General features: G+C 38.7%; 15 protein-coding genes and 3 long non-coding RNA genes across 37 annotated transcripts; all 18 read right to left on the minus strand.

Annotated features, from left to right (window-relative positions):
• Positions 1–20,033: 20,033 nt before the first annotated feature.
• LOC311296657 (uncharacterized protein) lies at positions 20,034–136,993 on the minus strand. Of its 3 annotated transcripts, XM_084418541.1 has the most exons (5): positions 28,091–28,244; positions 27,513–27,583; positions 22,915–23,113; positions 20,637–21,688; positions 20,034–20,145 (listed from the first exon to the last, which is right to left on the minus strand). In XM_084418541.1, the coding sequence occupies exons 3-4, from the start codon at positions 22,997–22,999 to the stop codon at positions 20,667–20,669; spliced, it is 1,107 nt and encodes a 368-aa protein (XP_084274667.1). In that variant the 5' UTR covers positions 23,000–23,113; positions 27,513–27,583; positions 28,091–28,244; the 3' UTR covers positions 20,034–20,145; positions 20,637–20,666. The 3 variants fall into 3 exon arrangements, with proteins under 3 accessions (XP_084274667.1, XP_084274668.1, XP_084274669.1); XM_084418542.1 differs by lacking the exons at positions 20,034–20,145; positions 20,637–21,688; positions 22,915–23,113; positions 27,513–27,583; positions 28,091–28,244 and adding exons at positions 128,805–130,132; positions 130,584–130,824; positions 136,668–136,993; XM_084418543.1 differs by lacking the exons at positions 20,034–20,145; positions 20,637–21,688; positions 22,915–23,113; positions 27,513–27,583; positions 28,091–28,244 and adding exons at positions 128,811–130,180; positions 130,584–130,658.
• LOC311296661 (uncharacterized protein) lies at positions 28,861–43,129 on the minus strand. Of its 2 annotated transcripts, XM_084418547.1 has the most exons (4): positions 42,975–43,129; positions 42,093–42,163; positions 31,710–31,958; positions 28,861–31,162 (listed from the first exon to the last, which is right to left on the minus strand). In XM_084418547.1, the coding sequence occupies exons 3-4, from the start codon at positions 31,792–31,794 to the stop codon at positions 30,144–30,146; spliced, it is 1,104 nt and encodes a 367-aa protein (XP_084274673.1). In that variant the 5' UTR covers positions 31,795–31,958; positions 42,093–42,163; positions 42,975–43,129; the 3' UTR covers positions 28,861–30,143. The 2 variants fall into 2 exon arrangements, with proteins under 2 accessions (XP_084274673.1, XP_084274672.1); XM_084418546.1 differs by lacking the exon at positions 42,093–42,163 and having other exon boundaries at positions 42,975–43,116.
• Positions 45,004–55,361, minus strand: LOC311296677. The gene is made up of 3 exons (XR_014628661.1): positions 55,201–55,361; positions 46,930–47,128; positions 45,004–46,846 (listed from the first exon to the last, which is right to left on the minus strand). It is a non-coding gene; the product is annotated as an uncharacterized lncRNA (long non-coding RNA).
• On the minus strand, positions 75,595–81,729 carry LOC311296676. The gene is made up of 4 exons (XR_014628660.1): positions 81,572–81,729; positions 81,237–81,391; positions 80,931–81,129; positions 75,595–77,081 (listed from the first exon to the last, which is right to left on the minus strand). It is a non-coding gene; the product is annotated as an uncharacterized lncRNA (long non-coding RNA).
• Positions 86,541–98,039, minus strand: LOC311296686. Its single transcript, XR_014628671.1, has 3 exons — positions 97,570–98,039; positions 96,914–97,112; positions 86,541–92,686 (listed from the first exon to the last, which is right to left on the minus strand). It is a non-coding gene; the product is annotated as an uncharacterized lncRNA (long non-coding RNA).
• Positions 104,661–109,537, minus strand: LOC311296660 (uncharacterized protein). Its single transcript, XM_084418545.1, has 5 exons — positions 109,211–109,537; positions 109,008–109,125; positions 108,680–108,801; positions 106,367–106,560; positions 104,661–106,123 (listed from the first exon to the last, which is right to left on the minus strand). Exons 4-5 carry the CDS (start codon positions 106,449–106,451, stop codon positions 105,105–105,107), a joined length of 1,104 nt encoding a protein of 367 aa, XP_084274671.1. The 5' UTR covers positions 106,452–106,560; positions 108,680–108,801; positions 109,008–109,125; positions 109,211–109,537; the 3' UTR covers positions 104,661–105,104.
• Positions 111,331–117,755, minus strand: LOC311296654 (uncharacterized protein). Its single transcript, XM_084418534.1, has 3 exons — positions 117,466–117,755; positions 116,839–117,011; positions 111,331–114,106 (listed from the first exon to the last, which is right to left on the minus strand). The coding sequence occupies exons 2-3, from the start codon at positions 116,921–116,923 to the stop codon at positions 113,037–113,039; spliced, it is 1,155 nt and encodes a 384-aa protein (XP_084274660.1). The 5' UTR covers positions 116,924–117,011; positions 117,466–117,755; the 3' UTR covers positions 111,331–113,036.
• Positions 121,125–126,835, minus strand: LOC311297660 (uncharacterized protein). Of its 2 annotated transcripts, XM_084420047.1 has the most exons (4): positions 126,433–126,835; positions 125,824–125,996; positions 125,077–125,169; positions 121,125–124,057 (listed from the first exon to the last, which is right to left on the minus strand). In XM_084420047.1, exons 2-4 carry the CDS (start codon positions 125,906–125,908, stop codon positions 123,072–123,074), a joined length of 1,164 nt encoding a protein of 387 aa, XP_084276173.1. In that variant the 5' UTR covers positions 125,909–125,996; positions 126,433–126,835; the 3' UTR covers positions 121,125–123,071. The 2 variants fall into 2 exon arrangements, with proteins under 2 accessions (XP_084276173.1, XP_084276174.1); XM_084420048.1 differs by lacking the exon at positions 125,077–125,169.
• Positions 136,994–139,956: 2,963 nt separating the features above from the next.
• LOC311297177 (uncharacterized protein) lies at positions 139,957–150,923 on the minus strand. Of its 5 annotated transcripts, none has more exons than XR_014628772.1 (4): positions 150,498–150,923; positions 148,828–149,073; positions 144,562–145,989; positions 141,463–141,571 (listed from the first exon to the last, which is right to left on the minus strand). XR_014628772.1 is itself a non-coding variant. In XM_084419361.1 (4 exons), the coding sequence occupies exons 2-3, from the start codon at positions 148,910–148,912 to the stop codon at positions 144,917–144,919; spliced, it is 1,158 nt and encodes a 385-aa protein (XP_084275487.1). In that variant the 5' UTR covers positions 148,913–149,073; positions 150,498–150,923; the 3' UTR covers positions 144,122–144,778; positions 144,904–144,916. The 5 variants fall into 5 exon arrangements, 4 of the variants coding, with proteins under 4 accessions (XP_084275489.1, XP_084275488.1, XP_084275487.1 ...); XM_084419361.1 differs by lacking the exon at positions 141,463–141,571 and having other exon boundaries at positions 144,122–144,778; positions 144,904–145,989; XM_084419363.1 differs by lacking the exons at positions 148,828–149,073; positions 150,498–150,923 and adding an exon at positions 139,957–141,219 and having other exon boundaries at positions 141,373–141,571; positions 142,396–144,912.
• A 1,587-nt stretch (positions 150,924–152,510) lies between these two features.
• LOC311296636 (uncharacterized protein) lies at positions 152,511–164,809 on the minus strand. The gene is made up of 3 exons (XM_084418501.1): positions 164,559–164,809; positions 161,725–161,953; positions 152,511–157,879 (listed from the first exon to the last, which is right to left on the minus strand). The coding sequence occupies exons 2-3, from the start codon at positions 161,807–161,809 to the stop codon at positions 156,702–156,704; spliced, it is 1,263 nt and encodes a 420-aa protein (XP_084274627.1). The 5' UTR covers positions 161,810–161,953; positions 164,559–164,809; the 3' UTR covers positions 152,511–156,701.
• A 12,262-nt stretch (positions 164,810–177,071) lies between these two features.
• On the minus strand, positions 177,072–186,404 carry LOC311296699 (uncharacterized protein). 2 transcript variants are annotated; one of them, XM_084418564.1, is made up of 3 exons: positions 186,226–186,404; positions 180,399–180,647; positions 177,072–179,655 (listed from the first exon to the last, which is right to left on the minus strand). In XM_084418564.1, the coding sequence occupies exons 2-3, from the start codon at positions 180,481–180,483 to the stop codon at positions 178,487–178,489; spliced, it is 1,254 nt and encodes a 417-aa protein (XP_084274690.1). In that variant the 5' UTR covers positions 180,484–180,647; positions 186,226–186,404; the 3' UTR covers positions 177,072–178,486. The 2 variants fall into 2 exon arrangements, with proteins under 2 accessions (XP_084274690.1, XP_084274689.1); XM_084418563.1 differs by lacking the exon at positions 186,226–186,404 and adding an exon at positions 183,849–184,083.
• A 10,320-nt stretch (positions 186,405–196,724) lies between these two features.
• LOC311297641 (uncharacterized protein) lies at positions 196,725–199,292 on the minus strand. The gene is made up of 2 exons (XM_084420028.1): positions 199,071–199,292; positions 196,725–198,483 (listed from the first exon to the last, which is right to left on the minus strand). Exons 1-2 carry the CDS (start codon positions 199,153–199,155, stop codon positions 197,297–197,299), a joined length of 1,272 nt encoding a protein of 423 aa, XP_084276154.1. The 5' UTR covers positions 199,156–199,292; the 3' UTR covers positions 196,725–197,296.
• Positions 199,293–210,022: 10,730 nt separating this feature from the next.
• LOC311296706 (uncharacterized protein) lies at positions 210,023–216,208 on the minus strand. The gene is made up of 3 exons (XM_084418580.1): positions 216,048–216,208; positions 215,464–215,712; positions 210,023–211,620 (listed from the first exon to the last, which is right to left on the minus strand). The coding sequence occupies exons 2-3, from the start codon at positions 215,546–215,548 to the stop codon at positions 210,686–210,688; spliced, it is 1,020 nt and encodes a 339-aa protein (XP_084274706.1). The 5' UTR covers positions 215,549–215,712; positions 216,048–216,208; the 3' UTR covers positions 210,023–210,685.
• Positions 216,209–221,993: 5,785 nt separating this feature from the next.
• Positions 221,994–226,285, minus strand: LOC311296701 (uncharacterized protein). Of its 4 annotated transcripts, none has more exons than XM_084418567.1 (5): positions 225,997–226,253; positions 225,659–225,717; positions 223,751–223,926; positions 223,389–223,627; positions 221,994–223,132 (listed from the first exon to the last, which is right to left on the minus strand). In XM_084418567.1, exons 4-5 carry the CDS (start codon positions 223,471–223,473, stop codon positions 222,039–222,041), a joined length of 1,179 nt encoding a protein of 392 aa, XP_084274693.1. In that variant the 5' UTR covers positions 223,474–223,627; positions 223,751–223,926; positions 225,659–225,717; positions 225,997–226,253; the 3' UTR covers positions 221,994–222,038. The 4 variants fall into 4 exon arrangements, with proteins under 4 accessions (XP_084274693.1, XP_084274692.1, XP_084274691.1 ...); XM_084418566.1 differs by having other exon boundaries at positions 223,751–223,949; positions 225,997–226,242; XM_084418565.1 differs by lacking the exon at positions 223,751–223,926 and having other exon boundaries at positions 225,997–226,242.
• A 5,706-nt stretch (positions 226,286–231,991) lies between these two features.
• On the minus strand, positions 231,992–239,313 carry LOC311296705 (uncharacterized protein). 3 transcript variants are annotated; one of them, XM_084418577.1, is made up of 4 exons: positions 239,053–239,313; positions 237,050–238,353; positions 233,326–233,574; positions 231,992–233,068 (listed from the first exon to the last, which is right to left on the minus strand). In XM_084418577.1, the coding sequence occupies exons 3-4, from the start codon at positions 233,408–233,410 to the stop codon at positions 232,050–232,052; spliced, it is 1,104 nt and encodes a 367-aa protein (XP_084274703.1). In that variant the 5' UTR covers positions 233,411–233,574; positions 237,050–238,353; positions 239,053–239,313; the 3' UTR covers positions 231,992–232,049. The 3 variants fall into 3 exon arrangements, with proteins under 3 accessions (XP_084274703.1, XP_084274704.1, XP_084274705.1); XM_084418578.1 differs by having other exon boundaries at positions 237,050–237,147; positions 239,053–239,309; XM_084418579.1 differs by lacking the exon at positions 237,050–238,353 and having other exon boundaries at positions 239,053–239,309.
• Positions 239,314–248,383: 9,070 nt separating this feature from the next.
• Positions 248,384–256,076, minus strand: LOC311297136 (uncharacterized protein). Of its 5 annotated transcripts, XM_084419282.1 has the most exons (7): positions 255,519–256,076; positions 254,314–254,562; positions 253,027–254,058; positions 251,655–252,631; positions 250,024–250,117; positions 248,885–249,042; positions 248,384–248,787 (listed from the first exon to the last, which is right to left on the minus strand). In XM_084419282.1, the coding sequence occupies exons 2-3, from the start codon at positions 254,396–254,398 to the stop codon at positions 253,040–253,042; spliced, it is 1,104 nt and encodes a 367-aa protein (XP_084275408.1). In that variant the 5' UTR covers positions 254,399–254,562; positions 255,519–256,076; the 3' UTR covers positions 248,384–248,787; positions 248,885–249,042; positions 250,024–250,117; positions 251,655–252,631; positions 253,027–253,039. The 5 variants fall into 5 exon arrangements, with proteins under 5 accessions (XP_084275408.1, XP_084275405.1, XP_084275409.1 ...); XM_084419279.1 differs by having other exon boundaries at positions 251,655–254,058; XM_084419283.1 differs by having other exon boundaries at positions 251,655–254,053; positions 255,519–255,783.
• Positions 256,077–266,343: 10,267 nt separating this feature from the next.
• LOC311297178 (uncharacterized protein) lies at positions 266,344–273,608 on the minus strand. The gene is made up of 11 exons (XM_084419364.1): positions 273,299–273,608; positions 272,852–272,936; positions 271,962–272,102; positions 271,724–271,872; positions 271,411–271,547; positions 271,188–271,281; positions 270,951–271,050; positions 270,494–270,741; positions 270,197–270,383; positions 269,398–269,525; positions 266,344–269,309 (listed from the first exon to the last, which is right to left on the minus strand). The coding sequence occupies exons 2-11, from the start codon at positions 272,931–272,933 to the stop codon at positions 268,992–268,994; spliced, it is 1,584 nt and encodes a 527-aa protein (XP_084275490.1). The 5' UTR covers positions 272,934–272,936; positions 273,299–273,608; the 3' UTR covers positions 266,344–268,991.
• A 1,017-nt stretch (positions 273,609–274,625) lies between these two features.
• LOC311297134 (sterile alpha motif domain-containing protein 3-like) lies at positions 274,626–284,968 on the minus strand. 2 transcript variants are annotated; one of them, XM_084419276.1, is made up of 8 exons: positions 284,880–284,968; positions 284,171–284,212; positions 283,970–284,002; positions 283,818–283,857; positions 279,957–280,936; positions 278,559–278,726; positions 278,305–278,400; positions 274,626–275,535 (listed from the first exon to the last, which is right to left on the minus strand). In XM_084419276.1, exons 5-8 carry the CDS (start codon positions 280,917–280,919, stop codon positions 275,212–275,214), a joined length of 1,551 nt encoding a protein of 516 aa, XP_084275402.1. In that variant the 5' UTR covers positions 280,920–280,936; positions 283,818–283,857; positions 283,970–284,002; positions 284,171–284,212; positions 284,880–284,968; the 3' UTR covers positions 274,626–275,211. The 2 variants fall into 2 exon arrangements, with proteins under 2 accessions (XP_084275402.1, XP_084275403.1); XM_084419277.1 differs by having other exon boundaries at positions 283,789–283,857.
• Between the last annotated feature and the right edge of the window lie 3,390 nt (positions 284,969–288,358).

Raw genomic sequence — 288,358 nt, forward strand, 5'->3', positions numbered from 1 at the left:
AGAGTATGAATATGACATCTTCAAGCTACTCCCCTTCACCTTTACCAGTGAATATGTTCATATTCGTTTTGTTCATATTACATTTTTATTGTTAGTTTAAATTACATTAATTTGACAGACAGCATTCGCTGATGTTGACCAAGCTAGCGCCAACGTAACACAGAGCTGCCAACTCTCACGCATTCACCGTGAGACACACGCAATTGACACTTTTCACACGCTCTCACATCACACATCAATTTTCTCACGCACAGAAAAATCGCGAAGCAAAGAGAACACGGATACCGACAGACTAGACAGAGCCGGTTAGTTATGATATAAAAAAAATCTCAGCTCTCAGATTCTGTCAATTTTATTATTGAATTCAAACAATAAATACCGTTTTGGCGCTTGTAATTGTTACACGACAGATCCCTAGCGCACGTGAACCGATCAACTCTACTAACGTTAACTGTTAGCTAATAGTAAAAAAAACACGAACTCTGTTGAAAGATACAGTAGGCTACAACTTACCAAAATGTATTCCTCATACATAATATCGACCAATCAGTGTTTTTATCAGCGTGAAGAGGTCAATAACACAGCTGGAGAACAATTATGTCAGATTTACCTCAGGAAAGCCATTTAATAAACATAATATAGGTCACGTAGTTGGCAAGAAAAAAGAGCTATAGAGATTGTGCTATGTGAACTATTACAATAATATATTTATGTGCGTTATATATACGTTTATCGAACAGCCTTCGATACGTTTCTATGTTATAACTTCCCGAAAAAACTACACAAACATATAAAACAAACTTCTAACGAAATACTAACAGCATCTTACTTACCAATCCAAAAGAAATGTTGCAAGTTCGGAGTCGAACCTCATTTCTTTCATGTCCATTAGTTGTCTCCAGCGATGGAAAGCAGTGCCAATGTTTACTCTGGTTCTGTTCCTTTTTTTTTTATCAGATTTTATTTGAATGTAGTAGTGGGGCTGTAGGCTACTTTCCACACGATTAACATCAGGTTCAAGTACGCCCACAAGCCGTGCGAGTTATTCGTGTGTTGCATGTTTGACTGACTGGTGGTTATGTTGCCCGCATACCGCCTCCCATGGCCGAAACTGGTATTACGACACCTGTCGGGCCGTGGCTAGTAATGCTAATGCTAATTAAGGTTGATATCTCTGCAGCACTATAACTTGACATTTTTTTAATGACATCATCGCCCTTATTTCTTCTCATTCTTTTGATGCGTGTAGGTCATTTTTTGGATATTTTTACCTCAATTTTTACATATGGCACCTTTAAAGACTCCATTTGTCCATTATTTATTTCTACAGAAACACGGAAATGTATAAAAGGCTCCATTACCTTGCATCTTACGTTATGGCCCCGTAGAAGCTGATTTTGTAAAAATAGGCTAACGATTGCATCATAACCACGCGACTCTCTGTCGCACAGTAGAGAAATTACCGTATGGACAGGAGGAGAAGCTCGCGGGCAATCGGGGGGACGTGGAGGCAAAATGACAGAATAATTAATCAGAATACTTAGCAAAAGTTTCTCCTGCTCCTAGCTCATGGACACCTCCTACTCACACTCTCCGTCTCTGCAAGTTTCGGAAGGGAATGATTCAGATTTCTCTTGGCACAGCTACAAGAAGACAGACGGGTTGCTCACGTCACATCTACGTCGTCAAGCTCAGTTTGAGTCTGTGCAGTACGCTCAGCCATCAGGAAGTGAGTGCTTCTAATTGACTTCACTTTTTGGGGTCGCTGTGTCCAGTTTATATACTGTCTATGGAATTTCAGAGAGAATCGGAATGGGCCATTCCACCGAATTGCTGACATTTGCTTGTTGTAACTCTTCAAAATTAAACTTTATTTTTATCTTTTTTCAACACTGAATCTAATACTACATATATTTAACTATTCAAAATGTGTATTAATCAATCTCAGGGAACAGGGAACTGTTACCGAAACTCATGTGCCATTGTTTCTTTTCCCCACAATAAAGTGTTTATTTTAAATAAATTGTTGGTTATACGTTCAAATAATTGATATTTGTGACCAAAAATCACTACATATTAAGGCAAGGTGTATTTTAATTAAAACACAGCCATTTTTTCATTTTAAAGAAGACCGAAGCCTCACGTTTATAATTTCTTTTATAATTTAATTTATTAAACAGTTGTATAAAAGATGGACCAAACAAAACCTATAAAAAGTAGTAACAGGAATGAACACTTGGTAACAGGAATGAACATTGTGTAACAGGAATGAGTGTCCATGTGTGTGTGTGTGTGTGTGTGTGTGTGTGTGTGTGTGTGTGTGTGTGTGTGTGTGTGTGTGTGTGCATAAGATCTCTGTGTTGAAGTGATGTGCTACGTGCTAGTAGTAGGGGAGCCGGGACACAAACTAACGCGGGGTTAAATGTAACACAGACCTTTTACATAGTTAGTCAGGGTCAAGCGGGTTATGTTTCCGCTCTTTTTCTCTTGCTGCCAGAAGACGTCTCCCGCGGATTTGTGGAAAGTTTTGATAAGATTTCATGAAGATACTGGACAAAGAGTGTTTTGACAACATCAAAGTAATTTTTTTCATCATACGTTTTTTCAGTTTCTGAGTTGGGTGTGTACGTCACCAAATCTAACTTTATATGACCTTAATCGCTGTCTTGTTGGCTAAAACATAGTGCTATTTTGAAACATATCAGCAACTCCTAGCAACTGTTAGCTAGGCTTAAAACTTTTTTTAAACAGCGGGGTTAGTTGTAGCACAGTGTTACAACTAAACCGCCAAGTTTACAACGATAATGAAATGAAAACAGGGAGCCACACAACTTTTCAGGTTTGAGTATTTATTTATTTATATATTTATTTTGCCACATTTAACTTTGTTGGACTTTAACAAACAATGTTGGACTTTAAATGTCAAAGTATGATTTTTTCTCACATTTGTTTAACATTTATTAAAAAGCTTTTTTTATGCAGTAAAGCCTTTAAAGTGTTTTTGAGCTCGTTTTTATTATTATTACTGTTATTATTAATAATAATAATTTTGCATGCAGCCACACACAAATATAATTCAATAGCAATCACAATATTTGATTATTTTAATTATTTATTTATGTATTGCAAAACTGTGCAGCCCTTTCATATATATCTATCCATGATATTGATCCATAATAGAAGGATGATTGGATGAGGGATGGATGGATGGATATCTATCCATACAGATTTACAAACAATACCAAACTATACAGATAAAATAGTACTGAATTATGTGTGTTACACACACGTGTTACAACTAACCCCTCTGTCTGTTACAGTTAACCCCACATATGGGTTAAGTTTTAACATTTGCACTTAAAAAATGGTAGGTCCTAGAAAAAACCTTAAGGGCCCTATCTTGCACCCAGCGCAATTGACTTTGTACACGGATGCATGTATCATTCCTATTTTGCACCCGCGCAAAGCGGACTTTTCCCTCCACAGAAGCACATCGGTTAACTAAGAAATACACTTGCGCTCCCCGGGGCGGTTCAGCGCAAAGAGGAGGCGTGTTCCGGCGCAAACGTTCCCTCATGCTATTTTACAGGTTTAGAAAACAATTGCGCCACTAACCGAAAAAAAACAGTTTAAAGTCAGTGGCGCATTGCGCATGTTATTAATATGCTATTTTAAGGGCGCATGCTTGGCCTTAATCAATGTAGCGTGTGCACAACGCGTATACACTTTGATTCTCTCATCTACACACAGACGCATCAGTTATCATTTTTGCAAATCATACATTATTACGAAAGATAGATAGATAGATAGATAGATAGATAGATAGATAGATAGATAGATAGATAGATAGATAGATAGACAGTTTATTATAAAAGCATACATCTAGCTTACACATTTATCCAAATGATCATACGCCTGTTTAACCGAAGTTAATTTGGGTGTGTTTCTCCATCCCCAACGTCCCTAACGGGAACGTCGGTCTCCTCGGCTGTGAACCGCTCCTCGCGTGCGCCTGGCAAATCCGCCGTTATAATAGGAATTCGCTTTAGAACAAGCGCGTCTGCTCTTAAAGGGAATGTGAGATGTCGCTCTGATTGGTTTATTTCACGTTACGCCCAAACCACACCTATGAATAATGAAGCTACTTCAGACCAACCCCTTTTAGATTTGCGTCGGGCGCAAGAGTCATTTATCCCGCCGGGAAAATAGCAACAGCGCCAAGACCCGCCCACAAAGTTACTTGCGCTTTGCGCTTTGACACTTGCGTTTCAGATCGTTAAAATAGGGCCCTATGTGTGCATCTGTAGTAGAGATGTGAATGTTGCTTTTGTAAAAAAACAACAACAACAAAAAACACTTAATTATTCTTTACTTAATCCATTTGAGTTGAGATTACATAAATGAGTTTAGTTGTGTTAAAATAGCAATATAGAAAACTAGGAACAGGATTTCCCCTTTCCATCATGCTTTGCACAGGACTGGATAGGGGGTGTAAAAAAAATTGTTGACTTGTTTATGTTCTTTTATGTTTATATTTAAAAGAGTTTCTGATATGTTAGTGTTTTTGGAGGTTACCATTGTGGTGAAGTGTAGACCATGTGCTTCGGCTGAGGACCTGCTAACAACAATTAAAGTGGTTTTAACAATAATAAACACAACTACTTTGGCCATGCAATGGATGTAACAAAACCGTCTTCTAGCAAATGCCAAATATTAAGAGTCTTTACGGAGTAAAGATTTTGTAAAAAGTTATCTTATTAGATAACATCTGTAAAGGCTGTGAAAATGGTTGAACGCAAGCACAAAATAAACGAATCAATTAAACAATTGGATTATTTGTTTTAATTTTTCTTTGATATTAATTTAGGATAATTGAACTTAATAGTTTTGGACAAAATTAAGAATGTTAACCTGATTCAACTAAATGGCATTGAATTAATCTTATGTAATAAACTTAAGTTTACTGAAATAAACAATGTTAATTAAATGCAACATAACCCAGTTATGTAGAACCTGTTGACATAAAAAGTTAAGTAAATCCAACATATATTTTGATTTTTCCAACAAATTTTTGATTAAACATTACAAGGTCAAAACATATGTACGGGAATAGATCCATAATATGCATTTAGATGAAATTTCTTTTTGTGCAGACTTTAAGTTAACTTTTACCAAAGATTAAAATGTTAAAGTTCAGTCCCTGAAGAGTTTATTAAATTGTCTCTATAGTGAAATTAAAACACAATGTACCGATTGTATATAACCCTACCCGTCGACTTTTAAACAGTAGTCTAAATTCTGAATAAACATATTACGTCTGTAAGATTCTTTGAGGTGTGGAAATTGGATCACGGTTAAACAAAAACAAATAAACATATAGCCAGAAACACTGAGATAATGTCGAGTAAGGCAAGGCAAGGCAAGGCAAGTTTATTTATATAGCACATTTCATACACAATGGCAATTCAAAGTGCTTTACATAGAAGAAATTAAAATAATAAAAGAAATAATTAAAACAGTTTAGAAAAATAAAATACAGTACAGTACAAACAGTCGGACGAACAGTGGCACAGTGCTCATTCAGTAAATGCATAGCTAAACAGATGTGTTTTGAGTCTGGATTTGAAAGTGACTACAGTAGGAGCACATCTGATCTCCTCTGGAAGCTGGTTCCAGCTGCGGCTGGCATAATAGCTAAAAGCAGATTCGCCATGCTTAGAGTGAACCCTTGGTATTTCTAGCTGATATGATCCTAATGATCTGAGTGATCTGTTGGGTTTATATTCAGTGAGCATATCTGCAATATATTGAGGTCCTAGGCCATTGAATGATTTATATACCAGTAATAATACTTTAAAATCAATCCTAAATTTAACTGGGAGCCAGTGTAAAGACCTGAGGACTGGTGTGATATGTTCATATTTTCTGGTTCTGCTCAGAATCCTGGCGGCAGCGTTCTGTATGAGCTGCAACTGTCTTATGGTCTTTTTGGGAAGGCCAGTGAGGAGTCCATTACAATAATCCACCCTGCTGGTGATGAAAGCATGAACAAGTTTCTCTAAGTCTTGTCTGGAAACAAAGCATCTAATTCTTGCAATATTTTTCAGATGATAGTATGCTGATTTAGTTATTGCTTTGACATGACTACTGAAACTAAGGTCTGACTCTAGTGTCACACCAAGATTCCTGACTTGATGTTTAGTTGTTTGACCCCTAGAGTGAAGGTATGCGTTCACCTTAAGAACTTCATCTTTGTTTCCAAACGCAATGACTTCAGTTTTGTCTTTGTTTAATTGAAGAAAGTTTTGACACATCCAACTGTTTACTTCATCAATGCATTGGCACAGGGAGTCAATGGGGCTGTAATCGTTAGGTGATAGGGCTAAGTAGATCTGTGTGTCGTCTGCATAGCTGTGGTAAGCAATTTGGTTCTTTCTCATTATTTGGCTCATTGGGAGCATATACAGGTTGAACAGGAGTGGTGCAAGAATTGAGCCTTGAGGGACTCCGCATGTCATGGATGTCCACTCAGACTTATGGTCTCCTATACTCACATAATAACCTCTCCCATCTTAGTATGACCTGAACCATTTTAGGACTATCCCAGAAAGCCCCACCCAGTTTTCCAGCCTGTCAAGAAGTATGTTATGATCGACAGTGTCAAATGCAGCACTGAGGTCGAGTAGCACCAGCACTGATAATTTGCCTGGATCAGTATTTAGGCGAAGATCGTTTATTATCTTTATGAGCGCTGTCTCTGTGCTGTGGTGCGGTCGGAAACCAGATTGAAAATGGTCAAAGGATCCATTCAAGCTCAAGAATTTGTTCAGCTGATTGAAGACAACTTTTTCAATGATCTTGCCTATGAAAGGAAGATTTGAGATCGGTCTATAGTTGCTTAATATGGTCTTATCCAGATTGCTCTTTTTCAGGAGGGGCTTGACAACTGCAGTTTTCAGGGAGTTTGGAAAACTACCAGAGAGAAGTGAGGCATTTACCACTTCTAGAAGATTTGCTTCTAGACTGTTTAACACACTTTTGAAAAAAGATGTGGGAAGTGTGTCAAGAGCGCAGGTTGATGTTTTAAGGTGCTGTACGGTTTCTTCCAAAATTTTGCCATCAATTTCTTTGAAGTCAGACATAGTAACTACTTTCTCAGGTGGTTTGATCTGTCTGACCCCAGTGCAACTCAAGGATGTGCTGATCACCTTTCTGATATTATTGATTTTCTCAGAGAAGAAAGAAGCAAACTCACTGCACTTGTTGTCTGAGAGCATTTCACTGGGAATCTGGCTTGGGGGGTTTGTCAGTCTCTCTACAGTAGCAAAAAGAGTGCGTGTGTTGTTTAAATTGCTGTTTATAATATTTGAGAAGAAAGTCTGTCTAGCTTTGCCTAGTTCCATATTGAAAGCATGAAGGCTGTCTTTGTAGATGTTATAATGGACTACAAGTTTTGTCTTCCGCCACATGCGCTCTGCTTTTCTGCATTGTCTTTTCATATTTTGCACTGCTGTTGAGTTTCTCCAAGGTGCCTTTTGTCTGCCACTCTTCTTCCTGACTTTCACAGGAGCAATTTCATCAATTACACTTTTAACTTTTGAGTTAAAAGAATCAAGGAGAAAATCAACAGAATCTGCAGATATGCTTGGTGTTAAGGATATAGCCTTCATAAATAGTACACTATGTGTTCTCATTTAAGCATCTCTTCTTGACAGACACAGATCTCGCTTCAGTGGCAGGAGAGATCAATATATCAAAGAAAATACAGAAATGATCAGACAGTGCTACATCCTTAATGACAATCGATGAAATGTTTAGACCCTTACTGATAAGTAAATCTAGAGTGTGTCCACGATTGTGTGTGGGTCCATGTACATGCTGATTCAGATCAAAAGTTTTTAAAACAGTTTTGATTTCTTTTGCCATATTGTTTTCTGCATTATCTATGTGAATGTTAAAATCTCCAGCAATGGCAAAACAGTCAAACTCTGAGGTAATTGTTGATAACAGTTCTGTAAAGTCCTCAGCGAAGGCTGGAGAGTATTTTGGAGGCCTGTAAATAATGATAAGTAAAATGCGTGGAGCACCTTTTAACACAATACCCAGATATTCGAAAGAAGGGTAATTCCCAACTGATATTTGCTTGCATTGATAAATATCTTTAAAAAGAGCAGCTAGACCCCCACCTCTCTTAACAGCTCTGCAGACACTCATAAAAGTAAAGTTAGGAGGGGCTGCTTCATTGAGGATTGTTGCACTGCAGCTGTCTTCTAGCCAGGTTTCATTTAGAAGCATAACATCTAGGTTGTTTGTGGTTATTAAGTCGTTAACTAGAAGTGATTTATTTTTAAGTGAACGAATGTTTAAAAGTGCTAACTTAACAGTCGTACTTTTTGTCCCCACATCAATCTCACTTTCACGTGTAATAGGCACCAGATTAGATGGGTTTGCTGTACGGCTATTGAAGGCCTTAGACATTCTATCTTGTATTAGAACAGCAATAGAGAAAGATACAGGCACACTGGGTTCCCGCTTGTTTTGTAAACATTTGAGAAAGTTACTGTTATCAGAGCGGGCACCCGACACATATCACTGAGAGCTGGTATCAGTTGTTTTTGGTTCACCTCGAGCAGATGGAGGAGGGTGTGGGCCCTGGCGCTGTGGCAGAGGCCGAAGAGCTCTCACAGGAGGAGGGGGAGGGCGAGCTGGGCCCGCGGGCTTTGGTGGTAATGGTGCCTGTCTTTTTTTGGTTGGTATCTGGGGGCTTGCAGCAAAAGAGTGGGATAGTTTGGTTCCAGCATACACCAGTTCTTCCATTTTCTGTGAGAAGCACAGAAGTGGCGATGATGATGCTGGGGAGAGGGAAAAGGTGTCTGGTGAAAGGGGCTGTTGCTCTGGTGTTAAAGGAGGCTGTGATATGCTGTCCTGGCTTCCCTGGCTGTTTTCCAGGAAGTCGTCCTTGGGTGCTGAATCTTGGAGCATTTCTAATATGTGTGTCTGTGGTGAGCTCTGTGGGCAGGGCTCAGCTGAGATTGAGTCCGTGAGCAGAGGTTGTTGTGGCGGGGTGGTGTTATCATTGTCCTTGTGTGATATGTCAACCGCATGTCCATTTTGCTGCTGAAGTGAAGTCCTGTGGTCAGTCACACTGTGTCCAGGTGTGTGTGTGCCATTCAGATTGAGTGGATTGGCACACATTGCAGAAGGATGATTGAGGGAGAAGTAGAAATTGTCCTTTAACACTCTTGAACCAAGTTTGTTTGGGTGATGGCCATCCCGATGAAAAAGTTGTCTCTGACTCCAGAAAAGATTGAAATTGTCAATGAAGTTTACTCCTTTTATATTGCAGGTTTTTTGCAGCCATATATTTAACCCAAGCAACCGTGAAAACCTGTTTGTTCCTCTTGCTGGGAGTGGTCCACTGATGAATGTTTGAACTTTCAGTCTTTTAAGTGTTTCAAAAAGTTCATTGAAATCCTTCTTAAGGAGTTCTGACTGCTCTTTATGAATGTCATTCTTCCCCACATGAATGATGAGTCGATTTGCAGTCTTATGTTTCATTAGAATGTTCTGAAGTTCCCTGTTTACATCAGAAGTTGTTGCTTGTGGAAGGCAGCACGTAGTTGTATCCCTGCTGCTAATGTTTTTGATTATGGAGTCCCCCACTATCAGAGTCCTGGGCCCGGCTGCGCTCTGAGCTGAGTGCCGCTGTCTGCTCGACCTTGAGCGCCAGTTAGCATCAGTGTTAGCTACTGGCCCATTCAGTCTGTTTTCGATCACATTCATCACATTTGGGGATTCCTCATTTACATTCATTAGTACTTCAAATCTGTTCTCAAGATGTATAGGCGGTGGTAGCAGACCAGTGTTTGCAGTCCTTGTCGGAGCTGTATCTGGGGTAGAGGATGCTACTGCGGCAATATGTGAGGCTCGTGACAATCTGATGTCTCGAGTGCCTTTGGGTCTCGCTCCCTGTGTGTGCCATCGATTTGTAAGTCGATCGGCTTGTTTCTCTACCTGTCGAGGAGCACTAGTTTCATGGGACTCACCGGTATGCTGTGGGTGACGAAGCTCTGTTGGAGAGGCGGTATTAACATTAAGTGACATGGCATCTGACGCACAGAAGCCAATGGCACATGTCACTATGCGCATTGGCACATCCGGTGGCACATCCGGTCTTCATTGGCATGTGCCAGTGGATAGTGGCATGTGTCACTGACATTATTGGCATGTGCCACTGACATCGCGACACACTGACACTGACATGACACCTCACTGACACCGAGTTGCGGAACATGTCACCGTGTTGCGACACCTCCAGTAGTGACTGACAGATTAATCGAACCTATAGCCTACTGACGTAATTGTGCCACAAAATCCTAAATAAATAGCCTAACTTTTTGATATTTAATATCAATTAAACGAATTAAAGTGCTTTAATATTTTAATAAAAACGTGTTATTTGTGTCACGTCTGAATTTGATTGGTATGTGTCACTGAATGTTTTGTAATACCAGTGCTACTTTATGTTGTTTATCTCGCAAAGTCACAAACTGCCCATTCTAGGAAAGACACGAAATAAATCTATCATGGGTCACTAAGAATAACGCATTAACAGTCGCGTCCGTTAAACCTTTATTTTTGCGTGATGCTGCACAGACGCACGCCAGTGTCAGTATAAGTGAGTGTAACACTGGCCAGCGCAAGATGCTCATCTGTGGCTTAAATATTTCAAGTCCTTCCAAAAAGTGTAAAAAAAAATGATTTATTAAAAATCATGTTTGTTGGGCTATGTATCAAACTAAGTGCAAAAAAAAGTGCTCAGTGCAACAAACGTTCGGTCGCGCAGGACCTTCCTCAGTAGCCTACCTTTAATATTTAAAAAATAATTTTATGGAATTATTCAATAAATAAAATACATTTTTGTTCTACAAATTAACGATGTGCATATGGTACACAATCTACATTATACTCCGGCAGACAGCTGCAGGTGTCACTACTGGAGGTGCCACAACATAAAGAGACATGTCAGTTTTAGTGACACAGGCCAACTGGCATGTGCCAGTGGATATTGGCATGTGTCACTAAAACGTGAGATGTGCCAATGGATTGCGTCATATGCCACTTGCATAACAATTTGCTTTATGCTGTCAAAAAATATGATTTATAACATCGCTAAGTTAATGTGTAGCCTATACAACATACATAATTCGATACAATTATTTTGAAATATTAAAGCCACAGATGAGAATCTTGCGCTGGCCAGTGTTACACTCACTTACTGACACCTACTGGCGTGCGTCTGTGCAGCATCACGCAAAAATAAAGGTTTACAGTAACGGACGCGACTGTTAATATGTTATTCGTAGTGACCCATGATAGATTTATTTCGTGTCTTTCATAGAATGGGCAGTTTGTGACTTTCCGAGATAAACAACATAAAGTAGCACTGGTATTACAAAACATTCAGTGACACATACCAATCAAATACAGACGTGACACAAATAACACGTTTATTAAAATATTAATGCACTTTAATTCGTTTAATTGATATTTTAAATATCACAAAATTAGGCTATTGCTATAGGTGTTCGATTAATCTGTCAGTCTGGAGGTGTCGCAACATGGTGACATGTTCCGCGACTCGGTGTCAGTGAGGTGTCATGTCAGTGTCAGTGTGTCGCGATGTCAGTGGCACATGCCAATAATGTCAGTGACACATGCCACTATCCACTGGCACATGCCAATGAAGACCGGATGTGCCACCGGATGTGCCAATGCGCATAGTGACATGTGCCATTGGCTTCTGTGCGTCAGATGCCATGTCACTTAATGTTAAAACTGCTACTGCTCTGTTGTGTGCTCCGTCTGGTTTGGTGGTCCCGTAAGTAACTTTGTTTCAAGAACTGCAATCCTTTGTAAAAGTCTGTGGCAGTTGGTGCAGCAAGTAGATTCTTGAACCTGAAGAGGCATTTTCTCTCTTATCCTTATGAATGTAGGCAGTTGTGTTTTCCTTTCCCGGAATGTAAGCTGGTCGGGTAAAAGAATTCTGCGTTTTTGTAGTAATCCAAACTTTGTTGTCTGAGCACTGTGCTGTTTGCTGAAGATAAAATTAGGTGATAAAAGGAAATAAAATATAAAAATATAGGAGATAAAATGTAAAAGCGATAGAGCAGAGCGCGGAGCAGTAAGCAAGAGCGTCCGAACAGTAGCTGAGCAGGAAGTGTCTTTTTCACTTTGTTTTGAGTAACAAAAACAGGTGCAAAAACTCGATACATTACAATATCATTCTACAAATATTGGTTTTGCTGTAACACGATGGTCTTTTCCATACATGTGTAAAGATAAGAATGCTGATGTTAAGAATGAAACCGTGGTAAACAGTTTCAAAACACTCTGTTTTAGAAAATGAGAACAAAATCAAAGAAACATAACTCAATTTCCATACTACTACTATCTACCACTAATGGCTGTTTTTTTGTTCTGGCCTGGCTTCATAGTCAAAACTTTGTGGTTTATATGTGTACTCACAGTGATGTGACGATACCAGAGCCACTATCATAATAGCAAACTAATGTGACAGTGACATTCTGTAGATTATCTCTTCACTAGCATTTGGTAACAATTGAGCTGTGAGCTGATGCTAATCAATATTTATAATTGTGAAAAATTAAGATATGTTAAACAATTTTGGTATTCTGCTGATGAAGGACAAAAACTGTTTTTCTTAAAGAAACTTAAAGATATTATTCATTGCGTTATACATTTTATTTATAATCATTTAATTGAAAATATAGATACGTTTATTTTTTATAGAACCCTTGTGTGTGTGTGTGTGCGTGCGTGTGTGTGTGTGTGTGTGTGTGTGTGTGGTTCAGGTATTTTTGACCTGAGCAAAATGTGTCCCATGAGCAAAACACCTTATTAATTATATTTATTTATATTTTTGAAAATGTAAAAAACGGAGAACGTTTTCTGTGAGGTCTGTAGTGTTTAGGTGTACCGGTAGAATATACAGTTACAGTACAAAATAATTATGTCTATGGAACCCCCGTGGCAGTGACTGTCACACCATTTTAGCTAAAAACACACAGCTCTGTCACTCTAAGAAACACTCAAGAGAATTGATATTATGGTACATGTAGTCTTTAAATAAATGCACAAAAACATAAAAATCATTAAGCGGTTATTTATGTGTATTCATAAAGTCAAAGGGTAATCTAATAATTTGGTCTAACTTTAAATGTTAGAAAAAGAAATCTGATCTTCAAAAGGTGTCAGAATTGAGGTGTCATTTTTGGGGTGCATCTTTCTTTCAAGCTTTCTTCAGTAAAGACAGGATGGGGGTCAGTTGCCTCAGAAAGAAAGGACGATTAGCCTATCATAATAATTAATGGATAAGAGTACATCTTAACTTCCTGGCCATTTAATTTTTTACCCCCGACTGTTTCCTGAAGACACAGGTATAAACATCTAATTATATTGATCTTACAGCCTGGTCAGTGTAGAGGTGTCAAAATGGTCACATTTTGGGTCTCCCTGCCAGACAAGAATGTTTCAGATAGGATATTTTATGATAGGAGTCTGTGGTGTCTTTGATTGTAAAACACCAGGTGACCGGTCTATCTTTTAATTGCTTGATGTTTCCTGAATCAAACTGCAAATGCTAATACATAGCAACTACACAGAGAGGAAGGGGAGGGCCTGTGCCCCTGCCATGATGGAAACAATCTTCATTTTCAATTTACCAAACGGAGCGCAAACATCTCTTCTGCTCAGAAAATCTTCTTTTTTTTCTTTTTTTTACCAGAGACAAAAAGACCTCCTAATTTCACCAATGGTAAGTTCACTTCAACATATGTTTAAAACTAACTTTAAAATACTTGATCATTTAACATCTTATTTCAAATAATATGAACTATTCACTATTTTATGTTTTATTTATCTATGCAAGTCAGTATATTGTGGTGTTCGCATGATGACCCTACATCACTGATGTATTAGATTAAAATACTTATACTTGATAATTTAACATGTTATTTAGTTTATTTTGTTTTATTTATCTGTGTAAAACAGTATTTCATGGTGTATTAGATTAAAATACTGATATTTAATAATTTAACATCTTATTTAAAATAATATGAACTATTATTCACTATTTTATATTTTATTTAGCTGTGTAAGTATATTGTGGCGTCCACAAGATGCCCCTATATCGATGATGTATTAGATTAAAACACTTATACTTAATATTTGTATTCTTATTTCATATATATTTTATGTTTTTATTTTATTTAACAATAGCCTAGTGGATTTATTTCTGAAACTCATCGAGGAAAAAGACATGCTCAAACAGAGTCTCATTTCAACATGGTGTTTAGAAGATTAAAACTAACTTTAGAAATAGTTGTACTTAAATAAATTTCATCTTATTTCATATATTTTATATGGTTTATTTATCTACAATGATTTTTTATTTCTTAAAAATAACATTCATTTTCACAAAGACCTTGTAGACTTGTGTAATCTGAAAAACATTTTACTCTGACATATGTTCCACGATCGCCTGTCAGTTTGAGCTGTGGAGTTCACTTCACACGGTTTAAAACTTACTTTAAAATGCTTTTCTTGCTATTAATGCTATTCTTATCTCATATATCTGTTATTTTACATGTTTTTATTTATTACCAACAATGAGTTTTATTTCTTAAACTCATTACCCCGTTTTTATTCTCTCCCACAGACATTATGGACGCTGCAAACAGATCTACCTGAGCCTCCCCGAAACTCTCTCCAGATCAGCTGAACCGCCTGGGGGTGGAGTCGCCATTCTCCCGGGAGCACAGCTCGTGATAGCTTGTTGGCCAGGGACATACAGTGAGGAAAATAAGAACACCCTGCTATTTTGCAAGTTTCTCCCACTTAGAAATCATGGAGGGGTCTGAAATTGTCATCGTTGGTGCATGTCCACTGTGAGAGACATAATCTAAAAAAAAAATCCAGAAATCACAATGTATGATTTTTTAACTATTTATTTGTATGATACAGCTGCAAATAAGTATTTGAACACCTGAGAAAATCAATGTTAATATTTGGTACAGTAGCCTTTGTTTGCAATTACAGAGGTCAAACGTTTCCTGTAGTTTTCCCTGTAGGTCTGGAGACTGGCTAGGCCACGCAAGAACCTTGATATGCTTCTTACAGAGCCACTCCTTGGTTATCCTGGCTGTGTGCTTCGGGTCATTGTCATGTTGGAAGACCCAGCCTCGACCCATCTTCAATGCTCTAACTGAGGGAAGGAGGTTGTTCCCCAAAATCTTGCAATACATGGCCCCGGTCATCCTCTCCTTAATACAGTGCAGTCGCCCTGTCCCATGTGCAGAAAAACACCCCCAAAGCATGATGCTACCACCCCCATGCTTCACAGTATGGATGGTGTTCTTGGGATGGTACTCATCATTCTTCTTCCTCCAAACAAGTTTAGTGGAATGATGACCAAAAAGTTCTATTTTGGTCTCATCTGACCACATGACTTTCTCCCATGACTCCTCTGGATCATCCAAATGGTCATTGGCAAACTTAAGACGGGCCTTGACATGTGCTGGTTTAAGCAGGGGAACCTTCCGTGCCATGTATGATTTCAAACCATGACGTCTTAGTGTATTACCAACAGTAACCTTGGAAACGGTGGTCCCAGCTCTTTTCAGGTCATTGATCAGCTCCTCCCGTGTAGTTCTGGGCTGATTTCTCACCTTTCTTAGGATCATTGAGACCCCACGAGGTGAGATCTTGCATGGAGCCCCAGTCCGAGGGAGATTGACAGTCATGTTTAGCTTCTTCCATTTTCTAATGATTGCTCCAACAGTGGACCTTTTTTCACCAAGCTGCTTGGCAATTTCCCCGTAGCCCTTTCCAGCCTTGTGGAGGTGTACAATTTTGTCTCTAGTGTCTTTGGACAGCTCTTTGGTCTTGGCCATGTTAGTAGTTGGATTCTTACTGATTGTATGGGGTGGACAGGTGTCTTTATGCAGCTAACGACCTCAAACAGGTGCATCTAATTTAGGATAATAAATGGAGTGGAGGTGGATATTTTAAAGGCAGACTAACAGGTCTTTGAGGGTCAGAATTCTAGCTGATAGACAGGTGTTCAAATACTTATTTGTAGCTGTATCATACAAATAAATAGTTAAAAAATCATATATTGTGATTTCTGGATTTTTTTTATTTTTTATTATGTCTCTCACAGTGAACATGCACCTACGATGACAATTTCAGACCCCTCCATGATTTCCAAGTGGGAGAACTTGCAAAATAGCAGGGTGTTCAAATACTTATTTTCCTCACTGTATATGGTGCGAAGCGACCTTAGATTCTTCTGACTCCAGAGGAGGAGATGGTGGGCGAGTTGTGACGGAACGGTCGCAGTGTTGTCCGTGCGCACCAGCATGCCCCTGCCCTGTAGTGGCCTTTTTCAGCGGCTCAGAGCGAGACGTACTGCTAGCAACTCGAGGCAGTTGATGTGCCAATGCCGTTGGGGGCCCATCCACACCCCTGACACTGTATGCCCATTGTACGTGGCACCCCAGCCGGTGGCAGAGGCATCTGTGAATACCACAGAATGCCTGGACACCTGTTCCAAGGGCACTCCTGCCCGCAGGAACGAGGGGTCCGACCACGGGCTGAAGGTCTGGTGGCACGCCGGTGTGGAACCTCTGAAAGAATTTCAGTGGGACTGCCCTCCTGCCTTTGAACGTATTCAGGCAGTTCAGCACCGACCGAGCGCGTTCCTCTGCGAGGCACGCTGTCTGTGCGACCGAATCCAACTCTTGACCTGACGACCCAAATGGCTGAGGTGCCTGAGCATGAGGTCCCTGTGTTCACATAATTGATCTTGAGATAGTTGAGGATGCGAACACCCTGTTCTCTCATAGGAACAAGGGCCCCCTCCGTGACTTTCGTGAAGACACGGGGAGACAGGGACAGCCAGAAGGGCAGGACCTTGTACTGACATGTACTGTAGTGGAGTGGATGGCTCGAAACTTGGGGGGACGCCGGGCGAACTGAATGGCGTAGCCGAGCCTAATGGTCCGAATGAGCCAGCGAGACGGACTTGGGAGCACTAACCAGGCTCACAGAGATGTACAAGCGGGACCAGAGGGATCGTAGGCGTACCAGCAGTGGGGCAGCGAGGTAGAACACAGGGACGTGGCTCTGGAGGCTCTCTCTGGGAGGTGGCCCATAGCGGGGTGTGCTGTGCAACACTTACCTGGTTCCACGAGGCAGGAGGCGCATGAGTAGGCTTGGTTGCATTCTCGAACTGCACGCTGGCGATAGAAGAGCGGATGAGAGTGGTAAGGATTCTCTCCACCCACTGCTCTCAGGGCCCTCTTCAGACCGAGGGATAGAGGAACTGCTCTTTTTTTTTGTTTTTTTTTGGGTACCACTCTGACCTCAGTGGTGGAACAGAATTTTGACTCAAAAGATTCGTTTCCCGACCCTCCACCGGGAGAGAGCAGCTCCAGCCATCTCTGGGTAACACGTCTCAGGGGTGATTGTTTCACCGACGACTTAACAGTGGCTGAGACGGCAGACACGGCAGAGCAGGCTGTGCTGGAGTATTTTTTTATTTTTTATTGCAGGGGATGACACCCTTGGCGACGAGTGGACTGAGGGGTGGCCCATGAGGCACTCTGGTGGTACGTCAGGGGAAGCGCTTATGTCTGCTGCTGACTGCGGATAACTGCTAGTCCTCAACAGTGTCACCGAAAGGCCACCTTTTGAGATGGGAGCATCGAGAAAGCGTACTTTGACGACTTCTCGCAACTCTGCAAGGACAGCCAGAGGCGCTTCTGCACTGTGACTTGATCATGGTCAGTCGATAAGCACAGCTCAACCCCGGCTCATAACTACCCTCATGCAATAAGAGTGCCTTGGCCTCGCATGCAGGGCAGAGGTGCCAGAAGCACAGCCACCCCACCATCGAGGGCAGTGAGAGAGGTGAAAACTTTTATGCAGAATTTGGCAGCTCCATACTTCTAAGTTTTCAATGCACATCCGAGAAAGACCTGGGAAAGCACGACTGTCAGCTCTGAATCTGATTCAGCATAAGCACACACACTATTACAGTGGGAACTCAGCATCATCCTCATTTCCAGAACGAAACAGCCCCTCTCTCTGATGCAGCAACCGACATCTGCCCTCAGCCGGAGCCCTGAATGAAATGCTAGGTTCCTCTATTTTTTTTTTTTTTTTTTTTGAAGGCCCAGCAATCCCATCCAGAAGCTGCACAGCTTGTGATGTGCTAGAGGGGGAGGGGGCCTAGGGGTTTGGTTCCCCGAAGGAGAAGCCCTCAGCTCTCAGATCACCCAAGCTATTCTACTGAAGTAGACCTCTCCTGGTGGTCACCAGGGAGGGCGCTACAACTGTGAATAGACAACAAGACCACGCACCTAGAGCACCGAGCAAGCGCTGGGTTGCCGTGACAAACCGCACTGCAGCCCGACAGCACACGGCACACTAAGGAGTGAGAGACCCGTCTGGGTTTTGCCCGGCGGAAGCTCTCGCTGATCTCCACGGTCTCCCAGAGTGTTGAGCAGACCTGCAGCTGTGCTTTTACACACAAGCAGCGGCTGGACAACAACAGAGGGGACTCAAGCTTTCCGGAGAAAGAAGAGTCGACCAGAGTGCCGACGTGATCATGTTCCCATGCAAAAACATGAACCACCCACGAACACAGTCTCACATGTTACCCAGACATGCGAGATAGTGATCGTGGCCGTCAGTGAGGACAGGAAACGAACGCAACCAGAAACACACGGGTGGAATGTCATCTTTAGAAAGACGCAACTCACACCCCCATGTAAGCTCTTTCAGGGGAATGCTCTCCTTGGTACTGCAGCACACAGGGGAACGGTCGCAGCGGACACAGACAGGAAATGTGCAGACTGTCGTGCGCTGTCTCTCTGCACGGTGGTCTTACCAGCCGTAAGAACGGCTATTCAGCGCTCTTGGTGCACTGTTACCAGCTGTGAAAACAGCCTTTTTATTTTGCTCAGTAACACAAAAACAAAAACAAAAGAGAGAGAGAGACCCCGCTGCCACACTGTATCGCCCGCACCAGACACGAGAGATCATCTTGAAGAGCGTGCTCATTGTTTGATCACTCAGTAGATTAAACAGCATTGAAACGCTCGGCTCCGAAGCAAAAAGCTGAAGTGCAATCGCACCAGCTGCTCGTTATATACCCGCGCTGCGTGGCAGAGCAGCTGTTGCAAATGATTGCATGCCAATGTGCATTGGCTCGTTTAGTTGGCTCAAAGTAGATTGGCCTCTCTAGCAGGATTCCTATTCGTCAATCACGACGTACATCGAGAGTGACCGACTGTATATATTTGCTTGTATATATTGCTTGATTTTGTGATACATGCTTGTATTGATCCTACATCATATAATTATAAAAAAAAACTCATTCATTTTTCGCTCCAGCAGTGAAAAACTCTTTCCACAAACACATATTAGACTTCTCATCTGCATAAACCTTCAGGTGTTTTTCAGAATTGATGTTGAAGTAAAGTTTTTCCCATACTGATCAAAGATGAATGGTTTTGTTCATTAGATCGGTTTATTCTTCATAATTGCATGTACTATCAAAACACAATGTGGGAACGACAATAAGTAAATGATGAATATATCTAATTCAAGAAATATAATAATTATTTACACTGCAAGATTTATTATTTGAAGTTTCAAACACTCTTTTAGTTCCCTGATCAAACTACAAACAAGTCTTTCTAGTTCTATAAGAATTTCACCAAATTCACAAAGTTAAAATAGATGATATTGTGCTTTTGGGAGCAACTCCATATTTTGTTAAATTCACAACATTTACTTGACAGGATTATACATGAAAACGAAATGTTGCTCATTGTGACGACTTAAAACTTTTTCTAATTTTTTTAAGTTATGAGTTTTTAAGTATATATATATATATATATATATATATATATATATACACACACACACACATGTATATATTAAATTAAATTTGGATTTTATACATTACTTTATTATTCAAACAAAATCCTGTCACCCAGCCATCTTCTCCCTTCCTCTGTCATCCTTTTGATTGTTTGAAATCTTTATTTCGAACTATTAAAAAGAAAGAAGCACAAATGAAATATACAAACAACTAAGAAAAACAAAACAATTATACAACAAAATAAACAAAAACAATATTTCAACAATGCTCAACCCATCCTCATCCTTTTCACCAAAAATGTGTTTTAGGTGGACAGATCAATACAGTACAAAGAACATAAAAAAAATGTAGGATGTTGGAAAATAGCAATGTGTCTTCTGTTAACCAAATGCCTTTTAATCTTCGCTATTGCTTCCATGCAAATTAACAAGCGCGCCGTTATTTGTTGCATAGTGACGTGTGTGTTCAAGTAAGCCAAATATGAGAAGATTCTGCGCAATACGCTGTATTTAATATATCATGATGACTCACGAGTTGAGTATTTGTGCTAAATCTGTGCAGATTTGGCTTACACGAACTTCCCCAGCAAAGTGAGTAAACATAATAACCCAACAAATTGGCTAGTGATCTGACAGCGTTACCCGCCACAGGTTATTTTTACCTGCATTTGGTGAGTTGGCGGATGTTAATTTCAAACCCTGGACTTATGATATTTCTTCATGTGACTGAGAAAACTACATGAATGTCTAAAACTCTTCTCACACTGAGTGCAGTCGTACGGCTTCTCTCCAGTATGAAGTCGCTCATGTACTTTCAGTGTTCCCAACTGAGTGAAACTCTTGTCACAATATGAGCACTTGTAAGGTTTTTCTCCAGTATGAATTCTTTGGTGCCGTTTCAGATATTCAGCTCTAGTAAAGCTCATCCCACAGTCACAACACACATGATCTCTCACGTCATTATGTGTTTTCTGGTGCAGTTTAAAACTGTTCAGTCTTGAAAAACTCTTTCCACAGAGAGAACACACATAAGGCCTCTCACCTGAATGAACTTTCAGGTGTTGGTTTAGATGTGATGATGCATGAAAATCTTTACCACACTGATCACAGTTAAATGGTTTTTCTCTGGAATGAATACGCAGATGAACACCGAGAGCTGATGCTTGAGAAAAACTCTTCTCACACTGAGTGCAGTCGTACGGCTTCTCTCCAGTATGAACTCGCTCATGTACTTTCAGTGTTCCCAACTGAGTGAAACTCTTGTCACAAGATGAGCACTTGTAAGGTTTTTCTCCAGTATGAATTCTTTTGTGCTGTATCAGATAGTCAGCTCTAGTAAAGCTCTTCCCACAGTCACAACACACATGATCTCTCACTCCATTATGTGTTTTCTGGTGATGTTTAAAACTGTTCAGTCGTGAAAATATCTTTCCACAGAAAGAACACACATAAGGCTTCTCATCTGAATGAACTTTCTGGTGTTGTTCTAGACCTGATGTCTGAGAAAAACTTTTTCCACATTTTAAGCATGAATACGGTTTCTCTCCAGTGTGAATTCTCATGTGTCTGTTAAGGTTTACTTTTTGACCGAAACTCTTTCCACACTGAGAGCAGGAGTGCAGCTTTTTGGCTCTTGTTTCTTGAATTTTAAAGTTGTGATGTTCCTCCTTAAATTCCTCCAGTTCTTGTCTTTGCTCTTTCACTTCCATTCGATCTAAAATAAACATAAAATTAGAATCAGTTAAAGTGAACCCTGATTTAACCCCTTAAACCCAAAGTGTACCGCTGCCGTGGTTATGAAATTTCCTAATAAAATTACTAAGCAACCACTGAATGGAACACAACAAAATAGTTATCGTTTTAAAGCTTAGAATCTTTTCAACTTTTTAATGCATCCAATAATCAATTTGATCAACTCTTAAAAGGAGAACTCCGGTCAATTTTAACGTTGAGCTAATTTTTTTGTACATTTGGAGTGCTGTCAGTACAGAGAACAACGACAAAAATCGGTGTTGCCTACACCGAGTTATCCTCGTTTTAAAATTTGCACCCTGTTGACTTCAATGGGGCAAGTTTTAAACATGCTTTTAGCCTCTTAACATCCTTGATGTGTCATTACAAGTGCACAGGTCATGTGAGTGATTCCTTCTGAGTGAACGCGGGTGAATCTGACTGCAGTAGATGTGAAAGAAATATATAAAAAATTATGTTTATTCAGCCAGCACACATACCTGTATTTACATCCTGTTTTCGGTCGAAGTTCAAAGTAGTCGATTGCCGAGTTCACGCCCATAGGTTTAGTTACCTATGATCACGCGCGTGAACTCGACAATCGACTACTGTGGACTTCGACCGAAAACAGGATGTAAATACAGGTATGTGCGCTGGCTGAATAAACATCATTTTTATTAATATCTTTCACATCTACTGCAGTCAGATTCACCCGCGTTCACTCAGAAGGAATCACTCACATGACCTGTGCACTTGTAATGACACATCAAGGATGTTAAGAGGCTAAAAGCAGGTTTAAAACTTGCCCCATTGAAGTCAACAGGGTGCAAATTTTAAAAAGAGGATAACTCGGTGTAGGCAACACCGATTTTTGTCGTTGTTCTCTGTACTGACAGCACTCCAAATGTACAAAAAAATGAGCTCAATGTTAAAATTGACTGGAGTTCTCCTTTAATAGCAGAAAGCAACAGAGATCAAGTATCAGACCTTTGATGTGCCAAAGTTTAGTTCTGTCATTCTTTTGTTAATATGATCAAAATGAGTTTGACAACTGGTATAGCCTACAAGATTATGATTAAAAGTACATAAAAGATGACGATTAAAATTATATAAGCATTTCTATAGAATTTTTCATTCATATAGGCTACTGATTATTATTTCACAGCTACCAAAGCAAACAACAATGAAGGCTCAAGAATGGACACCAACCTATTTGTTCCTCAGTATCTTCATGTTTTATTCTGGATGGTTCTGGATCACTCATGTCTTCAATCTCCTCTTTAATAAACTCCATCTTTAACAGTCACACAGATTTCAGCTGCTACTCCTGGAGTTTGTCCTTCTCTTGTAGGATGATGGGAATATTCCCAGTATTTACTGGTGAATTGTTGTGGGATGGACACCAGATCTGCCAAATTCAAAGAGAAGTTACTGAATTACTTTATTTACATTTAAATTAATTGAACATGTCCTTTTCTGATATAAATATAGAGGATTTGGATGCAGCTGCATTTAAAAAAAAAAAAAGGTTTGTTTAATATTTGTCCAAAGTCTGACAGAAATAACAAGACCACCATGTTTAACTGAGCTGCTGAAAAGCATCTTTGTCTCCATCCCCTTTAGATTAACAGTGTTGTGTATTATGTTAAACTTAACATGTAAATAAAATGTTAAAATTATCTATATGATAATTTACAAACTATAAATAACAGTGATTGACCAATCAGAACTCAATATTGTATTGTACTGTGCACAGTAACACCAGAGCTCTGATTCAAACAATCTTTTGTAATCTTTTGTTCGGTCGGGGATCGAACCGGCAACCCTTCGGTTACAAGCCCGAAGCCCTAGGCCACGGCTGCCCCTTTACTGACTTAATTGGCCTAAAATTACAATTTTTTTTTTTTTTTTTTTTACAGAATTGAATACAGTTATTTAATAGTGTGTGAATGCAGTGTTAGACACTGAGTTCTATCTATTGTTTAAGTGCACTTCACTGTTGGAGTGTCACTGATATACTTGCATCATAAATATTGTGCATATTTTCAATATTTAAATGACTTCAGAAAAGATGTCAATAAAACAACAATAAATCTAATAATTGCACTTAGTGTTAGGTACGTTCTACCTAATATGGCCTAATAGTCCTAGGAAAGCAACTATCTGTCATTTTACATTGCAGTCATTTAAATGTAAGTACAGTATTTATTATAGCTGTGTGTCATAATACAGTAGTGAAATATGGTAGCCTACTGTTGTGTATTGGGGAAAAGGTAGAGGAATTACTATGATCAAAATACATTTTCGACCCTTCTTTAGCAAGCTAAACATTTTATGACCATATATTTTGTCAAGTATTTTACATTACATGTTATAAATGTAAATATATTTCACACTTAACATCATATATTTTTGTTATATTTCAGAATATATTTCAAAATGATAAATATAAGTGGCCAACGTCAATGTATTTGGAATATATGCCACATATATTTTTGACACTTTAAAATATATTTACATATATTTCTTTTGTGTATGGGAAGTGCACTATAGCAGCTTGAGTGCTTATGTCGAACAGTCTTTGTTAGCTTTGGCTTGAATGGATGGTTTATGCAGATTTAAACAGTGGAGTATGAACAGAACTCAGTTTTTATTTTGTTTGTTTTTTATTAAAATAAATGAACACACATGCGTTTAGCTAACATATTTGCATGTGTTCATTATCACCTCTGTGGCTACATTCACTTAAAATAATTCACTTTGACAACGATCCCTTACAGAATCAACGCACTTTAGCTGTGTTCGTTATTATTTCTAATGTGTCAGGGGAATGCACACTCTAAAAAATGCTATGTTGGCTTTAATTCACTTTTTTATGTCAACAGGTTCTACATAACTAGGTTACGTTGGATTTATGTAACGTTATTTATTTCAATTAACTTAAGTTACTTACATAAGGTTAATCCAATGCCGTTTAGTTGAATAAGGTTAACAGTCTTAATTTTGTCCAAAACAATTAAGTTAATTAAGTTCAATTAGTACATGTAGGTGCCAGACATGATGCACAATTTTAGATTTTTGATATTTAATAAAATAAACTGTCAAATCATGTGTAGGCCTACATATTACCATTTTTTCAGTATCACATGAGCTCATATTTATTTAAATATCAACTATCTAAAGAGTGTGCATCATGACACCTACATGAACACTTTAAGGTTGGTTGTATGACTGTAAATCATTCTCTTCAAGTATAACCTTATTTATTTTTTCGGTTCATTTATGAGACGAGCTCCAGTTCGCGTGCCGGCGCCTCCGTGTCGTGATTATATTGTCTGCTATATTTACTTCTTATTTATTAAATCCAGGCAATTGGTTGATGAAACATTTGTTAAAATTAAGATACAATTAATAAAAAATGAAATTCACTTTAAAGAAAGGCTTTGTGCTTTCTGTTTGAGGTCTCTGTGAAAGTTTTAAAGGAACACGCCGACTTTTTGGGACTTTAGCTTATTCACCTTATCCCCCAGAGTTAGATAAGTCCATACCATTTTCATCTCCGTGCGTGCCGTAACTCTGTCTGACGCACCCACCGCTAGCCTAGCTTAGCACAAAGACTGGAGGTAAACGGCTCCAGCTAGCCTAGAGCCCTGCACGGGGCAAAACATCCAGCCCTAACCGAGACCTGGCCCGTGGTGTTCAAGCCCTAATCCGGCCCCAGCCCGAAAACGTCTGCAATTTTTCAGCCTGAACCCGACCCGAGACCAACATCAATATCACTTTGAGCTCTCTCTGACACGCTCTCTCTGATGCGCGCTGTCTCTGCTAGACGCGCACACACACACACACGCTACTAGGTAAAATTTTATTATAGGTCTCAAACATAACTACCACCACCGACAATTATGCCACCTAAAAGTTAAAGATTTTTTGTGCCACGCATGTTTATTTCCCTCATATTTAATAGAAAATGCATGTGTAGACAGATATTTTTCTAATGGACTCCTTTATTAAGGGAGTATATGGATATATAAACAGACGTTTCAATATTTATTGGTATTAAATGTATTTTCTGAGAATTTCTATTTCAAGTTTTGACTGCAAATATATTAACGCTGGAATTGCCCAATTTTAAAGTTTTTATTTTGTGGTGTAGGTCTACGTATTTTATAATGTTAACTTCAAATAATACTAATAGTAATTTAAAGATGTGGTAGCATTGGATCTGGACGAGAAGGATAACATGGGAGTTGGAAGGGGTGTGTCGTGATTCTGCCTTCTCACACAGCGACAGGTTCGTGGACAGGTTCGACACAGGTTTGTGGTATTTTTTTACATGGATACTGGATTAAAGATGGAGCCACGACAGTGAGGAACAAGTGAGGACCAGGCCTGGACTTTCATGTTATGCCGGGTCCCGTCTCCTCCTTCCCATAACAACATACTTTGTTGCTGCCGAAACCCGGGCAGTCGTTGAGCCAGTGACTCTGTGACTGTGACACAGTGACTCCAGTCGTCCATGAGGGGCTGCCACCTTTACTTTCGTTTATTGTTTGTTTTATTATTAAAGTGTTTGAATGTTCGCCGGTTCCTGCCTCCTTCTTCATCCCGGGTTTCGGCAGCAACGAAGTATGTTGTTATGGGAAGGTCCTTGGCCCTATATAACAGTCCCTCCAGAAAAACGCGATTATGCGATCGCATGATTCCATGCATAATCAGCCAAAGTCCGCATATTTATGCGGGGGGCGCATTTTTTTAAATACGCCGCACTTTTGCCGCATAAATTGCAGATTTCCGCGTGCAAAATATGCGGGCTTGCATGATTTCATAATCCCCGCATTTTCGTTTCAAAAAGTCAGCAGAAAGTTGACAAATGTTGGGTTTACTTCACACAAGCGCAGCCATTTCCCCTGTTGCCATGGGAACGTTATGAAGTGACGTAATTACGCGACATCATTGAAAAGCTGCAAACCCCGCGATAGGCCTATTTCACAAAAATCCGGTAGTATCTTACACCGCAGGCCGTGCTTTGCATGTTTTCATGGAACAACTGGGGAGAAGTTAAATCACGTCAGACACAGAAGGCAAAAAGACGTGTCTGTGGTGTGAAGGAGTAAGTTAAGCAGATGTTGAAAATGGAGTGTTGATGCTGGTTCGGGAGTGATGCCCTGACAAAACATGTTTATATTGCACTTGATTGTTATCTGATTTGCACGTCATGCACTTTTATTTATTATTATCAAATGTTGGCAAATTAAAATTGTTTGTAGAAGTTGTTTTCTGTAACTTTCTTAAAAATGAGTGAACATGGAGCAGTTTTTCCGTGAGCGGGACTGGAAAACCCGGAGTGGATCATGAGCGGAGTGATAAAAGAACGCTTAGAGTTGAGAGAGGAAAATGCTTTTGCTCCACTCCAGGCTTTGATCGCATCCCCCTAAGCAGGGTGAATAGCCTACACCTCGTCTTTCCCATTCAAACTAAAATGAAGACATTTATTACACTATTAATGTAATTGGTGTTGGGCAATCACTTTTTTTTTCTCTTTTTCATCAAACTGCAGTTTTTGCAAGTTCCCGCAATTTTCGCAAGTTCCCGCAATTTTCGCAAGTTCCCGCAATTTTTGCAAGTTCCCGCAATTTCATCGCATAAAATTGCATAAATATCCCGCATATTCCATCGCATTTTTTAAGAAATCTTGCCGCATAATCAAGGATTTTTGCTCGCAACAATCACTAAAAAACTCCGCGTTTTTCTGGAGGGACTGTATATAAGCATAAATAACATAAAGCTCATTAAAACATACTTACGTTCAACAATGGGGCAGGAACGTCTAAGTGGTCTTGCTGTCATCAGCATCAATGGTGAAGTGGCTCAGAAGCTGTCATGATGACCGAATTAGTGATTTTGCAGCGAGGAAATGCAGACATGTGCCTCTATAGAGCCTCCCAAAACTGGTGGAAATGCTTGATCCATACAGAATAGCATTATGGCTCTCTCAAAATGTATGTCTTTGCTTTATTTTGATAGTATTTAGTATTTGGAAGATTTTGCACTTAACTTGAATGTGTGTTTTAGCTGTTCTACATAGCCTGTACTTACAAAGTAAGTAAAATTGTGACTTTTCGTACTCTAAATCTTTGTTTTATTTAAGAAGATTGACAATTCTTGTTTGTACTTATTGTACTACAACAGCGTTCCTAGTAGCCTAAAAAACTGTTCGTCTGGAGCCCTAAACAGAGTCTGTGAAAACACTCTACCAACATATTATTACTCTCTAATAATAATAAACCAGGACACACAATGCATTTCATTACATTGGCCCTTAAACACACAAACTCGTGGAGCTGGTTAATGTTAAACTCTGTAATTTTGTAACTTCCCTCACCTGCAGACTGGAAATATACGGCATCCGAAAAAAATATTCCACATTTGTCCTTCATTCACGATCATTAACAGCGTCACTTTCAGCCTCAACTGTTGAAAGTTTCAGCTCGCCTCTTCTCGTCTCTCGCGCGCTTCTGTCTTCTGCGCATCATCAGTGCGCAGACTCAGAGTGTCATGTTTCTTAAAGGGGCCGTATATTCTGAAAGTCCCCGTGAACCGGAAGTTGCAACCGACTTTATTTCAGTGTTGTAACCACTGATCTATATAGAATGTCATTATATAGATCAGTGGTTGTAACGTATTTCCGAGAGAAACGGAATGGACCATTTCACCGAATTGGTGACATTTGCTTGTTGTAACTCTTCAAAATTAAACTATTTTTTAATATTTTTTCAACATTGAATCTAATACTACATATATTTAACCAGGGGCGGTTCTAAGGTCAGTGGATATTCGGGTCTTTAGCCCAAACTAAAATTGGGTATTTTTATTTAAAGGAATTAATTAATTATAAAAGCAATTTAAGGGAATAAAGAAAAATAAAATCTTATTGTATTAGTGAAATAATTTTAACAATTTGCAAATAATATTTGATTTCTAATTATGAATGCATTCTCTCTAAATGAATCAAGGAAATTATTGGATATTTTCAATTCAAAAAGGAAAATTTGATAAATAAAACTTGCGTCATCGGATACTGTCGGTAGTTGAACATTTCTATTGTAAAACAGTTGAATATTAAATGTTTGTCTACTTACATTTTACCAGGCATTCGTTCACTTCTTTAATCATTTTGACATTGATGAGTTAGACCGCTGAACTTTTAGTCATCCTAACAAGGGATTGAGTGAAAACCCGGGGACACGAGTAAAATGTGCATTTTATCTAAAATATTGGATAAAAAATAAAATTTCTTAAAAAAAAGAAAGAAACATTTCAAAGCATAGATTGGATATAAAGTCACACAACAATGCAAAAAAAAAAAAAAAAAAAAGATTTCTGAAGGATTTTAATCATTATATTTCATGGTAAAGTTTAGAGATAGAGAGTGGGGAAATGCAGAAAATGCTATTTTTTAATGTTCTATGTAGTTTTTATTAATGTTTTTAATTATAAATTTGTAGTTAGCTTAATGTGCAGGACATTTTGCTTAATAATCAAATATATTTTAGAGTAAATTTCCATTCATTTTTATACAAATAATGTCCTGGGGACAGAAATGCCCCTTTCGGTGGAATGCTAGAGGGCGTGGCTTGTTTTTTCCAACTGGAACCTGATTGGATCTAGAAAAGTAGGCGTTTCATGCTCTAATAAAGTAAATGGTCAATTTTGATTTCATGTGTACTTTAAGTAAGTCACATTTCGTCACTGATACGGAGCAAATACACTAAATACATAACTTCTACTAGCCAAAAAAAGAAAAAGAAAAGAGCCAAACTTACTACGTCACAGCTTATATATAAAATAAAATTTGGATTTTATACATTCATTTCTTATTCAAATAAAATCCTGTCACCCAGCCATATTCTCCCTTGCTCTGTCATCCTTGATTGAAATCTTTTTTTCGAACTATTAAAAAGAAAGAAACACAAATGAAATATCAAACGAGTAAGAAATAGACAAAAAAATTATACAACAAAATAAACAAAACAATATTTCAACATAATACTCAACCCATCCTCATCCTTTTCACCAAAAATGTGTTTTAGGTGGACAGATCAATACAGTACAAAGAACATAAAAAAAAAAATGTAGGATGTTGGAAAATAGCAATGTGTCTTCTGTTAACCAAATGCTTTTTAATCTTCGCTATTGCTTCAATGCAAATGAACAAACGCACCGTTATTTGTTGTGTAGTGACGTGTGTGTTCAAGTAAGCCAAATATGAGCAGATTCTGCGCAATACACTGTATTTAATATATCATGATGACTCACGAGTTGAGCGCTAAATCTGTGCAGATTTGGCTTACACGAACTTCCCCAGCAAAGTGAGTAAACATAATAACCCGCCACAGGTTATTTTTACCTGCATTTGGTGAGTTGGCGGATGTTAATTAAACCCTTGACTTATGATATTTCTTCATGTGACTGAGAAAACTACATGAATGTCTAAAACTCTCTCCACACTGAGTGCAGTCGTACGGCTTCTCTCCAGTATGAAGTCGCTCATGTACTTTCAGTGTTCCCAACTGAGTGAAACTCTTGTCACAATATGAGCACTTGTAAGGTTTTTCTCCAGTATGAATTCTTTGGTGCCGTTTCAGTTGGCCAACTGTAGTAAAGCTCTTTCCACAGTCACAACACACATGATCTCTCACGTCATTATGTGTTTTCTGGTGCAGTTTAAAACTATTCAGTCTTGAAAAACTCTTTCCACAGAGAGAACACACATAAGGCCTCTCATCTGAATGAACTTTCAGGTGTTGTTTTAGATCTGATGATGCAATAAAATCTTTACCACACTGATCACAGTTAAATGGTTTTTCTCCGGAATGAAAACGCAGATGAACACTGAGAGTTGATGCTTGAGAAAACCTCTTCTCACACTGAGTGCAGTGGTACGGCTTCTCTCCAGTATGAAATCGCTCATGTTCTTTCAGGTTTCCAGAATGAGTGAAACTCTTGTCACAATATGAGCACTTGTAAGGTTTTTCTCCAGTATGAATTCTTTGGTGCAGTTTCAGATTGTGAGATGTAGTAAAGCTCTTCCCACACTCAAAGCACACATGATCTTTCACTTCATTATGTGTTTTCTGGTGCAGTTTAAAACCGTTCAGTCTTGAAAATCTCTTTCCACAGAAACACACATAAGGCCTCTCATCTGAATGAACTTTCAGGTGTTGTTTTAGACCTGATGCTTGAGAAAAATTCTTTCCACACTGAGTGCATGTATACGGTTTCTCTCCAGTGTGAATTCTCATGTGTATCTTAAGGTCTCCTTTTTGACCGAAACTCTTTTCACACTGAGAGCAAGAGTGCCGCTTTTTGGCTTTTGTTTCTTGAATTTTAAAGTTGTGATGTTCCTCCTTAAATTCCTCCAGTTCTTGTCTTTGCTCTTTCACCTCCATTCGATCTAAAATAAACATAAAATTAGAATCAGTTAAAGTGAACCCTGATTTAACCCCTTAAACCCGAAGTGTACCGCCGAAGGTAATTCATAAAGTAATTCATAATTACTAAAATAATTCGCCGGCAGTGAGAATGTCCAAATGTAATGTAATGTATATTTTCAAAAAAAAATTATTAAGTGTACTATCAAACGATACTAACCTTTTGACTCTCCTTGCTATAGTTTTGGAGTTATGAGTCTTTAGTTTTGTGTATGTCACTCAGAAAAAACAACTCTAAAACGCCCTCAGGGCTTACGGGTTAATAGCAGAAAGCAACAGATATCAAGCATCAGACCTTTGATGTGCCAAAGTTTAGTTCTGTCATTCTCTTGTTAATATGATCAAAATGAGTTTGACAACTGTTATAGCCTACAAGATTATGATTAAAAGTACATAAAAGATGACGTTTAAAATTATATAAGCATTTCTATAGAATTTTTCATTCATACTGATTATTATTTCACAGCTACCAAAGCAAACAACAATGAAGAATCAAGAATGGACACCAACCTATTTGTTCCTCAGTATCTTCATGTTTTATTCTGGATGGTTCTGGATCCCTCATGTCTTCAATCTCCTCTTTAATAAACTCCATCTTTAACAGTCACACAGATTTCAGCTGCTACTCCTGGAGTTTGTCCTTCTCTTGTAGGATGATGTGAATATTCCTAGTATTTATTGGTTAATTGTTGTGTGAGGGGCTTCACTGCAGGTGTGAACTGTGACCACTGTGTGATACTGACGCTCACAGGACCTGATCTGGAAAAATCAAAGTTACTGAATTTATTCTGGATTACTTAAACAGCAAACACATATGGTGCTTCAAATATATTTAGTTCAAATATAGAGCATTTTAAGTTGCATATTGGTAGTGTATAAAACAGCTCTAGGTTGCTTATTTGTATGTAACCCAGAATACTATAAGGATGAAATAGGGCACAGGTTATATTTTTATCTAAACTAATCAGAAATCTAACATAAGGCAACAGAAATCCACTTAATATGGAATATGCAGACCTAATAGAGGAGGGTTGAAGTATAAGTAATATAAATAATAATATTCGGTAGCAAAGTTGTTTTGAAACAATTCCAATGTCTGGTAACGTTCTAAAGTGTACAATGACAATAAAAAAACAATTTAAACAACTTTACCGTTTAAATAATATAGTTTTTACAAAACAAAAATTATTATAAAATGATCAACCTCAGATTTGAGCCTAATTAATGATTATGTAAGTAGTTATTTGAACAAACAGAAAGAAAATGCAAATTCCCTTTCTGACAGAAGGTGGCGCTTGTGGAAAAGCAGAAATACAGCGGTTACTCCTGAACACAAACAGCACTGCGCAAACACTACTTTATTAGGCATCATACTGAGGAAAGATAAAAGAAGATGCCATTGAAACTTTTATGAAGACAGTCATTTCCCTTCAGATATACAGTGGGGAGAACAAGTATTTGATACACTGCCGATTTTGCAGGTTTTCCTACTTACAAAGCATGTAGCGGTCTTTCATTTTTATCATAGGAACACTTCAACTGTGAGAGACGGAATCAAAAATCCAGAAAATTTAAATCATTAATTTGCATTTTATTGCATGACATAAGTATTTGATCACCTATCAACCAGTAAGAATTCCGGCTCTCACAGACCTGTTAGTTTTTCTTTAAGAAGCCTTCCTGTTCTCCACTCATTACCTGTGTTAACTGCACCTGTTTGAACTCGTTACCTGTATAAAAGACACCTGTCCACACACTCAATCAAACAAACAAACAGACTCCAACCTCTCTAGGGCTGGGTATCGTTCAAAAAATTTCGATACCAATACCGATACCGATACCTTGATTTCGATACCGGTTCCTGATCGATACTTTTTTCGATACCAATTTTATGAAATCCATTTTAACAAGATTACATAACACATTACCTCAGAAAAACTTTGGTTTTATTTTTTCAGTTTGACTCATGCTCCTTAATCAGTGCACAAAGGAACAAAAAAAGCACAAAGGAACAAAATATTCCTTATACATATACATAAGGTACAAAATATTTTTTTTATAAAGAGCTCATGCTCACCAAAGCTGAATTTATTTCATCAAAAATACAGTAAAACTTGTAATATTGTGGAATAGTATTACAATTTAAAATCTTATTTGAATATATTTCAAAATGTAATTTATTCCTGTGTTGTCAAAGCTGAAATATGAAAACAGTTTTTGGAAGGTCATTTTTGATCACTTTAATGCATGCTTACTGAAAAAAAATTCTGACCAACACGTTTTTGAACGGCAGTGTACATTCAGTAGGTCATTGTTGCAATATAAACACAGTCAGAGTGATCAACAAGGCATCTCATTTACCAGTCGAAGACGCAGCAACTTTCTGCTCTTATGTTTACTCCGTGCACTGTCAAGGGCTTAATCATATCTGTCGCGGTACCGTCTTTGCAGCCATTATTTTACCACAAATACTGCATCGCCCGCTGTTGGCATCGAGCCTGGAGAAATGTAGCCACACTTTTGATCGACTTTTCCACATCTTTAGGGTATTGTGAGTGTGTGTGCTTGCGTGTCATTGAGTATGTGCGCGAGTTTGTGTGTGTGTGCTCGCGTCCATATAGGCTCGCGTCTCATGAGAATGTGCGTGGACAGTTTGTGTGTGCGCGCGCGCGCGTCTCATGTGCGCAGAGAGTTCCGCGCGTCTCGTGTGTGTAGAGTTTGCGTGTATGTGCGTGAGCGAATTTAGGCGTGTCGTTGTGCATTTCATATGTATTTGTTTGAGCACTGACATTGACGAGTTAACCCCTTAGGTATCGAAATCTGGTACCGAAAAACAAGTCATTTTTCGATACTCGATAGTATCGAGGCAATTCGGTCGGTACCTAAAAAGTATCGAACTCGGTACCCAGCCCTAAACCTCTCCACAATGGCCAAGACCAGAAAGCTATGTAAGGACATCAGGGATAAAATTGTAGACCTGCACAAGGCTGGGATGGGCTACAGGACAATAGGCAAGCAGCTTGGTGAGAAGGCAACAACTGTTGGCGCAATTATTAGAAAATGGAAGAAGTTCAAGATGACGGTCAATCTCCCTCGGTCTGGGGCACCATGCAAGATCTCACCTCGTGGGGCATCAATGATGAGGTGATGTCATCACCTCATGAGGAAGGTGAGGGATCAGCCCAGAACTACACGGCAGGACCTGGTCAATGACCTGAAGAGAGCTGGGACCACAGTCTCAAAGAAAACCAATAGTAACATACTACGCCGTCATGGATTAAAATCATGCAGCGCACGCAAGGTCCCCCTGCTCAAGCCAGCGCATGTCCAGGCCCATCTGAAGTTTGGCAATGACCATCTGGATGATCCAGAGGAGGAATGGGAGAAGGTCATGTGGTCTGATTAGACACAGGGGTGCAAACACATGTATGGTCAAAAAAGAGAGAGGTAATCGAAGCCCTCGTCCCACGGCAAATATCCAGATACTACATTGCCACCATCCCCAACCCACCCCTATAGGCACATAGAGTCAAATGAAATTTAGAAAAACTATCTTGCACTTCTTCTTCTTGCTTTACTGCTACTTCCTGAAAACAATTTCACCTGATGATTTGAATAGCTCTTTTTGTAAAGAATGAATAATTCTAGGATGATTGGGGTAATTGTGTAGGGTAGGCCTAGTGCATCTGCATAGAAACTAATAAACAAAATACAAATATAAATACAATAAAACACAAATACACGAGAAATAAAGCAGTGCTTTATGTTTTTCAGGTAAATTAACTGTATTAAGTATTAATACAGTTTATCTTTTGACAAAACGTGATTTTTCTCTTTCTCTTTTGTTGTTTGATTAACTTTGGTGACACAAACAGCTGCAGGTATATTGGGTGCTGTCCCTTTAAGACGAATGCACGTATCTAATACAGGTAATGACACGCATCCGTTTTATTTTGACTGCGTTTACGGGGAAACTAGTTGAGACGGACACTGGCTTATTTTTTCGTGCACATGTCTGTTCAAACACAAATAGATAAGAAAGAAAAGGGAATTCGGTGTTCACGAACTTCACGTGCTGTCTGCGACTGCGTGGCTCTGTGCGCCGACAGACCATCTACATTTGGATGTTAAACATAATATATATAGCCTGATACAGCAAAGACAACGTCGGCAGTATTGACGGCAAAATAGGCTACAGAATATTTCGTTCTGTAGCTAGGCCTATTGACAGGGGCAATATTTGAAAATCAATAATTAGGCCTATTTTTTAAATTACAATTATATATGCATTTGTCAAAACCGAGAGACTTTCAAGCATCAAAATGTAATTTATTAATATGTATTTGCGCCTTCTATTTTGTCTGAAAACTTCCAACACTCTTGCGTGTCGCGTGAAAAATAGGCGTCGGTTGCGGTTCTATTTCTAGCACGCGGTTTCTGCGCGGCCCGAGAAGTGTGTGTGTCACGCAGGCTTTGTGCTCTAACACAAGCTCTAACCAGTTAACATGAGAGCCGACATAAAAACGGACACTCCACGCCACGCAGAGAGAAATGTGATGCAGCGGCAGATCCAGAGTGAGACAGAAACACTAGTGGTTCACGCTTGCGCACATACTGCTGGTTTGGCGCACAGTGTTCTGATTCGCTTATTTACTATTTACTTGTTGGTGGACGCAATCCAGAATTACTGTTGGTTAAATTATAATCAGACCCTCTCAACCCCCCCCCTCCCCCTCCCCCTCCCTAAAAAAAAAACTCTTCGGATCTGCACGATTCACACAAGTCACCCAAACTGACGTGAGAAAGAAAGTATTGATTTTTTAGCCGCGAGTATCGATACATACGTCCCATTCAAATCCCCCGTGTTTACCCCCCGTTCCCGTTGCAGGAAGAACGATTTGGTCAGCCAGCCGCTAGTGTTGCTGTAGAGCAAGTTACCCTTACTAACTTTACACAGACGCAGACGTCTACCTCTTCCTGTTTACCAAGTCAGAGCGAGGATATTCAGAGAATAGCGGCGAATATAAATCCGGCACCCGCCTGCTTAAAAGCAGATGTGTGGGAGCACTTTGGTTTTAAAAAAAATAAGGAAAGCAACGACTTGGATAAAAGCGTTGCGGTTTGTAAGCTATGTGGCACTAACATTAAATATTCCGGCAAAACCACAAATTTACGAGCACACCTAAAACGTCACCACCTGGACAAGTTTATGCTTACGGAGGACCCAAAGCAGCAGCGGCCGCATGACCCAAAACAAACTACGCTTGACATCGATGGCGGTTGTTCCCACAAGTTTCCATCTGCTTCACCAAGGTCGCAGAAAATTACAGAGTCCATTGCCTACTTTATTTGTCAGGATTCGAGACTGTATTCAGTGGTGGAAAACCCCGGCTTTAGGCGCATGGTGAACGCGATGGAGCCCCACTATCCTATTCCAACCCGCGAACACCTCACCAAGGTTTGCATTCCTGGGCTGTACGCTCAGACAAGGGCACACGTTAAAGCCTCCCTGGCCAGCGCGGAGAGAGTTGCCCTGATGTGCGACGGCTGGACCTCGCGCACAACTGAAGCATATGTCACCATCACGGCCCACTTTATCAACGAGGAATGGGAGCTCGTTACGTATGTTTTACAAACCAGGGACATGCCCGAGAGCCACACCGGACACAACCTGGCAGAACATCTGAGAAAGGCCGTCGCTGAGTGGGGAATCACAGAAAAGGATCCAGTAATCGTCACTGACAATGCGTCAAATATGACAGACTGCCGAAAGATACAGAACAGAGAAGTAAATGGATCGCTACAACTCACAGAAACAACTAGACTTGCACTTATAATTTGCATGTCAGTATGCTGAATTTAGGGGTAAAATCATACCCTATATTAGTGTTGTCAAAAGTACCGGTACTTCGGTACCAAGTAAGTACTGACATTTTTTAAATGTGACGATACCAGCCTTTCTGTAGTACCGGTAGTACCGAGTACCAGGTATATCCAGTACCCACTAATAGGCAGCTGCTTTCAGTCGCTTCCGTGTTTATCTGTAAGCGCGGGGCTCCAGACTAATTTTTTTACTAGGAGCACTGTAGCCGATATACAGTGGGGAGAACAAATATTTGATACACTGCTGATTTTGCAGGTTTTCCCACTTACAAAGCATGTAGAGGTCTGTAATTTTTATCATAGGTACACTTCAATCAAACAGACTCCAACCTCTCCACAATGGCCAAGACCAGAGAGCTGTGTAAGGACATCAGGGATAAAATTGTAGACCTGCAGAAGGCTGGGATGGGCTACAGGACAATAGGCAAGCAGCTTGGTGAGAAGGCATCAACTTTTGGCGCAATTATTAGAAAATGGAAGAAGTTCCAGCTTCTTCCATTGGAAGTTCAAGCCCCAGCATGACAACGACCCAAAAGACACAGCCAGGGCAACTAAAGAGTGGCTCCGTAAGAAGCATCTCAAGGTCCTGGAGTGGCCTAGCCAGTCTCCAGACCTGAACCCAATAGAAAATCTTTGGAGAGAGCTGAAAGTCCGTATTGCCCAGCGACAGCCCTGAAACCTGAAGGATCTGGAGAAGGTCTGTATGGAGGAGTGGGACAAAATCCCTGCTGTAGTGTGTGCAAACCTGGTCAAGAACTACAGGAAACGTATGATCTCTGTAATTGCAAACAAAGTTTTCTGTACCAAATATTAAGTTCTGCTTTTCTGATATATCAAATACTTATGTCATGCAATAAAATGCTAATTAATTACTTAAAAATTATACAATGTGGTTTTCTGGATTTTTGTTTTAGATTCCGTCACTCACAGTTGAAGAGTACCTACGATAAAAATTACAGACTTTGCTTAAAACGGACGTAAGAAACATCATCACCGCATGTGATTACTAGTTAACCCTTTGACGGAAAAATATTATGGGTGTGAACCTACACTGGTGTCACGGTTCGGTTCGATTGCGATTATCATGCCATCGATTCAGTTCAATTCGATATCACAATGCATTGATGATGCATCAATTTTCAATTTTACTTTACCCCCTGCATATTTTATTTGTGCGTGACATGATTTACACACAGCGTGTGTCTTCTCCAGGTCGTGCTTACCAGGTTGTTCATAAAAGCGGCCGAAATGTGCCAGATGTCAGCTTTTAAAGTAGTTGGAGCTAGAGACCTGCACCCACGGGACCCAACGCAACAGAGTGCGGCGCAGGACTAGTTTTGATGGCTGAGTACGGGCACAGGTGGTAATGCACTCGTGGGTGTGCGGGTTGATGAAGAATAAAACTTCCAAATAAAAATAGAAAATATCTATGACTAAAACAAAAACTAATAAATTGTTATTCATCTGTTGCATAAAAGCAACAAGAACAACTATAACAAAATAGAAACGATTCAGAGTTTCTATTTATAAGATGTTTGCAGCATTGAACAATGTAGCCAATCACAGACATATGTGTTGATTTCTTGAACGCAATGGCCAATCTGATGCATTTAAGACAGAATCCCCTTCACTGCTCAAAACTGACTTTTTGTTCAGTGCTGAATTCTGGATGCTGGCAAATCCTCTGATTATAACAAACAAAGTGTCGATATTATGAAAGATTCATTGTGCAGTCAGCTTCATTGATAATAACTGAGATTTGTGAGATCGCGATGAACTGAGATGTGCTTTTTAGGAATTAAGGGAGCGCACTTTGCGCGCATTCAGTCATGCCAAACCATGCACGCAGTAGCCTGCTTGCTTTTATGTTAAATGCACGTTTGTGAATGTTAAATTGTTAATACTTAATAACAAATAATTTATCGGGAGCATTTATGCTGATGTGTAGGTGGTGGCGACACGAAGGCTAACTTGAAAGTATTTCATGGAGGTAGGCTACAGAAAAAAATCGATTTATACTTTTTTGCAGGCGGGAGTGGGACAAAACATGAATGTTGCGGGCGGGAGCGGGACAGAATCCCGCGGGAGCGGGACTGAAAAGCGCGCTGATACTTTAGATGCGCATTTAAAACACTGACAGCGAAACGGTATGAATACAGAACACTAAAGTACATAACATTATAAAGTAATTCATTTGTTGATTAATTACTCTCCCTCTGCCATTGTATGCTACCGTGACAAAGCATGTATGCGACAAATTAAGTCAGAAAAGCGTCAGTACATTATAATTGGTTATGGTCAATAACTGAACCGATACCGAATCGTCCTCGTATGCATCGCGATGCATCGTAGAAACGATTAATTTCGACACCCCTAAAAACTATATCAAGTCCAACCTTTAGTTTAAACTGATAATAGTTTGTTTAACTCGCTGTGGCAAGCAGGATGAGGCAGAGGGCCGTGAGAACGGTGGCGTGATTACTAACTAGCGTCACCCGCGCTGCACCGGCCTCGTATCTCACAGAGGAGCTTCGGAAGCATAAAAGGAGGAGCAATGACAGTCAAGGACGAGAGAACAGGCCTGGACTTTTATGTTATGTTTTGTTTATGTGTGTGCGGCAGTCGCCCGTGAGGGGCTTTATTGTTTGTTTTATTCATAGACTGTAAAAAAAGATGGACGACGCCCCTTCGCTCTCTTCCATTGATGAGAACTGAAGCCGCCAGAGTCCCGATATGGCGCTGACATATTGGAACTTGAGTCTGCGCAGTAGCGATCTCGGGACCAGACCTGCGCAGTAGTGAGCAGGAAGTAAAGCCGCGAAATCAACGCTCCGCCCTCACTCTCGCAGAATGCACTCAGGGAGAGTGGATTCTGCACACTTTTTTAAAAATTGATTGCAGTACGACAAGAGGCTTGTTAAAATAAAGTAAATACAATCTCCTCAATCCTCCGAAGATCCCGAAAAAATGTCCGTTGGTGCTTCAGTGACTACTTCGCTCAGAGAACCTGTCAATCACAGCTGTCAATCATGACGTTACACCACCGCATCACGTAACTAACTAAAAACCAACTTATTTTTGAAACAGACACTTGAACTTACATCAGCGTGATAAAAACGACAGCAAAAAAAGATATTTGAAGTGTAATTTAATTGTTTAGTTGGTCTCACGTCCCGTTGAATAACACGGGGAGGCGGGGCTTATGACCTATACTAGGACCAGTCACCGGGGGGCGATCGAGACGTTTTGGCTTCACTTTTCAGGGCTTGTGCGGCACGCTTGGTTTTATTATTAAAGTGTTTGAATGTTCGCCAGTTCCTGCCTCCTTCTTCCTCCTGGGTTTCGGCACCAACAAAGTATGTTGTTATGGGAAGAAGGAGGCGGGAACCGGCATAACATAAAAGTCCAGGCCTGGTCCTTGTTCCTCACTGTCGTGGCTCCTTCTTTTATGCTTCCGCTGCCACTCAGTCCGGCTGAGGGGGGTGTGTTTCGGCGTGAAAGTGGCATCAATGCATACCTTCTATTCGACCTCTGCTTATTCATTATTTTATGGTGATGTCCAAGATCTTCTGTAATATAACACATTAAACACATTTTATTGGTGTCAACAGCAGGGCTCCAGACTGCAAACAAATAATTGCATTTTACGACCATTTTTCCTGCTGGTGCGACCAAAATTTGATATAGTTCATGCTGGCGTAACTAAAACGTTGCCCAGCATTACATGTAAAACGGGAGAAAAAAAAAGCGGAACGAAACTACTCAATCAAGCTACTCAATCACGTGACACCGTTACTACACAGCGCTGGGAGATCCAGTGAAGAAATCCATTGAATTTGCCACATAATTAATAACATCGCAGAGAGATCCAGTGAGAAGCATTCAGATTTGGCACAGAGTTCTCTGTTATAAACCATAGATATCAGATCAAACCGTGCTGACGTGGAAACCAGGATGAACTAACAAGTTATAGAAAGCTTTAAGTTCACAAATCAGCAACATTCACCATGGATTTAATTTAGTAACACTAACTGTAACTATGGTATTGTGATAGACAATAGTCAGACGCTTACGAGTACTACACACCTTTTTTTGCACTTCAAAACTATAATATCATATTTAAATGTTTTTTGTTTTGTTTTGTTCATCCTTCAAAGACAGTCCCCATTTACAAAACTAAAAGTTTCAAGATTTAGGAAAACTCACGCTTATTTAAAAATAAAAAAAGATTAAATTACCATTGCAACCAGTAGGTGGTTGCTGAGGACCACTTTAATAGCTATTTTCACTCCCTAATATCTATTTTTTCCCTCGTTTGTGTTATGTTTATATACAATGTAGAGACCTGTGTGCCCCGTCCAACTGATCCTGCTCTTTGGTCGTCACAGGTTTTAGACGCGGATTGTGTTGAAATAGTACAACGAGGCCCATTTAAAGTCCCATAAGATTTTAATTTTCCAAGGGTACTAGATGGCAGGGCGTTTCATAGTAACAATTCAAAACGCTCTCAAATGGAGAGAAAATCATGAGAAGCCGGCTTGTTTACTCGCAACAGAACAATGCTGTGTTCTGTTTTGCGTGTAAGCTTTTCAGTTTGAAAGCTATAAAAAACACGTCAACCTGACTGTGAAATCATGGAGAAATGTGAGGTGGGAGAGCAGGCTTAAGAGTGTCACAGCTGCCAGAAGCCAAATTAAAGAAATCAGAAATGCGCTCATCGAGGCTAGGGAAATAGACGAGGTGGCCTCTTTTAGATTTCTGATCTGTTCTGTTGTCTGGTGTGAAATTCTTCTTACGACCACTAACCAAGTAAACAAGCTTCTGCAGACTAGTTCAATGCAGCTTGACATTGCTGTCAGGCTCATTGACAATGCCAAAATCTCCCTCTCCAGATACAGGCACTCTGGGTTTGCTGAGGAAGTGTCAACTGTCACGGACCTTTGTGAGGCCATGAACATAGCTAGCCTATATAAAGCATAAACAACATAAAGCTCATTAAAACATACTTACGTTCAACAATGGGGCAGGAACGTCTAAGTGGTCTTGCTGTCATCAGCATCAATGGTGAAGTGGCTCAGAAGCTGTCATGATGACCGAATTAGTGATTTTGCAGCGAGGAAATGCAGACGTGTGCCTCTATAGAGCCTCCCAAAACTGGTGGAAATGCTTGATCCATACAGAATAGCATTATGGCTCTCTCAAAATGTATGTCTTTCTTTATTTTGATAGTATTTGATTTTGTATAAGATTAAGATTTTGCACTTAACTTGAATGTGTGTTTTAGCTGTTCTACATAGCCTGTACTTACAAAGCAAGTAAAGTTGTGACTTTTCATCCTCTAAATCTTTGTTTTATTTAAGAAGATTGACTATTCTTGTTTGTACTTATTGATGATTATTTAATGTAATTTGTTCAAAGTGACATTGAATTTGGAAAAAAAAAAATGTCTGGTTTAGTTTGATACAATTCGGTTTACTGAAGCAAAGTTTTCACTTTCAAATGTGTAGTGTGTGTTGGCTATTCTATATAATATGTTTACAAAGTCAGCAAACCTGTTAAGATTTAACTTTCTCTTTTATTGTTCTTAAGTATTGGGTACTGTGATGCTGCTTTTGTGTTATTGGTATTGAGTTACGTTTGGTAATAAAAAGTTAAACTGGCAAAAACAAACGTGTTTTTTTTTTTCTTTGGGTCTACAACAGCGTTCCTAGTAAAAACTGTTAGTCTGGAGCCGTAAACAGAGTCTGAGAAAACACTCTACCAACATATTATTACACTCTAATAATAATAATAAACCAGGACACACAAAGCATTTCATTACATTGGCACATAAACACACAAACTCGAGGAGCTGGTTAATGTTAAACTCTGTAATCTTGTAACATCTCTCACCTGCAGACTGGAAATATACGGCATCTGAAGAAAATATTCCACATTTGTCCTTCATTCACGATCATTAACAGCATCACTTTCAGCCTCAACTGTTGAAAGTTTCAGCTCACCTCTCCTCGTCTCTCGCGCGCTTGTCTTCTGCGCATCCTCAGTGCGCAGACTCAGAGTGTCATGTTTCTTAAAGGGGCCGCATATTCTGAAAGCCCCCGTGAACCGGAAGTAGCAAACGACTTTATTTCAGTGTTTTGACGTATTTCCGAAAGAAACGGAATGGGTCATTCCCAGGGGGGCAGCGTTTCATATTATGTTGAAGCTTCCCCGGGCGCCGCCATTGGCTATCAGACCATCACCTGCTGTTAGCATCCTATTGACTCCCATTCATTTTGGCATCACTTTGACAGCGAATAACTTTACATCTGAGGCGTTTAAAGACTCCATTTGTCCATTATTTATTTCTAAAGAAACACGAAAATTTATAAAAGGCTCCATTACCTTGTATCTTACGTTATGGCCCCGTAGAAGCAGTTTTTGTAAAAATAGGCTAACGATTGCATCATAACCACGCGACTCTCTGTCGCACAGTAGAGAGATTACCGTATGGACAGGAGGAGAAGCTCGCGCGCAATCGGGGGGACGTGGAGGCAAAATGGCAAAGTAATTAATCAGAGTACTTAGCAAAAGTTTCACCTGCTCCAGTTCATGGACACCTCCTACTCACACTCTCCGTCTCTGCAAGTTTCAGAAGGGAATGATTCAGATTTCGCTTGGCACAGCTACTAGAAGACAGACGGGTTGCTCACGTCACATCTACGTCGTCAAGCTCAGTTTGAGTCTGCGCAGTACGCTCGACCATCGGGAAGTTAGTGCTTCTAATTGACTTCACTTGTCTCCGTTGAATCCAATGGGGTCGCTGTGTCCAGTTTATATACTGTCTATGGTCATTCCACCGAATGGGTGACATTTGCTTGTTGTAACTCTTCAAAATTAAACATTATTTTTTATCTTTTTTCAACATTGAATCTAATACTACATATAATATATTTAACCAGGGGCGGTTCTAAGGTCAGTGGATATTCAGGGCTTTAGCCCAAATTTTTATTTAAAGGAATTAATTCATTATAAAAGCGATTTAAGGGAATAAAGAAAAAGAAAACCTTATTGTATTAGTGAAATAATTGTAACTATTTGCAAATAATATTTTATTTTTAATTATGTATGCATTCTCTCTAAATGAATCAAGGAAATTATTGCATATTTTCAATTTAAAAAGGAAAATTTGATAAATAAATAAAAAAAGTTGAGTAACTTGCGTCACCGGATACTGTCGGTAGTTGAACATTTCTATTGTAAAACAGTTGAATATTAAATGTTTGTCTACTTACATTTTACCAGGCATTCGTTCACTTCTTTAATCATTTTGACATTGATGAGTTAGACCGCTGAACTTTTAGTCATCCTAACAAGGGATTGAGTGAAAACCCGGGGACACGAGTAAAATGTGCATTTTATCTAAAATATTGGATAAAATATTATATTCTCATGAAAAAAAAAAAAAACATTTCAAAGCATAGATTGGATATAAAGTCACACAACAATGCAAAAAAAAAAAAAAAAAAAAAAACGATTTCTGAAGGATTTTTATCATTATATTTCATGGTAAAGTTTAGAGATAGAGAGTGGGGAAATGCAGAAAATGCAATTTTTTTGTGTTCTATGTAGTTTTTATTTATAATTTTGTAGTTAGCTTAATGTGCAGGACATTTTGCTTAATAATAAAATGTATTTTAGAGTTAATTTTCATGCATTTTTATACATATAATGTCCTGGGGACAGAAATGTCCCTTTAGGTGGAATGCTAGAGGGCGTGGCTTGTTTTTTCCAACTGGAACCTGATTGGATCTAGAAAAGTAGGCATTTCATTCAGGCAGCAGACTGTCAGTTGGAGGGGCAAGGTTAAGGACGTTTAGCTGAAGCCCAATCTGTCAAACTGACATCAGAGAAGGGCCGTCATTGCAGAGGGGAGGAGAATTTTAAGATTTTGGCCAAAAATTTATTCTGTATGGATTGACTTGCATGGTTGAATTGTTCACCACAAAACTTACAATTTGCGCTAATAAAGTAAATGGTCAATTTTGATTTCATGTGTACTTTAAGTAAGTCACTTTTCGTCACTGATTCTAAGCAAATACACTAAATACATAACTTCTACTAGCCAAAACAAGAAAAAGAAAAGAAGAGCCAAACTAACTACATCACAGCTTATATATAAAATAAAATCTGGATTTTATACATTCATTTCTTATTCAAAGAAAATCCTGTCACCCAGCCATATTCTCCCTTGCTCTGTCATCCTTGATTGAAATCTTTTTTTCGAACTATTAAAAAGAAAGAAACACAAATGAAATATCAAACGAGTAAGAAATAGACAAAAAAATTATACAACAAAATAAACAAAACAATATTTCAACATAATACTCAACCCATCCTCATCCTTTTCACCAAAAATGTGTTTTAGGTGGACAGATCAATACAGTACAAAGAACATAAAAAAAAATGTAGGATGTGTCTTCTGTTAACCAAACGCTTTTTAATCTTCGCTATTGCTTCAATGCAAATTAACAAGCGCACCGTTATTTGTTGAGTAGTGACGTGTGTGTTCAAGTAAGCCAAATATGAGCAGATTCTGCGCAATACGCTGTATTTAATATATCATGATGACTCACGAGTTGAGTATTTGCGCTAAATCTGTGCAGATTTGGCTTACACGAACTTCCCCAGCAAAGTGAGTAAACATAAAAACCCGCCAAATTGGCTAGTGATTTGTCAGCGTTACCCGCCACAGGTTATTTTTACCTGCATTTGGTGAGTTGGCGGATGTTAATTAAACCCTTGACTTATGATATTTCTTCATGTGACTGAGAAAACTACATGAATGTCTAAAACTCTGGTTTAATAAAATGTGTTTGGTTAAAAATATTGAACATTTATTATTACTATACTGTAAAATTTGTTGAACAGTTAATAAAATGTACTAATATTCTATCAAAGTATAGCCCATTAGGTAATGTACAAATGCTCTTTTTGTGAAAATATAAGATTTTTGATGAAATTGCTCACAGTTTAAAGGTTTGCGCTCAGAAATGTTTTTATTTGCTCAGCACAGTAAAAAATTAGAGGGAACATTGGCGGGTGTTAATTTCAAACCCTGGATTAATGATATTTATTCATGTGACTGCGAAAACTACATGAATGTTTAAAACTCTTCTCACAATGAGTGCAGTGGTACGGCTTCTCTCCAGTATGAAATCGCTCATGTACTTTCAGGTTTCCAGAATGAATGAATCTCTTGTCACAATATGAGCACTTGTAAGGTTTTTCTCCAGTATGAGTTCTTTGGTGCAGTTTCAGATATTCAGCTCTAGTAAAGCTCTTCCCACAGTCACAACACACATGATCTCTCACTCCATTATGTGTTTTCTGGTGCAGTTTCAGATATTCAGCTCTAGTAAAACTCTTTCCACAGAGAGAACACACATAAGGCCTCTCATCTGAATGAACTTTCAGGTGTTGTTTTAGATCTGATGATGAAATAAAATCTTTACCACACTGATCACAGTTAAATGGTTTTTCTCCGGAATGAATACGCAGATGAACACTGAGAGTTGATGCTTGAGAAAAACTTTTTCCACACTGAGTGCATGGATACGGTTTCTCTCCAGAGTGGATTCTCATGTGTCTGTTACGGTTTTCTTTGCGACTGAAACTCTTTCCACACTGAGTGCAGGAGTGCAGCTTTTTGGCTTTTGTTCCTTCGGTTCTGAAGTCACAGTGCTTCTTTACTTCATTTAGTTTGTGTCTCACTTCCATCTGCTCTGAAATAAGCATTATGTAATCAGAATCAGTTCAAGGAGGATAAATGTGAAAATTTAATGAAGAATCAAGAATGGACACCAACCTATTTGTTCCTCAGTATCTTCATGTTTTATTCTGGATGGTTCTGGATCACTCATGTCTTCAATCTCCTCTTTAATAAACTCCATCTTTAACAGTCACACAGATTTCAGCTGCTACTCCTGGAGTTTGTCCTTCTCTTGTAGGATGATGGGAATATTCCCAGTATTTACTGGTGAATTGTTGTGGGATGGACACCAGATCTGCCAAATTCAAAGAGAGGTTACTGAATTACTTTACTTATATTTAAATGAATTGAACATGTCTTTTTTTCTGATAGAAATATATGGATGCAGTTTGATTTAAAAAAAGGTTTGTTTAATGCTTGTCCAAAGTCTGAGAGAAATAACAAGACCATCATGTTTAACTGAGCTGCTGAAAAGCCTCTTTGTCTCCAATAGTTCCCTGTTTTCACCTCATTCACAGGGCTTGATTTGAGGAGGGAGGCAGAAAACATTGTTGGAAAAAATAAAATAAAAAGCATCCCCTCTGTAAAACCACCATCCCCTTTAGATTAATAGTGTTGTGTATTATGTTAAACTTAACATGTAAATAAAATGTTAAAATTATCTATATGATAATTAACAAACTATAAATGACAGTGATTGACCAATCAGAACTCAATATTGTAACGCGCCGCGCACAGTTACGCCAGAGCTCTGATTCAAGCAATCTTTCGTCATTTTTCGCACTTGTTCAAAATGGTCAGACTAAAAAACTATGAGTTCTGTTCATACTCCACTGTTTAAATCACCAATCAACCATCCATTAAAGCCAAAGCTAACAAAGACTGTACCGCTAATTGTTCGACATAAGCACTCAAGCTGCTATACACTCACTTAAAGGATTATTAGGAACACCATATTAATACTGTGTTTGACCCCCTTTCTCCTTCAGAACTGCCTTAATTCTACGTGGCATTGATTCAACAAGGTGCTGAAAGCATTCTTTAGAAATGTTGGCCCATATTGATAGGATAGCATCTTGCAGTTGATGGAGATTTGTGGGATGCACATCCAGGGCACGAAGCTCCCGTTCCACCACATCCCAAAGATGCTCTATTGGGTTGAGATCTGGTGACTGTGGGGGCCATTTTAGTACAGTGAACTCATTGTCATGTTCAAGAAACCAATTTGAAATGATTCGAGCTTTGTGACATGGTGCATTATCCTGCTGGAAGTAGCCATCAGAGGATGGGTACATGGTGGTCATAAAGGGATAGACATGGTCAGAAACAATGCTCAGGTAGGCCGTGGCATTTAAACGATGCCCAATTGGCACTAAGGGGCCTAAAGTGTCCCAAGAAAACATCCCCCACACCATTACACCACCACCACCAGCCTGCACAGTGGTAACAAGGCATGATGGATCCATGTTCTCATTCTGTTTACGCCAAATTCTGACTCTACCATCAGAACGTCTCAACAAAAATCGAGACTCATCAGACCAGGCAACATTTTTCCAGTCTGTAACTGTCCAATTTTGGTGAGCTCGTGCAAATTGTAGCCTCTTTTTCCTATTTGTAGTGGAGATGAGTGGTACCCGGTGGGGTCTTCTGCTGTTGTAGCCCATCCGCCTCAAGGTTGTGCGTGTTGTGGCTTCACAAATGCTTTGCTGCATACCTCGGTTGTAACTAGTGATCGACCGATGTATCGGTTTACCGATATTTTTACCGATATTTAAGCATTTTCCCATAATCGGGTATCGGTTTTGTAATATCGGATTCGCCGATAAACGGCGCCATCTTGTGGCCGTTTTGAGAATTCCGCCATTGCAGCCCGCGTCTGAGGAGATCAGTCAACAACAACTCTGTGCACAGGTAAAACATATGTTCTGCTTGCTTTGCTTTAATTTTTCAACTTTATTTAACATAACAGACATGCAGAAATGAGATTTGAGACATGAATGCCTGATATAGCCTAGTTTATTTATGCAGCTTGGTTCTAAAAAATTGAGACGAACTCATGGAGTCACGTAGCGTAATCCGTCATGTCCTGCCCCAATAAAGACGTAACTTTACATGAATTAAATAAAACAGACATGAATGAGTGCATGTTGAAAATAAAAGCACTGAATTTAATTCTCTATCAGTTGTATTTGCTCACCATTAGTCTCGAGAAAAAAGTTCGTTCATATTGCTGAGCACTCACTGGGTTGATGATCAGGATGCTCACGGCCACTGAATGAAACTTTTGACAAGATTATCTTGTTTAAACATCCTAGATTATATTATTTACTACATAGCAATTATTTCGCTAATAACGTTACACATCTAAATATACCGCTTTGTGGAAATTAATTATTTATTATCTCCACGCGCGATCGCGGTTGAGTTCTGTGTAAAATAAATGCATAGATAAACAGCACTTTGTCAGTTGGCATTTCATGATATAGATTCAATCTAGATCATGAAATGTCAACTGACAAAGTGCTGTTTATATAGTCTCGAAAAAAAAAAGTTTGTTCATATTGCTGCGCACTCACTGGATTGATGACCAGGAATGCTCAAGCACGGCTACTGCATGAAACTTTTGACAATATTATCTCGTTTAAACAACCTAAATTATATTATCATTTACTGCATAACCATTATTTCGCTAATACAAATCTAAATAAATACCGCTCTGTGGAAATTAATTATTTATTATCTCCACGCGCGATCGCGGTTGAGTAAGTTATATAGTTCTGTGTAAACGCATAGATAAACAGCACTTTGTCAGAAAGGATTTCATGATCTAGACCGACAAAAACATTATTAATAATTAATAACATACTAGTTGGAAAATGCAAATATGCTGTTTTGTTTGTTACTTTCCTGATAATGTTATATTCCAGCTAATATTATTCAGTGAATTAATATTACCCAGTGAATTATTCCTCACTCTTTAAACCTATTAAATGGCACATATAAACCTTCTAAAACTGTTTAAAATGAATTACATTTCAATACAAAATACAATACAAAAAATACCTCCAACATGTGGAACCACTTAAAGATACATCACTCAACTATCTTTGAATATATGTTAGAATAATTTTTGTGCTTTATTTTTTACCTCATCAAAGCTTTTATTTTTAAACAAAGACACTTAGTAACAATGCACTTTATTTTTTGGACTCAGACCCCTCTATTTATTTGTGTATAAATATAAAGTTTTTTATGTATGCAAGGAGGGAGTGATTGTTATAAATAAAATTGTTTGTTCAGTTCATTTGTGTTGTAATAATTGTGTCAAAAACAGAAGTATAACAGTAAATAAATATCGGTTCTGCATATCGGTAATCGGCACATAAACATGCAAATAATCGGTATCGGTATCGGTTATAAAAAATCAATATCGGTCGATCACTAGTTGTAACGAGTGGTTATTTCAGACAAAGTTGCTCTTCTATCAGCTTGAATCAGTCGGCCCATTCTCCTCTGACCTCTAGCATCAACAAGGCATTTTCGCCCACAGGACTGCCACATACTGGATGTTTTTCCCTTTTCACACCATTCTTTGTAAACCCTAGAAATGGTTGTGCGTGAAAATCCCAGTAACTGAGCAGATTGTGAAATACTCAGACCGGCCCGTCTGGCACCAACAACCATGCCACGCTCAAAATTGCTTAAATCACCTTTCTTTCCCATTCTGACATTCAGTTTGGAGTTCAGGAGATTGTCTTGACCAGGACCACACCCCTAAATGCATTGAAGCAACTGCCATGTGATTGGTTGATTAGATAATTGCATTAATGAGAAATTGAACAGGTGTTCCTAATAATCCTTTAGGTGAATGTAGTTCGAAAGTGGCAGTTTTGATGGAGTTTCTGGCTGTTTCTATCTAGAATATTATAATTTTTATTCAGAATACAAAGAATGAGTGCTTGTGACTGTGAGGGGTGAGAGAAAGAGAGAGTGCATTTCATTCAGAAATGATAACCCTGTTCTTTTTACCAAGCGGCAACCTTCCTCTCTCTCTCTCTCTCTCTCTCTCTCTCTCTCTCTCTCTCTCTCTCTCTCTCTCTCTCTCTCTCTCTCGAAACCAACACGGAAGTGACATTCACTGCAATTCATCAACTGGCCGCTAGAGACAGGCTGCAAAAGCGAGTCAATCCCATATACCCCCCATGTAGGGATGTCACAATACCAAAATTCCAGTTCTCGGTACCAATTTCGGTACCACAGCAAAATCTATTGGAACTATTTTTCCAAGTTAAACCGAACTTTTATTTTGACGGGTTGCCGTGAAGACCTTTGAGTTTCTGTGTGTGTATGATATGACGATAGTTTTTTCTCATATTAAAACAGTAAAATGCTCATGAAGTGACTCTCAGAGTGGCTCTGGAGATGAATTTCATCATGTCATCACATCGTGAGGCAGCAGAGACTGAAAACAGCTCAAGCGTCACTCGTGCTACAGTGTGTGTGTGTGTGTGTGTGAGGTAAATGAAACAGCGCATCTGCGCCATTCATTCACACAGAGACAAGCAGAACATGCAGGGTTAATATTTAAATACTATAGTCTTTTTGCAGTTTAATACACACAGACACTATATATATATATATCTACGTGGTATATCGGCTACAGACAGTGCTCCAAGTAAAAAAGTTAGATGCTTAAATAAAAACACAGAAGCGACTTAAAGCAACTGCCTATTACTGGGTACCGAATGTACCCGGTACAACAGAAATGCTGGAATCGTCACATTTTCAGTACTGACTTGGTACCAAAGTACCGGTACTTTGGCAACACTACCCCCATGTTAATTTGACCAACTTTACAGCAGAAAAAAAAAAGTGTTTACAGCCTGGTGCAAAAAGTGGATTTGGTTTATATACAATTGAAATCGAAATTATTCAACCCCCATTGCAAATCATGTTTATTGGCAAAATTTAAGACTTTCAGCTGTTTGCAATGAACATATTAAACAAAAGTAATTGGAATAGCTCAACAAAACAATGTTTCAAGTGGTTTCCCCAAATTTAACTGAAAATGCAAATTTTAAAGACTTCTGCAGTTTAAAAATCCCAAAATTCTTATTCAATCCCCTGAATAGGATCCCTCACAACAGCACAAATCTGCAAAAAAGATGTTGTCTCAAGCACACCTGATGCAACTAATCAAGGGCTTCATTAGTTGCACCAGGTTTGCTTGAGCTAGAACACATGCAATATCTGATCTGGCTTGTTTTGTTGAGTAGGGCTGTCGCGATAACCGCAATATTGCAGTACCACGCTACTGACAAGCCAACCGCAGAGGAATTCAAGTAACCGCAGCAACCGCGATATTCGCGTGTTTTCTTTTATCATAAGGTTATTCCCTTCTTGTTTTGAACTTTGTGCATGTGTATTGAATGTTAAATAAGTTAATAATGATAATAAGACGCGGCGATCATGGTTTTATCATGGTGATTTGTACAGAGGCAATGAGAGAGATCGACTGAGCGCGTGCGATTACCTGCGTCTGTCTTTGAGGTCAAGTCATATTCGTGAAAAGGTTGCCGTGTCCAAGGAAAGTTAAATATTTGTCCTGTCATCCTTTTAACGTTTAAAATAAAGGGTATTTACCATGAATGGTATCAGTGACAGGCCGACAGCGCTGGTCAGCATCCACAGCGCGAGGAACTCGCGGTCGCGGGAAACAAAACTCAGTGAGTCACGTATTGAATCAATGCCATTTGTCTCTATTAAGTGAAGCTTCAGCGTTACCCATGCGACGCATTGCTGGTCAGCTGAGCCTTGAAAAGTGTAGATCAAAGTTAAAAATAATGAACCTTGTTTCATTACTATCTTTTAATGAATCAATCAGCGTTTTTGAACGTGTTGTTGAATGAATGGTTTATGACTCACTCAAAGACAGTTCGTTGCCGTAACAACTGCGCGCTGAGTGACAGGCTTTCAATGCGGAGAGACGCTGTTTTGTTTCGGTTTATTGGTTACTGAAAATTTACTCGTTTTTGTGCATGCTGACCACATCGTGACACTTATTTATATAGCAACAAATAAATATAAATAATTCAAAATAAATTAATAAATGTCGTAAAACCGCATATCGCGCTATTGAGCCACTCAAAATTACCATAAGGGAAAATCCTTCACCGCGACAGCCCTATTGTTGAGTGTCACGTTTGACTGCAAGTTAGAAATATGGCTAAGTCAAAAGAATGGTCCAAAAAGATAAGAGAAGCACTAACTAACGTCACCTGCGCGCTGCACCGGTCTCGTATCTCAGGGAGGAGCTTCGGAAGCATAAAAGGAGGAGCGACGACAGTGAAGGACGAGAGAACAGGCCTGGACTTTTATGTTATGTTTTGTTTATGTGTGTGCGGCAGTCGTCCGTGAGGGGCTGCCACCTTTACTTTCGTTTATTGTTTGTTTTATTGTTAAAGTCTTTGAATGTTCGCCGGTTCCTGCCTACTTCTTCCTCCTGGGTTTCGGCACCAACGAAGTATGTTGTTATGAGAAGAAGGAGACGGGAACCGGCACAACATAAAAGTCCAGGCCTGGTTCTCTCTCGTCCTTCACTGTCGTCGCCAGTAGCGGTTTTTGGCATGGGCGAACCAGGCAGGCATTTTTTCATGTCACATGGGGGGCGGGCGGGCGGCACAAGCAGTTAAATTAAAAAAATCCTCTGCGCCGCAAAGTGTTTTTCTATTATCTATCATTTCACTGTGTGAGGAATTGGTAAATTGGCACCCCTGCTTGCTGAGAAGGTGCCGTGCACAGAAGCTGTGTCAATAGGGGAAAGGGGAGGGGGACAGTTCAGCAATGGATCTCTCACAAATGGAACGGACAAGGGGGAACAACGGGGGATCCACTGTATAGAGCAAGGGTCTCCAACACGTCGCTCGCGAGCTACCAGTAGCTCGTGGCCTGATTGGAGGTAGCTCTCCAAGGGGCCGTTCACATATTGCGGCTTTTGCCTGCTCGAGTTCGTTATTTCAAATGTAGGCGCGCGGGAAGCGCGCTCATAATTGAAGCGACGCGCTCATTTTTTCCAGGGGCAGCGAGATGAAAAATCTAAACTTTTCAGTATGGGGGTCCACCCAAACACTACGGGAGTTTTTCTCTTCTCCGTAAATAAATCTTGTAGGAGAGCTAAAGCAATTTTTGGTGGTGGAAATCCATTAGCTACTACAACTTTTGTCATTGTGGAGAGCGCAGTGCATGGTTGCATTAGGATTGTGAACCTACACTGGTCTCACGGTTCGGTTCGATTACGATTATCATGTCATCGATTCAGTTCAATTCGATATCACGATGCACTGCATCCTCAATTTTCAATTTTACTTCAAAAGTGATGTGCGCACGTGTGTGTGCGTGTGCTCGCCTGTTCGAGAAGTCGCAGTGAGAGAAACAGTGACATTCCAGTTAAAAGGGAGTAAAGCTTATTTATGCCATTTAGAAAAGGAAAATCTGTCAAATAAATTTTGTTTTAAAGAAATGTTCATTTAAAAGCAGCGCTCATGGGGCGGTACTTCCGCCTACGTCCAGCATGACTTTTCCAACGTGATTACATAATGCCTGGCGCATCGCAGACCAGCACAAGACGAACAATTGTGGTTAAAAAGTATATAAATTTCTATTTTTTTTATTTGAAAATGACAGATCGTTTCACCAGATAAGACCCAATTCCTCAGAAGGGATCGTGCAGAGCCCTTTGAAACTGCATTGATTTGGACGTTGTGTGGAGAAAAATCCTGAAATGTTTTCCTCAAAAAAACTTAATTTATTTTCCACTGAAGAAAGAAATACATGAACATCTTAGATGGCATTGGGGTGAGTAAATTATCAGGAAATTTTCATTTTGAGGTGAACTAATCCTTTAAAGTTAATTTTATCTACAACACAAATTAAGCTCAGTGCTTTATTGTCAGCTCAACAGTATTACCACTTTCTGTAAAACTTAGTGGCTCTGGTGCTGCTGCCCTAAAATGTTAGTCTGGAGCCCTGTGAACTTAAAATGAAACTGCACATTGTAATTTATGGTCGTTATGTCTATTTATTACCAAGGCATGTGTAAGTAATACAGTCAAAATAGGGGAAAATGTAAATTTTCAGCCTGTGCTCGTAAAAAATATCAGTTATGGGCTACAACAGCGTTACTAGTAAAAACAGTTAGTCTGGAGCCCTAAACAGAGTCTGTGAAAACACTCTAGCCTACCAACATATTATTACACTCTAATAATAATAAACCAGGACACACAAAGCATTTCATTACACTGGCACATAAACACACAAACTCGAGGAGCTGGTTAATGCTAGACTAAACTAAACTGTAACATCTCTCACCTACAGACTGGAAATATATGGCATCCGAAGAAAATATTCCACATTTGACCTTCATTCGCGATCATTAACAGCGTCACTTTCAGCCTCAACTGGTGAAAGTTTCAGCTCGTCTCTTCTCATCTCTCTCGCTTCTGTGCATCCTCAGTGCGCAGACTCAGAGTGTCATGTTTCTTAAAGGGGCCGCATATTCTGAAAGTCCCCGTGAACCGGAAGTTGCAACCGACTTTATTTCAGTGTTGTGACGTATTTCCGAGAGAAACGGAATGGGCCATTACACCGAATGGGTGACATTTGCTTGTATCCCTTCAAAATTAAACTTTATATTTTTTATATTTTTTCAACATTGAATCTAATACTACATATATTTAACTATTCAAAATGTGTATTGGTCAATCTCAGGGAACTTTATTTAAATTTTTACAAGGTTTATAAGCAGAAGATGGACGCATGTTTTCTCTGTCCTGTTACTGAAACTCATGTTCCATTTAAAAAGCATGTTTAAAAGCATGTCCATTAAAGGATAATTCCGGTATTTAGCACTTTGAGTCTATTTTCTATTTTGTTTTGGATGAACTAGAGTGGTGGACACAGTAGGTCCTGACATGTGATGTCTAACTCCAGTAGAGTTCAGAATGCCTTTAAATGCCAATACCAATGCATCTTTTTCGTTATCTACATGTATATTAACCCCTTAACGCCTGAATTTATAAAGCTGTATATAAAAAAAAAAATTCTGTGTGTTTTTGACTTTAGGTAGATGGTAAATAATGTTGAGATTATCAATTTCACTTTTGCACAACAAATAAATAGAAATTTTGGTATGTTGCAAATTTGCGACAACAGGCATTTAGGGTAATTTTGGTATGTTGCAAATTTGCGACAGTGGGCATTTAGGGTATTTTTTTACAAAATGGAAAAATTAATAAAACACATTTTCCCATCTCAGGAATGTAGATTTTATTCATGGCACAAAGTTGTTAGAACTTATAAACTTTATACTTATAAACTTTGACAAATTAATGAATCTTGACAACAGCAAGAAACAAAACACTCTCCTACTCCCTAACATTGACAGTAGTTTTTATACATTCCATGTTACACTCTGTTTAACTCTTTCCTTGTTTCTCCAGTGCATACATTATATATTCTTATAGTGTTATATCCTAACATGCTATTTTTTGTGGAAAAAAAAAAAAAAATTTTTTTTGGCTGAAACCATCTAAATACAGCATTATTATAATATGTAGCCATTAGCCCAATCCAGCCGTTATGGCCCAATGTCGCAAATTTGCTACAAACAGAAATCTACAAAGTACGTAAAAAATATTCGTCACATGAAGTCTATATGAATAATGTTCGGTTCTTTAAAAATCTCCCCACCGAACGGGGCGTCAGGAGAGGACACGTTGTTGTAACTCGTTGTGGTTTTTTTTTATTTACTCATTAATTTTTCACATACAGTTGATTAGTCCACAAATAGCAGGTTATAAACCTGTAGAAATAGAAAAGCTATGGTGTAAACAACAATATTTATAGCCACATACATAATATACCATAAATTCTGAATAATATACAAATATAAATTTCAATATAGTCAGTATTTAATATTATAAATATTATAATATACTTAGTGTTTAAACTTAATGACTAAACAAAGCACATGCATCTAAACACAGAAATGCAACAATTTCACACACACCAAATGTACATCAATGTCAATGTTACACATTAAACCAATAGCCCTAAACCACAAAAGTGTTCTCAGTATGTTGGCTTAAAGTGAAAGACAGTGAGTGTAGTTTTAAGTAGCAACGCTGAGCATAGCAATCCATTACCAATGTAAAGTGATTAACTACATTACCCATCCACCACCGCAAACAGGAAGTAACTCGTGTGACAGTGAAACGCTCCAATTTCAAACAGTTGCTGGAATATAGCCACGGATACTATCGAGCCGACAACGTTAAACATTAGACCGCAAACAAGGTTTTATCCGCGTGACCAACGTAACAGTTATCAAGCATACAAACAGCGCACATATACAGCGGCAGCACAGCGGTAGCGCAAACAGATAAACAAACTTAAACCGCAGCTCAATGGATAGAAACAGCAGCTTACCGGTGGCGCATCTCTCCTGACGAGACAACATGCCAAAACTAGTACTCGCTCCCGCTTATAGCTCGTGCTCATACATTACTGGATTCTAACACACTGCTTTGGGATTTTACTGGTCCACGTTTCAACTCTTGACTGGCCCGTGCTTCAATCAGGTAAGTGAACCTCCCACCTATTAACCTACGTTACATTGCTGCTGAACACCCGTGACGTAGTGAACGCAACACCTCCCACTTGACCGACTGATCATGTGATTCAAGGCGGTCACAGACAAAACATTTCATTACACCACATAAGATATAATGGGTTTTTTTTTTGTTTTTTTTTTTATCATCATGAAGAATAGAACTCCATTGTCACTGTTCAGGCACCTCCCCTGACAGATGTGTGGTATTCTGCCAGGTTTGGTCATATGGGGTATGTACTTTTCATTCTTCGTGAATGGTGGTGCAAGTGGTGGCAAAGGCAGCATAGATACGTACCAACCAGCGAGGGAGAAAGAGAGAGAGAGACAAAGAAAAAGAGAGAAAAAGAGAGGTATCCTGAGGTAATGCCTTCAGAACCAGGGGTTTGGGCGTTTAGACGTGGTAGAACTGGTGGCCGAAGAGACGAGGTCTAGGAGTCACTGGTCTTCCACAGGGATGAGGACTACCAGTCTTCTCACGTCTCTCCGTAGGATGACTGACGTCAGCTGCTGAGGGTTCCTCTTAAGTTGCCCAACTATTAGGGAGGCAGGGGGGCCTGCACACGTCTTAACGTCTGCGTCTCTCACAAGTCCTTTCTTGTCAGGGTACACGGCCTGGATCCGTCCAAGCCGGAATTGCCCTCGCAGTGCGTTTTGATCAGCAATCCAAACAATGTCACCAATTGCTACATTCCTTTGGGTCTGATGCCACTTTGGCCGAATGAATAGGTTAGGTCCGGCTAGTTCACTCCACTTCTTCCAGAACATATCCACACCAATCTGGATGGCTCTTAGACGGCGCCAGGGATGAGTGCATAAATCAATTCCTCCTGTATCTCCTCCTTGCCTGGTCCTCCCGAGGAGCAGAATATTGGGGGTCAAATACTCTATAGAGTCTTCTTGTTCTTGTGCCCTGGCATCAATTGGCCTTTCATTGGTGAGGTTAGCTGCCTGGTAGAAGAGGGTTTGGAGTTCACCCCAGGTGAGTGAGCTTGTTGTCCCTCCGAGGCTAGTGAGAGCCCTTTTTATGAGCTTAACTGCAGCTTCCGCAGCCCCGTTGCGATGAGGTGCGTCAGCCGGATGAAAGTTCCATGCCCAGACTGTCCCATTCCTGGCGGCTTTGTCCTCTATGGATGCTTCCCGTAAGGTAGCTAAGTACCTATGCAAGTCTTGTAGGGCAGGTTTAGCTCCAATGAAATTGGTTCCCCTATCTGACCACAATTTTCTGGGATGGCCTCTCAATGCTACAAAGCGAAAGTAAGTTTGGAGAAAACTTTCAGATGATTGGTCGTCAGCGAGGTCCACATGAACTGCCCTTGATGCCATGCAACAGAATACTATGCCCCAGACTTTTTTTCCTGTTCTTTTCTTCACAGCATCCTTGATTTCGAAGGGGCCAAAAAGGTCAAGTGTGGTATACTCAAATGGGTTAGCACGCTGTGAGCGTTCTGGCGGCAGATCACTCATCATCTGCTGGCACATCTTTTCTTTCAGTTTGCGACATGTAATACAGTCGTTCGCAACTTTCTTTACTATCCTCCGACCTTGCACAATCCATGCTTTCCTTCTGGTGCGCAGAAGCGTGGCAGCAACACCTTCATGGTTCTCGTCATGAGCTTCTCTTGACAGTAGCGTTGCGAGCCATGAACGAAATGGAATTAAAGGAACAGCTGTTCCATCTTCTTTCCAGGACTGGATTCGTCCTCCACAGAGAAGGATTCCTGTGCTCTCGTCCATGTGGACCACCAAGCGATTCAGTGTTGAGTCCAGGAACTGACTGCAATCTTGGGCTGCGAGGACCAGGTCTCGGAAGGCTTGTGCTCTCTCTTCAGTAGACAGGATAGAGCGGTTTGCCTCCCACTTTGATGTGTCTGGTGCCTGGCGTTTTCTCAGCCAGGTTTCTGCAGCCCGTCGAGTCCAGGCTATGGAACCACACAACTTGGACAGAGAACTGAAGCGTTGAGGTTCCACAAGGCGCACCAGTCCAATTGCCCAGGGCCTTCTCTGTCTGTCTGCTGCTAATGTTGCATCCGGGACAGCTGGTGATGTCGGCCTACCATTGACTCCTTCATGCTTGAGGTCCGCCTTGATGTCAGGCCCGTTAAGGCCAGTTCTTTCTTTTGACTGGGCCCTGGTGACCACTGCTGAGAAGGCTTTCCGCTGAAGTTTTCCCACATCTTCAGCAGCAGAGGGTGCAATCTCACTGGCCATCTTCATAGGCCAGTCGGTCTTGGGCAATTTCAGGAACTTAGGGCCTTGCTGCCACTCTGACCCTTCGTTAAGTTCCTCAGGAGTTGCACCTCTGGTAAGTATGTCAGCAATGTTTCTTCTGCCTTCAATCCACCTCCAATCTTCCACTTGTCCGGCTTTCTGAATCTCACCGATTCGATTAGCGAAAAAGGTCTGGAAGCCGTAGCTGTCCTTTTGGATGGCTGCCAGGATTGTTTGGCTGTCCACAAAGTGAATCCATTGTTTGACTTTAATGTGGCAGTGCTTCTCAAAATACTTTTTTAGGCGGGTAGCGAAGACCGCGCCACAGAGTTCCGCCTTGATCACATCTCCCTTTTGGTCGAGAGGGGTGAGTTTAGCCTTGGATTCCACCAACTTCATTACAACTTTGTCTCGGGTTTCCCACCGCAGGTAAAGTACGGCTCCAAAGGAGGATTCACTTCCATCTGAGAACGTGATCCCTGTTGGTGGGCCTATGGCTCCAGGCGGCGTGAGACTTCTCTCAAACCTTACCTGGCCAAGTCTCACAATTTCTTCAAAGAGCGTTATTGCGGCTTCTCGAAGTTTTAATGAGAGAGGGGCATCCCATGTGTCTTTAGATGGGTTGTCCTTGCCAGCTTCCTGGAATGATTCTCGTACCAACATCACTCCCTTTTGTTTGGCTGGTGAGGCAAGACCAACCGGGTCGTATAATGCGGCAATCTGGCTAAGAAGTATGCGTCGGGTAAGGGGATTTGGTGTTCCTTCCCTGACATCCTCCATGCTCAGATTAAATCCTGTCCTCATTTTCCCTCTTTTCTTAGAGAAGTTGATAGAAGTCAGCAACCGAAGCTTGTCTGTCTCAGGTTCGTAGCCGACCCCAAGTGCTTTGTTCTCCCCATCATGCATTTGGTTGGGCAGTACCAGGGTCCTGGGTACAGTTGTTTCAGCAGGGGCTCCACTCCTCCCACTTTGGTGTGACAGAACCCACGGTTTGAGGAAGAAACCTCCTGCTTTCAAAATCTCCTCCACCCCTTTGGTGATCCTCTCCAGCGTCTTGAGGTCATCGTGTGAGGTCAGGATGTCATCCACATAGCTGTCCTCAGTCAGAGCTCGCCGTTCTTCAATCATATCAGCAAACTGAGGAAGGTTGGCCGTCTCCTTCATTGCAACTTGGGCGATACATCCTGCGGGTTTATCACCGATATTAACTCTGACGACTGCAAACACCTCAATGTCGTCCTCAGGGTTGTCTCTCCAGAGAAAGCGGTGGAGATGAACTTCATCATCTTTCAGCCACACTGAGTTATACATCTTTTTTACGTCACCCAGTGCGGCATGAAGTCCACTCCTGAACCTCAGAAGGACGCCTCTGATGGGATTGAGTACATCGGGACCCTTGTGAAGGAGATCATTTAGACTTATGCCTCGGAACTCTTGGCTACTATTCCACACAATTCTCACAGGGGTTGAGGAGGAGTGAGGGTTCGGTGCAACTAGATGGCTGATGTACCATTTAGGTCCTTCCCAGTTGTTAATTTCCTCCCTTGTGAGTTTTGCAGCAGCCCCTCTAGAAACCATTTCATGTATTTGTTCTTTGTATGCAGCCTTCCACACAGGTTCCTTCTCCAGACGTTTCTCAGTGTTTCTGAAGGTTGCCTCCACTGCCTGCCGATTGTCTGGCAGTGTTGTGAGGTCGAGGTTTGTCTTCCAGGGATAAGCTGCATCCCAGTGGGGAGAGTTACTGTGTTTGTCCGCCAGCACGTATGTTAGGCATTCTTTTATCTTTTCCAGGTCCCGCTCTTCCTTGAGGGTCATTTCTTTTCCTCCAGGGGGGCACCTACCACACTTGCAGCCGCCACATTGAGGACTGCACGCAGCTCCGATGCTGTCCCACCTGAACCACTCGAAGACCTCTTTGTTGGTGGTTGCGGTGCTCCGGACAAGCACATTCACTTCCTCTTCTTGAGGTATGATGGTCTCTTTATACGCCGTCGAGGCTGATCTCATGGTCCTTGCAAGGTGAGTTTCAGAGCGGTACACGGCCAGGTCGACTGTCTCAAAGAGATCGGGATGGGTTCCCCCAACAGTCTTTCCCAGCGGGCCGTCCCAGAGAACGAGGTCTCCCACAATCTTGATTGGCTGGGGTACAAGACGACCTTCCCGGTGACTGATAAGGAGGTCAATTTTTGTGGGACGGACCAGTTCGTCTCTGGGTACATTGGGGAAGAACTTCTGCAGTTGCTCGGCAGTGACTGATTGAGTCACCTCCGCGATGTTTTCCAGGCCATAGCAGAGAATTCTATGCTCTGCCACTTTTCCCTTGGATGTCTTTACCTTCAGCCGCAGGGAATATCTTTTGGTCAGGACAGTCTTCTTCATCCCCCCGACTCCATGGACTATAAGTCTGATGTTCTCACCGCACAGTCCAAGGCGATCGGCTGTTTCATTGGTGATATAATTGGTATCAGATGCGAGGTCGATTAGGGAGCCAATTAGGCAACCCGAGTTTGTCGTCACTTCCATCAGCATCATCACCACTGGATGTTCTTGCAGTCCATCTCCAGCCTTGGCGCATACAGTTGATGATATTTTGTTTGAGAACGCATTTTTGTATTTCTCTCTTTGTTCTGGAGTAAGCTCTGCCAGAAACTCCTCTTGTTTGTTGGTTAGGCCAAGTTTCTTTCCTCCAATTTTTATGGTGCTCTGCTCTTCACTGCTGCTGTCCTTCTTTGGAGTCGGTGGCTTTGGACACAGAAGGTAATTGTGGTCCGACACCCCTCCTTTCCGACAGTCTACTTTTGGGCAGAGGTATCTGGGTGTGCATCCTTTCCCATCCTTGGGGTGGGGCCGCAAACACTTGGAGCACAACCCTAGCTTTTTCACATGGGCCCTTTTTCTTAAGAGATCTTGCTCCCTGAAAACCTTGCACGCAAATAGCTTGCCGGCATGGGAGTCATCTTCACAGACAGTACAGCTGCAATAGTCGTCCTTCTGACCTGCTGTGGATTTAGTGAAAGCCTTCCTCCCTCTCTTATCCGGGTAGTCTGTAGCACCCTTTTCCACAGGGCCTTTGTCTGCAGGGCTTGACTCCAACTGATCCAACTCTTCAAGAATCTCCTCCTGCTTCTTCAAGAATCCTAGGAGGCAATCAAAATGATACAGTGGAGAGAACCTGTTTACCGGGTCAGTTTTGTGCATAATCCACTCCTTCTTGAGTGAACTGGGAAGCTTGCTTTCAAGAGATTGAGCAACAACACGGTTCTTCACAGCGTCCTCTTCACCAAGAATCTGGAGGTTGCACAGTGCCCTCTCCACAGCCTGGATCAATTCAATGGTTCTTCTTGGATTGTTTCCTTTGACTGGGGGAAGAGACTGGACCTCGTTAGTGATCATTAGGACTATTTTCGCTCTGTTCCCGTATTTGCTGTCCAGTAGCCTGAACATATCGTCGGCGGATCCACAGCTAGATAAGACGAGATCCTTCTTGACCTTTTCATGGAGACTATTTAATAAGTGGAACTTTTTTATACATTCCACACCTTGTGGGTTACCCAATTCTTGTAGGTCCTCCCACTCAATCTTCCAGCGGTAATAGTCCCTCATGTCACCAGAGAAAGTGGGTAGCCGTGCTCTTTCAAGGCTGATTTGAGGCTTGAGATTAAAGTTTCCTTTGGTCCTTTCCGGGCTGCTTTGCTGTAAGAGAGGCCGGGTGTTCATGTCACGTTTATCCGTGTACGTTTTGGGCTTCAGCTTGAAATCGGCAGACATGACAGGGAGAGAGAGGAAAGAAGCATCTTGTATCGGATCACCAACCGTGCTGCTATCATCTCCCAGGTTTCTTTCTCTACCCTTTACTTGGTCTGCTTCGTCCTCCTCCAGTTTGTCAGACAACGCCAGGACTCTCTTCTTTAGTGTCTTGTGGCGTGTTCTGAGATCTAATTCCTTCGGACCAGGAACCAGCTCCTTCCACTCTACCAGCATTTCTCCGAGTTCAATGACCTCTCTTTCAAGACCTCTATTTCTTAGCCTGCGGTACTTGATTGACTTCCGAGGGTTAACTTCCTCTTCCTCTGCCTGAGTAATGGCCGACTCAGCTGTTTTAGCCTGCTTAAAAAACGCCTCCTCTGCATAGCTGGTCCAAAAGGTTTCCTGGGTGACTCTCTTTACTTCGAGGAACCTGTTCTCACACTCCGCTGTCTTTACATCAATTTGGTTTGCAAATGCTATGACCTCTTCATCCGTTGATTCCCTCAGGGCTTCAGCATACTCATGTCCCGCATCTGTGACTTTAGAAAAGTCTGTCCTGAAAATCTTCCATTCCCTGAGGACTTCAGTCGGTTCCAAGAGTCCCGGTTTGGTGAGAGTATGAGCCCTTTTGGTGAATGAAGCCTGTGCTCTTGATCGCACACTTTTAAGCTTTTCCAAGTCTGCCATTGTTACTCCCTTTGTGTTGACTGGAGAGCTGTCACTGCCAATGTGTATACGCTCTTTTATCCTTCATCAACGGGCAGTTTGATTGGTGACAAACTTGGGGTCAGTCGCAGAAGTGAGAGGCCAGCTGATCCTGGGTTGATTGAGCTTCCTTAATGAAGCAGTCCATGGCTTTTTTGTGCTGCACTTAATCCAGTGCAGTGGGCCGCGGTTTATAACTGTTCGGTTCTTTAAAAATCTCCCCACCGAACGGGGCGTCAGGAGAGGACACGTTGTTGTAACTCGTTGTGGTTTTTTTTTTATTTACTCATTAATTTTTCACATACAGTTGATTAGTCCACAAATAGCATTTTATAAACCTGTAGAAATAGAAAAGCTATGGTGTAAACAACAATATTTATAGCCACATACATAATATACCATAAATTCTGAATAATATACAAATATAAATTTCAATATAGTCAGTATTTAATATTATAAATATTATAATATACTTAGTGTTTAAACTTAATGACTAAACAAAGCACATGCATCTAAACACAGAAATGCAACAATTTCACACACACCAAATGTACATCAATGTCAATGTTACACATTAAACCAATAGCCCTAAACCACAAAAGTGTTCTCAGTATGTTGGCTTAAAGTGAAAGACAGTGAGTGTAGTTTTAAGTAGCAACGCTGAGCATAGCAATCCATTACCAATGTAAAGTGATTAACTACATTACCCATCCACCACCGCAAACAGGAAGTAACTCGTGTGACAGTGAAACGCTCCAATTTCAAACAGTTGCTGGAATATAGCCACGGATACTATCGAGCCGACAACGTTAAACATTAGACCGCAAACAAGGTTTTATCCGCGTGACCAACGTAACAGTTATCAAGCATACAAACAGCGCACATATACAGCGGCAGCACAGCGGTAGCGCAAACAGATAAACAAACTTAAACCGCAGCTCAATGGATAGAAACAGCAGCTTACCGGTGGCGCATCTCTCCTGACGAGACAACATGCCAAAACTAGTACTCGCTCCCGCTTATAGCTCGTGCTCATACATTACTGGATTCTAACACACTGCTTTGGGATTTTACTGGTCCACGTTTCAACTCTTGACTGGCCCGTGCTTCAATCAGGTAAGTGAACCTCCCACCTATTAACCTACGTTACATTGCTGCTGAACACCCGTGACGTAGTGAACGCAACAAATAACATAGCTATAGAAGCAATCAATAAGCTGGTACATATTTTTATCTTAGCACAACTTAACTCATTTTGGGAAATTTCTCCACATTTGCGCACTTGATATGCGGATTTTGCAAAACAAAATATTAGCTTCGGTGAACCGGATGTAGTTCCCACTCCGACCGCTCCTACGATAAACCAGTGCGTGCAAAATGTTCCTAGGTATGTATCGAATGTGCACAAACAGGCATTGGGGGAAAACACACGCTATCTCGCCTGCAGTCTGAATGGAAGGGGTTTGTTGCAAATTCGCGACAGTAGGCGTTAAGGGGTTAAAATCACCAACAATTAGGACTTTATCTGCAGCCAGTACTACCTCTGATAGAAGGTCAGCAAATTCTTCGATAAAGTCTTTATGGTGCCCTGGTGGCCTGTATACAGTAGCCAGCACAAATGTTAAACGTGATTTATCTTTTACACTAGATAGTGTTACATTTAGCAACAACACTTCAAAATAATTATATTTAAAACAAGACTTCTCAGTAATTCTGGAGATATTACTATAAATTACAGCAACTCCTCCCCCTTTGCCTTTGAGACGAGGTTCATGTTTATAACAGTAATCTTGCGGGGTGGACTCATTTAAAGTAATATAATTGTCTGGTTTTAGCCAGGTTTCTGTCAAACACAGCACATCTAGGTTATAATCTGTAATCATATCATTAACAATGAGTGCTTTTGAAATAAGGGATCGAATATTCAGCAACCGAGCTTTATCATTTGTTCATCCGTATTATATCTGTTTTTTATTTGTTGAACATCAATTAAATTTTTACCCTTGAATGGATTTAGGAGTTTTTTGTATGTACTAATTTGGGGAACAGACACAGTCTCTATATGATGATATCTAGGTGAAAGAGGCTCTATGTGATGGGATTTATCTGACCTTGGTGACGTGAGACATGTCTGCTTCCTGACCTTAGGCCCAGATTGTCATGTTTGAGCTCTAAGACTATGTACTATATTACTAGAGAGAAGAGCAGCACCATCACAGGACGGATGAATACCATCTCTTTCCAACAGGTCAGGTCTGCCCCAAAAACTTTTCCAATTGTCTATGAATTCTATATTATTTTGCGGACACCACCTCGACAGCCAGCCATTGAGTGAGGACAATCTACTAACTATCTCATCACTCCGGCGAACAGGAAGGGGGCCAGAGCAAATTACAGTGCCTGACATCGTACTTGAAAAAACAAAAACATTTCAAAGCATAGATTGGATACAAAATCACACAACAATGCAAAAAATTAAGATTTCTGGAGGATTTTAATCATTATATTTCATGGTAAAGTTTAGAGATAGAGATTGGGGGCATGCAGAAAATGCTATTATTTTGTGTGTTACAACCCTGGCTAGGGATGCACCATAAAGGACACAAAAACAGAAATCTGCCAATCAAAAGAAAGTTTATTAAATATAAAAAGAAAAAGGGGACTGTAGAGACAGAAAAAACTGCTACTGCAGTGCTGGCTGCAAGACGAGAGAGAGCGAGAGATCAGCAAACTGCCAAATGACCCTGTAGCCCAAGACTGGTTGCCCACTGAATCTAAGCAGGGCTGAGCCTGGTTAGTACCTGGATGGGAGACCTCCTGAGAAAAACCTGGTTGCTGCTGGAAGAGGTGTTAGTGAGGCCAGCAGGGGGCGCTCACCCTGTGGTCTGTGTGGGTCCTAACACCCCAGTGTAGTGACGGGGACACCATACTGTCAAAAGAGCACCGTCCTTCGGATGAGACGTTAAACCGAGGTCCTGACTCTCTGTGGTCATTAAAAATCCCAAGATGTCCTTCGAAAAAGAGTAGGGGTGTAACCCCGACATCCTGGCCAAATTTGCCCATTGGCCCCTGTCCATCATGGCCTCCTAATCATCCCCATGCTGATTGGCTTCATCACTCTACCACTCTGTCTCCTCTCCACCAATAAGCTGGTGTGTGGTGGGCGTTCTGGCGCAATATGGCTGCCGTCGCATCATCCAAGTGGATGCTGCACATTGGTGGTGGTTGAGGAGATTCCCCCCTTCCATATGTAAAGCGCTTTGAGGACCCAGAAATAGCGCTATATAAATGTAACAAATTATTATCATTATTACGTGTCCTAGATTTAAAATGGCTCCCTTCAGGTGACACCAATTAACCGGTTGATTGCAGGTGAGCTACCAGGGAAACTGCAATGAAACACAGATTAGAACACTCCCACATAAGTGTTCAATGTAGTTTTTATTGTTTCTAATTATAAATTTGTAGTTAGCTTAATGTGCATGACATTTTGCTTAATAATAAAATATATTTTTGAGGTTAATTTTCATGCATTTTTATACATATAATGTCCTGGGGACAGAAATGTCACCCCATAAACTTTTTTATGGAGCTGTTACAAACAACACTTTTGCTTATATGTTGCTTAATTTTGTGATACATGCTTGTATTGATCCTACATCATATAATTATATATATAAAAAGCTCCAGCAGTGAAAAACTTTTTCCACAAACACATATTAGACTTCTCATCTGCATAAACCTTCAGGTGTTTTTCAGAATTTATGTTGAAGTAAAGTTTTTCCCATACTGATCAAAGATGAATGGTTTTGTTCATTAGATCGGTTTATTCTTCATAATTGCATGTACTATCAAAACACAATGTGGGAACTACAATAAGTAAATTATGTGAATATATCTAATTCAAGAAATATCTACTCAAGACACGACCCATCCTGACAGATTTTGCAAACTTACCAAGTAAGAAACAGATCATTATTTACACTGCAATAATTATTTTCTGAAGTTTCAAACACTCTTTTAGTTCCCTGATCAAACAAACAAGTCTTCGGAATTTCACCAAATTCACAAAATTAAAAAAGATGATATTGTGTTTTCGGGAGCAACTCCATATTTTGTTAAATTCACAACCTTTACTTGACAGTATTATACATGAAAACGAAATGTTGCTCACTGTGACGACTTGTGCAGGTTTGAAATTAACTTTTTCACTCACCGGCCAATTTGGCTACAAATTTTTTAAGTTAAAAGTAAAAAGTTACCGGCCATTCATAACTTCTACTAGCTATAAAAAGAAAAAGAAAAGAGCCAGCCTAACTACATCACAGCTTATATATATATATATATATATATATATATATATATATATATATATATATATATATATATATATACACAGTGCTATGCATAAGTTTAGACACCCATGCTAAAGTTGACTAAAAAGAGGAATAAAAAATCATCTTTTGGAAATTGAACTTAATGCCTTAATTTAAAAAATTAGGAAAAATCCAACCTTTAAGGACACCAATTTTCTTTGTGAATGAATAATGTATCGTAAATAAATAAATGTTCTTCCTTAAAATACAGGGTGCATAAGTTTGGACACCCCTATGTTAAATTCCCATAGAGGCAGGCAGATTTTTATTTTTAAGTATTTTTTTTGTAAAAAAATTTAGGATACTATGCATCCTGATAAAGTTCCCTTGGCCTTTGGAATTAAAATAGCCCCACATCATCACATAGCCTTCACCATACCTAGAGATTGGCATGGAGTACTTTCCATAAGATCATCTCTCAATGCAAATCAAACTAGCTATTAGGCTAACTGAAATAAAACCATGCCAATCTCTAGGTATGGTGAAGGCTATGTGATGATGTGGGGCTATTTTAATTCCAAAGGCCAAGGGAACTTTATCAGGATGCATAGTATCCTAATAAAATAATTAAAAAAAAATACTTAACAATAAAAATCTGCCTGCCTCTATGGGAATTTAACATAGGGGTGTACACACTTATGCACCCTGTATTTTAAGGAAGAACATTTATTTATTTACGATACATTATTCATTCACAAAGAAAATTGGTGTCCTTAAAGGTTGGATTTTTCCTAATTTTTTAAATTAAGGCATTAAGTTCAGTTCCCAAAAGATGATTTTTTATTCCTCTTTTTAGTCAACTTTAGCATGGGTGTCTAAACTTATGCATAGCACTGTGTATATATATATATATATATATATATATATATATATATATAAAATTGGGATTTTATATATTCATTTCTTATTCAAACTAAATCCTGTCACCCAGCCATCTTCTCCCTTCCTCTGTCATCCTTTTGATTGATTGAAATCTTTATTTTGAACTGTTAAAAAGAAAGAAACACATTAATGAAATATACAAACGAGTAAGAAAAAAAAAAAAAAAAAAATGATACAACAAAATAAACAAAAACAATATTTCAACAATGCTCAACCCATCCTCATCCTTTTCACCAAAAATGTGTTTTAGGTGGACAGATCAATACAGTACAAAGAACATAAAAAAAAAAGTAGGATTTTGGAAAATATCACTGTCTTCTGTTAACCAAATGCTTTTTAATCTTCGCTATTGCTTCAATGCAAATTAACAAGAGCACCGTTATTTGTTGTGTAGTGACGTGTGTGTTCAAGTAAGCCAAATATGAGAAGATTCTGTGCAATACGCTGTATTTAATATATCATGATGACTCACGAGTTGAGTATTTGTGCTAAATCTGTGCAGATTTGGCTTACACGAACTTCCCCAGCAAAGTGAGTAAACATAAAAACCCGCCAAATTGGCTAGTGATTTGTCAGCGTTACCCGCCACAGGTTATTTTTACCTGCATTTGGTGAGTTGGCGGATGTTAATTTCAAACCCTGGACTTATGATATTTCTTCATGTGACTGAGCTCACGTACTTTCAGTGTTCTCAACTGAGCAAATCTCTTGTCACAATATGAGCACTTGTAAGGTTTTTCTCCAGTATGAATTCTTTGGTGCCGTTTCAGATATTCAGCTCTAGTAAAGCTCTTCTCACAGTCACAACACACATGATCTCTCACGTCATTATGTGTTTTCTGGTGCCGTTTAAAATTGTTCAGTCTTGAAAAACTCTTTCCACAGAGAGAACACACATAAGGCTTCTCATCTGAATGAACTATCATGTGTTTTTTTAGTTGTGATGATGAAATAAAATCTTTACCACACTGATCACAGTTAAATGGTTTTTCTCCGGAATGAATACGCAGATGATCACTGAGAGTTGATGCTTGAGTAAAACTCTTCTCACACTGAGTACAGTGGTACGGCTTCTCTCCAGTATGAACCCGCTCATGTACTTTCAGTGTTCCCAACTGAGTGAAACTCTTGTCACAATATGAGCACTTGTAAGGTTTTTCTCCAGTATGAATTTTTTGGTGCTGTTTCAGATGACTAGGTGTAGTAAAGCTCTTCCCACAATCACAACACACATGATCTCTCACTTCATTATGTGTTTTCTGGTGCCGTTTAAAATTGTTCAGTCTTGAAAAACTCTTTCCACAGAGAGAACACACATAAGGCCTCTCATCTGAATGAACTTTCAGGTGTTGTTTTAGATGTGATGCTTGAGAAAAACTCTTTCCACACTGAGAGCAGGAGTGACGCTTTTTGGCTTTTGTTTCTTGAATTTTAAAGTTGTGATGTTCCTCCTTAAATTCCTCCAGTTCTTGTCTTTGCTCTTTCACTTCCATCCGATCTAAAATAAATATAAAATTAGAATCAGTTAAAGTGAACCCTGATTTAACCCCTTAAACCCGAAGTGTACAGCCGGCGGTGAGAATGTGAGAAAGTCCAAATGTAATATAATGTATATTTTCAAAAAATTATAAAGTGTTCTATCAAACGATACTAACCTTTTGACTCTCCTTGCTATAGTTTTGGAGTTATGAGTCTTTAGTTTTGTGTAAGTCACTCAGAAAACTTCTCTAAAACGCCCTCAGGGCTTACGGGTTAATAGCAGAAAGCAACAGAGATCAAGTGTCAGACCTTTGATGTGCCAAAGTTTAGTCCTGCCATTCTCTTGCTAATATGATCAAAATGAGTTTGACAACTGTTATAGCCTACAAGATTATGATTAAAAGTACATTAAAGATGACGATTAAAATTATATAAGCATTTCTATAGAATTTTTCATTCATATACTGATTATTATTTCACAGCTACCAAAGCAAACAACAATGAAGAATCAAGAATGGACACCAACCTATTTGTTCCTCAGTATCTTCATGTTTTATTCTGGATGGTTCTGGATCACTCATGTCTTCAATCTCCTCTTTAATAAACTCCATCTTTAACAGTCACACAGATTTCAGCTGCTACTCCTGGAGTTTGTCCTTCTCTTGTAGGATGATGGGAATATTCCCAGTATTTATTGGTGAATTGTTGTGTGAGGGGCTTCACTGCAGGTGTGAACTGTGATCACTGTGTGATACTGACGCCCACAGGACCAGATCTGGAAAAATCAAAGAATAGATACTGGATTACCTTAACAGCAAAACACATGTGGTGCTTAAAATATATTTAGTTCAAATATAGAGCATTTTGATTGTTACATATTAGTAGTGTGTATAAAACTGCTCTAGGTTGCTAATTTTTATGTAACCCAGAATATTATAAGGATACAGGTTACAGAGCAGAAGTTATATTATTATCTAAACTAATCAGAAATCTAACACAAGACGACAGAAATCCACTTAATATGCAATATGCAGACTGAATAGAGGAGGTTTGTAGTATAAGTAACAATTCTTTTAAAAATGTAATTCTACATGTTGCTTCGGTAGCAAAGTTGTTTTGAAACAAGTTTACCAGCCGCAGAAATACAGCAGTTACTCCTGAACACAAGCAGCGCTGCGCTTATAAACACTACTTTATTAGGCATTACTGAAAAAAGATAAAAGAAGATGCCATTGAAACTTTTTATGAAGACAGTCATTTATCTTCAGATATACATTCAAATAAAAACTCCTCAGATCTGCACTAATCACGTGAATGACCGATTTCAAATTCAGAGTCAGAAAGAGAGTTTGCAGGTGTGGTTTCTGTAGCCTTTAATAGTATTTTTAGTCATGTACTTTAACCTGAGGGGTAAAACATTAAAAACACATTCAATAAGGTCAATCAACATTTATTTATTAAACACATTTAAAAACAACACAAGTTGGCCAAAGTGCTGTACGTGTCTAAAAATTACTCATTAAAACACTCAACACAAAACAATGGCTCAATATACAACACTGATCAGTGTCCCAAAACCTAGGGGCAATTATATGCCACAGCGTAGAGGTGTGTGTTCAGCGTAGAGGTGTGTGTTCAGCGTAGAGGTGTGTTTTTAGCATAGAGGTGTGTGTTCAGTGTAGAGGTGTGTTATCAGTGTGTTTTCAGCGTAGAGGTGTGTTTTCAGCATAGAGGTGTGTGTTCAGTGTAGAGGTGTGTTATCAGTGTGTTTTCAGCGTAGAGGTGTGTTTTCAGCATAGAGGTGTGTGTTCATAGCCTGGTAATACCAAACTCTGCTACTTCGCTTTGCTTCGTAGACAGAGTCTGGAATGGCATAATAGAGAAGTGTTTTCTCTCTCGCGGGGGGCGCTTGTCTGAAGTTTAAAATCATTGGTTACCCGTAAGCCAATCACATAACGTTTGGTTATGGCGTGTGTTATGCGCATGCTCAGCCGCATCTAACTTCCACTGTAAACACATGTATGATGCGAAAACAAAACCATCGAGCGAAATACCGGAGTGAACATGGCTGTGCGCGACTTTTGCAGATTATGTGAAGTAAAAATCAACGCATCCACGGTACAATCAGCGTCTATGTCACGGCTCTCAGCCCGCCCTCTGTTCTTTGATTGGCCCGGCTGTTTTCAGGCCGGAGGCAAACGGAAAGCTATTACGCTGTATCAGACTGACTACAGAAGCGAAATGAAATTGAGCGGAAGTAAGAAGTCTGACGTAGTCAGGCTAGTGTGTTCAGTGTAGAGGTGTGTTTTCAGTGTGTTTTCAGCGTAGATTTAAAACATTCTAAAGAGTCACAGGATCTAATATGCAGTGGAAGAGTATTCCAATGACATGGGAATGCCACAGAAAATGCACAATCTCCTTTGTTTTTCATCTGTGATTTGGGAACATGTAAGAGCAAACTCTGGGATGATCTTAGGCAGGGTTTCTTAAACTCGGTCCTGGAGGGCCACTGTCCTGCACAGTTTAGCTCCAACCCTGATCAAACATACCTGAGCGAGCTAATAAATGTCTTCAGGATCACTAGAAACTCACAGCTTGGTGTGTTTGATCAGGGTTGGAGCTAAACTGTGCAGGACAGTGGCCCTCCAGGACCGAGTTTGAGAAACCCTGATCTTAGGGGTCGAGCGGAACAATGATGCTGTAACAAACGTTCTATACACTCCGGAGCAAGACCATGCAAACCTTTAAAAACCATTGGTCAAAACTTTATATTGGACTCTAAAATCAACAGGAAGCCAGTGCACAGAGGCCAGCACCGGAGAAACTCTAGACCATTTCCCTGTGCCTGTGAACAGTCTGGCACCAGCTGCAACCTTAATAGCAACTTTCTAGACAATCCCAAATATAACGAGTTGCAATAATCCAGCTTGGCAAGCCAGACCTACATCAAGATGTTAGGTCTGGCAACTCACCATTGGCACGGCTCAATCCGAGGGGCGGGATAAACGGTTGTCTCTCAAAATCCCTCTGCACGCAATAGGATAGCGCTACAACCAATCAGAGCAACGAAGAAGACTAGTTGGTATATTAAACTTTTGCCGTATCCAGTCCTTCTTCCTTTTTTAAAAATAACTTAAGTGCCGTTCTTTGTTTTCTCAAAGAAAAGCTTAACTCCAAGTCCTCCAGAGTCGAGGCCAAAGCCGATTCGAAAGACTGTTCGCCAGCAGCAGCTGCCATTCTTTGTTTTCAAGAAGCAGGGAACTGTCGCAACTCCGTCGTCATTATGTTAAGCCCGCCCCGCCTACTCTATACACAATGTGATTGGCCTGACCTGAGTTTGGTTTTTCCAGCTCGAAAGTAAACGGAGAGTTGCTAGACCACACTGGCTGCAAAATAAATTTTGCTGCTGCTAGGGTGCATCTAGATTTCTAGGCTAGCAATGCTCGGCAATTGATAGAAACTACTTTTAACCCATGGCAATGACTTGTTTGTCCAATTTCAGCTCAGAATAAAAAATTACACCAAGGTTCCTCGCTTGGGTGTTGACATTAGTGACTAAGGGGTCAAGATGTAAAGAAAGCTGTTTGATAGGATACATTTATAGGTGTTTAACGCATAAAGTGATGATCCTGTAGTTTGTCTGACACTAATGACGTGCTTGATGTGCCAATTTACAGAAGATCTCAGACATCACCATAATGAATGAGGTGAAAACAGGGACTACTGAATGAGATGATGCTTTTCAGCAGCTCAGTTAAACGTGTTTGTTAGACTGTTAATTTGCTAATTGACATTCACAGTTTTGTTTTGCACTAGGGCCTCTTCTCAAGAGTACATTCATCCAGTAATGAAACAAGTAAAAGATGTGTTCGGCTTGAAGCGATGCTGCACAGATTGATCGATGTATGACACGTAGAGCCACTCTCTAATCGCTCTCTCTGTTCCTTGATACTGTTGGAGAATTTCATTTGTCTCATTTAAAAGTCTAAATGCAGTAATACCAAGCAGAAAATAGGTCACAGGGATAAGAGAATGGAAAAGTACCCAAAAACCTGTAGGAGGGATGCAGGTGTTGGGAAGCACTGGAAGAAAAATGTGTTATATAAGATGTTTTGAGATGTTCCACCAATAGAAGAAGGTCTAGGGGAAGATGTTTGTAATGGTGGTGAGAACACAAGGAGTGGCAAAAAAGAAGAGATAGATATAAGGGTGCGATAAGAAAAAGGTATAAGCCATGAGGACTGGCAATGGTAACTTTAGATGGCCAGCTGGCATCTCACTTCGTTGAATTGCTCCATAAAGTTAATTCTTCTGAGACCTGGAACTTCGACTCTGAAAGATTTCTTTGAGACCCGAACCAAAAAGACTTTCAATTTGCCACAACAATACATACATTTCTCATACACCGATCGGTCTGCGCAGCGCCGCTTCAAGTCTAACACACCTCAAGTCTTTATGAGGGAGTCATTGAATCATTCATTCAAACACTGAGCAATAAAGCCGGAGATAAAGAGTACATCGTCATATCCTTTGTGCAGATTCTTAAATGTAAATGTTACATCCCTCGACCCGTCTAGGGGAAGTAACAAAGGAAAAAGCGTAAACGAAACAAAAACAAAAGGAAAAAGGGATAAAAAAAGCGAGAACACACTTTAATCCTCAGTCCCAGGCGGAAAATGACGACACCAGATTAGATATAAACAAAATGGGTTTTATTTTCAAACTATGGGCCTGGTTTCACAGACAGTGAAATGTGACAAACACATTTATCAAAAAATGTCAAACTTAAAGCCTGTTTTTACATGAAACAAATCAGTTACACTTTTTTCCCAAAACAAACTTTTTTTTCTGTTTATTTCTAATAATTGCATATTCTTTCAGGACACAGTACACTTAGCAAATACGTAAATTACATGAATATATCAAATTCAAATAAGACCCATTTAGCACACGACCCATCCTGAGATTTTTTTTGTAAACTAACCATTAGGAAAGAAACAAATAATTATTTACACTTTTTTTCCCCTGAAGTTTCAAACACTCTTTTAGTTCCCTGATCAAACTACAAACAAGTCTTTCTAGTTCTCTAATCGTTTCACCAAATTCTCAAAGTTAAACTAGATATTGTTCTTTTAGGAGCAACTCCATATTTTGTTCATCTCACAATATTTATTTGACTGTATTTGACATGTAAATGAAACGTTGCTCACTGCAACAACTTATAATATTTCTTCATGTGCCTGAGAAATCTACACGAATATCTAAAACTCTTCTCACGCTCAGGACAGCAGTAACGGCTTCTCTCCAGTATGAGGTCACTTTAACATCAAATGTAGACTTTTTCTCGAGTCTCCTGCTTCTCACCTGCACCTAGACACATTTTATCCTAGATAATTTGCTTTAATGTATTTAACATCAAAAGACGAATACTGCTCACTTGCAACATTTTTTCAAATGAGTGTGAAGGCTTGATAAATGTCTAAAACTCTTCTCACACTGAATACAGAGATACGGCTTCTCTCCAGTATGAAGTTGCTTGTGTGATTTCAGGTGTGCAGACTGAGTGAAACTCTTGTCACAGTATGAGCACTTGTAAGGTCTTTCTCCAGTATGAATTCTTTGGTGCTGTTTCAGATGCTCATCTCTAGTAAAGCTCTTCCCACAGTCACAACACACATGATCTCTCACATTACTATGTATTTTTTGGTGCTGTTTAAAACTGTTCAGCCATGAAAAACTCTTTCCACAGAGAGAACACACATAAGGCCTCTCTTCTGAATGAACTTTCAGGTGTTGTTTTAGATTTGACGATGAAATAAAATCTTTACCACACTGATCACAGTTGAATGGTTTTTCTCCGGAGTGATGGAGCAGATGAACATTGAGACTTAATGCTTGATAAAAACTCTTTCCACACTGGGTGCATGTATATGTTTTTTCACCAGTGTGAAGTCTCATGTGTCTGCTAAGGTTTCCTTTTTGTGTAAAACTCTTTCCACACTGATCACAGTTAAATGGTTTTTCTCCAGAGTGAACACACAGATGAATTCTGAGTCCAGATGTATATAGGAAACTCTTTCCACACAGTGAGCAGGAGTGCAGCTTTCTGGGTTTTGTTCCTTCAGTTTTGAAGTCACAGTGTTTCTTTACGTCATTTAGTTTTTGTCTCACTTCCATCTGGTCTGAAATAAACAGATTAAGTAGTCAATAATCAGTTCAAGGAGGATAAGTGTGAAAATTAAAGGGAATATTTAACAGAAAACAAAACCGGTTTCTGTCTGAGTATAAAGCATCAGATCTTTGATGTTCAAAGGTCAGTTCTGTCATTCCCTTGTTAAAGGCACAATCATTTTCACTGTAATTTTCACCACTAAAGGTCACTTATTAAAAACAAGAACAAAGATGTCACTTGATGATGGGTGAATGAGAGTGGAATCATGGGAGTTGTTGTCTTCACCTCCACAGCCGATGGAAATCATGTTCGAGGCGACCAGGACGAGGCCGGTTGTCGCTCTCTCACGGCCCTCGGCCTCGTCCTGCTCGCCACAATGTTCATGGGTGAGCTAATCTAGTTTTATTAACATTACGGTGTGTAGGAGCTGAGGCGGAATCAAACCGCAGTGACTCTTTCAGACTGATCAAGAAGCAGAATCCCATAGAAAGCCCAAATCAACAATCTAGGACACTAAATAAAGTGGGCACCAGCCAGTCTGAGCAAACTAACGAACCCCACAGCTAAGTACTTTATGGCCATGTAAGCTTGAAAGAGATGAGCCTTGCTAAAGGAAGAACGTTGTCATTGTTAGGCAGTTTGTATAAGACGGATTGGTTTGGAGATGGCAACGCCTGAGCCCCACAAGGAAAACACCAAAGAGGTTGTTTGATCCCACGACAGATAAACAAAATCATACCTTCTTCTCAGTTTGACCTGAGCTCTCTTAAACCACAGAGACTTAGGGCCCTATTTTAACGATCTAAGCGCGTGGTCTAAAGCAGGGGTTTTCAACTGATTCTGTGCCAGGGACCACCACTCTGACTAAGTAATTGGCGGCCCACTATTGTGTGTGTGTGTGTAGTGTGTGGATTCCTTTGTCAGATAGCACATCCGGAAGTCGAATTGAGGAAATGGCATTTAAAAAAAAAAAAAGAAAAGAGTTTGTCATGTCATTTTGCTGTGTACTGAACCTATTCATTGCTCCATCAACGTTTCATGCCAAATCACTATATTTCCTTGTTTAAAATGTACTGCAAGATGCAGTTTCTTTCCAAACCGCGATAAGCGCCGCACCTATTTTTAGCCTAAACGCGATATATCCTCTCGACTAATCAGAATTCTCTCTCTCTCTCTCGCTCTCTCACCCTCAAATCACTCGCGCTTATCGCGCCAGACGCCCAATTCGCCTCATTCGCGCGTCCGCGCTAAACGCCTCATTCGCGATACAGGACCTCCAGATGCGCGTAAACACGTCTTTACATTGACTTGACATGAAAATCACTTGCGCCAGACGCTCTATTCGCGAATTTTCAAGGTCATGTCGTGATTTGTTTTATGTAAAGCGGACAATGGTTCTACTTTTTATGGGTTCGACACTTTACTGAATGCCAATGTAATTATTACTGACAGACTTGCTTTTTTTTTAAGACAAACTTTTTTATTATGGAAAAAAAGTGATTTTAATAGTGAAATTACGTAGGCTGGAATGCATGTCACGGACCACATGCAATGCCGCCGCGGACCACCAGGGGGCCGCGGACCACCGGTTGAAAACCCCTGGTCTAAAGTGCAAGACACAAGTGCACTTAGTGCATGTCCGAATCCACTTTTGCTAGTTTAATGACGTGAAAAATTGTCGGCACACGCGGCGTATGGTCTAAAAGGGTTGTCCCTATTCTCTTAATGAGTAAAGGGTGTGTTTCAGGCTTTACGTGCAATAAGCCAATCAGAGTCTCATCTCCCATTCCCTTTAAAAGCCAGTTGCGCTCGCGCCATGGCGGATTGCCATTTGCACGGCGGAATTTGGTAGTGGAAAGACTGAACGCGTCTCCAGAGAGGAGACGGATCTGCTCCTGCGTGAGATTAAAGCTGTGTGTGTGTGTGTCTGTGTGTGTGCACGAGGTTAAAGCTCAAGCAGACCATCTACGGGACAAGCCGGATTCCACCATATATTTATGTACACAATAATAATCTTTTACATTTTAATACTTTTATTTTTTTATATTTTGCATGTTTTTGTGTTGCTGCACGTCCCCGTGTGTGTGAGAAGCAGAGTGTATGTGCGTATTGGACCCGCCTATAGGCGCATATTACTAACGCGCTCTTTAAATAACAAAAAAAAAAATATTGTGCCATTGACTTTAAACCAGGTTTCAGTTAATGGCGAAGACTATTTCAGTTGCCTCAAAATCGCAACGTGCAACAATGCGCCTGAACACACCTCGTTTTCAGACCAGCAGCCCGGGGGCGCACAAATGAGCGCAAATGCATTTGCTATTTAAACAACGTGGCGCAGGACGTGAAAATGAAAACTGCTTAAACTAGCAAAAAACACTTACGTTGCAAGTTACACTTGCATTGCATATTAAAATGCATCAGATTATTCCAAAACAATACTAGACGGACTTATAATCAAACATCGCTCAAATGCATAAATCTCTATCGTGTCTACCACCTATATATGTGACTATTACCCTTAGATCACATATAATTAATGCAATTGTTATAAATATTGAATGGTTGATTGAAAGTGAGCCTTGCATGGTACCAGTGTGTGTTTCTGTTCATAACTCAGTAAATGACTTGAAAGAAATCCGTGTAAAATGTTTTATATTCTTTTTATTTTGTCCATATTGTACTCTACTAGAACGGGAAAGTTAAGAGATCACAGATAACGTATAATTTATTAATTTTAGAGGAGGAGAAACAGCCATCTCTGAACTAAAGACGGAAGGGGTTTTCGCACCAGAGGAACCTTTTCAGAGTTCCTAGAACTATTGGCCAAAGTACCCGGATTTTGGTGTGTTCGCACCGCAGAAACTAGGAATGATTTTAGTTCTAAGAACTCCTTTTGGAGGAACTAATTTAGCTCCTACTTCAGAGTCGGTCTAAACCATCATTATGGTTAGTGTACGCTGATTGGCCGAACACACGCGAAACACCAGCACCCGCCATTTTAAAAAAAGCTTTGTAAACACGCCGAGGAGAAAATCCAACGCAACTTGGAGGGGACCAAGCGAAACATGATTATAAATGTATTTCTGCTCAGCTGGTGACACTGGACATCAACCACACGACATACGCTAATAACTTTTCATTTACTGTTTACTTTCTATGCAAAACATTTATATCTAATAATGTATTAGACAGGATTGTTAGACACCAGGGGCGCGGGAAGTGCTGCAGCGCAACGCAAATGTTTGTTCATTAACATTTATTCATTTTTAGCATTTGTAATAAACACTTTAAGTGGGCTATTTAAAGAATTTAGCGCAGAGTGTTACGTAATATTGTGTGTACACAGAAAGAAATCATCCGCAGCAGCTCAAAAACAAACAAACTTCTGAGCGCAAGTCCACCGTCTGGCACTAGGCAGGTTTTTTGCGTTAATTTCTATTTCCTGTAGCTGTGCAGACTCCTTTATTGTATATGACACCGTAAACAGCCCAATAACCCTTTTCTTTAAAGGCTTAATATAGGCCTATGTCCCGTTGACCGGTCCGTTGCATTACGATTAAAAGCAGTATCAATAAAGTAAAAAATGTGATGTGCAGTCAGGTTCGAGTGTGTGCAAAGTTTAACCGAGTGTTCTCACTGATATGCTTGTTGTGATTCACAGAGTTTTGACGAGTTCTTGATATTGTTTCTTATTCAACAGTGGTGACACCCCCCGGTTTTTGGATGTTTTAATCTAACAATTGTACATATTGTGCCTTTGATACAATTAAAACTGCTATATACAAGGTTATGAACGTTTAGATGCATTTCTCTATCGTTTATCATCCAAATTATTGAAGAATCAAGAATGGACACCAACCTATTTGTTCCTCAGTATCTTCATGTTTTATTCTGGATGGTTCTGGATCACTCATGTCTTCAATCTCCACTTTAATAAACTCCATCTTTAACAGTCACACAGATTTCAGCTGCTACTCCTGGAGTTTGTCCTTCTCTTGTAGGATGATGGGAATATTCCCAGTATTTATTGGTGAATTGTTGTGGGAGGGACACCAGATCTGCAAAAATTCAAAGAGAAGTTACTTTATTACTTTACTTACATTTAAATTAACTGAACATGTCTGTTTTCTGATATAAAAATAGAGAATTCAAGGCAGTTACATACCAGTTGCATTTAAGGTTTGTTTAATTCTTGTTGAAAGACAACAGGTCAACAGGAAACAACAGGACCTTCATGTTTAACTGAGCTGCTGAAAAGCCTCTTTGTCTCCAATAGTTCCCTGTTTTCACCTCATTCATTATGGTGATGTCTGAGATCTTCTGTAAAGTGGCACATTAAGCACATTTTATTGGTGTCAATAGGCTGTGAAAAACTCTCTGCCAACATATTATTACACTAAGAAATCTGGACACGCAACGCATTTCTTTATGTTAGTAACGTTACACGTAACCTCTGGAGTTGTTTTATGTTAAACTCTGAAATCTTGTAACATCTCTCACCTGCAGACTGGAAATATACGGCATCCGAAGAAAATATTCCACATTTGTCCTTCATTCACGATCGTTAACAGCGTCACTTTCAGCCTCGGTTGGTTAAAGTTTCAGCTCGTCTCGAGTCTCTCCTCCTGCTTCTGGCTTCTGCGCATCCTCAGTGCGCAGAGTGTCACGTTTCTTAAAGGGGCCGCATATTCTTAATGAAATCACCTTTCGTCACTGATACGGAGCAAATACACTATCGTCAGACTTATGACTTCGACAGTCTAGTTACCTGTACTGGGTTAATCAAACCTAATCAATACCAACAAAAATATATATTTTCGTAGAAAGACTTGTGTCTAAAATTAAAGTTATCCAATAATAACTTATAAATAATAACTGGTCCCTACATCTTACAGGTAACAGTAACAGTATAGTGAGATGGGAGAGAGATAAATTACACTAAATTACTTTGGTGGAAACTAAATAGAAATGATCATTCTCAATTAACAACTGTGACAAACACATACATTTATCTTTTTTTTCCCCCTAAATGTTCTCTTTTGAACTAAAAGCCTAAAAGAGTTGTTTTGTGCAGTCTTGTGACCACAAATAAACAAGAGCAAACAAGATTGAATAAGTACATGTTCTTTTATGTGAAACAATGATAAAGCCTAATTTGAAATGTTCTGTTAATAGCCCTTGAGGCCCGACTGATAAACCTTAAGGTGTTTTTCAGAATAAATTCTGAAGTAAAGTTTTTGCCATACTGATCACATATAAATGGTTTTGTTCATTAGATGGACCAAGACTTTGTTTTATTCCTCATGATTAGATATATTCATATCATTCACTAGTAGTTCCCATATTTTGTTTTGATAGTACATGTAGTACTACCACTCAGGGGCGTAACTTTCATCTAAATGTTGGGGGGGGGACAATTAACATAACTTTCCTCAAGATCAATTTTTGAAGGGGACACCAATAATATAGGCAAAATTTTACTTTCTATGGATATGTGTAGTACACAGAGGAAAGCCTTACTACTATTATTAGTGTAGCTAGCATGGAGACCGTGCCATCTTCTCAAAGTTTCTCTCTGGTTCATTGAAAAAGCTGACTAAATTGACCAAAATATTCTTCATTGGTGTGCGAAATTTACAAAAAATTATATTTTCAGGGATTTTATCGATAACAATAGGCTAATTAGACAATATTTTGCTGAGTGTGTTAACTGCCGAGGACAGCCGACTCCTAAAGTTTTTGATATTCTTCATATTCTGTGTGGAGGTCAGTTCACAGCAGTGACGAGAAATAATTTTTCCAATAAGTTTCAATAGATTTTTACCTTCATTGGCATTTTTACCTTTATAAATGTATTTTTAAACCTAATTATATGCATGCATCATCTTTTGTGTCAATTTCATACATTTAATTAAATTGAATTATAATAATAAGACACAATAGGGCTGTTACCAATCAAATTAAATAAGTATCAACAAAATCTTTGCAATGGAGAGGAAACACAGAAGCTGCATTTGAAATGGCATTTAGATGCTTTTGCACATATTAATATTGATACTGTATATAAAATGATTTAAAACATGCAAAGATAATTTAAATGTGAAATTAAAACCGCCAGTAGGTGGCAGCAATTCATTGTTAATGAGTGAGTCATTGAGATTAAGCTGATTCATAATTCAGTAAGGAAATGCCTCGTGTGTTTCTCAGAGACGCAAATACAGTGCTATGGCTTAGTTTTCAACTATTTTCGTAGGGGAAATAGAGTTAAAACAGGCAATATGGTGTCTAAAAGTAAACTTTTCATTTATCAGTTTATTAAATCACATTTATTATCATGTTAATATCTGGAGAAAAACTGTACTCTTTGTGTGATATTATATTAGATTAACAATATTAAATGATATAAACTGACTAAATCACACAGTGAAAGCGTGAAAATCTAAATGCGCACCCGCACTTGTCTAACAGTTAATCTACGTTACACATAGTGTATGCGTACACTTTATGGGTGTGTGTGAGGGAACGGTTTTAAACGATCGCGGTAAACGCACAGACTGTATAAAACAAGGTTATAATCGCCAACATAGCGAGGCGGACTACATCGGTGACAAAAGTACATTGGTTATCATAAAAAAATTGTCATGATTTATTGACACAGCATAATCTGTAGCCTATTAAATAAAAAATAATCACTTCATCCTAGGTTTAAATTGAATAAAATAGCCTTGACTTACTGGAGTTTCACAACTGAAAAACCTTGTTCTCTCCCACAGTGGACCAAAGCACTGTGAGGGAAGCGAGGGGGACTCAAAATGTAAAAACGTTTTTTGTTGTTGCCCCGTTTGCATTTGTATTGTTTTTACTACTTAATTATTTTAAGTATATATCATTATATTATTTACAATACAGATTTTAATTATATTTTTAGGAGGGGACAACCCTCAGTTAGGTGGGGTCCTGAACCCCCCGACCCCCCCGCGATTTCCGCCTATGCTACCACTACAAGCAAACTTACCACTAAAAAGAAACAGATCATTATTTACACTGCAAGAATTATTATCTGAAGCTACAAACACTCATTTAGTTCCCTGATCAAGCTACAAACAAGTCTTTCTAGTTCTATAAAAATTTCAGCAAATTCACAAAGTAAAAAAAGATAAATATGTTGTTCAACTCACTACATTTAAAGGAGAACTCCGGTCAATTTTAACATTGAGCTAATTTTTTTGTACATTTGGAGTGCTGTCAATACAGAGAACAACGACAAAAATCGGTGTTGCCTACACCGAGTTATTCTATTTTTAAAATTTGCGCCCTGTTGACTTCAATGGGGCAATGTTTAAACCTGCTTTTAGCCTCTTAACATCCTTGATGTGTCATTACAAGTGCACAGGTCATGTGAGTGATTCCTTCAGAGTGAACACGGTGAATCTGACTGCAGTAGATGTGAAAGATATTAATAAAAATTAAGTTAATTCAGCCAGCGCTCATACCTGTATTTACTTCCTGTTTTCGGTCGAAGCCCACAGTAGTCGATTGTCGAGTTCTCCACTGTTGCTTAGTTACCTATGATCACGCACGTGAACTCAACAATCGACTACTGTGGACTTTGACCGAAAACAGGAAGTAAATACAGGTATGAGCGCTGGCTGAATTAACTTAATTTTTATTAATATCTTTCACATCTACTGCAGTCAGATTCACCATATTCACTCTGAAGGAATCACTCACATTTTCTGTGTAATGACACATCAAGGATGTTAAGAGGCTAAAAGCAGGTTTAAACATTGCCCCATTGAAGTCAACAGGGCGCAAATTAAAAAAATAGAATAACTCGGTGTAGGCAACACCGATTTTTGTCGTTGTTCTCTGTATTGACAGCACTCCAAATGTACAAAAAAATGAGCTCAATGTTAAAATTGACCGGAGTTCTCCTTTAATTGACAGCATTTGAAATGAAAATGAAATTTTGCTCATTGTGATGAATTATATATATATATATATATATATATATATATATATATATATATATATATATATATATATATACAGCTCTGGAAAAAGTCCACTGCAAAATAGTAGTTTCTCTGGATGTATTACTTATATGTATTTGTTTGAGTAAAACGAACATTTCTGATTTATTCTAACAACTAATGACAACATTTCTTCCAAATTACAAATAAAAATATTGTAATTTTGAGCATTTATTTGCAGAAAGTGACAACTGGTCAAAAACACGAAAAAAGATGCCATGTTTTCAGATCTTGAATATTGCAAAGAAAACAAGTTTATATTCATTTTTAAATAACGCAATACTTATGTTTTTAACTTAGGAAGAGTTCAGAAATCCATATTTGGTGGAATAACCCCGATTTCCAATCAGCTTCAGGTTCATTTGGACACATTGCTGTTGGGCGACGTTATCTTTAAACCACTCCTGGTGAAAAAAATAAAGCATCTTAAATTTATGTAATGGCTGGTGACCCTCCATCTTCCACTTTATCACATTCCAGAGGTTTTCAGTGGGGTTCAAGTCTGGAGATTGTGATGGCCATGACAGGGTCTTGATCTTGTGGTCTTATCAATGCTCAGGAACATTGTCAGAGCAGATGGAAGCATGTTTTCTTCCAGGATAACCTTGTATGTGGCCTGAGTCACACGTCCTTCACAAAGCCAGATTCTGATCTTCTCTGAGGAGTCCAGTTTTCAGATTTGCCCAACACCTGGTCCTCTAATGGTTAGACAGAAACCTGGAGATGCGTACATCCCCTCTCGTACCCACTGTGTAATTTGGTGGAGGATTGGTGATGATCTGGTGGTTCTTCAGTAAGGCTAGAATCGGGCAGATACGTCTTTGCGAAGGATGCATAACTCTAGCCATGTACAAGATTACCCTGAAAGAAAAATTGCTTCAATCTGCTTTGACAATGTCCCCCAACTCTAAAGGCCCGTTCACAGCTAGAACGATAAAGATATAGTTCTAAAAATCGTTCTAAATATAAAAGAATAGCCGAGTCCACACCACAGCTAGAACGATATAGAGGAACGATATCATTGGGATCAGTTTCAGAACGACTTTTTCCCAGCTGTTGAACGATAAAACACTGACAGCCAATCAGAATCCATTCAAATTTGAGAGCTTGCGCATTTAAAATGGCAGATGGCATTGTGGAAAAATTAACACAAAATACTTAACACAATTCAAAAAACCACACACCCAAACTGCAAAATACCTAATATATCCTGCAAAATTAAGCACTGCAACCAAAACTACATATAGCATTATCAAAATCAAAATTTTGCACGAAATGGAAATACCAGATTTTTGTCTAACCAACTACACACTGTTGGGCATAATGAAAAGCATTCTCATCTTTAGTATGCTTTGCCATAATACTAAAATAGTTCAAATTGTAGAAAATTCTAGATATTGTTCACATGCACAGAAATATTTCCAGATACACACACATGCTGTTGAAACATTTTTATTTTTTTATTTTTCACCAAAGAAGTCAGTGCAACATATGTACAGCAGATAAATACAGAAAAATATGCTCACAAAAAACAGTAAACTGAAAAAGATTGAAGTGTTAACAATTAAGGGAATCTCAGAGAAGTCGGGAAAATTAAAGTGTGCCATTTTTCTGCATGTCGCAGGAGACGATGTAATCAAGGTATTCAACACGCTTAGATTTGATGATGTTGACGACTTCGAGACATTAAAAGAGCTGTTTGCCAAATACTGCGAACCACGAAAAAACCTGACATACCCGAGACATCTGTTCTTTATTAGAGCACAAGGCCAAACAGAGTCGATTGATGCTTATGTGACAGACTTAAAGAATAAAGCGAAGGATTGTGAATTTGGAGAACTTACTGAGTCACTGATAAGGGACCGAATTGTTTGTGGTATTACAAATGACCAGATAAGAGGCAGGTTGTTACGGGAACCCGATTTAACCCTACATAGGTCAGTGGATATTTGCTGTGACAGTAAAGTGAGTCAAAACCAATTAAAACCACTGCAAGAAGACACTGAAATTCCTGTGCACAAAATTCACAAGCAGAAGAATGTGAAAAAGAAAAGAAAAATCAGCCAAGAGAATGCACAAGATGAGGATACAATCACGAACCAAAAAAATGCCCTGCATACGGACAGATATGCAAAGCCTGCCAACAAAAGAATCATTTTGCCAAGAAGTGCATGACTCACACACAAAATGTTTCTTGGAACCATTGAGATGAAGGAGACTGAACTGTATCAAATCAACGATGAAGTGAAAAAGAAAGAACTGCAAACTGGAGTAGAACAGTGGACTGAAACCCTCAATGTAAACAACCAGAAGCTCATTGTAAAGTTAGATTCAGGTGCAGACTGTAATGTCATATCAGTGCGAGAACTGGATGCGTTAAAGGTTGACAGAAATAGTTGGGGGCCTTAAGCAAATAAATAGGTAATTTCGTGCAAATTCAAATAAAAGCGCCACATTTGGCACAGATGTTGCTCAGGTCATACTGAAATGATTTAGCAAGGGCGATGGAGCCAGCGACCCTTAGGGCCAAGATGATATTCCAAAAGATATCAAGTTTGTATTTGTAACTCATGTGGTTCAAAAGTTATAGCTGGAACCCTTTTCGGGCAGCGGCCATATTGGATTTGGCCGCCATCTTGGCCCCAAGGGTCGCTGGCTCCGGCACCCTAGCTAAATAATTTCAGTATGACCTGAGCTACATCTGTGCCAAATTTGGCGCTTTTAGATGAAAGGCCCCCAACTTATTAGACATTGGAATAACATGACTTATGTTTCTTCTTATTAATAATTATGTATTAAGCCATCCAGCAAAACCTCTTTGTATGATTACATACCTGATAATTTGGGTTGATTTCACAATACATCCCAAACATATTTATTACAGAATTAAGATAGGATGTTTTAATATGATTAAAACTCATTCTCTCTGTTCGATAAATAGATCAATCAAGACAATGTCACACAACTGTGGGAAAAATTGACTCAAAAAGTTTCTTATCAGCTCAAAAAAAATAATGTACTCAAACAGTTTATTAAATGTCCAAATAGAGACAAATCTGTTCAACAGAAATAATCAAGTCCAGCTGATATGCAGCGGAGGAAAAACAAGAGCTGGAAATGACCTGGGCTAGAGAATTAAATGATGGAATTTTAAGAAAGGTGCCGGAGTCAGAGACCACTGAAAAATCCAAAAACAGGTAAGTTCAAAAGACAAAAAAAACCTCTTACTGAGGCCACATTTACACATAGCCGGGTATTTAGAGAAACGAATATTTCTCCCCCTCTGTTTTCAAAAATAACATCGTGCACACAACATCGTTTTCAAAAAAGTTGTCGTTTACATCAACCCGCATAAATACGCCGTCGAGCAACATCATAACTATGCCAAACCTATGGGCGGCAGTGTAGGGAGAAGGATAAAGCCATGCAAGCCAATCAGAATCCTCAAAATCGACAACAACGAATAGCACGAGCGACTTCCAGTTCCTTTCAAAACAACAGACATGGCGCGAGGTTCGTTTGTGTGGACAGACAGCGAAGCAAATGCAAACAGGCCAAAAGCGTTTGCACAAAAGTAAAAAATGAGTATCACCTTAACAGCATCCATGATCAAATAGTAGCCAAACAAACTCTAAACATAGGGCGCTCACATGACGTAAGCATTTTCTGGCGCATAGTGTGACGTTTGAGAACCTAAAACCCCGTTTCTCCCAGTTGACACGGCAACACATAACCGGCGTTTTCAGAAATCACTTTGGCCGCAGTTTTTAGAAATAATCGTTTTCTGGGATAAAAACGGCGTTTTCGTGTAAATGACAGGCCAAAACACAGGGAAATATCTGCGTTTTCCCATCGTCTAAACGGGGCCTGAGAAACAAAAAATACAAAAAGCTTGGCAACAGAAAATCAAACTGGCAGAGAGAGCTGTAACAAAACAGGACCACATGAACAATCTGACAAAAGACAAAACAAACAGAGGAGTACTTATAGGATGCAGGTAATAAGTAACAGGTGAAGATAATCAGCCTGTGAGCTGAACAATTAGTGTTGCTATGGAAACACCAACCCAGAAACACAGAAAATAGAAAACAAGACAAAAAACTCCGGGAAGGCCAGTGGACAGCCAGAACTGTGACAGACAAAATGTTGTTTCTGTTCTCCAAGCTTTTCACTAAATTAATAAAATGAAAGATAGGGTAGGTAATTTCTGAGAGACTAGCAATAGCAAATTAGCTTTGAAAGCATGAGATCCCACCCTCCCTTCAGAGTGTCTCCAAAGAGCTCGGGTAGAAAGTTGCGGGTTGCCATCTTGTAATTACGGCTACAACATGGCGTGAAGCGCAGCATTGGACCGAATGCAGTGACTGGACGAACATTTTTGCTCCTGGGACTTCCACACAAGATATATGTGCATGTTTTCATATTTAGAGCACTTATTGACTGCCATCAGGATGTGAGCAGAGTTTCAACCAGTAAAACAGAAGAGTGTTTATAAAAAAAACAATTGCCTACCCTACCTTTAATCTAGATCAGGGATGGGGAACATCGGTCCTGGAGGGACGCTGTCCTGCAGAGTTTAGTTCCAATCTAAATCAGGAAAACGCGTGCATGCTAGAAATAGAACCGACGCCTATTTTTCACGCGACACGCAAGTGTGTTGGAAGCGTTTCCAGGCAAAATAGAATAGGAAAAGATGTTTGTATGTCATTTTGACATGAATACATATTAATAAATGACATTTTGATGTTTGAAAGTTTAGGTTTTGACATAAATGCAGATATAAATGTAATTAAAAAAATATTATCGATTTTCAAATATTGCACCTGTCAATACAGATCGAAATATTCTGTAGCCTATTTTGCCGTCAACACTGCCGACGGTGTCTTTGCTGCTATATATTTATGTTTAACATTAAAGGTGCTCTAAGCGATGCCGGGAGACGTAACTTCTTGTTGACATTCGAATTGTTGTCAAACAAAACGGAGGCTAGCTCGACCCTCCCTCCTCCTCATCCCGTCTCCTCCCTCCTCCCCTCCCTTACGGCATAAAGGAAGTCACTACAAACAAAGTTAAGTTTTACTGATACTTCATTCAATGTGTAATGTCGCCAAGTTAGATAAATGCTTTTATATATTGCAGAACAGAATGCAGAAAAAGAGAAACATCATCTTAAAATAGTTTCGCCACCTGAGGTTATAACTATAACAAGTTAGCTCCCACACAAGGACGCAATAATAGCAAGATAACGTTAGCTTCGCATTTCCCAGTGAGCATAAACAACGGCGGCGTCGTAAACTAATTTAGTCAAAGTTGTCAATAGCCTATAAATGAACATTCAAATTCATAACAAACAGTGGGTGAAAACAATCATTCACACAAATTGTCGCCCTACTGTGAATTTGCTTGATCATTTACAATAGAGATTGATCGCTAGCTTCTAGAAACATATGTTCTATTCACCAAAGTTAACGCTGACCATACGCTGACTGCATAGTTCTAGCTAATTACATCCTTGTGTTGGTTTGGCGAACATGAACGTCAATTTAGAAAGAAAAATGGATTTACCAGTTCTGCAAAAACAGAGCAACTGAATGTCGGATTGTAAGCCCTTCTGCCGGCGGAGTTCTCGCCACCTTTCGAAGGTTTTTCCGATGTAAATTCGGTACTTCGCGCGTTCCTTATCCTTGTCCCTATTCTTTGCAATTTGTTCATCGGAACGTCGTCGCTTTGGTCGTGTGTCGGCCATAATTCAAACTTCCCTCTTCATGCTTCTCTCTCCTCCACACCCCCTTCATGTGTACGCGCACTAACCCCCCCAAACCCCACCCTCAAATACATCTTGCCAGTTATTGGCTGGAACACTGTTTGTTGTGTTTCGTGGTGCGGGTGAGCCCAGTTTGTTTTTGTTGCCGTTTGTGGAGCCTGTGGTGTCTACAGAGACCACGTTTTTTTACAGTGTGTTCAGGGGACAGGCAGCTAGCGGATAGTGAGGAGATGTTTGCTGTATGTGACAAAAAATGTTTTGGCCTAAAAAACGCGTGACATCACTTAGAGCACCTTTAAGTATAGGCCTTCCACAACTCTCTCCCCATATGTCTAATATACCAATAAGGCTTATCATGTCACCTATCAGCAGCAGCACCGCATCAGACACGTTTCTGGTGTGCAAAGAAATATAAAATGCCACGCAGCTGACGCAACAGAAACGCCACGTTCACGCCACGCAGCCAGTGTGTCGCCGGCCTAAGATTACGTTTTGAGTGGATGGCGAGTGCGAGACGCCGAAATGGATGCCAATAAGATTCTGAATGGAAAGTTTACTTTTAAAAGTTTCCATTGACTAGACCAAAGTGATCTGTGTGTTTTGTCGTTGTGAACTGAGCTATCATCGCAGCACGTCCAGTCTAAAATACCACTTGATGGCCAAGCACACAGCTGATCCGAATTCTCTGATGCGATTATTTGCTCCAAGTGAGAATGTTAGTGTGAAATTGACCACTACAGTATATGCCAATGTTGTTTTCAATAAAAAAACATTTGCACAAAGCAAGCTGATCCACTTTTCCATGTTGATAAGTGAAAATGAGAAAAAAATAATGGGACAAGAAGAAATCAAGGGACATTTAGAATAGATAAAAATGTGCGATTAATTGCGAGTTAACTATGACAATGACATTAATGCAATTGATCGCGATTAAATATTTTAATCGTTTGACAGCACTAGTTTTCTAGTTAAAAATGGTGTCGTGTAAACAGCCCTAGGCAACAGACAAATGAGGGTTTTTTTTCAAGGTCTGAGCTAAACTCTGCAGGTCAGCGGCCCTCCTGGACGGACATTCCCCATCCCTGTGCTTTTAGGACCAAGTAACTCTGTATTTTATCTCATAGAATTTACTTTAATGTATTTTTTTATATATATATATTTTCATATGAGCATGAAGGCTTGATAAATGTCTAAAACTCTTCTCACACTGAGTACAGTGATACGGCTTCTCTCCAGTATGAAGTCGCTCGTGTGATTTCAGGTTTCCAGATAGAGTGAATCTCTTGTCACAATATGAGCACTTGTAAGGTTTTTCTCCAGTATGAATTCTTTGGTGCTGTTTCAGATTGTCAGGTGTTGTAAAGCCCTTCCCACAGTCACAACACACATGATCTTTTACTTCACTGTGTGCTTTCTGGTGCAGTTTAAAATGATCCAGCCTTGAATAACTCTTTCTACAGAGAGAACACACATAAGGCCTCTCATCTGAATGAAGTTTCAGGTGTGTTTTTAGATTTGATGATGAAATAAAATATTTTCCACACTGATAACAGTTAAATGGTTTTTCTCCTGAGTGAATGCGTAGATGATATTTGAGACCCGATTCACCAGCATAACTCTTTCCACACTGAGTGCATGTATACGGTTTCTCTCCAGTGTGAATTATCATGTGTCTGTTAAGGTTTCGATCATTTTGGAAACTCTTTCCACACTGTGAGCAGGAGTGCAGTTTTTTGGCTTTGTTTCCTTGAGTTTTGAAGTCATGTTTCTCCTCCACTTCACTCAGTTTGTGTTTTTGTTCCATCACTTCCATCTGGTCTAAAATAAAGGAGAAAAAATATGAAAATTTAAGTTAACATTACTAACTAAAAGACAACAAGAGATCAGAGGTGTATTCCAGAAAGCAGGTTATGTGACATACCTGGGTTTGTTTAAGTAAGCGGAGAACCTTTCAACTTTCGGTTCCAAAACCGGAGGTAACTTTTACCGTAAGTAGCCAAATCAACTTATTCTCTGAACATAACCTGATGAGGCTCCAGTGGGCGTGACAGATTGCGCACAATATTATAGTTATATCAATATATAAAGTACTATTAAAAGAATGTAATGTTTATTTTATCCAAGGTAATTTTTATACATTTTATTAAGCAATTAACTCCACTGCAAAATTAATAGTTTCTCTGGATTTATTACTTGCATTTCTGTATTTATATACCTGTATTTGTTTGAGTAAAATGAACATTTCTGATTTATTATACAAACTACTGACAACATTTCTTCCAAATTTCAAATGAAAATATTGTCATTTATTTGCAGAAAATGACAACTGGTCAAAATAACGTTTTCGTAATAATGAATAATAATAATGTAATAATGTTTTCAGACCTCAAAAATCCAAAGAAAACAAGTTTATATTCCTTTTTAAATAACGCAATACTTATGCTTCAACTTAGGAAGAGTTCAGAAATCCATATTTGATGGAATAACCCTGATTTCCAATCACAGCTTCAGCATGAGTCAGTCACATTGCTGTTGGGCGACTTTATCTTTATGTCACTCCTGTTTTTTTTTAATGGCTGGTGATACAAGCCACACTCTTGTACCCACTGTGTAATTTGGTGGAGGATTGGTGATGATCTGGTGGTTCTTCAGTAAGGCTAGAATCAGGCAGATGCGTCTTTGCAAACTATGCATAACTCTAGCCATATACAAGATTATCCTGAAAGAAAAATTGCTTCAATTTGCTTTGACAATGGTCCCCAACTCTAAAGGCTCCACACCAGTCCACACCACAGTCATACCATGTCAAGTATGACCATATTAGCCCGGTTCTGCCAACACTGCCATGGCTCCCTATTAAACATCGTTGATAATACCCAGAATATCAAAATTGGCAGTAGATCCTTTTCCTATTTAGCACCAAAACTTTGGAACAGTCTTCCTAACATTGTCCGGGAAGCAGACACACTCTGTCAGTTTAAATCTAGACTAAAAACACATCTCTTTGACCTAGCATACACATAACACATTATAGACTTCATAAATTCAATGTTAGGCTGCGTAGATTAGGTCAGCCGGAACCGGGAACACTTTCCATAAATCCTGATGTACTCGTTACATCATAAGAAGAATGGCGTCTACGCATGTGCTCGCCGTCAGCAGGTTTGCGTTTTTGAAGTTTGAGCAGAGAACTTAAAAATGTCAAGTCTTGCACCTTTGAATCTATTTCAAGGTTAGCGTTCTCGAGCCACCAGGCACTGTTGTTGTCCGGATGAGCGGGCCGGAGCGCGTTAAGAGTTTTCTGTTAGAACGGCGTTGTGTTAGTGACCCCTAAGTTAATAACTAATGATCTTTGCAACGGAAATGAATCAATCAAAACTAACTTTAGCTGGACAATAACTTAATTCTAGAGCTGCTATAAAGCCCAAACAATCTCTGTTACTTTAATTTCCTATTATCAATGTAAAGCTGCTTTGAAACAATCTATATTGTTAAAAGCGCTTCATAAGTAAATGAAGGTGACTTGACTTGACACAGCTATAATAATAACGATATAGAGGAACGATATCGTTGGGATCAGTTTCAGAACAACTTTTTTCCCAGCTGTTGAACTATAAAACACTGAGAGCCAATCAGAATCCATTCAAATTTGAGAGCTCGCACATTTAAAATGGCAGATGGCATTGCAGAGAAATAAATTATTAAATAATAATAAAAAAAAGTCCAGAAAAATCCACCAATGTTTGACAATTCAAACTTTAAGGATACTTTAAAGAAAATGGATATATGGAAAATAATCGGTCATACCCTCCTAATTAATGGTGAAGTATTAATGGAAAATTACCTCTGGTATCCAGTGGTAGTTTCAACAACGTTGTCTTGCTTCCTTTGAAGTTGCAGTGAAAATGACTAGCCGATGTTTTTATTCCACTATATTGACTACATCAGCTAAATTTACTGTTAGATTAGATCGATTACACAAGATTTACTCAAAACATAGCATGCTGAGGACATCTTCTGGTTACAGCCGTACAAATGCCACAAGAACAGCAAAAACATGTTCACATGTTGTACACTTTGAAACAGCAGCACATGAGATCAGAATAAACAGACCGTTGTCATTCGTTGGTGTGGACGCAAATATAGTTATCATTATAGTTATCTTTCTTGGTGTGAATGGGCCTTAAGGATTGTTTTTTTCCCACAGGACAATGCTCCAATCCACACAGCCAGGCCAATCAAAGTGTGGATTGAGGACCACCAGATCAAGACCCTGTCATGGCCATCACAATCTCAGACCTGAACCCCACTGAAAACCTCTGGAATGTGATCAAGAGGAAGATGAAGGGTCACCAGCCATTAAATAAAGCCAACTTGCTTTATTTTTTTCACCAGGAGTGGCTTTAAGTCTGAACTCTTCCCAAGTTAAAACATAAGTATTGCGATTTAAAAAATTGATATAAACTAGTTTTCTTTGCATTTTCGAGGTCTGAAAACATGGCATATTTTTTCTTTATTTTGACTAGTTGTCATTTTCTGAAAATAAATGCTCTTAATTACAATACATTTATTTGAAATTTGGAAGAAATGTTGCCAATAGTTTGTAAAATTAATCAAAAACGTTCAGTCAAACAGATACAATAAATCCAAGGAAACTGCTAATTTTGCAGTGGTCTCTTAATTTTTACATGATATAAAAATAAACATATACAATTCGCATTTCACACATCATTTGTCTGTATTCAGATGTTTTTATTTTTGCAACAGGATGTTTTCTATTCTACAATGTATTTCTATAATAAATAAACATACAGTATATGACATATATCTTACCTTTCAAGCAATGTGGCGGCAAAATGACTAAACTTTTACAGCCATGTTATCTTTGCAAGCACAGGCTGTTGTTTAGTTTAACAAGTCTTTCTTTTTATAATAGAATTAGCATCAAATAAACAATATAATTCTTATTCACATTGATTAAAGATTATTAAACGAAAAGATTGAAAATTAATTGTGCAACCACTAAATATGTGGTGATATGCACAAAGTATGTATAAAGCCATTAAACAAAAGAAGAATAAAGAAGTAGTAAGGCGCGCTATTACTTAGCGTCCGTTTCATGGTGACTCGTCAATTCGTCGCTCTATTGAGAATGTCTTGTGTGTTAACCCTGAACATACTCTAGATTGGCTTAACTTACTCCCGGACGCGTTTTTGTAACCATCATACTTCGAGTAAGCAAGATTTGGGTTAATCGACCGAGAGTTCAGGGTATCTTTGACAGTAAGATAACCTTGCTTTCTGGAAAACCCTCCAGGTAACTGTTAGTATACAATATCAGATCTTTAGGGGATAGGTCACCCAAACATTTTAATTAGCCCATGATTTACTCTCCCTCAAGACATCCTAGGTGTATATGACTGTCTTCTTTCAGATGAATTCAATCGGAGTTATATTAAAAAATGTCCTGACTCTTCCAAGCTTTATGATGGCAATGAATGGCCGTTTCTGTTGTGAAGTAGGGATGGGAATCTCTAGGCACCTCACAATTCGATTTGACGGTGTGCGACCCCCTTAAGACTTAGCTTTAGCTTCTGCTGTAAGCTAGGCTAGTTATTTTAGTCAATAAAGTTTTAAATATGGATATTTTTCTTACACAAATGCATCGCTTCACTTCAGAAGGCCTTTATTAACACTGCAGAGCCATGTGGAGCACTTTTATCATGGATGGATGCACAACAAACGGCCATTCACTGCCATTATAAAGCTTGGAAGAGCCAGGACATTTTTTAATATAACTCCGATTGTATTCGTCCGGAAGAAGAATGTCATATACACCTAGGATGGCTTGAGGGTGAGTAAATCATGGGGTAATTTCAATTTTTGGGTGAACTATACCTTTAATGTGAAATAGGTTAGTTCTGTCATTCACTTGTTAATATGATTAAAATTTAGATTAAAAATGCTAGAAACAAGGTTATGATTTAGATCTATTTCACAGCTACTAAAGCAGTCAACAATGAAGAATCAAGAATGGACACCAACCTATTTGTTCCTCAGTATCTTCATGTTTTATTCTGGATGGTTCTGGATCACTCATGTCTTCAATCTCCTCTTTAATAAACTCCATCTTTAACTGTCACACAGATTTCAGCTGCTACTCCTGGAGTTTGTCCTTCTCTTGTAAGATGATGTGAAAATTCCCAGTATTTATTGGTGAATTGTTGTGGGAGGGTCATCAGATCTGCCAAATTCAAAAAGAAGTTACTGAATTTATACTGAAATACTTGTTTTAACAGTAACACCCCCTCCCCCAGCACCAATGGCAGAGTTCTTGAACTGATTTTTTTCAACACAACTTGACAGCTCAACAATAAAACATAAGCCATGTGAACTTGAAACAGAACATTTTATTTTATGTTATTTTACATTAGGGTTTTTGTTTATTTCTAAAGAACCCCTGTTCTGTCTGTGTGCATTATAGTCACTCTGTAAATCAACTCTTTTTTAAATTCCTTTTAAAAAAGTCACAAATTGCATATGACTAGGATTATTTATAATGAATAAACCCAGACAAATAAGCTAATAACATTGTAATTATTAATGAATTATCAGTCTTTTATTATCTGTATTCCAAGCTCTGCTAATGTATGTATGAAATATTATAGATTATCCAAATTAAAAACCAATATCATACATACCGGCTTCTGGTGATGTCTGGGGTATTCGCTTATATATTCATCATTAGGTAGGCTACTACCTGGACAGAACCACTAATAACTGTTTTCCCATTCAACCATATATTAGGAGAGCCTTTTGCGTTTAACGAACTCTACGCGTTGAGCTCTACACGACGCGGCGCGTGTTTGCAGCGCATTATGTCACACTCCGTCGCTAGGGAAACAAAGACGCTAAAACGCAAACGCACACAAATAAACTTCTCTTCTCTCGCTCTCTTTTTTTAAAATGTAGCCAGAATAGCTCCTCGTCAAAAAAAGTTATTAAAAGTCGCAGCAGAAATAAAAAAATTGCCAAATGTGGTGACAAAATCCCAAGTTGGCAACACTTTAAGCTTCAACTATTGAAAGTTTCAGCCAGAGAGCAACAACAGTCCATGGTTTTTCGGCACTCGACTCATCTCGTCTCTCGCGTTTCTCTCTTCCGCGCATCCTCAGTGCGCACGGTGTCATATGTCTTAAAGGGGCCGCATATTCTTAAATAAATCACATCTACACTAAATAGGCATACACTATCATCAAACATGTCTTCGAAAGTCTAGTCACCTGATGTTGTTCTATCAATATCTCGAAAAATATCTATTTTTGTTAACAGACTTTTACTCTGGTCAAAATTAAAGTTACACTAACTTGTTTTTGAAACCGTTTCACATTTTCACGTTTCAAATTCACATTTGCGCCCATATGCAGGAAAACAACACTCTTGTTTGTATGTTGTTTGATCGTAATATACTTGCCCATATTGATCCTACATAATAAAAGAAACAGAGGAAAAACTCATTACAGAGATTTTTTTTTTTTTTGCACCTATATCTTGAATTTCTGGGGACATTTTGATATTTTATGGCATTTCTGCCCTAGTGTGTCAGGAAACAGTATAGTGAGATGGGAGAGAGATCTATTACACTAAATTAAATATTTTAGTGGAAACTGAATAGAAATGACTGTTCTCACTTAAGAAATGTGACACAAACACATATAATTTATCAATATTTTTTTAAAGGTGCACTGTTTTCAACTAAAAGACTGAAAGAGAGCTGTTTTGTGCAGTCCTGTGACCACAAATAAAAAGGGAGCAAATGCAATTGAAGATTTATTTTATTTTATGTGAACTATGATATAACCTTATTTGATATGGTATTAAGAGCCCTTGTGGCATGAGATTGGAAATGCGGCTAATTATTTCTGACTGACATTTAAATGAACAAATCAAACAAATGTAAACGGGTTAATGTGGCTTCCCGGCTTTGATCAAAACACCTATGATTACTTTCACAGTCTGTATTTTCTGGAGCTGTTTAGAGTCCAGCAGAAAAACATACTCATCTGCATAAACTTTCAGGTGTTTATGAGGAGCTAAACCATTCAGGGCTTTATAAGTAGTCAGCAAGATTTTAAAAAGTACAGGGAGCTAATGCAGTGTTGACAGAACCAGGCTAATATACTTCCTGGTTCTAGTAAGAACTCTAGCCGCTGCATTTTGGACCAACTGGAGTTTGTTTATTAAGCGTGCAGGGCAACCACCCAGTAGAGCATTACAATAATTTAGCCTAGCCTGCATTTGACATTGAGAGCATATGTCATAATTTAGATATATTTTTAGGATGGAAAAATGCAGTTTTACAAATGCTAGAAATGTGCCTTTCAAATGAAAGATTTCTACCAAAGAGCACAGCCAGGTTCCTAACCGAAGACAAAAACTTGACAGAGCAGCCATCAAGTGTTAAACGGTATTTTAGGTTATTAAGTGCTGAAATTTTTGGTGCAGTAATTAAAACCTCTGTTTTGGTAAACCTCAGAATTAAGTAGTAGGAAATTACACGTCATCCATTTTTTTATATTAACTATGCATTCCATATGTTTTGTGAATTTGTATGTTTCGTCAGGCTGTGAAGAAATATAGAGCTGACTATCATCAGTTTAACAGTGAATGCTAACGCCAAAATTCCTAATGATATCTCCAAAGGGTTGCATGTACAGGGTGAAAAGCAACGGCCCAAGTACTGAGCCTTGCAGTACTCTTTGTTTGCTGCTACAAATTAATGACGGTCAGATAAGTATGTGATAGTTTAAGTATAGTGATAAGCATCAGATAGGTATTTGAACCATGCCAATGCAACTGCAAACATAATTTTCGAGCCTATTCAAAAGATTGTTGCTGTCGACAATATCAAAAGCAGTCCTTGGGTCCAGTAATACTAATAGAGAGATGCAACCATGATTGGATGACAAGAGTCATTTGTAGCTCTAATGAGAGCAGTCTCAGTACATGATGTAGTCTAAATCCTGACTAGAAAATCCTCGCAGAGACCATTTCTTTCTAAGAAGGAACATAGTTGTGAGGATACTGCCTAGTATTCTAGTATTTTTGACAGAAAAGGGAGATTTGAAATTGGATTGTAGATAACTAATTAAAGTTGTGCTTTTAAAAGAAGAGGATCTTCGACTTCTGGAAGAAGCATCTCTTTCAGTAGCTTAGTCGGTATAGAGTCTAACATAGTACATGTTGCTGATTTAGATGATTTAACAAGTTTAGACAGTTCTTTCTCTCCTATAGAAAAGAATGAATGTTTTTTTTTTTCATTCTAATGTTTGTCCTGTAAATCCTTATATTTGTACAACTTACAGCAGTAGTAAGACCTGATCATTTGGTTGACAATACAACTGAATGCCAAACATATTTATCACAGTATTAAGATAGAATGTTTAAATTCACTAATGTGATTAAAACTATATTACTCATTCTCTGTGTTCATTAAACAGATTGCTCAAGACAAGTTGTTTCTGTTTTTTCCCCCCTTATAATCAGAAAACAATATAGTAGCCTTAAATGGACGTAAATGGAACGAATATAGTAAATGGACATTTCCACTGCATGGTACGGCTCACCTTTGGGGGGGTTTCCACTGTGTACAGTACCAAGTGCCTGGTACTTTTTAGTACCACCTCTGTACTAAAAAGTGGTACTTTTTAGTACCACTTTTTAGTACCTTTTTAGTACCACCCTTGAGATTCCAAGCGAGCCATACCGATACTAAAATGTGACCTGTAAACACTGCAGATCACTGTTTGGTCAGAGAATCATCACTACCGTCGCTGGTCACTACCGACCGAGTTGGATTTGCGACACGAGACACCAAACCCGCTAGATTTAAATAGTCAGTAACAGCCATCGCAGTATCATTTGTTAGCACGACTTTTTAAGCGACTTCCGTTAAACGGCTGTCGTACGCATCTTGAAAAAAGAAATGGCTGTATTGTGGTCAGCAGACGAGGTGGCTGCGCAACTGTACTGATCAGTCTATAATCACATCCACTTTGAAGCGGTAATAATCAGTGAATAAGCAAACTGAGCCAAAGTAAAGCCGAGCCGAGTCGTACCATGCAGTGGAAAAGCGCCTCAAGTAAAGGAATTGAACATGTCTAATTCAAGTAAGACCTGCTAGGCACACAATCCATCCTGACCGGAAAAAGCTACAACAACGACTTTATTTACAGTACATTGTAAAAGTTGTCTGGTGAAGCTTCAAATCTTAAATCTTTCTACTTTTCAAAGCTTTTCACCAAATTCACCAAATTATACGATACTCTGCTTTTAGTATGAACTCCACATTTTATTTCAGAGAATTTTCTTGACTGTATTTGACATGAAAACGAATGTTGCTCACTTGCAACAATTTTTCACATGAGTGTGAAGGCTTGATAAACATCTAAAACTCTTCTTACACTCAGTACAGTGGTACGGCTTCTCTCCAGTATGAACTCGCTCGTGTGATTTCAGGTGTGGAGACTGAGTGAAACTCTTGTCACAATATGAGCACTTGTAAGGTTTTTCTCCAGTATGAATTCTTTGGTGCCGTTTCAGTTCAGTAGCTCCAGTAAAGCTCTTCCCACAGTCACAACACACATGATCTCTCACTTCATCGTGTGTTTTCTGGTGCTTTTTACAACTTTCCAGCCATGAAAAACTCTTTCCACAGAGAGAACACACATGAGGCCTCTCATCTGAATGAACTTTCAGATGTTTATTTAGTTGTGATGATGAAATAAAATATTTACCACACTGATCACAGTTGAATGTTTTTTCTCCAGAGTGAATGTGCAGATGATATTTGAGACCCGATTCACTAGCATAACTCTTTCCACATTGAGGGCATGTATACGGTTTCTCTCCAGTGTGAATTCTCATGTGCTGGTCAAGGTATTCTTTGCGACTTGAACTCTTTCCACACTGAGTGCATGTATACGTTTTCTGTTCAGTGTGAATTCTCATGTGTGTCTTAAGGTGTACTTTGCGACTGAAACTCTTTCCACACTGAGAGCAGGAGTGCAGCTTTTTGGCTTTTGTTCCTTCAGTTTTGAAGTCACAGTGTTTCTTTACGTCATTTAGTTTGTGTCTCACTTCCATTTGCTCTGAAATAAACATATTAAGTAAGTCAGAATTTGTTCATGGAGGATAAATGTGAAAATTCAAGTGAACATTTAACAGAAATCAAGACTTCAGGTTTCTGTCTGTATGAGTTTAAGATCATTGATGTTCAAAGATCAGTTCTGTCATACCCTTGTTAATATGATTAAAACTGCTATATAAAAAGTTTGTGAACATTTATATGCATTTCGCTATCATTTTCCATCCATCATTAATTCACAGAATTATTGAACAATCAAGAATGGACACCAACCTATTTGTTCCTCAATATCTTCATGTTTTATTCTGGATGGTTCTGGATCACTCATGTCTTCAATCTCCTCTTTAATAAACTCCATCTTTAACAGTCACACAGATTTCAGCTGCTACTCCTGGAGTTTGTCCTTCTCTTGTAGGATAATGGGAATATTCCCAGTATTTATTGGTGAATTGTTGTGGGAGGGGCTTCACTGCAGATGTGAACTGTGATCACTGTGTGATACCACAGGACCTGATCTGCAAAAATCAAAGATAAGTTACTGAATTTATTCTGGATTATTTAACATCAAAACACAAGTGGAGCTTCAAATATATTTAGTTCAAATATAGAGCATTTTGATTGTTACATATTAGTAGTGTGTATAAAACTGCTCCAGATTGCTAATTTTTATGTAACCCAGAATATTATAAGGATACAGGTTACAGGGCAGAAGTTATATTATTATCTAAACTAATCAGAAATCTAACATAATGTGACAGAAATTCATTTAATATGCAATATGCAGACTGAATAGAGGAGGGTTGTAGTATAAGTAACAATTAAAAAAAAATGAAATTCCTCACGTTGCTTCGGTAGCAAAGTTGTTTTGAAACAACGCTAATGTCTGGCAACGTTCTAAACTGTACAATGACAATACAAATACTATTTAAACAACTTTACCGTTCGATTTTGACAAAAAATTATTATAAAGAGCCTAATTAATGATTATGTAAGTAAAGTTTTATGAACAAACTTAAAAGAAAATGCAAATTCTCTCTCTGACAGAAGGTTACTCCTGAACACAAGCAGCGCTGCGCTTATAAACACTACTTTATTAGACACACTGACTGAGGAAAAATGAAAGAAGATGCCATCGAAACTTTTATGAAGACAGTTTCCCTTCAGATTTCAGATATACATTCAAATAAAAACCCCTCAGATCTACACTAATCACGTGAATGGTCTATTTCAGTGTCAGAAAGAGAGTTTTAGTCATGTACTTTAACCTGAGGGGTAAAACATTCAAAACAAATTGATAGGTGATTATCACATAAAGTGATGATCCTGTAGTTTTTCTGACACTAATGATGTGCCAATTTACAGAAGATCTCAGACATCAGCATAATCAGCATAATGGATGAGGTGAAAACAGTGACTAGCCTATTATTATGTAAAAAATGTAGATCACTGATTGGTCAGAGAGAATCGTCACTACCAGTTGTTGAATTTGTGACACGGGACACCAAACCAGTAAAAAAAAAAATATATATATATATATATATATATTGCATAGACGGGAAAACAGCATTTTTGCTTTCATATGTTGGTTGATTTTTATGATACTTGCTTGATTTGATCCTACATAATATAATTATACAAAACTAACGAAAAACTAGTACAGGTAACTCTTCCCACCATAAACCTTGACTTTTGGGGTTATTTTTGTTATTTTCATGACATTCCTGCCCGTGTGACAGGAAACAGCAACAGTATAGTGAGACGGTGGATATAAATTACACTAAATGTATTTAGTGTTGAAATCATAATGTTTATGATATAATATATGTTTATAATGTTGTCATTTCCATTCGGCTTCACTTCCATACGCTTCCATCGTATGCACACTTCAGAATCTCGCCAGTAGTAGGTCATCCGAGTACTTTTCTTTTTGCCTACATTTTTATGAATACTGTGAATTCATACATACTTCTTTTGTCACATACCGTTGCCTATCCTGTATAGTAGGGAGGTATGATGATTTTTTTGTTTTTTTTTACCTCCTTTTTCTCGACCACAACATTCAATCTCCATTTCCATTTTCCACTACATCTAAGGTGTGTTTGCGCCACCTACTGGAGTGCAGAGCACTGCGTACGGAAAAATTTAATAAATTCCCAAATCCTGTTATTCTGGCCTGCTGATTTTGGTTTACATTTTGAAGCGCATTGTTTACCTTTTTATGCATTATGTAGGAGAACCCAAAGCAGGGGAGTCACCGCACTTTTAATATAAATAACAATTTAAATGATACAGAATGTGTGTCACTCAGCTGTGGCAAATGTAAATGTAAATTTAAATGTATACATTTGGCAGACGCTAATTTTATCCAAAGCGACTTACATGGCAATTCAAGTTACATATTTACATTCATATCAGTTCTGTGATGTAGGCCTATCTGGAAGTAAGTCTTGTTACAGCCCTCCTCATTGGGACGGTCATGTTATTTCAAGTTTATTTTTTATAATGAAGTGAAAATTTGGAGATATTAAAAATCAAATTAAACTACAATAATCAATTGTTTTGTCATGTACATCCATATATGTACACAACTTAATGCAGATATTATACTGGATTCTTTTAAACCATCTGTAAATAAAACAAAGTTGATTGAATTGGTTTGTTTTCTTTATTGTTTAGTAGTTTTCAGCTCCTTTTACTTTGGTAAACTGAAGCTGTTACCACATTGTTTGTCATCAGTATAATCAAGATATGACACTGGACAAATGGCACTGGACAACAACCTGTTTGTACAAGATACAAGACCTGATCACTATCCTACAGTATTACTGTTTAAACCCACTTATGTGATAAAACCAAATTCTGTCTCAATCAATCATAGAGCAATCAAGACAAGAGGTTATATTTCCTCATAATTTCATGTACAATTAGAGCACATAGAATATTTTATTTACATTATAAGAGTTGTTGACTGATAATGCTTGAACTCTTAGGCATTCCAAAAAAATCATGGCATTAAACTAAATGACATTGTGCTTTTGGATGCAACATATTTTGTTTATATAACGTATTTGACATGAAAATACATTGTGTTCACTGTGATGACTTCTGACATTTTTTCAAATGTGTATGAAAGCTTGATAAATGTCTAAAACTCTCTCCACACTGAGTGCAGTGGTACGGCTTCTCTCCAGTATGAAGTCGCTCGTGTGATTTCAGGTGCTCCAACCGAGTGAAACTCTTGTCACAATATGAGCACTTGTAAGGTCTTTCTCCAGTATGAATTCTTTGGTGCTGTTTCAGATGTACAGATGCAATATAACTCTTCCCACAATCCAAACACACATGATCTCTCACACCGGTGTGTGTTTTCTGGTGCTGTCTATAATGAGTCATATGTAAAAAACCTTTTCCACAAAAAGCACACACATAAGGCCTTTCATTTGTATGAATTTTTAGATGTTTTTGAAGACTTGATGACAAATGAAAATTTTTCCCACACTGGTCACAGTTAAATGGCTTTTCTCCAGTGTGAACACGCAGATGGTTTCTGAACCCTGGTGAATGTTTAAAACTCTTCTCGCACTGAGTACACTGGTACGGCTTCTCTCCAGTATGAACTCGCTCGTGTGATTTCAGTTGTCCCAACTGAGCGAAACTCTTGTCACAAACTGAGCACTTGTACGGTTTTTCTCCAGTATGAATTCGTTGATGTTGTTTCAGATGACTAGCTGTAGTAAAGCTCTTCCCACAGTCACAACACACATGATCTCTCACTTCGTCATGTGTTTTCTGGTGCTGTTTAAAACTGTTCAGCCGTGAAAAACTCTTTCCACAGAGAGTACACAAGTGAGGCCTCTCATCTGAATGAACTTTCCGGTGATGATTTAGGTGTGATGATGAAATAAACTTTTTACCACACTGATCACAGTTGAATGGCTTTTCTCCAGAGTGAACGCGTAGATGATAACTGAGACTTGATGAATGAAAAAAACTCTTTCCACACTGAGTGCAGGTGTGCAGCTTTTTGCGTTTTTCTCTTTGAGTTTTTAGGTTACAATGTTCCTCCTCAATGTCATTCAGTTTATGTCCTTGCTTTACTTCCATCCAGCCTAAAATAAAATAGTATATGGTTAAAATCAGTTCCAGTGAACTAGATGTAATAGCAGTAGAGATGTCTGTTATATCAATTATCAGATCTTTGATGTGCCAACGTTCAGTTTAATCACTCATATTAATCAAATCAAATCAAATGTGGATGACAACATACAAGATCATGATCATGCACATCTGTTGAACTTGCGTTTTAATGTTTTTCAGCAATCAACAATGAAGAATAAAGATTGGACACCAACCTATTTGCTCCTCAGTATCTTCATGTTTTATTCTGGATGGTTCTGGATCCCTCATGTCTTCAATCTCCTCTTTAATAAACTCCATCTTTAACAGTCACACAGATTTCAGCTGCTACTCCTGGAGTTTGTCCTTCTCTTGTAGGATGATGGGAATATTCCCACAGTATTTTGATACAGTTAGATATTAATTGAATTTAACCACATAAACTCCACCAACCCGGTACCGGGATTTAAAATCTTTGTTATGATGTTCGTACGTTCTTTTAATAAACTTCCTTATATGGTATTAGACAATTCATGGTATCATTTTAAAGCTTAGAATCTAAGCTTTACAAAGAATACCATCACTTTCGTTTTCATGATACATGTCGAATGAAATATTAGCTTAAATATGCATTGGTCTCAGGCAAAAAATTCCGCTTTATGATTGCGAAGAAATATTTCTACAAATATTTATTTTTTATATATTTCACAAAACAGTCAAGTCATATATCACAAGAAAGCTCTCATTCTAAGGAATTTGACGATGTAGATTATTACATTGTGAGACAATCATAGACCGAAATATCTTCAAAAGAATCGCGCAGTGAAATAAAATCAAACAGAGATGACAGATAAAAGTATCACATTCCTGCTCCGATGACGGCTTCAGTCAGCCGCAAACAGCCACATAATCTATATCACCTTTTAGCTTAGGATGTTATCTTTAAAAAGAGACCATTTTCACGTTTCTGTGAGCTTTCGTTGGTAAGAAAAACCTTTTCGAATGAACTGAGAGAAGACGCGCTCTGAGCGCAAGACACTGGATCTCTAACCCATCTGTACAGGCGCGAGCCTACTTTGTGCTACTGCTAAGGAAAGTCATTTAGTATATATATCTACCCGGAACTAAGCTCGCGGGATATCAGAGAGAGACGGACGCGAGTTCAAGAGACAGACGGACGCGCTATGGGTGCGCTCACTTGATCACTTCCGGGTCAGCGCGAAAGCTCTCTTTGGAGTAAAATATTCGGGAGTTTGCGTGTGTTATTATAGTTTTTATAGTTTATGAACTGTTTTGATTTTTATAATTGCATATAGCAAGATAAAAGCATTGATAAAAGCGATCTTTGGAAGTGCAACTGGTTTCTAAATGGGCGTTTTGGAGAAGTTTTGAATGCGCACTTTTCAGACGCACTGAGCATTTGGGTACGTATAACCTTATGGTTTTTCAGCATTTACAATGTTTATATACATTTTTTGATAAAGTTATTGTTAGTTTTAAATGTGAAAGCACAGCAACCAATCTGATAAACTATTATTTGAAAAGAAATGTCAAACGTTTTGGAAATGGAAAGTATGATTGCGCAATAGCTTCCAACTTTCCATAAGTGGAATAAAATGGTCATTTCAGTAAATCTACATTTTGATATTGTGAAATGGATATTATTACAGTGCAGACACTATGTATAAATAGTGTTTTTTCTTTGTTTCATGTTCTGTTGAAGATTGGCACTTTGGGCAGTGTTGGCACAGCTGCCATCAGATCTCCAGGAGGCTGGCCGGTGATGTTGAGGTGATGCACAACACAGGTGATAAAACTGATGCCCATATAATGAATGATATAAATCTGGAGTATGAGGATCCTGTTCTAGATTGTAATAGACCACAGATTTTAGGCAAATCATTTGTAAAATGATAAGTCTTGTATCTTCTGAAAGAATAAAATGATAAAAATCATAAAGCGCCCATTTTTTTCTTTCTGTTTATTATATCACAGACACCATATACTATAATATTTATCACATCCAGCAGTGTTTTATATAATTTCAAAGTGTTTTCTGTAAAATGACACTGGAAAATTGCATATATTCCACTGTATATGGGTATGAGCAGAGTTTAGATTTGGGTAGGTGGAAATTACATAACAAAAAGGTAATATTCCTCCCTTCAGATTAATATGCACATCTTTTTCATTTTTTAGTATAGAGAAAAAATTATTTTTTCCAGTGTTTGCTGGCATCTAGAGGAAACAGCCATAAGTGTCTGCATGTTGCTAGACCCCACAGGGCCTGAGTTACACACTTTCAAAAATGAATTTAAAATTAAAAAATCAAAAAGCGCCTATTTTTTTTTTGTTTTATTACAGCTCAGACAACATATACTTAAATGTTTATCACTTTTAACACTGTTTTATGAATCTGCAAAGGGTTTCCTGTAAAATGACACCAAAATTGTCTATTTTGGAAAAAATATGTGGAAATGGGAGGCTTTTCAATTTCGGTAGGAAAATCCAGGCGGAAATCCCCAAAAATGGTCTAGGAGTGTAAGAGGTTAAAACAAGGTTTGTTTAATTGTTGTCCAAAGTCTGACAGAAATAGCAGAGCCATCAAGCTGCTTTGTCTCCAAAAGTTCCCCGTTTTCACCTCATTCATTATAGTGATGTCTAAGATGTTCTAGAAAGTGGAACATTAAGTACATTTTATTGCTGTCAACAACAGACTGAAACAGATCTGTGAAAAACTCTCTGCCAACATATTATTACTCTAAGTAATTATAAACCAGGATACACAACACATTTCATTACATTACATTAGTATTAAACACGCAAACTCTGGAGCTGGTTAATATTAAACTCTTGTAATCTGGTAACATCTCTCACCTGCAGACTGGAGATGTACGGCATCTGAAGAAAATATTCCACATTTGTCCTTCATTCACGATCGTTAACAGCATCAGTTTCAGATTTAACTGGTGAAAGTTTCAGCCATTGTTGCCAACTATTTTCAATGGAAAGTAACAAAAATGTGCAAAATGTCGCTGAATAGCATCAAATGCTAATTAGCATATCGATTTCGTCATTACCTCGCATTTGCATTCTGCCGACTGTCAGCCCTTCAAAATAAACTTGTTTTCATCTCTATATTTTTCTGTTTCAATTGTCAGACAACGGGAAGAATATGAAATAGTGTCTGAAACGAGACCCATAACTTACATGTTAACCAGCAGTCAAGCACTTCACTAAAATCCTGATTTATAATCGAGACGTTGTCTGACAAAATCACCATAGGCATAAGATAAAAACAGTTGTTTTGATTTCTGTTATATTTGAACAAAATTATCGCTCAGGTAAAAAGCAACAGAATATCTAATTTCTTTCTTCTGACAGCCTCGACTGACACAGCCTCATCTTTCTACTCTCTTCTGCGCATGCTCAGTACGCGCAGTCATTCTTCTTAAAGTGGCCGCATATTATTAGTGCGTCATGAACATATATATATATTTATTTCAATTTTATTTTTTTTACATTCTCTGAGACCCACTTAAAATGTTATCAAGAGAACCTAATTTATATTCTGTTTTTAACCCTCTCTTTCAAACACACGATTGATAGGGCGACTTTTGTATCATTTGCAGTGTTGTGTTTTAAATAGTGCTGTCAATCGATTATAGAAAATACGTTTTTATAAGTTTTTAATATATTTTATAATATAATAATAATCTCCAAATGAATGTAGAAACAACATAAAGACAGTATATTTTAAAAACTTTTTATGAATGAAGGCCAGTATCAACATTACAGGTCAGTTGAAATATATCAATGTTTTTTTAAATAACTTTATTATAATTTCTAACAGCTATCAATAAAAAAAAAAACATTTATTAGGCTTAAAAAAAATATAACTTTCAATTCAATTGAACTTTAAGCAATCTTCACATAAACCCAAAACAAATGTCATATTTACCTGTGCCCTGTGAAATATAATGAACTAAAGCAAAAAAGTATAACGAAGCAAACAAACGAAGTGTCTTACTGATACTGAATCAACATACGCCGATGCAAAATTTTCTATAAATCCTAATCGTTTGTTAACAATGTGTATTCATTACTTCAATGAGCTCATTGTTAAAATGAAACATTAAATTAATACATTATTAGATAACTGCATGATTTGTATATGTACATTTCTGAAATACATAACTTGGAGACAAGTCACCTCTGATAACAAATCACTCTAAATTGTAATGTAAACACATGCATTTTCTGTAAAAAATGCTTTGAAACGATATGTATTTATGTTATACTATATAAATAAATGTGAATTGAATAGAATTTACTAAAGTTCATCCACGCTTTCTTAATGTTAGGGTTGCAAAGACAGTTTTTTATTCTACAATTAGGTACAGCAAAACGTCTTGTAATCCACAGGTTGAGTTGAATGTAGACCTTCATCCAGCAAGAAATGTCTGTCAGGCAGGCTGAGATGCGAGCATGTTGGATCCTCTGGCTGGAAAGAGAGGTTGAGTTGTGTGTCATCAGCATAACAGTGATAGGAAAGAAACATGTTACTGAATGACAGATCCCAGTGATGACATGTAGATAGAGAAGAAAAGTGGTCCAAGCACTGAGCCCTGAGGCACCCCAAAGACTAGATTTTGTGACTTAGACTAAGAAGTAAGACTTGAATCATTGGAGTGCAGTTCCTGAGATGCTATTCATCAAGAGGGTTGAAAGGGGGATCAGTGACCTCTTATATGTCAAAAGATCAAGAAAGTTGACCATTCTTGGGACCTTTGGCTTTATAGCATAGACAGTTAACAGGCCGCTCTGTTGTTGCAAGTCATCGTCTTTACATTTTCATGCCCTAAACATGGCGCAGTACAAAACAAACTGTGATTAGTTGCTTCTGGTTGGTCCTTGGGCAATGAAAGCTGCTAATGGAGTCCAGATACATCTGATTTAGGTAGTTACCTGAAGTTGTTTAATCAAATGTCATCAATATAAAAGAAAATCTCTTTTCGTTGACATACATTTATTGTCTAAAACTACAGTTATACATAAATAACTTGTTTATGGAACTGTTTCACATGTTCACATTTCAATTACATGCCAAATTCAATTTAGGAAAACAACACTTTTTTTGTATTGGTCCTACATCATATAAAAAATCATAAAAAAAAATATATATATAAAAAAAAAGTCATTACATGGCTTTTTTTACCTTAAACAGAAGCTTTGGTACTTTATTGTTCTTCAGCAGTCAATAATGAAGAATAAAAATGCCTCTTTGTATGATACAAGATCTGGGCCCTCATTTATAAAACTGTGCGTAGGAACCTTACTAAAAGTGTACGTGCGCCCGAAAGCCAAAAATGGCGTACGCAAAAAAATATTCAGACTTATAAAACCGTGCGTACGCCAGAACCTGCGCAGAATTCACTTTATAAATCCCAGTCAGCGGAAGATTGTGCGTACATGCGTCTCCACCCGAAATAACCATATATGGAGCTTACAACGCCTAGTTTTACTATGCAGATCCTCATCTACATATCATTTGCATATGATTATTCATCCACGTGATAACTTAAACGTTATCACGTGGATGAATAATCATATGCAAATGATATAAACGGTACAAGAAACATTACATTAATACAAATCAAGTAGTTGCCTATCCTTGCCTTGTTTTTGAATAGCCTACATAAATCAAATAGTGTAAAATACATTTCAGAGAAAGTTTTTCTCAATCTTTTCCACTTGCCGAATTGTATATTTAATTGATTTATATTTTTAATGGAAACAGATAGGCCTTGGGCATTATTTGCACGAAACTATTTTCTCAGACAATCTGGTATTATCATGATAAGCAATTATCTCTGTGGTTAAAACATTAAAACAGCACGCCACAGGAAAAGTGTTCAAAAACAATCGCATCCACAACAAATATTTCTAATGATTGAATTTAAAAAAATGTTGTAACTTCAGTAATGATTTCATGTTTAAGTGTTTAACTCCATTAATTTGAATGGCATATTTAATATAAATGTTTATATCAGAAGTATTTTATTTATTTAAACTGTTATTTGCGTCAGTTTCACTAAACGGCTCAACACGCGGCTCGCTGCCGCGGACATTTAAGAAGGAATGGATATTTGCTTCAAGTGACAGGCTTGGTGATTGAAATTGTATTTGTATAATCTTTCTGTATATGTTTAATTTTCTTTAGATTTTCTGTATAAAAGTGACCAAAAATACATTTAACTCCAGCTCACCATCGGTGTCGCCAAAGTGCTCCATCTCCAAAACGTTCGTACGCATGGGTCAGAGTTTGCGTGCAGGTGCGCAAATTTTCCCGTCAAGTTTTTCTTTATAAATCCCACCTTTTGCGCAGGAACTGGCGTACGCATGTTTTCAGCCCCGTTTTGTGCGTACGCAAGCTTTATAAATGAGGCCCCTGATCATTTGGTTGTCAATAATACTGTACATCCCAAACATATTCAACACAGTATTAAGATAGAATGATGAAAAACTCTTGAATGTGATTAAAACTATATAACTAATTCTCTGTGTTCATTAAATAGATCAATCAACACAAGATGTTGTTTCTGTTTTATTTCTTATAATTAAACTATCAGAACACAATATATTAAAACAATTAAATTACATAAATATATCTAATTCAAATAAGACCTATTTATTACACAAACCACCCTGAATGAAATAAACTAAAATGATTTTATTTACACTGTAAGAGTTGTTGACTAGTGAAGCTTCAACTCTTAAGTCTTTCTAGTTTGCCAACCTTTGCACCAAATTCACAAAATTACATGAGTTTAACTTTTAGGAAAAACACCATATTTTATCTCACACCGTTTCATTCTGAGGCATTTGACATGAAAACAAATGGTGCTAGCAACATTTTTTCATATGTTTGAGAAGGCTTGGTAAATGTCTGAAACTCTTCTCACACCGAGTACAGTAGTACGGCTTCTCTCCAGTATGAAGTCGCTCGTGATTTTTCAGGTTTCCAGACTGAGTGAAACTCTTGTCACAATATGAGCACTTGTAAGGTTTTTCTCCAGAATGAATTCTTTGGTGCCGTTTCAGTTCACCAGATGTAGTAAAGCTCTTCCCACAGTCACAGCACAAATGATCTCTCACTTCATTATGTGTTTTCTGGTGCCGTTTACAACTTTCCAGTCTTGAAAAACTCTTTCCACAGAGAGAACACATGTGAGGCCTCTCATCTGAATGAACTTTCAGGTGTTTTTTGAGATATGATGATGAATTAAAATCTTTCCCACAGAGAGGACACATGTGAGGCTTCTCGTCTGAATGAACTTTCAGGTGTTTTTTTAGATATGATGATGAATTAAAATCTTTCCCACACTGATCACATTTAAATGTTTTTTCTCCAGAGTGAGCGTGCAGATGGTTCCTGAGACTTGATGCATCTTTGAAACTCTTCTCACACTGAGTACACTGGTACGGCTTCTCTCCAGTATGAACTCGCTCATGCACTTTCAGGTGTGCAGACTGAGTGAAACTCTTGTCACAATATGAGCACTTGAAGGGTTTTTCTCCAGAATGAATTCTTTGGTGCAGTTTCAGATACTCAGCTGTTGTAAAGCTCTTCCCACATTCCAAACACACATGATCTCTCACTTTATTATGTGTTTTCTGGTGCTGTTTGAAATGATCCAGCCTTGAAAATCTCTTTTCACAGACAGAACACATGTGAGGTCTTTCATCTGAATGAACTTTCAGGTGCTTTTTGAGATTTGATGTCGAATTAAAACCTTTACCACACTGATCACAGTTAAATGGTTTGTCCCCAGAGTGAAAGTGCAGATGATTCCAGAGACTTGATGCTTGAGAAAAACTCTTTCCACTGCAGATGCTCTGCGTTTTGGCTTTTTCTCTTTGAGTTTTGAAATCACAATGTTCTAGTTTATGTTCTTGCTTCACTTCCATCCAGTCTAAAACAAAATATTATGCGATTAAGATCAGTTCAAGTGAACATGATTTAATAGTAGAAGGCAACAGAGATCAGGTATCTGTATAAAGTATCACATTTTTCGATTAGGCAAAGGTTAGTTCTGTCATTCTTGTGTGTATTAATACAATCAAAATGTGCATAACAAAAGCCATGCAAGATCATTATCATTTAGATACACTTCTATATCTTAAATCTGTTAAACTTCAGTTTTAATGTTTCCCAGCAGTCAACAATGAAGAATCACAACACAGGCTCATTGGAAAAACCTGGGGCAACATTTCTGCAAAACATGTTCCAAATTATACATACATATCGCTGCAGTTTCCAACAGAAATGAACACTAGATGCAGTAAAACAGCAAACACAAAAAAAAAAAAAAAGAAGATTAGGGGCAAATTATGCATTAAAGATACAATATGTCTTTTTTTTTTTTTCGCCGCTAGGGGTCTCTAACCTCTTAAAATAACAAAGGTATGGAAGCTTGTTTCCGCCAATGAATAATAAATAAATAATAATAATTGCGACTTTTTATCTCACAATTCTGACTTTTTTTCTCACAATTGCGAGATATAAAGTCAGAATTGCGTGTTATAAAGTCGCAATTCTGGGAAATAAAGTCGCAATTGCGAGATATAAAGTTGCAATTGCGTGACATAGTCGCAATTCTGAGAAATAAAGTCGCAATTGCGAGATTTAAAGTCGCAATTCTGAGAAATAAAGTCGCAATTGTGTGTTATAAAGTCAGAATTGTGAGATATAAACTATTCTAAAAAAAAGGTAAAAAAAAGAAAGAAAAAAGTTTTCCTTAGAATTGGACTTTATATCTCGCAATTCTGACTTTATAACACACAATTGCGACTTTATTTCACGCAATTCTGACTTTATATCTCGCAATTCTGAGAAATAAAGTCAGAATTGCGAGATGTAAACTCGCAATTGTGAGATAAAAAGTCGCAATTATCTTTTTAAATGTTTTATTTTGTGGCAGAAACAAGCTTCCATACAAAGGCGTAGGTTGATGAAGAAAAATTTCATGCGGAATTATGGAACTTGTCGTCAAGCTGAAGTATCTAATAATGTTTATGGATGAGTGAATACATTGATGTTTTTATCATGACTGTGGTATGAAGCAGGGCGCGACTGCTAATAAGAGACAGGTATCAGCGCCACACGCACGTCCCGCGAGCCTCGCGGATATAAAGGAATAAGGACACTTCATTTTACCAAACTACCCGCAAATGCTTAATTAATACTCACACAGGTCAGTTTATTAGACAAATTAAACTTGTGAGGTAACGCAGCGCTGTTTCTACACTTTCACACTAAACTGCATTTGAGTGTGTTGAAAGTTATAATGTTATTCTTTGTGTTAGTTTGTTGGCTATATGAGACTAGCAGTAAGCTAGATCAACATTAGAATAACATACAGATCATATTCTAACATTTCATCATGTTGAGCTATATAGCACTGATTAGTTTTATGTGCATTTGCTCACCTGTCTAATAAAGTACATGTAAGAGCTCTGTCAAGTCGAAGTTTGTCACGGACGTGGAGCTCTCGGCATCTCGAAAATGCCACGCTGATATTGATCCTCGTTTTAGTTCTCCTTTTTTCCCAAAGTCTGCTTGCCATGATCCATAATGTTTGAACGAAACAACAACAGCATAAGCGTGCCGCTAAACATAACGCAGTTGTTGTTGTGGCAAATTCAAAGTTCTTTTTGGTTCAGGTCTCAAAGAAGTTTCTCGGAGTCGAGGTTCCAGGTCAGAAGAATTAAGAATTTTTCCATTCTCTCATCTTTTTCAGACCTATTTTTTCATGCTTGTCATTTTCATTACATCATACTTAGACATGAATCAAGGAAAATTCTCCAACATTGTCCACGTCTGTCGCCAGGTTACTATGGCAGTACGAGCGGAAACCAGGGATAACGTGGATATTACGTCAGTGACAGGTGACAAGTGAACCGGGACGAGCCATTATTTAAAATTGGAATTTTTCTGAAATTAAAAATCTTTGGGAACTTTTGGGATATTGTAAGTACACAACTGCAGGAAATATATCACACTGTGCAAGGGCTTTTTGGATATTTTATTATAAAATTCTTCCATATTGTACCTTTAATGAAGAATTATTTCCACACGGCTCCTTGCAAAATATTATTTTATGACCTCAAAATACTTTTTACCGCAGTGCATAATCTGTCAACGAATACATTTTGGAGTTTGCATCACATAACCAGCTCCATGTGTTTGATTTTTCTGAGATACTAAGCTTGTTCAGAGGCTCAACTGATAGAGAATGGTACTTGTGATGCTGAGATCTTGAGTACGAATCCATGAAACACGAGTTACGACAAAAGAGCTCAAAGACGACTAGAAAGAAGCTAAAATGGCATGGTTGCGTTTACGTCACATTTGCTTTTTTAACACTATCGGGTAGGTTTAGGGTTTAATGCAGGTGTACGTTATTTTAAAACGTGATGGACATTAACCTTTTACAGCCACTCACCGGACATTCAATTCAAAACTGCTGTGATACGTACTACAAACACCAACGTAATAAACGTTGCAAGAATAGCGTTAATCTCTTTCGGATAAATCGCAAAACGGTCACGATGCAACGTAATATAATTGTGCAGAATTTTTTTTTTTCACACAGATACGTTTTCCCAATGAGCCTGGGCTGAAGAATCAAGAATGGACACCAACCTGTTTGTTGCTCAACATCTTCATGTTTTATTCTGGATGGTTCTGGATCACTCATGTCTTCAATCTCCTCTTTAATAAACTCCATCTTTAACAGTCACACAGATCTCAGCTGCTACTCCTGGAGTTTGTCCTTCTCTTGTAGGATGTTGGGAATATTCCCAGTAACAACAGATCTACCAAATTAAAAAAAGAAGTTAATAAATATACTGAAATATTAATTGTATTTACATTAAGTGATCAAGTGTTTTCTGTTGGAATTATGAAGTATTTAAATGCCTTTTAGATATTAATTGCATTTAAAACAAGGATTGTTTAATTGTCGTCCAACGTTTGAGCCATCATGTTTAACTGAGCTGCTGAAAAGCCTCTTAGTCGCCAATAGTTCCCTGTTTTCACTTCAATCATTGCGGTGATGTCTGAGATCTTCTGTAAAGTGCCACATTTTATATGTGTGACTGTCAACAAGCTAAAACAGAGTCTGTGAAAAACTCTCTGCCAACATATTATTACACTCTAATAATAACCCCCCAGGACACATAACACATTTCATCACATTATACATTGCTTAAACACGTAAATTCTAGAGCTATTTAATGTTAAACTCTGTAATCTGGTAACATCTCTCACCTGCAGACTGGAAATATACGGCATCAGGAGAAAATATTCCACATTTGTCCTTCATTCACGATCGCTTTAGCATCTCTTACATCGTATTTGAATTCTGCCGACTGTCAGCCCTTAAAAACAAACTTGTTTTCATCTATATTTTTCTGTTTCTGTTGTCAGACAACGGGACGAATATGAAACAGTGACTGAAACGAGACCCATACATGTTAACCAGCCAGTAATAATCGCTCATGTAAATAGTAACAGATTATTTATTTTCTTCCTTCTGACAGCCTCGACTCGACTGAATGGGATAATGCTCCACTCAGCCTACATTCTCTTCTGCGCATGCTCAGTAAGCCGGTCATTCTTCTTAAAGGGGCCACATATTATTAGGGTGCCATGAACTGCATTTTTTTTACATTCTCTGAGGTCCACTTATAATGTTATCAAAATGTTTCCATAAAAAATATCTTAATTTATAAGTAATATTTTCTATTAAATTTTTAAACCTCTCTTTCAAACCATGTTTTGATGGGCGTGCCACATTCAAGACTTGGAAGTAAATGATTGGGAAACAGTTTTGCATATTAAAATATATTCAACATCCATGCCATAACACATGTGGACTTTATTTGAAAACTTCTAATGTTGAAAAATATCTTGTTACATAGTTTAAACATTTGCAAACAATGTGAAACATTTATGTGTATTACATATTGTGGCAAATAAAGTTCAAGTACTGAGTTACCACAGTTATAGTTGACAGGATAACTTAAACAGAATATGAATGAATGTTCAATCGTTTGTCGCACTATCATTCTTATAAGCTATTCATCATTTCGATGCAGTAAAAAAAAAAAAAAACATTGTCATTTGAAGTGTTGTGTCTTAAATAGTGCTGTCAATTGGTTATAAAAAAACCTGGATAAATCACACTTTTTTTGTGATTAATCGCAATTAAAAACACAGACTTTATATATATATATATATATATATATATATATATTATTATTATTATTATTATGTAATAATAATATCCAAATGAATGTAGAAACAACATTAAGACAGTATATTTTAAATACTTGTTAAATGGCATCTTTATGAATGAAGGCCAGTATCACTGATACTAATACAGCTACTGATGTCTCAATAAAAATCACCCCCTCCTCCATTTTAAACATCAATTATAGCCATTCGACATTGCAGTGTAACTGAAATCTAACCTTTGTTAGACTTCAAAAATATAACAACTTTTAATTTAAGTGAACTTAAAACAATCTTCACATAAACCCATAATACATGTCATATTTACCTGTACCCTGTGAAATATACAGACATTGAATAAAGTTATCAAATAGTCTGCACTGGATAAATTATAAAATAAATATATATTAATCCTTATTAAAGCTACAAAAGTTCTTCAGTCAAGAGCAGTGAATAATTTTCTCTTTTAACTTTTGCTTTGATTAACATTAATGACAGACGGCCTGCTGTCACTTTAGGACACAAATCTGATGAGCGTCTCATTTTCACACAACTCTTTACGTTCATTTAAGACTTTATTTAACAAATTTTAGACTGCTCTTATGAGGATACTCGACAAAACGGTCATTTTGGCATAATTGTGTGTTATTGTTTGTTCATACCCGAAAGAGAACTCGATACTGGCGCACGTTTTTCTGTGCGTTGTGTGTGTGTCACACAGACAGGACATTCACAGGCAGCGCGTTCTCTTTTGTATTGTCGCACTTGAATGGTTTAAAATCATTTGCATTAATAAGAGTGCTGCGTTAATTGCGTAAAAATGTTTTTTACAGCGTTAAACTGAAGAAATTAATCGAATGCATTAACGTGTTAACATTGACAGCACTAGTTTTAAATAGTAAAATGAAGCAAACAAACGAACAGTGTCTTACTGACACTGAATCAACATACACCGATGCTACATTTTCTATAAATCCTAGTCGTTTGCAAAAATAAAATAAAAAAGCATAGCAAAACGTCTTGTAATCCTCAGATTGAGTTGAAGGTGGTCCATCATCCAGCAAGAAATGTCTGTCAGGCAGGCTGAGATACGAGCATCTACTGTTGGATCCTCTGGCTGGAATGAGAGATTGAGTTGTGTGACATCAGCATAACAGTGATAGAAAAAAAAAAAAAGTTTCTGAATGACAGATCCCAGTGATGACATGTAGATGGAGAAGAAAAGTGGTCCAAGCACTGAGCCCTGAGGCACCCCAGAGGCTAGATTTTGTGACATAGAGTGAGAAGTAAGACTTGAATCAATGGAGTGCAGTTTCTGAAATGAAATTCATCTTGAGGGTTGAAAGGGGGATCAATGACCTCTTATATGTCAAAAGATTTTTTGAATTTTTTTGGAAACTTTACATGCCGTTCTGTTATTGTAAAACATCGTCTTTACATTTTCATGCCCTAAACATAAGATGACAAGAGATAAATTACACTATTTTAGTGGAAACTTAAAAGACATGGGCTGGATTTCCCGATAACGTTGTGTCTTAGCGCTACGAAGACTCTAAAGTATAACTTAACTAAATGTATACCATTTCTAGGCCTGTTCCCCGAACTATACCTTAGGAGGTTGCTTAAGATATACCTTCTTACGTGTTTCGTTACCAGGTTCTGTCCGTGGCGATGGTGCTAAATTGGTTATCGATGGCTCGAGAAACAATCATTCACTCATGCGGGGCTGCTTCACTGCGTTGTGTGAGAAAGCGGTGTTCTTTATAAAAGAACAACTTCAGAAATAGTTGAAATTGCATTTATTAAGATTAATGGGATATTATAAAAAATAATCCAAACTATAGCCTAGCCTACATATTTTAAAATTGTATCATATATTGCTGCCACAATAATGGCCCATTTCAAATGTTTTTGTGCTTTCTTCTTTCTCCTTTTTGTCCGCTGAGGTGGAGCTGCGGATGGCAATAAAATCACAGACTAACCCCTCTAAATGTTAAAAATACCGTACGACCCCATGAGAAACAATTACCGTCCGAATAGGGCTTAACTGGCAGTATGCTTTCACTGGCCTTTGAAAGGGCTCTGCGGACGGCGCCGTCTTTGATTTAGCACAAATATTTGCTGTATCGCTGCCATAGTTTAAGCAAACTCCCCTCCACAATCATTCCTTTTAAATATACTCCTAAGCCTTTGCTGCCTAATGGTTTGCCAGCTGATGTACCTTTGGTTACTATAATTAAAAAGCTAACAACAATCAGTGTAATGACAATTTTATTCTTTGCATGAAAACACTTGAATTAGCCTAATTGAACACTAAGTGTATTAACTTCAGAATTATATTCGTACAGACTGAGATGTAAAGAAGTTTTTTGCAGTGTTGGCCACCTGTTAACAGTGATGAGGTAAAGCTAAGTGTTGTCCAGACCAACCTTACGAACGTATGACTTACATCAGGTATACTTAGGTATAAGAACGTTTCGGGAAACACGTATTAACGATAAGGTACAGCTTAAGGTATAACTTAAGAACGACGTAGCGTTAAGGTTTCGGGAAATCCAGCCCTGATCAATCTTTCTGAAGAAATGTGACAAACATCTTAATGTATCAATATTTTTCTAAATGTTCACTCTTTTGAACTAAAATGCTGAAAGAGTTGTTTTGTGCAGTCCAGTGACCACAAATAAAAGTGAGGCTTAGGGTTAGTACATGTTATTTTATGTGAAACAATAAAATCTCATTTGATATCTGTTAATAGTCCTCGCTCGCACAGGACTGACCGTGGAAATGTGGCTAATAATTTCTGACTGACATATAAATGAACATATCAAACTAATGCAAACAAGTAAAAAAATCTGGTAAACAGAAGCTTTGGTACTTTATTGTTCTTCAGCAGTCAATAATGAAGAATAAAAATGACCTCCAGCCTCTTTGTATGACACAAGATCTGATCATTTGATTGACAATAATATTGTACATCCCAAACATATTCATCACAGTATTAAGATAGAATGATGAAAAACTCTTTAATGTGATTAAAACTATATAACTCATCATCTGTGTTCATTAAATAGATCAATCAACACAAGATTTTTGTTTCTGTTTTATTTCTCATATTACATGAACTATCCGAACACAATATATTAAACAATTAAATTACATAAATATGTCTAATTCAAATAAGACCTACACTCACCTAAAGGATTATTAGGAACACCTGTTCAATTTCTCATTAATGCAATTATCTAATCAACCAATCACATGGCAGTTGCTTCAATGCATTTAGGGGTGTGGTCCTGGTCAAGACAATCTCCTGAACTCCAAACTGAATGTCAGAATGGGAAAGAAAGGTGATTTAAACAATTTTGAGCGTGGCATGGTTGTTGGTGCCAGACGGGCAGGTCTGAGTATTTCACAATCTGCTCAGTTACTGGGATTTTCACGCACAACCATTTCTAGGGTTTACAAAGAATGGTGAGAAAAGGGAAAAACATCCAGTATGCGGCAGTCCTGTGGGCGAAAATGCCTTGTTGATGCTAGAGGTCAGAGGAGAATGGGCCGACTGATTCAAGCTGATAGAAGAGCAACTTTGACTGAAATAACCACTCGTTACAACCGAGGTATGCAGCAAAGCATTTGTGAAGCCACAACACGCACAACCTTGAGACGGATGGGCTACAACAGCAGAAGACCCCACCGGGTACCACTCATCTCCACTACAAATAGGAAAAAGAGGCTACAATTTGCACGAGCTCACCAAAATTGGACAGTTGAAGACTGGAAAAATGTTGCCTGGTCTGATGAGTCTCGATTTCTGTTGAGACATTCAGATGGTAGAGTCAGAATTTGGCGTAAACAGAATGAGAACATGGATCCATCATGCCTTGTTACCACTGTGCAGGCTGGTGGTGGTGGTGTAATGGTGTGGGGGATGTTTTCTTGGCACACTTTAGGCCCCTTAGTGCCAATTGGGCATCGTTTAAATGCCACAGCCTACCTGAGCATTGTTTCTGACCATGTCCATCCCTTTATGACCACCATGTACCCATCCTCTGATGGCTACTTCCAGCAGGATAATGCACCATGTCACAAAGCTCGAATCATTTCAAATTGGTTTCTTGAACATGACAATGAGTTCACTGTACTAAAATGGCCCCCACAGTCACCAGATCTCAACCCAATAGAGCATCTTTGGGATGTGGTGGAACGGGAGCTTCGTGCCCTGGATGTGCATCCCACAAATCTCCATCAACTGCAAGATGCTATCCTATCAATATGGGCCAACATTTCTAAAGAATGCTTTCAGCACCTTGTTGAATCAATGCCACGTAGAATTAAGGCAGTTCTGAAGGTGAAAGGGGGTCAAACACAGTATTAGTATGGTGTTCCTAATAATCCTTTAGGTGAGTATATTTATTACACAATCCACCCTAACAGAAATAAACTAAAATGATTTTATTTACACCGTAAGAGTTGTTGACTGGTGAAGCTTCAACTCTTAAGTCTTTCTAGTTTGCCAACCTTTTCACAAAATTCACAAAATTAATAATTAAAAAGTAATTAAATTTAACTTTTAGGAAAAACACCATATTTTATCTCACACCGTTTCATTCTGAGGCATTTGACATGTGACACAAATGGTGCTAGCAACATTTTTTCATATGTGTGAGAAAGTTTGGTAAATGTCTGAAACTCTTCTCACACTGAGTACAGTAGTACGGCTTCTCTCCAGTATGAAGTCGCTCGTGTGATTTCAGTGTTCCAGACTGAGTGAAACTCTTGTCACAATATGAGCACTTGTAAGGTTTCTCTCCAGAATGAATTCTTTGGTGCCGTTTCAGTTCACCAGATGTAGTAAAGCTCTTCCCACAGTCACAACACAAATGATCTCTCACTTCATTATGTGTTTTCTGGTGCCGTTTACAACTTTCCAGTCTTGAAAAACTCTTTCCACAGAGAGAACACATGTGAGGCTTCTCATCTGAATGAACTTTCAGGTGTTTTTTTAGATATGATGATGAATTAAAATCTTTCCCACACTGATCACAGTTAAATGGTTTTTCTACAGAGTGAATGGGCAGATGAACACTGAGACCTGATGCATCTTTGAAACTCTTCTTACACTCAGTGCACTGGTACGGCTTCTCTCCAGTATGAACTCGCTCATGCACTTTCAGGTGTGCAGACTGAGTGAAACTCTTGTCACAATATGAGCACTTGAAGGGTTTTTCTCCAGAATGAATTCTTTGGTGCAGTTTCAGATATTCAGCTGTTGTAAAGCTCTTCCCACAGTCCAAACACACATGATCTCTCACTTTATTATGTGTTTTCTGGTGCTGTTTGAAATGATCCAGCCTTGAAAATCTCTTTTCACAGACAGAACACATGTGAGGTCTTTCATCTGAATGAACTTTCAGGTGCTTTTTGAGATTTGATGTCGAATTAAAACCTTTACCACACTGATCACAGTTAAATGGTTTTTCTCCAGAGTGAGCGTGCAGATGATTCCCGAGACTTGATGCTTGAGAAAAACTCTTTCCACTGCAGATGTTCTTCGTTTTGGCTTTTTCTCTTTGAATTTTGAAATCACAATGTTCTAGTTTATGTTCTTGCTTCACTTCCATCCAGTCTAAAACAAAATATTATGCGATTAAGATCAGTTCAAGTGAACATGATTTAATAGTAGAAGGCAACAGAGATCAGGTATCTGTATAAAGTGTAATTTACTTGGTTACTTCTGTCATTCTTGTGTGTATTAATACAATCAAAATGTGCATAACAAAAGCTATGCAAGATCATTATCATTTAGATACACTTCTATATCTTAAATCTGTTAAACTTCAGTTTCTCAGCAGTCAACAATGAAGAATCACAACACAGGCTCATTGGAAAAACCTGGGGCAACATTTCTGCAAAACATGTTCCAATACATATCGCTGCAGTTTCCAACAGAAATGAACACTAGAGGCGGTAAAACAGCAAACACTTTTAATACTTTTATTCAAAATATGATTATGGCCAAATTATGCATTAATAAAGACTTATTTTCACACGGCTCCTTGCAAAATATTATATCATGACCTTAAAAACACTATTTACCACAGTGCATAATTTGTATACAAATACATTTTGGAGTTTGCATCACATAACCAGCTCCATGTGTATAACTTTTCTGAGATACTAAGCTTGTTCAGAGGCTCAACTGATACAGAATTGTACTTGTGATGCTGAGATCTTGAGTACGAACAACAAAAGAGCTCAAAGAGCTAAAATGGCATGGCTGCTTCAGCAACTGCGTTTTTATGTCAACTTTGAATTTGTTAACACTATCAGATAGGTTTAGGGTTTAGTGTAGGTGTACGCTATTTTAAAACATGATGGACATTAACCCTTTAGAGCCACTTACCGGACATTTCAATTCTGTACTGTGGCGATACGTACAAAAACCAACGTAATAAAACATTGCCAGAATCACGTTAATCTGTTTTGTATAAAACTGAACACGCTTTTAGCGTCACTCAATGGACATTTCATTTTGAAACTGTCGCGAAACATGCACAATGCAACGGAATATCATTTTGCATAAATGTTACCACAGATGCGTTTTCCCAATGAGCCTGGGCTGAAGAATCAAGAATGGACACCAACCTGTTTGTTGCTCAACATCTTCATGTTTTATTCTGGATGGTTCTGGATCACTCATGTCTTCAATCTCCTCTTTAATAAACTGACAAAGAGAGTCTAAAACAAAATATTATGCAATTAAGATCAGTTCAAGTGAACATGATTTAATAGTAGAAGGCAACAGAGATCAGGTATCTGTATAAAGTGTCATTTTTGATTAGGCAAAGGTTAGTTCTGTCATTCTTGTGTGTATTAATACAATCAAAATGTGCATGACAAAAGCTATGCAAGATCATTATCATTTAGATGCACTTCTATATCTTAAATCTGTTTGTTTCTCAGCAGTCAACAATGAAGAATCACAACACAGGCTCATTGGAAAAACCTGGGGCAACATTTCTGCAAAACATGTTCCAATACATATCGCTGCAGTTTCCAACAGAAATGAACACTAGAGGCGGTAAAACAGCAAACACTATTAATACTTTTATTCAAAATATGATTACGGGCAAATTATGCAAATTATACTTATTTTCACATGGCTCCTTGCAAAATATTGTATCATGACCTTAAAAACACAATTTGCTTAGTTGGGGAAATTTAATATTCAACAATATTATTGATCTGCCTTACTTAGGGTGGACGATGACGCAATTTTCTTCTAGAAACAAACTTTGTTGTATTATTTCATCAATATCATTTTGCATAAATGTGACCACAGATACGGTTTCCCAATGATCCTGAGCTGAAGAATCAAGAATGGACACCAACCTGTTTGTTGCTCAGCATCTTCATATTTTATTCTGGATGGTTCTGGATCACTCATGTCTTCAATCTCCTCTTTAATAAACTCCATCTTTAACAGTCACACAGATTTCAGCTGCTACTCCTGGAGTTTGTCCTTCTCTTGTAGGATGATGGGAATATTCCCAGTTACAACAGATCTGCCAAATTAAAAAAAGAAGTTACTAAATATATACCGAAATACTAATTAGTAAATTAAGTGAACATGTGTTTTCTGTTGGAAATATGAAGTAGAAAGTTAGAAATGAGTTATATTTAAAACAAGGTTTAATTGTTGTCAAAAGTCTGACAGAAATAACAGAGCCATCAAGCATCTTTGTCTATAAAAGTTCCCTGTTTTCACCTCATTCATTATAGTGATGTCTGAGATCTTCTGGAAAGTGGAACATTAAGCACATTTTATTGCTGTCAACAACAGACAACTGTGAAAAACTCTCTGCCAACATATTATCACACTCTAATTAATAAACCAGGACAAAAAAAACACACATTTAATTACATTAACGTTAGTACTTAAACACGTAAACTCTCTAGCTGTTTAATGTTAAACTCTGTAATCCGAGAAACATCTCTCACCTTAAATCTGGAAATAGGCTATTCATCCGAAGACAATAATCCACGTGTGTCCTTCATTCACGATCGCAAGATAACGTAATGCACTAAAAAACTCATCAATGACTTCAGCTAAAAAAAAAAAAAACACATAAAAAGAAAGCTCAGGTAAGAGGCAACCGAATCTTTATTTTCTTTCTTCCAACAAACAGAATCGAGTGCGCTGCTCCTCTCAGGCACTCGCCCTTCATTCTTCTGCGCATGCTCACTACGCTCCGCGTCGTTCTTCTTAAAGGGGCCGCATATTCCTACGTAAATCACATAGGCTGCATCCGAAATCGCATAATTCCCTTATATAGTAGGCGAAAAACAGTATGTGAAAAAGAAGTATGTCTGAACACACAGTACTCATAAAAGAGTAGGCAAATAAAGTACCCGGATGACCTATTACTTCTGGTAAGATTCTAAAGTGTGCATATGATGGACACTTTACTATTCCATGAGGCCATGCCAGAGGATTTGTGAATGACAGTGAAGTGATGTAACTTAAGCTGGTAGGTCACATGATAATGACAACATGGGAAATGTAGTATGTCCAGATTACATGCATACTACACACATTCATACTCTATAGCAGTGGTTCCCAATTCCAGTCCTCGTGACCCACTGCTCTGCACATTTTGTAGGTCTCTCTTATCTGAAACACTCAGTTCAGTTCATGGAGTCTCTCCTAATGAGCTGATGATCTGGTTCAGGTGTGTTAAATAAGGGAGACATACAAAATGTGCAGAGCAGTGGGTCATGACTTGAGGACTGGAATTGGGAACCACTACTCTATAGAACCTACTTTTTATAGCAGTCAAGAAGAAATTACTTATTCAAAATAAGAACTACTAAAGAGAGTATGCAATTTCGGACGCAGCCATACAGTGCCGGTGAGGTTACGAACCTGGTCCTCTTCGAAATCGGGTCTCCATTAGGACCCCAAGCGATCCAATTAGGTGTGTTTGACATCGGCTGCAGCTGGATGAAACCGATCAGCCAGGGGGGCTAAAAATAGAGACCCGATTTCGAGGAGGACCTGATTTGTCACCACACCGGCACTGTATTGCTGACGTGAAGTTGAACTAGTGTTGTCAAAAGTGTCAAGTTGGTACTGCTGTTGAGCGGAATCGTAAACACCTCTGAATGGCCGTTGTGCTCACATACTCATCAAATATGTCTGTGATTGGCTACAATGATCAGCGCTTCAAAAACATGTTGTAAATACCGGTATACATCAATGACGCTCTTCACCGAGCGCAACACAGATACACACGGGAGCGTTTGAAAGCAGGCTCCTACAGAATCATGTTATGATAATCATGTGATCATATACCATTGACATGTTAGCTTACAGTTAGCTTATGTACTAGAATAGCATACAAATACCCGATTAACCTGATAACTTAGGTTATACGCACATTTGCACTTATCCTGCTATTATTATTATTATTTAATTAACTGGCAACACCTGCTCAATGCTTCAAAAACATGTTGTCTTCACTGAGTGCTTACACAGATGCACACGGGAGCATTTGAAAGCAGGCCTCTATCAGCGGATAAATTAGGGATCCGCTGATAAGACGCCTGGTTTCAAACGCTCGGTGAAGACAACATGTTTTTGAAGACACAATGGCCAATCAAAGAACATATATGTTGAGCGAGTGAACACAATGGCCAATCAGAGACATATATGTTGAGCACGTGAACACAATGGCCAATCAAAGAACATATATGTTGAGCGCGTGAACACAATGGCCAATCAGACATATATGTTGAGCGCGTGAACACAATGGCCAATCAAAGAACATATATGTTGAGCGCGTGAACACAATGGCCAATCAGACATATATGTTGAGCGCGTGAACACAACGGCCAATCAGAGACATTTATGTTGAGCGCATGAACAAAATGGCCAATCAGAGACATATATGTTGAGCGTGTGAACACAATGGCCAATCAGAGACATATGTTGAGTGCATCAACGCAATGGCCAATCAGAGGTGTTTAAGAATTCGTTCAACAGCGCTTAAAATGCTAGAGGGAAATGCTGGTATCGTCACACTTTTTAAATTTCAGTACCAGCATAGTTCCATACATAGTATTTTTTTCCCCCCTACTATAGAAGTCAATGGGTGCCATCAACTGTCTGGTTACCAACGTTCTTTAAAATATCTTCTTTTGTGTTAAACAGAACTAAGAAACTCACACAGGTTTGGAACAGCATGAAGGTAAGTAAATGTTAACATTTTCATTTTTGGGTGAGCTGTCCCTTTAAGTGTTCCTCAAAGTTCTTTTATCATTTAAAATTCTTTCCACACTGATGACATGTGAAAGAGTTTTTGGCTTCTGTTCTAGTTGTATATCAACTGTTTGTTTATTGTTTCATATTTTACAGCTTCTATAATTCCAGATCTGGTGAACTGAAGCTTTGTTACTTTATTGATCTTAAGCAATCAATAATGAAGGATAAAAATGAACTCCAACCTCTTTGTATGATACAAGACCTAATCATTTGATTGACAATAATACTGTACATCCCAAACATATTTATCACAGTATTGACAAAAAAAACTAAAACTCATTAAAAAAAACTCATTCATATAACAAATTCTCTGTATTCATTAAATAGATCAATCAAGACAAGATGTTTCTGTTTTATTTCTCATAATTGCATGTACTATCAGAAGACAATTTAGTACACTTAGTAAATAATAACAACTCTTCCCACACTGAGTACAGTATTACAGCTTTTCTCCAGTATGAAGTTGCATATGTGATTTCAGAGATTCTGACCGAGTGAAACTCTTGTCACAATATGAGCACTTGTAAGGTTTTTCTCCAGTGTGAGTTCTTTGATGCCGTTTCAGACAGTCATCTCTAGTAAAGCTCATCCCACAGTCCAGACACACATGATCTCTCACTTCATTATGTGTTTTCTGGTGCACTTTAAAACTCTTCAGCCGAGACAAACTCTTTCCACAGAGAGAACACACATAAGGCTTCTCATCTGAATGAACTTTCTGGTGGTCTTTTAGATCTGATGACAAGGTAAAATATTTACCACACTGATCACAGTTAAATGGTTTTTCTCCAGAATGACGAAGCAGATGAACACTGAGACCTGATGCTTGAGAAAAACTCTTTCCACACTGAGTGCATGTATACGGTTTCTCTCCAGTATGAATTCTTTGGTGCCGTTTCAGATGACTGGGTGTAGTAAAGCTCTTCCCACAGTCACAACACACATGATCTCTCACACCGGTATGCATTTTCTGGTGCAGTTTAAAACTGTCCAGCCTCGGAAAACTCTTTCCACAGAGAGAACACACATGAGGCTTCTCATCTGAATGAACTTTCAGGTGTTTTTTTAGATCTGATGACAAATTAAAATCTTTACCACACTGATCACAGTTGAATGGTTTTTCTCCAGAGTGAAGGCGCAGATGTTTACTGAGACCTGATGCTCGAGAAAAACTCTTTCCACACTGAGTGCATGTATACGGTTTCTCTCCAGTATGAATTCTCATGTGTCTGTTAAGGTTTCCTTTTTTTGGGAAACTCTTTCCACACTGAGAGCAGGAGTGCAGCTTTTTGGCTTTTGTTCCTTGAGTTTTGAAGTCGTCACAGTGTTTCGTTACATAATTTAGTTTGTGTTGTTGCTCTTCCACTTTCTTCTGGTCTAAAATAAACATATTAAGCAGTTAGAATCAGTTCAATGAGGTAAAATCTGAAAATGAAGAACACTTATTAGACAAAAACACTTAGTTAACATTAGTTAACATGATCTAACAATAAACATTACTTCTACAGCAATAATTATATATTTTATTAACCAACATTAAAAAAAGATACATTTATAAATAAATAAATACTGTAATAAATGTATTGCTCATTGTTAGTTCATGTTAGTTAAATACATTAGCTAATGTTAACACATAAGACCTTGTTGTAAAATGTTTCCAGAGTATCTTTGATGTGCAAAGGTCAGTTCTGTCATTTACTTGTTAATACGATTAAAACTGGGTTATGATCATTTAGATGCATTTTTCTATCATGTATCATCCATATACTGCTATTATTTCACAGCCACCAAAGCGGTCAACAATGAAGAATCAAGAATGGAAACCAACCTATTTGTTCCTCAGTATCTTCATGTTTTATTCTGGATGGTTCTAGATCACTCATGTCTTCAATCTCTTCTTTAATAAACTCCATCTTTAACAGTCACACAGATTTCAGCTGCTACTCCTGGAGTTTGTCCTTCTCTTGTAGGATGATGTGAAGTATTTTTTGGTGAATAGTTGTGTGAGGGGCTTCACTGCAGGTGTGAACTGTGATCACTGTGTGATACTGACGCCCACAGGACCAGATCTGGAAAATCAAAGATAAGTTACTGAATTTATACTGGATTACTTTAACAGCAAACACATATGTAGTCCACACTAGAGGCTTAGTAACTACTAGCTAGTTTGTAACTAACTCTGTACTTTATTCAGTTGCACCATTTGTTCGTAAGGCAGATGTTTACCCTCGATGATCCAATAGCAGCCTTCAAATACGTGAGCAGAAGTTTTGTTGAAATGCCGTGAATTTCAGTTTATCATTCATTCTCACTTCTTTTACCAAATGTACCTAACGGTAGAAATCATGAATATCATGAATATCAAAAGTGTTTTTAAATGTAAATATCATTCAGAAACTGTATTTGAAACAAAAAAATATGGATAAATAAATAAGAACTGATACAAAAAACATAAGAAATGACATTTATTGATTGTGACTGATTTTATTTGACATGCACAACACGGACCGATGGTACAGATGCACACAGCTGCACACAGCTGCACGCTGTTAGGACGGGTTCGTGTTCATGAGCCGCTAACAAAGTAGGCTAATCTACTCACATAATGTTCTCTCTATTAAAATGTAAGCGAGTGTAAATGTCAGCATTATCATACATGTCTAAAGAATTGAAGTCTGTCTGTCAGGTAAAAAAAGAGCTTATTGATATAGTTCAGTCTGCTATTTTATTCCAACCATTACTCCTGATCGGAGGGTTCCGTAAATATTTAGTTTATACATAGAGTTAAGCTTCAACTAAGTTTAATGGTGCAATGCAAAACTATTTAGTAGTGCGTAAGTTGTAACTTAGTTCCCATTTACATCAAAACTAAGGCTAAGTTGTAACTTACGCACAGCTGATGCAACCGTCCCCTGGCTCTCCAGCGGTGGTACAGCAACTGTGGTGACGGGTCGTACATACGTACATGATCGAGACGTTCCCTTTCAGTTGGTCACGTTCGACACCACGTCTTCATAGACAGAATTTTCAACTCCACTGACTGCAGAGGTTCAATGTGGGACCTCTGCAATGCCATAAGCACCAGAGATAATTCCCAAGAGGGTATAGAATGAGGGCAAGGCAGATTTACCCTCTTCACACCCCTCAGGAACCTGATGACCAGGTCATGCCTTCCTAAGGACTTACCGTCAACTGCATTGTGATGTGCGACAATAGCGGCAACATACATTCTGTGGGTGGAGGGAAACAGTCTTTGCTCCAACTAATCTTGCAGGAAGGAAAGCACAACACTGATCAGGCACTTTAGGGGATGTTCCAGTTGGGAAGAACACCACTCAACGACTATCACTGCTTAGGGTAGTCCACTTAAACCTCCACGTCCCGTTCAGAGACCAGAGGTCTGAATGCAAGTGCCATAGGGTGCCCCACTCTGAGCAAGCAGATCCTTTCTCAGAGGAATGCACCAGGGAGGGGCTGTCGTGAGGAGCATGAGTTTTGGGAGCCAGGTCCGGTTGGGCCAATAGGGCACAACTAGCAAGACCTGCTCCTCGTCCTCCCTGACTTTGCACAGTGTCTGTGCGAGAAGGCTCACCAGTGTGCCAGTGTATCCGTGCCGAGGGTCTCCTCGGTCAGGAAGTAAAACAACTGGCAATGTGGTGTGAGAGGCAAGCAGGTCCACCTGTGCAGGCTCCGAAGCGTCTCAAAATCAGCATGTCTGGGATGTGAATGTGGATGTGAAGCAACCTCAGATACTTCTGACTCCAAAGGAGGAGATAGCGGGCGAGTTACCACATGTGGCGGGAGCATAGACCACCCTGAGGGTTGATGTACGCAACGGTCGTACGAACCAGTATGTGCTTGCCATGTAGCAGCACTTTGAAGCAGCCCAGCACAAGATTTACTGCTAGCAACTCAAGGCAGTTGATGTGCCAATGCAGTTGAGGACCCGTCCAAATACCCAAAATTGCATGCCCGTAGTACGTGGCCCTCCAGCTGCTGGCAGAGGCATCTGTGAAATCCACAGCATGCCTGGACACTTGTTCTAGTGGTACTCCTGCCCGTAGAAATGAAGGGTCCAACCAAGGGCTGAAGGTTTGGCGACAGTACAGGGTAATGGAAACCCGGTATGTGCCGCTGTGTCACGCCCATCTCAGGACTAGGTCGTGAAGCCATTGCTGAAGCGGCTTCATAAGGAGCATTCCCAGCGGTGTTACTGCATTATGCCAGATGCCCCAGGAGCCTCTGAAATAGTTTCAGTCGGACTGCTGCCCTGCCTTTGAAACTATTCAAGCAGTTCAACACTGACCGAGCACATTCCCCTGTGAGGCGTGCTGTCTGGTTGACCGAGTCCAGCTCCATACCGAGAAAAGGGATCCTCTGCACAGAGTTTGCTCTTTTCCCAGTTGCCCCGAAGTCCCAACTGGCTAAGCATGTCGTACAACTGCTCTTGCGAATGAGGCAGTATGAGCCAGTCGTCGAGGTAGTTGAGAATAAGAATACTGCGTGCTCTCAGGGTAATAATGGTGGCCTCCGTGACTTTCATGAAGATGCGTGGCGACAGGCACAGCCCGAAGGGTTGGACTTGAGGGTCGGGTATCCCAGATCTGCTGGGAGGGGGGTATCAGGATATATTAACCTGGCTGCTTGCTTAACGTTGGGTAGCACGGACCCACAGCTTTGAGGGGGATCTACCATTTCTTGCAGCAGCCTTTCCTTTGTTTGTTATTTTTGACTAAGCTGAACAAATTATTGTATTTGCTCAGCAGCAGCAGCGTAGCAGATCTCATCCGCCAAAATCAAGTCTATGTATATTTCAGGCCCGGTGCCAATAAATGCTGGTTGAAATGTAACCACATCGAGGGCCTTTCTCAATACCAACCAGCAAACTTCGGACTTGCGGTTACTTAGTCCGGTAATTCTGCAAATGGAACAGCATTGTTCTTGATCGCGTCACTCAGCTCGCTCTGGCTACTGCAGTTATCTTCTAAGACTGGAAAAACTGGAAGAACTGGAAGAGACGGCAATTCTCTGAGAAAACAAAGGAAATTAACATTTGAACTCTCTCTTGTGAAGTTAGCATCACCATTTGAGACGCAAGTCTCACCTCAGAATACATCCTTTTCCCTCTTCCCCCACTCCTTCTCTCTCATCCTGAGATAATCAAAATTCACCCAAAAATCTATATGGTTTAATGTTAAAAATTATCATACAGTATTATACATGTTTGGGATCATTTGAAATGTCTCAGTGCGACTGGTACAAATGTCTCATTTTCAAAGAAGTAAACCAAAAGGTAATAAAGTTCTTAGGAGTTTAGAGAAAACTTGCACACAGAGGAGGGTGTGTCTTCCAGGCAAATGGCATCCGGCTCCCAAAAGGTGTAAACTCTAAATGCAAATTCCCATTGTCAGCAAATGTTTCCATGTGAAAGAAGTTTCTGTCTATATAAAAAAATGCAACAAGAGGCTTAGGGCGATTCTGTACCTCAGATCAGCCCATAATCTTGAAGGACCTCAAAGACTTCAGCATTATGTATTTTCTAAATGTCGAGTTTAGCCTACATCTTTTACTCTTCATCTCTGAGCATTCGATGTTATTGTATTGATTATCTTTGAACTGATTATGAAATTGGCATGATAAATGTACCTGACATAATAAATTGTTACATTTGACTTTATTCTGAATTACTCTGAAATTATTTTCTCAAGTAGATTAAGTGAAGTCATATGTTTCCGCAAATCTGCGTACAGGGTTACATCTAGTACATACTAGATCCCAGTTTAGATGGAGTGTGAGGCACATCTGGTGCGATTCTAGATTCCTGACTAACTGTGTGATTTTAACTAAGTTGTTATGCAGTTGCAAATAAGGGGCTAGATAAAAATACTATTAAGGTAATAGCAAGCGATAAAGCAGCATTATCTTAATGTACTAGTCATAACCTCTGGTTATTGTTTGGGCTTTAACTAAGTTGTTATATGGGCGACTGTAGGGGGCTACTTGGGTACTTTTTAACAATAGCAAGCGTGTATGCGGCATTGTTGAATCACTTTAGCCATAATCTCTGGTTATCTATCAGACTGGCGAGTTTGTGACCGTGAGATCCGCGTAAACGGCCGGCGCGAGACTCCCTGAGCGACATAGCTTCCTAATGAACGTGTAAAATATAAAGTAAAGAGTAAAATAGAATAATCAAATGTATTGGTAAACTATTATATAATTGACCAATAACCAATTGGGCAATCTAACCTAAATTCGAGGTTGTGATAAAATGGAGTCAGATAAAATCTTACATGGAATTAAGTAGACCTTCACCTGTTCTATCGGAAACCTCCATTTGGCCGATTTAGATGGGCTTACAATCTCTTTATGTATATTAATGTATATATGAAGAGCTCAGATGCAAAAGCCTCTAAGTGCCATCTGAAATTTTCTTCTAGAATGATCATTTTTATCAAGCTCGTATATTTAAGTTCAGCAATTTCACTTAAATGGCAATGAAAATAACCTATTAATTGTCATTTAAGTGAAAATACTGACCTTAAATATACGAGCTTGATAAAAATGATCATTCTAGAAGAAAATTTCAGATGGCACTTAGAGGCTTTTGCATCTGAACTCTTCATATATTTATCAACAATAAAACAAAATATGTAACACACCACTCTGTCTCTTTTCATTTTCATTTAAAAAATACTATACAAAGCTATACAATAAGAAATAAAGACAAGCAAACAATTCAGTCAAACAAAGTCAGCGCTCTAATAGGTCACAACAGTAAAGTTAAATAGCCTAAATATATAAAGTTCAAGTGAAGTTATGACACTTCACTTTGCCCTCAGCCAAAATGATTTGCCAGGGAACAAATTATAGAATTATGAGACCAAAGACCACTCATTAAATACACACAAGATGAATTATATCTCATGTTTAACCACTAGACTAGAGACAATAGAGCCAGCAGCAGACGTCAGAAGGACTAGACGAGGAAATGATTTTCTCTGCGGGTACATGAGCGCTGAACGCCCAGTGATCGACTGGATCTCACAAAACTGGATCAAATTTTCAAATAGGCACTATAAATAAACCACAGATTTGAGATTTAAACAACTACCTTCTCGACTGAAAAAATCTTAAAACTACATTTCGTGAAAAAATAGCAGTAGTATTTTTTTCCACTGTTCAAAACTACCAGTATTAATTACGCGGGTTTACTCCGACGCTGTTGACGCTTGCTGGTTGGAGCGAGATACATTCTGGGATACTTGGCTGTCTCAAGTCCACTCCACACAGGTCACCTCTCGATGCATCCTCTGTAAAAGGGGCGGATCAAGAACACATCCGGGGATTTGAACAGTACTTGGCTAGATGTGAACTTTGAATTGGAACTGTACTTGGGCAGCGACTGATGACGTTTCACAAGTCCACAAGAACACAAGTACAGACAAGAACGCATATTGAGAAGCGGCCCGAGAGTTGTCATGACTAAACTGAAGCTTTCTTTTTGGTGAATTGTTGTGAGGGATACATCTGCCAAATTCAAGGTTACTGAGTTTATATTGCAATACTTAAATAATTACGCTTCTTAAATTAAATGACCATATAATGCTTGATTTTAGAAATATAGAGCATTTTGATATGGTTATATATAAGTAGCATTTAAAACGGCTCTATAGGAAGGTTGTTCATTTTTATGGGAATACAGATTTTATAAGAGTGAAATAAGACACAGTTTAAATTCTTCAATTAATATATGAATTTAACAGAAATCTAACAAAGATAACAGATATCATACACGATGTACAGACTGAATAGTGGCTGATCAAAATGAATGACTAGTATTTAATTCTCTGTATGTTACACTACAAACAATGTAGCTATACATTTAGGCAAGGCAAACGTAAATTCTTACATTATAAATGGAACATCTCTGACCTGCAGACTGGAAATATATGGCATCCGGAAAAAAATATTTCACATTTTGCTCTTCATTCACGGTCGTTAACAGCGTCACTTTTAGCTTTAACTGGTTAAAGTTTCAGCGCTCGTCTCGTCTCACGCGCTTTTCTCTTTTTTATTGCATTAACAATAACATTAACATAACATACACTTACAGGGGATCACAGTGTATTCGACTGTTGCGATCATAATAGCGTCAAAGGAAACAACAAAAAGAAAAAAAAGAGAGAGAGATGAAACAAAACAAAACTCTAGCGCTTCTCTCTTCTGCGCATGCTCATTGCGCGCGGTGTAATGTTTCTTAAAGGGGCCGCATTCAGTAAATCACATCTCCGCACTGTTATGAAGCAAATACACTATCATAATAATTAATAATATACAGTAATAATAAATATAATATATGGATTCAACATTCTGTTTCCTTCACTCCATAACAGTTACAGTATTATTTTTCTACATCATGTCTCCCTTGCATAAGCCTAAATATAGGGTCTTCTTTTGAATACATGCATAGATATCTACAGCAGTGGTGAGACCAGAAACTTTAAAGTGAGCGGATCTTGGTGAAATAGGTTGGACCTCAATGTTAAATGTGATTTATTGTCAGCCAACAGTTTCATGAAAACAACAAAATCCATTTATAAATAAAACAGCCAGTGAACAGAATAAGAACAAAACACAGAGTTAAATAATTAGGAGGTGTGTGTGTAAGGCTGGACAAGAGTTCTCACTCAAACCACTGCCAGCTGAAGCTTTTGATTGCTTTTAGAGAGAAAACTGCTCATAACTGCTGGTCTAGGATCAGTTTTCTACGTAATACTGGCGATTGTCTCAGCCTGTTGACACTAATGACCTCAGCATAATTAATGAGGTGAAAACAGGGAACTAGACCTTATTTAGACAGTGTTTTCAATGGAGTCCGCTGTAAAAAGCTTTCTAAAGCTCCAAGATCACTTATAATTTTCCACAGCTTATATTGTCTGGAGTTTTTTGTCTACTGAAATCATTTGGAAAGATATGTTCGCAGTGTTTTGTCAGCAGAACGATCCAAAAACACATTATATAACAGCCCACTGAAGAGATGCATGTCTATCCCTCACAGCCTCGCTTTCATTCCTGTTAAAGAAAAAAAAAATCATGGCACTGATTTGAATAAGGTCTATTATGCTTTTTCGAATATTACCTTTCAGACAATGTGTTATAGCTGTTTGTGAATGTAAAAGGTCTGCAAAGTTTTAAAGATCGACGTGTCACTTGATAATAAAGATATTGTCTTCTTAAAGAATTAAGAAGAATCTTAAAGAATTTTGGCCTGCCATAACGAGTCGTCAGCAATTCCAGTCTGAAATATATATTAAATTATATATTAAATATATATTGCAAAATAACGTTATTTAGTCATACTATTCAACTGGTAGTCATGTTAGCACCTATTTAAAAAAAAAATCTAAATTGTATTTAGTATGAAACGCATGCGACTTGAGGCTGAGCTCTAATTGGTTTGTTTCAGATTGTCCTTGGGGTGCACATTTGATTTTAGTAAATCAATATTATTGAAAAGGGTTGAAAGGGGGATCAGTGACCTCTTATACGTAATAAGATCAAGAAAGTTGATGACGATTCTTGGGACCCCTGGCTTCACGGCATAGACACTTTACATGCCGTTCTGTTAAACATGTTTCTGTACAAAATGAACTGTGATTAGTTGCTTTACATGTCAGTCAGGCGGCCTCTGGTTGGTCCTTGGCCAATGAAAGCTGCTAATAGAGTCCAGATACATATGACTTCGGTAGTTACAACAAATTGTTTAATCAAATGTCATAAATTAAAGTTAGCCATAAATAACTTGTTTATGGAACCGTTTCACATTTTTACATTTGTGATCATGCTCATATTCAGGACAACCACATGCTTGTTTGTTTTGATCCTACATCATATAAATATTAACTCTTTCCACACCAGAGCTTTTTTAAAGCCACCGCTTCAGTTTTTTTTTTTTTACAAAAATTTCCTGGCCCCCAGAATATTTTGTTGTATGAATATCTGAACATGCAGTATATCAAAAGAAAGAACAGACCCTGTGAATTTAAAAAACAACAACAGTTTTAATACAGCTTCATGCATTCTTTCTTTATCAACACTTGAATGAGGGTAAGTTTCATTTAAAAAATAATAATAATGAGGCAAAAAGATGAAAAAATTACATTTTTGTTGTCAAAGCCTACATCTGAATCGGATTCAGTACGATGATCAAAACACAGGTGGAGTAGATCGAGCCCATCAACACCCCCAAAGCTTCAGTCATATAGCTCGTCCTGGGTCGACATTTCATTCAGTAACATTAGGCAGTTTTGATTTATATGCGGTTTAATGTTGATGATCGCATTATTTTACATATGCATAATGATTACATATGAAATAGCTTGTTTCTGCATCTTCTTCGCCTGTGTTTTGATCAGGAGATTCAGTACTCTTTCAGAGGATGTGCCATAGAGCTCCCTACCATATAACAGAGAAAACACAGAAAGCCAGAAATTTCCTTCAATGGCAGGGAGTTAAAAACACAGTAAAAAACTCATTGCAGGGATTTTTTGCCCCTATATCTTGAAATAAGAGCTTATTTTTGTTATTTTATGGCATTTCTGCCCATGTGTGACAGGAAACGGTAACAGTATAGTGAGACAGGAGATACATTTCACTATTAACTTATAGAAATTATCATTCTTACTGAAGAAATGTGACAAACTCATAACATGTATATATTTTTTTTCTTTTTTTTTCAACTAAAAGCCTGAAAGAGTTGTTTTGTGCAGTCCTGTGACCACAAATAAAAGGGAGGCACATGTTATTTTATGTGAAACAACAATAAAATCTCATTTGATATGTGTTAATAGTCCTCGCTCACACATGACTGACAGTGGAAATGTGGCTAATAATTTCTGACTGACATATAAATGAACAAATCAAACTAAAGCAAACGGGTAAATATGGAGCTCTACATCAAAATCTGGTAAACAGAAGCTTTGGTACTTTGTTATTCTTCAGCAGTCAATAATGAAGAATAAAAATGAACTCCAGCCTCTTTGTATGATACAAGATCTGATCATTTGATTGACAATAATACTGTACATCCCAAACATATTTATCACAGTATCAAGATAGAATGATGAAAAACTCTTTACTGCGATTAAAACTATATAACTCATCCTCTGTGTTCATTAAATAGATCAATCAACACAAGATGTTGTTTCTGTTTTATTTATCATATTACATAAACTATCCGAACACAATCTTGTACACTTCGTAAATATGAAAATGACATGAATCTAATTCAAGAAAGACCTATTTAGCACACAATCCACCCTGACAGAAAAAAAAAAACAATTAAATTAGTTTATTTACACTGTAAGAGGTGTTGACTGGTGAAGCTTCAACTCTTAAGTCTTTCTAGTTTTCCAACCTTTTCACCAAATTCAGTAAAAACTATATGTTCTCACATTGTACTTCTGAGGTATTTGACAGGCTCGCAATTTATTTTTTTCATATGTGTGAGAAAGTTTGGTAAATGTCTAAAACTCTCTTCTCACACTCAGTACAGTAGTACGTCTTCTCTCCAGTATGAACTCCCTCATGTAATTTCAGGTTCCCAGACTGAGTGAAACTCTTGTCACAATATGAGCACTTGAGAGGTTCTTCTCCAGTGTGAGTTCTTTGATGCCGTTTCAGTTCACCAGATGTAGTAAAGCTCTTCCCACAGTCACAACACGCATGATCTCTCACTTCATTATGTGTTTTCTGGTGCCGTTTGCAATTTTCCCTTCTTGAAAAACTCTTTCCACAAACAGAACACACATAAGGCCTCTCATCTAAATGAACTTTCAGGTGTTTTTTAAGATTTGATGATGAATGAAAATCTTTCCCACATTGAACACAGTTAAATGGTTTTTCTCCAGAATGAATGAACAGATGATTGCTAAGACCTGTTGCATTTTTGAAACTCTCTCCACACAGAGTACACTGGTGTGGCTTTTCTCCAGTGTGAACTCGCTCGTGCACTTTCAGGTGTCCAGACTGAGTGAAACTCTTGTCACAATATGAGCACTTGTAAGGTTTTTCTCCAGTGTGAGTTCTTTGGTGCCGTATCAGATAGTCATCTCTAGTAAAGCTCTTCCCACACTCACAACACACATGATCTCTCACTTCATCATGTATTTTCTGGTGCTGTTTAAAATGATCCAGCCGTGAAAAACTCTTTCCACAGAGAGAACACAAGTGAGGCTTCTCATCTGAATGAACTTTCAGGTGTTTTTTTAGATGTGATGATGAATTAAACTTTTTACCACACTGATCACAGTTGAATGGTTTTTCTTCATAGTGAACACACAAATGATTACTGAGAGTTGATGTTTGAGAAAAACTCTTTCCACACTGAGAGCAGATGTACTCTGTACAATGTTCCTCCTCACCTTCATCCAGTTTATGTCCTAGCTTCACTTCCACCCAGTCTAAAATAAAAAATCATGTGGTTTAAGAACAGTTCAAGGGAACACTTTTGGATGACAACAGCTATGCAAGATCATGATAATTTACCTATATCTTAAATCTGTTCAATTTGTTTCTCAACAGTCAAGAATTTAGAATCAAGAATGAACACCAACCTGTTTCTTCCTCAGTATCTTCATGTTTTATTCTGGATGGTTCTGGATCGCTCATGTCTTCAATCTCCTCTTTAATAAACTCCATCTTTAACAGTCACACAGATTTCAGCTGCTACTCCTGGAGTTTGTCCTTCTCTTGTAGGATGATGGGAATATTCCCAGTATTTATTGATGAATTGTTGTGGGAGGGACACCAGATCTGCCAAATTCAAAGAGAAGTTACTAAATTACTATCATTAAAATTAATTAAACATGTCTGATGGAAATATAGAGAATTTGGATTAAGTTAGATATTAATTGAACATAAAACAAGGTTTGTTTAATTGTTGTCCAAAGTCTGACAGAAATAGCAGAGCCATCAAGCTGCTTTGTCTCCAAAAGTTCCCTGTTTTCATCTCATTCATTATAGTGATGTCTGAGATCTTCTGGAAAGTGGAACATTAAGCACATTTTATTGCTGTCAACAACAGACTGAAACAGAGTCTGTGAAAAACTCTGCCAACATATTATTACTCAAAGTAATTATAAACCAGGAAACACAACGCATTTCATTACATTAGTGCTTAAACACGTAAACTCTGGCGCTGGTTAATGTTAAACTCTCTAATCCTAACAACATCTCTCACCTGCAGACTGGAGATATATAGCATCCGAAGAAAATAATCCACGTTTGTCCTTCATTAACGATCGCTAGATAACATATGCAAAATCAGCATATCGACGACGCCATTACGTCGTATTTGCATTCTGCTGGCTGTCAGCCCTTTAAAATAAACTCGTTTTTATCTCCATATTTTTGTTTATGTTGTCAGACAACAGGAAGAATATGAAATAGTGACTGAAACGAGACCCATTCATGTTAACCAGCATTCACTTTTAAGCAGCTGCTCTTCACTAAAATCCTGAATATAATCGAGACGTCTTCTGACAAAATCACCATACACATAAGATAAAGACAGTTGCTTTGGCTTCGTATATATTTACACATTAAAAAGATCGCTCAGGTAAAAGGCAACCGAATACCCTTTTGCTTTCTTCTAACAAAACAGCGTCGAACTGAATGCGCTGCTCCTCTCAGCAACCCACCCTACATTCTTCTGCGCATGCTCACTACGCGCGGTGTAATTTTTCTTAAAGGGGCCGCATATTCATGCATAACAAAATTACATACAGAGCCGTCGCTAGAGTGGATTAAGTTAAAGGCGTGGTTGATTATGATAAAAAAAAAAAAAAAAAACCTTTAGTTAGTGTGTAATGTTGCTGTTTGAGCATAAAAACATCTGCAAAGTTACAATGCTCAAAGTTCAAAGCAAAGGGAGATATTTTATTTTACATAAATCGCTTTTTAACGACTGATTAGGGCTACATCAGCATCCTCCCGAGTTAGTGACATCACTAACCCTAACCTTTACATAAACCCAGCCCCCGGGAAAATGCAACAAAAGGGGTTGAGTCCATGTTGAGAAGAGGAGTTGTTGTAGTAGAGTACATTTGTGAGTCTGTTCAAGCTGTCACATCCATCTTTTCACATTTATTACAATACAGTCCATAACACAAATGCAATAGCATGGCATCTTACAACAGTTCCCACATGAGCGATTTATAGATTATTATGACAGAATATGCTAATTAATGACTTGAAGATAGTTAACTCCACATCAGCTACATACATTCATTAACTAACCATTCAGAAACGTCCTGTTGCATTTTACACGTTGTCACTTCTTCTTGGATCTCTCCATCATTGTCCAACTCCAGTTTAAACATAAAAGGCAGAACAGTTTCTGACATTTCAGTGCGTGTCTGCAAGCTACTAACACACACACACACACACACACACACACACACACACACACACACACACACACACACACAAGCTGTTGTAGCTCCGCCCTCTTCTTGTAAGGGAGCAGCAGTTCATTTGCCAGGGGTCTCCAACCTTTTTTCATTTGAGAGCTACTTTTTAAAAATGAAAGTGTCAGAGAGCTACTCATGTAATACAGTACTTATATATCTTAAATAATGTCTCATAACTCTCATATTAACAACTATCCAAACTGTTTTAGACCTAAAAGGGTTTTTGTAGGCCTATATGTCACCCTTAAATGTCAGAGAAAAGAACAGAATCAGAGATAAATAAATTATAGAAAATTGTACTTTGCATATTATACTGTAAAACACATAATTATAGTTGATTTTAGTTGATCATAGTAGATCATAACTAGAGATGAAATGGCATGAACAGTACAGTGACAAAAAATGATCACGGTTATCACAGAATCCTGTTCAAAAAGTACTAATACTACACAATGAAATCAATTCACCAAGTTTTATGTCGAAAACCAGCAAATAACAAATAAAATTAGCATCAATATGCACTTTTTGTTAAAATAAACATTAAAATAATAACATTAAAAATGATGGCCAGATTTTAAAAGAGTGTCTTGCAACATGTTATCTACTAACATCACCCTCCAAACACACAAGATAGACACCAATTTGTCTAGTTTTAAATCTTTTTGCAAATTATTCCATTATTCCATAGGGAAATGCAGTTTTCCCCAGTTCTGTAAAAAATCTAGGTACATTTAAAAGCAAACACTTTGAAGATACTGTACTGGGATGTACAATAATACTGTAATACATCCCAAACATATTTATCACAGTATTAATATAGAATGTTTAAACTCATTAATGTGATTAAAACTATAACTTGTTGTCTGTGTTCATTAAATCAATCAAGAAGAGATGTTGTTTCTGTTTATTTTTTGCATGTACCATCAGAAGACTATTTAGTAAACTTAGTAAACAATTAAATTACATGAATATATCCAATTCAATAAAGACATATTTAGCACACAATAATTCTTGACAGAAATACCAATGATTTTATTTACACTGTAAAGCCCCTTTCACACAGAGATTCCGGAAAATACGCGGATAAAGTGACCCGGGATTTTACCCAGGTTCGTTTAATTTTGGTTCATTCACACTGCCAGTGATTTTCCGGAATCAGAGAGTGCGTTCCCACACAACCCGTAAAAATCCCGTAAAGACACGTGACATCGACGTGACATGTAATGTCTCAGCAGCGTCTTAAGTTTGCTTATGAGCTGCGATTTCTCTCTCGAGAAACCACGCTTGTGCATTTTTTTCTCTGATTCGATCATAAACTAGGGCATTACGTACCGTTTCACAGCTGGCGAACGATCCCGGCTTCAGCGTCATCACTACGACACAGCATTTTTACGGCTTTTGTTCACACAGCGCGCGTTCCGGGACTGAACACGGCAATGTTACTAGGTCCCCAACCCAGCATCGATCCCGGCATCAATCCCGGGTCGTGTTTGCGTTCACACAGAAGGCGTTCTGGCAATTTGCCGGCAATTTCGCTGTTGTAAAGGGGCTTAAGAGTTGTTGACTGGTGAAACTTCAAATCTCAAGTCTTTTTAGTTTTCTAAATTACTACATTTTTTTTATCTCACACAGTTTACTTGTAAAGTATTTGACATGAAAACAATTGTTACTCACGTGCAACATTTTTTCATACGAGTGAGAAGGCTTGATAAATGTTTGAAACTTTTTGCACACTGAATACAGTGTAAGGCTTCTCTCCAGTATGAAGTCGCTCGTGTGAATTTAGGTTTCCAGAATGTGTGAAACTCTTGTCACAATATGAGCACTTGTAAGGTCTTTCTCCAGTATGAATTCTTTGGTGCTGTTTCAAATGGCAATTTGTAGTAAAGCTCTTCCCACAGTCACAACACACATGATCTCTCACTTCATTGTGTGTTTTCTGATGCACTTTCAAATGATCCAGCCGTGAAAAACTCTTGCCACAGAGAGAACACACATAAGGCTTCTCATCTGAATGAACTTTCAGGTGTTGTTTTAGATTTGATGATGAAATAAAATCTTTACCACACTGATCACAGTTAAATGGTTTTTCTCCAGAGTGAATTTGCAGATGATTACTGAGAGTTGATGCTCGAGAAAAACTCTTTCCACACTGAGTGCATGTATACGGTTTCTCTCCAGTGTGAATTCTTGTGTGTTTGTTAAGGTATCCCTTATTTGTGAAACTCTTTCCACACTGAGTACAGTGGTAAGGCCTTTCTCCAGTATGAATTCTTTGGTGCTGTTTCAAATGGCCAGTTGTAGTAAAACTCTTCCCACAGTCACAACACACATGATCTCTCATTTCATTATGCGTTTTCTGGTGCACTTTAAAACAGTCCAGTCGTGAAAAACTCTTTCCACAGAAAGAACACACATAAGGCCTCTCATCTGAATGAACTTTCAGGTGTTGGTTTAGATTTGATGATGAAATAAAACATTTACCACACTGATCACAGTTAAATGTTTTTTCTCCAGAGTGACGGAGCAGATGAACACTGAGATCTGATGCTTGAGAAAAACTCTTTCCACACTGAGGGCATGTATACGGTTTCTCTCCAGTATGAATTCTCATGTGTCTGTTAAGCTTTGCTTTAATTTGGAAACTCTTTCCACACTGTGAGCAGGTGTGCAGCTTTTTGGCTTCTGTTCCTTGAGTTTTGAAGTCACCGTGTTTCTTCATGTCATTTAGTTTCGGTCTTTGCTCCACTTTTATCTGGTCTAAAAAAACGTATTAAGCAGTTAGTATCAGTTCAATGAGGTTAAATGTTCAAATTAAAAACATTTATCAGAAAATATAAATGTACACTGAACAAAATTATAAACGCAACACTTTTGTTTTTGCCCCCATTTTTCATGAGCTGAACTCAAAGATCTAATACTTTTTCTATGTACACAAAAGGCCTATTTCTCTCAAATATTGTTCACAAATCTGTCTAAATCTGTGTTAATGAGCAATTCTCCTTTGCCAAGATAATCCATCCACTTCACAGGTGTGGCATATCAAGATGCTGATAAGACTGCATGATTATTGCACAGGTGTGCCTTAGGCTGGCCACAATAAAAGGCCACTCTAAAATGTGCAGTTTTATCACACAGCACAATGCCACAAATGCCGCAAGTTTTGGGGGAGCATGCAATTGGCATGCTGACTGCAGGAATGTCCACCAGAGCTATTGCCGTGAATTGAATGTTAATTTCTCTACCATAAGCCGTCTCCCAAGGCGTTTCAGAGAATTTGGCAGTACATCCAACCGGACAGCCACCTGGACAGCTGCTGCAACAATCGGTTTGCATAACCAAAGAATTTCTGCACAAACTGTCAGGGAAGCTCATCTGCATGCTCGTCGTCCTCATCGGGGTCTCGACCTGACTGCAGTTCATCGTCGTAACCGACTTGAGTGGGCAAATGCTCTCATTCTATGGCGTCTGGCACTTTGGAGAGGTGTTCTCTTCATGGATGAATCCCGGTTTTCACTGTACAAGGCAGATGGCAGACAGCGTGTATGGCGTTGTGTGAGTGAGCGGTTTGCTGATGTCAACGTTGTGGATCGAGTGGCCCATGGTGGCAGTGGGGTTATGGTATGGGCAGGCGTATGTTATGGACAACAAACACAGGTGCATTTTATTGATGGCATTTTGAATGCACAGAGATACCGTGACGAGATCCTGAGGCCCATTGTTGTGCCAATCCTCCACGACCATCACCTCATGTTGCAGCATGATAATGCTCGGCCCCATGTTGCAAGGATCTGTACACAATTCCTGGAAGCTGAAAACATCCCAGTTCTTGCATGGCCAGCATACTCACCGGACATGTCACCCATTGAGCATGTTTGCGATGCTCTGGATTGGCGTATAAGACAGCGTTTTCCAGGTCCTGCCAATATCCAGCAACTTCGCACAGCCATTGAAGAGGAGTGGACCAACATTCCACAGGCCACAATCAACAACCTGATCAACTCTATGCGAAGGAGATGTGTTGCACTGCGTGAGGCAAATGGTGGTCACACCAGATACTGACTGGTTTTCGGACCCCCCGGACCCCGCTAATACAGTAAAACTGCACATTTTAGAGTGGCCTTTAATTGTGGCCAGCCTAAGGCACACCTGTGCAATAATCATGCTGTCTAATCAGCATCTTGATATGCCACACCTGTGAGGTGGATGGATTATCTCGGCAAAGGAAAAGTGCTCACTAACACAGATTTAGACAGATTTGTGAACAATATTTGAGAAAAATAGGCCTTTTGTGTAGTATTAGATCTTTGAGTTCAGCTCATGAAAAATGGGGGCAAAAACAAAAGTGTTGCGTTTATAATTTTGTTCAGAGTATATCTGATGTGCAAAGGTCAGCTTTGTGATTCACTTGTTAATACAATTAAAACTGGGTTATGGATCAGTGGTGGACAGCAACAGTACTTAAGTACATTTGTCAAGTATTTGTACTTTTTATTTTAAGAAACTTTTACTTTACTACATTCTTAAGCATAATATCATACTTTTTACGCCACTACAATTCCTAAAAAACATCTCGTTCCTCGGTACTTTGAACTGAAGAAATCTTCACATGCTCCAAGACACGACAGCGGTGTCCGATTCGTGAACAAGCTGATTCTTTTCAATAAGTCTATTAAATCAGTTCACAAATCCCACCGTACTATTCATTTGCGAATTAGACTGATCTGATCGCAGCTGTTCTCGAGTCAACAACTCACCGAATTATCCGTTTAGAGCGAGTCTCCAGTTAACTGAATTCACAAGTCTGACTGAATATTAGCCAATAACCGAGAGATACACTTGAGTGATAGACTTGAGTACAAGCACGACCGATGGGGTGAAAAGTAAGCTACAAATGCAGAATTTTAGGATTGATATTATAAATCATATTTAGGTCACGACTGTCAGTTGTTTGTGAACAAAATCTGTTGTAAAAGGGGTGAGCTGTTTAAGGCAGCCCACTGTAATGCTTGAATGCAGAAAAGTCCACATCACCGTCTCAACGGGGTAGGTTTTAGTTAAAAAAACATCTCTAAACATAACATTAAAATAACAAAAATGAATGCCCATGCATCTTCCACAAATTATATAAAACTAGTATCTTTGCATATTGTTCTTCTTAAAATCTTGTGCATTTAGCCCTATGTGACATCTGTTTTTATATTCTTTGTCAACCCGAAGGGGCTGTTGTCCCTATTGTATCCGTTAGTTTTCCGCACTATTATTTTTCTTCTCAAATGGGAGTCTATGGCAGCCCTATGAACTTAACATGAAAAACTTATGAAAGTGGCACAATTGTAGAGATGGAAATTATTAGAGATTAGTGAGTCTCTAGGACCCAATTAGAACCCTTTGTTCTAGAATTTTTTTATTTAGTTCACCTGAATCAGTTGAACTAAATTAAGTTCAATACTTTGTCAAGTATTGATTTGTTTACTTTGTCCACCACTGGTTATAATTATTCAGATGCATTTCTCTATCATTTATCATCATTTTACTGCTTATTATTTCACAGCCACCAAAACAGTCAACAATGAAGAATCAAGAATGAACACCAACCTATTTGTTCCTCAGTATCTTCATGTTTTATTCTGGATGGTTCTGGATCACACATGTCTTCAATCTCCTCTTTAATAAACTCCATCTTTAACAGTCACACAGATTTCAGCTGCTACTCCTGGAGTTTGTCCTTCTCTTGTAGGATGATGGGAATATTCCCAGTATTTATTGGTGAATTGTTGTGAGAGGGGCTTCACTGCAGGTGTGAACTGGGATCACTTTGTGATGACACCCACAGGACCAGATCTGGAAAAATCAAAGACAAGTTACTGAACTGATACTGGATTATTTTAACAGGAAACACACATGGTGCTTCAAATATGTTTAGGTCAAATATAGAGCATTTTGAAAGTTACATATTATGTAACACCCTTTCATGGAAACGGTATTCCCTGGTGGCTGTGGCCTCTTTCAGCAGGATAATGCGCCCTGCCATTAAGCAAAAATGGTTCAGGAATGGTTTGAGGAGCACAACAACGAGTTTGAGATGTTGACTTGTCCTCCAAATTCCCCAGATCTCAATCCAATCGAGCATCTGTGGGATGTGCTGAACAAACAAGTCAGATCCATGGAGGCCCCACCTCGCAACTTACATCTGCTGCTAAAGTGCCAGATACCACAGTATACCTTCAGGGGTATAGTGGAGTACATACCTTGACGGGCAGCAAACGGGGGGCCAACACAGTATTAGGAAGGTGAAGGGAATATTTAAGTAGTAGGCTACTGTAAAATTAAAGAAGTGTAACACTTTAGAAAATCGAGTTTTGAAATTTGTGAATCGATGCAAATCGGTAATAGATAGAATCGCGTTTCATATATGAATAGTTTTTTTGTATAGAATAAGGTCTAGTATTCTGTACAGTGATAAAGGCTATGTCGATTAGCATTGCATTTAAATATAATTTATCCTTACGAAAATAACCAAAATGGCTTGAAGTACACGTGATAGTTTAGAATTCTATAATGCTCACATCACCCTATTTTGGGTAAAAATACAACAAAAGTATTCCTTTCTAAAGATATTTGAAGTAAACATATGCTAATCAATAAGTTTTTATCTGAATGAGCACACTTTTGGAGGTACGGCTTCTCTCCAGTATGAAGTCGCTCATGTGATTTCAGTGCAGAGAAACCTTTGTCACAATATGAGCATATGGTTTTTCTATGAATTTTGAAATAGCGACGGTGCAGATGATTACTGAGATCTGTATGTGAAACTCTTTCCACACAGAGAGAATATGGGCAACTTTGAGGTTCAGATGATCCCAGATCTGCCAAATTCAAGGTTACTGAGATTATATTGAAATACTTTAATAATTACGCTTCTTAAATTAAATGACCATATCATACATGTTTGATTTTTTTGAAAATATAGAGCATTTTGATATGGTTATCAATTAGTAGCATTTAAAACAGCTCTAAGGTTGTTCATTTTTATAGGAATCCAGATTTAATAAGGATGAAATGAGTCACAGGTTAAATTTTTCAAATAATATATGACTTAAACAGAAATCTAACAAAGATAACAAAATCATACACAGTGTACAGACTGAATAAAGGCTGATCAAATTTAATGACTATATTTAATTCTCTGTACGTTCTACTACGAACAATGTACATTTAGACAACACAAACATCAATTCTTACATTATAAATATAACATCTCTGACCTGCAGACTGGAAATATACGACATCCGAAGAAAATATTCCACATTTTTCCTTCATTCACGATCGTTAACAGCGTCACTTTCAGCTTCAACTGGTTAAAGTTTCAACAAGAACATTAACATAACAATAACATACACTTACAGGTGATCATAATGTAATCGACTAGTACATAACGTCAAAGGAAACAACAACAACAACAACAACAAAAAAGAGAGACGAAATAAAACATATAAAGGGCTCTCGCGCATCCTCTTCTGCGCATGCTCAGTGCGCGCGCTGTTATGTTTCTTAAAGGGGCCGCATTCAGTAAATCTCCGCACTGTTATGATATGAAGTAAATACACTAATAATCAAATCATAATTAATAATACACAATGATTATAATATAATATAATATAATAGATGGACTAGAGAGAGAGAGAGAGAGAGAGAGAGATCCTCAAACGGTACAATCATTAATAATAGCTGCAGCTGAAGGCTGATGGGTATATTTACAGACCAGATGATCATATGGTAAGTTAGTTTAACTTTTTCTAGACTCTGATGACCTGTGTAGAAAATATTAACACTGTTAAAACATAGTGTACAATATGTATTAAACATGTCCTTTCTATGTAAAAAAAGAAAAAGAAATCTGTTTACTGTGTTAATACTGGGGCACGTCTCATAGATCTATGTGATTTTACTTTTCTTATTTCTACAAAGTTTCAATTTCAATTCCTAGTAAATATAAAGTAAAAAAAAAAAATGTTTTTGATAAAACAAAAGAATAATGTTGACAAATATGTTTGCTACAATATTTTTAAGAAACAGGGATTACCCTACTCCAAACAGTTCCTCACACATTGACACCATTAAGGAAGGTCAACAGTTCAGGTCAACTCACCAACAGAGTGTGTGAATGGAAGTACAGGTCAGATGGTCTGCCGCTGTCCATAGGTGAAAACACTACATAGGCCTATGTAGTTTTCTAGTTTTCCAACTATTTCCCAAAATCAAATATTGTACGTTTTGTATTACACTTTTTCAAACCATAATCTTGTTTTAAATTTGATAACTTTTTTTCAAAATGTATCTTCATATTGTGTTCTGACACAATGTCATTAATTGAGACAATCAAGTTTTTCTGAAACATATTGTTTTACCGCGGTTTCATTTTTAACATCACCACATCTTTTCCGTGTGAAATTGTGATTATGTGGATGTTTGTTTTCCTTTGTTGTTTTCACTTTCCACTTTGTCAGGAAAACTATGTTTCCTACATTTAGCTGTAATGCTAGAGAGCTGATCCCAGCTCTTGAAGTTCTCGGAATCTCTTTGTCCATATACAGCATTTGGTTGATCTAATAAAATGATGCATTAAACCACCATATTCACATGAGTCATTTACATTATAGGCTACTAGTCTACTATCCTGGTTTATATACTACCATAAATATGTTTTTGGAAACAGAATTCAGCACAAGGATCTATGAAACGTTTTAACATTTAATAATTTAGCGGACGCTTTTATCCATAGCGACTTACAAATGAGGAGAGCAATCAAACCAACAATAGGGCAACAAAATGCAATTGCTGACTAGTCCCAGTCAGTCTAGCACAGTACACGTAGCAAGGATTTTTTTTTTTTTATTAAATAGATATAGATTAGTAAGTGTTAGAATTAATGGGTCAAGTACCGATGAAAAAGATGAAAATGTCATTCCACCAGCCTGGAACAGTCCAGGTAAGGGTCTGTGAAAGTGATTTTATGCCTCTTTAAGATGATGGCACCAAAAGACACAGTTAATTTGCAGAACACAAGCTATATCTTGTAAAACATCTATATAGCATTTTGAATCATTTAAGATCATTTAAATGTTTTACTTCCCAAAGAAACAGGGTTAGAAGCTGTGTCATATGACTTTATAATGAGCTCAGACAAGGCCATAAAATAACAAGTTTAGTGATTCAGCCTTTTATTTCAGCTACTGTATATACTGTTGAATTCATGCAATGAAGTAGTGAAAAAAATGATAAAAATGGCATTACATACATAAAGTAAAACAATAATAATGATATTACAGGTGGTCTAGTCAGAAAAGAAAATATATGCATATTTTGGTCTTGGGTATAGTTATGTGTATATAAGGTCCCCTTTTTGTCTGAACCTCTTATGATAAGGTTATGATAATTTACATGCATTTCTCTATCACTTATTATTAGGGGTGTGACGAGACGCGTATCTCATGAGACGAGACGAGACACGAGATTGGGTTCACGAGAACGAGACGAGACAAGATTTTTGCACAACATTGTATAGAAATCCTGAATGAGAAAATTTGTGACTGGAAAAAAAGTCTGCAGGTGCAATTTGAAAGGTTTTAACTAATAATCTTGTGATGAATGTCATTTCAGTTCTACTTCATGTGTATGACCTATCAAATGCATTGAAAGACAACAATATACAAGCACTGTAAAATGTTTTGCCACAAACTCTGGCTTTTCTGCTGTATGATTTAACATGAGTCTCTTTGGACCTTACTGTACATGAATTATGAGCTTCCAGAACCTCTGATTGAGGCTATGTGTGACCTCGAAATTGAACTCCTTTCCACAAATTGAACATAGAAATAAAAACAGTATACATACCAAAAATAAATGACATTTTTTTCTTAGTCTTATTAATAAGTGCAAGTGCAACCATAATCAAAGTACTTTCTCAATATCCTTATTAATAAGTGCAAACGGAGACCAAAACAGAGACCAGAGCCACAACTAAACAGTCCAGAGATAAGTTTGATATTGGGAGACAGGCTATTGTATGCAGACTAATTTGCATGCATCAGGGAGCTTGTGTTTTACTTTCACTTTCCAATTCAAGATCGCGCGTTCTCCATGAATAGTGCTGCAGTGCTGAGCGCGCATTCCACAAGATAAGACATTTATCAGACGCTGAAGGGGGTCGCAAGCCAGACGAGAAGCGATGTGTCGCGTCGTGTCTAGGACAACTCGAGGTATCGCACACCAGACGCGCACTTTCTCAGTTTATGGCCAGCAATATTATTATGTTTAAGGACATTATGGAATTAAGATAATGTCTGTACTATGTTATGATTGTACTGTACAAATAAATACAATCGGTGCCGAGTCTGCAGTCTGAACACTTAACCTCAGGTCGTACGTTAAAAGTGCATTGTGTAATTTAGGAGGATCTCTTGACAGAAATGCAATATCATATAAATAACTTTCATTTTTTTTCAGTTTTCATTGGTGTATAAAGACCTTACTTAATGAACCGTTATGTTTTTATTACCTTAGAGCGAGCCATATCTATCTACATACACCCCGGGTCCCCTGAAATTGAAATGCGGCGAAATGTTTCTACAGTAGCCCTAAACGGACAAACGGCTTTTGTTCACACAGGGCGCGTTCCGGGACTGAACCCAGCAATGTTACTAGGTCCCCATCCCGGCATCGATCCCGTCATCAATCCCGGGAGGTTTTTTGTTTGCGTTCACACAGAAGGCACTCTAGCAATTTTACGGCAATTTCCCGGGATCAACACACTGTGTGAAAGGGGCTATAGATGAACAAGTAAGAATAACATTTGCAATAACATATCGTTTTACTGAATAATTAAGTAAACCTAATTTCTTAATTTATCTTTGTAAAGAAACCTCATTGCTTAACTGGCTATTCTCTGCTGTCTCAGACGACGATATCTTTTCATGTCGGCCACTGTAACTTCTGTTGGTTGCAATTCACAACCTCACCACAAGATACCGCTAAAAATTACACAGTGCACCTTTAACTGATTGAATTGAGAATCTCACCTGAAAATCCAATAACATCAGCAATTTTCATCCACGCAGCCGATTTCTGTTAATGAATGTAAAACTAAATGTATTTTTCAGCACAGGGTGAAGTCAGTATACATTAACGACGATTTGAGACAAATATAATGTAAATTAAATATAAAACTATCTAAATGGTGCTCTGTGGCGCAGCAGGATTTTGAACAAGGTCCTGAGCCGTAGCTGGGCACCGCAGACAGACTCTGAATGGCGTCGCCAGTCTGTGTACACTCATAGAAAATATTTGTTTCGAATTTTAAAGACTTGGCACTGCACGACGCGGCACTGCACTTTGCGTCCGGTGTGCAATCCCCTTTAGGCTCTGTTGCGCAACGAATCCTCCTAGCGGTGGCATATTCTATGCTAATTTAACCCTCACGCTCGATATTGCGAGACAGCTTTTCACGTAACGCGAAATCTCGTCACATTTTAGACTCACGAGATCTCGTGGCGCGAGATCTCGACACACCCCTATTTATTATCCATATACTGATTATTAATTCATAGAATTATTGAACATACACTAAAATTATGAGAATTCTTTTTTCTTTTCTTTTTTTAAGGCATTAAATGATTCGAGACTCGACTCAAACAAGAACAAAGGACAAGAGAAAGAACAAAGGACTCCAGTGATAAAGACTTCAGACTTGACTCGCACTATAGTGATAAAGACTTCAGACTTGACTCGCACTATAGTGATAAAGACTTCAGACTTGACTCAGACTCCAATGATAAAGACTTCAGACTTGACTCGTACTCCAGTGATAAAGACTTCAGACTTGACTCGGACTCCAGTGATAAAGACTTCAGACTTGACTCAGACTCCAATGATAAAGACTTCAGACTTGACTCGTACTCCAGTGATAAAGACTTCAGACTTGACTCAGACTCCAATGATAAAGACTTCAGACTTGACTCGCACTGTAGTGATAAAGACTTCAGACTTGACTCAGACTCCAGTGATAAAGACTTCAGACTTGACTCGGACTCCAGTGATAAAGACTTCAGACTTGACTCGGACTGTAGTGATAAAGACTTCAGACTTGACTCGCACTATAGTGATAAAGACTTCAGACTTGACTCAGACTCCAATGATAAAGACTTCAGACTTGACTCGTACTCCAGTGATAAAGACTTCAGACTTGACTCGGACTCCAGTGATAAAGACTTCAGACTTGACTCGCACTATAGTGATAAAGACTTCAGACTTGACTCAGACTCCAGTGATAAAGACTTCAGACTTGACTCGGACTCCAATGATAAAGACTTCAGACTTGACTCGTACTCCAGTGATAAAGACTTCAGACTTGACTCGGACTCCAGTGATAAAGACTTCAGACTTGACTCGCACTATAGTGATAAAGACTTCAGACTTGACTCAGACTCCAATGATAAAGACTTCAGACTTGACTCGTACTCCAGTGATAAAGACTTCAGACTTGACTCGGACTCCAGTGATAAAGACTTCAGACTTGACTCAGACTCCAATGATAAAGACTTCAGACTTGACTCGTACTCCAGTGATAAAGACTTCAGACTTGACTCAGACTCCAATGATAAAGACTTCAGACTTGACTCGCACTGTAGTGATAAAGACTTCAGACTTGACTCAGACTCCAGTGATAAAGACTTCAGACTTGACTCGGACTCCAGTGATAAAGACTTCAGACTTGACTCGGACTGTAGTGATAAAGACTTCAGACTTGACTCGCACTGTAGTGATAAAGACTTCAGACTTGACTCGCACTCCAGTGATAAAGACTTCAGACTTGACTCGCACTGTAGTGATAAAGACTTCAGACTTGACTCGTACTCCAGTGATAAAGACTTCAGACTTGACTCGCACTGTAGTGATAAAGACTTCAGACTTGACTCGTACTCCAGTGATAAAGACTTCAGACTTGACTCGCACTGTAGTGATAAAGACTTCAGACTTGACTCGCACTCCAGTGATAAAGACTTCAGACTTGACTCGCACTGTAGTGATAAAGACTTCAGACTTGACTCGCACTGTAGTGATAAAGACTTCAGACTTGACTCGTACTCCAGTGATAAAGACTTCAGACTTGACTCGCACTCCAGTGATAAAGACTTCAGACTTGACTCGCACTGTAGTGATAAAGACTTCAGACTTGACTCGTACTCCAGTGATAAAGACTTCAGACTTGACTCGCACTGTAGTGATAAAGACTTCAGGCTTGATTCGGACTCCAGATAAAAGACTTGTGAACATCTTTACACTAGTGAAGCTTCAAATCTCAAGTCTTTCTAGATTTCCAGGTTTTTCACTAAATTCACAAAATTTATCAAGATACATTTTTATCTCACACAGTTTACTTGTGAAGTATTTCACATGAAGACGATTGTTGCTCACTTGCAAACATTTTTATTATGATTGCGAAGGCTTGATAAATGTTTGAAACTCTTCTCACACTGAGTACAGTGATACGGCTTCTCTCCAGTATGAAGTCGCTCGTGTGATTTCAGGTTTCCAGAATGAGTGAAACTCTTGTCACAATATGAGCACTTGTAAGGTCTTTCTCCAGTATGAGTTCTTTGGTGCTGTGTCAGATGATCATCTCTAGTAAAGCTCTTCCCACAGTCACAACACACATGATCTCTCACTTCATCATGTGTTTTCTGGTGATGTTTAAAACTTCCCAGCCTTAAAAAACTCTTGCCACAGAGAGAACACACATAAGGCTTCTCATCTGAATGAACTTTCTGGTGTTGGTTTAGACTTGATGACGAATTAAAATCTTTACCACACTGATCACAGATGAATGGTTTTTCTCCAGAGTGAATGTGCAGATGATTATTGAGAGTTGATGCTCGAGAAAAACTCTTTCCACACTGAGTGCATGTATACGGTTTCTCTCCAGTGTGAATTCTTGTATGTTTGTTAAGGTCTCCTTTATTTGTGAAACTCTTTCCACATTGAGTACAGTGGTACGGTCTTTCTCCTGTATGAATTCTTTGGTGCTCCTTCAGATGACCAGTTGTAGTAAAGCTCTTCCCACAGTCACAACACACATGATCTCGCACTTCATCATGCATTTTCTGGTGCTGTTTAAAACAGTCCAGTCGTGAAAAACTCTTTCCACAGACAGAACACACATAAGGCCTCTCATCTGAATGAACTTTCAGGTGTTGTTTTAGATTTGATGATGAAATAAAATCTTTACCACACTGATCACAGTTAAATGGTTTTTCTCCAGAGTGACGGAGCCGATGAACGCTGAGACCTGATGCTTGAGAAAAACTCCTTCCACACTGAGTGCATGTATACGGTTTCTCTCCAGTGTGAACTCTTATGTGTTTGTTAAGGTCTCCTTTTTGTGTGAAACTCTTTCCACACTGAGGGCATGTATATGGTTTCTCTCCCGTATGAATTCTCATGTGTCTGTTAAGCTTTGCTTTTTTTTGGAAACTCTTTCCACACTGAGAGCAGGAGTGCAGCTTTTTGGCTTCTCTTCCTTGAATTTTGAAGTTGCAGTGTTTCTTTACATCATTTAGTTTCGGTCTTTGCTCCTTCACTTTCATCTTGTCTAAAATAAACGTATTAATCAGTTAGAATCAGTTCAATGAGGTTAAATGTTAAAATCAAAATCACTTAGCAGAAAAGAAGATACCTGTCAGTATAAAGCATCTTTGATGTGCAAAGATCAGTTTTGTGAATCACTTGTTAATACGATTAAAACTGGGTTATGACCAGTGGTGGACAGCAACAGTACTTAAGTACATTTGTCAAGTATTTGTACTTTACTGGAGTATTTTTATTTTAAGAAACTTTTATTTTACTACATTCTTAAGCATAATATCATACTTTTTACTCCACTACAATTCCTAAAAAAACATCTCGTTCCTCGTTACTTTGAATCAGTTCGCAAATCACACCGTACTATTCATTTGCGAATTAGACTGATCTGATCGCAGCTGTTCTCGAGTCAACAACTCGAGTCTCCAGTTAACTGAATTCACAAGTCTGACTGAATATTAGCCAAGAACCGAGAGATACACTTGAGTGATAGACTTGAGTACAAGCACGACCGATGGGGCGAAAATTAAGCTACAAATTCCGAATTTTAGGATTATTATAAATGAAAATCATATTCACGACTGTCAGATGTTTGTGAACAAAATCTGCTGTAAAAGGGGTGAGCTGTTATATTATTTTGCTGTTATTTTTATATTAATGAGCTGTATATTCTTTGTTAACCCGAAGGGGCTGTTGTCCCTATTTTATCCATTAGTTTTTCGCACTGTTATTATTTTTTTCAACTACTTTTTCTTCTTCCTCTATGGCAGCCTAACATGAGAAAATGATCGAATTTGCACAATTGTAAAGATGGTTATTATTAGTGACCAATTTTGGAGTCTCTAGGACCAACTCTATAGCGCCACCACAAGTTCAAAAATTCACTTTTCTAAAAGTTATAATTCAGAATCCTTTGTTCTAGACATTTTTTATTTAGTTCACCTGAATCCGCTCTTCATGCTGATCACATTCAACATCTTAAGACTCTGCCCATTTTGATAAGTACAGTATACCGTTTATTCGCTACTCCTCCTTCAAAATGTGTCAAATTTTATACAAAATCTGATCAGATGATCTTTGGACTGAGACGCATAGAAATGAAACGAGCTTGACCCAAAATGGGTAGAGTCTTAAGACAAAATGGGCAGGATCTCGGCCAAACTTTGATCAATCGAAACGAAAATCGGTACGCTCTATCGGAACCATGATATGAGGGTCCATGTCAAATTTGGGAACAGTGCCAACAACAGGTCATGACATGAGATCAGATTTGTTTATTTTTTTGTCCTGAAGGGACCTGAGAAGTTGAACACCTTGCCACCTAGTGTTCGCGAGGGTTAAGGTTTTTTTCAAAAAAGCGTATAAATTTTGAAAACATAGTTAAAAATTTGCCTATCACGGCCAAACTTTGATCAACCAAAACGAAAATTGGTGCGCTTCATCGGAACCATAATCTGAGAGTCCATGCAAGTGTTGTCAAAAGTACCAATTTCGGTACCAAGCCGGTACTGAAATTTAAAAAATGTGACCCTTTGAGCTCTGTTGAGCGGAATCGTAAACACCTCTAATTGGCCACTGTGTTCACGCGCTCATCGAATATGTCTGTGATTGGCTTTAATGATCAATACACGGGAGCATTTGTGAACACACGGAAGTGTTTGAAAGTTTTTTGAAAGCGGGAGTGCACAAGCAGGGGCGTCTATCAGCAGACCGGTGTATTTGTGTAAGCGTTCGGTGAAGAGCGTCATTGATGTATATTTACAACATGTTTTTGAAGCGCTGATCATTGTAGCCAATCACCTACATATTTGATGAGCGCGTGAGCACAATGGGCAATCAGAGGTGTTTACGATTCCGCTCAGCACCGCTCAAAGCGTCACATTTTTTTAATTTCAGTACCGACTTGGTACCGAAGTCAGTACTTTTTTACAACACAAGTCCATGCCAAATTTGGGAACAGCGCCACCTACAGGCCATGACAACTGATGTCTTGTCTTGTGTTAGGTTAGCTTAGCATGCTAACTGATTATTTGTAAAAGTTACTTCTGTTCCAGACATTGAGTCTTTCTGAGAATGATCTAATCTGAATTTATTTAAATATAACATGCGGTGCATTCATATACTTAATCTTCATTTTGAGTTGGTTCTCTATTGAACTATGGAAGTTCTGCATCTGTGTGAACACATGTCTACCAAGTGGCACAATGAGATGAGTGACAGGTCCCTGACCCAGAGACTATGGGTTTGAGTCCTGTGCGCAACAACCCTATAAAAATAGTTTTTTATGTCTGTAATGTTTCATGTCTGTGCCATTTCAATTCCTTTATTTGCCCGGGAAAGTATTGTACTAATCTTTCTTCCTCCAGGATTAGAAATAAGTTAGGGTAGGTTAATTCTGTGTTCATTCTCATCTGAACTACAGTTCATTTTGAGTTCATCCTACATGTACATTTGAACCTTTCTGTTCATCATGTACATTCTATTTCTGCTGTTTTTGTTCTTCTGGCTCTGCATTACGCTTCCAGCCCTGCATCGCTGCTTGCAGCTATATTTTTCCTTATTTTTAAATACTATGCTATACCCCTCCCCCTCCCATCTATCAGTAAGCTAAATTGATATTTTAATATATATATATATATATATATATATATATATATATATATATATATATATAATGTTTTGATAGTGTATGATAAGTTTTGGTAATAAAATAAAATGTTAATTTTCTTACTTGCAGATCAATATAGATTAGATTAGATTCAACTTTATTGTCATTACACAAGTACAGGTACAAGGCAACGAAATGCAGTTTAGGTCTAACCAGAAGTGCAATAGCAGCAAGTGCAGGATATACAGTGGTTCATAAGTGCAGAACATGGATATGTACTGAATAAATATAGAGTTGAATACTATTATAAACAAAAATTTACAGATAGATTGTCCTATGAATATAATATACAGATAACTATTACTGTGAACAGAGTTTACAGCTAGATATGTACTGAATATAATAATATACAGATGGCTATTACTATAAACAGAATGTTTACAGATAGATATGTACTGAATATAATATACAGATGGCTGTTACTATAAACAGAATGTGAGCATAATATACAGATGGCTATTACTATAAACAGAATGTTTACAGATAGATATGTACTGAATATAATATACAGATGGCTGTTACTATAAACAGAATTTTACAGATAGATATGTACTATGAATATATATACAGATGGCTGTTACTATAAACAGAATTTTACAGATAGATATGTACTATGAATATATATACAGATGGCTGTTACTATAAACAGAATGTGAGCATAATATACAGATGGCTATTACTATAAACAGAATTTAACAAATAGATATATGTATAAGTTAGGCTAATGAGCAGTATAACAATGGATTTAAAGTAGTGCAAATAAAGTTTGGACAGAAGCTATCCGAGTGAAAGTGCAGTGGAAAGTAATTGCAGCAGTGGAAAGTAATTGCAACTATTGTATGTATATTGATCAATATATAAGAAGCGTCAAAGTGGTAGTTGCGTAGCTGTCAATGGAGTGACTTCATTTGTGTTCTGAAGACGTGTACGGGTTTGGAACGACATGAGGGTGAGTAATTAATGACAGAATTTTCATCTTTGGGTGAACTAACCCTTTTATACTTTTACTGGAGTAATATTTTAATGGAGTATCTGTACTTTTAGTCAAGTACTTGATTTGTGTACTTTGTCCACCACTGGTTATGATCATTTAGATGCATTTCTCTGTCATTTTACATCCATATACTACTTATTATTTCACAGTTACTAAAGCAGTCAACAATGAAGAATCAAGAATGGACACCAACCTATTTGTTCCTCAGTATCTTCATGTTTTATTCTGGATGGTTCTGGATCACTCATGTCTTCAATCTCCACTTTAATAAACTCCATCTTTAACAGTCACACAGATTTCAGCTGCTACTCCTGGAGTTTGTCCTTCTCTTGTAGGATGATGGGAATATTCCCAGTATTTATTGGTGAATTGTTGAGGGAGGGGCTTCACTGCAGGTGTGAACTGTGATCACTGGACCAGATCTGAAAAAAATAAAAGACAAGTTACTGAATTGATACTGGATTACTTTAACAGCAAACACATATGGTGCCTTTAACATTAGCATATAAGACAGCTCTAGGTGACTCATTTTTTTGTAGCCTGTGGCAGTACAGATATTTTCTGTTCCACCCCTCTGTTTACTTTCACTTTCTCTATCTCCTCCTCCCAACTATACAACATCAGGATTGGGAGAGAGGACCATTTAAGGGGGAATAGTACACGAATATAGGGGTGAGGTTTAGAGACTGGGGAGGCATGTTCATCTGACCAGAAACATTCTGCTACGTACGCAATTTTCCACCATACTTCCAAAATTGGTGGCTTGGTGTACCCGAGTCAATCTTAGCCAAACGTGCTGACAACTTGGTCAGTGTCGCTATATTCACAGACACACACACACACACACACACACACACACACACACACACACACACACACACACACAGCACTCATTGCTGCATATTTTAATGAGTGCTGATTTTTTCTACTCTTTAGAAGTTTGAAATTTTGCTGCTTAGTGATTTAAAACTTGTGAATCTTATAAGGTCAAATAAAACAAATTTCAGAAACTTCCCTGGCTCAAATTTTTGATTTTGTCAATATTTATTTCTAAAGAAAGGCAAAGATAAATAGTGATGAAGGCCAACATATTAAATGAGATGGGTGTATATTTACTGTGTAATTCACTATTTTGTAGAGGGGGATCAAAATGACAAAACACAAAAAGTACTTTTTCAAAAAGTACTGTCACTGTTGCCATATAATCCAACAAAGATTGCTAAAGTCAACAGATTTTACCATTAGACCTGCCAGTGTCTGTGTAAAAATAAAATAATGATGCTGCCATCTTGCTAAAGTCATTTTGGCACCCCTGTAATTTGGCTAAAAATTTGACACCCCTCTACAAAATAGTGAATTACTCAGTAAATAAACATCCATAACATTTGAAATTTTAGCCTTCTTCTTTATTTATGTATTTCCATCACCAGACCATTTTTAAGACCATGCTATGCAATTTAATTTAGAACAGACTAAAATGCTAACCGTTTTTAGCTTAGCACATCTTCAAAATACATTTATGAGAATAACAGCGTATTTTACTCCAATATTACGTTATAGCGCCAGTCGAGTGATTGAAATAACTGCCTTCTGTGACCTGATGTGGCTTCTTATCACAGAATGAGACAGAAATCATATTATTTTATAGTATTCTATACAGCAGTGGTTCTCAACTCCAGTCCTCGGGACCCACTGCTCTGCACATTTTGTATGTCTCCCTTATTTAACACACCTGAACCAGATCATCAGCTCATTAGGAGAGACTCCATGAACTGAACTGAGTGTGTCAGATAAGAGAGACATACAAAATGTGCAGAGCAGCGGGTCCTGAGGACTGGAGTTGAGAACCACTGCTATACAGTGATAAAGGCTAGATGTCGATTAGCATTGCATTAAAAATATACTATTATCCCTACCAAAATAACCAAGATTGCTTGAAGTACACAGATAAATAATAATACTGTCACAATGGTGTGTTAATTCTCTTCATATTTATTCAGTCAGAACATCTCTATCAGCATTTTTTATTTTTTATTTAGCTAAAGCAATAGCTGGATGTCTTTGTCCATATTAGGGATTTTCTGGAATGTCAAAAGTTTAATATGGGTCTCACTTGTGGAGTTTCTGCACGAGGGCGCCCTCCAGTGTCGAGTATCAAATTACACCTGAGAGTTTAGCGTTCCATAATGCTCATATCGCCCAATTTTGGGTAAAATACAACAAAAATATTCTCTCTAAAGATATTTATAGTAAACATATGATAATCCATAAGTTTTTGGAGGTCTGGCATCTCTCCAGTATGAAGTCGCTCATGTGATTTCAGTGCATAGAAACCTTTGTCACAATATGAGCACGTGTACATTTTTTTTTAAATGAATGTTTTGGTGCTGTTTCAGTTGTTTGGCTGCAGTAAATCAGCCAACATTCACAACACACATGATTTTTCATGTCAGTAGGTTTTCATGTGACCTTTTAGATGTGATAATAATAAAATTAAAAAAAACTTTTTACAGTTGATCACAGTTGAATGGCTTTTCTCCAGAGTGACGGTGCAGATGATTATTGAGATCTGTATGTGAAACTCTTTCCACTCAGAGAGAATATGTGCAACTTTGAAGTTCAGATGATCCCAGATCTGCCAAATTCAAGGTTACTGAGTGTATCCTAAAAAAAACTTTAGTAATTAGGCTACATTTCTTAAATTAAATGCATGCATGTGTTTGATTTTGAAAATATAGAGCACTGATATGGATATTATTAGTAGCATTTTAAACGGCTCTATGGGAAGGTTGTTCATTTTTATGGGAATCCAGATTTAATAAGGATGAAACAAGTCACAGGTTAAATTCTTAAAATAATATACGAGTTAAACACAAATCTAACAACAGACATCATACACAATACAGACTGAAAAGAGGCTGATCAAATGAATGACTATATTTAATTCTCTGTACGTTACACTACGTACAATGTACATTTAGGCAACACAAACATCAATTCTTACATTATAAATATAACATCTCTGACCTGCAGACTGGAAATATACGACATCCAGATAAAATATTCCACATTTGTTGTTCATTCACGATCATTAACAGCGTCACTTTCAGCTTCAACTGGTGAAAGTTTCAACAAGAATATTAACATAACAATAACATACACTTACAGGAGATCATAATGTAATCGACTAGTACATAACGTCAAAGGAAACAACAAAAAGAAAAAAGAGAGACGAAATAAAACAAATAGAGGGCTCTCGCGCATCCTCTTCTGCGCATGCTTAGTGCGCGCGGTGTCATATTACTTAAAGGGGCCGCATTCAGTAAATCTCCGCACAGTTATGAAGCAAATACACTAATCAAACTAATCAAATCATAATTAATAATACACAATAATTATACATATATAATATATGGATTATATATATATATATATATATTTACCTTTACAGTTAAAGTATTGTTTTTTTCTGCTGTACATGTCAAAAGTCACGTGAGAGGAGAAAATGCCTCCATTGTGCTATGATTGGATATGATATTGGATATGATAAGTTTGTGCAATTAATCCTGCCTTTTGTTTTCGTGTGCGTTCTCATCTGCCTGAATGAAGACAATGATGGTGTTATTGGACAGACTACTTAAAAAGTAAACAACTCGACCACTTAGATATCACCGCTTGGTGTCACGTCAAAATGAAAATGAGGATGGAATGAGAACATGAAATGGGATGCAAACATGATGACAGTGGGAGGTTTTAAGCAATAAGCTTGAGGAAATGAAAGGTACATTGTGTCTGTGACCAGTGTATACAAGCTTGATGACTGGTTAAAATATGTTGAATATTAAAAGGAAGTGGAGTGTATTAAAGTTTTATTATCGTCATGATGGTATGAAGCAGGCCGGACCAAGAGCTGTGGGAGCAAATGCAGTAAGTTAGATCGATATTAGAATATCATATTAATAAAAGCTGGATGACTAAATGACGTTTGCTTAAATGACATGCAATACATTTTAGAATGTATGATGAAGAAAGCTCTCTTTGATTATGCTATGTTAGCCACCTGACAAAATAGTGTTGTCTTTGAGTCACGGTAAATAAAGAAAACCAGCAAATTTAACAATAAGACTAACCGCGTTGAGCTATATAACAATGATTAGTTTGGCTCACCTGTCTAATTAAACACATAATACATTAAAGCGTCTATGTTGTTTCCATGGTTTTTATGAAAGTCAAACTGGAAATCCAGGGTAGAGCGGATATGACGTCAGTGACAGGTGACGCAATGACACGCTCCATAACACTGGTTAAAATTACGGATTTCTCGGATGTCCACAGGACCAGATCTGGAAAAATCAAAATGTTACAGAATTTATACCGAATTACTTAAATATTTACTTTAAGTGAAAATATATTCTCTGTCAGGAATATGTATTATTACAATTTTAACTGCATGTAAAATAAGGTTTTTGTTCAGTTCTTGTCCAAATTCTGAAAGAAATAACACAGCCATCATGTTTAACTGAACTGCTGTAAAGCTCATTTGTTTCTAAAAGTTCCCAGTTTTCACCTTGTTCATTATGGTGATGTCTGTGTCACAGCGATGTGTAGATGATCAACATGAACAAGTTGATGAAGAGAAACGCAAGTCTTTAATCCAAAGGCATATATCAAAACCAGAGAGAGCTATACACACACGTAACATAGACAATACCTGACCAACTAAAGAAATAGCCAGAGGATGGCATTGAACAGGGGTGTGTGGATGGAGACCCAGGCCACAGCCAGGAATACACTCCATGGCGGTGTCGCAGGAGGGAGGAGCCATGGTGTAAGGAAGTGTAACGTCACCTTGGGGACGGCTGGAGGCGACGATGTTGATGGAGGTGAAGCCCACCGCACAGACAGACAGCCGATGGAGTGGAGAGAGACCGAAAACCTAAGCGGCCACAACGGATCCGCAGCGACGACCACCCGAGGTGGAAGTGGGGATTTGGAAAGCAGAGCTGGAGCTGGAGCGACCGAGGGCGGAGGCAGAGCCTGAGGGAGGGTGGAGCTTGCCGGAGCCGAAGGGGTGGAGGGCCGGAGAGTCGCGAACGGCCCGCAAGTCTGCAGTGGAGGTGTGGCGATTTCTGACCCAGGTGGAACCTACGTACCAAGGGAGCCCAGCGAGGCCAAATGACCGATGATGCCAGGTAGAATCTACGTACCGAGGGAGCCAGGTGAGGCCATATGGCCGATGGTCCCAGGTGGAGCCGACGTAGAGAGGTAGCCCAGCTAGGCCAAATGGCCGATGGTCCCCGCTGGAGTCGAGGGAGAAAGGAGTGTAGGTGCAGGAGCCAGGCGGCGATGGCTCCCAGGGGGTCCGAGGGGTAGCTGCACCACTGAGAGGAGGCTGAGGTGGCGATGGATGAGTAGGTCGCCTCACACACCTGGTCAGACGGGGTCTCCTCAGGCTCAGGTATGATGTCAGGCTCGATCGCTCCTTCTGGCACGGGCTCCGACATCACGGCCAAGTGTTCTCCCTGTCTGCGGTGGGTACGAACTGTCGTTCCTCGCAGCGGGGTGGTACTGGGCTGGGCACTGGGTTGGGAGGGGCACTGGTGGTGTCCTCGACAGTGAATGCAGATCCGCAGCAAACCAGCACCCACTCCACAAACGCGGCGAAGCTCCCTCGAGGCACTTCCCTGGACAACTGCGTCCGTGTGGTGCGGTTGAGACCGGCGAGCAGAAACAAGCACAGGCAGTCGTCCGGGAAGGTCGTTTGATGGGCGAGATCCAAATAATTTGCTAAATGTTCCTTGAGGGAGCCATGACAACAAACGAACTCAGGTAAAAGGAGCAAATGTTGGAGAATTTTCCTTTGATTCATGTCTAAGTATGATGTAATGAAACAAAACAAAAAATGATGACAAGCATGAAAAAATAGGTCTGAAGAAGGATGAGAGAATGGAAAATAACCAGTATGCATCAGCAATATGAAGTGTCAAAACAAAGTATGAAACAGAGCACCATTGTGTGAGGTTTGACCAATAGAGAAGACATGTCTAACTGTGCCAAGGTCACCAGGCGTGACAGAGGGGAAGAGATAGATTTGAAGGTGCCCATTGGGCACCTAGCGATAAGAAAAAGTATAAGACATGAACTCTGGCCAATGTAACCTTAGATGTCCGGACGGCCGGCCGGCTTCTCACTTTGTTGCTTGTCAATAAAGTTAATTCTTCTGACCTGGAACCTCGACTCTGAGAAACTCCTTTGAGACCTGAACCAAAAAGAACTATGAATTTGCCACAACATAATTGTCGAGCCGAGCCAGGAGGGACAAGGGGTCGAGGAGTGACCACGGTGGGCGTGCTGGCAGAGGCCTCACAAAACAAAGGCGCCATAAAAATAAGGTAAGCAAATTTTGCTTATATTTGTTTTGTGCTGCCCCTGGTAAGCTAGCGCCCGGTTGGTGACTGCCTTAAACAAAAGACTCCACCAAAAAGAACCTAAAAAGTGATAAAAGATAAGGAGGTAAAAGGAGGGTAGGTTCCAGGTTTTGAGAAAAAGTGCATGCAATATCTGTTTGTATTGTCCCTAAACGCAGAAGGTGCGTTATGACGTGAGAAGCACGTTATTTGAGTACACGGAAGCGTGTACCCACGCGAGAAGCGCGTGGCCCCAACGCAGGAGACGCGTTGCACGTGAGAAGCACGTGATTTGTTATTTGTTGTGTGTGCGTGCAACGCCCTACGTGAAAAGTGCGTTTGAAATGATGAGCACGTGATCCGTTTGTCCTGTTTGATGTTAGTCGTGCAACGCCCTACGTGAAAAGTGCGTTTGAAATGATGAGCACGTAATCTGTTAGTCTGATCTGTTTTTTGTTAAAGTGATTTTTCATCTTAAATAGAAGGAGAGAAATCTGTAGTCTTGTTTGTCTAAAGTGATTTTTCATCTTAAATAGAAGGAGAGAAATCTGTAGAATTGTCTTTTAAGTGATTTTTCACCTTGAGTAGAAGGAGAAAGATCTGTAGTCTGATCTGTTTTTTGTTTGTGTAAGTGATTTTTCATCTTAAATAGAAGGAGAGAAATCTGTAGTCTTGTTTGTCTAAAGTGATTTTTCATCTTAAATAGAAGGAGAAAAATCTGTAGTCTTGTTTGTCTAAGTGATTTTTCGTCTTAGAAATAAGGGGAAGGGTCATTTCAGGAGAAAATTAGCAAAAGTGATAATAATAATAAAATACAGTTTACTTATAATGTATTTTTCCAAAAATCCAAAAGTGATAGAAATTAAAAGTTAGAAATTATACAGCTGTATTTGAGTAAAAATTCATGGAAGGGACAGAGACGCAGAGATAAAGTGTTTTTTGGCTGAGCTCTGTGCTTTGCATGAAATTACAGCTGAGCCACTGTCCTGAAATTGTTACAATGGTATACAAGTGACCTTGGCACCGCTCAGAGAGAAAAAAAGGGAGTAATTAGGCTGAGACAGACAAAGGCACATAAAATAAAACTCTTACAAGAAATAATTTTTGAATCAGTGTTATTAAAAGTTAAATGGATGATAAAACAAAAATTGATGACAGGAGAATTAAAATTAAAATAAAGAAATCAAGATATCAAAGAACAAAAAATATTCCATGAAATTGGCTTTGTCGGCTGTTTGGCCATCTTCCGGACTGTAATCGTTGTGATCCGGATAAGAAAACACAGCCGATATTGTCAAAAGTTTGATTGATTGACTTTGACTTTTCCTTTGTTACGAGACAAAGTAGGAAAATAATAAATAAGTGTGAGAGTGGCTGTCTGTGTGTGTGTGGCTTCGAGTGGGTGAGAGAGCAGTTTTGCGTGTGAGAGCAGCTTTGCGTGTGTGTGTGGCTTCGAGTGGGTGAGAGAGCAGTTTTGCGTGTGAGAGCAGCTCTGTGTGTGTGTGACTGAGTGTGTGTGTCTGAGCGACTCTGCGTGTGTGTGAGTGGCTCTGTGCGCGGCTGTATGAGTGTAGGCCTACGTTAGAACAGACTGAAAGCGTTTATATTGAGATAAAGAAATAAGGAGGGAGAACAGTGACAGAGATAGAGTTTTTTCTAACCTTTTGACACCTGAAGAAAAGTACACATGTGGACCAGAGTGGGAGATAATTATAAGGCCGAGGAGACTAGGTTGCAGAAAGAAAGAAAAGATGAAAATGATTTTCAAGAGGCATTAAAACTAACCAAAGGAATTAAGAATCACTTCTGGTTAGAAAAAGAGTTTATAGATAATTAAGGACAGAGACAGGAGTTAACAGACCAAGGGAAGTATGAGCTTTTGAAAAAACTGACAGGAATAACAAATTTGAACCAGGTTGAACGAAAGTGGCCCTTAGTGGATTGGCGTAATGTGATAGAAAACCAGATAACTCTTGAAGCCCTGAGACCACATTTGAACAAATTTAATCTTCTAAAAACAGTTCTTTTGAACCCACAGCTCACAGCCATCGAAATAAAGATAGATCCAATATGGATTCCATATGTGAAAAGGAAGGAAAGGAGGAATTTGCCTAGAGAACTGAAAGTGGCAACCATTCTGAGAAATGTATATATAAAGGTGGATTCATACATTAGGTCAGTGAAATGGGAGAGTGACACAATCTTTGAAGTCAAGCAGGGAAGGGAAATCAGGCCAGTCTTTGTAGATAGTTGGACATTAGAAAGACTGACAGTGTTGGTTGTTTTTGAAAAAGATCCAAGAGATATAACTCATTTGTGGGTGTAAATTCACCGAAACAGGCAGGAAATAGGAGAAGAATTTTAAATAAAAAAGGAAGAAAGACTTTAATTGATTTATTTGAACCATTTGAATCAGACACTTGTAGCAAGGAGGAATTAAATATTTCAGTCATCATGTTGAACGGCCATGAAGTGAAGTTAACCCCATCTCCCACTTATCTGTATAGGGCAGGAGAAGTAACTGCACGAGGACGGTGGTTCGAAAAGAACATTATCTGGAGTTTCTAACTGGTGTGCCTGGGGGAGGACATCATTTGGAAACTAAATATACACAACCAGCTAGAAAAAGTGATGCCGAAGCCATTGTCTGAGGTATAAATACGAACCATTTGAGGTATCTTCAAAAAAAACTAAACAGATACCAGAATTTTTAAACTTTTTTAAAGAATTTAAGAAAACTGAGAACACAAAATTATAATTTGATTCATTGAGTGAAGTAAATAATTGAGACTTGCAGCAATGGCTTCGATGTCACAGCAACAAGAGACCCCTGTAGAGCAGATTATATCACAATATCCGATATGTAGAGATGCTATTAAAAACTTATCTCGGAAGTGGGAAAAAAGGACCAGAAAGTTAAACAGTAAGTGGGCAGCAGAGGGAACATTTGATTTGGCTATGTGCAGGGAAATGGGAGCACTAATAAAGAATCACAAAGCCCAAGATAGAAGCAAAAAAAAAAAAAAGAGTTGAGAAGAGAGAGAAAGAGCAGGAAGTGTTGAATCTTTTTAGAGATATGGGGGTAAAATTGATTAAGGGAATTAGGGAGAAGATAGAAAATAAAAGTGATGTAATGGCAACCCCACCCCCTTATGTACCCCCCTATGATTCAACCGGTAAACAACTGCCACTAGTGAATGCAACTTTAACAGTTCAAGGTAAAGTGGATTTTGAAGACGAGCCAAGTGATGAAGCAAGTAGGGAGGGAGGAGAGGATGACGACAGAAAAGTGAGCCCTGGCCGCAGAGAAAGAAAAACTACAGACTTCTTTGAAGTTTCAAAGCAAGACACACTGAACTATGGGGGAAGTCAAGACAGCAACCTAAGCATGAAACATCTGACCAGGGTACCCCCAGACCCCACCCTATCAAATCCTTATCATCATGCAAGCAAAGCCCTGCAAGAACTTGAAGAGAGACTGCAAAAGGAGATGGAAGCTGACACTCAGCAATCCGAGCCTGAACAGGATGAAATAGAAAGAGACATACTCATCACCAAAGAACAAATCCAAAGAGATACTGAATCCATGCGAAAAGCCTTGGAGGAAAACATGCGAAGAGAACATCAGAGACTTCAGAACTACACAAGAAACAGACCCCACTCAGCCATCCTTAACAAAGAATACAAGAACGTGTCAGGGACCCTGCTCTTGGAAGAACTCCCCCAAAGCAAACCACACTGGATAAGAGGGGACAATTTGAGAAGAAGGTCAATGAGTGGAGCATATCTGCATGAAGACGGAAGAGACCAACTAAGAGAGGAACAAAAACAGTGCCCCATCCTGATTAAAGGACACCAAGGACAGTACGTGCTGTGGGCGGAACAAGATCTGGAAGGACTGATAGCACGCCTCCCTGACATACACGAAGGGGCGGGCAAATGGATTCGACTACTGGAAGAAGAGACAATGGGCAAGATACTAGCCATCGGAGACATCAAAGCCTTGTTGGCAAAGTGTGTGGGAGGTGCAAGAACGAATAAAATCTTGGATGATTCAGGACTCAACCAAGCAGTTGACTCGACAAGGATGGATGCCATACCACTTGACCATTACAGAACAGTGATGTGGCAGGCCCTAAGAGGACATTATCCCACCCAGATGGATCCAAAGTTATTAAAAGGGGAACCAATGGGCGAAGAAGAAAACCCAACCACCTACGTCCAGAGACAATAACGAAGATGGAAGCAAGAGCTGGAAAAAGACCCTGAACGAGATCCAGTGATAACAGTGCTGTTCAGGGCTGCCATAATGGAAGCCATGCCAACTGTTGTAAAAGCCAAGCTGGAAGATGTAGTGGGACTGAATTCAAAGACGACAAGAGAGTTCTGTGACCATGTGACTCATGCAGTAGAACAATACAGGAAGAGTGAACAGAAGATGAAGAATCAAGAAAGAGAGCTCCAAAGAAGGCTGACCCAATTACAGCTGGATGACCTAGTCAATAAAAAGAAGAAAATCCAAGCTAACATAAAAGATGTTGAAGATCAGTCAGCAGTTATGGCAGCGGTAAACATACCGAACCCAGCTGCACAAGCCATGCCGCAGGCACCAGCCCCTATGGGTCAGAGCACATCCAACACCACAGGAAATCAGCAACAGCCAAGTGCACCAATTGTGATATACCTACCTGAACAGCAAAACAACAGAAATGGAGCAATGCCAGGAAGAGGATGAGGACGAGGAAGAGGATGAGGACGAGGAAGAGGAAGAGGAAGAGAATACAACAATCAACAAAGAACACAAGACATTCAAGGCATGTGTTGGGGATGCAACCAGCCTGGACATACCAAGAGGAACTGTCCTATTAACCCATGGCCCCAAAATGAACCGCTGCGTGACCAAATGTACCAACCATGGCAACAGACTAATCAGAACAAGCAGAACAGTTAAAAAAAAAAGTGTGCCATAATCTGAGTTTCATTGTACAATGATATATGACCCCCTTAGAAACCCGAGATTAGAAAATGACTGGTTAGAAAAAACGAGGGGACAGAGAGTATATTTGAATTCAAATGATATAATCGTAGGACCAGAAGGGACAGCATTGCAAACTGAAAAAATTTGACTTTACTAAAACATGGTTTAGAGTAGACGATTCAATCCCACATGTAACTCTTTACCTGAATGAAGGGTGTCAAGCGAAAGATATAGGCCCAATGATGTTGAAAGCCACAGAAAAACAGTGGGAAGCCACTGAAAACCCTTTCATTTTTCAAACACCAGATATGACACATCTTAAAATTTTATGCTCGACTAACATGTTAAGGATCCCTAAATTAATAGTAGAGACAGAAAAGAAAAATGAATTGAAGAAAAAAATGGAGGAGCTGAAATTGGAGATGGAACAAAAGTACGGTAGAGTTGTGGTCTAAGCATGATACAGATGTGGGCCTGGTGAAGTCAGCCAATCCTGTTAGAATTAGAGTAAAATCAGGAATGAAGTTGCCAAGAAAACAACAATACCCACTGAAGTTAGAACCAATAGAAGGAATCAGAACAACAATTGAGGGATTGGTAAAAGCTGGAGTGTTAGTTGAAACTGTTAGTTATTGTAACACCTATTCTCCCAGTTGAAAAGACCAGTAAGTCAAAATAGAGATTAGTGCATGATTTAAGGGCAATCAATGAGATAGTAGAAGATTGGCCGGCAGAAGTCCCAAATCCACATGAGCTATTGAAAAAGTGTTCCACCTGCTGCTCATTATTTCACTGTAATTGATCTCGGTTCTGTAAAAAATATACATACACTAGGCAAGGCTACCCACCATGCTATCAACAAAATTTATATTTATATTAGCATCATAAAGTTGCTGATTTAATAGAACAAGGACGTTTTGTTTTAACCCAAGCTAGATATTTGACATACTCCATGTTACTAACATATCCTGATATTACAATAAGGAGATTAACTGCAGCAAACTCAGCTAATTTTGTCCAGCTAGAGGGGGAGGGAACACCTAATGAATGTATTTTTGCCTCTCTAGCCTTTACTCGTCTGAGACCAGATTTGGAATCAACACCAATTGTTGATGCAGACGTGGACTACTTTGTGGATTGCTCGTGTTTTAGAGAGCATTTAGGTAATCATGCTGGTTTTGCTGTTGTACAAAGAGATGGAGATGATTTCAATTCTGTTGTGATGCAGCATTGTGTACAACCTTGCTCAGCACAACTGGCCGAACTAAAAGCACTTACTGAAGCTTGCATGTTGGCTAAAAACAAAGTAGCCAACATCTATACCGAATCTGCATATGCTAATGGCGTATGTCATCTCTTTAGTGCAGTATGGAAACAAAGAGGATTCAAAAAGAGTGATGGAACCCCAATCCAACATGGGGACCAAGTTACTAAACTAATCACAGCTATGATGTTTCCAAACAAATTGGCCATTATCAAGTGTCAAGCTCATAAAAAAAAGGCAATGACTTTGTAAACAAAGGTAATAATGCGGCCGATATACAGGCTAAACAAGCCTCAGGATGTCAATTAGCAGTTATGGCACCGTCTGTTCTGATCCAGCCCCTACCTACTGCAGACAGCATTGCTCAAATGCAATCCAGAGCCTCTCGATCTGAAATACATATATGGCAGCAAAGGGGGGCGACAAGAGAGACACTAACAATATATATGGAGATCACATGAAGGCCATATGATAGACACCAGCCTATTGCTTAACATTTTCATTCCAGATGCGCATGGTTGACCATTGCGCAAGGGGGGAGATTAGATTATTAGAAAAATAAAATTATTAGACAAATAAAATTAGAAAAATAAAAAAGACAAGGATTCACAAAATAATGTCAGAAAAGGAACAGCAACTCCAAATAGGCTCTATCCCAGTTCAAGAAGGACCCTTTAAACATCTAAACATCTAGTGATGGATTATGTGGACATGATAAAATCAGTAAAAGGAAAAGATACAGAGACAGTTTTCGTAGACAGATTTAGCAGATGGGTCGAAGCAGAACCCTCAGTAGACCAAGGAGCAGAAACTGATAAAAATTTTAACCAAAGAAGTCATCCCAAGATTTGGCATACCATCTCAGATTAGCTCTGACAATCAACAGAACCATTAAGACTAAGATCAAGCAATGGATGCCTTAGGCCATCAGCTAAAATACACCAGCAAAATGACATAGCAAAGTAGACAAGCTCTGAATTGGCTACTGGCAGAAAATGGAGGGGTATGTGTGATGTTTGGAATTGACTGTTGTACCTTTATTCCGAATAACACAGCCTCTGATGGAGTTTTTACTAGGGCCATGAAGAAGCTGAAGGATCTGAGAAAAGAAGTTGCTGAGAATGTGGGGAGAGACAGACACGTTGGATACTGGTTTGACTCTATATTTGGGTCTTGGAAAGAATGGTTCTTTAAGGTGGGAATAATAATAGCTGTGGCTGTTGTATGTTTCTTTTGTTGTTCTGCTGTGTTGTGCCTTTTCTCAGATCCATGCTAGCCAACGTGGCCGCCAAACAGATGATTAATGTGTCAGTCAAACCATCGGCAGTTGACATCGGGTGCACAAACACAAGAGTGCACCAAATTGGGCCAGGACTGGACGAACTAGATGACTTCCTGTAAGGAGTTCTGGTGAAGGAGTAAGGAATGGGGTACCTTGTTACTTTTGATTTCCAACAGTTTGATTCTGTTTTTAATAGAGAGGGAGGTAGTAACACTGTGTATTTTATTTTTCGGGTAAAATTAGACAGATCATTAGAACATGAGTAGAGCAGGGAGTTAGTTAGAGGGGTTTTAATTGTTTCTTTGATTTTTATAAAGGACCCCTTCCTGAGTGTTTTCTTTTTTCTTTCTTTTTACACTTATAATCCTACTGAGAATATTTTTACATATAATCAAACTAACTGTCACAAATATGAATATGTGAATGAGAGGGGACGATAAAAGGTTTGAAGCAGGTCATTGCCCGTGGTACGAGGTAATGCAACCAGATATAAAGGGAAAAGATAAGAATGTTTTTTACTATTTTTATCACTTACTAATCATTTTACTCGCTATAAAAGAGTTATTTTTAATATTTTAAAGTTTTTTATGAATCAAAAGTGAAGCACATGCATCAGACTACTGGTAGATGTTTTTACGGGGTAAAACAGAGAAATTAATTACAAGCGCAGTCACCAATTGCCGGACCAGCAAGGGCAGACTCAACTGGTGGTTTAAAAACCTGCTGTCTGCTCCAACACCAGATAGTGCCCAGGGCACCTCTGGCAACGATGGAGCAACCCAGATAGAACTCCAGGCCACCGGAAGCGCCTGTGCAGTTCCTCTGGCACCGTGGGACAATTCTAACTTTAAGTCTATACACTGAGATATGTTGATTATGCTGAAAAATCAAATGTTTGAAATAATATATCCCTTCAAGATTGATGATAGAAAAGGAAGGTGGGATCTTTTACTCCACCCTAGTCAAGTGGGGGCGGAGATGTTTGGTCTCACTATTCCTCCAGGGTGTACCTTCGTGAGTGGGCTTATTGATAAGAGAGATGGATGGTCCATATTGGCCATGATTGATAGATAGCAGAGAGAGGCTTATTCATGTAGATACATTCTGGGACAGAAATGAAGGTGGGACTAGGATTAGTCCCAAAGGGGGGATATGTTGGAGAATTTTCCTTTGATTCATGTCTAAGTATGATGTAATGAAACAAAACAAAAAATGATGACAAGCATGAAAAAATAGGTCTGAAGAAGGATGAGAGAATGGAAAATAACCAGTATGCATCAGCAATATGAAGTGTCAAAACAAAGTATGAAACAGAGCACCATTGTGTGAGGTTTGACCAATAGAGAAGACATGTCTAACTGTGCCAAGGTCACCAGGCGTGACAGAGGGGAAGAGATAGATTTGAAGGTGCCCATTGGGCACCTAGCGATAAGAAAAAGTATAAGACATGAACTCTGGCCAATGTAACCTTAGATGTCCGGACGGCCGGCCGGCTTCTCACTTTGTTGCTTGTCAATAAAGTTAATTCTTCTGACCTGGAACCTCGACTCTGAGAAACTCCTTTGAGACCTGAACCAAAAAGAACTATGAATTTGCCACAACACAAACTGAAAACTAAGTCCAACCTGTGTGTGTGACAGTCTGAGATCGTCTGTAAAGTGGCACATTAAGCACACGTTTATTGGTGTCAACAGGCTGAAAGAGAGTCTGTGAAAGACACTCTGCCAACATATTATTACAGTCTAATAATAAACAAGGACACACAGCGCAAACTCTGAAGCTGTTTAATGTTTAACCGTAATGTGGGAATATCTCGATATGTAAAAAGATCAAGAAAGTTGGTGACGATTCTTGGTACCTCCGGCTTCACGGCATAGACATTTTACATGCCGTCTGTTATTGTAAGACATCGTCTTTACATTTTCAGGCCCCTTAAACATGGCGATGTACAAAACAAACTGTGATTAGTTGCTTTATTTGTCAGTCAGGCGGCTTCGGATTCAGCCATTGTCTTTACATTTTCATGTCAGTCAGGCGGCCTCTGGGCGGTCCATGGCCAATGAAAGCTGCTGATGGAGTCCAGATACATCTGACTTCCGTAGTTACCTTAAGTTGTTATAACAAATGTCATAAATATAAAAGAAAATCTCTTAATGTTGACAGACATTTATTTTGTCTAAAATTAAAGTTACCCATAAATAACTTGTTTATGGAACTGTTTCACATTTTCACATTTCAATTTCACATTTGCGATCATGCTCATATTTGGGACAACCACACACTTTCTTGTATTAATCCTACATCATATAAATATAATAAAAAAGAAATAAAATAAAAACTGAGAAAAAACTCTATGGCCTGGTTTCAAAGACAGGGCTTAGATTAAGCCAGGATTAGGCCTTAGTTCAATTAGCTTTTTATAAACATGCTTAAAAAATTAATATGAAACTTATATGAAACTCAATTGATATCTGTTAATAGTCCTCTCTCGCACAGGACTGACAGTGGAAATGTGGCTATTCATTTCTATCTGGCATATAAATGAACAAATAAAACAAATGCAAATGGGTAAATATGGAGCCCTTCTGGACAGATCCCAGTCTAGAATTCTTCTTAGAATTCGTTTTTTTTTCTTTTTTAATTCTTTATAGAATTTTAAAACTCATTCATGTTGTTAAAACTATATAACTCATTATCTGTGTTCATTTAAATAGATCTTTCATGACAAGATGTTGTTTCTGTTCATATTTCTTATAAGTATTTGTACTATAAGAAGACAATTTAGTACATTTAGTAAATAAGAAAATAACATGAATATATCCATTTCAATAAAGACATATTTAGCACACAATAAAATAAATAAATAAACAATAAATCCTGACAGAAATACAATTATTTTATTTACACTGTAAGAGTTGTTGACTGGTGAAGCTTTAAATCTCAAGCCTTTCTAGTTTCCCAAGCTTTTCACGTTTTTATCTCATGATTTACTTGTTAAGTATTTGGCATTAAAACGATTGTTGCTCATGTGCAACATTTTTTCCTATGATTGTAAAGGCTTGATAAATGTTTAAAACTCTTCTCACACTGAGTGCAGTGATACGGCTTCTCTCCAGTATGAAGTCGCTCGTGTGATTTCAGGTTTCCAGAATGAGCAAAACTCTTGTCACAATATGAGCACTTGTAAGGTTTTTCTCCAGTATGAATTCTTTGGTGCAGTTTCAGATTGTCATCTCTAGTAAAGCTCTTCCCACAGTCACAACACACATGATCTCTCACTTCATCATGTGTTTTCTGGTGATGTTTACAATTGTCCAGCCTTAAAAAACTCTTTCCACAGAGAGGACACACATAAGGCTTCTCGTCTGAATGAACTTTCAGGTGTTGTTTTAGATTTGATGACGAATTAAAATCTTTACCACACTGAACACAGTTGAATGGTTTTTCTCCAGAGTGAATGTGCAGATGATTACTGAGAGTTGATGCTCGAGAAAAACTCTTTCCACACTGAGTGCATGTATACGGCTTCTCTCCAGTGTGAATTCTTGTATGTTTGTTAAGGTCTCCTTTATTTGTGAAACTCTTTACACAATGAGTGCATGTATACGGTTTCTCTCCAGTGTGAATTCTTATATGTTTGTTAAGGTCTCCTTTATTTGTGAAACTCTTTCCACACTGAGTACAGTGGTTTTCTCCTGTATGAATTCTTTGGTGCCGTTTCACTTGGGTAGATGTCGTAAAGCTCTTCCCACAGTCAACACACACATGATCTCTCACTTCATCATGTGTTTTCTGGTGATGTTTACAATTGTCCAGCCTTAAAAAACTCTTTCCACAGAGAGAACACACATAAGGCCTCTCATCTGAATGAACTTTCAGGTGTTGTTTTAGTTTTGATGATGACTTAAAATCTTTCCCACACTGAACACATTTAAATGTTTTTTCTCCAGAGTGAACATGCAGATGAACACTGAGATTTGATGCTTGAGAAAAACTCCTTCCACACTGAGTGCATGTATACGGTTTCTCTCCAGTGTGAACTATGTGTCTGTTAAGCTTTGCTTTTTTTTGGAAACTCTTTCCACACTGAGAGCAGGAGTGCAGCTTTTTGGCTTTTGTTCCTTGAGGTTTGAAGTCACAGTGTTTCTTGACGTCATTTAGATTCGGTCTTTGCTCCTTCACTTTCATCTTGTCTAAAATAAACGTATTAATCAGTTAGAATCAGTTCAATGAGGTTAAATGTTAAAATCAAAATCACTTAGCAGAAAAGAAGACACCTCTCACTATAAAATATCTTTGATGTGCAAAGATCAGATTTGTGATTCCCTTGTTAATACAATTAAAACTTGATTATGATCAGTGGTGGACAGCAAAAAAGTATTTTACTTCTTTACAGTACTTAAGTACATTTGTCAAGTATTTGTACTTTACTAGAGTATTTTTATTTTTTAAATTTGATATTATGTTAAATCGCTCATCGAATATCGAATTTTATAAAATTGTGTGTGATGTTGTGCCATTTCAATTCCTTTATTACCCAGGTAAGCATTGTACTAATCTTTCTTTCTCCAGAATTAGAAATCCTGGAGAATACAAGTGTATTTTTGTTCATTCTATGTTCGTACTCATCTGAACTACAGTTCATTTTGAGTTCATCCTACATGTACATCTGAACCTTTCTGTTCTTCATGTACATTATATTTCTGCTGTTTTTGTTCTTCTGGCTCTGCATTGTTCTTCCAGCCCTGCATCGCTGCTTGCAGCTATATTTTTCCTTATTTTTAAATACTATGCTATATTTGTGATTTGTGTACTTTGTCCACCACTGGTTATGATCATTCAGATGCATTTCTCTATCATTTTACATCCATATACTGCTTATTATTTCACAGCCACCAAAACAGTCAACAACGAAGAATCAAGAATGGACACCAACCTATTTGTTCCTCAATATCTTCATGTTTTATTCTGGATGGTTCTGGATCCCTCATGTCTTCAATCTCCTCTTTAATAAACTCCATCTTTAACAGTCACACAGATTTCAGCTGCTACTCCTGGAGTTTGTCTTTCTCTTGTAGGATGATGGGAATATTCCCAGTATTTATTGGTGAATTGTTGTGTGAGGGGCTTCACTGCAGGTGTGAACTGGGATCACTTTGTGATACTGGCACTCACAGAACCAGATCTGGAAAAATCAAAGAGAAGTTAATGAATTTATACTGGATTACTTTATCAGCAAACACATATGGTGCCTTAAAAAACAGCTCTAAGTTGCTCATTTTTTATTTAGCCTGGTGCAGTACAGATATTTCTGTTCCACCTCTTTGTTTACTTTCACTTTCTCTCTCTCCTTCTCAGGGGCGTTTCTAGGTTTTAAAAACATCAGGGGCTGAGCCCGAAACATCAGGGGCTGGGGGTGGTTAACAAGATAACATGATTCGATACAGAGAATAATGTATATTGTAGGCCTATATGCAGGGGGCAGACTGGTTCATAAATTCAGCCCTGTTTGGAAAATTTGGATTTCTCAGACCTACATATGTGCATTTTAAGGTGTTTGAAAGCCCAAAAAATTGGGATAACAATAGCTTTAAAACCATGTCAGTGGGCAGTAGCATAAATTATGTGTCAAGCAGATAACAGATTCTTAAACATGAGAATGAGGATAAATGCTGAAACGAATGATACACACTACAAAATGGAAATGCATAATGTTTCTGCTTATTGTTGACAATACACAATCACATATTTCAAACAGGAATGGCCTTAAATGAGAAATATTTCAAGGATTATTTTGCATAGATGTTACATTTCAATCAAACTGCAGTGCAATCTTTTTGTGTCCAGAGGCAAATGAGCAATTTATATATTAGCATTAAAGATTGGTTTCAGCAACTTGTTTCTTTCTTGAGTTAATCAATGTTTTTGTACTAATCAGTTCAAATAAAGTGCAATTGTTCATTAATAAAGACAGTCAATTGTCGCCACCTACTGGCTTAATGATGCAAGTTGCGCAAACACAGAAAAGCGGAGTGATACAAAAACGGTGAAGAGGCTGATACTGGTGAAATATTCCAACACATTCGAGGACCATATATATATATATATGGTCCTCGAATGTGTTGGAATATTTATATACTTATACATTTTAAATATATATAGCAGGCGTAATGATATGACGCAGCGCCTGAAAATAGGTCTAATAGGTTAGACAAACTTAGTCCCGGTCACGTCGGAAGTTACCGAGCTGGGGACTATGTTCAGGTGCTGCGTCATATCATTACACCTGCTGGACTCATGGTACGGCAGCAAAGTTTCTTGTTTATTACGCAGGAATGAGAGTATAGTTCCTAGCCATATCAGCCTAGAAAATCGCAACTTTTCATTTTCCGTCGGTCTTAGTACACGATGTAACTACAGAAGAGTCAAGTTTTAAATAGGAAAAATATCGAAACTCTTTGGTCATTTTTTTGAGAGAGATGCTAATGGTCTTGTCCGATTCAATGATCTATGCTAAGCTATGCTAAAAGTGGTACCGCCAGACCCGGAGTTCGGCTGAATGGATTCGAAAACGGTAAAACTCAACTGTTTAACTCTGGGGGAGTTGTAAAATGAGCCTATTCCCAATAAAAGTGGAGTATCCCTTTAAGATCTCCATATCTCTGGGATTGAACCATATTGGGCCTTTAAAATGGAGATACTATAAGAAACGATTGTTAATATGAATCTAAAAGGATATTAAAGGGCACCTATTATGCCCCTTTTCACAAGATGTAAAATAAGTCTTTGATGTCCCCAGAGTGTGTATGTGAAGTTTTAGCTCAAAATACCCAACTGATTATTTTTTACAGCATGTCACTTTTTGGGGCTGAGAAAAATGCACCGTTTTAGTGTGTGTCCCTTTAAATGCAAACGAGCTGCTGCTGCCAGCACAGAGGGTGGAGCCTGGCGTGCTCACTCTCAGTGTCAGGACAATCTCATTTCACGGAATGATAAATAATATCAATTCAGAAACTCTCAGTAGTTCATTTCGACCCGGAGTCCGGAGTATGATTTATGGGGATTTTAAAGAAAGGCACTGAGTGGATTTTTATCATTACAGGGTAGTTGTGTACAAACACACATTTATGTTCAAACACCGTGTAAAAGTGAATTTTGCATAATAGGTGCCCTTTAAGAAATATTTAATAATTCTTGAGTTAACGGCATGCAAACTGGGCAAAAAGCACAAGATGTGTTTTTTCCCATTTTTTTTAACTGTCACCTTTGTCATATAACCCAACAAAGATTTCTAAAGTCAACAGAGTTTAGTAATAGACCTACCAATCTCTGTATAAAAATCAAATAATGATGCTGCCATCTTTCAAAAGTCATTTTTATACCCCCATAATTTGTGTCCAAATCTCAGGTAAAAAAAAAATATTGTCATTTTGACCCCCCCTTTACAAAATAGTGAATTATTCTCTAAATATACATCCATGACATTTAAGTATGAATGAAACAAATTACATGTGAGAGTTTAAGATATCGTTCCATAATTCTTAATTCATAATTTTGGGTAAAAATACAATCAGAACATTTCTCTCTAAAGATATTTGAAATATACATGCTAATCCATAAGTTTTTATCTGAATGAGCACACTTTTTGGAGGTACGGCTTCTCTCCAGTATGAAGTCGCTCATATGATTTCAGTGCAGAGAAACCTTTGTCACAATATGAGCAAATGGTTTTTCTGGAGTTTTAAAGTCTCCAAAAACTATATGTAGTTTTTTTGTGCTGTTTCAGTTGTTTAGCTGCAGTAAAGATCCTCCCACATTCACAACACACATGATTTTTCATGTCAGTTTGTTTTCAGATGACATTTTAGATTTAATGATTAAAAAAAAAAAATTAACACACTGATCACAGTTGAATGGCTTTTCTCCAGAGTGACGGTGCAGATGATTATTGAGATCTGTATGTGAAACTCTTTCCAAAATGAGATAATCTGTGCAGCTTTGAAGTTCAGATTATCCCAGATCTGCCAAATTCAGGGTTAGTGAATTTATACTGAAATACTTTAATAATTACACTTAAATTAAATGAGTTTTATTTTGATATGGTTATATATTAGTTGTTAGTATATTAGTTGCATTTTAATTGGCTCTATAGGAAGGTTGTTCATTTTTATGGGAATCCAGATTTAATAAGGATGAAACAAGTCACTGATTACATTTTTCAAATAATATGACTTTAACAGAAATCATACACAATATGTACTGACTGAATAGAGGCTGTAAGATTAATGACAGGCTATATTTAATTCTCTGTACGTTTCACTACGAACAATGTACATTTAGGCAACACAAACATCAATTCTTACATTATAAATATAACATCTCTGACCTGCAGACTGGAAATATACGACATCCGAAGAAAATATTCCACATTTGTGATTTGTCCTTCATTCACGATCGTTAACAGCGTCACTTTCAGCTTCAACTGATTAAAGTTTCTACAAAAACATTAACATAATAACATAAACTTAAAGGGGATCATAATATAATCAACTATTATATAACATCAAAGGAAACAACAAAAAGAAAAAAGAGAGACGAAATAAAATAGCCTAGAGGGCTCAGGCGCATCCTCTTCTGCGCATGCTCAGTGCGCGCGGTGTCATATTTCTTAAAGGGGCCGCATTCAGTAAATCTCCGCACTGTTATTAACCCTAAAACTGACAATGTGATTTGTACCCTTGGAAAATGTTAGTGACAATGATTGACTAAGAACTGCTCATGCATAGTTAAAAATGCAAGAAAAATGGACCAATGAACCATTTTTTGCTGCAAATAAAAAACAGCAATATTACAAACCTGTCATCCCCCTTTTTGAGAATATATGTAATATTGCACTATCCATATTTAAATGGTTGTAATTCAAGAATGCTTTAGGAGCTGTACCAAAAATAGCCACTGGGTGTTTTTTGTAACAAATTAATTTATTTTTAGTCTCAATACAGTCTCAGACCTTTCCGACGATATGTGTTTTGTCAAGATTAGAAAAGTTTTTTATCATAAAGTAGTTAAAATAAATTTTGTAATAAGAAACCTGACACCACCCTAGGTAAGGAACTCGCTAAAAGAATTTAAAGTACCATTTTTATGGTAACGCAAGGTCCGATTTCAAAAAGGTTGAATCTTGAGTTTGTAAGCTTTCCAGTGATATATAATTTGTCAACATTATATGAGTTGAAGTATAGGATATAATTGTTTTAAACATGCAATGGCAGTTACAGTTATAGATTTGGTCCTTTTTTTATACCCTAAACAGGCAATGTGATCTGGGAGTCACAACTCATAAAATCCAAAATACATAACATTTCTCAAAAATTCTTTTGGATATGATTTACTTAAGTCCAGATGATATAAAAAAAAATGAATGAAATTATTTGTTGCTTATCATTTTCTACTCTTGCCTGTTTAAGGGTTAAGCAAATACACTAATCAAATCATAATTAATAATACACAATAATTATACATATATAATATAAAGCTGAATGACTAAATGCCGTTTGCTTAATGACATGCAATTATTTTTACAATGTAGAATGTAGATGTAGAAAGCCCTCTCTGATTATGCTGTGTTAGCCATTTGACAAAACCTGTTGAATCTCTGAAACTCTTGTCACAATATGAGCACTTGTAAGGTTTTTCTCCAATATGAATTATTTGGTGCTCTTTCAGATATTCAGCTCTAGTAAAGCTCTTCCCACAGTCACAACACACATGATCTTTCACTCCATTATGTGTTTTCTGGTGTAGTTTAAAATTGTTAAGCCATGAAAAACTCTTTCCACAGAGAGAACACACATAAGGCCTCTCATCTGAATGAACTATCAGGTGTTGCGAAAGATTTGATGACGAATTAAAATCTTTACCGCACTGATCACAGTTAAATGATTTTTCTCCAGAGTGAATACGCAGATGATATATCAAACCTGTTGAATTTCTGAAACTCTTGTCACAGTATGAGCACTTGTAAGGATTTTCTCCAGTATGAATTCTTTGGTGCAGTTTCAGATGACTAGATGTAGTAAAGCTCTTCCCACAGTCACAACACACATGATCTTTCACTCCATCATGTGTTTTCTGGTGCCGTTTACAAGTGATCAGCCGTGAAAAACTCTTTCCACAGAGAGAACACACATGAGGCTTCTCATCTGAATAAACTTTCAGGTGTGATTTTAGATTTGATGATGAAATAAAACCTTTACCACACTGATCACAGTTGAATGGTTTTTCTCCAGAGTGAGCGCGCAGATGATTACTGAGACCTGATGCTTGATTAAAACTCTTTCCACACTGAGTGCATGTATACGGTTTCTCTCCAGTGTGAATTCTCATGTGTGTCTTAAGCTTTGCTTTATTTTGGAAACTCTTTCCACACTGAGAGCAGGAGTGCAGCTTTTTGGCTTTTGTTCCTTGAGTTTGTAAGTCACAGTGTTTCTTTACATCATTTAGATTCTGTCTTTGCTCCTTCACTTCCATCTGGTCTAAAATAAAATGTATGAATCTGTTAGAATCAGTAAAAAAAAAAAAAAACTTAACAGAAAACAACACATAGGAATCTGTCTGTGTGAGTATAATGTATCTTTGATGTGGAAAGGTCAGTTCAGTTATACACAAGTTTATGATCATTTACATGCATTTCTCTATCATTTATCATCCATATACTGATTATTAATTCATAAATGATTGAAGGACCAAGAATGGAAACCAACCTGTTTCTTCCTCAGTATCTTCATGTTTTATTCTGGATGGTTCTGGATCACTCATGTCTTCAATCTCCTCTTTAATAAACTCCATCTTTAACAACACAGTCTTGGGGTTCTGATGCCAGAGATGGACTTTATTCTTTAAATATATAAAGCTAAGCAGCTTCTGCTGAAACAACTGCAGAGTCCTGCCACACACTCAAGTATATATCCACACATCCTTCCCAAAGTGGTAACGCATTCTACAGATATTTTAAGAGATGGACAGGTGGGAAGATCTTCACCTTATTACACATTCTTGTGGGCCTGAAATAGGAGTACAGCTGTAAACACACCATTCACTTGCCAGCCTCTTGTTCACAGTGGCAGAAACACATGATTATAATAGTAGAATTACTTATTCACACATATGGCTATACCTAAATCACATATTTTCTGAATATTAAAATATAAAATATTCAATAAAAAATCTTGAATATTCCCAGAATTTATTGGTGAATTGTTGTGTGAGGGGCTTCACTGCAGGTGTGAACTGTGATCACTGTGTGATACTGACGCTCACAGGACCAGATCTGGAAAAATCAAAGATAAATTACTGAATTCATACTGGATTACTTAAACAGAAAACAATATGATGCCTTTAATTTAGTTCAAAGAACATTTTGATGGTTACACAATGGTAACATCCTAAACTGTAAAATGTTCAAGTAATACCAGTTTTGATGAAACAAAAACTTTTCTAAAATGAAAATGATGAACCTCATATTTGAGCCTAAAGAATTATTATATAATGAGTGCAGATTCTCTCTCTGACAGAAGGTGGCGCTTATGGAAAAGCAGAAATACAGCGGTTACTCCTGAACACAAGCAGCGCTGCGCTTATTTATACTACTTTATTAGGCATCATACTGAGGAAAAATAAATTAAGATGTCATCGAAACTTTTATGAAGACAGTCATTTCCCTTCAGATATACATTCAAATCGTTTCGTTTCGTTTATTTCACACGTCATCATTGTATCATTAAACACAATTACAGGATAAACAATGGTCATATGTAGGTCGTATGAAATGGGGAACCCCAAAAAAGCTACTAAAAGCTTTTAAGAGTGGGCCCGATAACATAATAAACAACATATAATATACCAACCAAAAACTCAATATACCATAGACACAGAATAAACAAATATATAAAAATAAAACAGAAAACAAACACTACAAACAATATAAATACAACAAAAAATAAACACTACAAACAAACAGACGATCCCAGCACAAGTATAACACATTACGGAATGTTCAACAATCAAGGGCCCTATCCTGCACCCAGCGCAATTGACTTTGTACACTGACGCATGTATCATTCCTATTTTGCACCCGCGCACAGCGGACTTTTCCCTCCACAGACGCACGTCAGTAAATTAGGAAATGAACTTGTGCTCCCGGGGGCGGTGCAGCGAAAAGAGGAGGCGTGTTCCGGCGCAAACGTTCCCTGATGCTATTTTGCAGGTTTAGAAAACAATTGCGCCACTGACCAGGAAAAACCTAGTCTAAAGTCAGTGGCGCGTTGCGCATGTTATTCATATGTTGTTTTAAGGGTGCATGCTTGGCCATAATCAATGTAGCGTGTGCACAACGCGCATACACTTTGCTTTTCTCATCCACACACAGACACAGCAGTTCTCATTTTTAGAAAACCATACATTATTACAAAGAACAATATTAACACACGAGGGAAATCATTGTTGAGCTACAAGAGACATTTATCCCGCCGGTATAATAGCAACAGCGCCCGAGACCCGCCCACAAAGTTACTTGCGTTTCGCGCTTGATACTTGCGTTTCAGATCTTTAAAATAGGGCCCCATGATCTCTCACTTAACTGTGTGTTTTCTGGTGTAGTTTAAAACTGTTAAGCCATGAAAAACTCTTTCCACAGAGAGAACACACATAAGGCTTCTCACCTGAATGAACTTTCAGGTGTTGTTTTAGATTTGATGATGAAATAAAATCTTTACCACACTGATCACAGTTAAATGGTTTTTCTCCAGAGTGAACGCGCAGATGATATATCAAACCTTTTGAATTTCTGAAACTCTTCTCACACTGAGTACAGTAGTACGGCTTCTTTCCAGTGTGAACTCGCTCATGAGATTTCAGAGATCCAGCCTGAGTGAAACTCTTGTCACAATATGAGCACTTGTAAGGTTTTTCTCCAGTATGAATTCTTTGGTGCTGTTTCAGATTGTGAGATGTAGTAAAGCTCTTCCCACAGTCAAAGCACACATGATCTTTCACTCCATCATGTGTTTTCTGGTGCAGTTTAAAACTGTTAAGTCGTGAAAAACTCTTTCCACAGAGAGAACACACATAAGGTTTCTCATCTGAATGAACATTGAGGTGTGATTTTAGACTGGATGATGAATTAAAATCTTTACCACACTGATCACAGTTAAATGGTTTTTCTCCAGAGTGAACGCACAGATGATATATCAAACCTGTTGAATCTCTGAAACTCTTGTCACAATATGAGCACTTGAAAGGATTTTCTCCAGTATGAATTCTTTGATGCTGTTTCAGTTCACCAGCTCTAGTAAAGCTCTTCCCACAGTCACAACACACATGATCTTTCACTTCATTATGTGATTTCTGGTGCAGTTTAAAACTGTTAAGCCATGAAAAACTCTTTCCACAGAGAGAACACACATAAGGCTTCTCATCTGAATGAACTTTCTGGTGTGATTTTAGATTTGATGATGAAATAAAATCTTTACCACACTGATCACAGTTAAATGGTTTTTCTCCAGAGTGAATGCGCAGATGATATATCAAACCTGTTGAATCTCTGAAACTCTTCTCACACTGAGTACAGTAGTACGGCTTCTCTCCAGTATGAAGTCGCTCATGAGATTTCAGGTGTCCAGAATGTGTGAAACTCTTGTCACAATATGAGCACTTGAAAGGTTTTTCTCCAGTATGAATTCTTTGGTGCAGTTTCAGATTACCAGATGTAGTAAAGCTCTTCCCACAGCAGCACACATGATCTTTCACTCCATTATGTGTTTTCTGGTGCCGTTTACAACTTTCCAGTCTTGAAAAACTCTTTCCACAGAGAGAACACATGTGAGGCTTCTCATCTGAATGAACTTTCAGGTGTTTTTTGAGATATGATGATGAATTAAAACCTTTACCACACTGATCACAGTTGAATGGTTTTTCTCCAGAGTGAATGTGCAGATGAACACTGAGACCTGATGCTTGATTAAAACTCTTTCCACACTGAGGGCATGTATGTAAGTCACAGTGTTTCTTTACATCATTTAGTTTCTGTCTTTGCTCCTTCACTTCCATCTGGTCTAAAATAAAATGTATTAAGCAGTTAGAATCAGTTGAGTTATACACAAGTTTATGATCATTTACATGCATTTCTCTATCATTTATCATCCATATACTGATTATTAATTCATAAATTATTGAAGGATCAAGAATGGAAACCAACCTGTTTGTTCCTCAGTATCTTCATGTTTTATGCTGGATGGTTTTGGATCACTCATGTCTTCTTTAATAAACTCCATCTTTAACAACACAGTCTTGGGGTTCTGATGCCAGAGATGGACTTTATTCTTTAAATATATAAAGCTAAGCAGCTTCTGCTGAAACAACTGCAGAGTCCTGCCACACACTCAAGTATATATCCACACATCCTTCCCAAAGTGGTAACGCATTCTACAGATATTTTAAGAGATGGACAGGTGGGAAGGTCTTCACCTTATGACACATTCTTGCGGGCCTGAAATAGGAGTACAGCTGTAAACACACCATTCACTTGCCAGCCTCTTGTTCACAGTGGCAGAAACACATGATTATAATAGTAGAATTACTTACTCACACATTTGGCTATACTTAAATTACTTATTTTCTGAATATTCCCAGTATTTATTGGTGAATTGTTGTGTGAGGGGCTTCACTGCAGATGTGAACTGTGATCACTGTGTGATACTGACGCTCACAGGACCAGATCTGGAAAAATCAAAGATAAGTTACTGAATTTATACTGGATTATTTTAACAGCAAAAAACATATGGTGCCTTTAATTTAGTTCAAATATAGACCAATATTGATGGTTACACAATGGTAACATCCTAATAATATTGAAATACCTCCACCCCCACTCTTCAGAGGACAACTTTATTTTTATTTTTTGTAAGGCAATATATTTTTAAGTACATACACAATATGTTACATTCAAATTACGTTTATTCAGTGCATTTAACTGTTGTCCTACCATAACCTTTCCCCATGTTTTAGTAAGATCCTGGATCCTTATAAGGGCATGGAGGATTAAAGCACCACATACAGAGTGAAACACATAACACCTAAAACACAACAATGTGACAGACAACAGAAGGAAATGAGACGGGACAATATCAGGGCCGAAAAAAAAAATCTGTAAAAGGGACTTTACACATATAGAGAAGAACAGACAAAAGACGAGACGTAAACAAGCAATATGCAAAGAAAGGCTCATGCCCTATCAGAGAGAGAGAGAGAGAGAGAGAGAGAGAGAGAGAGAGAGAGAGAGAGAGAGAAGGAGAGAGAAAGCTCGAGCACAGCAAATTGCAGACGATGGGCTAGTATAATTATATCAGTTTTGATGAAACAAAAACTTTTCGAAAATGAAAATGATGAACCTCATATTTGAGCCTAAATAATTATTATGAAATGGTATATGAACAAAGATGGCAGAAAGGCTGAATGAAAATGCAGATTCACTCTCTGACAGAAGGTGGCGCTTATGGAAAAGCAGAAATACAGCGGTTACTCCTGAACACAAGCAGCGCTGCGCTTATAAACACTACTTTATTAGGCATCATACTGAGGAAAGATAAAAGAAGATGTCATAGAAACTTTTATGAAGACAGTCATTTCCCTTCAGATATACATTCAAATAAAAACTCCTCAGATCTGCACTAATCATGTGAATGGCCGATTTTAGTGCCAGAAAGAGAGTTTGAAGCTGTGGTTTATGTAGTCTTTAATGGTATTTTTAGTCATGTACTTTAACCTGAGGGGTAAACATTAAAGGGACAGTTCACCCAAAAATGAAAATTCTGTCATTAATTACTCACCCTCATGTCGTTCCAAACCCGTAAGACCTTCGTTCATCTCCAGAACACAGATGAAGATCTTTTTGGTGAAATCTGAGAGCTTTCCGTCCCTCCATTGACGTTTTACAGTTCAAGTGCACAAAGAGATTGTAAAACTAATCCATTAGATTTGAGTGGTTTAGTCCAAATTTTCTGAAGAGACTTGATCACTTTATATGGTGAACTGATTTAATTTAGGCTTTTACTAACATAAAAACATTGATCAACAAACAAATACAGAAGCTCATCCGGACCTGCTTGATGCGCAAGAACAAACCTCTTCCGGAAGCTCAAACACAAAAATAAATCTCATTGTTTCTTGCGGAAGCTCAAATGTGCTGCGTAACACACAAGAATGAACCTGTCAGGGTTCTGTCACTTAGGTCTAGTTTATTCTTGGTTTTGTGACTTTTACTTTTGAACAAAAACTTTTAGCCTTTTATGTTCAAACCGGAGTCGGACAAAGATCGAGAGACTCAAAAAGAAGTGACAACATGTAGAATGCTACAGGACAATTCTGAATAGTTAGTTTATGAATTTATGTAGCTGATGTGGAGTTTATTCTAGTCATTGATTAGAATATTCTGTCATGATTATCTATAAATCTCCTTCCCGGGTGCGGAGTTTATGTAAATTTTAGGGTTAGTGATGTCTGTAAAAGAAAATCTCCCTTTACTTTGAACTTTGAGCATTGTAACCCTGCAGATGTTGTTTATGCTCAAACAGCAACATTACACACTAACTAAAGTTAAAAAAGTGAAATCATAATCATCCACCCCTTTAACTAGAAGTTTACCATTTCTAGGCGTGTTCCCCCAACTATACCTTGGGAGGTTGCTTCTTACATGTGACGCTACCAGGTTTTGTGTTTTGTCCATGGCGGTGCTGCTGAATTGGTCGATATCGATGGCTCGAGAATCAATCATTTACTCATGCAGGGACTGAGTTATGTGAGAAAGCTCTGTTCTTTATGAAAGAAGCACTTCAGAAATAGTTGAAATTGCATTTATTAGGACTCATGGGATATTATAAAAAAATCCAAATTGCAAACTAAATTCAACCATGGATATATTACATATTTTCAGAATGAGAGAGCGAATCCGCAACCTCATGCTCAAATATACCATGCGTCAACCCGCTACACTAACTGTCAGTATGCTTTCACTGGCCTTTGAAAGGGCTCTGCCGACGGAGCCGTCTTTGATTTAGCACAAATATTCGCTGTATCGCTGCCAACTAACCACCACAAACATTCCTTTTAAATATACTCCTAAGCCTTAACTGCTCAATGGTTTGCCAGCTGATGTACCTTTGGACAATATCATTAAAAAGCTAACAACAAACAAAAAAGCTGCGAGTTTTTGCAGTGGTGGCCACTAGCGGAGTGAACTGTCAATAGTGATAAGGTAAAGCTAAAAGTTCTCCAGGCCAACATTAATAAGTAACTATGCTGGAAGTAAAGCAGGACTAATGAGTAGTACATTAAGACTTCAGTTACTACTATTAACTAATATGGAAAAAAGCTTAACTAATAGCTTAACTAATCAGTAGTATTAGCGAATTTAGGACCAAGATAATTTCTTCATACGGATTCATACGCCAAGATGATGGCATCCACTATCCAGTTGGCCAACCTCTGATTGGAGAAAGCCTTTCCTTTCTGCTGGCCTCCATAACAGATAAAAAGCCGATCTGAGGTCCTGATGCTTTGCGTTCTATCCGCATATATCCGCAGAGAACGGACGGGACAGAGAAAAACCAGGGCTGGGTCTGCCTCCTCCAGGGGCAGCGCTTGCAGGTTCACCACCTGGTCCCGAAAGGGAGTTGTAGGAACCTTGGGCACGTATCCAGGCCGGGGTCTCAATATAACTTGAGAGTTAGCCGGCCCGAATTCCAGGCACGATTCGTCAACCGATAAAGGGTGCAGGTCCCCTACCCTCTTGATGGAGGCCAGCGCAAGCAGGAGAACTGTCTTTAATGACAGAATTTTTAACTCAGCTGACTGCAGTGGCTCAAAGGGAGGTCTCTGCAGTGCGGTTAACACCAGAGATAAGTCCTAAGAGGGTATGGAGGGAATGGCTCCCCTAAGGAACCTGACGATCAGGTCGTGCTTCCCTAAGGATTTCCTATCTACTGCATCGTGATGTGCGGCAATAGAGGCAACAAACACTTTGAGGGTGGAGGGAGACAGCTTTCGCTCCAACCCCTCTTGCATGAAAGAAAGCACGGACCCGACCGAGCAATTCCAGGGGTCTTCTCTGTGAGAAGAACACTAATCAACGAACAGGTTCCACCTCCATGCGTAAGCATGCCTCGTGGAGGGTGCTCTTGCAGAGGCGATGGTATCTATGACTGCTTGTGGTAGATCCCTTAGAACCTCCGTGTCCTGTCCAGGGACCAGGCCTGAAATTTCCAGAGGTCTGGACAGGGGTGCCACACGGTGCCTCGACCCTGAGAGAGAAGGTCCTCCCTCAGAGGAATGGGCCAGGGAGGGGCTGACGAGAGGGGCACGAGTTTGGGGAACCAGGTCCAGTTGGGCCAATAAGGGGCAACTAGCAAGACCTGCTCCTCTTCATCCCTGACTTTGCACAGAGTTTGTGCAATCAGGCTCACTGGGTGGAATGCATACTTGCGAAGGCCCTGGTGCCAGCTGTGTGCCAGTGCATCCATACTGAGAGTACCCTCAGTTAGGGAGTAAAACCACTGGCAATTGGACGGCAAAAAGATCGATCTGTGCGGCTCCGAAGTGGTCCCAAATCAGCAGAACCTCCTGAGGATGGAGTCTCCATTCTCCGGGAATTAACAATTAACTGCTGTCGCGAGAGCTCGTCGCCGGCACGATTGAGCAGACCAGGAATATGAATGTCCCGAAGCGACCTCAGATGCTTCTGACTCCAAAACAGGAGGTGGCGGGCGAGTTGTGACATGCGACAGGAGTGTACACCCTCTGATGGTTGATGTACGCCATAGTCGCAGTGCTGTCCATGCGGAGCACACTCATGAATGGACAGTCTAGACTACCCTCGTGCATATCCATGAGTGTTTTAGCCTGATAGACTTATAACAACACCATGGCATGCAGAGAGGAAGCAGCTTGCTCACAAGCTCCTAGAAGCTCTGTCTGTGAGAACAGACAAAGACTCACAGTCCTGCGAGGAGAAACAAAGCTCTCCCGATCCAGATGCAGCGGCTGCCGGACACAGGTGTGCCACGACAGACCGCTCCACTGGAGGAACAGCCACATAACCTCTCACTGCTCCTCCTTCAAGGATAGTGAGGGGGGAAAAATACAGTAATTGTGATACAGTAATTGTGACCGTACCAGGGGGACAGGGAACAACCGCATCCAGAAAAATGTATTAAACATATTAAAAATTAAACATTCTTTAACAGCAGTCAAGTTGTCACTGTTTGTTGTAACATTAAAACACGGAGCTCCAGTGGTTTCCTCTGTGGGTGAACTAAACGGAAGACATAGCAGAATCACATGAACAATTCCAGGATATGCTTTGTTTTCATTGGTTGTTGCGTTAAATCTTACCCAGATACAATAGTGCTATGTTCTGATTGGCTATTATGTAGCCCCTTTCTTTTTTTTTTATTGGCTGATAAGTGGCAGATTCGACTATGAATTCCAGGGGAGACATGCTTGATTCCTGCCGGTTCCATAGTGAGAGCGGCGAGGCCAGAGAAATTTCAGGCGCTGTGGCATATTAAATATATTATGAATATTTTTTCCGTGTGAGAAATACAATGTGTGGCGGGAGTGCGTGACAAAAGACCGAAATGAGTGACTGTCACGCTCAATCCGTGACACTTGAGAGCCCTGCATCCACAATGGAGTAAAATAGTTTGAAGGCCATTATTGATTAAACTAATGTAGTTATTAGAATTATATCTCTTAATGTGTGGGGTTTATTTTGTAGTGCTTACACCTGTACGTTGTTATACCTGCTATTTGCCCTTGCTGTGTAAATCTCACGTGTGATTGTGTGCTGCATTAGATATGACTTCATTGGGGTAATTAGTAGGGCTGTCCCCGACTATGGATTTTCATAGTCGAATCAGAATCGTCATGTCTTGCCTATAGTCGACTAATAGTCGAATCATGTGTATGGGGGCGGGGCTTTAACGTTTCAAAGCCGCGATGTACAGAAAATCACACAAAGATATAGAAGAAAATGTATAAAAACATTTTGGATCAATAAAACTAAGAAATAACATAACTCCAGAAAGGCCACACTGCAGACAGGATTTGCATTTCACATGCAAATCAAATTAAATCGGCTAAATTACCTGTGCGAGCAGAAACAACAATAAATGCTAAACTGGAGTGGCAGTCTTTTTAGCTAATTATGTTCACAGCATCCAAAAATCAAATTAGAACCGGCTGAAAAGTTTTGAAATCACTTGTACCCTACCTGATCGAGAGAACAAATCCAGTCTTTCACTCTGTCTGTGTCCGTTGGAGTCTTTTCAAATTGTGCGCGCGGATAAAATACATTCTAACGTGAAACCCAGTCTATGCGTGAAACGTGTTAACGTTGGCCGGCAGAAGTGCGATGATGGTTTTCCTGATGCTAAATCCAGCCTTGGAGAATATCCTTTCTGATGGTGTACATCCACACTTTAGATTTTCTTATCCCAGACATTGTTAAAGATTTAAATCCTTGCCGCGAAGACGCTCCTCTGTCGGTCACGGATTGAAAGTGAAACTTAAATCTGTCACGGGGTGTTTGGATTTATTCACGCACGTTAAAAAATATTTATTAAAAGCTTCTTTCTTTGCACATTTTTATATACAGCATTATCATAATAGGCTGAATATTAACGTATTGACATAAAAGCTAGTTCTATGTGAAATTGAGCGCCCTCATATAGCCAAAGGGGCATGATCCTCGTTTCAAAACACCTCTGCGAAGATTCGACCATGAGATCGGTAGTCGAATCAGGCTCCTCCTATCGAAGCATCGAATCTTCGACTATTCGGGGTCACCCCTAGTAATTAGTGTTCTAGCCTCTCACTGATTATTCGCTGGCCAGCCAGGGGGCTCCAGATTGTAACATTCCACCTAGCCATTGAACTGGAGCAGTAAACTACATTTATTGTGTGTGTTTTTGCCTTCTTGGTCATGCATAATACTGCGTATAGTTTTTAAACTGCTATTTAAATAAATGTTGTACTTTTATAAGATTTCTGTGTATGTTACTTGTGTATCACAAGGGCAAAAGTCCTGCATGTTCTAAGTAGTACGGTTACATGTGTAACAGCGGCTGTTTCAGTAAAGACAGGGCATTGGATCCAAATGCAGTTTGAAATTTATTATTAAACAAAATTATCAGAAAGTAAATCCAGGCAGAGCATAACAAGAAACCAGACAAATAACACAATAATCCAAACACAGGAAAATCCAAATATTGAACAAAAAAACATCCAACAAAGGACCAGACCAAGAATATGGGAAACACTGAAGTATATATACACAAGGGTGATTGGCAATCAAGACACACCTACGACCAATCAGGAACTAATCAACAAGAAAAAATACAAAGGACTACAAAACATGCCATGAAACAGGAAATCACAAAAGTCCACATAAGACAAGGGGAACTCGAGGCAGGAATCCTGACAGTGTGAAGGCTTGATAAATGTTTGAAACTCTTTTCACACTAAAACGTATACTATGATTTACAAAAAAAATGTGGGTGAAACATTTTTACACTTAAACCCAAGTAGATCTAAGTAGATCTGAGCAACTGCATTTGGTACATTAACAAATAAAATTTAGTATCTTTGGTGTCGTTTCAGTTGGGTAAATGTAAAGCTCTTCCCACAGTCCGAACACACATGATCTCTCACTTCATTATGTGTTTTCTGGTGCAGTTTAAAACTGTTCAGTCGTGAAAAACTCTTTCCACAGAGAGAACGCAATTAAGGCCTCTCATCTGAATGAACTTTCAGGTGTTGCTTTAGACTTGATGATGAAATAAAATCTTTACCACACTGATCACAGTTAAATGGTTTTTCTCCAGAGTGAACGCGCAGATGATATATCAAACCTGATGAATTTCTGAAACTCTTCTCACACTCAGTACAGTAGTACAGCTTATCTCCAGTGTGAACTCGCTCATGTACTTTCAGGCTCCCAGACTGAGTGAAACTCTTGTCACAATATGAGCACTTGTAAGGTTTTTCTCCAGTATGAATTCTTTGGTGCTCTTTCAGATATTCAGCTGTAGTAAAGCTCTTCCCACAGTCACAACACACATGATCTCTCACTTCATCATGTATTTTCTGGTGCCGTTTAAAACTGTTCAGTCGTGTAAAACTCTTTCCACAGAGAGAACACACATAAGGCTTCTCATCTGAATGAACTTTCAGGTGTTGTTTTAGATTTGATGACAAATTAAAATCTTTACCACACTGATCACAGTTGAATGGTTTTTCTCCAGAGTGAACGCGCAGATGATACATCAAACCTGTTGAATTTCTGAAACCCTTCTCACACTGAGTACAGTAGTACGGCTTCTCTCCAGTATGAAGTTGCTCGTGTGATTTCATGTTGCCAGAATGAGTGAAACTCTTGTCACAATATGAGCACTTGTAAGGTTTTTCTCCAGTATGAATTCTTTGGTGCTCTTTCAGTACACCAGATGCAATAAAGCTCTTTCCACATTCGCAACACACATGATCTTTCACTTCATCATGTGTTTTCTGGTGCCGTTTAAAATTTGTCAGTCGTGAAAAACTCTTTCCACAGAGAGAACACACATAAGGCTTCTCATCTGAATGAACTATCAGGTGATCTTTTAGTTTTGATGATAAAATAAAACCTTTACCACACTGATCACAGTTGAATGGCTTTTCTCCAGAGTGAATGTGCAGATGATTACTGAGAGTTGATGCATGAGTAAAACTCTTTCCACACTGAGTGCATGTATACGGTTTCTCTCCAGTGTGAATTCTCATGTGTCTGTGAAGGTTTCCTTTATTCTGGAAACTCTTTCCACACTGAGAGCAGGAGTGCAGCTTTTTGACTTTTGTTCCTTGAGTTTGCAAGTCACAGTGTTTCTTTGCATCATTTAGTTTCTGTCTTTGCTCCGTCACTTCCAGCTGGTCTAAAATAAACATATTGAGCAGTTAGAATCAGTTCAATTTTAAATGAGGTTAAATGTGAAAATTAAAAAACGTAGGGTAACACTTTATTTTACAGTGTCTTTGTTACATATATTACGTGTACTTACCATAGTATTAACAGTAAATTACGCATAATTACATGCAACTAACCCTCAACCAAATCCTAATCCTACCAAAACCATATAGTAAGTACATGTAGTTGCTTAATATTACTAAGTACTTAAATATATAATTACACTGTAACAATGACACCTTAAAATAAAGTGTAACCAAACTTAGCAGAAAACAAGACATAATGTATCTTTTGATGTGGAAAGGTCAGTTCATGTGGTCTAAAATAAAATGTATTAAGCAGTTAGAATCAGTAAAAAAAAAAAAAAAAAAAAACTTCACAGAAAACAACACATAAGGTATCTGTCTGTGTGAGTATAATGTATCTTTGATGTGGAAAGGTCAGTTCAGTTATACACAAGGCTATGATCATTTACATGCATTTCTCTATCATTTATCATCCATATACTGATTATTACTTTATATAATTATTGAAGAATCAAGAATGGAAACCAACCTGTTTCTTCCTCTGTATCTTCATGTTTTATTCTGGATGGTTCTGGATCACTCATGTCTTCAATCTCCTCTTTAATAAACTCCATCTTTAACAACACAGTCTTGGGGTTCTGATGCCAGAGATGGACTTTATTCTTTAAATATATAAAGCTAAGCAGCTTCTGCTGAAACAACTGCAGAGTCCTGCCTCACACTCAAGTATATATCCACACATCCTTCCCAAAGTGGTAACGCATTCTACAGATATTTTAAGAGATGGACAAGTGGGAAGGTCTTCACCATATGACACATTCTTGTGGGCCTGAAATAGGAGTACAGCTGTAAACACACCATTCACTTGCCAGCCTCTTGTTCACAGTGGCAGAAACACATGATTATAATAGTAGAATTACTTATTCACACATATGGCTATACCTAAATCACATATTTTCTGAATATTAAAATATAAAATATTCAATAAAAAATCTTGAATATTCCCAGAATTTATTGGTGAATTGTTGTGGGAGGGGCTTCACTGCAGGTGTGAACTGTGATCACTGTGTGATACTGACGCTCACAGGACCAGATCTGGAAAAATCAAAGATAAGTAACTGAATTCATACTGGATTACTTTAACAGCAAAACACGTGTGGTGCCTTTAATTTAGTTCTAAGAGCATTTTGATGGTTACACAATGGTAACATCCTAAACTGTCAAATAATACCAGTTTTGACAAAACAAAAGCTTTTCTAAAATGAAATATATGAACAAAAACGGCAGACAGGCTGAATGAAAATACAAATTCACTCTCTGACAGAAGGTGGCGCTTAAAGGACAAGTTCGGTATTTTACACTTAAAGCCCTGTTTACAGATCGTTTCTGATGAAATAGAACGGTTAAGATTAAAATTTGGACACATGCTGCTGTCCCGAGAATTTTAGGTTTCTTTCGCTTTCCCCCCCACCTACACAATGGCAGCCTATGGGCACTGGAACAATCCTTCCTAAAACGCATTAAACTTTCGTTTACAAAGACGTGAAACTCACCGAGTGGTCAGGGGTGTTCACTGATATGCTCACAAAAAAATCGCTGCAAAAAATGCTTTCCAACAGGTTTTATCGTAGTTTTTGTCCAACTCCATTGACTTGTATTGGATGGGCTGTGTGAGGTACGGTATTACTCCGCCGCTTCTTCTTCTGCTTCTTCTGTGTATTCAATGAAATGCCAGTGGTTTGCTTGCAATTGGCAAAGGTGCATTATCGCCACCAACTGGGCTGGAGTGTCTATTATCCAAGCTCTCAATGGAAGAATCTACGGGTGTGAGACGTTTGGAAAAATAGGTCCACAGTTTTACAACGAATGGTAAAACACCTGTTGGAAAGCATCTTTTGCAGCGATTTTTTTGTGAGCATATCAGTGAAGACCCCTGACCACTCGGTGAGTTTCACGTCTTTGTAAACGAAAGTTTAATGCGTTTTATGAAGGATTGTTCCAGTGCCCATAGGCTGCCATTGTGTAGGTGGGGGGGGAAGCGAAATAAACCTAAAATTCTCGGGACAGCAGCATGTGACCAAATTTTGATCTTAACCGTTCTATTTCATCAGAAACGATCTGTAAACAGGGCTTTAAGTGTAAAATATCAAACTTCCCCTTTAAGGAAAAGCAGAAATACAGTGGTTACTCCTGACCACAAGCAGCTCTGCGCTTACAAAGACTACTTTATTAGGCATCATACTGAGGAAAGATAAAAGAAGATGCCATCGAAACATCGAAAGACAGTAATTTCTCTTCAGATATACATTCAAATAAAAACTCCTCTGATCTGAATCACGTGAATGGTCTATTTCAGAGTCAGAAAGAGAGTTTGCAGGTGTGGTTTCTGTTGCCTTTAATGGTATTTTTAGTCATGTACTTTAACCTGAGGGGTAAACATTAAAGGGACAGTTCACGCAAAAATGAAAATTCTGTCATTAATTACTCACCCTCATGTCGTTCCAAACCCGTAAGACTTCGGAACACGAATGAAGTTCTTTTTGATGAAATCTGAGAGCTTTCCATCCCTCCATTGACGTTTTAAAGTTCAAGTTCATAAAGAGATCGTAAAAATAATCTATATTAATTGAATGGTTTAGTCCACATTTTCTGAAGAGACTTGATCACTTTATATGGTGAACTGATTTAATTTAGGCTTTTACTCACGTAATTATATTTTATTAACAAAGTTCGGGAGGAGCACGTTCCGACAATTAACACAAGTGGAGAGCACTCAGCAATCAATGGTAAGAGGTATATATACATTCAGCAGTCTCACCTCAATCCATTGACAGTTTTGCAGCATCTTGGTTCGCCGTTCTGCTACCATGTCACAACGCCAAAGTTCTTCTTCCGACGAAGAAACAAACATCCCAATGGATCCGCCTTTGCATTCCGCCGGCCCCAGGACCAGCCCTCCTACGCTGGACATCGCACCTGAGCCCCAGGCTTCTTCGCGCGGCCGCACGCCTGCCCGAACAGCCCTGCGCTCGCCAAGACGCCGAGGCCAGCCTTCGCCACCACTGGCAAGACTTTCATCTTCCTCCCCGGACTCCTCCTACCGCTCGGCCGTCCCGACAATCCCACTTATCAGGAAGTGGACCATAGCAGGATTGAAGCAAGCACTGGGTAATTCGGACGTACAAGCTTCGCGAAAAATGAATAAATCGGAGCTGTATGATCTGTACGATCTGTATGTTATCTTACAGTCAGCCAACCTCTCTCCAAAGTCCACTCCAACTCCCAAGACGGCTTGCAAGCAGAGCAAAGCCCACAGGGCCCAAAAGTCGCATCCCCAGACTCCGCCGTCGTTCTCCCACACAAGATCCGGCTCGCTTCGCCCATCGAGCCGCCGCAACAGGCCTTCAGCGAGCCTGGTCCACGCCCCAGATTCCGCCGTGGCCGGTCCACTCCCACCTCTCGACGATGCCCAGCCCTCCACCACGGCTTCTGCGGCCACAGTGCCATATGCAGCCGGGCCCAGCGGCCTCCCCACAGCCTCTCAGTTTTATACTCCCGCTGTTCATAACCCTTTTCCTTTTCAGTGGTCTCCAGCTCCCGTCGCAGACACTAGTGCGAGGTTATTGCCGCTAGCAACACAGGCCCAACCATTTTAACAGTCTTACCCAACAGGTTACAACCCCGACCACATCCAGTGGCCTGCAGCTCCAGTAGCTCAAACAAGCTCGAGTTAGCTCATTCGCAGCCCCAGCTTATACCCTTCCCAGCTCTCTCATACAACTTAAATCACAACATTCTCTCTTCACAGCAACACCGATGCCCGTTCTGTCCAACGCCGTGTGTCCAACACCACCAGTGTCTCAAAACATCCGCGCACAGATCCTCTCAGAAATTCAGGATGCTGGCTCCAGAGGCGGATCAATTCCCAACTCCAGTACCTCGCTTTTCAGAACTGATATTCCCGTAACCCACCCGTTAAAACCCCTGCTTGATGCATCGCTCGACACTATCCTCCAAGCAGTTTCTCCCAGGACCCTCCAATCCTATGTGACTGCTTGGAGATGTTTTAAAACATACCATGTCTCCTATAACATGACTTTCCCCGATTTTTCTCTTCTTTCAATCACCTCTTTTATTTCCTATCTTAATAGCGTTAAGGGCCTTCAAGTCGGGTCTATCAAAGGTTACTTGAGCGGCATCCAGTTTTTCCATACATTGATGTACGGCGCTCCTTCCCCCGAGATAAACAATTCACAAACCTCCCTCCTGATCAAAGGGATTCAAAGATCCCAGCCCACCCGTCCCGACGCCAGACAACCCATAACGCTAGACATTCTCTGTATTCACGCCCTCCGCACAGGCTACCAGCCCCTCAGTACCGCCCGCACACTCAACGCTATGTTTATCCTAGCCTTTTTTGGTTTTCTTAGATGCTCGGAACTCGCTATCACTTCCAAATTCGACCCAAAAATCCACCCCACCATCTCAGACTTGTCAGTACTAGATGGTGAAACAATCTCATATTTGATTAAACAAAGTAAGATAGTAAGATAATTTCATCTACATTTTTAACCTCTCATTGCCAATCCAACCATACCGTCCAGCGAGCATTTGGTCTCACAGCGGACGCAGTAAGAAAATCTCCCGGTCGAGCACACATGTTCCTCTTTTCTACTTTTTCTTTCTGTCCAGCGAGCATTTGGTCTCACAGCGGACACAGCGAGAACTTTCCTGGTAGAGCACTTATGTTTTCTCTTCCGTCCAGCGAGCATTTGGTCTCACAGCGGACGCAGTGAGAAACTCTCCCGGTCAAGCACTTATTTTCCTCTTTCCTGTTTCCTCTTTCTGTCCTGCAAGCATTTGGTCTCACAGCGGACACAGTGAGAACTTTCCCGGTGTAGCACTTACGATTTCTCTTCCGTCCAGCGAGCATTTGGTCTCACAGCGGACGCAGTGAGAAAATATCCCGGTTGAGTACTCATTTTCCTCTTTCCTGTTTCCTCTTTTGTCCTCCCATCAAGAAAGGCACAAACTCTCCCGATTGGTCATTCCAAATTACAACTGCTCCCAGTTCGCAGGGCCCGTCAGTCCGGCACAGTGAGCCGCCATCACGGGCCCTCCTGGTCAAGCATCCAGGCCCCTTCTCGAGATGCCAGCCCGCCAAACTCGGCACTCATTTGGGGGGGTCTTTAGTCCGGCGGCTGTCCTCTGCTCTTTAGCCTTTTGGGGGGCGTACTCTGGGTTCGGGCTGAACTCCGAGCTCGGAGCCCTCCCCCCGGACAGCACGCCAAATACGCATTAAACTTTACCCCCTCAAATTGTATGTAAGTGTGAACTCGTGAAATTATGTTTTATTAACAAAGTTCGGGAGGAGCACGTTCAGACAATTAACACAAGTGGAGAGCACTCAGCTATCAATTGTAATAGGTATACATACATTCAGTTTTGCAGCATCCCCACAGCACCCCTTCTCCACGCTTCTAGTCTTAAACACTTACATACGGGGGGAGTACTCTGGGTTCGGGCCGAACTCCGAGCTCGGAGCCATCCCCCCGGACAGCACGCCAAATACGCATTAAACTTTACCCCCTCAAATTGTATGTAAGTGTGAACTCATGAATAAACATTGATCAACAATCAAAAACCGAGTCAGGGTTCTGTCACTTCAGTCTAGTTTATTCTCGGTTTTGTAACAGAGCCCTGACACTCCTGTATTTTCTTGTCTTTGTGTGAGTGCGCGGTTTCGAGCAGTACTTGAGCCGTCCGCTCTCTTGTCTGTGTTCCTTGTTTCATGAGCGTGGTTTTCGGATTCCGGCACTCATGTCTAGTTTGGTTTCGCCTCTGTGTCGGAATTCATACATTCAAGCTCCATTCGTTTGTATTCTGTTGTTGAGTTTCTTGTTGCGTAAATGTGCTGTTTCACATACGTTTGGGCCGTACGCTCTTCTGTTCGCGTGTGTTGTGTTCTGTGTAGCATTTGGTTTGTGTTTACATCGGCTGTGTGCTTTCGTGTCATGTTTTGTCTTGTGCTATGTAGCACATGGCTGGTGTTTTTCACTAGCTTAGTGTTTCATGTTGTTATGTTTTGTGTGAACTCGCGGCTTACGAGTGTTCTAATTAGCTGCGTGTTCATGTCTTGTTTTGTTTGAGCACATGGCTTGTGATTGTTTCCACTGGCTATGTGCTTGTGTTTTAGTCATGTTTGGTTTGAGCACATGGCTTGTTATGTATGTTTCCTTGTGCTATATGCTCTTCTGTCTATTGTCTAACCCCACCAAATCTTGTTTCCTGATTGTTATTTCATTTGCCCCACTTTTCCTCCCTCGTTACCTGCCTGGTTTGCTCCCAATTTATTCTCTTTGTGTTTTCAGTCCTGTACCACATCGCCTTTGTATGTCTTACCTGTCAAATGTTCCCTTATGTGTGTCTCGTGTCAAGTCAAGTCGAGTCTTCCCCCTCGGGCTAGTTTTTGTTTTGTTTTATTTATTTTAAAAAAAGCCCATTATTCCTGCTTATTGAGTCCTCGCCTCTTCCCTTCGTCCCAACCCTTAGAGAACCTCACTGGTTCATCTGACATATTTGATCTTCCATTTAACACAACTGATAAGTTTTGAAGAACGTTTATAAAAGTCTAAATTCAATCTGCAAACTATCCCAACACAAACACACATCAATAGGGGATTAGTATTACATAGATGATACTGTAGTTTGTCAGACAATCTGTCATAAACAGGAAAAACACAGACTTGCAGGGATGGTGAGAAACACCAACACAATTTATTGTGAGCAGGATATTAAAAAGGTGAATATTTGCAAACCAACAACAACCAAAAACATGGGACAGGATCAGTCCAATGCATGTACGCTGGACCACACACAAACACTGAAATCGCTAAATACTTGAATTAAGGATATCTAATTCCCTTACAGGTTTCTTAGGAGCCAGGAACAGGCTGCCTTACCAACAAAAAATAGCAGACACTGGACTGTGTTCAGGGGCTGGAGTTGACAGTGGACTGTTCTCAGGGATTGGAGTCGACACTGGACTGTGTTCAGGGGCTGGAGTCGACACCAGACTGTGCTCAGGGGCTGGAGTCGACACTGGACTGTGTTCAGGGACTGGAGTCGACACTGGACTGGGTTCAGGAGCTGGAGCAGACACCGGACTGTGCTCAGGAGCTGGAGCAGACACTGGACTGTGTTCAGGGGCTGGAGTCGACACTGCATTGTGTTCAGGGACCGGAGTCGACACTGGACTGTGTTCAGGGACCGGAGTCAACACTGGACTGTGTTCAGGATCTGGAGCAGACACTGGACTTTGTTCAGGGGCTGGAGTCGACACTGGATTGTGTTCAGGGACTGGAGTCGACACTGGACTGTGTTCAGGGACCAGAGTCAACACTGGACTGTGCTCAGGAGCTGGAGCAGACACTGGACTGTGTTCAGGGACCAGAGTCGACACTGGACTATGTTAAGGAGCTGGAGTCGACACCGGACTGTGTTCAGGCACCGGAGACGACACTGGACTGTGTTCAGGAGCTGGAGCAGACACTGGACTGTGTTCAGGGACAGGAGTCGACACTGGACTATGTTCAGGAGCTAGAGCAGACACTAGACTGTGTTCAGGGACCGGAGTCAACACTGGACTGTGTTCAGGGACCGGAGTCGACACTGGACTGTGTTCAGGGACCAGAGTCAACACTGAACTGTGCTCAGGAGCTGGAGCAGACACTGGACTGTGCTCAGGGACCAGAGTCGGCACTGGACTGTGTTCAGGAGCTGGAGTCGACACTGGACTGTGTTCAGGGACCGGAGACGACACTGGACTGTGTTCAGGGACCAGAGTCGACACTGGACTGTGTTCAGGGACCGGAGTCAACAATTGACTGTGTTCAGGAGCTAGAGTCGACACTGGACTGTGTTCAGGGACCGGAGTCGACACTGGACTGTGTTCAGGAGCTGGAGTCGACACTGGACTGTGTTCAGGAGCTGGAGCAGACACTGGACTGTGTTCAGGGACCGGAGTCAACACTGGATTGTGTTCAGGAGCTGGAGCAGACACTGGACTGTGTTCAGGGACCAGAGTCAACACTGGACTGTGCTCAGGGACCAGAGTTGACACTGGACTGTGTTCAGGAGCTGGAGTCGACACTGGACTGTGTTCAGGAGCCGGAGTCGACACTGGATTGTGTTCAGGGGCTGAAGTCGACACTGGATTGTGTTCAGGGACCGGAGTCGACACTGGACTGTGTTCAGGAGCTGGAGCAGACACTGGACTGTGTTCAGGGACCGGAGTCAACACTGGACTGTGTTCAGGAGCTGGAGTCGACACTGGACTGTGTTCAGGGACCAGAGTCAACACTGGACTGTGCTCAGCAGCTGGAGTCGACAGTGGACTGTGTTCAGGGACCAGAGTCAACACTGGACTGTGTTCAGGAGCTGGAGCAGACACTGGACTGTGTTCAGGGATGGGAGTCAACACTGGACTGTGTTCAGGGACTGGACTCAACACTGGACTGTGTTCAGGAGCTGGAGTCGACACTGGATTGTGTTCAGGGACCGGAGTCAACACTGGACTGTGTTCAGGGACCGGAGTGTAGCGTGTCACACGTGTCTAGCGTAACATTCAATATGGGCCGATTGATCAGAAGGTAGATTCGACTACTGAAGAGAGGAAGACGGCACAAACAGGTGAGTGAACAGTCAATACAAAGTCTTGCTTCTGGTTCAGTTTGATTTTGTATTGGAAGAAAATGTACTTTTGCTCAAATTGTATGAATCACAAGGGTAAACAATTAAAATACAATAAATGATAATATTCACACTCTTCTTGTTATTTCTTTCAGATTCGTGGACTCAGATTTGGACAGCAGTAACGAACACTTTCGACTCTTATTGGATCAAAATAATAAAATAAATAAAATCAATCTGTGTCAAATTCCTTGTAACACAACAAAAATAAAGAAACAATAGATATTGCTTTCACACACAGTATTGCAATCAATAGTTCAAATACCTCAAAATCAAATGAACAATCAATTTGATTCAATACACAGAATGGGATTCTGAACTTTCACTTTCAGTTGCAATTGAATCACTTTCTTCTCAAAACTTATTAGTCTGTCCGATGTAAATCAGAGACTCAAGATTTGACAAATCATTCAGTTAACCAGAGTTCATGAATTGAATCGATGGGTTCAAAGAACCGTTGATTCTTTTAGAATGATTCAAGATCACAATCAATGTCTTTTTGTTGAGAAATCAAAAAGGAAAAAATAGAAAAACAAGATGATCTCAATGAGTCCGAGTCCCGATTGTCCAAAAATAAAATAAAAGATTCTCCTACCAGTTTGATGGCTCAAAACACAGTTCAACAGAGAAACGATTCCGTGGGTGGCTCGCCATATACAATCTGCACCTCGTGCGTCCAGCACGAATCAAGGAACTCATCGCAGAAGAACTTGAATCTTACAAAAAACCCAGCCTTGTAAAACACAAGGCAGAACAATAATTAGTCTTCAATTCAACAATTTAATCGTCAAATCACATGTATGCACTTCAAATAACACATTAAACATAACACTTTAACACTTAAATAGCATACTTCGTTAGCTCATTAGCATTCTCACACGTGCGTCAGCTTTAGCCCATGTGCTATCCACTTCGGCTCGCACGGCCTATATAAACACTGTATTGACTCTTTATCAGATTTGCTGCACTTTTTACATAAACGTCAAGTTAATGTTTGAGTTTTTAACTCACCAAGGCGATGAATTTATATGTTTTAACAAGGAAGTTCATTTGTGGCACATTGATGTTCCGTGTATATCTGCATCGATCCGTTTCACAAGCCTCCGTCTCATCCGCTTCTTACTCTGGCATCAGCTCCTTCATATTATAGCATCAGATCAGAAATCCTGTTTTTCTGTCGCATTTGATCACTTTTTCTGAATTAATCACTTACATGGAGGGGTTTTGAAGATCGCTCCGTGTAACTGCGTCATCTCACTCTCTCTATCGGTAGCAGATAGGCGGGGCTTGGCTCACTGCTGCTACTAACTCTTAAAGAGCCCATCACCTCATTTAATCAGTGATTTCTTTCTGTTTCTTTCTTCCTTATTTTTTACTTTCATCTTGTTTTATTAGTAACCTGGGTTACAGGAGTCAACACTGGACTGTGTTCAGGAGCTGGAGCAGACACTGGACTGTGTTCAGGGACCAGAGTCAACACTGGACTGTGCTCAGGGACCAGAGTCGACAGTGGACTGTGTTCAGGAGCTGGAGTCGACACTGGACTGTGTTCAGGGACCGGAGACGACACTGGACTGTGTTCAGGGACTGGAGTCGACACTGGACTGTGTTCAGGGACCGGAGTCAACACTGGACTGTGTTCAGGAGCCGGAGTCGACACTGGATTGTGTTCAGGGGCTGAAGTCGACACTGGATTGTGTTCAGGGACCGGAGTCGACACTGGACTGTGTTCAGGAGCTGGAGCAGACACTGGACTGTGTTCAGGGACCGGAGTCAACACTGGACTGTGTTCAGGAGCTGGAGTCGACACTGGACTGTGTTCAGGGACCAGAGTCAACACTGGACTGTGCTCAGCAGCTGGAGTCGACAGTGGACTGTGTTCAGGGACCAGAGTCAACACTGGACTGTGTTCAGGAGCTGGAGCAGACACTGGACTGTGTTCAGGGGTGGGAGTCAACACTGGACTGTGTTCAGGGACTGGACTCAACACTGGACTGTGTTCAGGAGCTGGAGTCGACACTGGATTGTGTTCAGGGACCGGAGTCAACACTGGACTGTGTTCTGGGACCGGAGTCAACACTGGACTTTGTTCAGGAGCTGGAGCAGACACTGGACTGTGTTCAGGGATGGGAGTCAACACTGGACTGTGTTCAGGGACTGGACTCAACACTGGACTGTGTTCAGGAGCTGGAGTCGACACTGGATTGTGTTCAGGGACCGGAGTCAACACTGGATTGTGTTCAGGGACCGGAGTCAACACTGGACTGTGTTCAGGGATCGGAGTCGACACTGGATTGTGTTCAGGGATCGGAGTCAACACTGGATATTTAAAAAAATAACTCCAGCCTCTTTGTATGATACAAGAACTGCATGATCATTTGGTTGACAATACTGTACATCTCAAACATATTTATAACAGTATTACAATAGAATGATAAAAAGGATAGAATGATAAAAAAAACTCAATGTTATAAAAACTATGTAATTCATACTTTGTCAATTAAATAGATCAATCAAAACAAAAAGATGTTGTTTCTGTTCTTTTTCTCATAATTGCATGTACAATCAGAAGACAATATAGTACACTTAGTCAATTTGAAAATTACATGAATATATCTACTTCAAAAAAGACCTGTTTAGCACACAATAAATCCTGACAGAAAATAAACTACAATACTTTTTACACTGTTATAGTTGTTGACTTTTGTAAAAAAAAAAAAAACACACAAAAAAACAAGTGTCACAATTCAATTCACATTTATTTGTATAGTGTTTTTCACAATACATATAGTTTCAAAGCAGCTTTACAGAAAATGCATTTGTTTATATTACAATTTATAGTGAGCTGTTATCAGAGGTGACTGGCCAAGTTATGCATTTCAGAAATATACATATTCAAATCATGCAGTTAGCAAACAATGTATCAATTTAAGGCAGAAACAATGAGCTCACTGAAGTAATTCTTACAAGTTGTCAACATAATGATTACAAGAAAATATGAGCACTGCGAGTACTTGGACGGTTTTTCTCCAGTATGAATTCTTTGGTGCCGTTTCAGATGGTCAGCTCTAGTAAAGCTCATCCCACAGTCACAACACACATGATCTTTCACTTCATCATGTGTTTTCTGGTGTTGTTTAAAACTCTTCAGCCGTGAAAATCTCTTTCCACAGAAAGAGGGAAAGTGTCTTTGTGAGTGTTATGTGTCTTTCCACAGAGAGAACACACATAAGGCTTCTCATCTGAATTAACTTTCAGGTGTTGTTTTAGATGTGATGAAATAATCTCTTTACCACACTGATCACTGTTAAATTACTTTTCTTCAGAGTGAATAAACAGATGTTATCTGAAACCTGTTGCATCTCTGAAACTCTTCCCACACTGAGTACAGTATTACGGCTTCTCTCTGGTATGAAGTCGCTCGTGTGATTTCAGGCGTCCCAACCGAGTGAAACTTTTGTCACAATATGAGCACTTGTAAGGTTTTTCTCCAGTATGAATTATTTGGTGCCGATTCAGTTGGCCAACTCTAGTAAAACTCTTCCCACAGTCACAACACACATGATCTCTCACTTCATCATGTGTTTTCTGGTGCAGTTTAAAACTCTTCAGTCTTGAAAAACTCTTTCCACAGAGAGAACACACATAAGGCCTCTCATCTGAATGAACTTTCAGGTGTTCTTTTAGATCTGATGACAAAATAAAATCTTTACCACACTGATCACAGTTAAATGTTTTTTTTCCAGAGTGACGGAGCAGATGAACACTGAGAGTTGATGCTTGAGAAAAACTCTTTCCACACTGAGTGCAATTATACGGTTTTTCTCCAGTATGAATTCTTTGGTGCCGTTTCAGTTCACAGGATGCAGTAAAGCTCTTCCCACAGTCACAACACACATGATCTCTCACACCGGTATGTGTTTTCTGGTGCAGTTTAAAATTGTCCAGTCGTGAAAAACTCTTTTCACAGAGAGAACACACATAAGGCTTCTCACCTGTATGAACTTTGAGGTGTTGTTTTAGATATGATGATGAATTCAATTTTTTACCACACTGATCACAGTTGAATGGTTTTTCTCCAGAGTGAATGTGCAGATGTTTACTGAGACCTGATGCTTGAGTGAAACTCTTTCCACACTGAGTGCATGTATACGGTTTCTCTCCAGTGTGAATTCTCATGTGTCTGTTAAGGTTTCCTTTATTTTGGAAACTCTTTCCACACTGAGAGCAGGAGTGCAGCTTTTTGACTTTTGTTACTTGAGTTTTGAAGTCACAGTGTTTCTTTACGTCGATTAGTTTCTGTCTTTGCTCCGTCACTTTCATCTGGTCTAAAATAAAATGTATTAAGCAGTTAGAATCAGCTCAATGAGGTTAAATGTGAAAATGAAAAAAAATGGAAAAAAACATGGCAGAAAACACTGTGTCAGTAAATCAGTAAACAGTATATCAGTAAATCAGTAACACTTTACAATAAGGTTTCGTTTGATAACATTAGTTAACTAATTTAGTTAACATGAACTAATAATGAACTGTATTTCTACAGCATGTATTACTCTTAGTTAATGTTAATTTCAACATTTTCTAATACATTATTAAAATAAAAAGTAATTTGTTAACATTTTTGAATAACATGAACAAACAATGAACAGCTGGATTTTTATTAACATTAACAAAGATTAATAAATTACTGTAATAAATGTATTGCTCATGGTTAGTTCATGTTAGTTAATAATTCTAAAGTGTTACTAAAGTATCTTTGATTTTCAAAGGTCGGTTGTGTCATTCACTTGTTAAAGGCACAATATGTAATTTTCTCCACTAGAGGTTGCTTATTCAAAACAAAGGCGTAGCTTGATGACGCTGGTGTATTAAAGTTTTATTATCATTATGATGATATGAAGCATTGCGGACCGAGAGCTGTAGGAGCAAATGCAGTAAATTTAGGGTACGTTTACACGACAACGATAAGCTTAAAGCTGAGAAGTCTTTCCTTTGAGTTTTCCGCGTACAGAAGACACCACTGTCAAAACGATCTCCGTTAACATGGAACCGTGAAAATGACTAAAAACGCTGTATTCTGCTGCCAGGCCATTAGATGGCGATGAAACACTATAGACTGAACACGTTATACACATGTGCATGAGATCATCGTCTTCAGAGAGTAGCATTTTTGTTGTTTAGGCTACACGGATACCGTTTCCAAAACTTGCACTTTGAAACCCGTTTTAAAAAATTTCGTTTTCAGGCACCCAAAACGCTGTTGTTACGTAAACAGACCCTAAATCGATATTAGAATATCATATTAATAAAAGCTGGATGAATACAATACTTTTGCTTAATGACATGCAATTAATTTTAGAATGTATAATGGAGAAAGCTCTCTCTGATTAAGCTATGTTAGCCACTTGACAAAATAAGTGTTGTCTTTAAAGCATGGTAAAACATGGTACTCGTTAGAGTTGGGGTACTCGAACTCGGACTCGAGTCCAATTTTGTACGAACTCTGACTTTTCACGCGCTCGGATGAATTTGTACTCGGACTTGACACAGACTCTGACATTTTAGACTCGGAAAAATGTCCGAGTACAGTCAAGTCCGGGCACTGGAGGACACAATATTATTCAAAAACGAAACGAAACCACTTTGGTTGTGTCAGCGTTGAGCATTATAGCCAATCACAGACATGTATATTAAGCGCATGAAGGCAGTGGCAAATCAGAGGCGTTTTAGAGTCACCATGCAGAGAATTCACCTAAAATGTATGTTCAGAATCAGCATAAGCTTTATTCTTTCGCAAATCCCCTCATAAACAACAAAGTCTAGACACGATATAAATAAGAGATTCACTGTGCAGTGCGGACAACTTCAGTTTATGATGAGAGTTTTCGGGAGAGTGCTAAACGCAGTAGTGATGGCTTAAAGGGAGCGCTATTGACAAGCTAATAGTTTTGTTTTGAGGACCAGTGGTTACGTTCACTATAAAGAGTGATGACTGCATTTAAATGTGGGAGTGAATCCGCTACATTTTAGTCCTGTGAGTCATGAAATTGCGATGATTGACATAGTAACCATAGCAACATGAGAACGTGATAACCATAGCAACATTTTCGGGTCTAATAATGTTATGATTTTTTTTATTACATTTACACTTTAGTCATAAGTTTACATACACCTTGCAGAATCTCCAAAATGTAATTTTTATTTATTTTTTAATAAGAAGGATCATAAAAACATTGTTTCTATTTAGTACTGCCCAACCTAGTCCACAAGACAAATCCTCCAGCTCCTGCACATTTGTTTCTGCTTTTCCAGCATCTTCTGCATATTTGACTCCTTACTAGCAGTGACTATGATTGTGAGATCCATCTTTTCACACTGGTGACAACTGAGGGACTCATACACAACTATCACAAACCCTGAAAACATTTAGTGATGCTCAAGAAGGAAGCGTCCATTAAGAGCCAGGGTGTGTAAACTTTTGAACTGGATCATTGGTGTAAATTGTTCTTATTTTGTTTAAAAATTTTGTCCTTCCCTTCAGAGGCTAAATAAGATATTAGCATGTAAAACAAAATAAGATTTAAAATATTAATTTAAGAGCTTTGATAATTACAAATCGCCGGGATTTGATTGACAAGCGATCTGACAAATCATAATGCAGATATCCACCATTTTTGTCCGACAAACAAACCAAACCAGTAAGTAGATTAAAGTCAGTGGACTTGAACTTGAAAAATGGTCTATATTGATTTCTTTTTGCTGTTCTGATGTTCATTCATGTTTAATTTGTGCTATAACTAGAAGAGATTATCAGTTCACGTGCTGCTTGAACTAAGGCCTACACATTAAAGCACCACAAAACAGTATTTATTGTTTGAATTTTCATAAAAATTACAAAATTTGTACCAAAAGTAGCCTGCTCTGTCTTGTCTGTTGGTGCATTGTCAGTGTGCTCTTTGCTCCGCAATATATTTTTCACTGTGTGAGAACATGATGTGTGGAGTGAAAGCGGAATGGCTTGTCGGACGTAGCAACAGTAACTAAGAGGGGCGGGTCTTTGTGAAAGATCAATTTCAAATAATTTAAATCTTTGTGGACTCGGATGTTAAGGACTCTGACTCAAGTCCGACTCGGCCCTCTTTGGACTCAGATTTGGACTCAATTGTTAAGGACTTGTAGCCTGGTTAAAACCAGACCATTCTCAGTAGTAACTGAGTTAGGGTCTGGCAAAGCTCCATAGACAAATCATTTCCTTTCCAAGGGGCGTCACCAACGGACGTCGCTCAAATGCCTCTCGTGTAAAGCCATATGCTGCGTCCCAATTCGCCTAAGTTACACTACGCCATAAAAGTATGTACTCTTTTTGTGAAGAAAAGGTATTTACTTTTGAATGTGTAGGAAAAAAGTAGGCAAGCTTTGGGACATATTACTTCGTCATCTTTATCGGACGGATCTGTCGCGTGCATCCTGTCACTTAAACTGCCCTGTCAATCATCGTGTCACAGTTAAAATCCTCTATTAAATCTAATTTAATTTCCTACCGTTTCGGAGAGAAATGTAGTAGCACGTTCATCTGCCAGTGGGTCTTTCATGGAGACTGTCCTCATGTGTTTGCAATTTGAATATAATAATGCATTTAAAAGTTCAACGGACGTCGCTCAAATGCCTCTGGGCGCGACCTAAAACCAATCAGAGCGATCGTTATCTTGTAAAGCCCGCCTCAACATTTCTGATTGGTGCCGTGATTTCTAGGCCATGGAAATGGGCTTGAATGAGCTCTTTGCCAGACTTACTTCTCGAGCAAATCTGAATTTGCCGGAAGTTGTCTGGGTTTTCCCAGGCTAAAGGACTTGGACTAAATAACTAAATAGGACTTGTTAAGGCAACAATGACACACTCCATAACATTGGTTAAAATTGTGGATTTCTCTGGATTTAACCATTGTTGGAAACTTTTGGGATAATGCAAGTACACAAGTCAAGAAAATATGTAAAATTTGAGTTCTAGTTGTTTTTGGATATCTTCATCTAAAAACCATATTATGCCTTTAATATGATTAAAACTGGGTTATGATCATTTAGATGTATTTCTCTGTCATTTATCATCCATATGATTATTATTCCACAGCTACTAAAGCAGTCAACAATGAAGAATCAAGAATTGACACCAACCTATTTGTTCCTCAGTATCTTCATGTTTTATTCTGGATGGTTCTGGATCACTCATGTCTTCAATCTCCTCTTTAATAAACTCCATCTTTAACAGTCACACAGATTTCAGCTGCTACTCCTGGAGTTTGTCCTTCTCTTGTAGGATGATGGGAATATTCCCAGTATTTATTGGTGAATTGTTGTGTGAGGGGCTTCACTGCAGGTGTGAACTGTGATCACTGTGTGATACTGACGCCCACAGGACCAGATCTAGAAAAATCAAAGATACGTTTTTTCCCATTATTGTCCAAAGTCTGAGAGAAAATAACAGAGCCATCATTAAACTGAGCTGCTGAAAAGCCTCTTTGTCTCCAATAGTTCCCTGTTTTCACCTCATTCATTACGGTGACGTCTGAGATCTTCTGTAAAGTGGCACATTAAGCACATTTTATTGGTGTCAACAGGAGTCTGTGAAAAACTCTCTGCCAACATATTATTACACTCTAATAATAAACCAGGACACACAACGCATTTCATTACATTAGCCCTTAAACACGTAAACTCTGGAGCTGTTTAATGTTAAACTCTGTAATCCGAGAACATACCTCACTTGCATATTTTAAATCTACAGCCCCCGGAGAAAATATTCCACATCTGTCCTTTATTCACGATCTTTATCAGAGTCGCTTTCAGCTTCAACTAGTGAAAGTTTCGGCTCGGCTCGTCTCGTCTCTCATCCTTCTCTCTTCTGCGCATCCACTTCTACGCATCCTCAGTGCGCGTCATTTTTCTTAAAGGGGACGCATATTCTTAAACAGGACCGGTTCCAGAATGAAAAAAGGGGGCTTCTGAAATTACGGTGGGTGTTCTAGTGAAGTGCAACGGCTCCATCATAGCAGCAGTGTACAGTGTTACAGTTAGGATTATTATTTCAAAATGTTTTGCTACGAATATTTTTCTATTAATCTATTAGTCTGCCTTTACATTGCTTTATTGTGTTACCATTTTAACATGTCACATTTCTGTTCCTTGCAGAGTGAATCCAACATTTATATGTAGATGTGTCACTTCCGAAACTTCGGTCATCTTAGCCAGTGGAGCACCGGGAGTTTTGACACTGAGCACTCATCAGTGTAAAATAAATCTCAGAAACAATACAGCAATATTTGCCAACTGTTTACGATAAAAAGTTAAATGACCGAAATTAATTTCCAGGGATGCAAACTACTACTAACCTTTTTAAATTTCTTGGATTTTAATGCAATTTATGTTATTCATAACACAATGCACAAAGAAACAATAACGTAGCAGTTTTCAGCATTCAGACAGAAGATGAAAGTTAATGTTTGTATCTGTTTCCAGGCTTTCTTCAGTAATATCATTTGTCTAATTCATAAAACTCATATCATTCTCAAACTTGTACTGGAACATGGTAAATCTGAACTTTTACTTTCAAGTCCACGATGAGGAAAGTGTAACCACAGAGTTACGCTAGCCGTCACTGTATGTTCTGCCTCTGGATATAGTCCAATCAGTCTTTTTGGGTGATTTCACTCTGGCTTAGAATCGGCCAGAGTGTTCCCATAGACTTACATTCAAATATGTTTTTTTTTCGAACTGCAGGCAATGCAATGCATTCTCTGTGGGTTCTGGGAGGGCTCGCACTAACGTGCTTACGTCATCATACGTATCCTTAACTTGTGCAGCGATTGGTGGGAACAAACATACACTATTAAAAATCTTTAAGATTAAGTGACAAATAATATTTGAAAACAATTTTGAATTTGAACAACAAGAAAAAATGAAACACTACTTTAATATCTTTATCAAATGTGATTAAAAAAATTAAAATAAAAAAAGAGAACGAGAACGAGAACGAGAGCGAGAGAGACTGTTGGGACATCTCGCGAGTTGAGGCCAGTTGAACTTGAACAACGTCATGGCAGAGAATGTCTAATAGGAAGAGAATTGGCACTCTCTGCTTACTTCCGGTTTCTGGACTGGCTGCAGTAACATGTCTGTCCATGCGGGGACGCTCGCAGGTGAGTGCAGAATGAATGGAGGTCAAAACCCCTCAAAATCCACTTTTCCCAGGATATAATTTTTTGTCTAGTAATTTGAATGTTGTATTCGAAAGGAGATGCAAAGAAATTACACATTGCTGGGTGTTAGATTTTTTAGAGTCACTTATTTGGTTTAAAAAGTCTTTTAAAATGTCAATGACGTCAGAATGCTGACGTCTTTAGCAGAATGCTAGCGTGTTATGGGCAACAACAACTCAACCTGTAAGAAATCGAAAAGAAATAAGTACTCGTTCATTCAACTTTCGACCTATAACCCATGTTGAACTTGCAAAACCTACAATAAAATCTGAGATTTCTCAACGGCAATCGGGTGAAAGAGACACATTTAGCCGTCTAGCCCCATAGACTCCTATTCAGTCTGCACTCGCCCGCGATCACCTCCAGTGGAATTCTAATGGAACTGCAACCAAGATCGATACAATGGGGCTAATAGGAAGTGCCAAGGCTCTCCGTAGACGGGTTCTGGTCATGGCGAACACAGTTAATTCTATGCTTTCCATGGAGAGGGAACTAGTCAGGAACATGCCTGCTTTCAATGAGAGAGTAATTGATCACTTTGCTACTTTGAAAGAGAGAAGAGCAAAAGTATAAGTAAGCAGTGTATTAAGCGAGTAATGTGATGTAAGCAGTGTAATAATAGTGAGTACACTGTAAAAAAAAATTACATCCCCAAGTCAAAAATTTCAAGTGACCGATAACATCACAATTTTTCAATTAGTCTGATGTATTATTTCTCATTGAGCCAATGTTAACAGACTATTGCAACAAGAATTTCACTTGGGCCAATTGAAAAATTTAGATGTTATCGGTCACTTGAAATTTTTGATTTGGGAGGGTTAGAAATTTTTTACAGTGTAATGTGCAGGGTTCGTACGGGTGTTTGAAATCCTTGAAAGTGCTTGAATTTTGATGTGTTTAAGGTTTGAAAAGTGCTTAAATTTTGGATAAAATGCTTGAAAATGTAACTATATTTCTTTCACAACAAATATTTATCTGACAGAATAGTTTGTTTATTAAATGGAGAAATAAAATGTAGCCCTTCAGTTTCAGAGCGATTTGCGCTACGCTGGCCAGAGCAAGTAACGTTAGCATAAATAGTGATTTCAGTTGTTTCTTATTAAATGAATTGAATTGGAGTAAACGTTTTAGGAAATTCGCATCCTGGCTGGGCTTTGTTTGAATTGATTTTGACTTGCTGCTGAATTGTTAACACTCATATAGAAACAAACAAGGAGATTTATTGTAAGAGTCACTTTATTTTTCATTAATATTAAAGTAGTGAAGTTGCCTTAGGACCAGGCCTTATCCTTATCAATCATCCAAACATTTGCCCCCCCCTGAGAGATTTTGCAGGAGCCGCCACTGCCGAGGTGTAACATTACCAACTCAGGTGTGCATTGTTTTCCAATAATTCCAAGGCCTGTCGTCAATTATTCCTTACTTATACAGATACTTATCACCAGATGCCCCACATCTTTTATTATCCGTCTTGAATGAAATCTGAGAGCTTTCTGTCCCTCCATTAACAGCTATGCAATAACCACTTTGCTGCTTCAAAAAAGTTCATAAAGAAGTCGTAAAAATAATCCATATGAATCCAGCGGTTTAGTCAAACATTTTCTGAGGAGACACAGTCGCTTTATATGATGAACAGATGGAAAATTAGGCTCTCAGTTTTCATCAAGAAATATATCTTAATTTGTGTTCCGAAGATGAACTAAAGTCTTACAGGTTTGGAACATCATGAGGGTGAGTAATTAATGACAGAATTTTCATTTTTGGGTGAACTAACCCTTTAAAACCCTATTCGGACATGACTAATTTAACATGGAGAGGTCGGGTAAAGTAATAATTACCAGAGCATCTCAGCGATTTTAGTCCCGTCCGAATGTGCCATCTCAGTGATCATTGTGTCAGTAAAGATTACAGCGACTTTTACCTTCTGTAAAAACGTCCGGAAAAATTACCTCAGGTAATTAGCCTGGATGCCAGCCGAACTTAGCCCCGCTCACAACATTTTTAGGTCGGGAAGTTCGGTCTGGACTTGATCCGCTGAGGAGCTATTATGCTAGAACCAGAGCTGTTCGGACAAATTAAATTGTCAGGGCGGGCTTTATACGATGATGGACAGATGATCAACAGTAACATAATCATCCATGTCACCAAAGAGCGCTTGGGTTGAATTTGTTTACAACAAAGATGACTGCCGCTCGAGAATTGAGATTTCATGAGTTCACACTTACAAATAAGTCAGATAGAATAAATGCATATTTGGCGTGCTGTCCGAGGAGAGGCTCCGGGCTCAGTATTCGGCCCGAACCCAAAGTACTCCCCTCCGTATTGCTGGCTGTGGAAGGACAAGCCGAGAGTGAGTGGAGGGATGCTGAAAACTGTCAAGGAATTTTAGGTGACTTGACAGAGTGAATAAATATATGCTTCCTCTCATGCTGATAGGGTCGACATGGTAATTGTTTGATGACAAGTTGATTGGATTGATTATTTGAACGTTTCTCCTCCCGAACTTTGTTTATGAAACATCATGTGTAGATTCCGCCATCGCATCTGTTATAGAAGATATCGACAGCGCATTCATTTTAAAAGAGGAACAGAGACCGCGATTAAGGCATTTTTTTCGATCAGAAAGATGAATGAAGAACATACGTCACTTACTTCGTTGCTCTGATTGGTTGTAGGTCTATCCAACTGAGTGCAGAGGCATTTTCTTTCCTGGTTCGGTTGAAACACGCCCCTTAATCACAGCCCAATGGAGCAGTATCAGACTCATATTCTGACTAGAATCTGAGTATGACGACGTCAGGCTATCAGGTAATACTAATCCCGTGCGAATAGACCCGCTGTAAAAATGTACGTAAATATTCCGTCATTTCCTGTTTAAAAGTATTTTTTTCTGCGGTTTTTCAAGTATGGAGGCGCTTGAAAAAACATTCGGTTGCGTTCTAGGCAGTGGGACAAGTCTGTGGCAAAAGTGTTTTCCACATACCATTCAGATCAAAAAGACCATTCAAAGCACTTGTAAAGCCCGGAACACACCAAGCCGACACCGACGAACTAGCACTGATGAAAGCCGACTGTGTTGTCGCCTTGTGTCGCCTGCGTATTGGAAAAAAGCTGCACTTGAACACACCAAAAGAACTTCAGCCGACTGTAAGCTAGAATATGTGTTCTGCGCCTGCGTGTAAATCATACCTGTCAACATTTGGTTTTCAAAATCCGGGAGATTTGTGCGGGGCCAGTTCGGCGCGACGGGGAAAAGCAAGAGACAGGGTTGGAGAATAGCAAGAGGTTGGCTCATGCTGTTAAGTGTACTGCACGTGTTAAGTGTATTATTTTTACAACTGTACTTCGGTTTCTTTGTGGGGACACCGCCTTCACCTGCCATGTCTATTGGCTCACTTTCGGGTTAAACCTTCCGCGAGTGCACAACTGGGTTAAAGGTTGCCAGGTTGAGGTGACAAACGGGTTGAAATTGTACATGGTGTGTGGATTGTGTGGATATAATGCATTTAATACAAGATCTGGCAACTTGTCAACATTAGGCAAACATATTGGTCCAATTATTCATAAAGGAGTTTGGGCCATGCAAATTACAATAACAAACCGGGAGGGGTCCGGGAGATTGGGCTAAAAACGGGAGAAACCCGGGAAAAACTGGAGTGTTGACAGGTATTGTGTAAATGAGACAACTGTCTATTTCTGCAGAAATATTCTTCTATATTCGTCCTTCAAAAATGGGAAACGCGGATGGCTGCAGATACACAAACCATAAACAAAGCAGTGTGTGCTTACCGTTTTGAATATCAATCCTGCTAAACACTTTCTTTATTCCACTCCGCTCAGGTTAATATTGAAATATTCGCCAAGGAACACTCAGGTAAGATGACGTAACATTAGAACCGCCTTCTATCTGTACCGTTTCTTTGCTCGCTGTTTTGCTATTATTCTTGTGCAATGACTCGTTCACTAAACTGAACAGCCAATAAGAGTTCCCTCTTTTACCGACGGCCCGACGCCATTTAACCTTTCGAATCGGCCGAAAAAAGCAGACGAGGACCAAATTCAGCCGACGGTGCGGAACACACTGAGAAAACTTAGTCAAAAACTTAGAACTTGGCTTTAGAGGCATAAAACATCTTTTAAGTGCCTATTACCAACATAATCCAATCTGGAATTAATTAATTAATACATCGTTCGACTGGGCATAACTATTTTATATACATAAATATAGATGTGTTTGCACATGTGATATTAGTATTTACAAGGTGCAAAATGGCCATTATTATTACAGACATTATTTTTATCTGTGGTAAAAATTACATTACTCCATCTACCCTTGTAAACTTAATCCCGTCCGAATAGGGCTCAAGTCTTTCTAGTTAACCAAGCATTTCACCACATTAATAAAATTAATCTAGATGATATAGTGCTTTTATGAAAAACTCCATATTTGATCTCAGATTACTTTATTGCATTTGACATGAAAATTAATGTTGATCACTCGAAACATTTTTTCATATGCTTGAGAAGGCTTGATAAATATTTAAAACTCTTCTCACACTTAATACAGTCGTACGGCTTCTCTCCAGTATGAACTCGCTCATGTTGTTTCAGGTTTCCAGCCTGAGTGAAACTCTTGTCACAAGATGAGCACTCGTAAGGTTTTTCTCCAGTATGAATTCTTTGGTGCCGATTCAGATTGCCAGATGTAGTAAAGCTCTTCCCACAGTAAAAGCACACGTGATTTTTTTCTTGAACATGTTTTTTCTGGTGCCATTTAAAATTGTTCAGTCGGGAAAAACTCTTTCCACAGATAGAACACAAATAAGGCCTCTCATCTGAATTAACTTTCAGGTGATGTTTTAGATTTGAATACGAATTAAAACCTTTACCACACTGATCACAGTTGAATGGTTTTTCTACAGAGTGACGGAGCAGATGATCTTTTACACTTTTTGCATCTTTGAAACTCTTCTCACACTCAATACAGTGGTACAGCTTATCTCCAGTATGAAGTCGCTCGTGTGATTTCAGGTTTCCAGACAGTGTGAAACTCTTGTCACAATAGGAGCACTTGTAAGGTTTTTCTCCAGTATGAATTCTTTGATGCAGTTTCAGATAGGCAGCTGTAGTAAAGCTCTTCCCACAGTCACAACACACATGATCTTTCACTTCATTATGTGTTTTCTGATGATGTTTACAATTGTCCAGTCGTGAAAAACTCTTTCCACAGAGAGAACACACATAAGGCTTCTCGTCTGAATGAACTGTCAGGTGTTGTTTTAGATTTGATGACGAATTAAAACCTTTACCACACTGATCACAGTTGAATGGTTTTTCTACAGAGTGACCATGCAGATGAACACTGAGACCTGATGCATGAGTAAAACTCTTTCCACACTGAGTGCATGTATACGGTTTCTCTCCAGTGTGAATTCTCATGTGTGTCTTAAGGTTTCCTTTATTCTGGAAACTCTTTCCACACTGAGAGCAGGAGTGCAGCTTTTTGCCTTTTGTTCCTTGAGTTGGTAAGTTGCAGTGTTCCTTTACGTCATTTCGTTTATTTATTTGCTCCTTCACTTCCATCTGGTCTAAAATAAACATATTAATCAGTTAGAATCAGTTCAATGAGGTTAAATGTGAGAATTAAAAACACTTAGCAAGCAGAAAACAAGACACCTATCTGTATAAAGTCTCTTTAATGTGCAAAGTTCAGTTCTGTCATTCACTTGTTAATGCGATTAAAACTGGGTTATGATCATTTAGATGCATTTCTCTATCATTTGTCATCCATATTTCAGAGCTACTAAAGCAGTCAACAATGAAGAATCAAGAATGGACACCAACCAGTTTGTTGCTCAGCATCTTCATATTTTATTCTGGATGGTTCTGGATCACTCATGTCTTCAATCTCCTCTTTAATAAACTCCATCTTTAACAGTCACACAGATTTCAGCTGCTACTCCTGGAGTTTGTCCTTCTCTTGTAGGATGATGGGAATATTCCCAGTATTTATTGGTGAGTTGTTGTGTGAGGGGCTTCACTGCAGGTGTGAACTGTGATCACTGTGTGATACAGGACCAGATCTGGAAAAATCAAAGATACGTTTTTTTTTCCATTATTGTCCAAAATCGGAGAGAAATAACAGAGCCATCATTTTTAAAGGAGTAGTTCACTTTCAAATAAAAGTTTCCTGATAATTTACTCACCCCCATATCATCCAAGATGTCCATGAAAAGAAATTAACCTTTCTGAGGAAAACATTCCAGGATTTGTCTCCATATAATGGACTTCAGTGGCAACCAATGGTTTGAAGGTCCAAATGTCAGTCTCAATGCAGCTTCAAAGGCTCGACACGATCCCAGTCGAGAAAAAAGGGTCTTAACTAGCGAAACGATCAGTCATTTTCTAAAAATAAATAAAATGTATATACTTTTTAACCACAAAAGCACGTCTTGTTCCATCTCTGAGATGCGCCACGCATTACGTCGGAAAGGTCACTCGTGACATCGTTAAACATCCAGGATATGCACACATAAGGACCATTTTAAACAATAAATTGACACAAATACATATAAATATGTGTCATTCAACATTCAATAACTTTGAATGGTCCTCCTACTCCAAACTTGTACTCCTACTCCTACTCCAAACTCCACCTCCGAACTTGTAAACACTGGGTCGGTACTTCCGACTACGTCATGCGTGACCTTTCCAACGTGATGACGTGCATGTCAGAGATAGTACAAGATGGGCATTTATGGTTAAAAGTATATAATTTTTTTTTTTTTTTTAAATGACTGATCGCTTCGCTCATTTCGCTCATTTCTTTTCGACTGAAGAAATAAAGACATCATCTTGGATGACATGGGGATGAGTAAATTATCAGAAAATTTTTATTTGAAAGTGAACTACTCCTTTAACTGAGCTGCTGATAAACCTCTTAGTCTCCAAAAGTTCCCTGTTCATTACGGTGATGTCTGAGATCTTCTGTAAAGTGGCACATTAAGCACATTTTATCGGTGCCAACAGGCTGAAACAGAGTCTTTGAAAAACTTTCTGCCAACATATTATTACACTCTAATCAGTGGCGCAAAAAGTGGGTATGCGCTATATGTGGCGCATAGGGGCGCCAAAGCGATGGTAAAAATAAATAAATAAATACAATTTTGGGGGGTATTTTCTATATGTAGCTGCTGTTGTGCGTTTCTAAATCATTTCTACATTTCCTCAATGTTATATAACATTTTAGAGGACTAGGCGCCCTCAGTGTGTGTGTATGTGTGTGTTCATCTGAGCCTCATTGGTCTGTCACTGCTCGTCAATGTCAGAATATTTGAGATGACCAATCAAATCAAAGTAGGCGGGCTTTATGTTCACAGAAGCTGCTGAGCACGAATTTTAGCAAAGCGACTCGACGCTTCAGTTTATGGTCAAGTGCGAGATAAGATGTAAGTAGCTAAACTAAACATTTCATATTTGACAGTTTTTTTAGGTCATAAATGTTAAACGAATGACACAAATAATCAGGCAAACTAATAAACTTTTGTGTAATTTCACCATTTTGAACTGAACATAGGCCTATGTAACGTGACGCATGTAATGTAATAATTAGTTTACAGTGCGTGCAGAATTAATAGGCACGTTGATTTTCTGACCATATTTTTTTTCCAGGCACATTTTTCTAATTCCAAACAACATTAATCTTAATAACTACAGTTAATTTTTTATTTAATCATTTATAAGTGATATATAATTGTTCATGAAGGCTGGAAATGAAAAACGTCTTATATTCAGGTGTGCATAATTATTAGGCACGTTTTCCTTTACAGATAAAATAAGCCAAAAAAGAGATTTAACTCAGACTTAAAAGTCAGAAATTATTAAATCCCCATGAGAAGGATGCAATACTAATGCAATACTAGAGATTGCAGTTAAGGCATGACCATTGGAAAGTGAAATACTCATTGGGTCAGCAGGGTCAGACAAAAACAGGTGGAGAAGAAAAGACACATGTTAACTGCAAAATAATTAAGAATTAAGGTGTAGAATTAAGTGTGAAACCATCAGGAACCCTTAAGTCTCCAGTGCCACCATTTTCCAGAACTGCAACCAACCTGGAGTCTCCAGAAGTGCAAGGTGTCAGGATCTCAGAGACTTAGGTTAGGTAAAGAACCTTAAAAAAAATGACCCCCACTTAATAAGAATCACAAGCTGAAGTGTAGTAAAATACATGAAGACTGTGTTTCTCCAGATTATAAGGTCACAGGTTAAATGATTCAATTCATATATGAATTAAACAGGAATCTAACAAAGATAACAGAAATCATACACAATATGCCTATGAATAGAGGTTGATCAAAATGATTTAATTATCTGTACGTTACACTAAGAACAATGTACATTTAGGCAACACAAACATTAATTCTAACATGATAAATATAACATCTCTGACCTGCAGACTGGAAATATACGACATCCGGAGAAAATATTTCACATTTGTCCTTCATTCACGATCGTTAACAGCGTCACTTTCAGCTTCAACTGGTGAAAGTTTCAGTGCTCGTCTCGTCTCTCGCGCTTCTCTCTTTTTACGTGTTCGACTGTTCATTCATTTTAGCGTCAAAATAGACAACAAAAAGAAAAAGAGAGAAGAAAACAAAACTATAGAGAGGCTCTCGCACTTCTCTCTTCTGCGCATGCTCAGTGCGCGCGGTGTCATTTTTCTTAAAGGGGCCGCATTCAGTAAATCACATCTCCGCTCTGTTAGGGACCAAATTCACTATTATAATAATTAATAATGCACAATAATAATAATAATAATTATATATATATATATATATATATATATATATATATATATATATGGATTCAACAATAGATTCAATAGATAGCTTTTCTACATGTCTCCCATTATGTATACAATATCTTCACCCTCACCCTTTTACAGTTACAGTATTGTTTTTCTACATGTCTCCCTTATTATGTAATTGCAGCCTAATTATAGGGTCTTTTGAATGCATAGATATGCAGCAGTGGCGAGGCAGAAACTTTAAAGTGAGCGGATCTTGGTGAATTAGGTTGGACCTCAATGTTAAATGTGATTTATTGTCAGCCAACAGTTTCATGAAAACAACAAAATCCATTTATAAATAAAATAGCCAGTGAACCGAATAAGAGCAAAACACGAAGGTAAATAATCATAGGAGGGGTGTGTAAGGCTGGACAAGAGTTCTCACTCAAACCACTGTCTGCTGAAGCTTTTGATTGCTTTTAGAGAGAAAAGCTGCTCATAACTGCTGGTCTAAGATCAGTTTTCTCCATAATAATAGTATATTGGTGGTTGCCTCAATCTGTTGACACTAATGACCCCACCATAATGGGTGAATACATCAACAAATAATTGACATATGCATTCACAACCTTGTAACTATGTTCTTGTACTTTAATACATAAAGTAAAACATCCTTTCCATTCAACATTTGGCCCGCATCAATAGAATAATAACAAACAAATAAAAAAATAGTTGAGCTTTTAACACCTTTTACATGACACTGTTTCTATTCATGGCCATAAGTTAAAATAAAATAAAAAATCTACTACACTATTTCAGTAAAAAATAATTTCAGTCATCCTAATGTCCTCTTGTACACTTTCCTTATGTGGGCTTCTAGGTCGCTAGCACCTTTATTTGTGCCACTGTTGACAAGGAAGCGCTGCTCTGTCTCTTGGCTGCTGTTGCCGTGGTGCTGAGGGTAAAGATTGAGATGTAGTTTGACTAATTTGCGTTACGCACATGACCAACCGACCAATGGTGGCATGCGAGAAGGCAGGACCTAAAGTAATGCAAAAACAAAGCTGGAAAGCAAAAACCGAATCCCGGACATTTTGGGCAATCTAGAAATCCCGGCCGGACGCATTTTTGTAGGTCCAAAAACAGGTCATGTCCGGGAAAAAGAGGAATTATGGTCACCCTACGGTAACCAAGAATACTAACACACACAGACACACAGCTTCTTCAAGGTTGGATTTGGTCGGGCTCTAACTATAAACAGGAGACTCTTCTCAAAACATCAAGATAACATGTTCTTTCTCTCAGGGAGAGGACACTTTATTTCTAACTGTAAAGTAAAGGCTTTAAGTAAGAAATGGTCACTCAAACTAAAGATTTCAGCGTGACCATAGCTGTCAGGGTACCTAGAAAAGCAGATGTATGTATTGACAAATGAGTCCATAATTCGGTTGTACATCCCATAATAAAAGCCGAGCTAAATGAGCAAGCACTGCACCTCTCAGATATTTCATACAGACGTTTATAGAATACATGAAAGAATATTTTCGATAATCACACTCATATAATATATAGGAAAAATATTGATCATTCTTTAATAACTTGATAAGTAAACCATATATGTAAATCACTCATCAAATCATCAAAAGAATACAGATATACTAAAGAGACAAGGGATTCCAGATTTTCCCCTTCAAAGCAATGGTGTTGGCTTATGAATTTGTACATGATTTGTCTTAAAAGCATATTAAAAACACCATATAAACTACATATAAACTACATTAAAAGTTTAATTTTCACCAGAGGGGGACTATAAGAGTGCTTTAAAGTTCTTTTAACGTTTAAAATTCTTTCCACACTGATGACATGTGAAAGAGCTTTTGGCCTCGGTTTTAGTTGTATGTTTTGAGACATTCTGTTAGTTTTTTTTTATAATTAGCTTACCTTTTTTCTAAAGTTATGAAATCCTGATGATTGCCCTGTAAATCCATTATATTTGTTCACGCTTACAGCTTACTGCAGTACTGGCACAATTAAAACAATCTGTAAATAATGCAAATGGTCAAGAGTTTGTCTATTGTTTCATATTTTACAGTTTCTATATTATTTTCTAACTATATTCACAAAATCTGGTGAACTGAAGCTTTGTTACTTTATTGTTCTTAAACAGTCAGTAATTAAGGATAAAAATGAACTCGATTGAATAGATCAATCAAGACAAGATGTTGTTTCTGTTTTATTTATCATAATAACATGTATTATCAGAACAATTTAGTACACTTAGTAAATATGAAAATGACATGAATATATTTATTTCTAGAAAGAACTAATTAGCACACAAGGAATCCTGACAGAAAATAAATTAAAAAACATCTTTATTTACACTGTAATGCTGCTGGAGTGAGGCTCACTCGTCTGGAGCGAGTGATTTCGTCTCATTCACGCGTCCACGTTTGCACGAAAGAGGCGAATTGAGAGTCTGGCATGAGTGATTTTATTTGGTGCTTTTTGTGCATTCACGCGTTTGAAGCGAATTCGCGTCTGACGCCCGAGTTAAAAAATCGGAACTTTGGCGTCTGTTCACGCTAGGGATGGCGAAAACAAAAAAATGTCTTGACCAACCACCGAGCCTCATTAGCCGGTTGAAACCGGTTAACCGATTAGTTTAAAATATGCTACGCTATTTGAAATAACAGCCATTTCGAGCTGCGCCTGCAATTTCGCAACTCTGTCGCATCTCTCTGCCGCTCTGCCTCCCGCTCACACACACACTGCCGCCCTTCCACTCACGTCACTTTTTTTTAAATCCCCTACAGCGCGAAACATGAGTCCCGCAAACGCGGCGCCGAGGAGCTTGTATGTAATCGGAGGACAAATGGCTCTTTAGTTTCGAAATGGTTTGAGTACAAGGTGATCGCGTTGAAAATAAAGGCGTTTGTCTAGCGTTAGAAGCTCATTTGAAACATTGCTGCGGCTCATTTAAGAAAATGACAGCTCCGAAGAGACGCCGCTTTAGTTTGAGGTAGTGCTAACAATAGTAAAGAAAGATGATGATCATCATCATCACCTTACATCATAGATGATGTGCTACTACTGTATTTAAGCACTGTATCACACAAGTTGCAACTTACATCTGTGTCATTCTTTTTGGTGAAATGGTCCCACACACTACTTTTCTTTGCACGCTTCATCCTGTCGTCTGCCCTGGCTCTAACCTCGAGTGTTTTAGCCTGTAGCCTTTACTTTTCGCAAACCTTGTGAGCGCGCGAACCCAAACGCTGTGACCTCGCGCCAAATGTTTTTATTGGTTTATTAAGTACAAATAGGCGAGTTATGAAAAATTGAGTGTGAGGGATTTGTTCACTTCACACAAAAATATCTTGAAATGAGATGGCTAACTGTAGTAGCGTTTAGATCACTTTGTTTTTTTTTTTACCGACTACGGACAACTTTGATCGGTTAACATTGATACGGTCAACCATCGGTCAAATGGTCATCGGTTAACATCCCTAGTTCACGCCGCGTTAACCAATCACGAGCCTGCTTGCTGCTGTCACGTGGTGTAGTGACGCACCTGTAGTTGGTGTCCTGGAGGGTGATCATCGCTCCGATGCAGGACAATAGGTCATCAAACTGGGCGCGGGACAGGCGGAAGTACCGCTGAAAGTGGCCGTCATCCAGGCGCAGCTCCTGAAGCAAGTGGTGAAACTCACAAAACTGGGTACACCTCCGGAGGGTCTGGTGGACCCAAGTACGGCGGCGATGACCCCTACGTCGCTGTTCTGCTCTCCTGAGCAAATACAGAGCGGTGACTCTCTTTAGGAACTTCTCTCACTGGAACGGACTCTGGGATCTGCTCTCACTGGAACAGACTCGGGAACTACTATCACTGGAACAGATTCGGGGATCTTCTCTCACTGGAACGGACTCATGCGTCCGCTCATGCATACATGTGTCACTGGTTACTCTAGTGGCGTAAGACGAGAAATTGACCCTGACCGTAAGTTCTATGGCCGCTGTTTCCAGTTTTTTTCATCAGGAGGCCAATATAGGCACAGACTGCGACTCCGCGCTGCTTGGGGCAGGGCGAGTGACAGTGTTGAGTGTATGAGGAGGAAACGGTCCTTTGCGTGGAGGGATATGTGCTCTTATTGTGGGGCTCACACAAACAGCACACAAACAATGCAAATGTCGCCTACAGGAACAGAGGGGACATGATGCAGAACACACTCCTCCTTTTGGATGGTCCGTTTATAGGACGAAGGCTTGGCAGCCACGGACGGCTGGCGGAGCCGAACAGCTGTTCAGCCGATCTTAGGCAGGACAAGGTGCCGACGAGGATAGAGACCTCGACGAGGGCTGGAACGAGAAATTTGTTACTCATAGCCTTCGCACTTCTGGGCCTCAGAGAAATGTTCAGTAACTGACTCCACGGCGTCACCAAAGAGGCCGGAGGGAGTGATTGGAGTCTTTCTTTTCCAGCCAGGTGAGCCGTGAGCCGAATGGATGGGCACAGATGCACGGCGACGGTCTCCTAGACGGCGGGCGTGCGCACAGAGCCCTAGGCTTCTGCCTCGTCCCTTTAGACGCACACGCGCGGCTTTACCATGTGCTCGTGGACGATGTGGGAGAACGGAGTTCTCCTCCTTGAAGAAGCCGGCTCGACTGGAGATACCAGACTTACTTCCTAGAGAGAGATTCTGACGTAATTGCCACGCCCATGCATTTTACACTGCCCGCGAACCTGTCAGTATTTGCATGCTTCACGTCAGTTGGCCAACTGTCCCCATCTGGCGTTAGCCCATAAGACTTCAGCAAAAGTGGAGAAGGGAGGAGTTCCCATATACGTCACGCTGACGTAATGTTGAAGTTACCGCCTCGAAAGGGAACCACACTTAACATTAACGAGCACAGACGAAGACTGAGGGAGAACACAGGGTCTAAATACACAGAGCAAACAAAAGGAACTTAATTAGATGATAAACAGGACATTGAGTGTATGAGATGATTAATTAGACAGACAGTGAAGAACTGGGTCACAGAACATGCAGTGCCAGCAGAAGATGGGTGAGGCATTACATTCACAAAAAGGAGAGAAGAGGGAAGGAATGTATATAAAAGGAATATACAGATGCATCACCCATGTAGGCTGTACAGTAAGTGGCGGTAATACTCCTAAGGAGTGAGCGGCCAGTAACAAGAAGAAGAAGAAGAAGAAGAAGAAGAAGAAGAAGAAGAAGAAGAACTGGGTCACAGAGCTAAACCAAAAACACTATGAAACATGAGAGACAGATCATACATGTAACACCAGCGGTTTAGTCAAACATTTTCTGAAAAGACACAGTCGCTTTATATGATGAAGAGAATGAAATTAGGCTTTCCGATTTAATAAAAAAATATATTGTTTTATTTGTGTTTTGAAGATGAACAAAAGTCTTACAGGTTTGGAACGACATTAGGGTGAGTAATTAATGACAGGGTGAATTTTTGGGTGAACTATCCCTTTAAGTCTTTCTAGTTAACCAAGCTTTTCACCAAATTAACCAAATTAATCTGATGATATAGTGCTTTTATGAAAACTCCATATTTTATCTCAGTTTACTTTAATGTATTTGACAAGAAAATGAATGAAAATAAATTGATCACTTTAAAAAAAAAATTATATGAGCGTGAAGGCTTGATAAATGTTTAAAACTCTTTTCACACTGAGTACAGTATTACGGCTTCTCTTCAGTATGAACTCGCTCATGTAGTTTCAGGTGTTCAGACTGAGTGAAACTCTTGTCACAATATGAGCACTTGTAAGGTTTTTCTCCAGTATGAGTTATTTGGTGCCGTTTCAGATTGCCAGCTCTAGTAAACCTTTTCCCACAGTCACTACACACATGATCTCTCACTCCATTATGTGTTTTCCGGTGCAGTTTAAAACCTTTCATCCGTGAAAAACTCTTTCCACAGAGAGAACACACATAAGGCTTCTCATCTGAATGAACGATCAAGTGACTTTTCAGATGTTTTGACAAAATAAACTTTGCTCCACACTGATCACAGTTAAATGACTTTTCTCCAGAGTGAACGCGCAGATGATCTTTTAAACTTTTTGAATCTCTGAAACTCCTCTCACACTGAGTACAGTGGTACGGCTTCTCTCCAGTATGAACTCGCTCATGTAGTTTCAGGTTTTCAGACCGAGCAAAACTCTTGTCACAATATGAGCACTTGTAAGGTTTTTCTCCAGTATGAATTCTTCGGTGCATTTTCAGATAACTAGATGCAATAAAGCTCTTCCCACAGTCCAAACACACATGATCTTTCACTTTATCATGTGTTTTCTGATGCTGTTTAAAATTGCCCTGTCTTGAAAAACTCTTTCCACAGAGAGAACACACATAAGGCTTCTCATCTGAATGACCTTTGAGGTGTGTTTTTAGATTTGATGATGAATTAAAACCTTTACCACACTGATCACACTTGAATGGTTTTTCTACAGAGTGACTGCGTCGATGATGACAGAGACCTGATGCTTGAGAAAAACTCTTTCCACACTGAGTGCATGTATACGGTTTCTCTCCAGTGTGAATTCTTATGTGTTTTTTAAGGTCTCCATTATTTTGGAAACTCTTTCGACACTGAGAGCAGGAGTGCAGCTTTTTGGCTTTTGTTCCTTGAGTTTGTAAGTCACAGTGTTTCTTTACGTCATTTAGTTTCTGTCTTTGCTCCGTCACTTCCATCTGGACTAAAATAAAATGTATTAAGCAGTTAGAATCAGTTCAATGAGGTTAAATGTGAGAATTAAAAACACTTAGCAAGCAGAAAACAAGAAACCTGTCTGTATAAAGTCTCTTTAATGTGCAAAGTTCGGTTCTGTTATTCACTTGTTAATGCGATTAAAACTGGGTTATGATCATTTAGATGCATTTCTCTATCATTTGTCATCCATATTTCAGAGCTACTAAAGCAGTCAACAATGAAGAATCAAGAATGGACACCAACCTATTTGTTCCTCAATATCTTCATGTTTTATTCTGTATGGTTCTGGATCACTCATGTCTTCAATCTCCTCTTTAATAAACTCCATCTTTAACAGTCACACAGATTTCAGCTGCTACTCCTGGAGTTTGTCCTTCTCTTGTAGGATGATGGGAATATTCCCAGTATTTATTGGTGAATTGTTGTGTGAGGGGCTTCACTGCAGGTGTGAACTGTGATCACTGTGTGATACTGACGCCCACAGGACCAGATCTGGAAAAATCAAAGATAAGTTACTGAATTTATACAGTAAACACATACACTCACCTAAAGGATTATTAGGAACACCTGTTCAATTTCTCATTAATGCAATTATCTAATCAACCAATCACATGGCAGTTGCTTCAATGCATTTAGGGGTGTGGTCCTGGTCAAGACAATCTCCTGAACTCCAAACTGAATGTCAGAATGGGAAAGAAAGGTGATTTAAGCAATTTTGAGCATGGCATGGTTGTTGGTGCCAGACGGGCCGGTCTGAGTATTTCACAATCTGCTCAGTTACTGGGATTTTCACGCACAACCATTTCTAGGGTTTACAAAGAATGGTGTGAAAAGGGAAAAACATCCAGTATGCGGCAGTCCTGTGGGCGAAAATGCCTTGTTGATGCTAGAGGTCAGAGGAGAATGGGCCGACTGATTCAAGCTGATAGAAGAGCAACTTTGACTGAAATAACCACTTGTTACAACCAAGGTATGCAGCAAAGCATTTGTGAAGCCACAACACGCACAACCTTGAGGCGGATGGGCTACAACAGCAGAAGACCCCACCGGGTACCACTCATATCCACTACAAATAGGAAAAAGAGGCTACAATTTGCACAAGCTCACCAAAATTGGACAGTTGAAGACTGGAAAAATGTTGCCTGGTCTGATGAGTCTCGATTTCTGTTGAGACATTCAGATGGTAGAGTCAGAATTTGGCGTAAACAGAATGAGAACATGGATCCATCATGCCTTGTTACCACTGTGCAGGCTGGTGGTGGTGGTGTAGTAATGGTGTGGGGGATGTTTTCTTGGCACACTTTAGGCCCCTTAGTGCCAATTGGGAATCGTTTAAATGCCACGGCCTACCTGAGCATTGTTTCTGACCATGTCCATCCCTTTATGACCACCATGTACCCATCCTCTGATGGCTACTTCCAGCAGGATAATGCACCATGTCACAAAGCTCGAATCATTTTTAAATTGGTTTCTTGAACATGACAATGAGTTCACTGTACTAAAATGGCCCCCACAGTCACCAGATCTCAACCCAATAGAGCATCTTTGGGATGTGGTGGAACGGGAGCTTCGTGCCCTGGATGTGCATCCCACAAATCTCCATCAACTGCAAGATGCTATCCTATCAATATGGGCCAACATTTCTAAAGAATGCTTTCAGCACCTTGTTGAATCAATGCCACGTAGAATTAAGGCAGTTCTGAAGGCGAAAGGGGGTCAAACACAGTATTAGTATGGTGTTCCTAATAATCCTTTAGGTGAGTGTACATTAGTAGCATTTAAAACGGATGGATTATCCCCTTGGTTTCAACGGCAACAACATAAACAACCGTTACTGCGCATGTGCGCGTTTGTGGCCCAAACTTAACTTCAGTTAGGCTTCAACAAATAATCAATAACAATAGAGGCTGCGTTATCTTTCAAATTTTTCATTTTAATTGTGCAACAGTATCTGAATGAGAACATGACTGTCAGCGATGCCGGTGTAAATCAGTAGTGAGATCTTAATGAAGAGCTGCGCGCTGCTCAAGCGACCTAATGTTATACTGCCAGAGGAATAATCAGAATACACTATGAATTTTATTTTTAATGTTCTATGTTTTTATTGCTTCAGAATGTTTATTATAATCTCCCATTTCTGTCTACAATAGGGCAGAGTGGGGGAAAACATTAACGCTTGTTCGGGACAAGTGGATTTTTTGAAGGGGCAAGTGAAAGTGAATTTTAATTGCCCGACAGGACAATTAACCAGATTAAAACGTCAATAACAAAAAATAACTAGGGAATCACCAAAACGCAATGATTCTGCATTTATTTAGTATAAGTGGTGATTGATAGTGAATATGTACTGCTAGTAACGTTGTGTTGAGGCTCGCACAGCCTCATGAGGAGAAATCAAACAAATGAGCAAAGCACACAGACAGAAACTCAGTTAAAATACTGCGGTAAAAAAAATTCATGTTGAGTTTTTATATTTATAACATATGATACAGTTAAGCAACATCACACGAGCAAGATTTCTGAACACCAACACTGATTTCAGTTAGGGTAATATTAACTAACTTACATTTTAGACACAAGACTGTTTTTGTTCTATTTAAGCAGCGAAAATAGTTCCAAACAAAGATCACAGCAGAACCATAACGCATCTCACAGGAACACTCAAACATGTTTTCATTACTGAATGATTCAGTGTTTTGAACTAATCGGTTGAATAAATAACTCACTCATTAAAACGTTCGCCTGCCGCCACCTACTGGTGGTTTAGTTTCATGTTAAAAAATATCATTCTTTCCAATATTTCTTATTTGTAATTCAAAAACATATATCAAACAATCTCATAACATAATTTAATGCAGTTGTAGGCTACTTTTTCAGTGTAAATTATTTAATTTGACAGGTAACAGTCCTATAGTGTCTTATTATTCTAATTTTATTTATTTATCAAATAAATAAAAAATTAAATGAAAGATGAAGCATATATTTAACAATTAGGGAAAAATGCCATTTATAAAGGTTAAAATATCCTAAATATGCAGATTTAAATATATCAAGCTGAACACTGATGAGAATATTGCTTCAGAATAAATTATAGGCTATTTACAACACACACAATTTATTTATTTTTATTTTTTCTCGGACAAGCAGTTTTTTTTACTCGGACAAGTGAATGACCGATTTACTTGTCCGAAAGTCTAGAGTAGATTTTCTGATAACAAGAAAACCAAATTACAAGTAGCCTAAATTACATTAGAAGACACAATATATTAGGGCTTGCATAGACTAGTCGAGAAGTCAAGAGATCGACTACTTCAACCACTAGTCGACGCTGTCGGACACAATCCTCAAGTAATACGACTGCATTAACCATAAATTAATTTAAAATGGCGAACGTCACCGTCATCAAGAATTATGTAAACGCCCGATTACAGAGAGGAGAAGACAGGTAATAACAGATTTACTTGTGGATTTTATAGTGAAGGATACAAGACCACTCTCTGCAGTTTCAGGAGAGGGATTCAGGGGAATTATCAACTTCTTTGAACCCAGTTACACCGTTCCATTGAATGCTACACTCTGGAAAGTAATTGGCCACAAATACAACTCTCTAAAAGCGGACATTGCGTCTGAAATGAAAGGCAAGAACGTCTCCCTCACTACTGATCTCTGGACTTCTTGCGCCATGGATCCATATATAACAATAATGGCTCACTACATCAAAGAACTATGGGAGTTGAAATCAAGGGTGTTAGGCACCACTATCATGCCAGGGAGACACACTGCTGTCAACATTGCGCAGAAGCTCACAGAAACCATTAATGAGTGGGAGTTACGCATATTCTGCACAGTTCATGACAACGTGCAAACAATATGAACTTGGCTATGGAAATCTGTGAGGTCTTGCCCCACCACATTGGTTGCAGCGGACACACGTTACAGCTTGCAGTTAAGGCAGGTTTGGATTTACCTGTGGTCTCGAAGGCCATTGACGCTGCCAGGCGTGTCGTCAGTCACTTCCGTCACTCTTCAGTGGCGACCCGCGCATTGAAAGTACGTCAGGAGCAGCTATCCATCAGAGGGAGAAAACTCAAAAGTGATTGCGCTACTAGATGGAATTTCACATTTAACATGTTGGATCGGCTTTACGAGCAGAGAATCCCAGTGCAAGCTGTACTCGCTGACGAAGCGGTAACTAATGTCCAGTATCGAAAAACTCTGGCAATAAAGTAATCTTGCTGGGATCTGATTGAGCAGCTGCTTCCCATACTGAGTCCGCTGGCTAAGGCGACAACAATCATGTGTGGAGAGCTGCACGTCGGCCTGTCCTTTCTATATCCAGTGCTTATCAATCTGACAGAAAACACTCTGCGGCCCAGCGCGGGTGATCTCACAGCCACTCAGGCATTCAAAGAGACGGTTCGGAAACAGCTGGTTATGTGGTTTAAACTGGCTCTGAAACCGTAGCCAAATCTCTACCTATTAGCGCGTGCATGTTGGATCCACGGTTTAAGTGTTTGCCGTTTCTACCAGAGAAAGCAAGAGAGGATCTCGCCGAATTATTGCACGACAGCGAGACAAAGCATTGAGAAACTTCAGGTGAGCTAATAATCCATATTAAATGGTTTTTATTTTATTTTTTTAAACCACTTCTTGATGCATATTTCACTGTCACAACAGGTGAACATGAGGTTGCCGCCAGTGGCGTAACTTTCTTTTAAAAAGTGGGTGGGACATTGCTAAATCATAAATCAGATGCATGTACAATAACATTACGATATCCAGCAATCGATTTAAATAGTACATTGGGTTTAATTTGTCGTTTAATGAGGTCTAATATATGTTGTTAGTGGAGAGAATTTTCACGTGAATAAATACATGTCCCACCCGCAAATTACGCCTATGGTTGCCACGGGCTTCAGCGGGACAACCAATGCGTTGCCCAGTGAGCATAAAAAACAAGACTCGAGGATGATCTTGAGGAGCTCTTTGGATGTAACTACAAAAGCCGCAATCCTACAACAAAGCAGCTAAATACCAGTGAAGATGAGATTCAAGATTTTTTTCAGATGCCTGACATTCCCACCATGGGGAATTCTCTCGAATGGTGGGCATGTAATGAACACCGGTTTCCTCGGCTATCCAAGCTGGCTAAATCTTATCTTGCTGTCCCTGCCACCAATACACCAAGTGAAAATTTTTTCCTTGGCCGGCGAAACCGTCACAAGGCAAAGATCAAGCCTGCATCCCTCTCACGTCGATGCGCTTGTATTTCTAAATGAGAAAAGATTATGACTTGTGTTAGTCTATAAACTTTCAAGCCGACTGAAGTGAGATACTTCTTGTTATTACTGTTGAAAACTAAATGATTAAATGAAATGTACATGTTTTAACTGTTTTACTAATGTTTTAATTAGTTTAATCAATACAGTTTACTATCAATAGAGTTTCGCGACAATGAAACGCGAATTTTAGGATCACAACAGTGCGTGTAGTCGTTACTTTCTATGACTTTCTCTATGTTACACATAAAATTTAAATATGTAATGTCATAATTATAATGTTTTGAGAGTTTACTTATGTAATTGTTGCATTAGGCTATGAATTAATAAACATTTATTGATAAGAACTATTTCATGTCTTTTCATTTACAGTAGACTAGCAGAAATCAGTAGTCGTGCAACCCCTAATATATAAATATAAAAATATATAAAAATGTGTGTGTGTGTTATTTTTAAAGTTTTTTTTTTAAATAGTTGTAATTTTATTTTTATTTTTTTGAGGAAGCAGCTGGATTGTGGTGTTTTTACCCCTGACGGCTCTCTCCCTGTGTTGTGTAATTTGATCTGGTCACGTGAAACACATGATCAGCATGAAACTCAACACTGAGTTATCTGTACGTTACACTAAGAACAATGTACATTTAGGCAACACAAACATCAATTCTTACATGATAAATATAACATCTCTGACCTGCAGACTGGAAATATACGACATCCAGAGAAAATATTCCACATTTGTCCTTCATTCACGATCGTTAACAGCGTCACTTTCAGCTTCAACTGGTGAAAGTTTCAGCGCTCGTCTCGTCTCTCGCCCGATTCTCTCTTTTCACGTGTTCGACATTCATTTTAGCGTCTAAAGAGACAACAAAAAAGCAAAAGAGAGAAGAGAGAAAACAAAACTATAGAGAGGGCTCTCGCACTTCTTCTCTTCTGCGCATGCTCAGTGCGCGCTGTGTCATTTTTCTTAAAGGGGCCGAATTCAGTAAATCACATCTCCGCTCTGTTATGGACTAAATCCACTATTATAATACTTAATAATGCACAATAATAATATATATATAATATATGGATTCAACAATATCTTCACCCTCACCCTTTTACAGTTACAGTATTGTTTTTCTACATGTCTCCCTTATTATGTAATTGCAGCCTAATTATAGGGTCTTTTGAATGTAGATATACAGCAGTGGCGAGGACAGAAACTTTAAAGTGAGCGGATCTTGGTGAATTAAGTTGGACCCCAATGTTAAATGTGATTTATTGTCAGCCAACAGTTTCATGAAAACAACAAAATCCATTTATAAATAAAATAGCCAGTGAACCGAATAAAAACAAAACACGAAGGTAAATAATCATAGGAGGTGTGTGTGTAAGGCTGGACAAGAGTTCTCACTCAAACCACTGCCAGCTGAAGCTTTTGATTGCTTTTAGAGAGAAAAACTGCTCATAACTGCTGGTCTAGGATCAGTTTTCTCCATAATAATAGCATATTGGGGGTTGCCTCAATCTGTTAACACTAATGACCTCACCATAATTAATGAGGTGACAACATGGTACTAGACCTTACTCAGAGCAGCGCCATGACAGGTAAAGCGAGGCTGTGAAGGATAGACTTACCGTGTTTTAAATGGCATCCAATGTGAAAAGCTTAGATTACTGTTAGGGGATAATACAGTTAAAGACCCAGAACCAGATATGATGAATGAAGACCAGGAGTCAAGAGTGCAGTCAATTAAAGAATGCATCAACAAAATACTTGACATATGCACTCACAACCTTGTAACTATGTTATTGTACTTTAATACATAAAGTAAAACATCCTTTCCATTTTTTTATTTGGGCGATCTAGAAATCCAGGCCGGACGCATTTTTGTAGGTCCAAAAAGAGGACATATGGTCACCCTACTGTAACCAAGAATAGTAACACACACACAGACACACAGCTTCTTCAAGGTTGGATTTAGTCGGGCTCTAACTATAAACAGGAGACTCTTCTCTAAACATCAAGACAACATGCTCTTTCTCTCAAGGAGAGGACACTTTATATCTAACTGTAAAGTAAAGGCTTTAAATAAGAAATGGTCACTCAAACTAAAGATTTCAGTGACCCCTGTGACCATAGCTACAAGGGTAGCCTAGAAAAGCAGATGCATGTATTGACAAATTAGTCCATTATTTATTTCTGGAAGCCGGGCTAAATGAGCAAGCACTGTTACTGCACCTCTCAGATATTTAAAGAATAAATTAAAGACTATTTTTGATAATCACACTCATATAATATAGAGGAAAAATATTGATTATTCATTAATAACTTGATTGTAAACCATATATGTAAATCACTCAAAAGGATATAGATATACTAAAGAGACAAGAGATTCCAGATTTTCCACTTAAAAGCAATGGTGTTGGCTTATGATTATTATTAATAATAATAATAATAATAATAATAAGTTGTATTTATATAGTGCCTTTTCAGGGCTCAAGGACGCTTTACAATGAACAAACAACAATAATGGCAAAGGACAATGATAACAAACTAAACAACAGTAGGTAGATGAGAGTAAAAGTACAGTAAGGGAGAATTATGTAGACGGGGCAGCATACAGCAGAATACAACCAGACACAACGAAATGTAATACAACTTAATGGTAACATTCAGAAAATAAGTGAATTTTGAGCATAGCTATAAATTCAGAAATAGTATTAACACAACAGAGTTCCATAATTTGGGTGCAACAACAGTGAGTGATCCCCCCCATTTGAATGTATTGAAATCTGGAAATGGAGCTAGCAGATAGACCAATGAAAAGAGCATTACAGTAATCAAGACATGATGTTACCAATGCATGGATGACAGTTTCAGCGTCTTTGATACTGATGAAGGGACAGTGCTGGGCGATGTGACGTAGATGAAAGAATGATAATTTGGTGATAGAATTAATATGAGCCTGGAAAGAGAGAGATGAGTCAAAGATTACACCAAGATTTTTAACAGTACTAGATGTGAGAGCAAGCAATCTCACAGGTGAAATTGGTAGGAATTTTGCCCGTGAGTGACGGAGGTCCAGTAAAATTAATCTCAGTTTTGTCCATGTTAAGTTTTAGAAAATTTGAATGAAGCCAATCTTTTATTTTATGCACACAAGCAGAGATTTTGTCGGTTGTGATAGATAGAGCAGGTGTACAGATGGTATATAATTGGATGTCATCAGTGTAAACATCATAATTAAAACCATGACAGTGAAAGATCTGACAAAGAGGCATTATGTAAATTATGAATAATAATGGCCCGAGAACAGATCCCTGGGGGGCACCTTTGCTTCATGGGGACAGTAAGTGAGCGAGAATCTTGTACTGAAATGTAAAATTGTCTGTCAGAGAGATAGGAAGAGAACCAAGAAAGAGCAGCACCAGAAATACCCACATCCGAAAGGCGAGAAATGAGTAGTTCATGGGAGACAGTATCAAAGGCAGAGCTGAGGTCGAGCGGCAGGAGTATAGACAGAGAACCAGAGGGCTCAAATTAGGCTTTTATCAAAAAGATCTTCATTTGTGTTTTGAAGATGAAAGAAAATCTTACAGGTTTGGAACGTCATGAGGTTGAGTAATTAATGACAGAATTCATTTTGGGGTAAACTATCCCTTTAAATCTTTCTAGTTAACCAATCTTTTCACCAAATTAACAAAATGAATCTAGATGATATAGTGCTTTTATGAAAAACTCCATATTTTATCTCAGTTTACTTTAATGTATTTGACATGAAAATGAATGTTGATCTCTTTAAATAATTTCTCATATGAGGGTGAAGGCTTGATAAACGTTTAAAACTCCTCTCACATTGAGGACAGTATTACGGCTTTTCTCAAGTATGAATTCGCTCGTGTGCTTTCAGGGTTCCAGACTGAGCGAAACTCTTTTCACAATATTTCTCTTTTCATACTTTCTCCAGTATGAATTCTTTGGTGCCGTCTCAGATGGTCAGCTCTAGTAAAGCTCTTCCCACATTTAAAGCACACATGATCTTTCACTCCATTATGTGTTTTCTGATGCAGTTTAAAACCTTTCAGCCGTGAAAAACTCTTTTCACAGAGAGAACACGCATAAGGCTTCTCATCTGAATGAACTATCAAGTGACTTTTCAGATGTTTTGACAAAATAAACTTTGCTCCACACTGATCACAGTTAAATGGCTTTTCCCCAGAGTGAACGCGCAGATGATCTTTTAAACTTTTTGCATCTTTGAAACTCTTCTCACACTGAGTACAGTGGTACGGCTTCTCTCCAGTATGAACTCGCTCATGTAGTTTCAGGTATCCAGACCGAGCAAAACTTTTGTCACAAGATGAGCACTTGTAAGGTTTTTCTCCAGTATGAATTCTTTGGTGCTGTTTCAGATGACTAGATAAAGCAAAGCTCTTCCCACAGTCAAAGCACACATGATCTTTCACTTCATCATGTGTTTTCTGGTGCAGTTTAAAACTGTTCAGTCGAGTAAAACTCTTTCCACAGAGAGAACACACATAAGGCCTCTCATCTGAATGAACTATCAGGTGTTGCGAAAGATTTGATGACGAATTAAAACCTTTACCACACTGATCACAGTTAAATGGTTTTTCTCCAGAGTGAATGTGCAGATGAACACTGAGATTTGATGCTTGAGAAAAACTCTTTCCACAATGAGGGCATGTATACAGTTTCTCTCCAGTGTGAATTCTCATGTGTGTCTTAAGGCTTCCTTTTTGTCTGAAACTCTTTCCACACTGAGTGCATGTATACGGTTTCTCTCCAGTGTGAATTATTTCGTGTTTTTTAAGGTCTCCATTATTTTGGAAACTCTTTCCACACTGAGAGCAGGAGTGCAGCTTTTTGACTTTTGTTCCTTGAGTTTTGAAGTCGCAGTGTTTCTTTACATCATTTAGTTTCTGTCTTTGCTCCTTCACTTCCATCTGGTCTAAAATAAATGTATTAATCAGTTAGAATCAGTTCAATGAGGTTAAATGTGAAAATTAAAAACACTTAGCAAGCAGATAACAAGACACCTGTCTGTATACTGTATCTTTGAAAGTTCGGTTCTGTCATTCACTTGTTATTGCGATTAAAACTGGGTTATGATAATTTACATGCATTTTTATATCATTTGTCATCCATATTTCAGAGCTACTAAAGCAGTCAACAATGAAGAATCAAGAATGGACACCAACCTATTTGTTCCTCAATATCTTCATGTTTTATTTTGGGTGGTTCTGGATCCCTCATGTCTTCAATCTCCTCTTTAATAAACTCCACCTTTAACAGTCACACAGATTTCAGCTGCTACTCCTGGAGTTTGTCCTTCTCTTGTAGGATGATGTGAATATTCCCAGTATTTATTGGTGAATTGTTGTGTGAGGGGCTTCACTGCAGATGTGAACTGTGATCACTGTGTGATACTGACGCCCACAGGACCAGATCTGGAAAAATCAAAGATAAGTTACTGAACTTATATTGGATTAATTTAACAGTAAACACATATGGTGTCTTTAATGTAGTTCAAATATAGAGCATTTTGATGGTTACATTTTAGTAGCATATAAAACAACTGTAGGTTGATAATTTTTAAGTAACCCAGGATATAATAAGGATGAAACGTGGCACAGGTTATAATATTATATTAATATCTAAACTAATCAGAAATATAACATAAGACGACAGAAATCAACCATCAATTAAAGGACTGAGCATGATGTACAAAAGGAAATAATAGGCTATAACACTTGACCATCAAAATGTGGATAACAAGTACTACACAATATGATAATAAAGTGTTTTTTCAGAATAATTTATCATAATTATATTGCTCATTATTTAATTTAATTTATCATATATTGCAATTATCGGTTGAACTAAAGCTTTCTTAATTGGTGAATTGTTGTGAGGGACACCAGATCTGCCAAATTCAAGGTTACTAAGTTTATACTGAAATACATTAATAATTACACTTCTTAAATTAAATGACCATATGTGCTTGATTAAAAGGGGTCATAGACTGGATTGTTTTATTATTTTATAATGTTTCCTGGGGTGCCCTTATAATGTTAGTATGATTTTAACATCAAAAACTGCCATAATTTATAAATTAAAGGCATTTTTCCAAGCCTGATTTTAGCCTCTGATTTGAACGCTCTGTTTTAAGGGGCGTGTCTGCTGAGACTTCAGTGTAAACGCCCACTGCTGTGATTGGCTGACATGTTTGCATATGAAATAGCTAGTATTACATGTGGAACTCTCTCTAAAAAACTGTTAGCAAATCCAGGTGATTGGAACAATAGCAACAGAGGAGGACTTTTACTTTCTGAACCTGGACTTTACACCTCTGGCTTTCACCAAATACCAATGCAAACACAAAGTAAATACAGTAAGAGCTTCGTTGTACTGTACATTGTAACAACGTCATGATTTTGTGATGATTGATTTCAATGAGTTTTGGCAAGTGTCCAGATAAACTTGTGCTGTTTGACTGACAGCTTGGGCAATTAGAAGGGAAGGGTTCTTTGATCACTTTCTTTATTTAATTTAATTACAGTTTAAATAAGATTATTTTCATCCTACTAAGAGAAACGATGTGAAGTTGATTGTTTAGTCACTGGCTTGATTTACTGATGCATAAGCAGTATTGAACGATATTTTTGAGAGATCATCTGTCTGAACTTGAATAATTACATCAGAAATCACTGATCACAGATCAGGCATGAGAATAAACATGACTGCTTACATGTTTCTGGCGAAGCTGGCAGATCCATATCGTAAAAAGTCTGTTTGCAAAGCCTGCGCCGAAATTTACCAAATAATCCACAGTGAAATACACAGAATACAAACAAGTAATGCACTGCTGAGACATTTACATTGTTGAAAAAAAAAAAAAAAACACTATCCTAGCATTAGGATCGTTTGGAAGGTAATGGTATTGATCCTGTATCTCTCTTTTCTCGTTCTCATGTCACTGTTCACTAATGGCGCTTTTCCACTGCATGGTACGGCTCGGTTTGGCTCGGAACGGTTCGTCTCGGCGCGGAACGGTTCGGCTCGCTTCGCTTTTCCACTGCGTGGTACGACTCGACTTGGTAAGGCACGGTTCGGTTCGCTTTAGCTCGGTTGCTTTTCCACTGCAGTTAGTACCGCTTCAAAGTGGGTGGGACTGATCGTTATAGTTGCCGCCTCTACTCCGCTCCTCGGCAACCTACGAGAGGAACGTCTGCACCTCATCCACTGACCACGATTCAGCCATTTCTTCTTTTGAAGTTTTTTACTTTTTTTTCAAGCAAATACTTTAAAAACAGGTGCTACAGCGTTGGCTGTTGTCTACTGGCTATTTAAATCTAGCGGGTTTAGTGTCTCGTGTCGCAAATTCTGTCTGACCAATCAGTGATCTGCAGTGTTTTCACGTCACATTTTAGTATCGGTACGGTCAGTGCCGTCGCTGGTGGGGTGCGAGGCCCTGTGCGAACATGAAATGCGAGGCCCTGCTCTTTGATGTGTAGGCTATGCTCAATTGCGCATGAATTACAGTCACACGGACGTAGCTGTTCTAATTCTTTTGCACGCATAATCTTGCTGCAATACGTTTTTATCAAGTAGAATAATACAGCATAATCATGCACATAGTCTCAGCTATGACTTTTTGCTATTTATTTCAGAGGGGGAAAAAAATCAACTGTGCAACCAGTGGCTTTACATCAAGTCAGCTCGAGAATTTTCATCGAGAATCCGCCTATTTAACCCAACGTGTATCTTAATGGTCCAGTGGTAGAACTTTCGCCAAGCGTGTCAGAGGTTCTGGATTCGAATCCGCTCTCGTATGGTTTTATTTTTCTCGTATAACGTTAGTTTTTTTTTTTTTCATCAAAATCGATTATGTTAATCAGTGGTTGTATATCAAGCAGGGACACATTTGTGTGCATTATGTTAGAGTATCCACAACGGATTGAAGCGCGTGTCCAAATGAAGACAGTGCGGCGTGTGCGCAATTAAGCCACACGAGAAAACACTGTATCCGCGCCACTGATCGCAGCGGCAACGAGTACTTTGATCACTTGATTTAAAAAACACATTTTCTTCTCTTATTTAAAAAAAAACGAACGAAATGAATGCTCTGCCAGTTAACTGGATATGTTTTATTTATTTGTAGAATTGTTACATGCGAGATGGTTTAAAAAGTGGTAAAAAAAAAAAAAACCTATTGGCACGAGGCCTTGTGCGGTTGCACAGTTCGCACAGTCTATGCGACGGCTCTGGGTACGGTACGCTTGGAACCTCAACAGAGGTGGTACCATTTAAAGCGAGCCAAAGCGAGCCGTACCATGCAGTGGAAATGCGCCATAAGTGAGCCGTACCGAGCCGTACCATACCATGCAGTGGAAAAGCGCCATAACGCCCCAGTGGGCGGGGCCAAAGCTGCCCTGTGACGTCACACGTCTCCACTTTTTAGATCCTGTCATTTGCTGGCCTTGGTTTTAATAAAAGCAGTTTTTGGAATAACAAGAAAGTTTTGAGTTTTGAAACTTGCAGGGTATTTTTTATAGTATAACGAACTCTTAACTGTCAAAGGATCAAGGAACATTTGAATTCTCAGTCTATGACCCCTTTAAGAAATATAGATCATTTTGATATGGTTATAGTAGCATTTAAAACGGCTTTATATGAAGGTTGTTCATTTTTATGTGACTCCAGATTTTATAAGGATGAAACAAGTCACATGTTAAATTATTTAATTCATATATGAATTAAACAGGAATCTAACAAAGATAACTGAAATCATGCATACATGTACAGAGTAGCCTATAGACTGAATAGAGGCTGATCAAACTAATGATTTAATAATCTGTAAGTTACACTACGAACAATGTACATTTAGGCAACACAAACATTAATTCTAACATGATAAATATAACATCTCTGACCTGCAGACTGGAAATATACGACATCCGGAGAAAATATTCCACATTTGTCCTTCATTCACGATCATTAACAGCGTCACTTTCAACTTCAACTGGTGAAAGTTTTCAGCGCTCGTCTCGTCTCTCGCACTTCTCTCTTTTTACGCGTTCGACTGTTGCATTCATTTTAGCGTCAAAGGAGACAACAAAAATAAAAAGAGAGAAGAAAGAAAACAAAACCATAGAGAGGCTCTCGCACTTCTCTCTTCTGCGCATGCTCAGTGCGCGCGGTGTCATTTTTCTTAAAGGGGCCGAATTCAGTAAATCACATCTCCGCTCAGTTATGGACCAAATCCACTATTATAATAATTATATAATAATAATTAATTAATAATGCACAATAATATATATGGATTCAACGATATATTCACCTTTACTCGATTACAGTTACAGTAGGCTATTGCTTTTCTACATGTCTCTCTTATGTAATTGCAGCCTAATTATAGGATCTTCTTTTGAATATATGAATAAGATATACAGCAGTGGCGAGGCCAGAAACTTTAAAGTGAGTGGATCTTGGTGAATTAGGTTGGACCACAATTTTAAATGTGATTTATTGTCAGCCAACAGTTTCATGAAAACACCAAAATCCATTTATAAATAAAATAGCCAGTTATAACAGAAAATGAACAAAACACAAAGGTAAATAATCATAGGAGGGGTGTGTGTAAGGCTGGACAAGACTTATCACTCAAACCACTGTCTGCTGAAGCTTTTGATTGCTTTTAGAGAGAAAAGCTGCTCATAACTGCTGGTCTAGGATCAGTTTTCTCCATAATAATAGTATATTGGCGGTTGCCTCAATCTGTTAACACTAATGACCTCACCATAATTAATGAGGTGAAAACAGGGAACTAGACCGTATTCAGAGCAGCGCCATGACAGGTATGAAAGTGAGGCTGTGAAGGATAGACTTACCGACATTAACGTGTTTTAAATGGCATCCACTGTAAAAAGCTTTATAAAACTCCTAGATTACTGTAAGGGGATAATACAGTTAAAGACCCAGAACCAGATATGATGAATGAAGACCAGGAGTCAAGAGTGCAGTCAAATGAAGAAAAGTTTTAATGAAGATAGCTTGTAGTTTCATCAGGCAGAAGGAGTTCATAGGCTGCTCTGTTACAGTTACAAAAATCACAGCAATTATACCCTTTACAAAGGTCTAAGCTACATCCTTGCTTCAGGTTAAATGATTCTGATTGGCTAAGAAATAGATAAACACATTTCCACATAAGGACTGATAGACTGAAGCATTTCTCCATCGATTATGCAGCTGACAGTCGAACCCTGAATTTAGGCACGTCGTGGCCTTCCAAGTCGCAGATCTGCATTGCTGGGCACCACATGTCATTACCACATACTCCTTGAAGAAAGAGTTTGGATCATCAGTGAGGTAGATGATCAGGCCTTTCAGGATGCACTCTCTCCTGAGGTTTATGTTGTCACACTACAGCAGGGGGAAAATCAAGATTGAAATTAGCAAAAAGCAGAAAGCTGTACAATAACTAGACAAAACAGAATACGTTGCATGCATTTCTACTAACAGATTCTGTGATCGCCATAGCATTTTTTATCTTTTTGTCCCTTCACTCCTCCTTTGCTCTTGAAGATCTGCATCAGTTTATCTGAAAAGTGGTCCAGCTGTGATAGGACCGTTGATTGCAGTGGCTTAGTAGTGATCTGCATGAACTCTGCGTTCACCCTCAAAAAAAATAAAAAAATAAAAATATTCATTTTGTTTATTCTTCTTACTACGAAAAGAACCTAATACCGACTACAATAAAACACTACATTAACATGTTTACTTGCTTCACTCTGCATATATTGAAATGTCCAGTTCTTCTGTAATTCTAGAATGTACTCAACTGGCTCTAAAACACCAAAATGAGAGGTGTAGTACTGTTTACATTTAAATGCAGTAGCAAGAGGGCCCTCCTTAGAAATAGCTCTGCCCAGTGGATTAGATGTGCATATAACAGTGGAAAGCTCATCAACTACAGATTCATCAACTTGAATATTGTGACCTTGGAATGGATCAGATACAACTGCTTTTGTGACGGATATAGATGCTGTACATAATATATAGTGATGTTCATAAAGGACCTCATCAACAGCTGACTTTGGAACGTGAACAATATTTTCCAACTTCAATAAAATGCGAGCAACCTTTTCTTCAATAGACTTCGGCAGGTCTACTCCAGTATCATCACCACATAGAGTTTCAAATTCATAATCTGTATCCACAGACTCTGCTGGCCCATCTACAGAATTGTCTGACTGATGCAACTGACCACTTGAACTGACGACAATGGGTTTGAAGTCTATTAATGAATGTGGATTATGTTTCCGGTATTGGTGGGTGTTAAATGTGCTGTAAATGTTACTTTCAAATGCACATCCTACAAACATACACTGAACTGTTTCATTATGCCTGAGATGTCCATTTATGTGTTGAAAATAATCTCTTTCTGTTGCAAGCTCCTTGCATGAGCACACATGACACTGGAATGTTGTTAATTCTTCTGGCTTTGGAGATTCCTGTTTAGCATGTCTTTTGTATGTGTGATTAAGAAGCTTACTCCTTGTACTAAACATGCATGGGCAATATGTGTATGGACATGGATAGCGAAAACTGCCCCTTAAACACACATGAGTCTGCCTAAAATGCTGCAGCAACAAATACCTGCTAGCTAGTTTCGATGGACATTCTTTGCACAGCCACATTCACAATCCTAAAAATGATTCTCACTTCTCCTCACTCAGTCATGTTCATCAAACTGTGAAAGAGAAGATGTTGATTAGGAGTGGGAACCAGTATATGAAAATATGCCTTTTGTTTACATGGTTCTATTTTACCCAACTCGTCCACTTAATATGACACACTTTACAATTATCTCAAGTAATTGAATTGATTTTAAAATAATTTAAAATGTTTACTTGGTACAATTGTCTGTACCATAAATATTCAACCCGGTCGCATGAAAATGCATATAGCATGCGTTGTGTTTTATAATGCAATTGATACGCAAAAATGACTTTTTATGTGCATATGTACGCACTGTAAACCCCTTGGGAAGGTTTAGTGGTGTGGGGTACGTGCATATTATACGCCGTCAAAGTGCGTATCATATGCACGCTAAAACTGCGTATCATATGCACAAAACACAATTTTTTGTTTTTTGCTTTTTACGTCTCATTTTTTAATATATTTTATGTTGTCAAATGATTGAAATTTTTTAATTTTTAATACTTTTAATATTTATTAAGAGATTAACTACTTAACTGTGGTTGTGAATGTTGATGACCAACTTTAAAAAAGAAAAATACAATATTTCGATCTGGGTTATCATGAAAGGTTACCTTCTTCAGTGAAGTTTGACTGAAATATGTTAACTGGGATACTATACAGTAAAAAGTACCACACTAGGCACAAACAAGCACCAGTATGTTTTTGTGCATTACTTTGCATGCATTTAGGGAACGGCATAACATAGACTTGAACACAGGGTCCTGGGCAAATTGGTTTAGTGTTTAAATATCTCATGTATCACATTAGGAAAATATAAAGTTGGAGAGCAAGACCGGTCAACAAATTAATGTGGATATAGAGACACTGTTTTTTCCACAATGTTTCCAAAACTCATTTGTTTGACCTTCGTAAGCCTGACGAACTTAGAGTGGTTAAAATTTACAGAATACATAGATTGATCATTTCAACAAATGTGCATTTTATAGCGTTTATCAAAGAGCGTGTTTACTGCAAAAACAGACGACTATCGTCCATTCTGTCACATTTATCAGGTGTTCTGATGTAACCCCTGTCTGTAACTTGCTTTGATTTACGATGGGCAGCTCAGCTGCGATACGACTGTGTTCCCCTCTGTCCCACGCACATGCATAAAGCATGCTGTAAATAGGTAGTTTACATGATAAAAGTAATCTTAATATTGAGATGTGCGTTACCTTTAGTTTTAATCATTTAAACAAGCCTTTGAAGTTTGGGCAAAAAGTTTGTTTTCGTGTATCCCACGTTGCGTGAGTAAGCAATCGAAGGGACACTTTGAACAATTCACTTCGCATAACTTTCAACGCTGTTGCATATTTCACACTCTGAGCATGTTCTTCTCTGAGCTTGTCTTGCACATTCGCAAATGGCGCGCTTCAAAGCCAAATTAATTTGAGTTAATCAAATTAAAATAAATCTCATAGATGACACTTTTTATCCATTTTACGTTAGACTTATTAAATATATATACATATTATTCCTAATTATATATATTTAAATAAAGTGAACACAATTTAAATGTGTCATACATTAGAAGGGCTTGAATCATTTTTTGACCCTGAATTTAGGCACGTCGTGGCCTTCCAAGTCGCAGATCTGTGTTGCTGGGCGCCAACATGTCGAAGAAAACAAGTCAGTCAATCACACAGTAGTACGGCTTCTCTCCAGTATGAACTCGCTCATGTGATTTCAGGTGTGGAAACTGAGTGAAACTCTTGTCACAACAAAAAAACATATAACCCTTCCCACCCAAAAAAACTTTTCTTGGGAGGAGCTATGGCGTTGTGAACTGGAACGGGCTTATGGGCTGGAGCACAGACACACATAAAAGCAAAAGCTATCATGGTCAGTGTTGCACTCTCTGGGCTAAGCTCTGGGATCTGCTCTCACTGGAACGGACTCGGGGATCTTCTCTCTCTCTGGAATGGACTCGGGAACTTCTCTCACTGGAACAGATTCGAGGATTTTCTCTCACTGGAACAGACTCGGGGATTTGCTCTCACTGGAACAGATTTGGGGATCTTCTCTCACTGGAACGGACTCGGGGATCTTCTCTCACTGGAACGGACTCGGGGATCTGCTGTCACTGGAACAGTTTCGGGGATCTTCTCTCACTGGAACAGACTCTGGGATCTGCTCTCACTGGAACAGATTCGGGGATCTTCTCTTACTGGAACGGACTCGGGGAACTTCTCTCACTGGAATGGACTCTAGGATCTTCTCTCACTGGAACAGACAGGGGGATCTGCTCTCACTGGAACGGACTCGGGGATCTGCTCTCACTGGAACGGACTCAGGGATCTGCTCTCACTGGAACGGACTCAGGGATCTATTCTAACTGGAACGGACTCGGGGATCTGCTCTCACAGGAACGGAAACAGGTTGTAACACTTGTATGTGCATTTGGCGTCGCTTTTGAATCAGGGTAGCCTTCATCGCGCCGCTGTGACGCAATCGGCCTTCAAATACGGCCTTCGGAGGATGCAGCCTTCACATTGGGACACAGCTAATGAAACATGAGAGACAGATCATACATGTAACACCAGCAGTTCAGTCAAACATTTTCTGAAAAGACACGGTCGCTTTATATGATGAACAGATTGAAATTAGGCTCTCAGATTTAATTAAAAAGAAAAATTTATTATTTATTATGTTTTGAATATGAACGAAAGTCTTACAAGTTTGGAACGACATGAGGGCGATTAATTAATGACAGAATTTTTGGCTGAACTAACCCATTTTTACTAGTAAGACCAAGCTTTTCACCAAATTAACTAAATTAATCTAGATGGTATAGTGCTTTTATGAAAACTCCATATTTTATCTAAGTTTACTTTAATGTTTACTTTTAAATGTTAATGTGAGTAAGAAGGCTTGATAAACATTTAAAACTCTTCTCACACTGAGTGCAGTATTACGGCTTTTCTCCAGTATGAAGTCGCTTGTGTGATTTCAGGTTTCCAGACTGAGTGAAACTCTTGTCACAATATGAGCACTTGTAAGGTTTTTCTCCAGTATGAATTCTTTGGTGCTGTTTCAGATGGTCATCTCTAGTAAAGCTCTTCCCACAGTCACAACACACATTATCTTTCACTTCATCATGTGTTTTCTGGTGCTGTTTAAAATTGCCCAGTCTTGAAAAACTCTTTCCACAGAAAGAACACACATAAGGCCTCTCATCTGAATGAACTATCATGTGACATTTCAGATGTTTTGACAATAGGAACTTTGCTCCACACTGATCACAGTTAAATGACTTTTCTCCAGAGTGAACGTGCAGATGATCTTTTAAACTTTTTGCATCTTTGAAACTCTTCTCACACTGAGTACAGTAGTACGGCTTCTCTCCAGTATGAACTCGCTCGTGTGATTTCAGGTTTCCAGAATGAGTGAAACTCTTGTCACAATATGAGCACTTGTAAGGTTTTTCTCCAGTATGAATTCTTTGGTGCATTTTCAGATAGTCAGCTCTAGTAAAGCTCTTCCCACAGTCACAACACACATGATCTCTTACATCATTATGTATTTTCTGGTGCAGTTTACAATGTTCCAGCCTTGAAAAACTCTTTCCACAGAGAGAACACACATAAGGCCTCTCATCTGAATGAACTATCAGGTGTTGTTTTAGATTTGATGATGAATTAAAACCTTTACCACACTGATCACAGTTGAATGGTTTTTCTACATAGTGAACATGCAGATGATCACTGAGAGTTGATGCTCGAGAAAAACTCTTTCCACACTGAGGGCATGTATATGGTTTCTCTCCAGTGTGAATTCTTGCGTGTTTTTTAAGTTCTCCATTATTCTGGAAACTCTTTCCACACTGAGAGCAGGAGTGCAGCTTTTTGGCTTTTGTTCCTTGAGTTTGTAAGTCACAGTGTTTCTTCACGTCATTTAGTTTCTGTCTTTGCTCCATCACTTCCATCTGGTCTAAAATAACATGTATTAATCAGTTAGAATCAGTTCAATGAGGTTAAATATGAGAATTAAAAACACTTAGCAAGCAGAAAACAAAACACCTGTCTGTATAAAGTATCTTTAATGTAAAGTTCAGTTCTGTCATTCACTTGTTAATGCGATTAAAACTGGGTTATGATCATTTAGATGCATTTCTCTATCATTTGTCATCCATATTTCAGAGCTACTAAAGCAGTCAACAATTAAGAATCAAGAATGGACACCAACCTATTTGTTTCTCAATATCTTCATGTTTTATTCTGTATGGTTTTGGATCACTCATGTCTTCAATCTCCTCTTTAATAAACTCCATCTTTAACAGTCACACAGATTTCAGCTGCTACTCCTGGAGTTTGTCCTTCTCTTGTAGGATGATGGGAATATTCCCAGTATTTATTGGTGAATTGTTGTGTGAGGGGCTTCACTGCAGGTGTGAACTGTGATCACTGTGTGATACTGACGCCCACAGGACCAGATCTGGAAAAATCAAAGATAAGTTACTTAATTTATACAGTAAACACATATGGTGTCTTTGATTTAGTTCAAATATAGAGCATTTTGATGGTAACATATTAGTAGCATATAAAACAACTGTAGGTGATATTTTTTATGTAACCCAGGATATAATAAGGATGAAACAGGACACAGGTTATATTATTCAATTAATATCTAAACCAATTAGAAATATAGCATAAGACAACAGAAATCAACCATCGATTAAGGGACTGAGAATGATGCACAAAAGGAAATAATTTTAGAATAAATAAACACTTGACCATCAAAATGTGGATAACAAGTACATTACAATATGATGATAATTTAAAGGTATTTTCAGAATAATTAATTAATCATATATTGCTCATTATTTAATTTAATTTATCGTATATTGCCATAATGGTTGAACTAAAAGCTTTCTTATTTGGTGAATTGTTGTGAGGGACACCAGATCTGCCAAATTCAAGGTTACTGAGTTTATACTGAAATACTGTAATCTTTACACTTCTTAATTTAAATGACCATGTGTGCTTGATTTGATAAATATAGAGCATTTTGATATGGTTATATATTAGTAACATTTAAAACGGCTCTATGGGAAGGTTGTTCATTTTTAAGTGACTCCAGATTTTATAAGGATGTGTGGTATTACAAATTTATAAAATGTTACATGAAGAACCCAATTAGCCGGATCATGATTAGCACGATGATATCATCTTGGATGTGTCATTTGATCTCGGATGTAATAAGCAATGTACGAAGAACGAGCCCCTGGTCTGTACTAGTTAAGGTAAACACAGAGTAGCCTACTGAGAAACACATGCTACAAAAACGATGAATTATTTATAAAATATATAGTTTACGCTTATCTTCGTTCAACTTTATTACCTGTTTGAAATAAATAATCCATAAATCAAAACGCGATCTGAGGCGCTCACCTGTAGGATTGTCGCCCCCGCCCATGATATGGTCTCGTGAGTCGTGAGTGAATATTCATGGTAGCTCCACCCATTGGAAACAAATATTTCAAGAACCGAATATATTGTAACACTGGGCTTTACAAATTAATATATGAATTAAACAGGAATCTAACAAAGATAACGGAAATCATACACAATTGGTACAGACTACAGACTGAATAGTGGCTGATCAAAATAATGACTATATTAATTCTCTGTACGTTACAATATGTACATTTAGGCAACACAAACATAAATTCTTACATTATAAATAGAACATCTCTGACCTGCAGACTGGAAATATACGACATCCGAAGAAAATATTCCACGTTTGTCCTTCATTCACGATCGTTAACAGCGTCACTTTCAGCTTCAACTGGTGAAAGTTTCAGTGCTCGTCTCGTCTCGTCTCGTCTCGTCTCACGCGCTTCTCTCTTTTTTATTGCGTTAACAATAACATTAATGTAATGTATAAATATAAACAGAGAGAGAGAGAAAGAAAACAAAACTATAGAGGCTCTGTCTGGCGCTTCTCTCTTCTGCGCAAGCTCAGTGCGCGCGGTGTCATATTTCTTAAAGGGGGCGCATTCAGTAAATCACATCTATGGACTTGTTGGGGGGAGAGTTCTATCACTTCTATGATATTAGACTACATAGCCATAAAAGATAATGAATTTAAAATCTGAACCAAACATATTTTTATTCAAAGATCAACAGTCTGTCATTAGTCTTTAGTCTACCACAAAAAACAAGTACATTAAAATCATGAACTCAAATGTTATTGTGAAAAAAACAACAACAACAATGACTGTTGTAACAGTGCGTAAATCAGGGGCTCGTTCTTCGTACGTTGCTTAAAACATCCGAGATCAAATGAGACATCCAAGATGATATCATCGTGCTAAACATGATCTGGCTAATTAGGTTCTTCGAACACACTTGCCGGATAGGATTAGTATAGCTGGATTGAGTTATCTGAGATAATTGCGCGTTCATGCGCTGGTTTAAAAGGGGATATGTATCGATAGTATAAACATTGATCAGCAACGCTGCTATTGGCTGTTCAGCGTGGCCAAAGAGCGCGCTCAGTTTTTCTCCTCAGCAGAGCAAGAACTAATAGTCGAAGTTTATTCAGAATTTTAATGTTTAATCAAAACGGGAACACCGCAAAGTCTGCAAAAGCCAGGAGAGAGGGCTGGCAAAAAGTAGCAGACAATTTAAATCCGTTAGAAGTGGCCATGTTAGATGTTTTTATCACTTAATAGCCTATATTTTTGTATTTTAATAATTGCATAATTACTTTGTTCATTGTAATGTCAGAGTCACCACACTAGAACATGGGAACAAATAAAAGTGAAGTACTAAAATATTCTACATAATGGTAATTTTTAGTTATATTATAGTCTCTTTTATAAAAGGCACTGTTAAATAAATGGTTGTCTGTTTATAAAAGCAATCAAGAAAAAGGCTGAGGAAAAAAATAGAAAAGCTCTTAGTAGCCTACACTGTAAAATAATTTTTGCTGCATTAAATTAAGGCTGTATAGTCATTTCAACTGTTAAATCTTGAGTAATGATGAATTGCTTTGACTTGTGAAAGTGAAAACTGATAAACTTATGTTAATGTAAAAATATTTTGCCATGAGTTATTGATCACATTTTTCCCGAGTGTAGGTCATTGTAATGATATTGTGTTTTCCTCTTTTGTGCACTTTTACATAATACACCAACACTTGTATCTGTTCCCAAGAAAGTGGTGGCTGAAATATGTGCAGTAAGTGGACATTTTCTATCTTTCCAAAGGAAAGACAGTATAAGACTTTGTAATGTCCATTTGTTTCCATTGCACTGGACAGTGAATAAACCCTCTCAGATAACTGTCATATGGAGGAACTAGCCTATTTGTCTTTTATTAAGCATTTAATGAAAGGTTTTTTTTTTTTTTGTGGCAATGTTGTGTAATATGGCACATGCAACAATGTCACAGGCCCTGTCAGGTGTGCAACCCTCAGACTTTTCAGACACTGAAATCTTCCCTTTAGTTAGCCAAAGTTCATTTCATTGTGTGCCCTTGTCCTGGCTAGAGCTGCATTGTAACTGGTTTGGGTCAGGGAATGGGGTCATAAAACACCTGTCTGCAGGCAGGAACATGTCATAATCACCTATGAAAAAATGCAGTTCTGTTAGGATCAGCATAAGTGTATGTAATACAGTGAGCTTGATATTTAATTGTGGAACTTTCCTTACCGCTTTCAAATAATGTGCATAAATGCACTGTAAAAAAATTGTAACACTCCCCAATCAAAAATTTCAATTGACCGATAACATCTAAATTTTTCAATTGGCCCAAGTGAAAATCTGTACATTTAATTTTAGAATTTACAGAATTTCACTTGGGCCAATTGAAAAATGTAGATGTTATCGGTCAATTGAAATTTTTGATTGGGCAGTGTTACAAATTTTTTACAGTGTGTGAATCTCTGAAAATTCTTCAGTCATGCACAGATCCTGGCCATTTTGCTTTCACATTTGTGATATGGAAGATTTTAGTCAAATGCCTTTTTTTATTTGATATAATCTGGAATATTAAGAATCACAATAGTAACTGGGCTGCACATTTACATTGTGAACCCCCTTTCTGTTCACATAATCCCCTTCATTGAGGCCTTGATGACAGTCTATGGTAGCCTATAGTCTTGGTACCAATCACGTTAAAGGGATACTCCACTTTAAAATGAAAATTCTGTCATCATATACTCAGGGGCGGGTCTACGTGGTGGCCAGGGGGGGCACCGGCCCCCCCTGAAATTCGATTGGCCACCCCAGGTGCCCCCCCTATAAGATGTCTTGTGATTGGTTCATTTTACGGCCAATCAGTTTATAGACTCTACTGAAGTTCGCGATTCAAAGAAGTGCAGCGCCAGAGAAACAACGGTCGCAAGTTGTGAGTAAGTAACCCATCTTAAGTACACAATGATGGCCTAAGACACGAAACGGGCGGTTTGTGTGAGAAAACGAACAGTATTTATATCGTTTTTTACCTCTTGTACACATCCGAGATCACGTCCGGCTTTTTCCAGAGCTTGCGCAGACTAAGCCAGAACGCGCGCACACGTCACACACCAGGAAGCGCGCGCGCCCTCAGATCACTTGGACGTGGTTGTGTAGGTAAACACGATATAAATACTGCTCTTTTTCTCACACAAACCGCTCGTTTCGTGTCTTAGGCCATCAATGTGTACTTACGATGGGGAATTGTTTAATTTGGACTTCATTGTGCATGCTCTTTGAGATAGTGATCATAGACCTGCATTATGACTGACAGACAAGAACGGTTTGACCTAAAAATATCAAAATTGAAACTACTGCGGAAAAAAAAGACACCTACTACATCTTGAATGCCCTTAAACATACGTAAGCTAAAACATACCAAAATTTAATTTCAAAGTGAACCATCCCTTTAACTCTGAGTAAATGAGTCTGAAAGAAATGCTGAATGAATATGTTTTTATTTTATTTTTTTATTATTATTATTTGAAAGAGATTGTGAATAAAACTACTGTATATTGTAATGGCCAAACTAATTAAAAGAAAATAGTTGACATCATTTCTGCTTCTGGGTTTTTAAAATGGCTCATTATTAAAATTGCTTTTATTTTATAAACTTGTTAGTTTTATGAAAACACAAAAAATAATAAACACTGGCTCTCGAATTTAACTTAATGGATGCAGGGATGACAAAAAAACTAAATTAATAAAAAATGTGCTTTATTACTACATTTGTTTACAAGTAACTTTATTCAAGTTAAAAAAATAAAATCAGTAGGATTTACGTAATATAGGCTACTGTAGAATTTAGCTTCTTCTTTTTTTTGGTCACTGGCGGCCACCCCGTTTGGAGGCAGTGCCCCAGCATGGCCCCCCCACTGAAAATGCTCTAGACACGCCCCTGCATATACTCACCCTCATGTTGTTTCAAACCTGTATGAATTCATTTCTTCTGATGAACAGAAAGGAAGATATTTAGAAGAATATCAGTAACCAGACAGTTTCTGGTCTCATTGACTTCCATAGTATAATTTTTTCCTAAAAAAATGGTTACTGATATTCTTCTAAATATCTTCCTTTCTGTTCATCAGAAGAAAGAAATTCATACAGGTTTGAAACAACACGAGGGTGAGTATATGATGACAGTTTTCATTTTAAAGTGGAGTATCCCTTTAAGCCTGAGTGACATATAGGCTACTGTAATCGGCACGGTCACGATTGCATGATCCTCATACAAATTATGATAGCCTAAAAAAAAAAACATTGTTTTACAACATTGGGTCTAAAGTGGCTTGCAAATGCCACAAAAAAAACTAAAACTGTTTTTTAAACCTAAAAGCGCCAGGTAAACTCCGAATGACACGACAGACAGCACTTTCCATCAAGTTCTCTGCATCTCCAATAGTGTAAAGGAAAGAGCCACTCGCAAATAATCTTAGGGCAATGCAAACAGTTTGTGCTGTAGTTTAAGCCCGACTCCGACAAGTCGAAAATAAATGTGCGTTTCCAACAAATGAATAATGTAAACGACAATCTCACGAGTCACGAGAAAAAATATCTCAGAAAGTGCACTATCGCGCTGCGCTGGACTTCCCGTATCAGCTCCGAATATGAAGCCGCAGTCTAATCCCGTTAACATGAAATAAGCCTGCTCCCGAGCAGGTTTAAGATTGCGCACCTGTTGCTATGACAGCAAGTCCAGGATGAGCTTTGAAGAACCAAACAATCCAAGATCATGCCAAATCGCCAACAATCAAATCCAGCTAACTGAGTTAGCCACGTACGAAGAACAGGCCCCAGAACTTTCAGGCTATAGCCTAACGCTAATAAGCCTTATACCAAAATTATTATTACGACTAAATTGTCGGTCATTAAATAAGAAAACTAAATAATTGTGTAGCAGATGATTTGCTTTGTGTAACCCGACATCAGACATTAGGCAGAAGTATTTTTTTACGACTCCTTTACGACTGGCTGCCTGCACATTCACTGTCCACATTGGCTGCGGCAACTTGCGCTCGCTTACGGTGTCTTTGTGATAATTACTGATAGAATTTTCATTTTTGGGTGAACTAACCCTTTAAATATTTAATAAAATATCAGATTTAACTGTATCATACTTTTCATACCTTTCAAACTCCTTTCATTCCTAAATTCCGTTTTTATACCTGGATTCCACAATTCCGTCTACATCTTCTGGTCTTGTCCCTTTCCCCCCTTTTCATCCCTGAATTACTTTTTTCATTCTTTGCTCTCCTCCCTTTCCTTCTGTCAGTGACTTTCTTTCCAAGTAGGCCTATATACTCAAGAGCAGAAGGCAAAATGTATTTTTTTTTTTCAAAATGAAACAGCATTGACCTGAAGAGAGAAGTGGTGATTAAAGGCCTGTGTGAATACCTCAAGGAGGACTATAGGGCCTTTATGAAGGAGTGCTTGGTAAGATATGTGAATTTCTGTTTGGACAGTGGGTGGTAGGATGTACATCAGTGGTTTTCAAACTTTTTTTAAGGGTGACCCTCATTTTTATTTTATTGACTTGACTTGACCCATATACACAACCAGTAATTAAGATTTATATATATACATACATACATACATACATACATATATATATATATATATATATATATATATATATATACACTCACCTAAAGGATTATTAGGAACACCATACTAATACTGTGTTTGACCCCCTTTCGCCTTCAGAACTGCCTTAATTCTACGTGGCATTGATTCAACAAGGTGCTGAAAGCATTCTTTAGAAATGTTGGCCCATATTGATAGGATAGCATCTTGCAGTTGATGGAGATTTGTGGGATGCACATCCAGGGCACGAAGCTCCTGTTCCACCACATCCCAAAGATGCTCTATTGGGTTGAGATCTGGTGACTGTGGGGCCATTTTAGCACAGTGAACTCATTGTCATGTTCAAGAAACCAATTTGAAATGATTCGAGCTTTGTGACATGGTGCATTATCCTGCTGGAAGTAGCCATCAGAGGATGGGTACATGGTGGTCATAAAGGGATGGACATGGTCAGAAACAATGCTCAGGTAGGCCGTGGCATTTAAACGATGCCCAATTGGCACTAAGGGGCCTAAAGTGTGCCAAGAAAACATCCCCCACACCATTACACCACCACCACCAGCCTGCACAGTGGTAACAAGGCATGATGGATCCATGTTCTCATTCTGTTTACGCCAAATTCTGACTCTACCATCTGAATGTCTCAACAGAAATCGAGACTCATCAGACCAGGCAACATTTTTCCAGTCTTCAACTGTCCAATTTTGGTGAGCTCGTGCAAATTGTAGCCTCTTTTTCCTATTTGTAGTGGAGATGAGTGGTACCCGGTGGGGTCTTCTGCTGTTGTAGCCCATCCGCCTCAAGGTTGTGCGTGTTGTGGCTTCACAAATGCTTGTGAAGCGGTTGTAACGAGTCAAAGTTGCTCTTCTATCAGCTCGAATCAGTCGGCCCATTCTCCTCTGACCTCTAGCATCAACAAGGCATTTTCGCCCACAGGACTGCCGCATACTGGATGTTTTTCCCTTTTCACACCATTCTTTGTAAACCCTAGAAATGGTTGTGCGTGAAAATCCCAGTAACTGAGCAGATTGTGAAATACTCAGACCGGCCCGTCTGGCACCAACAACCATGCCACGCTCAAAATTGCTTAAATCACCTTTCTTTCCCATTCTGACATTCAGTTTGGAGTTCAGGAGATTGTCTTGACCAGGACCACACCCCTAAATGCATTGAAGAAACTGCCATGTGATTAGTTGATTAGATAATTGCATTAATGAGAAATTGAACAGGTGTTCCTAATAATCCTTTAGGTGAGTGTAAAGTGGTGGCCATAATTATTAGAATGGTACGATTTTTAAAAGTTTTAAAAGAAGTCTCTTCTGCTCACCAAGGCTATCTTTTGATCCAAAATACAACAAAAACAGTAATCCACATATCCAGGATCCACATACTTTAAATTGTAATTTATTCCTGTGATCAAAGCTGAATTTTCAGCATCATTACTCCAGTCTTCAGTCTCACATGATCCTTCTGAAATCATTCTAATATGCCGATTTGCTGCTCAATAAACATTTATTATTATCAATGTTGAAAGCAGTTGTGTACAATTTCTTTTCAGGATTCTTTGATGAATAGAAAGTTCAAAAGAACAGCATTTATCTGAAATAGAAAGTTTTTGCAACATAATAAATGTCTATACTGTCACTTTTGATCAATTTAATGCATCCTTGCTGAATACAATTATTAATTTCTTTCCAAACGGTAGTGATAATGTTACAAAAGCTTTCATGTGACACTGAAGACTGTAGTAATGATGCTGAAAATTCCAACACAGAAATAAATTGCATTTTAAAATATATTCAAAAAGAAAAGTTATTTTAAATTGTAAAAATACTTCACAATATTACTGTTTTTGGATTAAATAGATGAAGCCTTGGTGAGCAGAAGAGACTTCTTTAAAAAATCCTACCGTTCTATTTTGGCCACCACTATCTCTCTCTCTCTCTCTCTCTCTCTCTCTCTCTCTCTCTATATATATATATATATATATATATATATATATATGTTTGTAATGCAAGTTTAGTGGGATGTTTTGTTGTTTTGACCATTACACACACACTATGTTTGTGTTTCTTGTGCTCTCCAATTTCAAGGATTGTGAGCAGGCTGAGAAAGCAAAAGAGGAGATAGTCCTAGGGATCTGTGTGGCCCATGCAGTGGGTGCACAACAACCACCAAAAGAAGTGTCAATTGTAATTCAGGAAGTACTCGAGGAAATTCAGACTGTGCTGTGTGCCATCACTTTGCCTATGGGCATAATTTATTCTCTGGATCTGAGGTAGGGCCTACCCATCCAACCTGCAGCATACTTTCGAGGTCTTTCAAAAACTGAATCTGGATGGACAAAGGCTGTCAGTCCAAAAGCTGAAGATGTTTGAGTAGATCAGGTTTTTTTTTTTTTTTTTTTTTTTTACATTTACATTTGATTACATTTCTGTTATAACGGTTTATAGCATTATGAAATGAATAAACTATTTGACTTGCTATTTGATTTGTTTGCTTTTTTTGGTGTGCATACTGTAATGGCATATTTTTAAGGTATTTTAATGTATGCAACAATGTGAAAGACATGCATGTAAGCAGTTCTAAGATCAGCACAATATAGTCATTTTTGTATATTTTACTCATGAAAAAATGCATTACATTGTGACATTCTGTTAGACCTATAGAAAAACACATTGGTCAGTGTAATACATAAGTTACATTTTACTCTGGAAAAATTACATTAGTTCAATGTAACTGAGATAATTCAGATAGAAATAGTTTGATTACATCCGACAGACATGATTACAAGCAGCTTTATTAATTTAATAATTGTATGTGGAAATTTGCCATATGATGAAAATACATTCAACTGATGAGGTTTTTTTTTTTATGTGGAGCGCAGACACACATTAATGCAAAAGACATTACGGTCAGTGCTGCACTCTCAGGGCTAAGCTCAGGAACTTCTCTCACTGGAACGGACTCTGGGATCTGTTGTCACTGGAACGTACTCAGAGATTTCTTTCACTGGAACAGACTGAGGACTTGAATTGGATTCTGGGATTAAAGAGTGATGATGGTGAAGGACTTGGGAAGAGTTTTGTGGTGTGTGATGGCTCGATGGAAAAAGCTGCCAGTGTTACAAGGGCTGGAGTGGACTGGGGTGACAGCAGCTGAGTGGAGCTGGCAACTTCAGCCTCGCTAACAGTAAGGGATGAACCACTTAGCCAAAGCTTATTATCTATATATCATACCAGACTTCATGTTGTAACACTCACTGATACCTGACAAACATATAGTTGTACAATCCACTCCAGAAGACCATCTTCACTGTGTCATCATTCCATGGCACCAAGTGGGCGAGCTCTAGGAACTCATCCACTTGTGCTGCGTTCCAGTCCAAAATTGTCATGCCCTTCACTCGCTAACTTCCCTCAGTCTCGTTTACTCGGATGTACGTCATTGCTTACGTTGCACGAGTGCCCACTACTGGCGGAAACTGCAATGGGATGAACTGGAACGTCCTAAGCCCTTGATCACTTGGAAATTGGAATCAGCTATGGAGTTGATTTATTATTGTAAAAAAAAAAAAAAATTCTTTAAGAATTTGTTTAATGCAGCATCCAAATGTTTATGTGTGTTTGGGTTGTTTTAAATCAAATAAAAAATATAAGTAATATATCATAGAGTTGTCTGTTGTGGTGGTGATTAGACGAGATATGTGGTGACGTCACAGTCGTACTGCATTGTGGGACATAAAGGTGCCTGAAGTGTACATATGAAGTAGACTCGCTCCCTCTGTCAAAATCGAGGGAACGAGGGTCTGACCATATAAACTTCCCTCGTCCACTTCACGAAGTGGAACGCACTTCAAAATGGCGGCAGGGATTCCCCCGAGGGGAAGTGCTTAGGGAAGTTCGCAAGTGCGTGTCTAAAAGTGGACTGGTGTGCAGCAATAGTCTTCAATCAGGTGGCCATCTTGTGTCATGGAAAGGAGCAGAGTAGCTGGGTCGAATGAAATGTCACTCATGGTTGTTGTCTGTTTGGTCTGGTCTTCTGTCAGGGAACAAGCAGACTCAAAGGGGGACGGTGAGTAACTGTGAAGTAATACAGTGTTTGATTGGGAAATGTGGACTTTTTATCACTATTGGCTGGTTGTGTACACACACTGCCAACACACATTTATGTCCAAACAGCATGCAAAAGTGAATTTTGCATAATAGGGGACCTTTAACAATGTGTCATACCACTTTTATGCTGACGACATACAGTTTTATTGCTCGTTCAATGATTCTGAGTTCCACAAACTAACGGATTTATTGGATTGTATTTCTTGTGTAAAATCGTGGCTTGTTAGTAACTGTCTCCAATTGAATTTGAAAAAGACTGAAACCCTAATTGTTGCCCCAGACAACAAAATCCCATCAATCCTTCAACACTTTGGTTCTCTAAGCTCCTCTGTCCAGTCGAGCCTCAGAAATCTTGGCGTCTGGTTTGACCAGCCAATGCCTTGGGACTGCCATTCTAGACTTTTGGTCAGAAATTGGTTTCATCATCTAAGAAATATTGCAGAATTGAGGGCAATTTTGTCTGACTCTGATCTTTAGATGGTTATCCATGCTTTTATTTCCTCACTTTTAGATTACTGTGACTCTCTTTTTACTTTTTTCAACAAATCTGCTCTGAATCGTCTTCAAATGGTTCAAAATGCTGTGGCAAGGCTTTTAACAGGATCTGGCAGATGGACACACATCACAACCATTTAATCCTCCATACACTGGCTACACAGTAAATTTTGCTGTGTTAAATTAACTCTATAAGAGTTAAATTTAACACTTGGTCCGAGTGTATTTGGTCCCACTCAGAATTGGTGATAAATTGACTCTAGGCATAGTGTTCAATTTTCAGAGTAAAATTAACTCTATTTTGAGTAAAAATTCAACACTGCTCTACACTGAATAGTGTTACCACAGTTTAACACTGGGGGAAATTAACTCTGTTTGGTGTTACCACAGTTTAACACTAGGGGGAAATTAACTCTGTTTGGTGTTACCACAGTTTAACACTAGGGGGAAATTAACTCTTATTGGGTGTTAATATTTCACTAATGTAGAGTTTATTTAAGTTTTTTATAGTGAAAAATTCTCACTCAAGAGTAGAATTCTTAAAACCCATTTGTGGTGCAACTGGTTAATAAGTATAGTATAACAATTACTCTTCTACAATGTCAAATTAACTCTTAAAACAAGTTTTCAAAAAGAAAACAACTTCAACAATGTCAAATTTAAAACATTTATTAAAACAACATTCTGGCTCAGGACACATGCACATACATGAACAAAAACACATCACATCTGCATTAAATGGCAATACGGCACTACATGCAGTGCAGAATCTGTTGTACCATATTTCATCTGAAGATCAAATGGTTTGAAAGAACACAGCTCATTAACATTCACTACCTTAAAAACTCTGTCTGGATGCAGTCTGACTGTAAATGCATGGTAATGGTCATCAAAACATATAGTTTCCATCAGTGTTCCACACAACAGCACATTTTCGTCTTTTACAGCAATAATCTTGATCTTACAAAACACTGGCATCTCACATGCTACTTCTGTACAGATAATAAAGTCAGGGCGATACTCTGTGCCGTGGTGTTTGATCCACTTTACAGAATAGACAACTTCTGACATTACCACTCCTAGTTTGGAAGCAATCTCTTGGCCACATTTAAGTTCACAGAGTTCTACCATCTTTCCTGGGCCAAAAGACAATCTGTACTGGCTAAAAGACTCCCAGTACGTTGCAATACAAAATTGGTGCTTTGTGGCTAATGTTTTGGTGATGTTTTTGAAACTTTTTAATTGCGTTTTAAAAAATTTGTGTTTAGCTTCATAACGCATACACCACGTGTGAAGAATTGGTCCAATTTTTCTTATACACCGTGGGTAATGTATCATTATATGATGCTTTGGCAGAAGATTTCTTTCGGGAAATAATTTTTTGAATAGCTGGTGATGTTCAATTATTAAAAATTTAAGATAAATGGTCATGCCTTCTGTTAGGACTGGTGAAAATACAATGTTGACAATCTGCAAAAGTAAAAGCAAAAGATGCCAATGTTTATCATCTCTTTGGACTAAATCACCAAATAATAGGGGCATATTGCGCAACAAGCACCAAGATTGGATTGCATTTAAACCCAAATCATTGCTTCCATCGAACAATTTGACCACTGGAGGACGGTTCCTCTGCTGATTGTAACCATAGTCAAAAGCATGTACTCTACCAGCAATATCATCAGCGCTCAGAAAATTACACTGAATGTACTGCAGAACAAGTTTTACCTCTAGCTGAGCAACTCCTTCTAGAATGTCGTGCATTATATCTACAGCGAAATTGTTGGCTGTGTTGAAATACTTGAGTGAATTTAACAAACATGTCCGTTTGACACCATAAACATGAGGTAGTGTAGAATTAGTTTGTAAAGTTTCACAGTGCAGAGCATGCATCTCAGATGTTCTTAGTACAACCTCAGGATTATCTTCACAGAACACAGACTGAAAGCGATCTTTCTCGAGAAGACAAAAACGACAGCAATATCGAGCCCCAAATGACTCAAGAAACCCAAACAAGCTGTGCAAGCCCAGATTATCTCCAGTGACTTGAACAATAGTACCTCTAATACAACCTCCAGTCACTGGATTCTTAACCCCCTCAATCTCAAGTACTTTCAAATCGTTAACTAGAGGCACAAGTATAGAATTAAAACCATAGCGCCTAATATCCTGTGCATGAAAGAGAGCACATAAATGAATATTCACCAATGAGGAGTTAAAAACTGGGGGGAAATTTCTTAATGTAAAATAGATGGCACCCAATTTGTGTATGCCCCTTTTAGATCCCAACGGATTAGCGGTCTCGAAATCGTCATAAAATAGCTGAATTTGTAAGGCATCTTTTTCTGTACAAAATAAAGGATTACTTTTAAAATATGCTGCATCACTTAAGTCAACATAAATGCCTTCCTTTGGAACATGCCTGGGTTTAAACAAATCAGCAAGTTGTGGATTTTGTAAAATTGCCTTTAGTGTTTCTAAAATGGGAATATAAGCAAATTTATCAGTTACAACAACTTGATCAAATGTTCCTGTGGTTTTATTTCTCCTGCTGTCAAATCTTGTGCCAAGCACAATTTCGCTTGGTTCAATAATTCCCCATTTTTCCATAAAGAGTCTCTTTCGTTTGGCTTCAGAATTTAACAAAGTAAATGGATTTTCTAAGTTTTGAAATGAATTTTCTATTTTTCTTTTAGTAGCAGTGTCCTGTGAAGGCAGACAGAGCAAAGCTGCATCCTGGGCCTGACTATGAATCTCAGAAACCATTTCCTCCATAGATGAAACAAAACCATTTATAGCAGATTGACTTAATCCAGCAACTTTTAGTTGTGCAATAGCAGACGCACACATATTGAAAGTGCTCTTATTTGACGTTAACAATTCAGATGTTGTGGCCACCTCTTCGGCACTGCCAATCTGATCAAATATTTCAGCACTACTTTGTCCATCTGCCTTGGCAGTCTCATGGCTATCAGTGGTGTCAAAATTCTGCTCACTGTCAATTTGCTCAGCATGTTTTGCGTGCAGATGTTTCCTAAAACCTGAAAAAGTACCAAACACAGAACCACAACCTGCTTCTATGCATTTAAGGCGAAGAATCTTTCCAGGAACAAAACCATGAACTAATCTGAAGTGCCTAAGAAGCATTTTAGAACCATTTAAATCAGCTTGACAAACAAAACACTTCATGGGGGCAGAAAAACGTAAGAGACCTAACTAAGCAGCCTTGCTCTGACCTCAGCAACACGAGGACTCTCTTTTACTTTGCCAACATCTATGTTGTACACAGTGGTCTGAATGAAAGTGTACATGTTGTGTAGCATAGTGTTGTAAGAGGTACCAAAAACAAAGTGTGCCTTAAACAGTTCGTCAAAGGCACCAAGAGAAGAGGTTGACTTGCATGGAATGGCATGCTGATCGAGAATGATGAAGTACTGGTGAACTGATTTCTTCTGAGGTCCCACAGCCAGAAGATAGGGCTGAGCACTAGCAGTGATGTTTCGAAGATGCTCCTCAATGTTTGTTCCACTCTGAGAACACCAAGCAAATTGAAGAGAACCATTACTCTTCTATATTAAATAAAAGAAAACTATAAAAAAAACAGAAAAAAAAACAAACCTTCTTGAAGACAACAAGATGTTTCTCTGCTTGAGAAGCAGACACCTTTCCTGGTCTCTTCCGGCCTTGGGCAGAAGGTGGGATCAGATGCAACAGCAGTAGTATAGAAGAGAGGTCAGTGTCCCAAACTGTTTAGACAATATTAATTATGTTAGCAAAAATTCATCAATAATGAAAACTGATACTAAAGAATAAATATTAAAAACATTTATAGGGACTAAATATATCACCCTTATGTTCCTCAAAATACACTGCATGGCCAAAAAAAAAAAAAAAAAAGTCGCTGTTTGGATTTAAATAGGCAAATGCTTAAAAGAGTTTATGATTGGATCATCATTGCAGTGATTATTATGTTTCATGTTATATGTTTGGGAACAGTTCTTTTAATCCTAATTGATGGAGTGTGTAGCTTTTCATTTCTTAAACAACTATGTAGGAAGACACAGCATGGTCATATTCCAGGATTGACAATGTGAAGATTCATCAGGCTCAAACTGTGAAAGAATAGTTGGGAGGTGCATTAAGAATAATTTCCACGTATGAATTGGCATCTCTTGCATTGTCAATACAAGATCTTGACCATAAATGTCTGCACCTCTCAGAAAAGCTTCATTCTCCATCAGTTAGGATTAAAAGAACTGTTCCCAAACATATAACATGATAGAAACATAATAATCACTGCAATGATCTAATCATAGACTTTAAGCATTTGCCTATTTAAATCCAAACAGTGACTTTTTTTTTTTTGGCGAGGCAGTGTGTTAAACGAATATTACTAAATTAATCTTAAACATCTTACCAAAATTAACACCCTCTTCGGAGTCATCAGAAGGAGATTCAGCTGCTAGCAGGAGTTCTCCAACATCACTGGTGGTTGGAAGCTTTTTGCACTGCTGAATCACTTTTTTCTTGAACGCAGTCGTCCACTTCTCCAGTAGCTTGCCTGACACTCCTTCTCCAAACATCAGAACAAAGTCTTGCTCAATCTAAGAAAGGGAATCATTATTAGATATAAACCCTGAAGAAACTTATTTTTAGACAACAGCAATGCATTTTTAAAAATCCTTAAATATTTGATTATAAAGACTTTACTTACCAAACCTTTAACGTCTTTGAAACGTGGAAAGACTGTCAATATATCGCTTGACTGCATAGGGTCAAGAACCATGTTGCGGCGATAGTCAAATGTCAGTTTCATCTTCTTCTTGACTGCGTCCTCATCAGCAGAATGGTTCATGAATGCAATAGCTTCCTTGCATTCATCCTCACTCAAGACAGTCTCCGGAGTAAACTCCCGTCTTGCAGTTGGTCCACCAGACATCACCTCAGCAGACAATCCTTGTCCTGATGAATAAAGCATTTTAAAAGCTTAAACACTGCATAAAGAATACTATATACAGTTCAAACTAAAAAAAAAAAAAAAAAAAAATTGTAAAAATTGAAATGTCACAGTTAAGGCAACTCAGCAGCAACAAAACTGCAAAACCGTGATAGATGGCACAATGAGCTATGAAAAAAAGCAATAAAGGTAATTTCTGAATTTAATTCTGTACCTTCAAATGATGCTCTTCGTTCTTTAGCCAGGCCTCTCTGTATAGTTTTGATTCTCCATGCCAAGTACCCAGTGCCACTCTCACCATCATAGTAATGCTCCTTAGAAAGACAAAAATACATAGACAAAAAAAAAGTCTTAATTCAAGAGCAAAATACACTACCTTTATTGTGTGTGATCATCAGCATTTAAGACATGTCAACACAGAATTAAAATTTAAAAATGTTGTGATACTTACGTATCCATTTTTGGACATGGGGTCACTGAGGTAAGGGAACAAGGACACAATTCCTCTGGCGTATTTTTCTTTAACCTGCCTTGGTGGTGATGTACTGTATAATTTAAAAAAAAAAAAAAAAAAAAAAAAAAAAATCACCTATCTTTAGCACAGGTTAAAAAAACAAGAAATGATAGAACTACAGTGAGAGATCATATACACCAGTTAAAGATATGCAGATTACCCATTCTTTTCTGTTATGTCAGCTGCCAGGATGTTCACCATTTTCCTCCTCGTTTCATCTCCCAAAGTCTTAAATCGGTTGTATTCATTTATTATATGCTCCCCACCAGGTTTATGGACAAGAACGGATTCCACCAACTTAATAATAATAATAAATAAAAATAAAATAAAAAAGCATAAGTTTGGCATGTTAAGTACAAAACATTACCTCAAACAAGATGTGTAATTAAAAAAAAAAAAAAAATAGGCTATTTCAGATTGATGAATTTTAACTTTTCCCCCCAACATTTATAAATAACAACTTTGATGCTCACCTTTTTAGCTTCATCATCTAGTCTCATTCTTTTACTTGTAGAGCTTTCTTCAATAATTACTGTATCCTGTGAGTCAGTGGAGTCAATTGATGAAGACAGGGACAGATTCAACTGCACAGGAGAGGCTTGTGGAGAGGCAGATTCCAAGTCTAGTTGCATATAGGGTGGTCAAAGTCTTCATGATACTAATAAATAAGCATTGAGAAATGTTCTAGAAAGTAATAAAATAAACACGAACCTGCACCATGTTTTATGGTGAGAACACCAACTGAGGGATCCTTAACAACATCCTCAAAAACATCATCATCCACCTCAGTCCCCGATTCATCAATAACCTTCACATTCTCGGGTACAGTTGGGACACCGAATTTTAAAAAAGCTGGAAAAAAAATGTATGCAAATTAATGAGAAAGGGTATACATTACAAGGTTGATCAATTATTTGCTGGTAACTCTTAACATCAGAGCAAATATAACATGTGACAGTATATATTCTAAAATAAAATGACCAAATACCAAACTATTACCAAAATACCAAATTATTATTATTATTATTTATTTTTTTACAAATTCTTTAAAATACTAAAATTAATGGAGAATCATGATTTTTTTTTTGTTTCAAACTGACATCATGGTTCACCCATGATTCTAAATAGACAACAAAATAACATGTAATTTACTAATTTACTCCAACAAAATGTTAATTGCTGCAGTCCAACTATTTTTTTTTTAACTTGAATGAATTATTTAATTAAATTAAATGTTTCTTTGCCGAATGAATCAGCCTTTTGAACTAATCTTTTGAATGAATGATTCAAGGACAAATACATTTTTTACAGTCTCTTGGCGCCATCTTGAGGCATAACGGTGTAATCGGTAGCTACAATCTTAATTTGAAGTGTAAAAAAGGTGATTTGCTCGATTTTTAATCTCTACCATGGACATCAATGCTTATATCCAGACATTAAACGTTTATCCCAGTACTTCAGTTATTAATTTTAATATTTGCAATCCCAGAAACAAGGATTCGAAGGATGCGTGTTTGAAACGACTGAAAAACAGAACACATTTAAATCGAGAACGCGATAATTAAACGATTAATCGCAGTAAAAGTATATATTTTTCTTACCAGCAGACAAAAATTCCTTCAGGCTCAGTTCGGTTATTTTAACAAATTTTTGACCATCCCCAAGTTTCACCTTAACCAGCATGCTCTGTAATAGGAGACAGAATTTTACACAGATGACAGTGGAAAATGGCTGCTATTTATAACAAATAAATAAGTAACAAAATTCTGTTGCAACATGTTGCATACAATATTTTTAACTAACGTTAACGTTAGCCTAACGTTAGGTCTTTGAATTTGAACATTGTCATTTTGACCGTCCCATAAAATCGGGCGGCTAATGCATTGCATAAAACTCAACGTTCAAAAATAACAATATACAAATTATCTGGATATAACAATACCAACTTCAATCAACAGAAATACAAATTAAATAAGATTTTTGACATCATTCTAGATTAAATTACCACATTGTGATGAAAAAAATATTTCTCCACCACATGAACTCACCGCGAAGTTGTTCCATTCGGAGTTTGAACCTATCAAATTACACAAAGTTCATCAAACTACAACATATACAGTAATATTAACACATGTATTCACATAAAATGTTAAAATTATGTTTTAAAGTGTTACTTAAAAGAGCTTACCATTTGGTGCGATGTAGAAGAAAATGGCGACAACCACGAGGAAATTCAAGTCAGATCTGGTTAGGTTGAGGGGCGGAGCTTAACGGTGTAAATTAACGAGACATAATTTAACTCTGATAATTTTCACCAACACTAGGGGGTATCTTTCACTAGTTGTTGTTAAATTAACTCCTTAAGAGTAAATGTAGAGTAACACTGCTTGTTTAACACTGTTAGTTTTACTGTGTACCCATCAAATTTCGCATTGATCTTAAAATATTAGTTTTAACTTTTAGAGCTTTAAATGGTCAGGCCCCACAATACATTGCTGATTTGTTGTGCCCCCACTCCCCAGGCCGTGCCCTCAGATCCTCAGGCCAGAGTCTTTTAATGGTCCCAAATAGTGATGTCCGGTTCGTGAACGAATCGTTCTTTTGAACCGGTTCTTTTTAGTGAACTGGTCGAACCAGTACACTAAATCGGACTGAATCGTTCGAAACAGTTCGCGTCTTGCATCAGCACTGATCCACAAGTTACTAAAGTTACTCACTTTCGGACATGCCTGAGTCCTGACAGTCCCTTCGACTCAAAATAAACCAATATCCCGGAGTAGGCATATATGTTACTCCAGAAAATCCAACAGTTCACTGAACTGAGACATTTTGCTGAGAGAAGTGATGAGCACGAGCAGTTGATACTGAGCATGCGCGCACTACCGAACGTACAGGTACAGCTGTTCTCGGATCACCAGTACAGAACTGAGAGAACTGTTTCTTTCGGACACGTTCGATACGGAGAACCGATGACCTGATGAGCTGACATGTTTATCACATAGGCTACTTTTCACTGTATTATTTTAAAGATTGGAAACACAATGAATGCACTGTAAACCCCAATAAGGTCATAGTACTCAAAACTTTTGTAGAAACCGATTACATAATAACTTTTGAGGTAACTAACTTAATTTTTTTAAGTTCTATTTTTTAAAAAGTTATAAGCTAATCAAACTTAAAAAATTTGATTTAATTTTTTTTTTTTTAAGTGCACCGTGCTTAAAAATATTGATTAACACTCAAAATGTTTTAATGTTTTCATACTTAATTATTTTGATCTAATGGAACTGAAATAGAAATATATTAACTCAAAAAAATATACTTTATAACCCACAAGCAAGTTAAAACTACGGTACAAAAAAAAAACTTCAGCTGTACATTTTCTTTTTTCTTTTTATTCAGTCTTTAAATTGTTTAATACAAACATGTCAGAAATTACTAGTAAAATTACCTCTGAAATGTTCCTCGTGTTTTAAACAATATAATTAGGAACTGAGGATCTTGCTTAATGTAAAACGCATGGCCTACATTTTTTAAAACAGCATTAGTAACAGCCATCAAAGTGCAAATGGAATAAGTAAAAAAATAAAAGAGAATAAAAAAAAGTAAATAAATAAAACATATCAAAACACAAAACCAAGACATCGAATCTGCCCTGTTAGTAAAAACCTATAAAAACAAAATATAAAAAAGGCACATCTCACATCATTTTAGGATTTAGAGCACCAAGTTGGTGTACAACCAATAATTATAAACAACAGCAGCTACGTTAGATTTGGTAGGCAAGAGATAAACCGCCAAATGTAAACAGTTCCAAATGCTTTGACTAACAACAACAACAAACTATATTGTTTGTTCAACAACAAACTATAAAGTGACCATACTGGGAACCCCAAAAACACAACATGTAGGCAAGAAAATACAAGTGTATTTTCTTGTAAACAACTCTTAAGTTAGCCTACTATTTCATTAACAGGTCATTTTTGAGACTCAGTAAGCAGGGTTTAAGTGGTTTACCATCATCAAGACCCATTATGACTTTCTGGATGAATGTAAAAGTGTTAACGAGTTTCTTGGGATAGTCCAGATGTAATGCATACATCAACCCAAGCAACAATGCAAATGCATCAGCCAAGTTAGGGATATCACTCATCACAACATCGTCTTCCACAACAATAGAGATGCTTGTAGGACTGAAATGCACTGGATCTGCAGTCTCTTCTGTGATTGTTGTGATAAGAGCAACAGGAGTTTCAATGATGCCTGGCTCATCTGACGACACCACCTGAAAGACACAGAGAGTGCAAATGTTAGGTTCAAGTCCTTGTGAACCGGAAGCTGCAAACGACTTTTCTCCTGTGTTGTGACGGATTTTCCAGTGAAAGGGAATATTGAACAGAGGGCAGGGATTTACTCTAGCACTCCTCTCCATCTCATAGCAGACTAACAGTTTGAGGCCAGTGGTTTAACATTTTCAACCCAAGTTGGAACACCTTTCCAGACAGGAAGTAACTTTACAGATTTTGATTAAAGATTACCACGGCAAACACGTTTTTTTTGGGGTAGTAACTGTTTTGTTATCAGTAAGAAAATGTAGCATTAAGTCTATATAGTTACAGAAGATAAACTTGCTTTACTTTTAGTCAGCATTTCAGTAGGCTATTCTAATCTGTTCTAGAAATATGCTTTTCATATGTGTTTGTATTTAGGTCATGGTCACTTTAAGATCGCGCTGTGCTAAATGTCCTATTACGCGATCCGTAGTTGGGAAGTAAATACTCACGCACTTCATGCGTGTCGCTACTCGTGCTGCGTTCCAGTCCACTTTTAGACACGCACTTGCGAACTTCCCTAAGCACTTCCCCTTGGGGGAATCCCTGACGCCATTTTGAAGTGCGTTCCACTTCGTGAAGTGGACGAGGGAAGTTTATATGGACAGACCCTCGTTCCCTCGATTTTGACCGAGGGAGCGAGTCTGCTTCAAATGTACACTTCAGGCACCTATATGTCCCACAATGCAGTACGATTGTGACGTCACCACATATCTCATCTAATCACCACCACAACAGACAACTCTATGATATATTAATTATATATATTTTTTGTTTAAAACAACCCAAACACACATAAACATTTGGATGCTGCATTAAACAAATTCTTAAAGGAAAAAAAAATGTAAATAATAAATCAACTCCACAGCTGATTCCAAGTGATCAAGGGCTTAGGACGTTCCAGTTCAGCCCATTGCAGTTTCCGCCAGTAGTGGGCACTCGCAATGACGTACATCCGAGTGAACGAGACGGAGGGAAGTTTGCGAGTGAAGGGCATGACAGTTTTGGACTGGAACGCAGCATCGATCCGTACCGGTAACACGATCTGTACTGCGCATGTGCGAGAACGAAGTTTTTCTGCCACTTCCTGTCATCGTCAATGTTTTTACGACAACGTCACTACTCGATCCGTACTTTACTGTCATGATTTATACTGTACTGTCCTGCATGTGCGAAAACATGGATTCTTTTGCATTTTATGTGAAAGTTCAAGAATGTGTGTGAGTGTGTGAGAGCGAGCGAGTGAGAGCGTGTGTGTGAGAGTGAGCGAGTGAGAGTGTGTGTGTGAGTGAGAGCGTGTGTGAGTGAGCGAGTGTGCGAGGGAGGGAGGGATGGATATAGATGGAGGGGTAGATGGATGGATAAATAGATGGAGAGAGAGATGGAGGGATGGATGATATATGGATGAATTAATTTATTTAAAAAAAAAAAAATTATCCTGTGTGTGTCTGTGTTTTCTTGAGTGCAGACATTTGTTAAAAGTATGCTGAAATAAGTAGAACAAACCTTTACCAAATGAAATATTACATGTAGTAATATTGTAAATATTACAATATATTACAATATTACTTTTTGCAGAGGAGGCTGATCGCACACTACAACCATCATACTGCCCACACTTAATGCAATCTGTATTTCCCATACATAAACTATTTATTTCTCCATTTATTTAATTGAATCAATTTAATGTAACCTTGATATATATATATAAAAGTTTTTTTTATCATTTTATTTATTTATTTTTTTTATGTTAAGATAATCACTAGTAAATAACTATTTCCGATACGGATTTTTTTTTTTGATGTAAAATTTACAACAATAACTGGCTTATACAGAATTGCCAAAAATATGAGTGGAAACGGAGCACGTAGAATAACACACAACTTTAGGGAGAAGAAAATAAATTAAAGTTAAAATAAAATAAACAATAAATAAAATGACAAAGGATAAATAAAAGTCAGTTAAGGGGCTTCAGTTACGATACGGATCGTGTAGTGTCGAACAACAACTGCCGTAAATGGTTTCGACATCAGACAGGAAGGAGTCGCGTTCTCGCACATGTGCAGAACAGATCGTGTTTCCGGTACGGATCGAGTAGCGACAATGCGCGTTAATAAATAAATAAATAAATAAATAAACATATAATTTTCAGCTTTCTGACAATGTCAACAAAAACTGAAAATACATAAACTTTATAGATGTAAAATTTATATCACAGGTGTATCTAATGAAAAGGCCTGTGAATGTAGTATATTACAGGGATTACTCAACAAGTAACTAACTATCAAGTAACTGTTCTACAGGCCAACAACCCACAGGTAGGAATGCAGGTAAGTATTTACAGCGGTCTAATCTACAGCCCATGAAATAAGTGTAGCAGGGTATTTTTAAGTAATTTTTAATGAGAGAGAGTGAGCGTGTGTGTTATTTCATGAGAGGTTAAGCCAAAAGTTCAATCAAATGATTGGCCTTCTCCAGGTCTGGGTAAAGTTAGGCCAGCGCTTTGTGAGAGATTAAGGTTTGGAATTACATGAGTTTAGGCCTTTTACATTTACGCATGTATGCTTATATGCACATACTGTATATCCATGTGCACACTAAGTACAGTGCATTTACCATTACAATGACACCTAAACACAAGGTTTACTAAGGGGTAACTAGATATAGTTAAGTGGCTGCTAGAGATAGATACTAATAGTTCTGTGAATATACTAAATACTTACATTCCAAGTCTTGAAGAACTGTGGGTCCTCCTCACGCAGGTAAACCGGGAGGGCACGAAGGGCTAGAGTACGCTTCATAGTGACATCGTGCACTTCCTGGAAAAACAAGCAAAAATGTATATAACAGATATCATTCTTCTTTCAGTATGTTTGTGCTGACCACATTTCATGGCATTTGGCAAAGTGTTAGACAGACAATGACACCCTGAGGCCCTGCTGTCCAGTGGGACCTAAAGCTCAAAGTTCACTTTTACCTGGAGTTCATAAATCTGTAATATTTGACGCAGTGCCTCTGATATTTTTCCAGTTCTTGCTGCCTTCTGCCTATACAAGGCAACCAGTCCTGGCATATGTTCGTCAAGTACAGCATAGAACTGGTTCCGTAGGTTGACATTTGTGATCCTTTGGAACTCCGCACAAAGCTACAAAACCAAAAATAATTATATAAAAAAAACAAATACTTGATTTGCAACAGAAAATACATTTGTGATTTGTTGTGGGATCTGTGAATTCTAAATGGTGTTCCGAACGTACACACACACTCCCAGACACATATGCACGCACACACACACACAAACGTCTAAAGCGCAAAGGACGGAAAGGACGCAAGAATGACCATACATGGGAAACGGAGCTGTCATCACATGATCCAGCTGATGCAAAAGACTGTTAGTTTCGCAAGACTTTGGTTGTGAACGGCCAAGTGTGCAGCTCAGTCAGCTCAGTCATGAGACTGAGTTCCTCTGGAAAAACCCAAACTGTATTGAATCAATGTAACCCAGTTCCGTATAAATATGACTGCATTTTGTTGCTAGGGGCTGCATTTTTGATTTTGGTGTCGAATGCATACCTAGAGAGGAATCAAACCTCTTCTAGTATTATCCTGGCTGAATTTCTTTTTGGTTTGAACTGCTCTGCTGCATTGATGTAACTTGGTAAACCTCGGATGAGAACAAGTTCATATTTACTCGTATTGCTTGAACTGCTGATAAGGTAATTAGTTTTTGTAATATTCACTCATACAGGACTGCCCTGTTGAGATTGAATAAGCTGAAGTTTTATATCCTGTAACATTTTCTTTTTGATTTGCTACAAGTATTGATTTATGTATTAACAGTGTATTAATCTTTTGTATAAATAAATTTTTATTTCTAAAGACAATCACTGTGAAGTCTTACTTCAGCTTTTACAAACAGTTCTAATAGCAATAGACAGAGCAATACAATAATCCTTTATCATCGAAGATATACAAGGGTTCCAAGAGCGATTCAGCTGGAAGGTAAGCATGCTTTTAATTCATATGTCTAGTTAGTAATGTTTATTATTGTTTCCATGGGTGTGTAGGGACTGCACTTAGATTTACTGGTATAAATGATAACAAGCTAGTTGAGGGAATTATTTCCTATTCTGACCTGACAGCAAAAGATCACCTAGACACATTGATACTAGGGGTTAATCAGGAACGTGAGAGCAATACCAGATCTCACCACAGATTCCACATGCCACAGTGTTGAGCAACATGGTCACATGCAAACTGATAGTTCTTACCCACAGTGAATAGTGGCATTTACTGTTCCATTTGAACGTGATGCATGTTCAAAATTTGTCATAAATGTGTAAAAAGTGGCAGAAAAGAGAAGCGAGTCTTTTACCTGTGATTCAATCCGAAGAGCCGGCCATTTCCTCAAGAACTCTTTCACCTGTGGGTTTTCTTGAACTATCTCCTGGCGACGAAGGGAAAAGGTCTTCTGCATTAGCATTTCTATCAAGCGTAGGTTTTGCGGACTCTTCTGAACTTCGTCTATAATCTGGAGTCTCATTTCTTCCAAACTGGCCTGACTTTCTCCCTTGGGAAAGTTTGGAAGGAAGTTCACTTCAGCTCGTCTGGCTCTTTTTATGTTGGAGTGTGGGTGATCTTTGTCAGGATTATTTTTGCTCCTTTTACCTGCGTTGACGGACACCTCCAAACATCCAGATCTTGACAGCTTGCCACGATAATCCCCCATCTTAAATTTCAGGCTCTTTTTCCATCCATACCATCCACTCACACTTCCAGGCTCTTTAAGACAAGGATGAGCTGTAACAAGAGCTTCAGCTGCCATACCCACATCATTGTCACTTGGGTAAGGTTTAAAGTTGTACATCACTGTAGCCATGTTCTCCAAGATATTGTGCTTTTGGGATCTGGTTAATTTCAGTCTCTTTCCAGAAGTTGCAAAGGCATCATTTCCCTCTTCAAGCACATGCTCCACTTCATAAGAAAAAGTTGGCACAGGGAAGACGTCAGGCCAGGACTTCTGACGCTGGCTTATAGGTACAAAAGGAAGGATGTCTGTATCAGAAGATGCACTTGAGCTGATATCACTTTCTGATCTGATAATTTTCAATGTTGCCTTCTCTGGTAACTCTTGAATATCAACTAGACAGCTGAGTTGTCCACCAAAGTCAGGATCCTCATAATGCAAGGTAAACTCAAAGTCCAGTCTTGGCTTGGCTTTTTCTCGCAGTATGTTGATTAGTTCTTTCACCGACTCTGGTCGCTCAGTCAAAGTTACCTTTATAGCAACATCTGTGGTAACATAAACACGCAGCAGAAATTTTGGGGCTGCTGTCATCTTTCTGAGGGACAAATCTATGTATGAAGATTGACATGGAAAAATAAGCAGATTTAGTAGTGCATACAAAAATGTAACAGTTTACCCTTGTCTTAAAATATGATTTAAGATCTAGCTAGCATTTTTTTAAATCACAAGATTTAAATGTACTTTCAGTGCAACACTATGAATCGTTTGGGCGTCAACAGCAATTTTCCTTCTACACTGTATGCAGAGAGGGGTGAGTTGTCATTGAGGTCTGATACACTGTGGATAGTTACATTGCCTGGGTAAAGTTCATATGATCTCAGGTGTTCAATGTACTGTGATGTGTGTCCTTGGCAAAGAAAAGTGACATCATTGTTAACAAGGAGGATCTGCTGTATTTTGCTAAACTGAGGCAGTCCCCCTTCCTGCCCCACAGATACAAACATCCCAACATCATAATCAGTACCATCAATAATGATTTTTGATGAGCTGTAAACCATGTTGCTGTCTGTTTTTTGCTTAATGTGTTCTTTTGCAACCTCAGGAAGCTCTGAAACCAAGACAGAGGAGACATTTGATGTCTGCTGATGTGGTTTGAAGAATGATGGTGCACTGAGATAGTAGGCCATCATGTGCTGATGCCTAGTCGCTAGCGTTTTCAAAACATTCTTAAAGTTTTGTGTGTCATGTACTACACGCTTGAAAAAGCGGTGTTTGCCCTCAAACCGCATAGTCCACAAATTGACAAGAGGCCCAAAACACTGTATGAGATCTGGGTAGTGTTCAACATAATGATGTTTCGGGAGCAGTGTGAACTCTGGGAAAACCTCCTGAAGCATGCATCTGTGATCCTGTATCTTTGTCTGCAAATACTGGATAGATGCATCATCAAATGTTGGGGACAGCACAAGCTCCACAACATTTTTCAAATCCATCAATACAGTCCAAGCACCATCTCCCTCAGGGACTGTATTACCAATCATCAACGGGAGTAGTCTCAACAATGTGCAATTTTCGTGGCCATTGCCACCAATTGTCCTCTTTGCAGCAAAGTTTGTGGAAATAGGCCGTGGTTTATCAATCTTGTCTGTGTGTTGGTATGGGAATGACACAATTTTACAGTTCAAATACTCAAGATTAAAATATTTGAGCCGAATCATCTCCTTAATACATAGGGCCAACTCAACAGGTACAATACCCTCAAAAAGATCATGCAGGACATCAGGTGGGAAACCAGTGATGGTATGAAAATACTGCAACTTCTCTCAAGATACAGTCCCCTTTGACGCCAAATTGGCTTTGAACAACCTCTTGCGTAACATCCTGCACATAACAGTCATGACTGGCTTTAGTCCTTGGACTAAATTCACCATCTCTGACTTCGATAGACTGAGTTTGTTCTCGTGTAGCCTTGCAGAATCTACAAATATATCCTGCTTTAAAGGATTGCATAAAGCCTGCCAATGAGTGGGCTGCCAGATTATCAGCCACAACACATAAAACAGTACCACGGACTGACTGACCAAGGCACTCAATGAATATGCCATCTTCTTCAAGAATGCGAAGGTCCCGTAGCAAAGGACCAAGTACTCCTTGATAGCCACATCTCTTAAGATCAGCTACCTTGCATAGTGCTGCTAGCTGGATCACATGCAGCGCTGATCGGTATTTAACTGGCAAATCAGCAACCACCCAGTACACTGAACAGAGTTTATGGATTTTCCTTGAAGTGCCTAGTGGATTTGCAATTTCAAGGTCATCAATGTACAAAATCAGTGGCAGTGATATCTCTGAAGATGACAACAAATCATTCTCTTGGAAATATGAGCCATCTTGATGGCTCATGTAATGGCCTTTTTCTGAGCTCTTGGTTTCTCTGATTCTGTCAAGGATGTCAGTATGTTTGAACATTTTCTGGATCATCTCGAGCACAGGGACATAAACCACTGTGCATCCAGGCTCTAATTCATACTGCACTGGCATTACGACGGGGTAGTTTTTCTCAACAAATGTTTTTCTTCGTTTAGTTGAGGACAACTCCTCACCTTTAGCTGTGGCACTAACAAAAATATTTGTGTCCATTACAGCATTCACCAAATCATTCACGATTGCTTCAGTAGGAGAGACATGATGCCTCTGTAGTGTCTCTTTTATAGTATCTTTGACAAGAGGTTGAGACAGGGAAAATATCTGAGTCAGGTGATCAACTATTTCTTGAGAGGCCATGTCAGAAACATGTAGAACAGTTTGCATCTTCAAGAACAAGGAGGACAAATTATGGTGTAACTGGGCCCTTAACTGGCTGGTGTCACAACTGTCAGACTCAGGAAAAGCAGATGTGCCTGCATGGTCACACTGAGCAGGATCCTCGTCCTCAAGGACATCAGTGTTAATGACTGGTGCACCATCATTTTCTGAGGCTACAATGTCATCACAAAAGTTTGAACTGCCTTCATGTGTCCTACTTTTGTGTGCATTAAATGATGAATAAACATTTGTGCGGTAGTTGCAGTCCTTAAATGGGCACGGTACATTCTCATGTTTTTTTAAATGTCCCCTTAAATGACTGAAAAGTGTCACCTCTGAGAAAGGCTGTTTGAAGTCACACAATGGACAGTTGAAAAATGTTTGTCTCAATTGTGCTCCTTCTCCTGCACCAGTTCTGCATGTGTCTTTGTGGATACGTGATAAATGAATTTTCAATGCATTAAATGACGGAAATGTACAAATACAAGAGTTGTGGAGACATGGCAAAGGGCTAACTCTTGAATAATGACTATGCTGTAAACGGTAGTGCACAAATAAATTGGCCCGGGTGTCTGAGGTGACAGCACACAACTTGCACTTCCACTCCATTGAATCATTTGACCATTAAAATGGCTTCATTATGCTTCAGACTCACTACTTCCTGCTTGTGAAATGCGTGATTACCACAGAATGGTGGGACTTCAATATTTGGAGTTAGTTGGTCCTGTCGGCACAGATAAAACAATCAATATGAAACCAGTCAATTTATGCAATCAACCTCTTTACATTAATGATACAAAATATGATACAAAATTTCAAGTGTTAATATAACTTACCGATAAAGTTGCTCCTTGGTGACAATGTAAGGTCTTCAGACATGCACACAAAAACAGACAGCAAGATATTTAATTTTGATTGATTTACTCAAGTACAGAAAAAGCTCAAATAATTGTCAAAGACTGTGTTTTATAGACACTATTACAACCCACTTTGAAAAAATAGGTTACAGCCTAAATTAACATTTGAGGTAGGCCTACCTTGATTTTGGCTGATGATCACTCTACTCCTTACACTTCGACCTATAATGAAAAAAAAAAACGTTTTTAAATGTTTAATAAAAACTTGCAGAGTTCATTCGGTTACAATTATGTCTATAACCTTAACTTTGTTTGAGTAAAAGTTAAAGCTAACAGCCACTAGCTCATTTGGGTGCACGTAGAAATAACATCTCATTGAACTTGCCAGAGCTGGGTGCTTAACACAAAGAGCAGCAACACACTAAAAAAACGCAATGACTATCGTTTCTGAAAATAATTATTGACTAACGTTAGCATTATTGCCTTGACACGACATTAACAGTAAACTTACACATTATATTACCTTGTCACTAGCACGCGGGCTGACGGTGACGTTAATCGCGCACGTGCGCGCCAACGTGAAGCTCCGCGCTAAAAAAAAAAAAAAACTAATCTAGGCTAACAGTCAAATATCACAGAGCGCTTAACACAAACAGCAGCAACACACTCAAAAACAGAAGGACTATCGCTTGCTGCAAATGGTTATTGACTAACGTTAACATTATTGCCCTGCCACGACATTAACAGTGCACAGGACGGTCATCGCGCCCGCGCCCGCGCCAACTTAAATAGTCAAATATTAGTCTAACAGTCAAATATCATGTGTAACATGATATTGTTACAATATGACACAAAGCAAAGTAGTTTTAAAGTGTTTTGGTTTACTTACGAGTTATTTCATGCTTGATAAACCAGCAGCTCCACTTCGCTCGAGAGGGTAGCCATCTTGAATAGATTTTTCAGATAACGTCAGCTAGGTCCGCACGTCGTGACGTCATATCACGTGATCGACAGTAGACTTAAAAATAGTGAGTGAACCAGCGGGGTTCACTCAGAAATGCTGAGGTACACAACCATAAAAATACATTTTTGTTCATAGACAGTAATAGTTTAAAGGTGGATTAACTCAGCAAGAGCTTTTAACTGTAGTGACCTCAGTCCTTATAAGCTAGTAGTACTGTTCGGGCTTACAGTGTGGATTGTAAAACTAAACATTTATTATTATACTAAAACGTTATTTTCAGGAGCAGATCATTTAATTTCTAAGTAAGTTGATATACATTTTTGACGTAAACTCTTGCCAAGGTTTTAAGGGTGCAAAGTAAATGTTTATAATGTGTTAATCAAAACAACGTATTAAACATACTGGAGACATGCATTGACTTTTTAGTTTTGTAGACTGTGTAGGCTATAGTAAGGTTTCAGCAGTTCTCAGCTCAGCACACACAGGTCTATGCTACGGTTCTCAAGTCAAGAACTGGTTGTTGCCGCAGTTCTCGGATCACCAGTACAGAACTGAGAACTATTTCTTTCGGACACGTTCGATATGGAGAACCGATGAGCTGGAGCACCGTCTCTGAACTGAACTTTCTGTCTGGTATGGCTGTCCCTCATTTTGCCTCATAATGCGTAATGGATGGGTCCAGGTGCAGGTCCACCATCTGATCTGGATACGGCCTGGGTCCAGCTGACTTCAATAAACAGGGACAGACTGGTTGAGACTTCAGAACTGCATTGTCATCATGTCCAGGCGCAGCTCCTTCATTGGATCTGGATACGGCCTGGATCTGGCGGACTGCGGTAAACCTCGGATAAACAGAGAGACTAATATTAGCGTAGACGCCATTCTTCTTATAATGTAACGAGTACATCAGGATTTATGTGAAATGTTCCCGGTTCCAGCTGACCTAATCTATGCAGCCTAATATTGAATTATATAAGTCTATAATGTGTTGTGTGTATGCTAAGTCAAAGAGATGTGTTTTTTTTTCTAGCTTTGAACTGACAGAGTGTGTCTGCTTCCCGGACAATGTTGGGAAGACTGTTCCAAAGTTTTGGTGCTAAATAGGAAAAGGATCTACCACCAGCAGTCGATTTTGATATTCTAGGTATTATCAATTGGCTGGAATTTTGAGATCGCAATAGACGTGAAGGACTATAATGCGTTAAGAGCTCGCTCAAGTACTGCGGAGCTAAACCATTTAGTGCTTTGTAAGTAATCAGCAATATTTTTAAATTTACACAATGTTTAATAGGGAGCCAATGCAGTGTTGACAGAACAGGGCTAATATGTTCATACTTTCTGGTTCTGGTAAGAACTCGAGCTGCTGCATTTTGGACCAGCTGTAGTTTGTTTATTAAGCGTACAGACCCACCCAGTAGAGCATTACAATAATCTATCCTTGATGTCATGAACGCATGAACTAATTGTTCTGCATTTGTCAATGAGAGCATATGGCGTAATTTAGATATATTTTAAAGATGGAAAAATGCGGTTTTACAGATATTAGACACGTGACTTTCAAATGAAAGATTGGTATCAAAGAGCACACCCAGGTTCCTAACTGACGATGAAGACTTGACAGAGCAGCCATCAAGTGTTAGACAGTATTCTAGGTTATTACGTGAGGACGTTTTTTGTCCAATAATTAGAATCATTAGGACAACAATATGCAAGATTAGGACAACAATATGCAAGTGCTATGACCCTTCCCAATTTAATCTAATGCATACCTGTTTTGTTTTTTTTAGATGATAAATATAGAAGAGTGTTAGTATTAATGGATCAAGTGCTGTCGAAAAAGATGCGTCTTCAGCCGTTTCTTGAAAATGGACACGGACTCAGCCACTCCGGTTGAGTTGGGCAGGTCATTCCACCAGCAGGGAACAGACCAGGAAAAGGTCAGAGAAAGAGATTTAGTGCCTCTTTGAGATGATGCCCCACAAGACGGTGTTCGCTTGCAGAGCGCAAGTTTCTGGATGGCACATAAGTCTAAAGTAATGAGTTTAGGTAAAAGGGAGCAGAGCCAGTGGTTGTTTTGTAGGCAAAAGTCTGTGACTTGAATTTGATGCAAGCAGCAACTGGCAACCAGGGCAATTTTGTGAGGAGAGGAGTGACGTGTGCTCTCTTCGGCTTGTTAAAGACCACTCTAGCTGCAGAATTTTGGATCAGTTGCAGAGGTTTGACTGTGCAAGCTGGAAGGCCAGCCAGGAGAGCGTTACAATAGTCCAGTCTGGATAGAACAAGTGCTTGGACAAGGAGCTGTGTAGCATGCTCTGATAGGAAGATCCTCCTAATGTTGTATAAGGCAAATCTTCAGGACCGGGCAGTTCTAGCAATGTGGTCTGTAAAGTTCAACTGATCATCAACCAAAAGTATAAGCGGAATATTTGACTCCAGTCCATTGAATTATTAGAAAATAATGCATATCCGAGGTGTACCATTACCAGCTCAGCTGTACATTATTTTCTAATAATTCAAAGGCCGGTCGTCAATTATTCCTTACTTATACAGATACTTATCACCACTGCCCCACAACTTTTATTATCCGGCTTGGATGAAATCTGAGAGCTTTCTGTCCCTCCATTAACAGCTATGCAATAACCACTTTGCTGCTTCAAAAAAGTTCATAAAGAGATTGTAAAACTAGTCCATATGAATCCAGCGGTTTAGTCAAACATTTTCTGAAGAGACACGGTCGCTTTTTTGATGAACAGATTGAAATTAGGCTCTCAGATTTCATCAAAAAGATCTTCATTTGTGTTTTGAAAATGAATGTAGTAGTAGTAGTAGTAGCTTTATTGGTCACTTAGTCACAGGTACCAGTGAAATTCCGCCATCAACCTGTCCATACAAACATACATACAATATGACAAGGGGGTAGACAGGACAGGAAGACAGAGCATTGAGGAAAGAATACAGCATAACATGAGGAGAGGTGAGGAGAAAAAAAGGCAACCCCCAGACTATGCTCCTGTAAGGAGTACAGTTTGGGAACAGTAAAAAACACCTCAGCAACATTAGCACATAATCAGTACACAACATGAACACACAAGACTTGCAACAGGGGAGTAGAGTGGGGGATGGAGGTAACCCAGCACAGGCAAGCAGCCATCCGGTCCTGCAGCCATTTTCGGCGCTGGTCACAGACCCGCCTGTCAGACTGGTGGTATAAAGCGTCGAAGGCGAGGGATTGGGGTTTGGGGTGGTGATTGCATACCTGTATATATGTAAGAGTTCGTGTATGTATGTGTAGGCCTGGAGAGTCGCTACGCCTGACATTCTAATCTAGGTGCCTCAGTCCGCAGGATGTCATAGCGATACACAGCAGTTGCCATGGAGTCAACCTTGATCAGGTCCCAGACAGA

Source organism: Rutilus rutilus (genome assembly GCF_951802725.1).
Source record: "Rutilus rutilus genome assembly, chromosome: 9".
Lineage (NCBI taxonomy): Eukaryota > Metazoa > Chordata > Actinopteri > Cypriniformes > Leuciscidae > Rutilus > Rutilus rutilus.

Bases quoted from the DNA above. Each gene is read 5' to 3' on its own strand.
- LOC311296657 (XM_084418541.1), bottom strand. From the start codon at position 22,999: ATGGAGTTTATTAAAGAGGAGATTGAAGACATGAGTGATCCAGAACCA. The intron at 21,689-22,914 runs GTTGGTGTCCAT...TGTTTATTTTAG, and splicing joins AGATACTGAGGAACAAATAG to ATCGAATGGAAGTGAAAGAG.
- LOC311296661 (XM_084418547.1), bottom strand. From the start codon at position 31,794: ATGGAGTTTATTAAAGAGGAGATTGAAGACATGAGGGATCCAGAACCA. The intron at 31,163-31,709 runs GTTGGTGTCCAT...TGTTTATTTTAG, and splicing joins AGATACTGAGGAACAAATAG to ATCGAATGGAGGTGAAAGAG.
- LOC311296660 (XM_084418545.1), bottom strand. From the start codon at position 106,451: ATGGAGTTTATTAAAGAGGAGATTGAAGACATGAGGGATCCAGAACCA. The intron at 106,124-106,366 runs GTTGGTGTCCAA...ATTTTATTTTAG, and splicing joins AGATACTGAGGAGCAAATAG to GCTGGATGGAAGTAAAGCAA.
- LOC311296654 (XM_084418534.1), bottom strand. From the start codon at position 116,923: ATGGAGTTTATTAAAGAGGAGATTGAAGACATGAGTGATCCAGAACCA. The intron at 114,107-116,838 runs GTTGGTGTCCAT...ATTTTGTTTTAG, and splicing joins AGATGTTGAGCAACAAACAG to ACTGGATGGAAGTGAAGCAA.
- LOC311297660 (XM_084420047.1), bottom strand. From the start codon at position 125,908: ATGGAGTTTATTAAAGAGGAGATTGAAGACATGAGTGATCCAGAACCA. The intron at 125,170-125,823 runs GTTGGTGTCCAT...ATTTTGTTTTAG, and splicing joins AGATGCTGAGCAACAAACAG to ACTCTCTTTGTCAGTTTATT. The intron at 124,058-125,076 runs GTTGGTGTCCAT...ATTTTGTTTTAG, and splicing joins AGATGTTGAGCAACAAACAG to ACTGGATGGAAGTGAAGCAA.
- LOC311297177 (XM_084419361.1), bottom strand. From the start codon at position 148,912: ATGGAGTTTATTAAAGAGGAGATTGAAGACATGTGTGATCCAGAACCA. The intron at 145,990-148,827 runs GTTGGTGTTCAT...ACGTTTTTTTAG, and splicing joins AGATACTGAGGAACAAATAG to ACCAGATAAAAGTGGAGCAA.
- LOC311296636 (XM_084418501.1), bottom strand. From the start codon at position 161,809: ATGGAGTTTATTAAAGTGGAGATTGAAGACATGAGTGATCCAGAACCA. The intron at 157,880-161,724 runs GTTGGTGTCCAT...CGTTTATTTTAG, and splicing joins AGATACTGAGGAACAAATAG to ACAAGATGAAAGTGAAGGAG.
- LOC311296699 (XM_084418564.1), bottom strand. From the start codon at position 180,483: ATGGAGTTTATTAAAGAGGAGATTGAAGACATGAGGGATCCAGAACCA. The intron at 179,656-180,398 runs GTTGGTGTCCAT...CGTTTATTTTAG, and splicing joins AGATATTGAGGAACAAATAG to ACAAGATGAAAGTGAAGGAG.
- LOC311297641 (XM_084420028.1), bottom strand. From the start codon at position 199,155: ATGGAGTTTATTAAAGAGGAGATTGAAGACATGAGTGATCCAGAACCA. The intron at 198,484-199,070 runs GTTGGTTTCCAT...TGTTTATTTTAG, and splicing joins AGATACAGAGGAAGAAACAG to ACCAGCTGGAAGTGACGGAG.
- LOC311296706 (XM_084418580.1), bottom strand. From the start codon at position 215,548: ATGGAGTTTATTAAAGAGGAGATTGAAGACATGAGTGATCCAGAACCA. The intron at 211,621-215,463 runs GTTGGTGTCAAT...ATTTTATTTTAG, and splicing joins AGATACTGAGGAACAAATAG to ACCAGATGAAAGTGACGGAG.
- LOC311296701 (XM_084418568.1), bottom strand. From the start codon at position 223,473: ATGGAGTTTATTAAAGAGGAGATTGAAGACATGAGTGATCCAGAACCA. The intron at 223,133-223,388 runs GTTGGTGTCCAT...TGTTTATTTTAG, and splicing joins AGATGCTGAGCAACAAACTG to ACCAGATGGAAGTGAAGGAG.
- LOC311296705 (XM_084418577.1), bottom strand. From the start codon at position 233,410: ATGGAGTTTATTAAAGAGGAGATTGAAGACATGAGTGATCCAGAACCA. The intron at 233,069-233,325 runs GTTGGTGTCCAT...ATTTTATTTTAG, and splicing joins AGATATTGAGGAACAAATAG to TCCAGATGGAAGTGACGGAG.
- LOC311297136 (XM_084419282.1), bottom strand. From the start codon at position 254,398: ATGGAGTTTATTAAAGAGGAGATTGAAGACATGAGTGATCCAAAACCA. The intron at 254,059-254,313 runs GTTGGTGTCCAT...ATGTTATTTTAG, and splicing joins AGATATTGAGAAACAAATAG to ACCAGATGGAAGTGATGGAG.
- LOC311297178 (XM_084419364.1), bottom strand. From the start codon at position 272,933: ATGCTGGTTAAGGTGAAACTTGGGGATGGTCAAAAATTTGTTAAAATA. The intron at 272,103-272,851 runs GTAAGAAAAATA...TTTTTTTTCCAG, and splicing joins GAAGGAATTTTTGTCTGCTG to CTTTTTTAAAATTCGGTGTC. The intron at 271,282-271,410 runs GTAATCTGCATA...TAAATTATACAG, and splicing joins GACATAACAGAAAAGAATGG to TACATCACCACCAAGGCAGG.
- LOC311297134 (XM_084419276.1), bottom strand. From the start codon at position 280,919: ATGACAGCAGCCCCAAAATTTCTGCTGCGTGTTTATGTTACCACAGAT. The intron at 278,401-278,558 runs GTAAAAGTGAAC...TTGTTTTTCCAG, and splicing joins TACAGATTTATGAACTCCAG to GAAGTGCACGATGTCACTAT. The intron at 275,536-278,304 runs GTAAGTATTTAG...TGTGTCTTTCAG, and splicing joins AGTTCTTCAAGACTTGGAAT to GTGGTGTCGTCAGATGAGCC.